This window comes from Falco cherrug, chromosome 5 (assembly GCF_023634085.1).
Source record: "Falco cherrug isolate bFalChe1 chromosome 5, bFalChe1.pri, whole genome shotgun sequence".
NCBI classification, from domain to species: Eukaryota; Metazoa; Chordata; class Aves; order Falconiformes; family Falconidae; genus Falco; species Falco cherrug.
The window spans coordinates 22,026,205-22,314,562 of NC_073701.1; the positions used below are offsets into that span (position 1 = coordinate 22,026,205).

The 288,358-nt window shown below is 40.9% G+C and overlaps 2 protein-coding genes and 1 long non-coding RNA gene across 5 annotated transcripts in view; 1 reads left to right on the forward strand and 2 right to left on the reverse strand.

Annotated features, from left to right (window-relative positions):
- Positions 1-2,499: 2,499 nt before the first annotated feature.
- Positions 2,500-157,897, reverse strand: PTPRO (protein tyrosine phosphatase receptor type O). The gene is given in 28 exon segments (XM_055711435.1): positions 2,500-5,378; positions 6,504-6,624; positions 8,990-9,125; positions 11,637-11,791; positions 13,319-13,441; positions 14,446-14,580; positions 16,942-17,018; positions 17,527-17,617; positions 18,623-18,704; positions 20,212-20,247; positions 23,577-23,660; positions 27,107-27,175; positions 29,118-29,238; positions 30,571-30,703; positions 33,353-33,492; positions 37,046-37,166; positions 39,830-39,981; positions 45,445-45,556; positions 47,913-48,106; positions 50,482-50,602; positions 53,008-53,207; positions 55,896-56,057; positions 57,067-57,513; positions 59,095-59,247; positions 61,261-61,419; positions 69,863-70,136; positions 157,424-157,485; positions 157,488-157,897. Coding segments are annotated over 27 exon segments (3,798 nt in total). The 5' UTR covers positions 157,642-157,897; the 3' UTR covers positions 2,500-5,378; positions 6,504-6,519.
- A 47,351-nt stretch (positions 157,898-205,248) lies between these two features.
- Positions 205,249-288,358, forward strand: part of RERG (RAS like estrogen regulated growth inhibitor) — a 108,810-nt gene continuing 25,700 nt past the window's right edge. For 2 of the 3 annotated variants that reach the window (XM_055712480.1, XM_055712482.1), the window contains exons 1-2: positions 205,249-205,374; positions 206,987-207,161. In XM_055712480.1, the coding sequence (XP_055568455.1) occupies positions 207,101-207,161 (61 nt within the window). In that variant the 5' untranslated portion in view covers positions 205,249-205,374; positions 206,987-207,100. Of the gene's footprint in view, positions 205,375-206,170; positions 206,272-206,986; positions 207,162-288,358 lie in introns of all 3 variants that reach the window. The other variant, XM_055712481.1, reaches the window with a different exon arrangement.
- LOC129736242 (uncharacterized) lies at positions 238,372-253,172 on the reverse strand. Its single transcript, XR_008732549.1, has 3 exons — positions 252,958-253,172; positions 252,432-252,656; positions 238,372-242,046 (listed from the first exon to the last, which is right to left on the reverse strand). It is a non-coding gene; the product is annotated as an uncharacterized LOC129736242 (long non-coding RNA).

A 288,358-nucleotide genomic window follows, 5' to 3' on the forward strand; every position in this document is an offset into this window, starting at 1 on the left:
TTTAACTTTGCTGAACTAGACTTTATGATTTCTGTATTACAGTCTGTGAAATCTGAATGGCATTAAGGCAGATATTTCCCTTTTTGCTGAAATTTCCTTGATTGTTTAAAGCACTGCAGGGAGCTTCACCCCTCTGCTGCACAGTTTTTGCGTTTTCAGCTTGTTGGCAGTTATGAAAAATCAAATACAGATCTTATTTGGGGTTCTCCAAACAAAAATAAAATGTGTTCTTCAAAATTTTTAGTATCTTAAATGAAAACAGTGGTTAAATGCAGTGTTCCATTCAAAATGTTTTCTTTAGGAATTGAGAAGGATTTTATTTTTTTACACTAATATTTTAGAAAGGTGTGATACATGAATAGTGTCTTTGAAAAGGAAACAAACCAGTTTTTTAAATGTCGAAAAAGCACCGTATTTGATGTGGAAAAAGGAGTCATGTTTGGTAACATAGGAACTACTTTACTATTTCGCTGTCATTGAGTTTAACTTTTCAACTGGGTAGAGGCAGAGAGTTTTATCAGTGTATATGTTCACTCAGCAGTTTTATGCTTTGTGAGTACATACCTTTTAACATCATCAAGGCACTTCTTCCCACTCATTTAGCTGGCTTGTTCCCTTGGGATGTGAAGGGGAGAGAAACCCACTGTGAAATCTCACATTTAATTCAGAAAGAACACTTCTAACCAATATTGATGCATGGAACAGTTTACTTACTTTTTAGCAATTCAAATGTAAACCAGTGCTTTGCTCAGACAAATTGTGATCTGGAATTGTGAGACTTTTATACATACTTCTATTGGTCCACACTGAGCTATATAAAAATTGGGTGGGAGGTGAGCTGAAAATAACTGCAGACTTCCACATTACTGACGTGTGCAGAAATCAATGGTTTATGGCGAAGTAGATGCCCAAAATGGTAGGATGTTCTGAAATGTGCAGAGCTCCCAGTGACTGTGAGTGTATTCATCAGTGTTATGGAAACTTGAGTTTCCCTGGAAGTGCTTTGTTGGACAGTAACATCAGTACTTTGCTAATTTACCTAAGGGAACAGACAGAAACACATGTGATGTGGATTAAGTATTTCTAATTCAGAAACCTGTAACTACCAGAATTTTTATTTTATTTTTATTGTGGGAAGTGAAGGCATTTTGTTTTCAGGTTTTTTAGGACATACACAGAAGCAGGCTATAGCTTGAATACCAGACCCTTGTTCAAGCAGGTATCTCCACTCATGTTTTTAGGCTTCATCTCATGCATAATATAAATGGGAACCCATGTTTCTGGCCAAGCTACCATTTCATAGGAGTCTGTTTTCTATGATGTTTTTCCTCAATTGTAAAGTCTGTGTAGTGTCTGAAATGTGAAACATGCAGCCCTGTCTAAGGATTGAGCCTGATTCATCAGGAGTATTTGAGGGAATAAGTCTGTGCTCAGCCTCCCACCTTCACATACAAGCAACAGCATTTATGTATAGGAAGTGCAAATGAGGGAATTTGTAAGCGTGCATTGGGTTCTGTGTTTCAATATTTTACAAACATGTTTAATTTTTACCGTGGCTGCGTTAATTTTTTGCTGATAAGTGCCTGTTTAACTGTCTTTGACTCTCCACTATCTTTCCCCGCGCCCCCCCCCCCAGTTTCTCTGTAGTTGCATGCTTAGGTTGCAACTTTGGCCTTTTACTACTTCCTCAGCATCCAGACCAAAAACAGTATCAGCACATTAGTCTGAGCTTCTACTTCTTAATAGTATTCATAGATTAGAGGAGGAGATGAAAGAAAATAGGGAGACTTCCTAGATGCTTCCTAGCCACCACTGTTGCCTGTCACAGCAGCAGCAGCAGAGTGCAAACCCCCCAAGTCCCATCCATGTCGACAGCACTAACCATGTTATCCTCTCATAAGAAATAGCTAAAAGCAACAGCTTTTGCCTGCCTGAATGAAACTATTTTTTCATACAAGTCCTCTAAAAAGTTAAAAGTGGAAAGGTGGTAGTTTGTGGTTAATGACCTGAGGGAGGGAAGGGCCATTTTGGTGTTTAAGACTATAATGTTGAATATTTATTGTCTTTAGGTGCAGGAGAAAAAAACCACACCTGAAAATGAAGTAAAGCACAAGTAAGGCTTCTCAACCTCTTCTTAATCCTTGTGTGAGGGTGGAAGGAAACAGTTCTGAAGACTCAAGTGTGTCAGGGCTCACTGCACGGGGCACGCTAGGAGCACAGCACTTTCACACATGCCTTTCTAAACTTCTTAGCTCTTCTAAAGCATGTCCTTAGGTTTACTTGTTTGATCCTTCCATGGCAGCATGCATGGCATGAGGCAACAAGGTGGAAACCTGTCCTGGTTTTGATTAATGGTCAGTCACTGTTCAGAGCTGCTTTTTCATACGTCTGGGTCAGTAGATGCTGTAAGAGCAGCAGATCAATATATAGAGCATCTATGGTGTCAGCAGAGCTATAGGCATGAAACCCACAATTCAAAAAAACTTACTACAAAACCTGAAGCTTCAGTCACCTTTACAGCTGTGATGACTTGCAAGTTTTATTTTGACAGATGCTGGAAATCATATCAACATGCAGCACAAGTCCAAAACATTGTTCTTCTGGACTTGCTTTCAAGGAGCATGACAAAGTAAACCCAAAAGTATGACACGTTGATTCAGGCTAAAAGACTCCGCATACAAATTTTCTGAACCACAGTGTCTCCCAGACTTTTTCATTGCTTTACTTATATCTTGAACTCTGGGAGAGGTGGTTTCCACCGCCCTCCCAACACAACCGTTTACTCAGGTTTTCATACTCTGTGGGGTAGGAAAAAGTATTTTTCTGAAGGAGCTTTCATTGTAATTGATTTTGTGATTAAGTAGCTATTAAAAGAAAAATACACACCTGTTACTGTGCAAATGGCATAATTTTTTGACATGCATTCAAAAACTGTCTAGTAAATTCAGGCTATTCAGGCAGCATCATTTGCAACAATGTGATTTTGGCATCTCTGCAGCAATCTTGTACCCTGTCATGTTCAGCCAAGCTTCTGTTACAGCCAGCTCACACCGTGATATTTTGTGTGCCCATGAATGTTTTAAAAGTAACCTGCTTACTTTGGTGTATGGTACAGAGTAAATGTAGACTTAATGGGCAGTGGCCAACAGGAGGGAGGAGGCAGTAGATGAGAAACCAAGAACATCTGTGGGTTGTTTTTTGTTTTCCCCTGCTAGGTCTTTAGAGGGATGTGAACATATTTCCTGAGTAAACATATAATGAAACTCTGAAATATATTTTTAAAAAAAGTATGGAGGCAAGGTCTGAACAGGCAAGTGCTCATTTATAATTCTGTCTTCTGTTCAAATTAGGCCAGACAAATCTTTGCTTTTCCTACTGAAATGGTGAGCCCTCCAGCTGGGGTGCACTGGTGAAAGAAAAGGGAAATGTGTAGCGTTGAAGCCGTTCTTGTTAGCCATCTGTTCCCTGATGACAGGGCGCTCTGCCCCTTTTGCATCCATCTCTATGCATCTTTTGTAGAAAAATTGGATCTCTGCTTTAGGACTGGGCTTAATGGAAACTGGAAGTAGTATTAGATGTATGGGAAGGGGTGGGGGCAAGTCATAATCATACTCTTTAATAATCAGAGGTAGAGTCCTGTTTCTTCAGTACCCTGCACAAGCACCTGTTTTATCTGGGGGGTTATGTTAATTCTGTGCAGTTTTACATAATATATATGGGATAGTTTGAAGGAAGTTTTCCACTGTAACCCATACAACGATGCAGCTATTAGAGTATACACCTATTTACCAGGTAGTGGAATAACTCCTTGGAAGAAAAAAAATAATGTCTGAAGAAGGTTATCAGGCTCCTGGAAGTAGCTGAGCTACCAAACTACACCCTGGTACCATGACAGGGGATAGCAGGCCCCAGGGTGAATGAATAAAAAGCATATGCGGGTGCATTTGCTGTTTTGTCGATAGTGACTTCTTCACAGGTAAGCAAAGCAATCCAGTGTGTTTACTTTCAGTTCAAGTTTGTTTTGTTTACATTGAGTACCATTGCTGCTAACTTTCAATGAAGTGACACAAAGCAACAGGTTACAAAAATGCCATCAACATCCATTCTGACAGCATCCATGTCACAATACACGATGTATCGGAATTATACAAAGACAAAAAATATATATATATAGCTAATTATTCTGACTAGAACTGAAACTGACAGAGAAAAAGAAAAGAGCCCCCCGCCCTGACCCCCAAACCCCTGCAGGAATCCATACCGACCCTTTGGCAGCCTCAACAGCAATAAAGTGATAACCAGCCCTTCACATGCCAAAACCTTGTTCTTGGAACCTCATGAATTCCTGGCTCAGATAAATAGTTACATCCACTAAAGCATTCTTTTTTTTTTTTTTCTCTCTTTTCTTTTCTTTTCTATCCACCCCCTCAACCTGAATCAGCTTCATGTTTTTACAGAGGGTTAATACCAAAAATAATAAACAAATGAGGGGTATAGGCACCATAGACTGCTCAGACAGTTAAATGCTATAAGTAATGGAGTCTAAGATATCTCAGCTTGAAATTCAGCTGCCCTTTGATTAGATTCATATAAAACAAGAGCCTCATCAGTGGTGTTACTGAAAAGGTTGGCAAAAAGAGCAATCCCTCTGCTTAATTAGTAGTAGCACAGTCAAGAACTGAAACCGTCCCATCTCTCAGTGTTGGCTGCCTGCTTCATCTTCAGCCTCCATGGTTTGGATTTCTGCTCATCAGTCTGTTCCTCAGGTCTTGTGCTCCCCCCAGACCCCATGTACATCAGTGCTGTAGGAAACAGTCAAATCTATGAACCCAGCAACCCCCCACCCCCACCCCCCCTTTTCTCTTCACAATCTCCAGATTTCTTCATGTATGTTCATGCCTCGCTATTCACTAATGAGGTATTATTAGATACTAACAATGCCTGCTCTCCTATGGACGTTAGCACAGACCAGTGACACATGAAGAAGGCTCTTCAGTCAACCATTAAAAAAATATTGCACTTACTTTAACCTTAAGCCCAACCTGCACAGAAAAAATAAGAAACTTAACCAAAAGTACCAACCAAAAACCCAACACTCTGGAGCAATCTATTTTATGCACATGTAGTGTCTTTTCCTTCATGTTGCTTAGTTGAATTTGGTCCGGTATTTTAAAAAAATGTCCAGAAATTAAACAGTTCAAAGGACACCGCAGGCTTGTTAAGGCTTTGTCTCCCCAGTGCTTCAGAAAGTTAAAAGTCTCTTTCATTGTCTGTGTACTGCAAAGCAGCGGTCTCTTGTGGCAGAACAACTGGCTATTCAAACCATCAAAAGAAAAAAATCAGAAGCAAGGGAAGATGGGTGTGCTTCATGGTCTCACCTGGAACCAAACAAACAGACTGCTTTAGAAATAAAAAAGGAAATAAAGACAGTTTTTGGCATTTATTTTGACCAGCCCTCCATGCAGGCTGGGACTGCAGCCTACCAGTACAAGCAGCTGGGCTCTGGGACTCAGCTTAGATGGTAAATTACCTGAACATTAGGAAAAGTGAGGCTACTTGGGGTTCACTTTACAGGCAGGGGAATGACGTGCACAGAGGCTAATAAAGGTGCATGTGCAACACCAGAGCTACACAGCAGAGATGGCTGGTGGTGGTGCCCACAGCCCAGCTCTCCATTTGAGAAGGCAGTTTGCGTTGAAAGCCTGTAGCTTCCTGCTTCACCCAAAAGCAAATGTTGAGGTTATGGCTGCGTTCTTACTGCCACCTAATGAACTAACATTCATTAGCTTAAATAGTGGTGACATACATCCTCACAGCTCACCCTCACCAGCAAACCTCTTGGTAGGTCAGAACCATGTGTTTTACTCTGCAGCTGGGGACCAGGCTGGGTTAGCTGCATGCAAGAGGTCAGGCACTGGGGCTCGATGGAAAGGCAAGATGGTCGCTTCGCTTATGCTGGTAGTACCAGTTTGAGACCCCTCCCGTTCCCTGGTTCTAGATTTACGAAAAAAATACCCCGCTGTTTCATGTCAAAGCTTTTTGGTTACCATCTCACCCTCCAGCAGGCTCTGTTGCCACCACAGCAGTGCATCCCCAGACCTCTGCTGGCCTTGGTAACCTGGCAGTTTAAGTAACCTGAAAATGACTTAAGAAATTAAAATTCTCCCTTCCTTTAAGCTTTTTAAGGAGCATTAGGACAAGGCGCAGGGAATGGTTAGGTGGCTCACACAGTATTTCCAGATTCTCTTTCTCTTCAAATGATGAGTGAGCCAATATACTCTTACAGTGCCATGGGAAGTATAGCGGATTATTTACTGTGAGAGGCTAGAGGGATTTTCCTCACTTTCCGTATGAACATCACCTCAGAGGGGATGAGGAAAAGCCTGGAAAGCTCCAAACTGCCAGCAAAGCTCCTGGTGCAAATACCCATGATGATGGTTGCTGCAAAGCAGCCGGGATGCGCGGCTGTGGGCATGCTGCAGGGCTGGGCTTGCCTGACTTACCACCTGTGACTCTGAACTAGGACTTGCTGACGTTCTCATATATGACATCACTGATGCAGAACTGCTGCTTCTTCTTCTGCCACATCAGTTGCACACACTGGTGAATAAAAATGTATTGTTCCTGGAAGAAAAGATGAAAGGAGTGGGCATTTTTACACCTCAGAAAGCATGACAAAAACCCACACAGCGAAGCAGTTTGATAGGTCACAGTAACAGCCTGCGCAGCTTCTCCATCTCTCCCTCCTCAGCCCATCACAATGTACAGTGAGTTGTCAGTGCCCAAAGTAAGAGCCTGCAATTGTTACAGAGAGCAGCTGGGGAAGCATGAAATCCACCTGAGCTGCCCTGACATCATAATCACTTATTAATAACCTGAATGACACAGGGAGATAAAAATAGGATAGGACAGCATGGGATAGCATAGGATAGTTCTGTTGGATCTGAGCTTAAGCGGGTCTATTATATATTGCCTGAAAAAGAATTAATTCCCAGAAAGGTACCTGAATGCTTTATGTGCAACAACTTGCATCCGTGCCACATATGCATCTGAACTATTTAATGAACCTCCTGTTCCTTAGCGCTTGACTTCTTTACCAATAAAAAGCTGAAACCTGATTTTGTTCACAGAGCAGCTAATTATTTGGGGAGTTATTACCCTCTGTGCAAAGGACACTGTTAGTCAGTCGGGTCAATCACATGCACCATTCTCTTTGTGGACAGGTTTTTGTGCAACAAGACTGAGGTTACCTTTGGGGTAGCTTTTGGTTATAGACTGGCTTTTCCAAGCATTCTCAATATACAGATTAAACACTGTAATTTAATAATAACCTTAACTGATGACTTTTAGATTTCAAAGACAGAAGGCAAACAGGCAAACCCTGGTGACTCCTTACACTAAGCTTTATGTGCAGTAAGCACAGGAAGCAACTGGATCTCGGGCAAAAACAACTGTCCCAAAACAACTGTCCCAACCTGAGTGTGGATTTCAGCCCAGTGGTCCCCCAGTGGTCTGCTGATGCCAGGAGATATCAATATGAGTTTGAAGCATGCTTCAGACCACAGAAATGCCTGGATTTCCTCACACCCACTAATCTAGAGCAACTGGTTTCAAATCAGGGTATTCTCCAATCTAGCCCCCTTTTTGGGCTTGTGCCATTTGTTTTTTTAAATGGCTCAACAAGACTGCCAAGTTTCCAATGTACGAGGCAACATGAACACAGGTTTGCTGTGTGTGGTTTCAGGTTTTGTAAGCAAAGCCTTTTCGGTGGCCTCTGTGCCCGAGTGTCAGTGCAACCTGGTGACCTCTGCAGCCAGGCTCGGCCATTGCCTGGAGCAGCAGCTCAGCCACCACCAAAGTCCAGCCCTTGGCATCAGCCCCTGGCAGGCAATGAGTTTGTATGTGAAAAAAACCCAAACATTAAAAAATAAAAATCACATCACGTCTGGAGTAGTAATGCAGTTGCAGCTGAAAATGACCATCAATATTTGTTTATCTGGTGTTTACATAATGATCTGCCTTTGGATAAATATAGCAAATTGTGATGGAAAGTGACAAGTTTGATAGGAATGAACCAAAGTGGTCTGAGAATAATGACTTTTTTTCCTTTCCAGATGCTAGCTGTTCTCACTGCAGGTTTTCTTTCTCCTCTCTTCTCCCTGCTAAATCTTCTCTGCTTTGCTCTAGATTCAGCAATCCTTGGCAACAAATTATCTGCCAGACCTAGCCTGCAAAGTGATGGTAGCACTTCCAACTGTATGGAGGTTACCAGCTTATACTGTGTCTAACCAGGGAAGAGTACAATAGGTGTGAAATCTTTACCTCAATTAATAAAGGAAACTGGGAAGGTTTCAGATGCATAAAAGCTTCTGCTTTGGAAAAAGAGTTTGCCATTTTTTCCCATTATATATACACTGACATCATGACTATTGTTCTGATATTTGCCTTAAAAACAGAAGAAGAACTAACCAGTAGACATCTGGGCAGGGAGAAGGGCAAGGAGGGTATCTGGCAGACTCACAATCCTTTTGTTTGTTTTGCTTGTTATTTGTATTACCATTGTGTAACTGAGTTTGTGCGCTTGGCCAGATGATACTCTCTTGAACAAGCCTGAATGGCTGTCCAATACTGATATCATTTCATGAGCCATTAATCCCCTCGCAAGCTCAATTCTTTTCAAAATGGTTTGAGAATTTCATATGTTAATCTCTTCTAATGCATTTTTTGCATATTAATTTCACAGAAGGGGAGGATAACTCATCCCCTCTGGAAGACATCAGTCAGATTGTAGATACATTATCAGACCCACCTAAGCAGCAGATGAATAACGTGACAATATTACAGTGAAGATGAAAATGTAATTGTGTCTATTCATAGCTATTTTGTTAAATGTTTGGGGGAGCAACAGTCATTGGACATGAACACGCTACAGAGGGGTATGAAATAGATCCAGTGATACATTGGCAAAGTTGGAGTGAGCAGATCTTACCTCTGTCTGCACCATGGACATTCTGTAGGACCGCATGTCAGACACCAGGCCCAATATATCTACGAACTCATGATCACGAATGTGCTGTAAGAGCCGATCCAGGGCTATGAAGGTTCCTGTTCGTCCTACTCCAGCACTGCAAGACACAGAGACGTGCACCTCATTTCGAGCTTTTCTGATGGGGACACACAGGAGTATCAGTGGTACTGCAAAAAGCAGTCCTGCAGCTGTGATAATCAGATGCAGCTAATCTGAGGTCAGGCAGGTTGGTTCATCTGTAGTATTTAATGCTGCACAACCATTCATCCATTGCTTCAGCAGAATGTGTGGAGTGGATGGCTCTGCAATTATTTCACTTTCCTATACTCTCTTCATTCACTCGCATGCAGAGTGTGCATGCACACCCCTATCCGCCCCTAGCTGTCAGCTCTTCCAATTTCACTGCACTCCCCAAAGGCTTCTGAGACATCTCTAACCGCCGGGTCTGTAACTGCAGAGACCTGCTTGGCAATGATTCCTGCACACAGGCAGCTGGGGTTGAACTTGAACAACTCAGCTCCACAGCTCTCCACTCTGCAAAGCTCTTGGCTTTGCAAAGGCACTGTGCTACTGCAGCTCATCCTCAAAGAACAAACCACCCAGGAAAGTCCACGCACCAGGACTTCTACCTTGGGAGCATGAGACAGAAATAGTCAGCAACCACTCAGTTTACAAATCTTCATCCCCCCACAAAGGGAAGCTTAGTGACTAGAGAAAAAGACACACTGTTTTGATTTAGAGATTCTTACACGTGTATGATCCTTTGCATTGTGATTTCACATGTAAAGTTTAAGTCTGCTTTCATTATGATTGTGATTTTAGAGGTTTTTTATAGAGTTTCATATAGCGTCCCAACACCATACCTACCACTAAGGATAGAAGTACGTGTCAGCAAAAGTTCATTCTGCTGTATTGTCATATTTTTCAGAAAAGCCTTAAAACTACTTGCAATAGAGTTCAACAGTTCATCTCAACACAGTTCAACATAACTGTCATGAAACAGTTTCTGCTTGTTTAACAGAACTGTCAATATCTCAAATGAGATTAAGACAATCTGATCTATTTATTTGACAGATTGATTAACTGATAAATTCATTCTGTGCCTTCTTTAATATTTGAGAACAATTGCTGTAGGAATTATCAATACATTCTTTCTCTCCCCTTTCCGCTAATTTTACAGTGTTGCTACTTTTAATCTATGTGGTCTAAGACATACAGTATACTCTAAAAATACCATCTGAAAATATCTCTCTGCTGCTAGAAGCATCCTAATTAAAAAGAAAATACTACAGTTGTTACTCAACTCTCTGCTACCTGGTCCCATTCCTTCCCAGAACAATTAAATGCTATATAAGGTTTTGATTTCACAACACTGCATATCTCTTCCCTGGCTTAATAGCACCTTTCATGATATTAGGACTCCCACAACAATATGCCCTATGAATTTCTCCATGAAGTTACGGGGGAGGGCTACAGGATTTGCTGCATTTACAAATACTGTTGTTGTTTTGCATTCTGATAGAACATTAAGTGCCATATCTGGAAACTAGAAATGATATTGCTGTAAAGGACTGTCTTCTGGGAAGGAGCTCTCAGAAGTGTGCAAAGTGGTGGCAAGAGACAGTCCGTGCTGACCATCACATCAGCACCAAGAAAGACAGAGCTGGAGGGTGCTGACACATTGTGCAGCAGCGTAACTGCTGCCTCTAGGGTGGGTGATGCAGGGTTGGCTGAGATTAATTTTATGAAGCCTTGACTTCTATAAGGAGTAAGTCACCATAACGTACATGTATTCATCCATTGCAAAGCAGCTACTTATGTATTTCTGAGAAATCTGTTGTGAGTAGTTCTTGCACATGGAGTCATAAGGAGGTTTGAAGTCAGTTGGGAGAATTGCATCAGAAACCAAACTGCTATGATGTCATCACTAACATGGCAGCTGTCCCCAGAGAGGCCAAGTAAGTGATCGTCTTAATAAAAGGCCAGATGATGCACAAGAGATAAATCTGACAGTATATAAAACAACCTTTCTCAAGGAAAAAAAAAAAGAAAAAGAAAAAAAAAAAGAGAAAAAGAGAAAAAGAGAAAGAGAAAGCCATATAACTGTTAGCAGGGGATACAGGTACTACTCTTAGCACAGGATAGTGCTCTTCACATCACCTTCTGAATGTACAGAAAGTCAAAAAGCCAAATAACCAGAGGGGGAGGATCTGCACAGCCACACAGATCTGCAGGAAGCAGCACGCTGTGGCAGGCTGCTGGCCCGGCTGCACCATCCGTATCACAAAGGGGTGGAAATGAAAGAGCAGGGGCAGGCTCTCAGCCGGTGTAAATCAGGGTTGCCTGCTTCACCTTCTGAAGCCTTTTCTTGATAACATCCAAAGAGATGACCCTCCTCTGGAAAGAAATGTCTTGGTGTCTGTGGATGCAGGCTGAAATCCCAGCCCCATGGTACTCAAAGTGGGGGACCAATCCTTTACCCTTAACACCAGAAAGAACCATCTCCAGCTAACAGGTAAGCAGAACCTCAACATCTCACCTTCGAACAGTTTTCCAACATATTTAGTAAGTTACATCCTTTCATTCCCCATTTCCTCGAACCATTTACCTGCAGTGTATGATCATGGGGCCTTTACTCTTTGCTGATTTCTGCCTGGCCATCTGTACAAACTGAAGGATGCTTTCGGCAGCGTTGGTTGTGGGGACACCATGATCTGGCCAGGCAGTGTAGTTAAAATGCATCACGTCTTGCACCTCATCAGCCTAACAGGAGAAGCAGAACAGCAGCATGTTCACAGGGGTTTAACAGTGCAGTTAACGCTCAGAATTTTTTCTGTCATTTTGTAGTGTGTTTTTTCTCCCCACATACAGCCTAAGAAAGTAAAGTCAGCCAAAAACGTAGCAAAGAATTTACATGCCAGTTGATTAAAAAGAGGAGGTGGTACCAAGCCGTCATTATCAAAAGAGCATGAATTCTTGTTTCTGGGTTCAGGATTTGGTTTTTTGCCTTTTTTCCTCATGGTGGTTCAATTTTACTTTCCTTTTAAATCAAGAACTGTTGCCTTTTTCACGTTTAGGCTTTCTTCCTCTTTCTATTCCATTCCCCTTTTCCTCATTTTGCTACAGATAAATAACAACACTGCTGACAAACAAACAACCAAGACAGGACTCTTGAGAGTTTTTCTTTTCAAGTTTCAAAGGAAAAAAAATACCAAAAGGGAAGAAAAAAATCATTACAGGGGCAAATATTTAGAAAAATACCCACTTTTATGAAAAGCATTTATAATGCTAAAAACTCTAGCGGCTTCAGGTGAAATAAGATCCTCAACACAACACATTTTGCTTTTGAGACTGAAAGAAATTCAAAACATAGGGAGGGGTGGGGGCTGTCATCACCAAACCCCATGGCAAGCAATGCCTTCAGTTTTGCCATTCTTGGTCAGGCCAAACACCCCTGCTGCAGTAACCTTTCACGAGTCACAGACAACAGCATATCCTTAGGCAAAGGATATAAAAAAATGAGATCAGTACAAAAGACCCTGAAGCAGCTGCCCTGGCTTTGGTAAAGGACAGCGTACCTGAACTGCAGTCTTGTCATTATTTTCAATAGACACCAAGAGCCCAACACTTTGTTTTTTATGTGTTTATCCCCCTGCCTGCACCTTGTGCACACTTTGCAACACAGTGAGGCACGGCGGGGCAGGGCTAAGGTCCTGGGCCAATGTCCGTGGGCTTAGCACACAGCATTTTACCTGTCCCCTCAATATCGCTAACCTTTCCTTCCTGAGCTGGTACTGACAACAATTTGGTGCAGGAAATAAAGCTGGAAAGAAATGCCTAAAAATCTGAACAGCTTTAATTTGGAAATCGCATGCTCTCACGTGTGTTTCAATATACTATAAGAATATCTGATTACTGCAAAATGGCCCATTTGAAAAATGTTTTCCATTTCTACATTGGTACTTTCAAGGTTTTAATAACTTATAGGAAGAAGATAAGCCTGAGATGAAGAAAAGAAGTTTACACATTTATTGTCACCATTGGAACCACAGATATGTCCAGAGTTCTGGTAGTACTTTTGTTTCAGTCTTGCACTTTGCTGAGAAATTCCCAGATACAGCAAGCAATTTTAGGGGAAAGTTGTGATTTATTCATTTGCCTGTGTGGAGTTAGGTTAAGGTAATCAATCTCTCTCTTCGGTGTTTTCCACTGAATGCCAGAAATGCACAAAAGTTTGGACCAAAATTACTTCCACCCTTTTAGTAGGGCCATGCAAAATGTTTCACTTACATAGCTAATTCGGAAATTCCTATAAACCCAGTCTGTGTGCTCCTCCTCGGACAGCATCTCCACTGTGATGTCCCCATATGCAATAGGATCTTCCGTAAATGGCCAGTAATGATCACATTTCACCTGAAAGGGAAATAAATACATACATATTGGTATTTATATAAATACATATACGTGTGCATATACAAAAAAAGCACAATCAAAAGTATACTGACCGTCAGTTTTGGAAATGTCTACAACACTATTTACTTGATACTGCAATAAGAGGTAATATATCCTGCAGTGACTTTCAGCCCTTTTTTCATCCCTACTTGTGTAACTGTGTACATAAACTATACATTGGTTTTCTGAAGGGTAACATTAGTATAGTGAAGAATGGAAACACATAATGTCTTTGGAGATTGTTGCTTTTCCTAATAGAATAGGCCTAAAAGGAACAAAACATGGGGAACAAGAATATATGCATGAAAAAAAAATATTCCAAAGATTTCTATTATAACGTCAAGGAAAATGTAAAGTGTAACACTTGTGTTTTATTATTATTTAAACCTAAAAGCACAGAATCACAGAATGGTTGAGGTTGGAAAGGACTTCTGGATGTCATCTTCTCCAACTCCCCCTGCTCAAGCAAGGCTACCTAGAGCAGGCTGCCCAGAACCATGTCCAGACGGCTTTTGAGTTATCTCCAAGGCTGGAGACTCCACAACCTCTGGGCAACTTGTGCCAGTGCTGTCACCCTCACAGTAAAACAAGGGTTTTCTGACTTCAGATGGAATTTATTGTGGTTCAGTTTGTACCTATTACCTCCTGTCCAGTCACTGGGCACCACTGAGGAGGCCCTTGTCTCCATTCCCTCCCATCAGGTATTTATACACAGTGACAAGATCCTGTGAGCCTTCTCTTTTTCAGGCTGAAGAGTCCCAACTCTCAGCCTCTTCCCATGTGAAAGATGCTCCAGTCCCCTAATCATCCCAAAATGCCTGCCATTAAGTAAAGGAAGTGCCATTCCAGGTCTGGTTATGATGCTGCCTTGTGATCAGCAAACAATATAAAGAAATTCACTCATAAGAAAATAGATGTTCTCAGAGTAGTTTCTTTTATACTATGTGCAAGACTTTGCTACATACCCTTCTTTTCTCATTACACTGAGTAAGCATAACAATAATCTGCGATTTTTGCTGGAGAACCATCTTCCAAAAATCATTCCTAGTTTCTGGCAGTGGTCCTTGAGTTGCAATGTACTCCTGGGGTGAATTATATCCCTAGGAAATAAACAGACAGGTGCTGTTTACCAACACAATTACTGCTTCAGAACACATGGTTTTCTCTGACATACATATTGTCTAGCTTGCTCAAGTTCAATTTGTACTTCTAAAAGAGATTCCTAATACAAAGAAATGACTTCATGATTTTTTGTATTTATTTTGAGATTACAACCTTTGCCAGTTTTTGATGCTCCCAAAGTGTAAGCAATCTAGAAGGACAGAAAATGAAGCTGTTACTATACAAATCTTCTGCCCAGAGAGCAGGAAAGGCAACATTAGAAAAACAAGTAATGAGAATCCTAAATCAAAGTTCCAGCTTCTTCCAGATTTCATAATTTAAGGGTTTGTTTAGTTATAGACATAAAACCAATTGCAGATGCTTAGACTGCTCATCCCAAGCAGTGCCTGTGGTGATTTTCAGTCACTGATGTAAATGAAAGGTAGCAATGAACAGTATTATTTGCATGTGTTTTTCATAAGAACATGTATTAGTAAAATATTAATTAGAAGTCTGCTTAAAATAATAGAGAATATGCTGAGCCAATGCCCTTAGCAGATTATCATTGCTATGTTTTGTTGAAGATCAGCTGCTTTATATCCATGTATTCCTTCTCCTATCCATGTCCAAAGACTCCTTCCCCTCTCCAAAACCAAAAGACCATTATATAAAGACTATAATAACAGATCCACAGATTGCCCAGAATGTCCATTTTGGCATCTGCTACAACCATATTTGCTGAGAATGTACAATCAAAACCACATTTGGAAAGTTATTTGATATTCCTAATAAGAGCAAAAGACGCATCCAACACACAGCATGATCCCATGTAAACTGGGCGATTCCTGTGCCACTACAGTATGTGGATTGTAAAACTATTTGTGATTTGGGAGCACTTTCCATAAATGACCTCCTCAGACATCTCTAAAAGTCAGCTCAAGCTGAGTTTTCGCACTAGACAGAATTTGCTGGTTTTTTTTCTGCATGGGCTATGCCTGACCTAAGTGTCAAATCTTGATGATCACAGAGACACAGATCACCACGAGTATCTGTGTTAGGAGGCAGGTACTCAGCGGAGAAGCAACTGTCAAGAAAAGCCAAGCATTAAGATGACACGTCTGTCCCAGTTTCTATGGCCAGCATTACGCTGTAAGTACAACTAAAGAGATGTAAACTATAAAAAGCAGAACTGAGCAATCCAAAAAGGACTGCTACATAAAATCCTATTATCCATAATCCCATGTCATAGAAGTTTGTCATAAAAGTTTCTTGGGTTGTGAATGGTGCTTTTGAATGCTGGAGCATTTGTCTTTCGTGATTTGCTGCAAGCTCAGGCACTTGCAGCTTGAGCATTTAGGTTCATGCTCTTGACACGTAGAAACTAAGAAGAGGCAACATGCTCAGCAGTACGTGCACGGGCAGTGCCACAGTGACAAAGAAGTGGTTTCACTGACTCATCTGAGGGCTCCTCCCTTTTCCATAACGCCGATTCAGCTCTCTCCAGCACAGCTGGGACTGGCTCTGTCTTCTGTTCACGGCAAGGGTGCAGAAATGCTCATCTGACTGTGGTGCCCAAGTGAAAGGTGTTTTTCTAAATGAGCGGTCCAGCCGTCCATCCAGAGTGACCCCGTAGACCTTGCTCTCCCTAACACAGCTTTACACCAAGCCACAGCAAGGGGGGATAACAGAGGGGCAAGCCTTTGTGGCAGTGGCAGGGATAAGCCTAAGTGATTGCACAAGCTAAGGCGAGACTGGAAAGAGCTGACAAGGTTTTAGCCCACCCCCAGCTTCAGACTGACTGCAGCTCTGTGTATACATTAATTATCCTAAAACTCTGAGTGCTACTCCCTGGTGAACGGCTGCTCCATGCCAGGCAGAGGGAGGCACACCGGGAGCACGGGAGACGAGGCAGAAAGCAGAAGCTCTCTCCACGCACCATCTGGGCTGTGTGCATTTTGTCAGTTGTGGAGCGTCTGTCCTTTTTCCATGTGCTGTAGAAACCTAGAAAAGTTTCTTATTTAAAAGTTTATGTTTTTCCTAGTGGTCTTAAAAAGCCACTGAACCACTTAACATTTCCTCACCACTTCCCTACGAGTCCAACCTAAGTTTCACGAAGTTTCACAGCTCACCCAGTGTTACTGCGGCAAAATTTGCCAATAATCGTCCCTCTCTGCTCCCTTTTCTTTTTTTCTTTTGGGTGGCTGCTGAAAAGCATGGTTCACTGTAGGCAAAATACTGGAAGTTGAAGGAGATGCTGAGAATCTGACTGAGCTTCCTGAAGATGTGCTATTTGGAGGTGACACTCTCTAACTCCTGTGCAGGACCCTGTTCTTTAACACTGACCGAGTCCCTGTACTCACAGGGATGTAGTTGGCATTAATGTAGTCAGATCCCTCTTCTTCATTCATTGAAACTAACCGGACACGACTAAAATCATCTGTAAAAGAAAAAAAAAGAATTGTCTCTCAAACAATGCATTCTTCTCCAACTAGGCAAAATTAAAATTAATCTTATAAAACCTGGGAAAAAAATCTATTAAAAAAAAACCAGAAAATGCTCACATTTACTAACAGAGAGCGATGTCTGCTTCAGTAAATACTACAGGGATGCACTATCATTACTGTTCTGCAAAATACAGTCTCCAACTGCCATCTCTTTGGGCTCCCCGAGGTTTCATTAAAATCATAAGAGAAATATAGTAACACTACTCAGTAGTAGAAATGACCTTGTGTTTCACATCTCCAAACTCCTGTCTTGATAAACATCCCCAGAAAGCTACGTCTCTTCAAAGCTAACAAAGCCCATCTATTGCCTGGTTCTCTCTAAGGGCAAGTTTTAGAACAGGCTTTTGTCACTCAAAAAATGTCCTGATTCTCCAGTTCTCTTATTAAAACTCTTCATCCCCTCTCGAGGGACTAGCAGGAGCCTGGATGTATTGTACTTACATGGCAGGATATTTGTGTAGCGATTTTTACAGCGATTCATGGGAAGATCAGCAGCAAAGTGGGGTATGTCAAGCCCAATCAGTTTTAACTCCTAGGGTAACGGAAAGAAAGACACCAAGGTCAAACTCACAAACACTCAAAAAATAATTCTTTGTGAAGTGATTATTTGTGGCAGGTACCAGACTGAAAATGTTCATAAATCATGTTGTAAACTGACAGCAGGATTACACTGACTTTCCTTATCTGATGCCTCTGAGTCTGGCTCCAAACAGCTAGAGATGCTGCCAACGCACTGCTGCCATCCCAGGCTGTGACTGCAGACTGCTCCTCTCTACCTGCACTTAATTAGCCATTAATGGTGTCAGACTAGGGGGTTGAGAAGTTATTTCTGCAGTGGTCATCCACCCCACTTAAAGTGTTTTCTTCAAGTCCTCAAGTGGCTTTTTAACTTGATACCAGGGAATGCTTGGAAGATCTTCAGTAGCTTCATCAACTTCAGTAGCTACATCTAATATAGGACGCATCGAGGACTTGTCACTGGCAGGAAGGGAACTTGTCAGCCACCCAAAATGGTGGTAACACCCTGACAGTCCTCCCCACTCCCTTTTCACGTTTAAATCTTTGGGAGTTAGCCCTAGGACAGGAGCTTTTTATTTTTATGCTACTAAACTGACTTTAAATTCTGGGTAATTAAGAGAATGTACCTGAACTGGTCTTAGAGAGACCTCCTTGCTCTTAAAGAGATTTCTGACATTACTTTCTCATTCCAGTGCTTCCCTTCAAATTAAGGGCACTAAATAAATAAAGACATTAAAATCCTGAATTCTATTCAGGCTGCCAACTTGTCCTAAAGGAAATGTGTTGGCCTCACAATTATCTTGGACCAAATGTGATGAGCCACTCCAATCAGCTTACTAAATGCACTCTTCAATACCACCAAGGTCCACTTTCAAATGCTGCAGAACTGGAAGTGAAGCTGACCCGCCTAGCAACAGCACACATTAAACAACAGAGAGCACAGGAACACACCACACAAATCTAACATCTGGAAAAAGCTGATGGCAGCTAGGAGAGGACAGAATCCCCACAGATATACCTCAAATTGCAGAGAAAATTTATAATCTGAATCTTTGGCCATATCCTTGATGTATCCATCAAAATCATCCAACTGGACGGGGCTTTAAAAGAAAAACACACAGAAATTAATAACAACGTTTTCAGTACATTTTATTTCTAATTTCCCCCAGAATACTATCAAGTCATGAATATGTATTTGCAACTGTTAATGCTAGAAAGCAACAATAAAGAGGAAAAAAAATTCTTGTGGTTCAGTGCCACCAAATGGTGGGCACACTGCTCATTACCTGCATCATACCAAAAAAAAGCACCAGAACAGCTGAGAGCGCCGACCCCTCTGGGTGAGCTCAGTGCTGCAGCTGCTGGTGCTGATGATCATAAGCGCCCTGGTTTGGGGGGGCTGGAGTTGTCCTGCCTGAGGGAAACCACTGGCCTGAGGCAAGGGGAGTGGCCCATGCACCCTTCCTATGATTCCCTGGCCCCTGAACTGCTTTTGCAGGTGGGTACACCCCCAAGGCACAGGTGGCACTGCGGTAAGTGGTGATCCAGCATGCTGTCACAGACCCACTCCCAGTACCGTTCCACCAGCCTGTTTCTGGTGCCAGCGCAGCTGGCTGCTTCATTTGAGTTGCCTCTTGTGCCATGTGAAGTGTTGCTTACAGGCATTTTCACATCTGGCAGAGACTTTTAAAACTCATCTGAGCTTTGCTCATGCAGGAAAAACGATTTCTTATTTAGGTTTTGATTTTTGCTAGAAGGCCCACTGAAAAAAGTCCCCTAAACCAGCATTTTGGATGCCACTGCTGTGACTGCTTCTCTGCTGGCTTTGAGAACTACACACATTTGTCATTAGAGGTCAAATTCTCCTCCCAGATGGTGTCTAAAAAAAATGGCATATAACTATACAAAACCACGCAGAGAGCTTCAGCAGGTATACAGCAGCCTTGATTTAGCGACTCCCATCATTCTACACACCATGTCACCAGACAAGAGTCTGTCTATTAGTACAGGCACCGTCTCGCAACACAACAGAGAAATAATTAGACTAACACTCTGAATAACGAAACACAGGTAAACAACTTCCCTCACCTAATTATCATGCTCTAATTTACAAGCTACTGAAGCATGTACACAGTAATCTTTTAATTTACTTTGAGGCAATATGCCCAAAGGAATCTGTCTTATCACTGCTTAATTACTCCTGTTTACACGTTAGCATTAATGATCTAATGTTCTAGCAACAACCATAATGAGAGCCTCATATCAAGAGGGAAATATCACTAGAAACAAATGCATCCCAGTTTTTCACCATTTGTCATTTTTAACTAAGGATAAGCGTTGTTGGAATCACTAAGTTGGATAATTGATCATTTCCCCAATGACTAATTCTCCATCAGTAAGGAGCTGTTTTACCACAACCTATCTGCTGAGAAGAATTGCTTTTGTCCAATTATTGTTTGTTTTCTGCCTTCAGATATCTCTCTCAGGATGTGTTTATCAACAAGTTTTCTACATCTGTAACTGCGATATCACTATATCATGTATTCCATAGTGCATGTTTAGGCTAAGGTGATATATATATTTTTAGGCATCAAAGAAGTTACATACTTGGTCAGCTTTCTCTTCTTTAACCCATTTTTACTCCTGTTAAAAAAAAAAAAAAAAAGAAAGATGTGTTTTTCATTCATTAAACTATTGCATAGTCTTTACTCAAAGTTAGCACTGATTTAAGAACATATTGTTTTCTGGTCACCATCATACCCAGGATGAGATTGGTGACAGCATCTTGGACATTTTTAAATTGACACCCATGGGATGCATTTTACATTCTGCAGCTCTGAGAACAACCTGCCTGTGAAAGGAAAAACCTGTGCCCAGCACAAGCAATGGGGCCTTTACAAATCCTGACCCAACCATGCCGTTGGCTTCAGGTGCGCTGGGGCTGAGTCCCCAGGGCCTGAGCCCGGCAGGGGGCTGTGCTGCTGCAAGGGATGGGATGGGGCACCACACTGTCCCCAGGGCTGCTCCGCTCCAGCTCTAGTGGGCTGGGAAACCAGGTGCCAACACTAGAGAGCAACTGGGAATGAGAAGCATCTGCTGGATAAAAGGAGAAGACCACAATTTGAAAATTCAAGCAAGGGTGAAGAAAAAAAGAAAGGGCCTGAACACTATTTCTCACCCGTTTCATAACCTGCTTATGAAGATCAATGAAGACAGTGGCAAATACCCTACTGACTTCAGCAGGAGTCAAGCTTAAACCTTAGATAATTTTAATTGACTTTTAACAGCCAGAGATAATTATGCCAGTCATGCAATACACTGTCTTCACATGATTTATAAGCGATATAATTCACTAGTGACAGTTGTGAGCGAGCTTATGAGCGTGTTAAGCAGTATAACCCATTAAGATATGGGCTTCAGAACTGGACTATGCTACCTACCACTATGTGTTTTTTTGGATCGGGGGTGTATTCATTTTGTTGCCGCCACAAAAAAGTTAGGCAATCGATCAAGTTAAATGCACAAAGTTGTCACCCTGGAATAATTTAGCTAGAGGTCTGAAAACACTCATCCTCTCTGTTAAACCAGCCACAGACTACACATAGATTCTTTCCTACTCAGAAAGGATTTTAGTAGTGTCATTTTTTTCTTCCCAGGCATTCAACAATATCTGTTAATTCGTCACATTATAATGATGTTATTTTTAATTTCACTATATTAAAATGATTTCTAAATAACTTGGGTCACAGCTTCAATTAGTAAATTAAAGGTGAAGCTTTAATTTCAAAACAATGAAAATATACAGAAAGAAATATTTAAAAGTGGAATATTTTTACTTCTCTACCCTGATAAGTTTAGAAGTGAAATAATAATAAAAAAACTTCATTTCAAAATGAAGTTTTAAAAATTATTCAGTTTTTGGAGCAGCCACAACCTGTATAATTTTCCTATTTTGTCAAGGTACATTTCCATTTAGATATAGAGCTTTGCCTGCAGACCTAACAGCTATAGCAAACACCAGCTTTACACTAACGTGGAGCTTTACTTTGCAAATACAATAAACCTCTTTAGCCCACCATATTATCTATACAGATACTATTTGTATACTATATGTACATTATGTGTACTGTACACATAGCCTAGTAGTATTTATTCTACAACTTCAAAGATTTTTTCCAATGAAAACTTAAAATTAATTTCTGTAAATTATTCAACACATTTCTGTCCCCTGTGATTGTGGTAAACCTTTTAATGTTGGGCACATTGGAATTAATTTCAAAAGAAAAGAAATTTCTAAATGCTGTTTATGATGGGAATGCTTCTAAGAATGCTTCTCCAAGGAATACTTCAAGAGGCAATAAACCAAATGATTGACATCCATTTCTCAGCAACATTTTCTTGTGCTTTGATAGTCTCAAGAGGCCCTCATTTCTTAGCATTGCAACTGTTTCCTGAATGCTCATAAATGTTTTAAACCAACTTGTGTGCAAAGCAAAGACATTTGAAAAAATGGCTGGTTCTTCCACCTGTTCCTTCCATTTACCCTACAGATTAAAATACAAAGAGACGGATAATCTCATTTCATTCAGCCTCAGCTCCCTTAAATTTGGTCTTCTAGACTAAACTAGGTAGCTTGACTGAAGAGGAAACCTCTGAAGAAGGACACAAGTCTGGAAAGGTGAGTTAATGCGTCTTAATGCATATTAAACAAAAAAGGCAAAGGGACAAGAGAAGATTACAAGTCTTTTTGCAGCAGTGCCATTGGCAGCGGCCACCTTGGGCTTCTTGACCATTAAAGAGTTAAGAGAGATCATCCTGACCTCCACAATAATAACCTGCTTGCCTGACCCTCCGTCACTGCAGCTCTGATAGTTGAGTTTTCGTCAGACAATTTACAAGTCAATAGAACATTAGACTTGGAGAGATGCAGAAGGCTCTTCAGCTCTGTGCGTGTGGGGAGAACACGCTTTTATTTTCATGGGAGAAGAAATGGACCTTTCTTCAGTTACATAAACCTGGTCGTTTCTGGGCCCACTGAAAATTTAGATGAGTTTTTCTACAGACTGATGTGACCCAAGGAAAACCAGTCTCAGAAATCCCTGTACTGAAGATGCTGACGACTGCCTGCCAGGGCTTTGGTGCCATATTTTAACACCAGGGAAAATGTTTAGTCAACAGTAAATATTAATTTTGGTACCATGTTTTGTAAATCACTATACCTTGGACTCAAGACCATCAGTTTCTTTTATATAGATTAAGCATTTTTAGATCTTTGGATTTTTTTGTTATATGTATTGTAAAACCGTTCTGGTTCTAAATGGACCCTGTGACTTTGTTGGTTAGGTATTTTCAGAAAAAAACAGTTAGTTGTTTACTACACCTTTTTACAGACTAAACTATTAAATACACACGCATACAAAGATGCGTACATGGTGACCCAATTTAACACCTTGGGACTGTGAGTACGTATCGACTCTCAGTGAACTGTTGTTTCCAAAAGCAAAACTTTTACTGATGTCAGGAGAGCATAACCACACCTTTGAAACCTAAGGGATTTGACACCACACACCAAACAGGTAGGGCACAATCAAGCAATTTTAGTAACAGAAAAGCAGCAGCAGCAGCAGGTGGCAATGCCAGACAACAAACAGATGAATAACTGGTATAGAAGAAGCCAGGACTTATAACAAAGTGGCAAAAATCGCAGAGAGCGCAATGAGATGAATATGATGACCACCATAAGATTAGCTTTTTAATATCAAACTGGTTTGGAGCATAAACAGACAAACTAGATGAAGCAGGGTAGCAAATACTTTGATACCCACATCCTCTCCAATCCATGTTCTAGTACAAGAAAATTATATCTTTAAAAGCTTTGACCCATTTAAAAACAAAGGTATCAGACATTTTTCATGTAATAGAAATTAACATTGTTTACACATTGCATATGGAAAAACAAGTAAATCACTTACCAAGGATTAATATAAAATGCCAAAAGATAATCAGTCCAAAGGCATGAGGGTAGCAGAGTTAGGAAAGCAAATACACTTCTACGCCTGTGAGCATTAATAAATAACATACATAAAGATGAAAAAGTGAGGAGAGTTAGTAAGACAAACAGAAATCAGGAGATCAGCAAATTCTATTATAAAACCAGCTAAACTTAAAAAGGCTTCCTCTTATTTACTTCATAAGAGTATTATTAGCATCCATAGAATTTTCAGTCCTCAACCTGACACCCTATACAGGATTTTCAGCTATCCAACATAAATTTCCATATGATCAAAAGAAATGTGTTTTACGGTATTGATTCAGGCCTGTTATTCTAAATCAACGTTAATCAATAAACTGGCAGATTTTCAGAGAGTAAAATCTGTTTGAAAATTTCAGCCACATTTATTGCCATTACGTAGGTGGTGCTAAGTCTTATTTCCTGATGCTTTGAAATATTTCAGGACAGATATCGCTGGGGTTTTTTAGCATGTACAACTACAATAATCTCAGACGTTTGCTCCTGCAAGTGATTTTGTGGCTATCAGAACATCTGTGTGACAGATAAATTTAAATCAAACCTATATCTTAATACTCTCTATTGAGTCAGACATCTGAAAACTTCCACGTAACATTTTGTAGAGACCCATTTTTAAATGCTTTAAATTCTCTCCTAGGTTTTCAGAAAAACATTATTTTAAATTCTTCTAACTGTGGTTTCTATGAATAATTATTCACAGCAGGTTTCATTGTGACTAAAGGAAATTTCAGTACAAAATCACTATAAATTTCTGTATTTGCAGCCTGTTTACCAGATTCTGTTATGCGTTAATTCAGGAAACCCACTCAGTCCTGTTCCACCTATTGGTGGACTCGGCTATGGGTACTTCTCAAATATGAAAACCCCATGAAACGTAAACAAAAATTGCCCCAGTAGGAGGGGTTTTTTGCCAAATACACCCTCAGCACTTTTTTTCCCCATCAGAAAATGTGCTGTCCTAAAAGCAATACCATCCTGCTACAGCTGTTCTAAAGAGGAACCACAAAGTGAAATTTCATTTTTCAGTACTCTTGGCTCTTATGATACTGTGTTTTGCCTGATAAGCAAGTCATGTCAAATGTAATCATCTCTAATGTTAATTTTCCAACCAGTGGTGGAAAACTTCTTCCCATGCAGTGAAACTCCAAGTTATGCTTTAACGAGTTTTGCTGCTGAAGAGAAGACGGGCAGCGCAGTTTCTGCAGGGCACCGTCCCCAGGCGTTGGTAGGGATTGTGTGGGTCAGCCAGAAGCGAGAGCTCTTTCTAGTTAATCATATGCCACAGTTGCTGTGGCATCAGGGCCTCAGGGTTATCTGTTGTTGGAGTTTCTATGGGAGTGGACTGAAGATGCAATCTGGTTTTCCATAAGCAGATCGCTGGTGCCACAGAGAGGTTTTCATTAGGCTTAGAAGAGAGAAGTGATGATGTGGCTGGAATACTCCTTTTTCCTTTGGAAAATTCCAAGTGAAGCTTTTACTTCCTCTTGCCTACAGAGGCAGAAGGAATTATTCAAGCCTGGGTTGTCCTTCATCATCAAATCATCATGAGGCATTTCCACAGGCTAACGTGCTTACAGACCCTACCTATATTGTTCACAGATTAGGAAATCCAACATCTAAAACAACTGATTTCATTTAACTTTAAAAAAATATGTAATTTCTCAGTAAATACAATATTGTTTTCCTGGAATTATATAGTCTTTCACCTACTGAACAATTTTATTTAATTAAGAGAAAGAGACGCAGAGAGTGCTCAAATCCTGAGAACTGCTGAACTGAGCTTTCCTTTGGAATCAGTGGATATGCCCATAGCTCCCTTACTATATCCCTGGAATGACCCCAAGCAAAATGGGTTTCTTAATCCTTCTACCTGTTTTTAGGGCCAGATTTTCCATTTGGCTGACTGGTTGGACAGTGAATCTGGTCTTGACATTAAACAGAGGCACACAAAACAAGATATCTTCACAAACTCTCAGAGAAGTCAGGAATGTAAGACATCGGCATACTGCCTTCAGTTACCAAAAATTTATGGAGATACTAAGCAGGAATATTTTCCCCAATTTATATTTTTATAACATAATTTATGTATGTATACATATATGCATATATACACACATACATACACATATACTAAATTAAGCAACAAGAATCTTCACTTTCACATCCAAACTTACTAATTAATTCTCCTTCCCATAAAAAAAGCCTTTTATGGTTTTAATAACATCTGTTGCTAGTTTAATCATTTGTTTCAAGCTTGGATATTTAATTAACGTGACTGTTTGATCTTCTGCCTTCTTTGCCATTAATATAGTCCAAGCAAGAGAAACTGAGAGATTAGTTTGTACTGCATACAGCTGGCTGCTATTAAAGCTAAACCAAGCAAGTGAAGCTTGTTTAATATCCAGTTAATTAGCAACACAGTGAGGTATTGACAAGATCTGCTGGGCCTGTTAGTTCGGTTTGCACGCTTATTAGCAAAGGGCTTGTTGTGATGCAGTGTCAATCCATTTAATCCTGTCCTTGCTGGCAGTTCCCTGCGCACCGACTCCTCTTCCCAACTTCTTGGCTCACAACAAAGCTGACCACGGGTGTAAACCCAAGGTGTGTATTTGCTTCTTCCTACATACTGGAATGAATCTGACAGTATGCTTTTAAATATCTGTGTTCAGAATTGCCTTGAAACATAGGACATTTTTGCAGACGTTACTAATAACAAAATGGTAAACCTTGGGTCGGTCATTAGTGCCTATTTGATTATTAAAATAGGAATGGAAATGACCGCACTGGTGCCAGTCAAGTAGCTCTCAGAGCCCTTTTGCTTCTATAAAAGCTACAGATCTTTTTTGTTCAAATACTTCTCTTCAGCTGATGGTGTCAGTGATGGTCTGGAGTCCATAGTCAGTGCTTGCAACTCTTGTAGGTAGTTTTCTAGACTAGCAAGAATATGGGAGTAGGGGGTGTTGGGTGTTGAGTCTTTTCAACAGCACTGAACATCAAGTTATAGTAAATATTTGAGTTGTCTTGTCCTTGTCTTGCAACATAAGAAAAAATTAATTGATGGTACTGCATGAAGACAGTTGCTAATTGGTCATCTATGGGCAAGCTTACTCCTCAATATAAATATATATCTATGGAAGTGCTAATGGATTTATAGATCAAGTTTCTACACTTATGTTATTTCAGGAAATATGTCTGCAAGAGAAAGGAAAAAAGCCCCATATCCTTCCAAAACATATCTATGCAACTTAGTTGACATGTATATACATCACTCCCTACTAAAAATATCAGGTGACAATACTTAGTCTTGAGTCAACATTAAAGAAATAAAATACTAAAATAACAGCTATAGTAGTTTTATCTTAAAAAGGGACAGGATGGCATAAAAAATAAGTACTTAAGATTAAAGATAGTATTTGCCAAAAAGCAGAGATGTGGAAAAACATAATTAAAAGCTTTGCTTCAAACACTTACCAATTGTAGGGAAGCTTTCCATCTCTCTCTAAAGATGCAAAATTGACAAAGGTTCCAGCCCCACACTCCCTGTTTCAGGAAGACCATTGGGTGCAAAGTTACCATTTTTGGATTCACAATGCTTGCAATGACATTGATTTAACGGAGAACTCAGAGTTGCGGAGAAGTGCTGAACACTCACATCTGTGATTAAGTCTGAGACAATCTATGTAACCTATGTAATCTCAGGTGTAACTGAAACCCTTTAACAGAGTTATCCAAACCCAATAAATGTTCAACACCACCTGAGATCAGGTTTCCTAATAATGCCTTAAAAGAGTGAAACAAAGGAGAAGTTGCTAATAAAGATCACAGATCTTCTGTCCAGATTTGGGCTTTCTGTAGTCTGGCACTAGCACTAGTTGCTGGCCTCTGTACACATGGTAAATGTTTACCTTCCTATACTAAATATTTACTGTCCCAGCTCTAAGGAGAAGATGTATAATTGTCTGCATTTGATAGGATCATGGTAATTTTGAGTTCACAAAATAATTGTGGAAAAAACCTGAATTTCCTGAATAACATTCTGGTGAGTTTATCACAGGTCCATTATTTTCAGCTAGAAATTATAAACTGACTTGACTATTTTTGATTCCTTGTTTTAAGTAAACGATTACTTGCAGCTTCTTACTGGATTTACTTTTTAAATTTCCTTCTGCAGTTTTTATCTTCTTTGGCTAGAGACAGTGATGAAGAGAAAAAGAAAAATATTTGTGCTGCCGACACAGTAATTAAATAGAAAAGGTAATTAATTTAGCTGGGATTTTCACAGAGCCAGTTACAGGCAAAAGGAACAAACCACATGACGTTCACTGAAAGAGACAGCTGGCAAAATATGCATGATGCGGTCATCTCTTACATGGAATACATGGCCAAGATATGACACACAAAATGCAGTGTCCGCTAGGTGCAAGATTCTTCACATATGCTTTTTCACATGAAATCATTTCCTTTCTTGACACAAGACAGTAAATTAATATAAAATACATTACATAGATTATGAAAGGATGAAGACTCCAGGATACATCCAAACCAGGAAATGAACCACACATCAAAGGTTTGGAGAAACTTTCACAGTTCACTCAGACCATAACATAACCTGCATTAAAGTGAACTGTTACAGGTAAGACCACCAGGAAAAGAAAACTGAATTTCAATATTCAGGTACAAATGATTGCTGCAGATAGCTGAAGGAACCCCAGGTTCTGTAAAAAAAAGGTTTACTCTTATAAGATAATTTTCCCCTTCATCTGTATGACATAACAAATTGGGATCATTAATGTTATAGGTGAACAGCAGGACCTGAGGTCACTTCTGGATTTGTGGGTCTCTGTATATTTGGCTGCATCCTGATTGCACAAAAAGACAAGATCTAGGTGAGCCCGTATGCTCTTTCTTATGCTGCAGTTCCCACAGGAAGGATGCCCATATGAGTGCAGAACGTGGACAACTGGAAGACCAGGATTTTAAGTCAGACTGGCAAATGCTCTAGCGAGACACTCCTGGGGCCCTGGGCACATCCTCCCTCATCCCAGGGATGCCAGGGCTCAGGCCTTACATGGCCTCTGAAACGCTGTATCCTGGACCTGATGCAAAAACCATCTTATTTGTTGATATGGAAAATCTGTTCCAAACCATATGAAAGACTTTGCAAAGCATCTTGATGTCCTGTTCATGCCCAGTTGCCTTGGTCTCTTATTATCTTTCAGGATCCTGACACAACCCTTTTGTAATAAGTGATCGCACTTCTTACAGATCTAACCTTGCAAAGTTCAAAATGAGACAAAGGTTGAGGCTTATTACTCAGGTCAAGAATGAAAGTAGATAGAGGGAGAAGACATGCTGCTCCTAAACAGCAGCAAGACAACTATTTTGAAGGTATCCTGCACACAAGCGTCCTTAGTTGCAACTATTGCCATGTTGTGTTTGTTGTTGTCTGATATTTTTTGAATTAGCATAAATCTGGACTTACCTGGCCATCTGCAGATGTTTTCTCCTCAGTACAACAAGAGTCACGAGCAACAGTCCAATCAGAAGGATACTTAGGATGGCTAACACAGAGATTACCACGACGTTGGGATTCATCTCGGTGACTGCACATACAAACAAGTATTCGGTTATTCAATTCCGAAGCACTAACAGTTTTGGATTTTTTTTTCTCCTGAATGTAGATGGTGTTATTTTTCTGAACTGATCTCATTCAGCCTGGTGTTACAAAGAGAAAAATCTACCCCCAGAAATAAAGGGAGGTTTTGACTAGTTGTTGCTCTTATAAAATTTCTGTGGGGAAATTACTTCACTCTGGCATTTTTGTTAAACTTTGGCATGTTCTGATTTTTTTTGCTTTTGACTGACATTGATAACACAAGAGAAAAGGGTGAAGTAAATAAAAAAATACAGATATTCAGCATCTACCTCTCCAAAGCACATTTCAACTCTGAAGTTGTTCTTCAACAATAATCAATACCTTTTCTGATCCAAAAGCAAAATTACGAGCTGAGGGTCTGTAATATAGTGGATTGAAATCAATCAAATTACCTTGGAAAATAAATTTTAACAAAATATTCTGTTATAAATAAGAGCTGGAATCAACTGGAATAACAAAACCTTGATTTACTTTTGTTCCATGTTACATGCTTATCGACTGTACTAATATGAGACCAGATACCCTGTTCTGCTCATTATAAAAGAAACCCTCTTTATTTTACTTGCTCAGAATAATTTAACATCCACAGTTTCTAGGGAAGCATCTTTTTAGATTAAAATCCATGGATATTTTTAAGCTAAGTATCAGACACTGAACTCCAGCACAGAGTTCACAACTCCCTACTAAGCAGAGATTACACTGATCATTCTGAAGGGGAGATTTTAAAGAAAAGTCCAGTGCTCTGGGCAGTTCAACACCGATATTCTTTCTTCAGAGTCAGTATAGAGCCAAGCTTCATGGCATGCCCAGGGAGCCTCCACCAGGAGCTATCCCTTCGAGCTGTGACTGCTCCAGATCCTGCAGTGGCCCTTCTCCTTCTCTCTCGCTCTATCTCCACTTCTTCACTGAAAGCAGAGAGCAGTGTTTTGCTTTAGCAACTTATAAATGGGAATTTCCTCTTGTTTGGACTTGACTGAGAAGACATTTTTCACCACAAATGTCATCAGGCAGTACCCTGATGTTCAGCCTTGACACCACAAACTAGGTCCCTGATTTCTAAAACCCAATAGAGAACTGAGCCTCTAGTTTGTATTTTTCCAAGTCAACCACCCAGCGGGGATTTTTCTAAGGGCTTTTTAAAGCTGCTTCCCCATCCCATTCACATCTGGCAACCCTTCCAACCCCTGGGGCCAGCATTACCAAGAGCAGCTTTAGAAAGCAAGGAGAAACAGATGTTGCAGCTGGAGGAGGAAGAAGAAAGCAGGGAAGCGCTGCTTACCCATGGTGGAAACCGCAATGAAAGTGGGGACGCTGGGGCTATCGTGGCTGAAGGTGGTCACGCTGCAGTTGTAGGAGGTGGCAGGGGTTAGGCTGGAAATGGTCACGACATGTGAAGAGACAGTGACAGGTTCCTACAGATACAGGGAAAAACACACAGAAGTTTGTTGCTCTGGTAAATACAATTTTGACCATATACGTGAGCAGGCAAAAGTCAGATCTGGTCAAAGAAACCAGCACTTCAAAACCCAGGGAAGGTAACCAGGGCCTGCCCTTGAAAACAGGCAGGTAGCCCAGTAGTCTGGCAGACGAGGGGAGAGGAACAGGGGTGAAAACAGCTGCAGGAACATCCCAGAGCACCCAAGGGCTCCTTGGGGAGGGCAGGAGGGTGCCTCACAGGAGGCTGGTCAGGCACACGCTGGGTGGGGGAAAGCGCTGTGACCTCTGTGCCATCCCCAGAGGTGGGCAGAGTTCATGAGCTCTGGTTACTAAGCCATACAGGCAGGAGGAAAACAAAATTATTTTTATGCAAAGCGCAGCCAAGGCAGTCACAATCTCCACACCCTTGTATGAATATGTGTCACCTCTGCCTCTGAAGCAACTCCCCTGGATGTGAAGAGCTGTGAGCCTTTCGAGTGGCCAAGGTGAAAAATAAAGGTAGAGCAAAGCCTTTGGGTAATAACTACATTCAGATGTCCCACACTTCACTTTTTCTAGCTAGTAGAAACTCTATACAGAACATATTTATACAATGTTTTAATTACTACGTCCCTGGTAAACACTTTTGTGTTTTTAAAATGCTGATATAACAAAAGACAACATATATAACATATGCACTGACTTAAAGATATAGTTCCTTAAGGTCATTAGAGGCTTTTCTGTGCTCTCCAGCAGAACCAAGGGTGGGTTGCACATGAGAAAATAGGGACATTGAGCCAGTGATTTAGAAAGGGAACAAGGAGAAGTTTTATGAATGAACTCACGCTGGATGGGGGGCATGAGATGCTGTAACAAGTCCCAAGCATTGGATTTTTGCAGTGACCTGTTGTCAGTCATGGGCCCCTTCCAGGCTAGCAAGGGTTCCTGTTGCAGTGCAATTCTGAGGTACATTACGCAGATGAAATCACATGTACATGAGTGTAAGGGAGGAGGCTTTTATTCCCTGAGATGAAAGGAGGGGCCGCAGTTTGGCAGTTGGACTTGGTTGGATGTTTTCCATTTTTCCCTCTGGGAAATTTAAATTAGTCAACCAAAATCTAAGATGTTCAAACTTGGAAAGCTGTTGCTTTTCATTCTACTGATTAGAAATGCAGGAAAGGGACACAAATGTTCATGTAATTAGCATGGAAAATCACAAACAATTTTCACCAGTCTAATGAGAAAGGATCCCTTTTTGCAGTTGAAAAAGGAGCCTTTCCCATTTCTTCAGAGAGGCAGAAAAGAGGGTGACAAACCTAATGAGAAGTGAGCTGGCAATCTCTGTGCATTTCCCACTGCCAGGTGTTCATGTCAACAAACAAGACACCCACTGAAGCTCCTGCTAAATGGAGCAGTCTTTTCCTGACATTCTTAAACCAGACCTGCTCTGCACTACAGCTGCAAATCCTGTGCTACTTTCTATACCTGACCATGTCATTATTTTGAATCTCTGTTAAGTGGATAGACTTCACAGTCTATTAATTGTGAAAAAGCAGGAATCTAGACGTGGAATCCAAACTACCCAAAACATTAAAGTGCATTTAAACTTTTTTTTCCCTCTTTAGTCAGTGCCTTTCTCAATTTAAAAAGAATATTAAATAATTCAGACTAGTCTTCCATAGGATTAAAGGATATGTATGTCTCTCTTGTCATAAACAGTGGACTGAGTGGGTTATTTTTGCCTTTTTTTCTGAATGATTCCCCATTATGTGCAAAAGTCCACATGAAAAAATGATATTTCATGACATGTAATCATAGTGATTCACTACACCATCAACTAAATCAAAAAGTAAGCCTCATATGTTGCACAGCACTGAACATCAAGCAATTAAAACTACTACTGCTCTGTTCTTCACTGAACAATATTACCAGCCTAAACACTCCAATATTCAGGTGGCCTCTGAGAGCAGTACCTAACTGGATAGACAGAAAAGGATGTTCATTTGTGAGGCTGAGAAGGTAGGTCTCGAAGGAAATACCCTAAGAGACAAAACACACGAGAAGCAGCCTTATTTGTAACATAAAGGTACTCTGAATAGGAGTGAAGGTCCTACTGAACTTCAGGCAACAGTTCTCAAAGTCAGGAATAAAGCCAGTCAGAAATAATAAAATGCTGCATAAAAGATCTCACAGCATCTAAATATGTCTATTTTCCCCATTCCTTATCAAGTCATCTGACCCTTTTTCCCTTCCTGCCCATTGACATTCCCTTAGTTTTGTGGCCTTCTAGGTATCGCACAGTATATCTGAGCCATTTTCATAAGTAGCCAAAGACTGACAGCCTGTTGGATGCACATAGCTTCTGTCCAAGTAGTCATAATCTAGTCAGTAAGACAGAAGCCGATTTTAATATTGCAGAATAATGAAATAATTTAGCATTTGAAATGCTTTAATAGTTTTGCTTTTGAAGATTTAATTCTGAACCACCTTACCACCTTTGGCTTAATGATCTAACCTGTGTACTGAGCACAAAATGCCATTGGGCTTTACACACAAATGCTAAGGAGCAGACACCGAACCAAAAGATGCAAGGACCGGTCTCATTTTCAGAGATGAAGAGCAGAAACCAAAGAAGAAACACATACCTGGACTTTTGTTTCCTGAACAGCTCCAGCCTGCTGGCAGTAGACTTCAAAGAAATCAGCTACTCCTTCTTCTACCCACAGCAGAGTCACAGAGGTCTGAGTCTTGTTGACAGCGAACAGTGATTTTGGAGGGGCTGGTTCTGATTAAGAGAAAAATCTCCTTTAATTAAGCTTATCTTTAAGTTTCCAGACAACTGAGAAAAGGAAGCCTCAAACAAAAATGAAAGCAATGCCTGATGCCCTTCTGTCTTTCATTTCCTTCAGATAAAGCCTGCCAGTGTAAAGCCCTGCCTCTCATGATGATAAACTACCACTGTAAAATGGGAAGATGATGAAGTGTCTTGGTTTTTCTTCTCCATTTAAACTGTTCTTTATTTGGGCAGTTGGATAATTACTTCCCTTTTCAGCAGAGCCCTTGTTTGAGGATGATCAGCATATTCTATTAATGGAATGATGTTAGCAGAAACTCTTTTGGGAGAAGAGGGCCGTCTACCTGTTAGTAACACAATTGGCCTGAGAAAGATTTTCTTCACAAGGCCTGCCCAGGAGATCGTAAAGAAGCAGCTTCCCACACGCAAAGGCTGTCTAGGTTCATTTAATTGTAGCAGAGAAAATACTTAGTCAATTAGCAGGTTTTAAAAAAAAAATATCTTGTAATCTTTTTTTTTTTTTTTTTTCTGGGCTAACATTTGAGGGCCATTAGATCTGTGCTCCTTTCAGTTAGCTACAGGAATTTTCTCTCCTCACTGAATACAGGGGTCCAGATCTCAGGGGTCTTCAATTTATTGCTTTGATTTTCATTGCTGTTGTGTCGGATGAACTGGCAGCAGGCAAACATACACAGGGGTCTGGTGAGGAGGAGACAACCCTGTGACAGGAGGGATATGGAGGGTCTCCTGGGAGTGGTGGCATCAGAGATTCTGTGGCACATGGATGGGGGTCTACACCCAGTGCCCCCAGCCCCGCAGAGGGTGGCCTTGGCTGCTGCCTCCAGTGCCACCTTCCTGCCCACTGACCCCTGTGGCTAGGCGGGCAGTAGCCCCTGGGAGGTCATGCTGACCTCAGTGGAGGCCACCCATCACTGCAACCCCACCTTTGTTTTTTGAACCAACTTGAACCAATGTGGAGTATGGAAAGCACGGGAGAACAGGAGGGGAAAACTTAAGGGAGGAGCAGGGGGAGAAGCAAACAGCCTAGGCACGGTGTTAAAATGAGAGACACTTTTTTTTCCCAGGATTATTTAAAGACCAAGGCTTGATCCCAATTTTCATCCTGATGATTTCACAGAGCGGGTACTGGAACTTCTTAGCTTTCAATGCCTCCAACACCCTGGGCTCTTTGGTTTGCCTTCAGAGAGTGCAAAGTTTGGGTTGTACATTTCCGAGCTGTTCTCCAGAGTTTTCAGATTTCCTAATCTACAGATGTTTAATGAAAATTATCATCGTCAAACAATGACCTGATTCCAGGATCCTGACACACTACATACAGCGTGCTATGTACAACAACATTATTTTTCTTATTTTTCCCCTTCACAAATGATTTGTTATTCTGTGAGATGCTGTCACAGGAGCCTGGATGTGATGTGTAAGATCTGCCACAAAAAACTTGGCACAAATGCCTTGCTCAAGTGGTTATAGACATTTTGGAGACGTATCTGATCCTCAGACAATAAGATCAGTGTTCTAGGGTTGGATGCTGCCAAGATTATATTGGCATAAAGGAGAGAGTTGGGTAGGGACTGAGGCATGTTCACGTGGCTGCTTCTGTGTCATGGGGATGGCAGTGTACATGTTGTCCCAGCGCCACATAGGAAAGCGTTCCTCTCACTTAATTACACCCATATATCAGCTCTTGGATTCAGAAACACATTCCATCCCTCACTCCAGGTAAAAAATTTCCTCAATTCAAATATGAGTTTTGCATTTGGGCATCACCCCAATCAAAACCTCCTTTTGCCTCCAGCAAATGGCTTGATTTTTCTGTAAGTGGAAAGTTGCCAGGATGAAGCAAACATCATGAAGGGAAGAACATTTGGCAGGAATGCTTAAGTGACTGCCAAGTGCTGAGTCGTCTATCACTTAAGAGTCAGTTCTCACTACTGCTAATTACAACTCCCATTGCTCCTTCAGAAACAGAGAGAAGGAAAACCTCTGGTAAAACATCTTTACCGTGGTCTATTCAAAGTGCAAACAGCATAAAGAATAAACAAACCACTACAAAAAAACCGCACCCAAGAATCTAAAAGTGACCTATTAAAATGGAATTCATTCCACTTTCTCTTTGTTGTCAATGAAAGAGAAAGAGCAGAATACCTATGTCAGTTCAGTAAGAGTCTGCCTGTCCACAAGCAAAGAACAGGAAGGTACAATTAGTCTGTACGGTGTACAACCTGAATGGTATGCGGCACTTGTGGACCTGTCTGAAAGATAAAGCTACCTGATACTTTGAAATACCCCCTAAAATATTTGGTTAATGGGAGTGAAGAGATACACCCGCACTCACACATCCACTCACTCAGTCCTGGGAACAGACAGACTGTGCACAGGCACAAGGCGCGGGGAAAACAATGGACAGGACTTGCATAGGGAAGGGAATACCCATGGAACTTGTCTACATCTTTCAAATACTCCCTTTGGTAAAAAAACCTGGAAGAACTTCAGATTCTTATGGCTGTACTGCTTGCCCCAGCACTGTTTAAAAGATGTAAGAGCTATTGAGAAAGACAAATAGACAGTGATTGCTTCAAGGCCTCTAATTCAATTAGAAATCGTGGAATCCTTTAAATTCACTTCTTTCACTGTCATTCACAAAAGGTTTATTATGCGTGTAGAGAAGATAATCCAGTTTGAAATTACTAACTCTTCCATAGCCACCTTCAGAGCAGAGTTAATGTCTGCAAAAGCAGTAAGGCACACTTCAGAACTTCATAGCTTTAGGTACCTGTGGCTCCACAATACTATATGTGTGCAAAAGCAGAGTAAAATCTCTTCAGGTACAATGGTGTAGCATCCAGTCTTTCTCACAGGTAAAGGAAGAAATCACACAGAAACTTCTATGTTATACCTTAAGGACTAGGTTCTCAAGTCTTCCTTTAAGTACATTACACACGTTTATTTCAGAATGATGCTGGGTTTCACAGCCATGAATCTGACTGTTTTCATAAAGAGCACTGTCATTGGTATGTATTTAAGGATACATTTTTGGTGTTGGAAGATTATAGAGATATCCAGGGAGAGAGGACGGACGACAGGAGACCAGACCAGGTGGCAGAGCGCAGACCCAGAAATAGGCTTGTCAGAAGCAAGGAAGGCTCTGCTTTGTACTGAAAAGTTTATCTGTGGAGCTTGAGTCTCTGTTCCCAAAACCCATCTGTGTTCAAGACCTTAGGGAAGTAACTATGGAAGCAGAGTTGTTCTCCCAGTGAGGCACTAAGCAATTTCCACTCTTCTGCTTCCACTCACAGTCAAATTCTGCCACTCTTGCTCTTCTTGAATAATACTATTCTAGGAGATCAGCTTCACATACAGGAATGAGACAATCTTCACAGCGAGGTGAGTTGAAAATTACAGCTTTGCAAAAGAAATGTGTTCACGGGTACATAGCTCTGAAATAAGATGCTGAATCTGCTGAGAGAGTTACTCTTACAGTCAAATGAGAGAAGGAATGACTTTATAATTTACAAGCACTTCTTACCCAATTTCACAAGCTGAGGCAGGGAAGTATTGCTGCCTCTTTCAGTACAAGCAGTCACTGAAAGGTTGTAAATGTCCCCCGGAGGCAAGCTCAACACTGCAGTCATCACATTGCGTGTTACCTACAGTAATTAGACACCAACTGTTAAAAATATGATGCAAACCATACATCTTTCTTGTAAAATCAATCAGGTCACATAATATACTACAAAGAAAGTTCTGTGCATCACAGCAGATGTCTTCTGCATACTGTAGACTTGTTACATGAACCAGTTCACACTGACACCAACTGTAGAAAGCCATAACACTCGGCAGAATACCACAATGTAAAAAGAAGACAGTCTTAGGCTGTATTTTCTATGCCAGCAGTGAAAAATTAAGGAGAAACTAAAATCTCCCTCACATGAATGAGAATACTCTTGCATCTAGATTTTTCAAGTTGTGCAAAATGCTGAACAAGCCATGGATTTGAGTCCATTGCAATTTTATAGGAATTTAAATCAGGTCAGATATCTCTAAGAAGAGTACACAAGACACATATAGGCAAGCCTTCACATGTCCTAAGAACCTGCATATTGAATCCAGCTGGGCAAATCTAACACCTACCTGGGTACCTGTCGACTTGACAATAGATCTCAGGGCCTGACTTCTGTCATCTGCGAGTTTGAAACCAGATATGATCCAAAACTGAGCTGAGCTTCAAATGACTGAATAAATCCTTCCTGTTATTTTGGAAGTAAGCTCCCCATTTCTCCAGGGTCATGGAGAAGGACGCAGAACTCAGATACTGCAACAGACTGCTTTCAGAGCACTTGTAGACTATCTACAAAGGGCACATTCAGGAATTGCATGCTGGTTTTCATAGTCACTTAATTTTCAGGCTGAAGTTTTTGGTTCCAAGAGAAACAGACAGTTCTGAATAAAGACTAACAGGACTATGCACGTTATTTTCATCGCTTCTCTACAAACTGACCAACTTCTACAGAGTCTTGGGAAGTACACACATAGCAGGAAGAAAAAGTCATCATTGCCTGATAGTGTTACCTATTTATTGTAATAATTGCTCAAGAAAAACAACCATAATAGCAATCTTAATAAATCAGATAAAGACATTACAATATAGTAAGATTTTTAAAGGAAACAATTTCTGGAAGTGACTAACAGAGCTTAGAAGAACAGATATACCCTGATGCCTGCAAGTGTGTACCCATATTTACAAATGTGAGAAGGACCATAAAAGCCAGAAGTAGGTTGTTGCAGGAATTTCCTAAAGAATACTTTCTGGGTTCCCTTGTCCTGAAAATAATATAAAGACAAACATTTCTAAGAACATTCCTAAAGCTTTGAAGTTTTATTTGCTCTACTGTGAATACTCTCTATAATAATATAATATAGTAATATACTCTACTGTGAATAGTCTCTATTTTAATTTTTTGAGTAATCTAAAATTACATATGCAATATTCTTTTTAACTTAGTTTCCTATTCAATGTCTATTTTATATTTATTTAATTTGAGATTTTCACATTCAGTGAAGTTGAATGGCACACAAATCAGATTTTCCCTGGAAGAATAATAACCTTACACAGAACATGACTTTTGGAAGAAAGAGAGGAGAGGGATATCACAGCGCAATTTTTTAAGAATTCAATTGTTAGAATATTTTATTTGTAATAATTAAAAAAATTAAAATGTGGAGTTTTCTTCCTCATTTGAAACAAAGATCCAAATATTGGAAGTTCCTGCTGTTCAGAAAGGTCATGTTTTTGAACAGTTTTACTAATCATGTAATTAGATTCATGCTGCTACAAGCTCCAGATGGGTGCACTCCTGCAGCCGCTAGGAATCCAATGAAAGCCAGGGTGCTCCATATAAATCCAAATGGAAACTGCTGAAGAATTTGCACTTATGCTGAAAAAACAATTCCCGTTCAGCACCTGCTGAGCCTTCAGTTGTAGAAGGGAAACCTTTCCCTTGAAAAAGATCAGACACTTTCTCCCTGTCAAGGATCGAAAGATCAGTAGTGGTGTAGAAGACAGTCACAGGCCACAAGTTGTATGAAGCTACACCGCTGGCCATATATGTTCCTGCCCTGCAATGCTCCACTGCTAGTTCAACCACTATTCACTGGATGTCCAGGGGCTGCTCTTTTGCTTCAGATTAAACATGCATCTCAGTATCCTGCAGCAGCATGACTTTAATCCATAACTGGAAACCCCAGATTTCTTTTTCTAAGTGATTTTTAAATATGCTGGAAAAGTTCAAGAGAATGTGCTAGGAATGCATCTTAACATCTGGCAAGTTTTCTAAGTGCACACATTCTGGGTGAAGTACTCAACCCATCAGTTACAGTGGAACTTGTACTCTAACAGAAAATGAAAACAATGTAATTTGTAGGGAAGTCTGTTAGATAAAGTCAGGAAATAGAATGGCCTGAATGAACTAAAATAATGCAGCCATTAGTCTGCCTATTAATAGATAGAAATTGAAAAGACCAATTGGAAATTGTTCACTAAAAAATACTCATGTTTTACTGTCTGCAGCTCAGAACTTTGTAAGCTACTTCTAACTTCTTACACTTGTGCTGGATCACCACAGAATCATTTTGTCCATGGGCTGTTTTGAGAGCCTGAGCATTAGAAATGCCCGCTAACACTGTGAAGCAACTTTACCTCATCAGGCTTCTGTCAGTCTTAATGAACTTGCTTAAACTTTGTAGTACAAATTTATCAACTCAGCAAAAAAATCCAACCTAACAGAGTAACACCTTCCTCACTCATACTTACACTCTTCTTGATTTTTTTCTTTCCTTCTGCAATGACCATCCAATGTAACATCCTGGAATGAGAAAGGTCAGTACCATCTCCTCCATAGGTCCAGGTGACATACAAAAGGTGGTTATAATATTCTACAGAGGTAATCTCGGGTGCCACTGGTGCTGAAGGAAGAAGGAAAGTGTATTACAGACTTGCCTAACACAGTTGATTACCAAATCCAGTAATACATGTCTTTCAAAGGATACTATTTGGAAGAAAGCATCACAAAGATAGCAGAAAAATATTAGTACAAGTGTCTGCACCTGAGTGCTAGCTGAAAGAAATGAAAACCAGCATTTAACCTGGGAGATACGCAGAAGAAAAATACATTTTTGTTTTCAATATTTTAGTTGTATGGGTTTCTTTTAAATTATCACAAAGCTACTGGCTGATACAAATAATTTTTGAGTCAACATTTACAAATGGAATTAACAAGTCAAGTTAAAAGCCTCAGATATTGCTTCACCGTGTTATAGCGCTGAAAAGAAATGACAATCAGTGAGAAATCAAGAATTTCCACACTGAATAATTTGGATGGCTTTTCCACAGGAAAAAAGTATCTTCTCTTCACTGAGCTTGCATCTTCCTAGGAGGAAAAGCCCCCAAGCCTGCAGTTTTCCAAAGAACATCTTTTTGCATGAAAAGTTATGGCCACCTTTGTTCCCAGGGTGAAAGTCCCACCCCTGCAGAAGGCAGCCATCAGCTGACTGCACCCTAAACAACAAATGTCTCATCTACAGGCATATGATAGCTACACTATTAGGTATTAGGTGAAGCAGCTGTTGTCCCTCCTCTTCCTCCACATACCCAGCTCCTGCCTAGCACTGTGCCCTGCGCTGCACAGCTCACTGTCCCACCGCAGCCCCATCAGCCTGTTTGACGGCTTGTCTCATGCTGGAGCTGCCACCAAGTCCTTGGCTCTCTGTGCAGCCAAGAAGAAAGAGAGCAACCTCCAAAGCAACTCATCTCCTCCTAAAATAGCAATTTAAGATGAGAATTACCTCTTGGAGGTGCCTGTCTGTTAACTGCAGAGGCAGTAGAGCTGCTCAGCTCACCTCGATTGCCTAATTCGGACGTGCAGGTCCCCCGTTAGGATCTAAGTTAAAACTGATGGAGACCCAAAAGTGAAAGTCAGTGATAGGCAGAGATCATAATCCCTTCAAACCGGTATCAGTGGGATAACCCAGATAAAACGGGGAAGTGTACAAATCTGCGTGCTTGGCAGATTCTTTAGGAGTACTGCAGGAAAAAAAAATAACGTGGACTGACTGCTCTACCCTTGCACAAGCCCCGCTGGGTCCAGCGAGTCCGTGCAAATGCTGCCTGGCAGGAAGCCCCTTCCCAGCACAGCCCGGGCGCCCTGCGCACCCAGGGGCGCCAGCAGCCCCGACAAACGCAGGCGGCAGCAGGAGCTCGGGTCTGTTGGAAAGGGCCACAAGATGTCACTGCTGCTTTCACGAAAGATTCTAAGACACATTCTGGATTAAGGAAGAGATTTGCTGAAGCAATCACTGAGGAAGGCGGTGGATACAATGCACAGACAGTTTAGAGCCATCTAGAAAAGTTTAGTGCGACTATTCTCTCAAATTTATCTTGAAAATGTCCTTTTATGTTGTTGAGAGGAAGCAACCTTATTTAATATAAAATCTTTCAAATAATGCTTCTTTTAATTTCTATAGTTCCCAGTCCATCCCTGCACAAGGACTGTGTATTCCTTCCAATTTAATGTCACAACTGGCATGAATCTTATGCAATAATAATAATAATTTCCTCCTATACTTAATTATTGATGACATGCTTTTCCCTCTTAACTTTCATACACCCGTTTGCTTTAGGTATCTGGCAATGAATGTCCAGGATGTATGAAACAAGACTACGAGGCCAGGGCTCGTGTGACCCACTCCCCCAGCACCACATGTTCCACGGGGAACTGAGCGTCACAGAGAGACTGTAAGAAATGACATCCCGTTGCTGACCTGGCCCAAAGTAACAGCTGAAGGCATCCACGGGACCAACAGACAGATGTGGCAGCGCTCTCCAACACCAAGAGTCTGTCTTTCTTACTCTTTTTGCTTCTCTAAAGCTAAAAGAATTCTCATTGAAAAATAAAATGTTGGTGGTCTAAAGTGCCCTTGCTTATGATTGCTTTAAATCCAGCTGTTTACAGCAGATGGCATTAAAAACCCATTAGTCACCACAGCAACACTGGCAGGGCCACAATCTCTCTGCGTTATAACAACAGCATGCAACTGTTGATGCAAGAGTCTGAGAGAAGAAATGCTGTTTCTGATAAGTCTCTGGGATCTCCCAAATCTCCCCCACTCTCCTGGGAACATCCGACCAGCTGTTAAGGGAGAGAGCTGTACATCATCTGGTCTCTTGTAATACCTTTTTAATTCCAGGTACTGCAGGTCAGTAAAGCCCCAGCCTTGCTATAGACTCCCCATGAGCATGGAATCCTGCATTAGGGAAATGGCTTGTCTGCTCTGAGCTTTCTGCAAGGTGTGGTCCCGAACTCCCAGATGATCCTTCTGCTTTGTTTTTAAAAAATCGGGCTTATGTTCCAGGTGCAGAGGTTAGCTTTCCACTTATACACAGAAGAACTGACAGATGGTGCACTGTCAAGAAGACTACAATACCTTCGTTCTAGTACTTCAAAATTTAGGGCTTTTTGGTGTGGGTTTTTTGTTTGTTTGTTTGTTTTATTTCCTGGCAACCTATGCAAGGGAGGTAGCATTGTTCAGAGTGATGCAAAATGGGACCGAGTGCTTCATAAAACCATCTGTTTCCTCTCTGGAAAGAAAGAGGCTGAGGGTGATAAAGAACTCTGCAGTCCCCTGGTAACTTGAAAGAGTGAAAAGGCATCATCTACTGGGGACAAACATTTCAAACCTGCAGACATGAAAAATTGGCATGCCACTTTCTAGCAAGTTAGCCCAAGAGCTGTCCCTGGACAGAGCTGAAGAGATTGCAACTAATAAGGCAATCAGAAGACCAGAGTGTATTTAATGCTCACATGCAGTGGTGACCATCTATTGATAAGTGCTTGTAATTCGATCAAATCAGATTTCTTTGTTAGGTCTCTTCCCTCAAAATGCTGTGATCTGGCTCACTGCTATTCAGCATTTTCATCAATACTCTGGAAGTAAAAGCACTGCTGACAAACCATGCAAGTAACATGGCAAACGGCAGAGAGGTGGAAGATTTGGACAGGGTTGTGATTTGAATTATTGGTCCCTACGCTGGGCTTGCTCAAGCAAAATATATTTCAAAGTACCAGGTGCAAGTTGAGTCTTTAGGAAAAAAAACGTAGACAACACTTCTCAAATGATAAATTATGTCTATTCCATGGCTTCTAACACAAATGAACACAGATCTCCATTGTGATGCCATAGCAAATGCAATCATCTAGATGCACAAACAGAAGAGCACTGAATAGGGAGCTGATTTTGCCTCTGTAGGAGTATTCAGCAGGCTGGTATTACACTTTCAGTTACCACGTACTTTGGTAAAGACAGTAAAAATAAGAGAGGCAGAGTTGGGGGAAAAATAACATGAGAAAATGGCTTACAGTGAGAGCACCTGAAGCATTCAATGGAAGCAACTTATTAACAGAAAAGAGTGAAATTAAAAAAGCTTGGTGTCTCTTCAATCAATAAGAGAAAATTAACAAGTTAACAAGAATTACGGACTGGATATTAAAACTAGAAAAATTCAGATCAAAAGCAAAAGATAAACCATTGACAATATGAGGAATGAGGAATTAAGCACTGACACAATTTTCCCATTGGATATTTTCTGGATATTTTCACCTAAGATCATTTTGAAGGGAGGTTTTTCCAGTCATCAATGGATGATGTTGTCTAAGGGATCCATCCATTTCTGATTTTGTTTGCATCTGCTAGTTAAGGAGCTGATCCACTTTTCATCTAATAGCAGTAACAGTGTTTACTTTCACCACACAGAGATCCAGACTTATCCCTATTACAGCTAATACTTTAGAACAGCCTTAATCTCCTGCATTTCTGCTGAAGGTTTCTGGAGAGACAATATTGAAGTGTGATGGTCCCACTGGAACATTCCACTCTAAAACGCTGAATCAGGTACCCAAATCAGCTGAAAAAGACATTTTTCCCCTGATATAGCAACCAACCAGCTGGAAAATTGCTTCCTTATAGTGCTACAGAAATGTTGATGCCAAAGGACAATGAATATCCCTGAAGACCCTTCATGGGACTCCGGTGGGTGCTATGGGTTTCTGATACACTACAGAAGTGCCAGGGTTTGTCAGCAGTTAAACTTGGTATCAGATTATCTCAGGATAGGAGGGTTTCTGGAGACTTCAGTGGAGCTAGGACTTAACTGACTGATAACTACTCTGTTGTGGCCCTGTCAGGCACAGGCACTATTCGTCATCATTACAAATGGGTCTTATTCAGTTTCTTCCTCAGTTACATCCTCTTAGCCTCTCACCAAACAGAAAATCTGGAACTAAGCTAGTATCTCCTTTGGAGGGAGTGGCTGGGACCTTGTAGGCTGATTTTCCTCATAATTTGTTTTCTACAGATGGAAAAGAAGAGCAACTCATACTTTAATTCCTCTCATGGCGCATCTGAATTATATCACCTATACTTCTGCAAGATGAACTAAACAGTGGTGCACAAAAGCAAAATGATGCAATAGGGAACTTTGACTCAACCCTCATGGATGCTAGGAAAACATGGCAAGGCCCTAACAGGACCTCTTATATGCTAATCCCTCTATGGCTGATCTGTTTGACATACTGAAGATTCAAAACCAAAGAATCTGACATGAGACAATGGAGTGTGTTAAATGCACGGCTCGTGCCAACTGCAAGAGGGCAATCCACATGGTTATATCAATTTGCTGCACTTTTAGAATCCAGATTACAAATGACTTGCCAACGCCACAGTTTCCCAAGGCTAATTTAGCCAGCATGGGTGCAATGCCTTGATCACAGGAGCACCCTTCTCTCCTTGCAAGTGAAAAACACCCAGCGGAAAAAGAAAAGCTGGAGGGCAAGAATAACGTGCTCCCAGGCATAGTACCTGCCTCAGTCTGCCTAGCAGTGCATAACTCCCTGTTAGGGTGCCACACAAGCCATGCTCTGATCTGTGGATTACTGGGAGGGGGACGGAGGAGGAAAAAGCATTTGGAAATATTGCAAATATAAGGAAAAATGTTTCTTAATACTAGCAAACCTAAGAATTTAGATTTACTTAGCTACACATTCATTTCTCCATGTGTAAATCATATGGTGTTGTAGAAGATGAGCAGGATCACCGGCCCACACTGGAGCCATGCACTCAGCTGATGGAGGACTGGAACAAGGAAATCAAGAATTGTGCTTTGCATCGGAAAATTATATATATTTATTAAAAGCTGTCCTCAGAGCTTTCCTTAAAAAAAAAAAAAATTAAAAATTAATCCCCCCACCCCCCCAGTTAGCTGTTACATATCCTAACTTGCAAGTATCTGCTGGTGAAACACAACACCCAAGTCAGACTTTCTCAGCGCATCTGCTCCTGGGAGCATTTCCACAGTCTTTTCAGATGGCTGCTTACCTGTTATGAAGCTGATGGTGGAACTGTCACAGCAGCTCAGCTCTGGGTCCCCCCAAGTCACCATGGTGACCCGGAAATTGTAATACCAAGCAGGCAGCAGGTTAGCGACTCTCTGTAAAGCGACAAAAAACAAACAGCAGCTCAGGAGAAAATTCACCGTCCCAACAATATTTGCAAAATCTAGTGTCCACACTCATCTTACTGAGCTCCCATTTCTCACTCCAGTGGAAATCTCTGAAATTTGGTGTTTGAATTGATTCAAAACTCCATGCCGTGGGAGCGAACACGGTTGTGATGGCTCTGCTGCTCACAGCCACATCTAGGTGGTCCCAGGTCTCACCCGCCACAGGAACCACCCAGTGACTTCCACAGCAGTGAGAACGATTCCCCCAGAGCAATCTTTCATCACAAAATTCTGATTTGATGAAGGCAGAATATTTAACTGGAAAATGTAGGCTTTCCTATCTCAATTAAACAGGGTTTGAGGATAAATTAGAAATGCTTTTGACTCAGATATTGTCACTTCAAAAGACTTATTTTTTTCCAATTTTCAAAGTGTATTTCATTTGGTATTATCATTTATTATAAATGAAATATGAATGAAACATAAATGACTTATGAGACATAAATTATATATATAAATAAAAATGAGATACAAATGAAGTATAAAATGGAATACATTTTATATTATAATATCATACGTAATACTTAAGTTAAATTCAAACTGCCAGCACCAAAAGCTTCAAATGTTTCATTTCGTGATTAAATGAAAAGCTTCATGATATTTTTAAAATTCAAAATAAAAACAAATTAGAAATAATGAAAATTTTCAACAAATTAGAAACTGCTGGGTTTATGTATCTCTGCTGTTTGCAGTGGCCTTTTTCCCCCACAGATACTTCAAGGCAATCCAAATATAGGGTTTGTGAACTATACTTTTTATGCTTTTTAGAAAAAATTGTATCCAATTAACACCAAAACCTTGAAGATGCTTGGGCTTCTTCTGACATGCACTTGGTATAACATTATACCAACATTGCTTTGACAATTTTAAAATAAGATACAGAGCACAAAAAGCATGAAGTAACTAAACAGTGTTAAAGGGCAAATTCAGTGCCAAAGTTTCTTACCAAGTGATAACTCTTCAGGAAGTAATTTTTTATCTAAGCTGTCAGATAGCTTGATTTTTTTATTCCCTTGTGTTCTCACTGGGTTTGACACTGTTGCCCCAGAATACACCACTCACAGGTGTCAGTAGATCATAGGGAAATCTGCGGCACTCGGTGGGATTCTGGAGCACCGCTAGGGAACCCACACAAAAGTCCACCCTTACCTACCTGTATGTTAAATGCTGTAACAGAAGAACAGGTAGAGACTCATTCTAATTTAGGCTTACTTTTTGAAATTATTCTTTAAGAAATGTCCATTTTAGCTGTGATATAGCAGTGTCACATTTCAGACTGAAATTCAGACACAGAAATTCCAACTTGGCTTCCTTGAGCAGGATTTGCAACCTTAAGGGACGATATCATCTCATTTTCTACTGAACCACATTAACTCGGGTATTAATCTAATTGTGCTGAGTCATGATTACAAGTTATTAATTACTCATTTGCTAAGTTATTTTTTTGGTTTTAATTTCCCTGGAGATTTATATGCTAGATTTACAGTCACGTACCCAATTACAGTTAAGCTGCTGTAGCCAAAATGACTCCACAAATGGTATTATGCAAATCAATTACGGTAAATCACTGTGGCTATCATAAGCAGCAAAAGTTATTGCTATCCTTTTTGCATACTCACAACTTTCTGAACAACTAATTTCCTCTAAAATTGCTTGCTGTCTTGTGCTACAGTGAAGCCTGAATAAAATCTGCTCACCTCCTCTAGGAACTAAGGGAAAAGAGGAGGAGAATTTCACTTTATTTCTGCAACATGCACGAGCGTACACATGTAAGTGTGTTCTTCTAAAGACCAGTCTCCACCCAGTTGAAATCTTGGCATAAGTCACAAAAGCATCTCTGCAGCTAAGCCTTCCAGATGGCACACTGCAAGACTAGCCTGCAAGCCCCAAATGCATATTATCAGTATTAATTATGTAGATAAGGCTTTAGACTACTCCCCCTGAGGAGATGATGGCATTTTTAAAGCCTTGACTGACAAACTGACCCACAAACTGAAGCTGCCTCTGGACTTGCTGAACATGCCCATTTGTCATCAAAAAAAGAGGCTCATCTCCTATCTCATTGCTCTGCTTAAAATTTAGCATGGTTCAGCTGGCATTCCCTTACTTTAGAACAGAAAATGCCTCTAGCATCCTGGCCATCTTCTCTACTTTGCCTGAAAAAATGTGCCAGGCTTAAAGGCATATATACACATTCATGGGGGAAAAGCTGGGCAAAGAAATGTCACAAGGTGCCAGGGCCACACAGGCTTGGGAAAGCAATAGTCAGCAATGGTCACTTTACCACAGAGGCAGTTAAGGAGACAGTTGCTGCTATTTCATAGTAGGTTGTCCACTCGGAGGTCATCGTTGATGGGTTGAAGTAAAACATTTCTACAACGTATTTCCTGAACACCCCAAGGAAAGGTCTGTTCCAGCTCAAAACAACAGCAGTAGGTCCCAAAGGGTAAAGCGTCAGATCCTTTATTCCAGTGGGCACTATAAACCAGAAATTGTGGTTAGCAATGTGTGGGTTATCAGTTACACTTCATTTTAAAACACCACCTTTCCTGAAACAAGTTCTACCTGTTTCTGGTTTGTTCCCGACTTTAATTCCCAAGAGTTTTCTTGTCACAAGCAGTTGAATACCATTTTTTCACCATTTGTTCTCCAGTTTGTTAAGTCTACTTTTTCAGAAATGACTACAGGCTACTGGTGTTGGCTGCTTAGCTTGAGATAAAGTACAGGGCTTGCTTTTTCATAAATGGAGGGCTCCATTCTACTCTGAAAATCAGGATGTTTAGGAGTTATTACAAGTGGCTCAAAAACAAAAGCATCAAAAGCCATAACACTTTGGAAGATGAAGACTATGAGAAAGAACAGTTCTTATATCTAGCCCTCCTTCCCTGGGGAACCTAAAGGTGCTGTCGTGTATTGCTATTCTTGTCTCGCAGATGATGAAGTCGTCAAGTGATTTGAAAAATGTCACATAAGGGTCAACTTCTGCATCCCTTACTAGTCTGGAAAGCAATTATTCCTCATGACTTAACTAAGGCTACTTAAATAAGTACTTTGCTAACATTTGCAAGAGTTGCAGAGCCCCAGCTATTGCACACTGGGTCAGAGCCAAGACTGGCACCCAGATTACTTCAGCCCATGTTAGCACATGATTGTCTTTGCCTTCATAAATCATTTACCACATCTTTTCTTTGCTTTCTCTAAAGTGTTAATACCCAGTGAAAGTGAGGCTTAGGATAAATATGGGGAGAATTGAATACTTTTTAAAAGTATATTTTATCTTATTTCCGTTTCATTCATTAAGCACCACTGATAGTTCTACAGAACAGTTTGCTTTGCAGTTCTACTACTTTAATATAAAGTTCAGTATCTTGTTCTGAAATGAAAACTCATACAACTGTTGTTTTACTGCATAAAAACATCCTCTTTATAACAACAAACCTATGATATGTTTTGCTTAGAAACTGGTTGCCATTTTGGGTTTGGTAAAAAACTTTTATGGTTGTGAGGCCACACAAAGTGGAGAAAACAAAGGAACTTATTTGCTTTGGAAATACATGATTTTACTTTCTCAAGTGAAAACAGAATTTTGCAGATTTCTGAACTAACTACACTGAGAATGAAAATCAAAAGCATTTGTAAAAATTGTCCATTAATAGAGTTTAATAAACTATATATATTTCTACTTACTACTTTTCCTTTACAAAACATACCATACTCTTTTATTCAGAACTGATTTATGAAAATATATAAGGACATTGCCTAGAATGAAAAGGCTATCACCATATTCACTAGTCTACATATTCGCTTTCTTTTAAGGATTCAGCTCTTTACAGATTAACTTTGGGGTTTTCCTGTTTCACTTTTTCCCCTACATCAGAGAGGAAGCAGAATGAAAAATACTGAAGATCTCTAATTTTCAGCTACCTGCTTTCCCACAAGGCAGACTATTTGTCAAAAGGAGAAGCTGGGTGACTCACGTTAAATATTTCTCTGCAAATGTAACTCTACACACTGAATCTTCCTCTTTGCCCTTTCTCTTTTTAATACTTTTTTTTTTAAAGTGGTAACCTTAACAAAATAAATGATAGTGAAACTAAAAGATACCGAATTTTATCTTAAGTGACTATTTAGCTGCTTGGTGGAATCCTGAATTATGGTCATGGGGGCAGCAGCTCTGCCTCTTGGCCGTAAAACCACGTTCTTGAAAAGGTCACTCTCTGTCTCCGAGGGTTCTTCTTATCTTCAAATCTTAAAGCAGACAACTCCAGAAAAACAAGGCATAAACTGAAGCTGATGATGGTCATGTAGTACTGCAGGAGATAAGCCAGCTCTTCTGACTCTTAGCACTGTGGCCCTCGGACTGTGCCACACTACATCCATCATAAAGCACATTTGCAACACATGTCCTAACAGCAGTTCTACGCACTTCATGAGCCAGTGGGAATGAATCACCTCTAGGAAATGCCCACACCTCTCCACGCACCACAGACCCCCTGCAGCTCAGGCTGGCTACACCTAAGTGAGGTGACTCCCACCCTAAATGACTATGAGCACTGCTAGAGATAAACATATACTCAGGTGTCCAAGACGGTTCCTTTCACAGGGCACTCTGTGTCCGAATCCTGGCCACAACTGCTCTCTATTTAGGTTTGGTAATAACTTAACATTTAAATGTGAAATATCTATCTCCCACAGAAGGAGTATTTTCCCCACCTCAGTAATGGGCTAGACAATTACAAGAAAAATATTCTCAATAAGTGTTCATTACATTATAGGCTTTAGGACTTAATAAATATACTAGATATATTTAAGAACAAAACAAACACTTTTCAAACAGTAGATGCAGGGGTTACCAATGGAAAATGTAACAGGATCAGAAGGCGGTCCGACCAACGGTCCTTTCCGCAAGTAAACCACAACTTGGTACTGGGCACCAGGAACAAGATTTTCAATGAGGCTGCTGCTTGAATTCACCTAACAGGAGGAGAACACATTGGTTATGAAGTATTTACTTGGCTAATTAAAAGAATAATAAGGCTGTACTTGAACTACTCCAGTTATAGAAGGTATGATTCTGAACACACTGGCATCAGCAGCTAAAACTCCATTCGTTAAGCCCAAAATGGCAAAACTGTGAAAGTGGTCGGGACTGACTTGACAAATGATCTGACTCACAGAATCACACTTGCCTTGCTGCATAAGGTCAGCTGTCACCCTGCAGACCCATTCCCTCCTACTGTCAAAGTTTATTGAAATAGTCAGGCTACATTATTCATATTCAGGTGATATTATTCAGGCTGGAATATTTAGACCGTGTGTTTTCAATAAAACCCTGAAGGCTTTTCATCGGCCATCTGATTCATCTGCAGCTATGTGAGCTGAAGGCAGCGTTATGGGAAAGCTGTTTTGTGAATGCATTTGTTAAGTGACTTCATGGTGAAACCAGAAAGGAATTACTCTCTTTCACCTCCCCTGCACAGCACTACATAACCTGACTAAGGGACATTGTGATTTTTCTTTTCGGTTTGAAGCATCATCATTAAAATTCCTGCTGTGCCACTCCAGCTTTCAGTCAGAGCCAGGGGCAAAATGCCTGACCAAGTGATTCCTGGTCTGATACATTATGAAATGTCTTATCTCCTGAAAAGCCAGCTAACAGCAAATGCACAGAGCAGCTTTGAGGAAAGGACTTTATGCACCTGTTCTAGAATTGCAGGCTGATGTTTCCTACTAATTTTTTTTGCAATCTTTCCAAAGTCTGTATCACAGCCACCTTTGCATTGATGGTTTACTGCAATGCACATGAATATATCAGTGCCAGCATAGACTTAGGAGGAACAGAATTTCTCTTTAACAGATGCTTTGGAAAGATAAATCACTTTTAAATCATGCACAACGATAGAAATTGATAGAACGCTGCACTGAATTTTGCCCTTTTCAGCTCATCAAGGAGAATTCAAACCAACAGCCATTAATAATTCTAGGCATAATAAGCTGATAATATTTGATGATTAGAGGTGGTATGAATATTTGTAGTGACAGAAAGAAACAAATAACTATATTTAGACCTTTATACCTACTTGTAATAAACATGTTGTACAGATGTCTTGCTTATTCACGGATTAGCTTTAGGTACTTGTTTTTGAGTTTGTAGATGAATTCTATACTTTAATCACATCTGTGTATACTTGTGATCTGTGGTTTATAACCACCTACTGTATTATTTTGCTCCCTGATTAAATGACTACACTTTTAATAAATGGAAGGAAAATAACTCAGTGAGATTACAAACTGATTCTGAAAAACATTTCTCAAACTGTCATGGAAAGACACTTCGAAGCGTTTAAGTTCATAGCCACTCTTGGAATAAAACTCAAAACATTTTGACAAAGATTCATTTTAAAATACATTTTTAAAGGATGTAGACCCCCTGTATTAATTAACTTGCAGGGCTAATCACAAAGCTGAAGGAGATGAACATTTACTGGGACTGCTGGAGGTCTCCTTCCATTCCCATGGGCAAGGTGAGCGTGCAGCAGGGCAGAGCTGCAGACCTTTGCAGGCTCCTCCATCACACACATTTAGAGGGTCAGACAGAAGCTGTAGCACTGCTCAGAAAACGGCCTTATCAGCATCTTGGTAACTGAGGTGTGGGCTAAACCCTCTAACTGAAGCCACATGCCGCTGATCCATTATAGCACAGGATGTGATGTGGGATCACACTCACTAAGGGTTTCAAGTAACAGAAAACTGCCATATTTTGGGGTTCAGGATTCTTGATCATTATAAACATGTCCCACGCAGCAGCCCTAAAGAACTGTTGTCCATCCAAATCACAGATGGTCTAAATTACTGTTTACTTCCCCGTGCTATCTTTTTTTATGGATGAAAAGCTAACTTCTGATTGTCTCTAAGCTTCCAGAAAGTTTAGAGTCAGTTTCTGCATTCATATGCAGGAATCTAAGGAAGAATTTATGCTAGTTTGATGATAATCATGTGTGTGAGCACTTTGCTTAACACAAATGGATTACAGCATGTGCCTAAATGTTATCGTGATATGGCACCATTTTGCCTCCTGGCACAAAAAAGGTCTCAAAAGGGTACAGCATAACTTAGAAGCTGGAACAAAGAATGGGACAGTCAGTCCAAGAAAAATACAATTTCCACACTATTGTGGTTTACTGCATACTTTCATTCCTGAACTCTGTGCTGTCACCCCACTCTGCATCAGCCACGTCCCTTTAGATTGCAGAAGGGCGCACCTACCGCTGTGCCCTGCAGCCCTGACCTGGCAGGGCCCTCGGGCACGGCGACCCCAAACAGCAGGATGATCAGCATTTTTGCCCTGGATTTGAAAAACTCCTGCTTCTGCCCCTTACCTCATTGCAGTAGTGTTTTTCAAGCCTTTGACTTTCCTTTTGCTTCTGACAGGTCAGGGAGACCACAGACACGATGGTGCTGTTGCTGCCGCTCTCTTGTGATGCTGTCCAGGATGTCAGGGCAGTAGTGGAGCTTAACACCGTCACGGTCACATGCTGGGGCTTTTCAGTGAGCTCTTCTATCCATTCACCTGTGGGGCCTGGGACATGCCCCAGAAGCACATGTAAACAAACCACTGCATTTGAGGGACATATGTCAAATCGTCCTTCTTTTACTGGACTATTTACTACGACAAGTGAAAGAGGCTGGACTGACAGTGTCCATCTCCGCAGCCCTGGGGCTGTGAAGATGGCAGCCCCTGGGAAACCGACTGTGGCTGGTGCTGTTTCACCTGTAGCAGAGCAGATGATGAGAGAAACATCACTGTTCGGCAATCCAGATGGCAGTATTCTCTGTGGCTTACCAGAAACCACCCAGCAGTATCTGCTTTGCTCCAAGGCAATGTTTAGAAGAAGTGACATCCAATAAAGCACAGATCATGGACAAATATTAAAGGATAAACACCCAATTTTTTTCACCTTTTCACAAACTAACATACCCTCGAAGTGTACTACAGCCTTGAAGCGTGAAAAACAAGTTCACAGAGGGTACCACAGTGAAGAATCTCATTCTCCATCAGACATTTTGAAGCAATTGGTAGAGAATACAGGTTTAAGTGTAGATAAAATAACAATTTTGAAAATAACTTCAGTTAGACTTGATCAAAATTTCAGATGTCATGAAAAAATCAGCTTTTCTTGTCACTTTTAAGTGACGTTTGTGACAGCTCTTTCCTTCCTCCATGCAATTCTAATGGTACTTTATGTTTATTGAAAAAATAAAAAAATGCCAGAGCAAGAATTTGGTGTAAGATGAGCCTGTAAGATTTGACAATCCATACTTCTATCTGGGTGCAAGAAAAATGTTGTCTAATACAAAGTGAATTTGACAGGATGAATCACTGACTGAGTGCTACAAGGATAAGATAAGGCTGAAGCTACGAGCAAAATTTATTCACACCAGCAGACCCACACCTACTCGGGTAAAAAGAGGAAGTCAATCATTACATTAATGTCTGGAGCCAGTGGATGTCTGCGTAGCTCTCACTATTCAGAAATCGTTTCAGCATCAGCGTTAAGGGAACTGAGCTACCTCATGTCACAGTCCAAAGTTGTAGTCCCCACACAAAAAGCCTATTTGATGAGACTCATAAAGAGAAATGGAAAAGCAATTTCACCTTAATATTACTTGTGCACATCTCAGATTTGGCATACATATACATATAAAATCTATGTAAAATACTAAGGATCTGTGTTTGACAGAATAAATAAAGAGAACTGCCAAGAATCCTCATCTCGTTCTAAATGCCGGCAAAACTAACAGACAAAACCCCCAAATAATTTCATGTATTAAATGTAAAATGAAAATACTTGTTACATTCCTGCAACACTAATACTTTATACCCAATGAGATTCAAGTTCATCATTAATCTAGCAATCCATACACCTATACTTGGGATTAACATTTTTTCTTTTCTCTCAGGTCTCTGTCTCCAGGTAGCAGACTTCACGGAGGACACTGTATTGCATATTTTTTAATGGCTATAAGTCGTATCTTGTAAATAGAATAAAATTTGGTACTAATAGCAATGCTACATAATTTATTTAACATACTTGTTTATTTGTATATACTCTAATGCTTTCCATATAACGAAGCTTCCTAATAACTATTCCTAAAGAAAACCAGAAGACAGTGAAAGTACAACAGCAAAGACACTTTCTCACATGTGCTCTTTCCTCTTTTCTCTTTGTTTTCCAAGTATTGTTTCTTTCAACTCCAAAGTTTTCAAAAACACAGGAGGATAGTGGAATTCAGTTACATGCAGTCAAGTATTATGATGAATTTAAGCCTAAGTAGTTAGTATTTGTAAGTATTATGAGCTACTAAAGACACAATTTTTATTAAGAATTTACTTAAGTACTTGACTACATTTCCTTTTAATAGGAATCTTTCTACCAGCCTTAGCTACCCTTCTTGTGGCGGCATTCACTATCCTCCCACATGTAGAATTGTGTACTGCTGCAAGTATTCGCCTGTTCTCACTGTATGGGCATCTTGTAGGCTATACCTATTTCCTTTTGTAGAAAAAGGTGCAAAAGTGACCATAGCCATCAGAGGGATAGTAATCTGAATTCAGCAACACGTCTCACTTGCTAATCATGAGTTGTGATGTTATTTTACACAATAGTTATTACTTTTTTTACTAAATCTTCAGTTAAGAAACCCTTGGGTTCTACAGGGAAATAATAAATTACTTTTTCCCCTCTGAATTTAGCAGGCTGAACTATTTCATCTACTGTAATTTGCCCCGTGTACTCTCAGAGACCATGTAATTTCAGAGTTCAGTGTTTAATTGTGCAATTCCCACACTCTCAGCCTGAGATGCCCTTCATCCCTAACGTGGTACATACAGCCTCCAGGAGTAAGGAAGTTCAGGAATCTCTATAATCACCAATTCAATTCTCTGAATGAAATCCTCTCTTTGAATGATGCAAGAGGGGAACCTGTTCCAGTGAGACACTCCTGAACACTGGGCGACAACTCTATCAGATAGTCACCTGCTTTCGGTTCTTAGCTCTGCCAAAATGGCAGGATGAAGGTTCATCCAGGCAGGATATAATATGTAACATATTTGCGCTGTATTTCCTTCTCTAGCACACGGAATTCCGGAAGACAACACTCTTCTGATCCTGCAGCAGATGTCACAGCTGCCACAGTGGTCAAACTCTGCAGCACATTAGAGTTGTATCAGTTTGGGAGAAAAAGGCAGATTTGTTGAGATACTTACTGATGTAAAAGCTAAGTGTTTTTGCTGATTGACTTCCCCGAACTTCACAAGAGCCAGAGGAGCTAAATGTCGTTACAGACAACTTATATTTTCCTGGTTCTTTCAGTTCAGCAACAAATTTGTGAGTGTCCTCACTTACTGTCAAAAATTCCGTAGAGTTCTCTAAATCGGGGGAAGAAAAAGTATGGATTAATTGAAATTTGCAAGGCTCCAGACACTGAGAAAATGATTTATACCAGAAATGCTAATACTGTTTCTGCTGTTGGATTAAAAGGTATCCAAAAGGATTGGATTTATGTGGGTAGTTTTATTTCTTGCCATCAGCACAAGAATAATTAATGACCAAGGCTGCAGTATAGGTGTAGAGGAACAATAAACCCAGGACAAATTTTCATTCTGTAGAAGGGATGATAAAATAGGGTTGCCATGAATGTGCAAGTGAAAAACAGCATGGAGTGGAAGAAACAGAGCTTCCAATTTTCTATCTGTTGCATTCTTATTCTGAAAGAAAAAGAAAAAAAATACTATTTGCTCTCAGTGTGAGAAGGCTTATAAAAACTGCCTGTCAGGAACTAAAATTCATCTGGACAAAACAAATTTTAAAACAGAGAATCTTTAAGCAACATGGCAACTTTCTTGTAGCTCCATCACTTGAAAAGTGTCCTCATTCTCCACCACAGCCTCCTTGTGGCTTAAGGAATATGTTTGGTAGTTGTCCTCCGAGACAACTGTCAGTCTGAATCTAGACTATGCTTTTTGTATGCCCTTTCCAGTCGAGGTGCCCCTGAAAACCTTTCTCAGTGGCAGGCAAAATTACATGGCATAACGTACATTCTTTGTCTCAAATTTCTATCAGCTTATTTCTCCTTTCTCCAATATCAGAATGGATTTACGATAACTGCAGCATAAAGAGTGTGGCAATAGGTACAACAGTATAAATCTTGTTTAACAAAAGAGAATTGCAAACTGCGACTTACCCCTCCTCCCCTAATTTTATGACACCCAGCCAGAATTAGATACTGTTCAATGCAAGAAACTTCTCAAGAACTACAGCAGAACTAACAAAGCCCTCTGAAGCACAGTTCTAGGTTATTAATAATTTGTAGAGGAGGCGACCCACCAATGTAATTACAGAAAAGAGTTATGAAAAGGGTATAAGGCTCTGTTTTACCTTCCCTTTCAATATTGATATGGAAACCATCAAATGCAGTAGGTGGCTTTGGTGGTAACCAGGTCAGCACCATTTGTACAGGAAGGAAGGAAGGGGGCTCAGGCATGAGTTTTCCCGATGTGTTGAGCTCATTGGCTTCGTAATCACTGGAAACTGCATTGACAAACTCCTCTTCACCCTCTGATGACTCAGCTTCGTTAGACCACCAGTATGGCTGCGATGTGGTTTCATACTCAGTGCTGTTATAGCGGTAGTCTGGCCAGGCTGTAGATGTGTTCGCTGCTGGAATTTCAGCTGGGTTGTCAGAAAAATGACTAAGTTTTTCTTTCCTTATGATTTCTTGTGGTCCCATGAATGATTCTTCTGCAAAATTCCCACTGTGCTCTTCCCAGTTGTTTCTGTTGATTGGTACAATCTGAACAGAAATGTTTCGAGGTGGGTAAGGAACTAAAAGAGAAGCAAGCATTAGTCTTTTAATAGGTATGTTCTGTGCGCCTTTATGATGTGTTAATTCCTCAGAGAAATATTGTTTGTAGAAAAAAATGCATATAGGGACATTTTGAACTAACTTGTTAAGATTCTCCCATCCCTTATGTATACTTATAGGAGAAGTGAGTCTAGTGGGATTAAGGTGAGTGTAAATTCAGAGAAGAATCACGATTCAGGAACACCAGGAAGAAAAGCAGATGTGAAGTCACAGTAAATCAGACTTCAGTGCTATTACAGCAGCAAGGCAATGTGAGTGTAAATTTGTAACAGAGTATTTTCATTTATTTTATTGTGTCTTCCAGAAAGTACTTCTGTAGAAATGAATTGAAAAATATATGCAAAACTAATATATGGCATAGCTCATATTTAAGAATTATGACCTTCACGTTGCTGTAGGGGTTTTCATATGCTTTCAGCAGTCAACTTTTCACAAGCATCAAACATCAGTTTAGATTTTAATATTTGTGAAAGCCTGATCTTAAAATCTGGGTCTCCAGAAGACAAGCTTCTGGCATGCAAAGAAGTTACTTCAACTTATGCCAGGAGGTGAACACACAGCATTTTGTCAGTCTCACTGTAACTGTCTGTCTGCCCTTACACACAGTAAGTGCAAACACTTTTGACTGGCACATTCCAACACACTGGTTCGTTCACCTCCCCTGTCCAAGCCATGGCCACTGATACAAAACCAGACACTACAGTCTCATTGAAGTTTGCGTGAAGAACGAGGCATGGGAGTGCAGCAGGAAAGAAAAATGCAATCTTGTTAGTTGCTTTCTTATGGGTCAAATCCCCAATAACTATATTTAGGATCATACAGAGCTCAGCTGGCATCAGTTGGCTTGGCTCTGTCCAAGGCAATGGGCCAACATCAGTGTATTCATCTGAAGATTTGGCCTTTTGATTTTACCACTGGCTCATTTCACTTCGGACCCCAGAAATGTCTGTGGTCCAACAGATTAACAGAAAAGTTCTGGGCACCATCCCAGGACCAAATTAAATTAGTTCTGGATCCTGAATAAATGCAGTTTTCAGTCTTTGCACCATTTCTCTCTTGGAAATTAACAGTTCATGCTTCGGGGCATAAACTGGCTGTCAAGTGGGGTAACTATGACATTCTTCTCTGTGATAGAAAACTGCACAAGACGAAGGCCTTCTCCAACAGTTCAGCTATGATTCACTGGGCAAGGAGACAAACCAATATAGATAGATCAATAGTATGCTCAGTGCAGCTATTCCTGTGGCTTAAAAATGAACTCCTAGCACAAGGCCTAGGATATCTCATGTGAAGCAGAATTTATTTACTAAGAAGCAAGCTTTGTAACAGAAACTCTCATACAAATTTCCCTTTACACTCTGTTGTACACATACCCCTATGCACTAGCCGCAGCATCCTGCTCCCATTCTCCTGGCCAGGAGCAGCTCCCAGGAGTGCTTCCACACAGACCCTCCTCTCTGTGGGATCAATCCCCTCCCCACAGCAGAAAGCAAGGGACCCATACAGACTTGGAGCAAATGGTACTTAACGGTTTTCTTCACCTGTTCTGTGCTGTTTGGGCTCATGTTGGACCCCGCTGTATTCCACTAGCGTGCTTTTGTTGAAGGTTGCTTCCGATACCAACTGAAATGTGATGTTACTGTAGCATATACCTGGTAGCCAGTGATTGAAAACTGTTTTCCCTTTAAAGAAATCTGAAGAAGGTTTAAAAAGAAAAGAAGAAAGAAAAAAAAAAAAAAAGAGAAAAATCCATCAAATGTTCACTTCCTGATAATAAAACTGCAAATGCTGAACTGGCAGTATTTCAGATGTTTAAACATTGCTCAGCCTGGTCTGAGACACAACATTCTAATAATTCAGTTTGCCAACATCTCTCCTGGCTGTCAAAGCCACTTTGCTACAAAAAAAAAAAAAAAAAAAAGGAAAAAAGAGGAAAAAAAAAGCGCCCACTACAAGAAACATGAACTACTTTTCACAGGAAAGGGAACTGAATCTGGCAACCTGTTCCGTGTGACACACAGTATCTCAAAGAGCATCTGACAGTTTCTGCAGACTTTTAACTGCTGCATGAAGCCTCCTTGGCCTTCTGCTGACTGAGGCATAACGTTTGGGGTAGATGCTCAAAGGGCCATCCACCACACAAATGAGCACAAGCTGCAGTACTGAGACTGAGCTCACATCCACCATAAGTACACGTGTGGGCTGCAAGAAGTTGCTTAGGGCATTTTGGCTACAGGAAGGAGTGTGCAAGAGTATTAGTGAATCTCTTAATTCAGGATGACTTCTTTATTTATTAGCAGTTGCAACATTACAGGCCCTGGAACCATGCATTAGCTGTAGAAGACAAAAATCGCTGCTGGTATCCCTTTTGTTCTCTGGAAGGAGGTGACCTATATTTTGTGCTATGATCCAGAATCACCCCTCCTAACTTCTGGCATTTCACAGCATTGCAAATGTGATACCTAGCCCCACTCTGTATTGAAGCAGAGAGACTCCAAAATTTTCTCACCTCCTACTGGAGGTGTGTATGTCCCTTTGTTGCCTTTAGAGAGCTTACAGCAACCAAACTTCTACTTCAGGAGCCTTAATCCAGTGCCTAAAATTCATTCCAGCACCTACTGGATTGCTCAAAGGCATTTTCCTACCACTTTGCAATGTTAAACCATTGGGGTTTCAGGGCTCGGAGAGTATACAGGTGCCTTTCTCACCTCTTAGGATGCTTTCCATAGGACAGTCCCATTTAAATCTCTGAGACAGATGCTATGCTTAAGCTATACTGCAGGGCAAAAGGGAGTTCAGTTATAAAGTAAATAAAAAAGAAAACAGAATTTGTTCGTTACATTATTTAGATGGGTAGATTGGTTTTTTAAATTGTTTAGACTGTCTAGATTGTTAAATTGATTGCCCTTGATTAGATTATTCTAAGAAAATAGAAATTTATAATATGCAGCAGGGTTTATTAGCTCAGGGACAATACTGAATGCTACAGTAATGCACATAAAGTACTGTACAGCACGGTACTATTAGTATTGTGTCACTGTATGGTGACAGAAGTACCAGGTTAAAACCCTGCACCAGGAATCAAGCACACTGAATGGCTTTCCCAGCTCTGGGGCACCCCAGAGCTCTCCTATCAGCTATTCACCAAAGGGGAAAACCTTGGCTAGAGGGTAGAGACTGGAAACTTTTTAATGTTTTTAACTGACACGGACTGTCATCCAGGGATTTCAGCAAGCATCTAAAAAGCAAAAACATATCTCCATCCTTCCCACTGAGTTCTGGGTCTCTTTCTTTCTTCCTTTGTTTTGGATTGTATAGCAGCAGGGAAGATGAAAAAATGGTGGAAAGTCTTTTGGATTTTAGTATACATGCTTATTTGGAATCACCAGAAATTGGGGATCCCTTCCCAGGTTGATTTCAGAACTGATTAAAAAAATCCAGACCACCTAGTCTTTCTCTAAAATCCAAAAGAAAGGAGGCATCACTAGAACTAGGATGGGAAGCAGGTTTAAATCCAAAGTGAACCAACAGCTCAATTTGAAGACCCACCTCTTACTTCACGATATAAAAGTCATTATATAAAGAGACACATTACCAGAAATATAAATCATGATAACGAATGCATGTCAAACCCACACCTAAGAACACTGTTTAAAATGTTTCCAGCAGAGTTAACAATAAGTTTTAGTGGAAGAGTTTCCTCCTACCTTTGTACAGCATTGTTCGGTAGTCTTTTCCTTCCCAATAGCTTATATTTACCCTGGTAAAAACATTGTACTTCTCTGGGTACTGAATTTCAAACAACACTCCTGTTTCTGGAGATGGTTTGTAATCATAGATAGAAACACTGCTCACAGGAAGGGGTTCTAAAGGATATACAAATAAAAGGAAAAAGGAAAGGAAGGAGCAGATTAATAGGCAAACTGAGTTCTTCACACATATACACCACCAATGAAACGAACTGTTTTGCTAGGTATAGCACAGGCACTCTCAAATCTACCAGATGATATTTGGGGCTTCACAGAGATCTGGGGAAAAGACACCTGAGATGTTGTCAAAGCCAGGATTCCTGTGTTTCCCCCCAGAGTAATTTATGTTCTTGACACTTAAACTTTAAATGAAAAAATTCCTTACTTGCCATAAAAATTAAGGTTGATATAGCAGTTATTATTTAAGCATTCACAGTCATCACCCCAGAAAGATTTTCATTTTTAATACTTGCCAATCATGTAGAAGTGCCCCGACAAAACCAACAAAACACTTGAAATTGCTCGTAACCTTGGCATAAACATGAACTTTTAAGATTAGCTGAGAAGCTTATCCATGTAATGGCCAAAGAAAGTTACCCGAATGAAGATTTTCTATTTTGATATGCATTCATTTCTTTATTTCATGGGTAATTACACACTCCCCATTCCTACATCTGAGGGCCACCCTCCTCAACACATTTATTTACATCAAACTTCTACAAAATACAGCAGTACCATTACCCTTATTTTACAGATGTGGAACTGAGGTACAGAGAAGTAAAGTGGTTTACTGGAGAGCACAGGGGAAGCCTGTGCACAGAAAGGAGGTAAGTGAGGCACTGCCAATCTAGTGCTCTGAACTCTGAGCTGAGTGGGCTACAAAAATTAAGAAAAATACACTGTGTCCTGTGATGTGGCATCTAGATCAGTGCAGCTCCATCAGCTAAGGAAAGCTGTGTTAATTCACTGCAGCCAGGAGTCTAGATAGTTGCTAACAATAAGAGAGTCAGTTTTATTCAGCCTCCTTTATCCACACACACACAAAGGAAAATTAAAAAAATTGTCTTTTGCTTGATGCTCTCCTGAGCAAGAAAAAAATTATAGCAACCCAAATATACATCGGGGTTAAGAGGGCCAAGCGGATACTGAAAGCACGGTTATAGCGTTAGATGAAATTTGTTATACTAAACATATTTTAATAGCTATAGTTAAGCCTACATCCTTATAAGTATTATCATGTTGATTTAGTTCTGCACACTGTAGGGAACAGACTGAAAAATGCAGGCTGTTGATTAGCACGGCTTTAGAGGACACATTTGAGTTCAAAGTTCTGCTGCAGTAGGCCCTGGAGAAAAACTAATAAAGTATTTTTCCCCAAAGAGCATATAATCACAATGGGCAAGAGAAATTGTAGATGAAAGGGAAGAGCAGTATCAGTTTCAAAAGTGGAATTATCCCACAGAAGGTGGAATAAGTTATTCAAAGATAGAAAAGCAAGACCGTAGTGGAAGTGAAAATTAAGTCCCAATTAGTATTTTCAGTAAGCATGGTATTTTCACCACAGTATTAAGTTTCCAGATGTGATGAGAAGGGGAGAATTAAAAACAACTAAGAACAAAAGCCACAGATGCAAACAGAATCTTTCCCAAAGTCTTAAGAAAAATTCATATTGTCATTCTTAACTTTGCCAGAGCATGGGAATGCAAAGGTGCAGGGTTATTAAACTACTTCTCATGTCAAAGATGCTTTATTAGATAAATATCAGTTTACTTGTATGCTAACCATTTACAAATAGAAACTTGCAATCTCACAGACACTAACAGTAATAACTTCAGTGATGGGATCTGTGAAAATTTTGTTGACAATTCATGATAGCCTAGAAATAAATCAGAGTAACGCAGAACATGGGGAACAAAGCCTACCCTCTTCTTTCTGCTGAGGCTTTTCCTATCACTTATTCTGAAATAAATACTTGATCTGACTATCCACATGACCAGACGGATCATATCATAGCTGACACAGCACACAATAGTAGTTTAAATGTCAATAACAATCTCCAAATAGCACAACGCTTACATGCAGTCATCTTTCATGTTAGCGGGTGTGCCCTGGGCTTTCTTCTGCTATCTCATTCACATCTGAGGTCTCCTTATTTCTGAAAGAATTACTGAAACTTCCTTATGCCAATGATTAAATTACCCCATTTATTCCTTCCTACACCAAATCAAATAAAGGATGGAAGTTATATTCATTTTTAATCCAAATGATTTTTCCTCCTGATGCTTTGATTTAATTAACTAATAATTGAATTAAGCAGCAGCCACCACAGACTCTCCTTCTTGTTGTTATCTTCCGCTTACTATCCTCTCCTTGCTCACGGCTGATGTTAGCAGAGTAGCATGAGTGATATAATGCATTTTAAAGATTCGTCCATTATCTTACTTCCTTCGGCACCAAAGCTTCACATCAAAAGCTATTTGCACACTGTGAAATTAAAAGGACACTCAGCAGATAAAAATCATGTTCCGTTTTTCACTTACTAACTGCTCCTAGGGTTATTAAACTTACAGAATACAGAGTAAAATGTCACTCTTCACTATCTGTATCTATAATTCAGAGCATAAACAGTCTGGCCTTTTTATATTACAGTGTTCAGTACTTAGGATCCAGCTTTTCACAGATTTCACTGTTTCTAAAGAAATAGCCTAAATAAAGTGTAATATAATACTTCAGAAAACTTAAAGCGTTATAAACACTGCACTACATTGATGTCTGAAGTCATATTACAGAAAAGACTTAGAGCATTTCAGTGTCTCTCTAATAGCATGTTTAAGGTGCTTATTCATATACAATCTTTTCTTTTTAGACTTGCAGATTATATTAAATGCACAAGCTTGCAGGATCAAGACCTAAATTTGCCTTTTTTCTTAAGAGTCTCAGAATTTGCTGCTCCTATAGCAACGGCTTTCCCATTATAGCTGTTTATGGGAAACTTCTGTGTGACTCCTGGATGTAGAGCATTTTGCATTTAGCACATAGCTTGCATTATAAAATATCAAGATATAGCATAATGAATGCAGCTAACCTCTTCCTCAAATGGATGCTAAATCCTCCATTAATGCATCCAATTTGTGACAGACACATTAACATTTGCAATTCGGGGAGGGGAGGGGGGGAAGTACATTGAAAATAAGTATCATATTCCAGTCCAAATCAATTTGTTTTTAATATTTGCAGATCAAGTCACTCTACAGATTGAATTAATGATTGATTAATGTGGTAGGTTAGATGTAGTATTACACGTGGGTGGCTGAAATGGGACTGAGATCAACTCTCACTTCCCACGCTCAAACCCAAATTAATCATGATTTAACTTCATATCGTGACTTTTATAAAAAAGAAGGCCCATAAACGGAGTGACTTAACTCCCATGGGTAATTCCCTTGATTCATATGAAGATGTTGTGAATTATGTCATTTTCTTCCCAGGATGACTCTATTTACATATCTACGTATTTACTGAGAGTAAGTCACAGCCAGGATAAAGCTGCCACTATGCTATGAACTTTAGGGATTGTTTTATCGCTTGCTAAAAAGCAACCATTTCTGTGATTAAAAAGCTGCTATTTAATACTTCAGGTACATAATGATAACGTTTATGTCAGGTAATAGAGACACCATGTGCTATTGCCTAAGAAAGGGGAATGTAAGTGAAAGTAGTATCTGAGCAATGATGGTATATAATGCAATTTCTAGATGTCCACACAAGATGACAAATAAAAAGACGATACACTACACTAAAAGACAACAAACTGAAAAATCATGTCACAAGAACAAAGGCCTATCTATTGTTCTTGAACAGATTTAGGCCAATATTTTAGACCAGTCTTCTAATGGAAATTATAGCAGGAAATCATATGATTGCAGTTCTTTTTGTTTCTTTGATTCTGACGGGGGTGGGGAGGAGGGGGTGGTGTTCCCTTAAAAAGGGGATAACATGATTTGTTTGCTGGGGAAAGCTGAGCACTAATGGATCTCCAACTTCTTCTGAGTTACGTTTCAAAATTAGGGCTGCCATGGATAACCCGCCTTTTTAAAGATGTGCCATGTCATCCTTTAAGGAAGAACACCACAAAGGGCTTAAGTTTTACATTTCATCGGAGAAAAAACTCTGAAGCGCCTACTTCAACAGCTCTGATCTGTTAATGAGCCAGAGGAAAGGACCTGACCTGCTGAATCACTTCCCGCAGCATCTGGCACAATGACAGCCAAGCACTAACCAGGTCTCTAACGCCAATCACGTTCTGGGAGCTGAAGAGATCAGAGTCCCAGGCAGCAGGCCCAGTGGTCTCTTGAGAAGAGTATTTTTTTGTGGAAGACACAGAGGCAGAACTCTCCCCAAAGGGAATACATCTTACAGTGATTTATGTAAGGAATCATGAGCTTTCGAAACAATGAGGCATTTACCAGTCAAAACTCTTAGTAATCATAAGCTAAAATAAAAGTCAGGCAGAGCTGCTCTTAATTACCCTCAGAGATCCTGATTTCTCCAATTCCCAGCAGAGATACATTCTTCCTACAGCACACAATAGCTTTTCAATGTACTGCTTTCCTCATTCCTTCAAATGTACAAACAATTTTTCCTTCACAACAAAAAGAAAAATTGACGGTGACTTTGAAAAAAAAAGAAGGCTATATGGGTATGAGTCACCCTGGGAAGAATAAAACTAGGCTTCAAGCTGGGAAAATGGAGGATGAGTGAAAACTTCAGTCACTGATTTTACATCTGTGCTCTTTATTTCTCTCATTAAGTACTTTAAAACCAATTAGTAATGAGGTGGAACTTTCTTGCAAATATTGCAAAACACTAAATTATATAAATTCTGGAGTCTTCACTCCTCTTGAAAAGCATATTGCAACAAACAGCTCATACTTTGCATTATTACAACAGTCTGGACTACAGAACCTAAACAAGGAAACTCTATAGTTTGTGGTGTTTTGATTAACATGAGAAAGCTCTGAAAATGTTCCAGTCAGAGACAAGGAGAAAATAAACTGTTCAGTCTGGCAGAGAAGCCCAAATTGACAATGGAAACCTCAAACGGTAGTGTACATACATGCACACATATAATGTTAAGATATTTTATATTTTATGTACATATTTATGCACACATATATCAATATGTATTTCTATTTACACATATATAATTATATATGCATAAATATGTGATGTATAAGATGTAATTTGGTTAGCTTTTAAATCATCTTAATTCCTGTTGAGGAATCTTTTTTTTCTGGACAGAAACCTTTGAGGAGCAAACCAAAAATCTTCTCTGACTTAAATGGGATGAAGTCCAAACCCATGATTAGACATACCTTTTTCTTGCCAATATGCTGAGAAGCAGCACATCACTGAGGGATGTGAAGAGAGGAAAGGAAATGTCATCAAGATATACCATCAGAAAGCAGAGGTCTTTCATGACTCTCACTGAATTTCTAAGTAGGCAATCTCTTTGAAGGACCTTGCTCTCGCTTTGACATGCACAATTTGGATACACATTGCTCTGTGTGAAACTCAGATCTCTAGCATATGGCCAAGCAGAAAGACTGCATCTTCCTGCCCAGGCTCCTTTGCAGACATCAGGAGATCCCAGAAAACTATTGTGAAATATCAAAGTACAGCCTTGGGAATAACCACATTGGCATCACTGGCTATATCCCCCTTAATTTATCTTGTGGCAGCCTAATGAATGGGGCCAATCTGCCACTGGTAAAGCTCTCCTGATACCAATGAAATTAGAACAGGAATTAATTTGGTCCTGGAAGCTAGTTGTAATGTGCCATTTTTTCATGTCTAAGATTTAGATGGAATAAATTAGATAGTTATATGTCTTTGCATGGTTAAAATAAACTAAGAATGTTAAACAGGCAGAGAGACCATATGGCATGAAGAAAAACACGGATCTATCCTAATTATTGTCTGCCAAAAACATCATGTTAATTAATAGCCAGAAAATAATGTAAAACAGGCAGTGGGCAATACCAATGAAAGGAGAAACAAAGAAAAAAAAAAAAGAAAGAAAAAAAAAGGAAGAGGAAAACCAATTATCACCTCATGCAGTTTTGTGGGGAAGCCAGTGGTCACTACACGAGTTTTAAGATCTCTTCTCAAAAGCACTGTACTGAAATATACCTCAAAAAGCCCAGCCTGCCACGCTGTCTTTTCATTCAAAATTTACTTTCAGTCCTGTAGCCTTGTGCTCCAAAGGACGAGCTATGTTAGCAGCAGCTGAGGCTGCTACAGGAGAGCCAGCACTCCTCGGGCTGCCTGACAGAAAGTGCTGGGAAGGGGGCTGGGACTCTCCCTTGTGAAGCTCCCAGTTTAGAGCATCCTTCTAGTCCTCAGTACAGCATCCCTCAGCACTGCATGCGAGAATGCCCTTCCTTTCCCATGAACCCGGATCTCTTTCTGTTGAGGCAAAACCAGTGATGTTCTCTGTTCCCTTTTTGTTCCACGAGCTCCCCAGGCAGTGCTGGCCGACTGCCAGAATCATGGGTCCTTCCAAGGTCCAAATGAGCAACAGGGGCCACAGCAGGAAACCCTGGAGTACTGCTGGTGCACCCAGATAAGATGGGTGGTGAAAAGGGGTGGGTTCCTTTCCATCAGAAAGAACACCATCAAGCCCTGGAGGAGGTGGAGTGACATGGGATGTGCCCCTTGGAGCCGTCAGCCTCACGCTTTTCTGGCAACACCTTGTGGAAACCCCCTGAGCCAAAAACGGGAAGCCTGGGCCTGGCTTTGATGGACTGAGCAACACTGGCTCCCTTCTTCCTTCAGAGACCCCTCCTGCAGGAGCGTGTGCTCCATCTGCCATCCTGGATCACACCTTGCCCTGCTACCAATGACCCTTCTGGGCTCTAAAACTCAAACCAGCAATGAGCCCTGCTGCACAGCCACAAGTGCAGCATTCAAAACCCATTGGAAATGCACAGTGAGGCATTTTTTTCTGTTGTATATAACACGCAGTGCTTCCATTATTTTCTTTTAAGAAAACAAACAAACCATAAAATAGGAAATTGGATTAGCATTACTACTTTGCCTGCAAGGTTAAAGCAGTCAAAGAAAAGAAAATTCAGGCTGCTCATGAACCCTTAAACTGTTCACTACACATAGATGTTGCACATATGCCTCATAAAAACTTGCATTACCCAACAACATGATACCTTTCCCATGGGACCTGTCATGGTTGTCCTTATCAGGGCACAACTTGAGCACGCAAGGGAAGGCTGAAGAATGTATAGATCAGGGGTCCTCAAACTATGGCCTGCGGGCTGGATACAGCCCCCCAGGGTCCTCAATCCGGCCCCCGGTATTTACAGACACACCCCCCGCCGGGGGTTGGGGGGGGAAACCAAGCAGCCGCAGATGACTGCCTGCCACTGCATCCGCGCGCCGGCCCCCTGGTTAAAAAGTTTGAGGACGCCCGGTATAGATCATGCAAAATCTGGTCACTCTTAACGTACAGGCACCTCACTCAGTAACATATGAGGCTGCTGTAACATGCTTTGAATGTCATTACAATGGATGGTATTTCCTCATTGATAAAATAAAGTACACAAAATCATAATCATTCCTCATCTGCAAGTCAACTAAAACCGTCCATAGATTCCAAACGGCCATTTAGACCGAAACAAACAAACAAACAAACAAACAAAGCCACAAAAAGCCCACCAAACCCTGGCAATCAGTTTTACTGCATCCAAATAATTTTTTTGTCTGTCTTTTCTTGAATCTGTCTTCCAGATGAAGAAATCATTTTATATACTACAAATTGTTTTCGAGTTGGCACATGGAAACAGCTCTGGAGTGACGGCAGAGCCAAAAATACGGCAGGAATCACATAGAAATCTGTGGTGTTTTGCGTGATGACAGAGCAAACAAAATCAGACCTCTCCCCCAGGTCAAGGCGCCTGGAGGTAGTAAGAGACAGAATACTACAAATACAGCCTCCATCACAAAAACCTTGAGCTGTACTGGCTGAAACACACGGGTTTGGTGACTACTATCTGCTTTCCAAGTTTTGTACTGCTTCAATACATTAGCAATCAAAGAACTTTGGTATAGCATTTAAAACAGAATACACCTCACCAGGTAACAGGAATGCTTACACTGAAATGTCGCTCAACATTCTCTATAGCTTTTACTACATTTTTGGAACTCCTGGTTCAAAGGGTTTACAATGAACATCTGGAAAGGAGATTCATCCATCACACTTATTTCTGTATGTTAAACTTCTCCAGTCAGTGTTCAGGAAGGGACAGCTCGGGGAATCCCACAGCTGTCCCCTTCTTCTTGCCCAGATGTGAATTTCATTCACAAGACTTCTCAACACATCTTCCCCACTGTTCTCACACAGGGATTCATCATACACATAAGGAGGACATTGAAAACAAAAAAAACCCACCCAACCTCCTCCACAAGAACTTCTAGGGGAAAAAAAAAAAAAAGACCACACACAAAGAGAAGGAAAAGAATTAAAAAAGAGTAAGTTGCTACTTACTGGTTAGCACAGTGATTGATCTTGCTGACTTGGAAACCATATTTGAGTTCACTACCAACAGAGTTACTATGTAATATAGGCCATGGTATTTGGCATTAAAAACCACTGGGGCAGGTAAAGTGCTATTGAATTCTTCGAACTGGAAAAAGTAGTTCTTGGATTCTCCAGCTATCTTCACAACATATACAGAGGATGAGCTCACCACATCAGATGCTTCCAGGGAGACAATTATACAATTGTCTTCTCGGACAGTAACTTGGAAAGGTTCTGCATTCTACAAGACAAAAATAAAGACTTTGCTGAAGTAAAATCTGTTATTTCATTTCTACCTATTACCCTTGGTATTCATAGGATACTCACGTTGCATTTGCAATAAAGTTACGTTTCATATTCTGCAAGAGAGTTGACATCAAATCACAGCAATTATTCCAGAATACAATTCACAGTCAGCCAAAATCCACAGGCATCTGATTATCAGGCCAGTCTCTTTGCAGCAGAGGCTGGTTCCTGCCATGTGCTTTCTGATGCTCTGGCTGTTCCATCCCTTATATCCTTAGGAACAAAGCCTCCACCATTCTTTCCTGATGGAAGGTGAAGTGGAGCAGAAGAAGGATGAGATTAAAAAGGGTATCGGGGGCAAGAGGATTTCCAATAAAGCCACAAAGCATAAGTAATTTAAATCCCCAAAAAGAGATGATTCAATCAAAACTCCTTTATCTTGCAGAAACAGGATCATATGTTCTTCAATGCAATATATTTTGAAAGACTACAACTGAAGAATAATTTTTGGCGTTGACTAAGCTTTTCCAAATATGCCTATTCCAGCAAGTACCAGGTGATAAGCAGTTCTCAACACTACATCCATGGCTTCGCTTGGCACTTTTATTTCCTAAGCTACACCATTTCATTTTCAATATTTCTTTTATTAGTGGTAGAGAGAAAGGAGCAATTTAACCTTGTTTTCATATATCATGAGCATGTTAAGTCACTGCCAGCTGAAAACACTTTCCTTTTTATTAATTGCAAACGAGCTGTCAGCAAGAAGCACTTGTTCTCTACAGGAATTTCAAAACAGATTCATGGTAATTAATGAGAAGGAAAAGTTCAAGCTTACTTAAGAGTTGCCTTTTTGTTTATTAGGCCACATAGCTGCTTAGAATTTTTTTACCCCAGTGAAAACTGTAATATCTGATATTTTCAGTTTCCACCTCTACAGTACTTTTTTCTCCTTCATATTTTACAGGCTGAGAGCTCTATTTGGAGTGCAGGGTGGACAACCGCAGATAGTCTGCAATTTACTCAGTCAAGTTGTTTATGTACCAAAGAGCTAAGCACCTCCTTCAGAGATTAATTCTAGCAGCTTGGCTACCTCCTGTCTGTTTACTTGTAGTTTTGCTTAGTGGGGATTCATCTATGAGAATAATCTTTTTTGGATTTATGCTGCAGGAGCCAGGCTCCTATTTTGGAATTCATACATATGGTGTTGCCAACTCCTGGCATTCAAAAAAACCCAAAACCAAACCAACCAACCAAACAAACAAAAAAAAACAAAACAAAAAACCAACCCAAGGACAAAGAACTGGTTCTAGGAGTGTCAGATATTAAGTAACAGTTTGCCTTTGCATATACTTATTCTTTTATCTTTGGGCTTTGAGATTTCATAGTGTACTTAAGGTCATATCAGCCAACTGGCAAAACTATAGGCTTGAGAAGAAAGGACCTAAGCAAACCCACTCATCTAACCCAACCTGAGAACAAGATAGCAAATGTCTAATAAGTCCAGCCCAAATAGGATAACCAGTCTAGACAGCTTCAAGTCTGAGATTACTAATAGAGGCAGTGCAACTTCAACTGCTGGTTTGAGGTTTGCTTTGATTAGTCTTTTTAAAAGTGACTTCTACATTGCTAAAACGATACAAGCCAATGTTATCAATGGATGAATACTTTGGTGTGGAAGTCTGGGTAATTTTTCACAGATGGCAGAGTGATTTCTCCAAAAGGTTTACAATGTAAGACTACAATTATGCAAAAGCTTCCGTGTGTTTTCCTTAGCCTCAGCTAAATTCAACAGGCTTACCCCTGAGTAGATCAAAATACCGCATTTCAAGTGTTTGTATTTTGCCTTAAATCCTGATCCAGAATTTGGATCCACATAGATTCAAATCTTTAACTGGGGATTAACGTTTAGATCTGGTCAAACCCAAGAAGAACTTCTCATATCCTTCTTCCTCTCCATTCTCCCTGCACTAAGAACATGTGGAATGATTCCTACTTCAGGTCCCCTGGCATGGGAAGGCGGGAGAAGGAATGTACCCACAGACTGGCTTTCCAGAAGGCATGTGCATTACTTTATCACAGAAAGCGTGGCTGTCTTCCAGGACCAAGCAAGGAAAGACAGACCTGCTTCAGCAAGGTTGTTTCTACATATTAAGCTTGAAGAGCACATACAATCCTGTAAAGTCAGTGGGTTTTGACCTTCCATAGACTTGCATCTGAATGATTCACTAGAGGAAAAAGAATGGTGTTAACTCTAAAATTACTCTAGCCTTCCCTCAGCTTTGCCACTAAATTGTGTAGTACTAAGCCAACGTGCCTACCTTGCTATGAAGAGATAGATGAAAAAGCCCAACAAATTTATATGTGCCAACAAACAGTTCAAAGCAAATTCCTTGTGTCTGGTGGTATGATAAATCATTTGTGATGTTAATCAAGTACAGCTGGAAATTAAGCATATAATTGCAGAGTTATAGACATTCCTAGCATATAATTAGATGCTTTCAGAGACTGCTCATATGGGGTGTGATTTCTTGCATGGGTATTGTATTAACCATGTTGAAGACCATAATTTCATTTTTCCCCTCGCAATGTTTTGTTGAATTCACAGCAAGTACCATTCAGCACATGATCCACTAACCTTCTTCAATAGTTCCCACACAATTAGCATAACATGTCTCTGCTAGAAAAACACATGGAAACCTCTCAGACATATGCTGTTGTTACCTATGCCAAAACCTAACTGGGGAAAATAACTTTTTCAGGGTCCCTTATCTCCTAAGCATGTGGGGATTGTGAAATGGTAGCCTCCCTCCTTCACATGCCTGTGTCCAGATGCTTTTGAAACACTGCTGCCATGATGCACAGTAATTTTTTGAGTGACATCTCTTTAGCAGTTGTGTGGCTTATCCCATGCCTGCACCCACCTGCATAATGCATCCCTCTCTTGAGTGGTACCTATTCTTTCCAGTGATTAAGCAGCCCTCTTCCACACACCTGTACACACCCAGGCTTTTAAACTGCTGCAAGCACGGGACACATGCTTTGTGAGAGGCATCTGTTTATTATCTACTGACTCCTGAAATAATTTTTATCCTTTCATTTTAGCTTTAAGGTATGGTTTATACAATGAAGTGGCAGATAAAGGATGAATAAAAAGGCTTGGCAATTAACATGTCATAAGATGCGATCACTTACCTCCTTTGGGATATGGATTTCACTTTGGCAGTGTTTTAAAAGAACAGACCATTCTGGGCATCCTGTTCTCTGTGTTGTATGAGGTGAGGGTTACCAGCCAGCATTGGGCTTGTGATTTTGAGAAGGAAGCTAGGGAAAAACCTGAGTATTTTCCTGAGCACCGCTGGAAGTGACAAACATGCCCCACTTAACTAGATTGTAAAGCCAGTGTGTCTTAGGACTGACAGCATCAGTATGGTAAATACACATTTCATTACTTCTGGTCAGCTACCTCCAGGATTTAATTTGCTGGTGTCACAGCTTGAGCGGCTGTTTCATGCCTGTGGGGAAATTTGGCAGGGCTTGCGCATTCAGAACCAAATGATTAGCTCCAACTTCCTTCCTAGTTTATTATTACAAGCTCGTGCCACGATAAAGCACTTAGGAAGAAAAAAAAAAAAAAAAAAGGGTGGGGGGCGCGGAGTAAATCGCACAATGTGATGCCTGTTCACAGTAATTTCCAGCTCAGAGATGAGTCATGCTGGTGCAATTTCCAGCCAATAACCAGATCCCAATTAAAATAAAAAGGAGGAGGAGGCAAGGAGATATACAACATGTCAAATAAAAAATATTCAGAGTATATAAATGAATATAAAAGAGTAAAATAAATGGTGTGCAGCAGAGCTCAAACTTCTCTGTTCAGAAGACTGTATCCTCAGTTTATTTCCTTATAACAGTATGAGTTTTATACGTGAGGAAGAATTCAAAGTTTCAAAACAGCTACTAATTTTATGTACTTTAGCTTTTGAATGTCTCACTGAAACACATTGGGCCAGAACTCAATTCTCAGAAGTGCTAATAGTTACATGTTCTGCTGACTTTAAGAGGAGCTGTGGATGCTCATTGGCTCTGCAAAATTAAAGTACTGGTAACTGCATCGCGTTATCTAATGCTAGACAAGTGGAACTAAGACCCTGAACAGATCTGACTTCTGTCAGCTCTTATAGAGTAAATCCTGAAGTATCACAGAGTTTTCAAAGTGGGCATATGAAATCCCAACGCACCAGTAAAGTTTGAAGCCATGAGGATCTATTTTTATGATCTATAGTTATGATCACCTACTGTATAATGGTGGTCAAAAATAACATCAATGCAAGTATTACAAGACAATATTGAACGGAGCTCTTGCATGAAATACTGGCTATTTTTGTGAATGATTCTGCTATACTCAGATATATTTTGTTCCAGTGGCCAATAATGCTAACTTCTTATTAAATCACAGGATGACTCATTCTCACCAAGACTTATTTTACTTAATTTTAGGTGCTTAAATGGAATGACCAAGAGCCAGGGTGACCTTTTCAGACAGAGTACCTGTGGATTCATCTGAGATCTGAATCACTTCTGCAAGTGCACTGAACAGCCAAGGGGCCCACGCTCCTGGCTCAGGAAAATTCCTGCAGCTCTCTGTCACTGGCTGCAGTGAGTCCAAGCCTTATAACAAAGACAGGACCGGGATCCACATTTCAGGATCTTGTCCTCTGCTTTATTCTTGCAGTGGTACCTCCACAGAAAGCACGTAAGAAATTTCATAAAATAAATGATATTGCAAAACATGCAAAAAAATCATGTCATGGTATTTTTGCACCAGATTCCTAATGTATGTTTTTCCTCCAACAGTAACAAACTATACTGAAGAACAATTACAATAAAAATGGTAAACATTAATTTTATTCAGAAATTGGAACCTTACCTCAAATAAATCTACTATGCACTTGTTGAAAATTTATTGTTTCATGTAAGTCAATGCTCAGGGAACAGAGTCAAATTCTGGCCTTTTTAAAGTGGTTTACTAATGTATTTTATAAAATACCTTCTCTCTCTCTCTGCAGGCTAGAGACTTCACAGTTTTGGGATGAACCCAGCCACCTTCAAATCCTTTATAGCTAGAAAAAAAGAGGGGTCCATGAAACTTCCTTCTGTTGCAATGTGAAGTCACCAGCCAGTGCAGGCAACAGATTCTGGTTTCACACAGCTTAGCTGTGTTTTGAAGTATGAAGATGACCCTTCAGGTTCCCACCCTTCAGTTTCCCACCTTGCTTCCAACATTACTGCATCACCTGGCTCAGCCCAATACCTGATCTTTCTCATTTTCACAGTTCCCTGCTTACTCTTCTCAGAGTATTTTCTGCTAAATGTTGCAACATCAAACCTTACACTGTTTATGTTCCATCATACCCAGTCTCTACGCTTGTTTCAAAGGTTGTCTGTAAAAAAATTTCATATGACTGAAACGGATATGGTTTCACAAAAGACACAAGCAATCTCAGAGGAAGCAGTTCTCACAGCTGTGGCCTGAGAAAGATCCTGTCTGAGCATAGGTAAGGTCTGAGTGGAAATTGCCCCACACCAAGGCTTCTTTGGAATTGCTAGCTGTTGTTATTAGATCCTATAGTGTGTTTTTTTTAAAAAAAGGCAAACTCATCCTTACAGAATTTAGGGAAGGAAGTGCATCCCAAACGTTCCATGTGTTACAGTGAATTCTGGAACAGGCGCAGAATGAGTGTTGACTGCAACAGGAAAGGTTAGTTTGAAATGGCTTTCAAGACTGAACAAAAATGTTACAGACTTCTAACAAAAATGTAAAGACTCCTTGAAATAAGGATATTTTTTTTCCTAGGGCTTTTGTTTTTATCTACACTTCACAGGTTGTGCAGAGAACTTCCCTTAATAAATATCCTTTGGAAGAAATACTCTATGGGAGAAATGGAAACCCTTATCTTCAAGATTTTCCATGCAAAAAAGAATATTTTAAGAAGTGAAAAGATAGCAAAAGCAACAGTTCTCAATAATTTATAATGTTTGATTCAGGTTAACACACCATTTCTGGCATTCTGCTCTATGAATAGCATCCTCAGCACTGTTGCTATTCTGTCTCAAAAAGCCAGTAATAACATTCTGCTGGTCATATTTTATAAATGAGCTTCAAAATTTCTTTGCTCTAGGAGAAAGTTTTAAAGGGACAGGTATTTTTTCCCCTGCCTGCACATGAATGCAGAATATAAGTGTGTTTTTTAAGCAAACGTCAATATGGTATATACAGTTCACAACATTTTGCTACCTTTCTGAAGTTAATAATCTGGAAGGAAACCTTTCTTGACACTGTCAACTGCTATTACAATAGCATTAAGTAAATGCCAGAATATGCAAAAAGGAAATGTTTGCATTCAGTAAGACCAATATCTTTTATGTATCGCCTTGTTAGCATGTCCAATATTTAATAAATTATTGCTAAATAGGTACTTCTATCCCAAATCTCTAGTGCAAACTGGAGAGAATAAAACCCAAGCACAGTGATTCAGAGACCTTGATGTTGACAAAGTTTAAAGCTAGGTTAGAACTTCCCTGATGGTATCTCTCCCTGTTCTTGATCCTGACTGACATATACACCCCAAAAAAGACAGGAATTCACACTCAGGCAGATATAGTGTGGATTCTCTCTGCTTTAAATTTGTAGCTTCTCTCTAATACTAAAATTACATCAAAACAGATAATTCTTCTGAAGGAAAATACGAATTTGGTCTCATTCTCCAACTCAGGCCTTTTTAAGCCTCTATAATTAGCCATCCCTTGTGGAGGTACCCAAACACATACACATGGCAGATGAACCATGTGCTTTAATTAAAATGCATCTTCCCTCTTGGGCCTTTATATGAATAACAGAAAACAAAAAAGGGCACAACATATTACACTGCCTCATCAATTCCCTTAACTCCACCAAACTGGCCCTTGTACTGGTCTTCTCCATCCAACACTTTTTCTCTGCCTTTGGGAAAACAGTGAAAGCAAATTTCTACCTGAACAAATGTAAAATGATCAGTTGTACATAGGCCAGGTGGGAAGGTGAGGTCATAGTAGGTGGTTCCTTTATTAAAATTCCAAAAAGGAGAAGTTAGGGAGAAAGGAAAAGAAAGATTACTTCCTAGGAACAGGAGTTAATTGAACAGCATGTTCCACATATACATTATCCTACAAATGTATGTATTCTCCATCAACTAAGAGTAGGTGTTTTCACAGCACAGTGTCTACAGGTGAAAACACATCCAACTATACCTCAGTTCCCTCCTCATCATAGAGGAAAGGAGGAACAGATGACGCCAGGAAAATGCTGAAGGAGAAGGCAGAGTGAGAGAGACATTAATGTGGATTTTTAAGAACTTGGCTTATTATAATGAAATCTCTCTTTCCATGGTGTCAAATGATCTTTGAGGTGTCTCTTACATTATGGGACATGAGAAGGCATACTTGAGGAGATGTGTTTTCTGGATGATGAAGGACAAATTCATTCATGCTGTTTAGGGCTTCAGCTCCAAAGTTGTGGATTCACCTGTGCAAGTGACAGAAGCGTGTAATAAAAGCTTCTGATGCTGAAACAGCTTCTGAACAGCTACTGATGCTGAAAGGTGACATTAGAAAGCCACACAGAATATTCCTGATGTTTAACAGAACGTGAAGACTGGTGTTGCACCATGATAAAACTGTGACCATGACATGCTCCATTACTGCTGTGCAGCTAAGAGGAACTGGGCTGGATTGGTGTCAGCTGAACTTCGTCTTACATGCCCTGCTAGAGAGTAGACTGAGCCTTATGGGCACTACAGAAGTGAAAATGCCTTTGTTTTGATTGATAGAGTGTATATATACCCTACATACGTGCACAAGTGAACCAGTTCTTAAAGACGGAATGTGATGCTTTGCTATTATCTACATTATCTACAAAGAGCACAGCTGGGAGAAAGTTAGAGTTTTCATATATCTGAGAAGCTGGAGACTAAGGTGGTTATCTAATTCATTAGAAATCACAAAGCAATTTAGTGGAAAACGGTGGAAGAGAACAAGACTTTCTGTTCCCCCCGCCCATCCCACCCCATGTTAATCTATAATAACAGAACAGCCTAGGAGCAATGAATAAACTTACAGATAGGGGCTCTGCCGGAAGCCTGGCTCCTTGTTCCATCACTGCAAGTAATTTTAAAGGGAATTAGGCATCTAAGTGTTCTTAAGTATTTTCAATAACTCTGTTTTTCCAAATATGTTCTGAGACTACTAGAGAGGTTTAGAGATTTGAAATAAGGAGCCGTTAATAGAAAAAAATAATTCTGTTTCAAATACGTTTTTCTGACATGAAAAATTCAGAAGCAGGTGTGGGGTACATTTTGTCCCCATATAACCTGCTGACTTCAGTTTGGTCCTGAGTTCACCTTACACACGTGGCCTGCCTTATTGCCACTCATTCTTATATCACTCCTGCCCCTCAACCTCCACCCAAAAAAAGCCCTCAACATTCACCACCCTTTCTTCGAAGACCACAGGAGCCATGGCATCGTCAGGAAACAGAAAGTCTAAATCCAGATTACCTGTCTTCCTATTCTGTGCTCTAAAATACTGCCTTTCAGCTCCAAGCTATAACCACGATGTGGCTATGGCTAGCCCCTGAAAGACTGCTTGCTTACTCAGGTTCAAGCATGGGTTTATTTTGTTTTCAGATCCAAGTGGAACCTGATATTCTGCCCTTTCATTACCCTATTGTGTTCATGTGTCCTCTAAGTTGGCAAGAGCTGACCAGACAATCTGCTGTTACTTATAAGTAGTTCCTGTGGCTGAATGGTTTTTTTCTTGCTAAAGTATTTGCTGTGCAGGTTTTTGCGGGGCTGGTTGTTTTGCTTGGTGGTTGGGGGAGTTTATTTTTTCCCAACCTGTGCTCAAAGAGAGGCAAGCTGCCAGTGCCATTTCGCTGATTACTAGTAAGAGATGAGCTCTGTAATTCTCTGTACAGCGCAGGGTCAATTGCAGATCCACACAGAACATTTCAGTAGTTGCTACAGCCTGATTTTCAATTCATTTCTAGTGTGGCTTCAGGCTCAGCTCAGCCATTTGTACTGATTTGATAAATTCCTACCCACGGAAGAGCTCTCCATCACACTACTGCTGGCAGCATGCTGCTCAGTAGTCATGAACGCTACCAAACTCTCTAATGCTGAAAAAACTCATAGCTTGTCACTGCCACCTTCCCCTGCAGGGATAACTCCAGCAGGATTTATTTGGCCATAGAGTATCAAGCGTTTAGTTTTATTTGTAAGGGGGAGTAGAGAGAAGAACATGAAGCAAAATGAGTTTTTTCAGTTCAGCTGCCACAGGTTGACTTGAAGGAAGTGAATGGGAGAAGCGAACACAAAGAGCTTCAGAAACGGAGTCACAATGCTCAGCTGTAGGGTAAAGTGCTTTCAGATGTAAGACATGTCACCCCACTTGGCCAGAGGAAAAGACTAGCCAAGGGAGACTGGCTACCTGTCAGAAGGGTGACAGTCCAAGTTACTGAGCATTACATGGCTTTCACAAGATACAATTCTGCCACAATGTCCTCTCCTAGCAGCTTAATGGCTTCAAGTCACAAAGCAGAACCTTCTGCATCTGTGTTTACTAGGTCAGGAAAATAATTCCTTCTACTTCTACTCTAATACACAGTCATCACCATTTTATCCTTCACTGGCATCAGACTTCTGTGTGCACAACTAAAATACTGAATAATCTGTTACCTTCAAAGTGAGGAGACCTTAATGACATGTTGGTCAGAACTTTTATGCTGAGACTTCTGTACTTGCTGTGGGATTCATCTGGCTTAATTTTATCAAAAGAAAAACCGGGCATATGGTCAAATCTCATCATCTAGGCTCCCTCTGTACTCTGTAGGGAAAGACTATTCTGAAGAATTTGATTTATCCACTTAACAGTAAACAAACTGCCTTCTGCAGATGCTTTTCTCTCTCTGTGCACCTTCCTTTTAAACATCAAGAGTCAGATAAGACCAGAAATATCAGCTCTGAATGGTATGATGGCAGATGCAACTCAGATTTGTATTGCCACCTCTACCTACTATGGCTTCTAATATTTTTTTGTCTAAATTGATACTATATGGTTTAAATTTTGTTTAGCTATTCTTTTTTTCAGTAGTATAAAAGTACATGATGGCCATGGCTGAGCAAGGTATATAGCCTTAAGGATACAAAAGGTCCTACTCAGCAAAAGACGTAAGCATGTTCATAAATCCTTTGCCTGTGTGACAAAGGCTAGCTCTGCATACAAGAATCAATCAGGAGATCAAGGTCTCTCTTCCCGAGTTGTCAAAGAGTAATAAACCCCTGAAACTTCCTTCTAATTTGTTTTGGGCCTTTTATGAAGTGAGGTTGCTAAAAAGTCATTCAAAGGACAATAACAGTCTTGGTTCATTAGGTGATGCTGAGAACCCTGTTCTGCATGTCTGGTGTCCTTTTCACAGAAATTATTATTCCTTGCTGCTGTCATGTGGTTTTTACACTTGGCAGTTATTCTGTGGCCAACAGGGATGCAGACAAACCTTTATAAATACATTCATCAGCCTAGTATCTTAGGTTGAGGTAGCTCAGCGTTAATAGTATGAAGAGCATACAGATTAAATTTCTAGCTGGTTTGGCAGTTATAAACCCTTTGAATGCCGAATTTATAGAATTAAACCTTAGCTATTAGCTTTCTTTTATATATTTCTCTTTTAACACCTGACAGAGCTTTTCCCCAGGCATGACAATGGCTAGCCAGGCAAGAGAAGGTTTAATACACTGAGAGATGAAAGTCACTTGAGAAAAGGGTGTGTGGAAATCATCAATAAGAAGTCTGTTCCCTAAAGTAGAATTGACTGTAAAACAAAAATATATAATTTTAGGACACTGTTTCCTCACTTTAGCTCAAGATGCTAATCCTTTGTTGTCTGTTCTGAAAAAGATGATTTTATAAACAGCATGACCTTAAATGAGTCAACATGACCTTTCCTAGACGTACCCCACAGTAAATATTTACTGAGCTTTATTTCATAGGCATTAACTCACTGGCAATATAAAAAGCTTTCAGGTCACTAGACAGTGCAATATATATTATCATCATGACATATAAAAATACGCAGAGTTTAAAAGTGATCATTATTCTCTTTTCTAGTTAACTTCTGGATATGAGTTTACTGTGTATTGGTTTACATCATTGTTTTCTTATTCCATTGTATGAAGTATTTTTGTTGCCAGTGAAAGAGAAGGATGGAGATAACAACATGGATATTTTTGCCCTTTCTTTAACTGACAGCAAGTGGTGCTTCCATACATAAGCACTGGTCATTTTGCATTACACTAATCCACACAAAAAATGTATTAGTCTAGTTGGCTGACTGCCATTTGCCAGTCTCAGTATGGTCGTTTCTCAGTAACTGCAATGGAAACATAAAATCTCTGTTATCTCATCAATTCCAGCAATCAAACTTTAAATATTGCCTAAGCTCTTGCCCAACCTTTTGACTAAACCAAAACATTTTTCATGATCCTCCTGTGAGCACACCTGCCTGTACTTCAGAATACCAAAATTCAGGTTCTCCTTTTTCCAAAGACAAAGGAATGTGACTATGATCAGTTTTGTTTATGTAGATAGGTATCTTAAAATGCAGATAATTATCTACAAGATCTTTAAAAAAATATGAGCTGGGCAACGAGTTTTTTTAAAAAAAAAAGTCAAGTGTGCGCCTTTAAATCTCTCCATTTGCAGAGCATGGTCCTTTATGTACGTGTACATACACAACCTATCCATCAAAGATGCAACAACATGCACATTGACAGCACTGAGGCCCCATGGCAATGGCAGCTATTTGGTAACCAAGCCAAACGAATGGTTTCTCTTAGTTATTTATAGCTTTTTAAAATTTTAAATACATTGTTGATTTATTCTCCACCAGGTCCTTACTGACATCATTCAGCTTTTCCTCCACTTCCACTCCAGTGTGCACATAGAGCAGTGAAACCCTTTTACTATCAGCATCAGACTACAGTTGTTTCTGAGCTCAGGTTTATTCCTGATATAATTTTTTCCACCTAACTCAGGTGCTAGCAGAGCTAATGAACAGAAGGATGCTTCTGACCAAGCTGTTTCCCATCAGCCTTAAGAAATTTAAAGCAACAGAGAAGGGAGAAGGTTTGCTGTTTGGTTGTTTGGGGTTTTTTTTGTGGCTAACTGACAAGAGGTTATATTAAGTATTGCAACTCCAGACATGTTCTTGTAATGATTTCTCAAGTGATACCAAGAGTGCTGAGAGCACACAGAAGAAAGTTATGGCTCAGTGCTGTCATTGTGCTTTCTGCCCACCCCCGAGACTTCAGAGGAGAAACTCGCCACACAGCAGCACCGTGAGCTCCCTACATCTCACAGCCCCCAAAGTCATTTGCAAGCAACAGCTTCTCCACAGCTTAATGAAACACCAGCAGTAACAGACTGGGTGCATACTCTGAGTTTGCTTCATGTGCCAGGTAAAAATGATCGGTTTAAATTAACCCAAAGATTTATTTGCATCATAAACACAATCAGTTACCACAGCTCAGCCTATAAGCAAAAATGTATCATCTATGGTAGCAAAATTAGCCATGCTCTGCTTATGTCTGCTGTTGCATGTACATCTCCTAGTATGCGTGTGAAAGTGAACATTCATACTTGCATTAAGTGTTCGCATGTTTATGAATTAACTATAATCCATTTGACAGCATTCTTGTTTCTTGTCTTATTAGCCTTGTAAGCTCTTCATTCAGTTCTCACGCTTTGCATACCAAAAAGGCAGAAAAAGAAAAACATCAATGTCCTTATAAAGTGGCACACAAGTGCAGATAGCCTGCATAAATAAGAAAAACTAGACTCAAACACTAGAGACCATGCTCCAGAGAGCAGGAATGCCTTAGTATCAACCACAGTAAAAACAGAAGCTGGAGAAATCTTGGATTTCCCCCCCTCCACCCCAGTTTGTCTCTACTTGAAAAGGGAGCGGGGGAAGACATGCATGACTGATGGTAATGGAAGACCTATTTGTGTCCAATTCACTTGAGAAACAGTACAAGGACATATCATCCTTGTGAAATAATTTGTCCTGTATTCCTTGAGCCAGATGAAAGTCCCATTATGTACAAAGTAACATGTGCAGATGAATACAGATTTGGGAGATCTATTATTCTCTCAATACACTGTCTCAGTGTAACTTGTCTTCACCTCTATCATAAAAATAGGCTTCTTTCCGAGTGCTTCATACTGTCATAATGTGTGACTTTTTCAACTAACCTAGAATAGATTTGAAAGCACACAGCAGCAACGAGGAGTCATTCATGATTAGGGCTCTTGCTGTGAAACAAAACTGACACGTGCTCCTGAAACATACAGCAATTAGCAAGTGTGAAATCAAAAAATCACACCACACCAATTGTTAACAAGGTACACGGAAGCAAAAATAAAATGAAAGAGCTACATCTTTATAGTCCTGGACAGCTTTGCAATTCAGAGAGATCTTTATGAGCACATAACGATTTAATTCCCTAAGATGAGGCTCTGACACATCTGAGATCCTCAAAATTTTCCTCTTCACACCACTAGGAGATACAAGGTGCTGCTATCCCAGACTCTCCCCATTGCTCGTTCCCTGACCTGACAAGATGCTTGTGGAGGAACAGAAGATTTTGAGATCTAAAGAAAGATTCAAGATCATAACTATTTCGCTTAATAATCAGTGTTTTCTACTTCTGCAGCTCAAAGGAAAAAAACAAAACACAACTAGGTCCAGTATCGCACCTGGTGCAGCACAGCACATTGGTGCTGTTCAGCCCATGAGCCACTGTGTTACTTTGCAAGTTTTAAGGGCTAACAGAGCTACTCCCATCTCCCATATAAAATTAAATAATAAAAAAAGACAAAATTGTATTAATTTACAAAATTATAAATTGTACTACAATGAGGCCCCATTTTTGGTTGAAATCTCCAGCTACACTCAGATTGCAAATAATTCTAAACGACACAAAAACACGTCTCTGCCAGCAAAAAGCAGTCTGTGCCTACACATGGTAGGACAGAAGTTGGAAAGGAAGTTGCTGTTTTATTAAGCTGTCCTAGAAAAGCCAGTAGCCATCATTCAGATACCAGTCAGAAAGAAACAGTCATACAATCTGGCACGAATGTAGCTCGAAATCAAATGCCTACAATTCTCATCATCACCTGCTACGGCACAGTTTGATAACTGTAGATATGAGGACGGAAACAAAGCCACCTTCTCCATTCAAATGTGAATCCATCCTGTTCCCCTTGCATCCCAGTCTGCCAGGTTAATGGCAAGATCATCCTTCCTTATTTCACCCTAGGGAAACAGATCTCGACACGTGGTCTCAGAAGCGTGCCACCTCTTGCTGTGGCTAACCCCAACGTTACTCTCATATGGCTTTGTGACTAGGCAAAGTACTGTCAGAGGTTTTCGCACCTTGAGATTTTAAAAAGTTATTTACAGATCCAGTATACATTTATTTTTTTTAAATCCCACTGGCACCAATTTGTACCTTCACTGACCCAAAAATCTGGCCTTTATGACCCATACCATGGGCCAAAGGATGATTCCTGCAGGACTAGCCTACTCAGTGACTTCGGTGTTGATTTATGTTTGTTAAAAGAACTCAAGTATTTTACCTGAAGCTGAAAAACTTGCACATTATTTTATTCAAACTTATGTTTTGAAAAACTGTTAAGAACATATTTGATATGCACATCTTACATTGTGGGTTTGGTTTTGTTTCATTTTAAGTATTTCATGTTAGCTATTGCAAAAAATTCCAGCATGTTTTTGCAAAAGCAGGTCAGAACGAGAATCTAGGGAGAAAGACCAAGAACACAGATAGAATAATGATTATAATTCAAACCAAACTCTTCAACGGGCAGATAAAGTTACACCTGTGATAACTAATTGATTCTACATACACAAAAGATGATAAGAAGGATTTTGCCATGGTAAGACAGAAATATATATTTTTTTAAGAGTGATTTAGTTAAATACCCCCTCAGATCTCTCTCTCTCTTTTTATTTTTTTTTCCTTGGGGACTTTAACTGTCAGGCAGCATATCCAAAAGAGAAATTATACCATTCAGGAAGTAGTTATCTGCATTAAGTGTGTTGTTTGACTTCTTCCCTGCTACAGTGATCACTGGCACAAGGAGAAAGCAAGGAAGTTGGGGGAGGAGGAAAAAAATTGATTCAGAAATGTGAGAAGTTAAATACATTTCTCTGTGTCTCAATTAACAGAGGAGGGCTTGTTCTGATGTGGGAGCAGCACAAGGTTCAAAAAAGCAAGGACTATTTTAGTGACTGTGTGTCATGTTAGAAACCGGAGAAACATAAGGGACTTGACACAGCATTATTTGCTCTGAATAATAACCCCCTAGAGCCACTGCTAGTCAGAACTGTTAATACATGTTGGGTGATGAAATTCAGGGGCTCCATCCACACAGTGCAGTCAGCTCTGGGTATGGGCAGATGTTGAAGCTCTCGTTAACCTCAGCTTTGCTTTTCCCTGGTTCAGCTGGCTGCCCTGGGCTGTCATGTAAGGACAGATGCACAGCACAAGTTATTCAGGCTCTTCCCTTCGCTGCTGGCTCTACACCCATACGGTACAGAAATCTGTTTATAGGTTTTCAAGGTGGATGTATTGCTCATATTCTTAGAGCCCTGTTTATAAATGTTTAATACCTCTGACTTTGGTTTATCCCAGCTCCTGTTATCCTAGATAATTGAGGGTTGAATTGAAAATTTAATATTTAAAATATGTTTCCTTTGTGTTTTGATGATGTGAGCTTGCTTATTGAATCCCTTCACTGGTTATCCCACACAGGCCTATCTTTTGCCCTGTTCTCTGAAGACTTTTGCAACCGTTACTTGATGCTAGTCTTTCAATATTGTTTTACCTGCCTTCTGTTCTGCCAGTAACAAGAGACACAAGTACCTGTTTCTTTTTCTTTCCTTGCTGCTTCCTGTATACAACACTGTCTTGCCATAAATAAGCAAGAACACCTTCTTTTTTTAGAGGTTTGTAATAAAACTCAACAGCTTCTGTCAATTTGTTTCATGTATATATTTAGAAAATATATAAATAAGAAACAAATTTCATATAAAACTTGCACACTGTTTGCTCACCTTTAAAATAAATTTTAAAACCCAGCAGATTAGAAACATAAGCGTTTCGTATCTCTGATTTATCTGTGTGTTACATTCTGCAGTCTTTCTCTTTCTTCTATATCCTGGGTTTTTTCTTGCTCCTGACTGATATGGATTGATGCTACACCTTTGGTTATCAAGCTGGTTACCTCATCCAGTGGTGACAGCAATCAGTGCGATAGTTTTCCAGTCTACCAGGAGCTCTCACTGCTCCTTCAGTCTGCATTGCAGCTATTGAACACAGTTATGGAATAATGAATCTATTTTAATTTTCTTTTCTTTGCTCCTCAGGAGGATAAGGGTTCTGCATCTCCTCTGTTCTGTGCAGAAGGACATCACCCTTAACACACAAGACCCTGACCTGAAGTAACACAACCACCCCACAAATAATTTTGTTTGAAAATTTTTCAGTTGTGTACTATTTTCTAATGTCAGCCATGGTGGCCCAGAAAACCCTTCTGCTAACGTACTCTGTGCACAGAAACTGTGGTTTTTGACAAGGGACCATGAAAGGTCAGCCTGAAATAATCATATATTCCTCTATGCATGATCGCTGCAGTGACTAATCCTAATTAGCTCCTTTAACTCCCTGCTTCTGTCTCCTTCCCCTTCAGAAGGCAGGAAGCCAGCCCAGTACTGAAAACAAATGAGAGTAGAGAAGAAAAGGCAATTTGTACTCTCCTGTACTCATGTTCTCACCACGCTTCCTCCCACTCCAAATTCAGTAGCAAAGGAGTATGTTTTGGTTGACTATCTGAGCCTAAATTCCCAGCTACTATCTTATCAAATAGGAATGAAAGAATATTTCTGGTTAATTATGTGGCTCTGCTGTTGATACTGCAGCTGATGGGGAAGACCAGAGAAAATCTGCATGGTTTATGGTACAAATATAATGTGGGAAGTGCCCAAGCCACAGATGCCTTGGATTGTCACTTCGGTTTTCCAAGAAGTTTGAGAGTACATCAGTCTTGTAACCTTCTTGCCATCCTGAGGGACAGGGTCTCAAACTGGAGTTCAAATGTAGACAATTTAAACTGAAGAGCTGATTAAGGCTGATGTCAAGATTGGAAAATGCTCTGTATTTTTGTGATAAATGGTATCTTTTACTGATATGAAATGATTTGAAATGATTTCAAAGCATTTTTCTAATACATGTTAATGAGACCTCCCAAGTATGCTATAAATACAATATCATGTGTATGTGACTCATGCAGCTTATTAATTTTACATCACCTACACCACTGTTTGAAAAAGAGTGACAGAGCAGCGTTCAGGCAAATTCCTCTGTGAGAACTTAGCCAAAATAGCAATACCCGTGTCTTCAGGGGTCAATCTGCCTCAAGGCTGATTCTAGTTAAAGAAATTCAGGCTGAGGGATATGTTCCTTGCTTACAACAACCCTCCCATTGCATGATTGCCTTGCAAAGCAACAACAATACAGTTCTCACGCCAAAAATGTAGAGAATCCTTCTAACAAGAAAGCAAACTCTAAAGTAATGTATCGCAACTCCTATGCTACACGTACCACACAACGCCAATGGTCTATAGCAGGGTGTAAGGAAGAGAAGAAACTTTGCTGGGGGATGGGTATGGATCCAAAAGTATAGATCCTCTGTGGGACTTGATTTTAATTATAAAGCAGGAGAAAAAACATACAATCTCTTAAACTTACCTATGCCCTTAACTAAAAGACATTTTAACTTAGCTTAATTAACTATTAATATTGAGTTCCTGAAAAGCCCTTAGTAATTTCGAAGCGTTCACTCTACTCCTGTGGTAATTATCCATTTAAGAGTTTCTACAGACAGAGTAATAATGAAGACACAGAAAGCATTTGTTTTCATGGTACTTTACAGGAACTGTGAGCCAGACAGACGCTATTTAATTGAGATAAATAAAACACTGTGGTCATACACGTTGATGAGAGGTCAGGAATGTTAGCATAGGGCTAGCACTGGCTAGTGTAGCTTCCGGCTAGGTTAGAGGATGGGTAGGTGAGCTAATGCCTGCCTGTGAACTATCCTAAGTCAAATGATTATTTAAAGGCCCCACAGAGGGTAAATAGCGGAGCTGAAACCACAGTAACTAGATTTCTTTAGCCCAGTCTTAGTGGAATCAAGAAAGTTGGATCAAGCCACCCACTCCATAGCGATTTCTTTCTTCCCTGCATACAGGATGATTGATATGGTGGAATTGAGCCGAAAACAAGGAAGGGAAATTTTGCTGCAACATTCACAGAAGTGAGAGCACTGAGACAGGGTGGAAGGAAAGGAGAAACCTCCAGTAACTGCAGTGCTCCTCCCAAAGCAAAGAAAGGAGGAGGAGGAGGAGGAGGAGGAGGGGAAGATGCTTCCTATCCTCCAAATGAGGGGAAGGACAGAGACAGCATCTTACTAGGCTTCAGTGGAACCCCAGGAGTTTCAGCTCCTAACTGGCTACCAGTAACATAAGAATATAAAATTGTAAATAAATTGTTCCTCTTTTATGTTTTGGTGGCTTGATGATGTTAATACTAATTAAAGCTTTCTAATATATTAAATTAGTGGATAATAAAGATCAGTGAGAATACCACTCTTCCCACGCTGAAAACCATGCACTTGTCTTTGTGAATGGCTCCTTCCTAAATCTGAATCTAAACGACTCCAAACTTCTCAATATTTAAATCTGAGAGTGGCTTCTACAGCTAGAATCTACCTCTGAACTCTAAGCCATCTATAATCCCTACAGGTCTTGTTCTGTAAGTTGCTATGATTGCTAAGAATTGAAGTCTGAAAAGTTTGATTTAAATGGAAAAATGTTTGTTCTCTGCCTTTGATAATTCACAAAACACAATGAAGCTTAGACAAAGTTAAGCAATACATTTAACCCTTTCCTGCATTAAGTAAATACTGAATTAAGAACTCTACCATTTAAAATGTGTCTGTCTTAGTCTGGTCTGATGTACTGTAAATGCTCTGCATGGATGCGTTCTGTTTCTTTGTCACTACAAAAATGTTACAACATCTCCAAAAATTTCAGTTGAAACAGTGGGGAAAACACCAGAAAATTCAAGCGCATCTGCTTGTGCATTGCAGCAACACAGCACAGCCCCTGCCCTGTCAGCCACTGACTTGCTAGGGACAATTAATTCATGAAAAGCTAAGGAAAAAAACCTGATGACAAAGCATGTGCAATCACCAGGAGACAACCTGAGAGCAGCTGCTGTGCACTGGGCATGTCCGGGAGATGGCCGCTTCTGCAGGCTGAAAGGGATCCTCAAAGGATTTACCGCTGTTTGTAGTACGATTTGGGAAAACACCTGATGGGAGTTAAAATTGAAATGGCCCCTATTTTCAAGAGTTAATAACTTTCTGGGGGGAAGAAATTACCTTAGGACCCTACTGTATTTCAGAGGAGGAAAGAAAAAGACAGTTTTGGGTTAAGGAGATATGGAAAGGAGGTGGGAAATGTCATGTGGTGGGAACAGTAACCTGTTCCTTTGGCCCGCAGAAGGGTGGGTGAAGCTGTGCAGCAGTCTGCCAAATGAGTCTAGCAGTTTCTGAACTTCAGGCTCCCGCTGTCAAAACCAGAGGCTCCAAATGTGGTACTTTCCACTAATGATATCTGCAAGGGAGTTGTATTATTTATATGTATTTTAAATTAGCTGATGACCTGAGCTATATCTATTACAGTCCAAATGCAGTTTGCATATTATTCATTATATAAAAAAGGACTGAAATGAACATAACTGTTTACTCAGAAGACATCCATTTAGTAAGTTGGCATTTCTTCATTACCCAAAATATACAATAATTGTCCATGTAATTCCTTCAGCAAGTTAATTGCACACAGTCCTGCTCCTTGATGGAAATTATCTGTCAACCTCACATAATTGTTATGCATCTGTCTCAGTTAATATTCATTCATTCATGCTATTGCATACATAAGACTGTATTGAAACTGGGCTCGATCCATAGTAAGGTGAGCACCTTTTTACAAAAAACTACAGCAATGAGGTTTTTACAACAAAACTTAAAACGCGACTCCTGATTCAATTACTAAAGTGCTACCATGGCATGGGATGGGGTGCTCGGTACACAAGAGGACAAAAAACCCGTGACATGGGGAGCCCTGCGACCACAGCTCCCTACAAAGAAGCACGCACCTTTCTCCAGGTGCTTGGCACCACCAAGCCTTATCTCCCACCTCTGGACCCCTCAAAGTTGAAATAGTCCCTTTCTATCACGGCAGTGAGGGTTGCGGCAGGGTGCAGTGCCAACCACAGGCAAGCTGGGAGCAGATGACAGCTTGGGGGGCCCTGCAGTGCCTGGGCAATGCCTGCTGCCATGCTCTCCCCTTGGTCTGCTCCCCTCTCTCTGCACAGGCAGGTTCACCCCAGCTGGCATATAAGTACCTGTCTTAGGAGAGCACTAACTCCCACAGCGACTCCACAGCTTCACAGAGGGCTTTAGCACGCTTGAGGCTGCTAGCAGCACCAGAACCAGTTGCTTATAGGCGACTGCTAGTGTAGAGCGGTCTAATATCTCAGAAAGCATGAGAACCTTACCTGCCTGTAGGTGAATTCACAGCAATGTATTTCACCTATATTCATTTCAGTGAGAATGGTGCCCTGAGACACCAAGGTAATAAAAATATGACATGTGAGCCCTGTGGTTCATTAATGTCCTGCACACTAAGGATTCAATGGTCCCTCTACAGTTCTGCAATGACCCACACACCGTCAGTAATTAAGACATACCATGAGGACTGATGAGATCACAAAAAGTCTGAATCTTTTGCTGTTTCTTATACCTATTTCTCCATTTTCCATCTCACTTAGGCATTTGTACGACCAAAAAAGAGTGAGAAAAAGGTGTCTACTGATGCATCAGAATAGATACATCTACATCCCCGTTGCACATGTGATAATTACAGGGTGAAAGGTAATAGTAAATCAGGGTAGTAACATTCACTTCTGAAAGGAGAGAGTCCCTTTTGAAGAGGGATGAGAGGATGCATTTCTGCAACTAGAAGTGTGGTTTGCATTTTGCACTGAATTGATCAAATTTATTCTACTTAAGACTTTCATTTCTAATGGAGTTTGCTGCAAATGTATGAGTTTTACTGTGCAAAAGGATTCAGTTCTGACAGGAAGCATTTTCTAACCCTGCCACATCCGAGGCTGAGGTACAGATCTTGAGGGAAATCCTTGAAGGGTGGAATCAACATTGCCCTCAGATCATGTACAAGATACTACATCAGGCACATTGTTTACTGTCATTTCCAATTTATCCTACGTGACACAGTGCAAAAAAACACGTACCACAAAAGAAAAACATGAAACAGAGTACTTTATATAACCTAGCAATTCTATCAAAACCGTCATATATACGTATGTGTGCATATACATCCCCCAAAAACCCACAGAACATTCAGATGACGAGTTCAAAATAAATGCAAACTTCTAAGACCCCCAAAACCTGACAGAAGAAGGTCTTACCAGCTAAAAGGGTAACTTCTGTGACTAAAAAGAGTAAACTGACAATCTAGGTCAGTTTTGCCACCGTTGGTGACTGCTCTCAGCCCTTCTGAACCTTTTTGTTCCTGATCCTTACACATCCTCATGCTACAACTTTAAAAACAATGCAGTATGACTCTAGATCCCCTACCTTGTGGTTAACTAAATAAGCATCTTTGCTAACCAAGACTTTATAATACTATATTTTTTATTAGACATTTATAGACAAAAATACTCTGCAGTGGAATCTGTATTCAGAAGGGAACGTAAATCCCCAGAACACAGACCCAACTCAGTCAAACCCTTTAGGATCATGAGGGCATCCAAAAAAACCCAACAGAATATGAAGTAACTTGAACAAGAATGTATTATACAGATTAAAGGCACTAACTGCCAACCCGATTGCAGAGCCTATAGCATTTTATACTCTGATACTCTGTGCAGGGAGTAAATAGGAAGATCTAAATGAAGTGCCTGTATTGAGGTTAGCATAAATCACTGCTGCTAGGGACTGCTGCATTCTTCTTGTACTCCTCAGAGGACTAACAGGAGTACCTCCCTACCAATTCCACCTGCTCTTGCAGACACCGTATTTCTGTAACCAACATGGAGATCAGATACCACCAGGATGCAGCAAATGTAGCCCAGTATTTCGCTTTTTGCTGGGTAAGAAAAGGAGGCAATCAAAACTGGCTCGATAAGAAAGCTCAGCACCCAGCACCAAATGAATCAAAGGTCGGTAGTGCCCCCACGGGTCAGTTAGAGACTGGCAATAACTGCGACCTCAGATCCCAGTACCTCTCTCACAGAGAGTCAAAAAATTACAAAAGGTGGTTTCAAAGATGAAAAGTTAATACAGAAGAACTGTTACATTTCCAGAAATGGAACAAGAAACTGCCTGCTCCCTCAGTACCTTACCAACCCTCCAGCAGGAGGAAGGAGCAATGTGGATTTCCATTTTATATGCTTTACATTTCATATATGTGGGGAACATTTCTTCTAATCCATACCACCTCCCTATCCAGATGTAGAGTCAACAGACAGCAAAAAGATGTTTGCAGCATCAGTGCAGTCCTGAAGTGTTTTATGCCCCCAAAGTAGGAAACTTTAGAATAAACTTTCTCTAGATGATCATAAAACTCCTTACTTCAACCTCAGGTCCCTGTGTCAGCCTTATATACACAGCCACAATAGATCAAGTTTATTTTGGTGGGAAAGCCTGACAATGTACAAAAATCAGACAGAATTTTCTATTGAGTTTTGGTACACATAGCTCTGTGTGTCTCAGAGCGGACCTCAATGCACCTGTAAGGGTCAAGGGTGATACTTAAAGTTGTCAGCGACAGACATCCTAGTAGCTGTCCTGCTGTTCTCCTACTACACATACCAAAGGCAGGCCTTCAGTGTTTAAGCTGACTTCCCAAGGGCTTACTTTCCTTAGACTGTGGTGAAGGAAAAAATGTGTGAGCCTGTTAACATGTTTAATATCCATAAAACAGGGACTTCTTAGATGCACAGCTCAATATGATTCAGGAATAAAAATTTAAATATTAATTTTTTTATTATTTTTTTTTATCTCAAGATCACAAAAAAAAGGCCTAGAGCTCCCAGTTCAGGAAAGGAAATGCATCAGTCTTATTTAAATGTGACATATATATGTATGCCAACCACTTAAAGATTCTGACTATTCAAACACATTTCTGCATATCTAAGTAGGCTGAGGACCAAAAGCCAGGTTCAAATTTATGCCATTTTGAACTTAAGGTGGTGAATAATGAACGTTCATCTGGTGCTCTGAGATATTCTTTCTGCTATTACAGATCTTCATCCAAATTTCCTGTTGCATTTCTGGTACCTCCCTCTCCTGTCCTGAATGGACATCAGGCATGAAAAATAACATACTGAAAAAATTCAATGGCTGGAAAATGTTCAGGTTCAGTATGGAGACAATGTTTATTAGCAGAAATAAAGAACAAATCTTTAAATTTTTTAAACTGCTTAGCTCAGCCCCAGTTATGGGACTCTGAAAGAAGACAATGACAGGACAGCACTATATCAGCTGCCACATAATAATAATTCCCCATGCTCTCCAAACAAGTTCAAGGAAACACCTGATGTAGTTTTGTACACTAATGGAACATTCTATTTCATTATGGAATTTCTTTAAAGTGGTCTAATTGTACTTTACAGGAAATAGATAATTTTCAGGTTTTTTCTTCATTGCCCAGGAGACAGTTCCCTGAAGAGAAAGATCTGAAACCTGCAGCTTTTTATATAATCTCTAATTATATGAAATAGAAATATGTCACCTGAGTAAGAGATGTCCAAAAGAACACGTGCATGGAAAAATTGTGGTATTTTTGCAGTTTGAATTAAAGAAATATAATACTGTGAAGGAGATTAGTTAGATGAGGTGGTAGATTGATGAAGTGGGCTTTGATGCCCACTGAAAAGGGAACATCACTTTCTTGTCAGCAAAACCTTACACATTTCAGCCACCATAACCAAACAATAATTACCTTTTCATGGTCACTGAACAAAAATAGAAAACAAAGAAACACAGCTTCAGAAGATAGTTGCTGAAAGCTGTCCTTCAACATTTTTTGTATTTTAACAGAAATGAAAACCACTTTTTCACACCTCGGGGAAAAAACATTTTGCTTTTAAGGGTAAACCACTTCATATATGATTTAAAAAAAAAAAAAATCTTTAAAAATACAAAAGTTGTAGGTTTCTAAGGCTATTTAACTAAAGATGATTGATGAAAACTGAAAAGCTATTGATTGTTGAACTTACTTTCTCATAAAAATTTTTTTGGTAAATGTAAAAATAAACACAAAAATAGTTTGAAAATTTCAGTTAAAAGTAGGTGGTACATCTCAGCTTCAAGGAACACCAAGAATACAAAAACATTGTTTCATCAGTATTTTCTTTTTGCAACTACGTGTGTATTATTCCTTTAAAACTATCTATAGCAAGTGCCAAACCACAGATTTTATGCAAAACCTCTACAGCAGAGCAAATAATGAAAACAGCATTGGCCAAATTATTTAATGCCATCTGCTCTTTTTGCATTGCTCCAAGCAGGCAAAGAGCATGGAAAATCGCAGGATTTTCCTAGGTAGTGCAAAGCCAACACAGGCAGCTTCCTCTGCCCTTCCTGCAGCTGCCCGCACATCCCAATGGAGCCAGGGCAAGGGGCACAGCAACATCACACCCTGGGACGGTTGTCTTTGAACACCATGGGTGGAAAACGTAGGCTGGAGCTATCCTAATCCCCCAGTTAAGGACAGACTCAGGGAACTCATTTTAGTGCACTATGTCACATGTTGTCTTCCCGTCAACCAGCACCTGAAATGCTGGCTTGAAAATTTGGCCAGGTAGTTTTGGCAAACTGTCGGAGGGCCAAGACAACAGGTATTGGACAGGGGCTGGAGTGAGTGCTCCTTGGAGAACAGATGGACTAAAGTCATGCCTTGCTTTTCTGACCAAGCTCTTTTTCCTGTGTGAGAAGAAAATGAGCCTTTCCGTAATTCCTTATCTTTCCTATTATCTCATTCTGCTGCTGAGCCCACAATAGCAGGTGACAGATTGTGGAGAGGGCTTTTAGAGATATTGTAGATGTTTATCTGCTATAAATCACAGCTTCATTACCTTCAGTGGAAAATGCTGAGCTATATCAGCCAAGGGTCTGACTCTGCATGCTGCACTTCAGAGCTGCGGTGTTGTCACCATCTCTGCAGAGAAGCAACCAATGTTCAATTTGTAATTTAAATTAATGAAGAATGAATGTTGTTATTTCTGCCACAGAAAAGGAGCTCCCCATGCAGCAAGAAAAAATAATGATACCAAGCTCTCTTTTCAGCTGTAACTCCTCGATGTTTTTACAAAGGAAGAAAGTAGCATTATCCTGTTCCACACATTAAGGCACAAAAAGGGACACGTACCCAGCAGAGCTAGTAGCAGATCCAGGGGTAGGCTCTCATAAAAGGAAAGAAAAGATATTCACAAGGATTTAGCACAGATTAGAAACCTACAGGAAAAACAATTCAGAAAATTCAGGAATTGGAGGCCTAACATCCAAATAAAGCAAAGGGATTAGAATGATCTGATGGCAAAAAGAGCGAAGAGTTCACACATTTCTAAACATTTTCCAGTGGATCAGGGGTGTCTTTTAATGTGAGCTAACATCTTCCCTGCATTTGCCAACCTGGATTCAACTGAAACTGAATAAATTAATCTTGCTTTTGACAAGGCAGTCCATGACACACAAAAAAACCCGCAAAAAAACCCAAATCCAAATAAAAAAAGGATATTAAATTAGCTCTATTACCCTATTTCAGAAAATGAGTAAAGTGTAGCAGTCAGGAGCCAGCAGCACAGTGCCAGCAGGTACATTTGTTCCAAGGCTAGATAAAGACCCATAAAAATACCCTTAATGTAATTGCTGCAAAGTGGTACAACAGATGGGGTCGCTTCCAGCTTGGCACAACTTCAGGGGAGACTCACCTCAGCTCTGAACTTGACCCACCATTTCAATTCTGACATGCATTGCCAAACTCTCTGCTCCAGTCTGCAGGGCGAGATGCAGAATGACAGCAAAGCCCCAGGCTGCAGGGGTCCCACGTGGCTGAACCTTCCCTGGGTCTCCTGTGCTCAGGGCCCTTAGCTCCTCTGAACATCCCATTCTGGGACAGGTCACAGCCCATTCAGAGTTTCCCAGCTATCTCTAAGAACACCCTCAGTAAACACTCTTTCAATGGCCATGCAAGGTCTCAGCATACTATGTATAGATAAAAGTTAAATTTCGGAATTTTAGGACTCTGTATACTTTTTTCTGACCTGAAAAGAAGCCATCTGGATTCAAATCTCCTGGCTGTACCTGCCAATTAAGCGTAAGTAACATTATTAAAGTGTGACAGTCAGACCTTGCTGATTTAGCCCTTCCCAGTCATGAATGACAACAGGAATATTTATGGCCACAAGAGAATTCTGGATAGAACTTCCATTATTTAACTGCCCAGTTACTAAGACAACTTTTATGACCAAGATGAGGAAGTTTATGACACTTTAAAAAAAAAAAAAACAAACCAACCAACCAAAACCCAAAAAGTATGTTGGTGTAATGCTTAAAATGGCAATATGAGAGTCTATATTTTGTTTGTTAATAAAAATTTTTGCGACACTGCTTATCAGTTTATCTGATAATCGCTAGAGCGCAATGATGTACTAAAGCCTTTAAAATAATACCATAATCCTTATTTTGGGGGTTACATTACTGCACAAGATCCTACAGGGTGTTCATTTAGGAAATTCCTAGCAGAATTGGGAAGAGACTCTAGATATACTTATTTCTTATGTTACGCTTAAACCTAGCAGCTTTTCTAAATTTTTATAAACAAACCTTAGTCCAATCAATTCTCCAGCTCAGTCTTCTAAAAGCTTAAATAGTTACGTTAAACACATCCAGAAATCAAGTGTTTTCAAACAGCTGTTCTCATATATTCACAGCAATGAGGTTGGTGCCAAAACACCCAAAAGCACACCAGCCACCACTGGCTGGATGACAGCTGCACCACGTGCCTGCTGGAAGCTGGCCCTTTGCACTTCACCTGACACAGTTTCAAGTAAAAACCTCATTTCTCTCCCCCTCTCCAGTTTTAGTTTGTTACTTCTGGTTTATGTTTCAGCCAAGCCTCCAAAATACAGCACTGAAGCCATGCATGTCCCCGTTATCTGAGTATATACCCACCAGTGCATTTGAACTGGGAATCTGAGCACTGCTTTGGCCCAATAAAACATGCAACTATTGAAGTCTCAAACAGGAATTGTTTTTAAAAACGTGAGGACTCCAAACACCAGCGTATTTACCCATCTCCAATTGTAGCTCACCCTCCAGCGCACTGCACCAGCAGAGATTTGCTAATTATCTTTTGGAGGTGAGCTTGGCTACTCCAGCTTTGATGCTCTGCTTTGCAATTAAATGTATTCCAGCAGCCACATGGGGAAGAAGGAAAAAATACAGCTTCCAGTTCTGCAATGACCTACTTACGGCATTAAAGCACTAAGGGGGAGGGGGAGGGCTGGCGGGGAGAGGAGAGGTCTAACTCCAGCTTAATGCAAGCTGACACTTATCTGTGCTTCAGACTACACAGCAATCAATATCAGATATGACTTCACATCCTACAGAAAATATTGCTAAGACGAGGAAAGTTAATGACAGGAAGAAATTAATATAAGACCTTGGTTCTCAAAACCTGCAGTAGTTTTAATATCCCAATCCTTTTCTGCCTACTTTGCTATGCCCCATACCACAGTATTCCTAAAGCCTGTCTTAAATTCATGGTATTATTCAAGCTACAGGAACTGCTGTACTGAGCGCTGTACAGTCACGGGCTCCCTGGCCCAGACAGTATACCTTCTCACTAGACAAGCACAGAGGTTCTCGTTCCTCCTTCTCAATGAATAAAGCAAGGCAGAGGAAGGCAATCAGATTTATTTAGCATCACTAAGGTAAGTTGATGCCTGAGCCACAGATTGACTCTACATCTTGTTCATTTTTTAGCCCCCCCCCCCCCCCCCCCCCCCAATATATGTGTTGGGTTTTTTCCATCTCAGATTGTCTTTAAGCTTTAAGGCAATTAACCAGAATCATTAGAGAAAGACGCTGATCATAGGAACATTTTTGCATTGTCAGGGATCCCAGACTACACTGGATTTTTAAGCACTGGTTGTATTTTGGGGTATTGTTTCTGTTTTCAATATTCCACTATCCTGGTTTACGGTACAGACAATTTAATTCCTGGACTTCACACTAACCATAGTGCTTATTGCTTGCATAGCCAAATGGAAGCCATGCTACCAGTGCTATAGCTGGACTTTTCCTAAATACCATATACTTGCATATGTGAAATGCTTGTAATATAAATATAGCAAATGTTTTGAAAGCTCAGCTGCAAGAGTTGAGCCAAACACATCAGTAAGCACTTAAAAATCTGTTCATTCATTTGTAGCTTTTTGTATCATACAATAAGAAACGAAGAAAACCCCTTTAACTTATGCTGGAGTAAATTCAGAGTAATAGTTTGAGGACAACCATCTCTTCCATCCCTTCTTTTTTTTTTTTTTTTTTGTGTATCAGAAGAAATATTAACCTCCAGTCCTGTTTCCAAACTTTACAAATATATTAGAAATATTGAACATAAATGTACAATAGCTACCCAGCTGGGGTGGGGTGGGGGTGGGTGGTAGGGTGGAGAGAGAGAGAGAAAGAGAGCAAAAAGAAAAGTGAAGGAGAATATGGTTTTTCATCCTTTCAGTTTCCACTCAAATGAGAAGCAGCATCCAGCAGCACTGTTTGCCCCAGGCAGAGGAGTTTCAGCCTGAATTATTAGCTTCCCTCAGTATTCTCTAGCTCAGTATCCACACTGCTTGAAGGAATCATTCACATCTGTGGAATTTACTAATCCTCTTCTACAGCCATCACAGAAATTGGCTGTTCTCCCTTTCCCCAACTATTTCAGAGTCACACTACCTAAGGCTGTGAGCATGTCATATCCGATAACTGAAGCAGGGTCAGACACGGTCAGTACTTTAACAAGAGACATGCAGAAAGAGGTGAGATGCTATGGAGATGATGCCACCTAATCAATGGACAGCAAATTACACTTTGCATGATTCTGCATGGAGCATCATTCCTTCAGCGTCGTCATTGTGATATAAATGTTGTGGAGCTGGAAATGAAGACAAATACTGTTTCTACTTGAAATGACAGTCAGAATATAATAATTTAATGAACAGCTCTAAATTAGTCAAAATCACTGTGATCTATTATTGCAATGGATAAATTCCTGAATTAAAGTCTTCCAAGACAGTTGGCAAAAAACATCTCCATTCAAATCACTGCTAAAATCCCACTGCTCAGTCACAGGTTTCATTTAGCATCATGTCCACGCATCACTGCATTGTCACAGAGATGGAGGAGTTCTAATCTCAAATTTACTCAGCCTGCAGCATGGCATTGAATAAACAGGGACTTGCTAGAGTCAGCCTATGTAGAAATGGTCAGCATATATTACATGTAGATAAAAATATAATAAACATAAAATAGTTATCTTCTAATTATAAATCTTTGTGCCAGCAAAATCCAGGCATTAAAACAAGTAAGCAATTGAGAACAAGGGCAAAAGGTGTTGGTCTGATAGCTTTTCCTGAAGTGTCTTTCCCTTCTAGTAGCCCTCTGCAAATACTAATACACTGCTTTTCTGTAGTTAAAGAGTTTGGAGAGCAGGAAGTACGCCCTGAAGAGGAGGAACAGAACTTCCTTGTTGTTTCCTTGCTGTGCGTCCAAGACCCTGTCACAGACTGTCTTATAACACATTCAGTGTCTCACTTTATCCGTCAGTACTGTAAATGACGTACTTTGCCTTGCAGTGTCATTAAGCCTCAACAGTTTTAAAAACTTTGCAATGCTTGGATGAAAACCATCATCTAAAATGAACTGTATAATTAATGTGACTGCACAGACTTTTCCTTCTTTTTAAGTAGCTTCTTCAAAAGCGTTCCGAACATCTAAATCCTTTTTTCTTTTCATATCAAGTTGATTGATTACATATTTAAGAGTATTAATTGGTTCTATGATAAGGTTTTTTAAAAAAACTCTTAAAGGGTCAAGATATCAGGAAGAAACGTTGCAATTGCTCAAATAACTTAAAATGCTGATAGATTTTCACCGGTCCTTAATACATTCACACGATAAAGAGACCATTGCAGGCAAGCTGTATGGTATTTATTTAGAAAAGGCTGCTTGTAAGTAATGGACTAATAATAAATAATTTGTAGAACATTGTGCATGAGCTATAAAGAGCATTCAGAACAACTGATCTCATTCCTTGGTTTAATTATTCAGTTCTTTTTAGGCTGGAGCTACGTGTCTGGTATATTTGCTTCAGATCTCGAGAGGGTATTGACCAGGTTTTCTGAAGTCTTCTGCATTATTTATCTCTTCCTACCATAAGGGGTCTGATAGGCATACTGTTTCAATAATTAAATGTCAACAATTCATGCTGTTGGCCAAAACCCAGAGGACCTTCATAAATAAATAACATCTTGCATTTTTATAGCTTCTTTCATTCAAGGGTCTCAAAGTGCTCTGCGAATGTTCATTAAGACCCCCTCAACAGCCTTGTAAGGTAATTCAGAATTATTCTGCTCTCAATTTTTCACAACCAGGAAAACCAGCACAGGGAGGCGGATCAGCTAGTCCAAGGTCACGGCTCCAGCCAGCAGCCAAGGAGGGGGCAGAGCCTGTATCCGCAGCTCCTCCTGCCAGCATCCCTGGCCAGGCTCTGTGCTGGCGGCAACGGGGAGCAGATGATGCTCTGGGGACCTCACTGAAGCCACAGCCATATAAAAGCAATCAAAATAGGGCAGGGTGGTGATTTTTGTTTTAAACGTGTTTTATTACCACGTGGCCAAACAAGATGAGGGAAAATAATGCTTCAAGGTCCACCCGTCTGACCCAGCACTGCTGTTTCTCTGTTACTAATCGTGATGCTGCAGCCAACAGTGATTTCAGCCAAAGCAAGGAAATATTTGGTATCTTGTTTCCAATCTAATCTGTCAAAATGTTCATTAGAAGTCATACCTCTATATTTTATTTGCCTTTCTCCAGTCATTTTTGTTAGAATCATTCTCCATGACCCCTTTTTCACTCCATACTGATGAAAACAAGAATGATAATAATGATCTGACATCTCTATAGTGACTTTCATCCCACTGACATGTTGAGAGCAATGATGAGCACAGAAATAACATTAGAAGCTTTTCAGGCATGCTTTTCTGGAATTATAACTGAGTTTCAGAGCAGAGAAAGGCTGAGTTTGAAAGCTGAGTGCACACCGTGCACTCCGCTCGCTCAGGTAGTTTTCAGCCATTGATTCTATTTCTAGTCCTCAAAAAAGATGAGAAAACCCACACAGATATGATCCCAACAACCAAAACAAACCTTCCATTAAGATTCTCACAACAAATACAAAGTTCAAAACAGCTCCAGTACTGTGCTCCAGTTAAGTTCATTCCTGGTTTGCATGCAATGTCTAGATAAATGCAACATCAGAACACTTTGTATTTTTAGAGAAAGAAAGAAATACTCAAAAGTGCTTTCACTCAGAAACAGCACTTTAGGATCTCTCACTCTACATTGACTTCAGAGGAATGTCCATGTTTTCCACCTCTTACACAAACTGTCACTGTATACATATATGCACATATATATACCTGTATATAGTATATGTACATACTGTGTATACACACACACAGACGAAGTACAGCCTCAGACTGGGACGGTGGTTTAGACTGATTCAATTTGAGCACAGGTTACCCCTTAACTTTCCACTAATTAGTACCATTTATCAGGTTCTTGAATGTACGTACCTGTTCCTGACATATCAGCTGAACTTATGGCTGTTATTATAGCCAGGAGTATTTACTAGTTTTCAAGAACTATTATCAATTGGTTAACATTGCTGCGGACTTCCCATCCATTTATTAAGACACAAACCACCAATGCCTTTTGTATGTGCGTGTATGTGATTTCCAAAAAAATGGACCAATTTGCTCTGTTGATGATGAAGGTTAGGGGCTCTGATGAGAAAGCGATGACATGAAGCAGCATTTACAGATATTATCATGGGTCAAAGTACACACATTGCCCTATCTGAACTTGACCAATGTTCACCGCCACTAAGAAAAAGATAAAATACTACTGAAATGTAAGGATATAAGGATATATTTAAGACTATATTTAAGTCTTTAAGGATATATAATTGAATCAATAAAAATCAAATAAATTTTATGCATTGTGAAAATCAGTAAAAAAAATCAATGAAAGATAGGATATATGATGCCTTAATAATAGTAATTCACCCCTTTCCCCTGCAGGTTCTTTTCTCCATGTTGTGCTATTCCTCTGCTTCTTGAATCTCCCTTTCACCAAGCTTCATGTCTACTTACAGTTCCCTTTACCCTGCAGAGCTATAAATTTGGAGCAATTTAGGGAAAATGCATGTTCTTTTCATTACCATAGTTTTGTATCCACTGAATAGTTTCTAAGTCATCCTTCCCCACATTTTTCCTATTAAGTCATCCAACCCAGAAATTAACATTATTGGTAGTTTTGGCTTCACCTATGTGAGATACTGATATGTGGAATACAACTATAAAAAGACAGGCTACCATAAGAAGTCTCTTCTTTGGTAGCAGTGTGTTGGATGGTGGATGTCTAAAGACCATTTTACTGTTTGTGCAACAATCAGTTGATCGATAAACCCATCAGACCTATATGCAGACATATGATTTGCCCTCTAAATGTATTTAGATTCACCATGTGATACTATGCCAGAATAATGCCTGTTCTGTTTAGCCAGCTACAATTGTTTCTCAGTTTTCTATACAGTTCAAATAAATGGTCCCATCACAACTCTTACAACCTAGTGTAAGACTAGCTCAAAGGGCAAAATGTTGTTAATGTAGGTTGAAGTGACCATGAAAACAAGAGGGGACATATTTTGAAATTAATATTACTATCTAAATTCGGATTCATTAAAAGATTTTTGAACTTTACCTCTAATAAGCCTGAGCACTTTTGGTCAAGGTCCCACATCTTACTATTTAAGACACTACTTCACTGAACATCTCCTTAGAAGACTACTTCACAGCATCCTTAAAAATACAGAGTCCAATCAAGTTCCACCATGATCAAGGCTAATAGGTACAAACACTTTGCTACACGTGATAAGTTTCACATCACCTTATATCTTCATGGAAATCTGTATGTGAGTGTGTGTGTGAACATGTATATGCATGTACATGCATGTGTATGTGTGTCTAGCAAACATGTAAATGATTCATTTAGACAGACTTAAGCATGTCTCAGAAGATTAAAATATTCTCTCAGGACAGCAAACTCCTTAATGCTGGATGCTTCAGTACTACTACAGAAACACATTTTTATTCACTTTTTACATTACTCTGAATACTTTCTGGTTTCTTTGTCATTTTCTCAAGATCCAGCAAGCAGTTCAAAAGAAATATAGTTAATTTTCAAAGCAGGTACTATTGATCCTATGTCACTGCTCTATTAACATGACATCTTGCATTACGCAGAATGACTGATACAGAAGTTATTTAATCTGACGGATGCTACAGCAAGGCAATCGTCGCTCACTGCATCATTATTCGATAACATTTTAGATGGCTTTGGAAAAGCCACTCTCATAAAGGGGTGCTACTGAACTAACACTTTATCACACTTTCAGAACACAAAATCCGCCTTTAACATTCCTTCCCTCCCTCCCTCACTCCTAAAACTATCCTAAATCCAGTCAAAGCAATAGTGACTGAAATACTGCTAAATTCTTTTTTTTTTTTAAATCAGATTAAGTTACTAAACTGGCACCACTAATAATATATTCTACAATCTGTTTTCTCAGTTATCATTTCAGTTTCTTTACTATGCACCTTATTTTTTCTTTTTTCTTTTTTTTTTTTTTGGAGGGGGAGTACAACACACCCACAAACCCTGTATATGAATTAAGTAAGATTCTCAAATTTGACTCTTTTAAGACTTTTGCCTCTTGTGTGCAAAAACATGTGTCTACACAAGCCAAAAGTTTGTAGTCCGAGTCTAAAGGTATTGCCTGATGCACCCAAGGAGATTCCACGCAGACTGAGTATGCAGAGGTAAGCAGCTATTAAGCTGAGAAAACTCTCATTCCTGATTTTAGAAAATTCAGATCTCTGTCTGTTGTCCTGTCCATTCCTCCCAATGCGTAATCTGGAAACTCTCCTAGAAGTTCGACACCAAAACCCCTGAGTTTATAGAAAAGACTGATCAAACTTTGAGCCTTATGCCACGCGAAGAATTTCAGTGACGACCACAGCTTTATTTGCATGAATGAGGACTGCTTACATAGGGCTTTCACCTCCTGCACGTATCCCAAGACAGAACAAAGCGGGGCACTTGACAAACGCAGCAGTGCAGCCACGTCAGAGTGGCACTTTGCAGAGCATCATCCGTGCTGCTGAGAAGTGGTTCGTTTGTGTCTGTTTCAAGTATCTCCCAGGTACTACATACAGACATGCCTCCAACCACAGCCAAAGCCCACTGAAATAAAGAGCTAATTGCTATTCCCAATTATTATTTTTTTTAATTGAAAGAGCTTGAGTCACTTGAGGTATGTCCACAGAGGTTTTTTTGCAGAGAGAGAGGAAACTCGTTTGCCCAGCTTTGGGCTGCCTGCGTGTAGCGTAGCTTCATCCAAGAGCCACAGAGATAAAATCAACATGATCCTGTGCTTAAGCTAATCAAGCTCTGCCAAGAACCTTCCTCATGCATCATGTTATCAGCTTACGTGAAGACTGATGGTTTCACTTTTGCTATTTTCTTCTGCTCTAGAAAGGTGTAAAAATGAGCAGAGAAACTGGCTAGCAGCACGTGAACTTTTCAGTAACTAAGTTCATCTTCATCTTCCCTCAGACAATAGCATAGGCCAGACCAGGTAAACAAGCACTGGCAGAGAGCAAAGGGTAAAGAAAGCACGAGTGGCAACGCTGCTGCATGAACGACCCATCTGCGTGCGGGTATAAGCAGGCAGCCTTCTTTGTCCTGCTCTGGCAAGCAGAGGCCATAGGGGTAGCACGCTGCTGGAAAGGAAAGCCTCTGCCTCCTGCCATCCGTAGAGAAGGCCGTTTCCTTTTTCTCTCCACCGTGCAAGAAATGGACTGAGTTTATAAAAAAGATTTGCCCCATGAAGTCATGGAAAACTCTTGTCTCTGGCAGAGCATGGAAAACAAGCTGTCACTGACAGGGTATATCAGTTTAGTTCGGTCATTTATAGGAGAGTTTCTCACCTGCTGACTACTTTATAGGGAGAGATGGGTCATCAGTGCTAGACCACCTATCTCTGACAGCCCTACTGCTGGAGCCAGATTTTTTTACTTGACAGTATAAATTTGATGAGATAGGTAACATCGGGATTTCTATTTGTACCTGGGTGCAGACAAGGAGCAATATTAAGCATAAGAAGCAGACGTTTAAAGTCAGCAGTGTGGCTTTGCTGGCTTTTTTGATAGCAAGTCAAACCGACCAGATGAATCTTCCAAGGGACCAGATCAGTAGCAACAAAATATTTCTAACGCAAACAACTGTGTATTAATAGCCACTCTATGGTGAGGATCCCATGTGATAAATGCACCCACGGGAATCCAAGGCTCACGCTGATAATCTTAAAAGTTCCCAGAGGTCTGATTATTTTGCAGCAATGTTGCAAGCCTTGTCAAGACTCATTGCTTAATCAATCTCTGCAGAATCATCGGGCTAACCGGCCTTTCACCGACAGGATAACCAGCACCAGCCTGTAAGCTTTACTTCTGCAAAACCATCATATGTTAACGAAGCCAATAAAGCATAACTGGCCATTATCGGTTCAATACCAGTAGTCGTTCAAATTGCCAAGGTTTGCTAAGATGGAAGGAAACAAAGAGGGAGATATATCACCTGAGGAAAATCCTTGACTTGGTCACTTCTCTCCTAATGTACACATTTGTTTGCTTAGTAGCACCCTGTGATCCATAACAGCCTATTTTACTAACTGATCGTATTCTCAGATTTATTTTTTCAGGACAAGAAGGCAGCATTCTGGTTGTCTGTTCAAGCCTTTCACATAACCCAGGCCAGGGAACATCAACCAACTTCTCTTAAGCCTAAAACATCTGCTTGAGCTTTAACACACTTTTACAGAGATTTCCAGTCTTGGCATCCCCTGTATCAATCTTTCTTTGCCTTATAATATACTAAAGAAAAACTTGTATAAAAGAGGTAGATATTACTGAATTAAAGACTTACAAATGAGGAAGAATCCACTACTTGCCTACACTACTTGCTACAGAGATTAAGTATCCATAATGCAAACTATTTTTTTTCATGTTAAACTCAGCATCAAATCCTCTGATCTAACAGAATAAAAAATACAGAGATCAAAACACTACGTAATAGCAGAAGTCTCTCTTCTGCGTTGGTTCTTCTAGACCATAATCAAATTGACTCCTTCCCTTCCCATGGATGAACTAACCAGACCGAGCTATCTTTCATCTCCCACTATAAGGCATGTTTCCCAAGCCTCGCATCACTCTCACACCTTTTCCTCTAAGGCTTTTCCAAATTTGTGGTAACTTTTTTGAACATATATAAAAAAACACAGCTTAGAAACAGCCTGCAGAGTCATTAAGACCAGGCAGTTGGATGTCATTATAGGATCCAGCAGAAGATGTTTTTTGTTAGCCCAGAGCTAAAATTATTGGTGAAATTGCATTTGTTTGTAACAAAGGAACCCTATAACCTTTAATGGATATCTCTGCTAGAAATGAACCTAAACTACCCAGAGACAGCAGGAAGAGAGATCTAGGAAGAACTGGAGATATTAAGAAAAGGAAGTTTCTTTTGTGTAATATTCTCCTTTTTCCACATTTGCTGAAGGGTGAAAATCCATCTCTAGAGATATTCAGAATTAGCAAGGACCAGTTCGCTTAAACCACATACCTCTTACTGAGTGGAAAATGCCTCTTTCTATACTGCCTTTGGTGAGGAAACCTCATTCTTTTGTACAATAAATCCTCATTTCTTTTTGTACAACTGTGTGCAACGTAAATGTGTCTTGCTCACAGGGAAGATTCAAGGCTGCTTGGCTGGAAGCATATCTATAATAAAGAGCAGAAAAACCTCATTTTTGATCTCCTGCTCTCCCTCAGACAGTCCACATAAAACAAGCCATGGGAAAGCTCCTGGGATTAAACTCATTGGGGGGAAAATCAGGGACAAATTAAGAGAAAGGGAAAGTTTTGTACTCAGGCACAAGTACCATCATAAAACGTGGCCAGTCTGCGACATGAGTCTAATGTGTCTTGCCACCCTGCCCCCAAAGTCCAGGTCTGCACTGTCCCACCTTTGCTACTTCAGTGCTCACAACGCAAGGAAGGAGCTAGCACTTTGAACTACATGCAAACAAACGAATGTCTCATTCTTAGCTTTTCCCCAGGCTCCATGCATTTAACGTGATATCAGACCCTGGTGACCCTCATGTCCTGGACTGCAAACAGGATTTAAAGTGCCATGGCTCAGAGTGCTAGGAACCAAGGCTCTAGTTACATTGTGATAGCAACAAGGTGGCAAAGGAGAAAACAAAGGGACCCAGTAATTTTTCATTATTACAATGTTTACAATTCTGTGCCTTCCCCCCAACCCCCTAAACCAGGGGTCCTCAAACTTTTTAACCAGGGGGCTGGCGCGCGGATGCAGTGGCAGGCAGTCATCTGCGGCTGCTTGGTTTCCCCCCAACCCCCGGCGGGGGGGTCTGTAAATACCGGGGGCCGGATTGAGGACCCTGGGGGGCCGTATCCAGCCCGCAGGCCGTAGTTTGAGAACCCCTGCCCTAAACCTTCTGAGCTAAATCCGCTGATGGACTACGGAAAGCTGTTACGGCACAGGACACATCATGATGTCAGCTATGGTTGTATACTTGCACTAAAAATTAAGCTTTTGCTAAAAAGAGGGGGCGGGGGGGGGGGGGAGGATTTTATAAACTCTCATGGATCAGGAAATAGTTAAGAACATGTCTAGAGAAAAAAAAAAATATTGATCCAGCGCAAGCTACCTCAGTCTGCAGAGACCCTGCAATGACAAATCTCCTGGCAATATTTAACCCAGGACCTATTGATCCGGAGGAATTTCATCAGCACCACCTTGTTCTCTCCTGTCTAGTCAAAGTGTTCCCTACCCCCGCAACACTGCTATCCTCACTGTATGACAACAGCACTGCCAGGATGCCACAGGAAGCATCGTGTTATACTGCAATAAACATTTGATAGTTTTCAGATAACTATGGCCAATACAGTAAACAGCATCTCCACGAGCCTTACATCATGTAATATAGAACTGCATTCTTGTTTTATCAGCAAAGATTCCTCCATTATCAAGATGTAAAGTCTACAGCGATAACTGCAGATACAATCTTAAGTTATTCTGTTGCAAGCTCTATTATGAACCAATTTCTAGCAGTCTTTCTTTTGGACAAGGTTGTATCTGAGCACGTGCGAACTGGATTCAACAATGGAGAAAATGCAGACTAGTTTAAAAAGGATTTCCTATGACAAAAAAAATCCATGGAATTATTATGTAACTGCTTTGTAACCAAGAAAATACAACTTGGAGTGGCTTACTAGTGTTGGTCATAAAAACATTCAGGGTTTTGAGGCATTTTATTTGTAAGGGGGAGTAGAGAGAAGAACATGGAGCAAAATGAGTTTTTTCAGGTGGCAGTGCGAACCTGTCTGCCCTAAGACCTCAGAAATAATGTTACCATTTTAAAATAGCAGGAGGAGTTAAATTAATAATTTAGGATGTGAAGCATGAGCAGACTTCCCTTATTCTCAGTGCCACCTTCTCAGAATGCAGTTCAGGGCTTCTCACTCAGGCAGGATGCTTACTGCCATGACTACAGCAACGGACTCACAATTTGGACCGCTGGTAAAAAGATGACCTCATTTACATTCACTGATACTCTTGTTTTGCTAACGATAGAGCAGTGCTTTTCCTTACGTGGAAATTACTCTCCCTGGGAGAGGTTCGTGTATCAACAACAAACTATTATATTTACTTCTTTGTGATGTATTTGGCTACACAGAAAACAATTTTTTTTTTACACTTGTAGCTATCAAAACATTTTGCATACTTTTATGTTGCAGCATGTCACTCAGCATTATTTTGTTTGAAGCTATAAAATTTCAGTGTTGGCTTTTAGGTTTTTGGTGAAGTTTGATGGACACTGCCAAGTAAGCATTTCACTAGCCCATTATTTTCTCTGCATTCAAGTGTGTATTGCATAGGGACAGAAATTCCCTTCTGAGCCATCACACCAGTATGTTCTCCCTGTTCTCCCTGAGTACATGAGGAAAAAACCGTTTAGCAGCTTTTCAGATAAAGTCGTCAAACATTGGCACCTCCATTCTTTGCTCATATTTGAAGTGATAACCACCCCAAACACATGGTTGAGAAGTATAATACCTCTAGGAATTTCTCCCCAGTCAGATATTGGCATCTTTGAAGACTAATCCTCTCTTTCACCTTTACATACCTGTACAGTAAAAAAGGATAAACAATACTAATTGTGATCTCCAAAGTCGAATGCCCTCAACTTATCTACAGAAGGCAACTACAAATCCACGTTCTATGTACTTTACCTAGAATTTTTTTTGCTGCATGGTGTCTTGCAAGGCTAATTTGATCTACCCAGGTATGGATGAAGTACATGTCATGATACCGGCCCATTATCATCACTTCCCCTTTTAATTTAGATGCAGTCGCACCTGATCATCTCTGTATGCACACTGAAAGCCTGGGGAAACACAGGGGATGTTTCTCCATCCTCCCTTCCTGCTTCAGAGATGCAGCATGTGCTTTCTGGGGTGGAGAGAGAAATCAGTGCATGGCGTCCTGCTGAGCCCTCCTTTGCCAGGAGTTGGGCTCCCTTAACAGTGTTTAACTTGCTGAATTTATACAATTCTAATGCAAAACATCAAGTAGGTAGCTTCAGGTCAGTGACCACAGTTGGTGAGGAGACCCAGCCCACAGCTCCTCGCCTTTCCACATGGTCTGAGAGTCTACACTGCTCTGCTTTGCAAGAAAATTAATCTACATCGAACACGCTCACAAATACCCTGAATTTCTCCATCAAACCAATCTCTGCCTTGATAGCTCCAGCAATTTAAACGCCAGAGTGTTAGGCTATGCATAAGCTGCCAAGCTGGAGGGAAGCAGGGTGACAGCGTGGCATGCCAGCCCAGTGCCCTGGCCCAGGACTCGCTGCATAGGAGGTAAGCTGTCAGACTGCCATCGATCCGCCTTGCTGCCGGCAGCCATGCAGGACACACCAAAGGAGTCCTGTCAATGGGAACTTCCAAATTAATCTTCATAGAAAATGACTGTCGCTGCTGACACAGATGGCCTTTCCTCTTGGCTGCACCAGCAGCTCCGCATGGGCAAGGATGCCCTGCGTATAAATGATCTTGGAGGTGAAAAGAGCTGCTGTCATACTCTCGAGCCTTTCAAGAGATAGGGATGGAAAGGAGGAGAGAAGAAAAAGAGAATCACCCCTCCTGGCTGTGGGAGCAGAGCTGCCCATGTAAAAACAACGGGACAAGGGCTGGGGAAGGGGCTGCTCAGACAGCACACACAAAATGATAAAGGAAGATCCAGACTAAATGCCAAAACCAAAAGACCACAAGAGAGACAAGAGTGTATCTGATAACTACCAACACCCATCACTAAAATGCTGGTGTTCCCCAGCCTGCCCTGTGGGACGAGGCCCGCAGCAGAGGGGCATCGTGAAGAGGTGGCACAGCCACCAGGCAGGGGACACCCACCTCTGCACAGTTTTGCTGCTGCCGTTTGAAGCACTAACACAGTGGCTACTGGTGCTCCATAGAGATGGCCACCGCAGGGCAGAAAACACCACATGGAAATAAATACTGAAGACTTTCCAGGACTCCTTCATATACTGCAGTTTTGCTGTGTTATTAGTAGTGGTAAAGCAGGGGCAGAACAGAAGTGTGCAGACAAACTACTTCAATTTCTTTTAGGAATTTAACACTGGTTCTCTTTCCATTCCTGACTCTCCCATCTCAGGAACGAGTGAGCATTTGTTAAATTTGGCTTTGAACGCAGGAAAACATTGGTTTGTAATAACCCTCCTAATTTGCTTTTCTTGGCAAGCACCCTGCACCAGCCGTCCCCAGTTCTGTTGTTAGGGGATGACTATGAATTTAAGAAAAACAACACACGCACACACAAAGTCTCCGGTAATTATACAGCAGTACCTGCTTTTTAATGCACTGCAATGTAATTACCTTTTTGTCAGCTCAACTTCATTCCACACAGAACAGCTGAAATCCTAATTACCAACTGCAGCAGTGAAAGTGTCCAATTTGCTCCCGAGGAGGCAGTATCATTAACCCAACTCATTATGTGCCGCTTGTCAGGTGAGGACTATGGAAATTTCACCTGCATTTATAGGTTGCCTTCTATGGAAAAAGTAAACACCACAGTCTGGATAAAACACTGAAAAAACCCAACAACACTCCCCAAGGACAAAATCAATGAAGCTGACCCAGGCCAAGAATCTCACCAAAACCAAACTGGGCATGAAAAACTTGCTGATGGATTTCAGGGTTTAGCCCTTAATACTGAGAAGTACTATTTTCTCTATCAGCACGGGTCAGAGTTTGTCATATTGCATGTATGAGATGGGACACCCGAAGGGACAGGCCCATCTCGGGCGTGATATGGGCTTTGGCCCAAACTGTAGCATAGCACCAAGCAGTTCAAGAGCAGCTCCTACATGCTGCCGGAGTACCCTGAGCAGCAAACATGCTGGTGGTCGAAAAGGCTGCAACTTTCCACAGCCGGCTGGGTGCCTGGAGCAAAATGTCAGCCAGTTTTCAATTCATATTCCATCCAACAAACATCCTCTGCCAAGAAGCTGAGGAAAAAAATACATGCAAGATAAACTAAGTGCTATAAACAACTTGACTGAAAGCTAAAATTTAAAACTAGCTCATCGCTATCTGCTCAGAGCTATGGTTCTTTGCGTTTCTCTGCGCCTACCTTCTCTATTTATCTTCCTTTATGAAAGGGCGGTTCAGTGCACATTTGCACAGGGTCCTGTGTGCTGGGTAATTCCATAAAACAAAGCATGTCTCATTAACAATTTCTTTGTTGTAGCTAATATCAAACTTTTAGTAGAAAGAAATTGAGATGACTGCTCAGCAAAGTAATGGGTGAATTTCAGAGGGACAAACACCCTATTTTTCCCCAGGGAGTATTTAGTTTATGGGGGGGAAGTGCTTTATATGTCACTGTAGCTATTTTGTATTTCAGGAAATATCTAAAGTTTCTCAGAAAGTGGCTTGCAGAGTAATGATTTTTAGTCAATGCAAGAAAATATTTTGCAGAACGCAAATTTTGAAAGTATCTGAACCATAAAGCTGATTAAAAGCTGTGCAGAACTTTTCAGATAAAACATGGGCAGGAACTCATAACAGAGGTAACTAATATGACTTCACTGATTAAAAATTAGGCATTAACACACACGTGGACTGTAGGCAGCAACCCTGTAGTGCAGCTAGCTATATTTGGGTACCATGACAAATTTGTCTCTCTAGAAGTCCATGTGTACTTTCTGAATTGGCGAGTTGGACATCTATGGATTTCCCTTGCAAACAGTAGGGAATATATCACTATAATAGCCAGGGTTTAGATTCCTGTTCTTTCGTTTTTACAGTTTTGCTTCATGCTGTTAAATGGCAAGTGCACTTTGGAAGTCAGCACACGGATTCAGATACGGTGCACGCAGATGATGCAGAGCATTCAGAGAATTCCTGAATTTACTATGCAGAAGTTCTAAGCAAACTTAAAGCCTTTTTGAGCCAACCATTTCTCCGCCAAGAACTCTACCATAACATCAGCCTGTTAGACATCTACGGAAAATGATACTAATAAATTATTTTTTACGTGAACATACCCTTTTTCCCCTCTTTTCAGAAACTACATGGTGAGATAAAGCAAATGACAAAATTTTAGTAACTTCTGAACAGATTTAATTGAGGAAAATCCGTTTTGTTGCAGACAGACTGTCCTATTTAATCTTCCACTCAGTTTTCCTTCCCACCGCATTTTTGTGAAATTAAAAAAAAAGACAAACTGGAATGCCAATTAAATGCCTTTTGAAACAACAGCCACCCTTTCTGACATCTGTTAAAAAAAATGCATGAACTGACACATTTGCAAACTAATTTCAGTGCTTCTGCAGTTGGCCCCAATCACCTTGCATTCTAGGCTGCTGTACTTCATGCTGCAGGGAAGCAGAGAACATCGGCTGCTCCCACAACCTCTGTGTCACAGTGCGGTGAGGCAGGAGAAAGTGACTGTGAGCAGGTGCTGAAGCAAGAAGGAGATGTGGACTTCAGCTTTTCAATGGCTCGGAGAAAGAAGAGAGAGACTTTGTCTCCTGATGTTTCAGGGGCCCTATTTGCTATTCATTTGGGTTGATCTACCCCAGAGGGAAACTCCTCCGGAACTCTGACCAAGCTGCCCTCTGTCAACCCTCCCACTGCTCTCGCCATCCTCAGACCCAAAGAAGCCCTCTTTAACCTTCTTCCTCCCCACGTGGCGTCCCTTCTGCACTGAGACATCTCCTTGGAGAGCAGAAACTTTAAGCCACATAGTAGTGGGAGTTTCCTCTCTGAACAGTTGGTTACTGGATATGTATCTGAAGTTTCATGGCAAGATAAGCCCAAGATAAAGCCAGATACTCCTGGAAACAATCCTAATATTTTTCTCTGAGGAAATGTTCAGTTAATGGGTCCCACAAGCTTATAACAAGACTTGTGAAGTCTCAGCTGGGTGGTAGCTCTAGGGACGTGTTATTCAGCCAGTTGGAGAAGGACAGAGGTTGGATGTAAAGGAGGCCCTTTCTCTTGTGGCACAAATTACAATTATACAGCAATGATGATAAACAAGGAGAGACCGTGCCATAGCCTGGAGGCACAGTACTCACACATCACATTGCATCACTCAAAGTGGTTATTTCCAACTTTAAACTCGCCGCCACTCTCCCTCTCTGTATAACCACGCAAATGAAGGCACAGGCACAGGATGGCCTGGGGAGGGTGGGCAGCAGTAAGCAGGTGGAGGGTACGGCAGCGGGGGGGCAAAAAGGGGCTGCTTTCCTGGCACAGCACGAAAGGAAAAGCTGTGAAACCACCATATTTTATAAAGCAGCCAGTGGAGGAGCTCCAAGGCAACGATGCTGTGACCAAGGTGCTCCTGCGGGACCTTTGGTCCTTGCTGACCTCCTCCCAGCATCACTCCCCCTCCACCCTAAAGTCCTGCTGAGGCAGACAGCTGCGGGGTCCTGCTCCAAACCCAACCATTAAACTGATCTGGGTCAGTGGGGTCAGGTCTCGCTGTGACACTGGGATGGGAATGAAAGAGATGTGAAGGAAAGACAAAGCCTGCGTGGCTGCCAAAGCCCCTGCTTTGCAGACAGTCTGCTAGATTAATCATCCCCTGAACTATCTAAATCTTGCCAGCCAATTTAAAATGAGGCGTTGAAAGTTTGCTGACTTAATAAGCCGCTCTTTCTGCAATTCTGTTCACTGTTCCTCATCATCCATTTCATGCTTTTTGCCTGCCTCTGCTGGTGGAGGCTCTGTGCAGCCGCTTCCACCTCTGCAAGAGTGGAAGCATTAAGTCATCAGTGAGGAATCAGACTTGGTACAAAGAAAACATTGCTTCTGTAGTAACTGCTCACAAACCAGGCTCTACACCAGCTTAATTATGCCAGCACTGACACTGCTAAAAGGCATAATCATATCTTCCTTTCTAACAGGCTATTTTTTCTCTGCACTCTTTTTCTTCCCTTATGCTCGTTTTCTCTCCACTCATACTAAAATTGCTGGATATTTTCATAAGAATCACAGCAATAATTGTTTTATGTCCTTGCAATTCTCATCCGCAAGTGTTAGGAAAGAATTTCTCACCTTTCTAAGCACTGCTTGGCAACATTCAAAGATTATTCCATCTAGTGGGAGTACCAATTACAATCTGTTTTGCTTTCTAAATATGTAGGTTCTTTAGTTTTTGCCTGACTTGAACATCAGTAAAAGTCATGAGACATTGTTCTTTCATCTTGCAGGAAGGAATTGAGATTAATTTTTTTCACCTCTTCTTCACCAAGATGAAACAGAGCCTGCAACATTTTCTATGGAAGACAAGAAACACAAGGTAGGAGGAAGGAAAGAGGGTGGCAGGGAAAGGAGAAAAAGCCAGATTAAAAGAAAGGGAAGGAGGTAGGAAGGTAAGACATTTCCATTTGACAAGTTCTTGTTGATTTTAACTGCAGAGGAACTTGTTATTTTGATGTAGGTTTCATATGTTTTCTCTACTGGAGTCATCACTTTCTGTGTATACACATGCTAAACAGGGCCTAAAAGAAACTCAGTTTATAGTCAAATGAATACGGATGAGTGGCAGAAAATTAGAGTTCATGTCCCTCTGCTCACAGCATCCCACACAGGGGGCTTGATTCCTAGTCTACAAATTCAGTCGCTCTTATGTTGGAGCGATGCATATTATAAACACAGATTGTGGCAGCTCCAACCTGAAAGGCTGACAGCACCATCATGAAGCCATCAATAATTTAGGGCATTTGCTTGTAAAAGTTGCAACCTGCTGAAATAGGTGGAGGACCTGAGGGTTGCACGTCTCAGATGAACGCTCAGGTCCTTAAAATACCACCTCTTCCAGAATCAGTCTCTCTTCAGAACTAGGGATTTCATTTTACACCCAGTATTTTTTTTTCAGTGAAAGTCTCCTTGAAATTGATACACGCCTGTATAGAGTTCTGATGAAGGAGCGAAAAAATAGCCCAAGAAATTATTCTTAAAATAAAGATAAATCTGAGGCACATATACACACAGCTGTTTGCATAGGAAAATGAAGCATTGTGCCATGTCTTTGAATCTGAACAAAACAACAACAAAAAAAAGAAACAAAAAAAACCCCCATACCCACACTTGCATAGCAGTTCTCTGTATTCCTTGCTTCTGCATTTGTTAATTTTTGCTAGCTTTTCTTGCTGCCAATCAGATTTTCTGAAAATAGACGTTTATGTTGGTGGCATATACTGTTCTCACCCTGCATCCAATAGTTAAGCTACACTGCACATCTGCTTAGTCCTGTCAGCTCATATCACGACATCACTCCATCTTCAACCACCTGCAGCTGCAATACCGCTGATCAAGCAGCCTGGCTTTGTCTTTCCTACTTAGATTTGAGGCAGAACTTGCCTCTGTATTTGTGTTTGAACAGCACCCAGTGCAAGTTCACCCATTTAATTTCCCAAACTGCATACATGTAAATAACTCACAAAATCTGAAAATATACATAAATTCCATGTGATTTTTCTTTAAATTAGGAAGTAAAAATCTATTTTTCCTGCTGTACGCAGAGCCTGAAAAGATCTATCCCTAGCTAGTTCATATTCTGATCTGTGTGCTACACACTAGTCCAAAGCAGAAGGAATCTCAGACAACAGAACTGAAACTATACCAACAGCTCATATACAGCTGTTGACATACTACATTAATGATCCATGCTAGTCAAAACCAACCGAAATTGTCCATACACCTTGACTGTAAGCCTTCAGCCTGTACTGAAGGCTAAGATTGCTTAAAAGGTCATTCAAAAGCCCTTTGGCATTGTCTATTTATCCAGTAAACCTTGGATGAATAGGACATATCAGCCTAGAAAGCAGACCAGTTGAACTTCAAGATATGAGGGTCAACCCACAGGTCCTGCAGAGTTTGGAATGTATTTGCTGAAGCATGGGCAGACTTGCAGCACCAATGCTATGACTCCTTCTTGCACTTAGGGGCCTTGACATGCTTTTCCCTTTCCAGTGGGGAAGACAAGCCTAGAACAAGGGATCTGTGGTCCACAGAGCAATTTGTAGGGGAGCCCCTGCTTTGTAAAGGAAGCTGGTCAGTAGCTGACAAAAATCACAATTACAAGAGCTTGCTTAACAAAAAACGCTTGTTTGAACCTGTACGTGTTCAAAGGGAGTTTTACCTCAGCCTGACAAACTGCCTATAATTTGCCTTGGTGCACGTTTTTCCATTTAAGTGTTCAACACTGGTAGGGATCCAATATGCTGTACACATGCTTTTGTACATAATACCACCATCACACAGTAATGAACCACTGATAGGTAGCAGACAAGCTACTAAGAGCAGTCCTATTTTCTAGAATTTTGTATTTTGTTATTGAGGCAAATATGACCATTATTGAAGCAAACAAAATAACATACACTTGTTTCCATGAGATGCATTGTAGGTCATTATTTGTTCCCATGATTAACATTAATTTTCTTTCATGTACAAAAGAGTGGTGACTAATTTATTACCAAAGTTCATTGCTTAAATAAAGAACATCTCATGATTGATGCCGGACATGCTGTACTACAGTCCTGTCATAGAAAATTAGTATCTAGCATCCTTACAAAAGACCTGTCTGCAGGTGGTGGTGTCATCTTTTTTGAAGAGTATTGTTACTATAACATAACCATGATCAAGACTGAAATGCACTACATGCTGTACAGAGTAACAACTAGCCCTTTCCCTAAAGGAGTTTGATTATTACAAAAAAATAGACAGGCAAAACGTGGGAAAAGAAAGTGTTAGCTGAGCAAAGTAGCAAACACAATACAGGAGGACATAGACAATAAAATATCTTTATGTCTTTTACTCTAAGCAATATGAGTGAGATTATTGAAAAAAACATAAGGCAGAGAAGAAAAGTTAATGCACATCTTCCAAGTTTCATTTCTGCTTTTTAACCAGAAGTTCATTATTTCTATAAAATTCCCAGCTTTAAATGGAGGGTTGGCCTGATGGCCACCAGAGAGCCCTTCCAGTTTAGAATATTCTATGGTGCTGTAACTCCACTGATGACTAATGAGGAATCTCCCAATCAATCTAGAATAAAAGTAACTGTACAGAAAAAAAAACAGAAAATAAAATTATTTCACACCATCTCTGGTCTCAGGGATCGTTTCTGAACAGCATGCCTAACCTATCAAACCTATCCTAACAAAAGGATATGGCCATATGCATAACATCTTTCCTATAGCAGTCAGAATTTAAAGAAAGCATGACAAAGGACGGAAAAGTGGCACTTAACAAATCCTCATTAAAATTATGTAGACGGCTTAAGAGAGTCAGCAAAATAAATACATCCAGTAACACCTGCAACTTGATGATGCTCCTCACTCAAAGTATCATTTTGCAGGAATAATATTTGCTCAAATGGTCTCCAGTTTCAGTCTGGGCAATCCTGAACACCTCAGTGCTAGGGCTCCACAGACTGATCAACTTAGAGGTGCCCTGACCTCCTCAGCCAACCTCCTGCACCACCCAGGACACAAGTTTCAGCCAAGCCGTTTTTGGACCTGGCCCCAAGCCCCGCGTGAGCTGGGAGGTGTCACCCAGAGTGCCAGCCAGCACGTCTCTGCACGGCAGGCAGGCTGCACCTTGCAGGACCAGCCCTTTCTGAGGTGAAAGCCATGAGACATATTTAATTCCAGCAGCAGCAAGTGCAACACAGCTGTGCCATGTAAAATACCAGCATGATTAAACGATGTGGAGGAGAGGTAATTACTCATTGCTGGGTCACTGGAGGAGGATGGCTTATATACTCACAAGGAACGCAGGGAGAGCAGGATGCATACGTAAGCAGCCTGACAAAAATGTACTGACATTTCATAGACACAAACCTGGATCCACTTGGGTCTCCACCTTCCCTCCACCAACAAAATGCAATGCAGATGCAGAGGAAAAATTACTCTCCCTCCCACATCGCCAGTAGCTTTATTATACCTACAGCAGCACTTATCCTGCATGTTCAGTCTCATTAGCTTCAGTAGGGCTCTTCTGACTGAAAGATCAAAGGAGTTTTTTCCTGGAGGGTTTGTGCCATTGATAATTTGGATATCTGCAGTAAACTTAATCTATCTGTGCTACACCATAGAGATTTGAGGCAGGGGAAGATTAAAGTGATTTGCCTAAGACAACAGACGCAGTTTGAAGAAATTGAATGCAGGTTTGCACAAAACCCAGGCTTAAAAAGAAGTCTCTTCACACATTAAAAGCCCCCAAATACACATTCAGAGAATTAGGATTTTGCTATCACTATTTTGGATATCTAAAGGGGAAGGATTTTGAAATGGGCTTATGTTTGTCTTTTCACTGCTTTTTTACCCTTTTCTTTTTCCCTAGCATCTCTTAATTTTGACTATGAAAGGGCCAATCAAATAGGTCACGCAAGTCTTTTGCATACGTATCTTATCAGCAGACAGCAGCTTTGGGAGAACACTTTTCCACCACCCTAAAAATACGGAACAAACACCCCTTTTTGAAGTTCTTTCAGAACATGTCACTCCAAGAGGAGGTTCAGACGGCCATCACCTCCCATTGCGGTCCAGCTCTGGCTGTGACCACAGCACACCAGCTCCTCTGCAAAACGAGAGGGGTGGCAGAGCAGGCAGATGTGGCCGTGACAGCTGGCGCTGGGAAAGGCATGCGATACACACCTTGGGCCGGGGGATAAATAAAGAAGTTCCCCTGGAAAGCACTTGTAGGTGTTCCATTTCTTCAAAAGGTTTAAGGGAGAGATATAGGTGTGACAGCAAACATCACTTTGGCTTTGATAATGACATTATGCACAGCTAGCCTGTTCTTTGGCTTGTTAAATTCAAAGTTTCCTGTGGGTAAGAAATGAACATTACTTTGTCACTGTTTCCAGGGCTTTCTGCCATGTTAATCTGATTATCTATGACAGTTTCTGTCAGTTTGTTAGCAAAGATCCAATTATTCTGCTTGGCTTTTAAGTTCTCACATATTTCTGGCTATGGGCCTGATTCTGAGGTCTTTGTCCTCATGTCTTCAGTGAAAATTTTAACGTAAAAAGTCCCCACAGGATCAGAACTGATACACAACTGGTTTACACAGAGTTCTTAAAAAATGGATGCATTCTTCACCACTAGTAAGCATAAACAAAAAACTGCAAAAACTGACAGTTGAAGGAAATAAATGGCCCCACACTTGATCTGACTACACTTCCGTAACTGAAATTTACAGTGTTTGCTAAAGAAGGGAGATGAGGTTTTTTCTCCCTTCCTTAAATTCTTGCTTAGAGCTTGGCTTTTCTTCTGTGCCAAAAAAGAAGGAAAATACAGTATTGTTCTATAAGAAAATATGACATATTTTAATCACAGAAATAAATATAGAATCAGGTAGATCCATTTCCAAGGCATTTGACACTGGGCAGAGTGTATTCAGCCTGCCATTTTCTCTGCCACACACAGCTTTTCTCAGATACAATTTTGCGTGGGATAGACCAACATGACTGGAAAGTGGCAAGCCGATAGTAAGCTATAAACAGACAGAAAAACTGATATGCACATCATTATAAGGTGTTCAGTGCCTAATCCTTGCATGTAACTAGCTTTTAATTCATCTCTGAGGATCTAAAATTAATTTGCCCAAAGTCAGTTGCCAGTTCTTAATGTCTTTGACAATAAAATCAGTAACACATGTGCTTCATGAATCCCTGCTAGCAAACTCTGTACCTTTTTCATTCTAGTCTGTTCTAAGTGTAAATATTTTTGAATAATGTCTGTAAATAGTGTATGTCTACACAAGAGATTTTTGCTGAGAAGGACTGCCCACCATTTCCTACAATGGCATAGCTCCACTGACAACAGCATCAGCAGGAGCTTGGCATTACAGTCTCCAGTAGGTACTTAATATAATCATTTAAAGATTTATGAAGCAACCATAAAAGCGAAAGTACTGGAAGATGGTCTTTTTTGTTTGGCCTCCATGTCTCTATTCCTGCTGCTAATCAACATTAGTGAGACTGGTAGTAGTCGGCAGTTCCCCTCAAAAATCCTAAAAAAAAAAAAAAGTTTATATTTGGCAGAGTTGCATGCATACATCAACAGAAAAGTTAGTCGAAGAAGTCAGGACACCCTAGCACCCACACATTTTAGCACCAAAGTCCTCACAAGCAGCATTTCATCAAGCAGCAAAAGCTCTCCTTCAGCCCTGGCAATTCTCTCCTCCATCGCTGCCTGTCATTTTCACTCACTGCAAGATACTGGCAGTGAAAGACATCCTGCAGGAAGGGTATGCTTCTTCATAGAAGAAATTCCTATTAATGTACCGTTGTATTCCATGACAAATGCTTGCAAATAAGGGTTTTACAGTCAGTATTTTGGAAGCAGACAGTGCTTAATTATTATTTTTTTTGTGTGCTCCTCCCCACTCCTCCTTTTGGAACTGATATGGATTAACTGTCCCTTGAGGCCACGTATAGCTCAAGTAACTACTGTAAGCACAATACCAATGCCTTCCATTTACAATCCCAGTAAAAATTCTGCGTCCCACCAACTAAATCCGGAACTTAAGGTAGCAGCCATGAGAATTAATACCGTAATATTTTTCTTAAACTTTATAAAGTAGGTACAAGTTTCCATCATACCAGATGTCATACTCAGCAAGAACACCAAAACCTGAGCCAAACTCCATTGCTAAATATTAAGTGCAACATTCTGTATCATCACGAACTCCGACATCTCACTCCGTGATAATTTGTTTGCACAGTTCCTTCCAAAATGAGCCTGATCATATTGGGTGTAACTTGGCAGAGACTCTTCAAAGTCAGAGCAGTACTGCCAGCTGCTATCAGACAAGGATCTCACCAACAATCCAATTTCTGCACGTCTTAAGAATGATAAATGAAAGAGAAGGCAATAAAAAAAAACAGCGTTTCCTTCTCTAGGGATTTTTTAAAGCTTGAAAAATTCTTCCCTTTCAAGTGCAAGCATAAAATGTATGCTTGAATAACAGCAAGATTGGGACTCAGATGTTAAGAAGGAAAGATATTCAGTGCTACTGCTGCCCCTTCATGCTTACCACCTCTCTCCCAGCCAACTACGCCTAGGAGAATTAGGGAAAAACATGTGTGTGCTAAGTGCATAAAGCGGGGTATGGGGAGGGGGGAAACAAGGTAACAAAATCTCACAGCTTCAAAGCCTAATTCTATCACTAACAAAAGTTAGAAAGAAATCCTGCAAACTCTGTCGCTCTACCTGCTACGGTATCCAACTAACCTGTGCTTTAGGGGGGTTTACATTGTCTCAGGCTGCATGGCTGGTGCTCGAGCCAGCCTGCTGATCTATGTGGGCCAGCTACCTGTAACGGCAGCCAGGCAGGTGTGCTAGGAAACTGTTGTACTAATTCAACCCACTGATGATCAATGATATGCAGGTTTCATAACAGAACCACCTTGTGAGGTCTGTCAAGCTGTGTGGATGAAATTTGTCTCTATTACATCTGTCTGACCCCACTGGAAGTGATTATATTCTAAGAAAAAGGTGGAAACAGAATATAGACCACACTCCTGAGTCTGGGAGATAGGATTATAGAAATTATTAGCTGGCTGCTAGCAAGTCTCCAGAGCACTGTACCAAACAGAAGTTTATAAGCTTACAGCACAATCAAATGAGCAGGGAATGACGGGGGGCTGCTCACTGCACATCTCAAACCAGGCAGATTAAAAACATAAGTCTTGCTCACTACATCGGGGCTTTCTGAAAGGCATTCTAAAAGGAAGAAGAAAAAAAAGGCTTCAAAGTTTCAGTGGCGAGAGGGAACAGCATGGGAACAGAACGGCAGACAGTACGCAAGTGATGGACACTTACCACACATTTCCCCATCTCCCACAGAGGAGGTACTTCTGCTAAAGCCCTCGCTTCCTTCCTATGTACAAGAGTTGGCTGATTTTCTCTCGTAAAAATCTCTAAAACTTGCACCACTGGGTTCATCAGAAGAATGCTACCTCATAGAATCAGAAGAATGCTACCTCATAGAATCAGAAGAATGCTACCTTAAGGAAGGGGGGGGGGGGGGGGGGGGGGGGGGAGAACCCCAACCCTCTCTGTTTTATTTCACCTTTATTTAGGCTTTCCCAACCCTGAAGTTTGTGAAGGAAAGGAGAGCATTTCAGTCTTCAAGAAATCCAGGCCAGCCCTCACAGCTGCCTTTAATCCGAATGTATCAGCAAATAGTTCTCAGGGGGACACCGACATCTTGGGATTATCGGCTGCCCCGGTCTGCCACCTTTCCTGGCTGTCACAGGGGCACAGCACTGCTCAGATAGCCCGTGCACACAAAACACTCCGCTGTCCTTTAAGCTAAGGTTTACTGCTGTAAGCCATAGAGACAGCAGCTACAGCCTGCAGCTGGAGCAGAGAGATGCTGTGATAATTCTTCCATATTCCCTCAGAGAGGTAAGAGCAGCTTAATTCAGCCTTAACTTGTGTAAAGCTCTTAAAGATCCTTAAATGAAAGTGGAAAACAGCCTGGAACAGTAACTATGTTTAAGCCATTCGATAATTACGGGTGTAGCATGAAAAGAATAAGTCAAACCAGTAAATTCAGGGAGAACGTGACACTATCTGCAGCTTGATCTATTATTAAATACAGTAGTATATTAGATACAGTGCTTGCATAGCTATGTCACTGGGTGCCAAGCACAGAAATACATAGAAATCGGAAGGGCAAACATGAGGAAAAGCCTTTTTACGATTCTTTTTTAATATATAGGACATTTATTTTCTCCAGAAATCACTTTCACACAAATGAAAGGGACAAAACTCAGGCAGGTAAGAAGGAAATACATAAGATCTGCAAAAAATCACCACCAAGTATGGGTGGATTTACAGGCAGGTAAAGAATTTGAAGTACCTGTAAAAATTTAAATTTGTGTCAGTATGGTTTAAAACTAAAGTTTGCTCCCTTGCACACAGCCTTCTTGCCAAGATGCACAGGCAGTACACAACCAAGGCACTGAGGATGCTTGGAGCTATTTCCATAGCAACAGACTGTGGTGAGGTAATACACCTGAGATATTAATGACCTCAGCGTGGAGCCTGGATGCTCACAGATAAATGAAATGAGATGGCTGAAAATTTTCACATTTCAGTGGTTTTTTTAATGAGCAGGAGAATGAACCCCTAAAAAAATTCCAGATAAAATACTTTTTTCTTTCTATCACCCCCAGTACCTATATCCTTGTTGAAGAGAAAAGAAGGGGGGGGGGGGGGGGGGGGAGGAGGAAAGAAAAAGCCAATAAACAAAAGCCATGCCTGTATCTTCAGGAAGAGCAAAGCTGACACAAGCAGATTACTCGCCTCTTTTTGTGCTCCTCCATGTGCAAATGCACTTAGCACTTCCTGACTGGACACACTGAAGTCCGTAGGAAGCTCCTGTTTGCTTCATCAGGTTTTAGTTTAGGATTAGCACGAAATCCAGTTTCATGAAATCCTGGTCCACCTTCCCAGTCATTCCCCCTAAGAAATTCCCCACTTATTTTTTGCCAAAGGGGACAAGAACTACAAGAATATCTTTAAATTTGTAACGCCTATCTGCAAGGGCACGGAAGACAGCAGGCAACACCTAAATTTAACATATTCAAAATCCAACTATTTGAAACTAGAGAACTGCCTGCCAGATCTGGCTGTGCCTCTGCAGACGGTCTCCCAGCTCACCGCGCGACTGATTTCCCTGTCTGGCAGAGGAAGATCAGGGCCAGCGGAGGAGGAGAAGGGGAAAAGCAAGGTCCCCGTTCACACAGCCCTTGCCTCTCTGCTTTCCGGGAGCACAGGAGCTCAGCCCTGGCCCATCCCAACTTTATGCTTGTGCATAAGCAAATAAACAGGGTGAATTAAGCTGGACTTTGTAACAGACTTGGACCTGCACTTGGCAAGTAAGGTAGACATGGCCAGAGCCATAAAATGCAAAAAAGGAATGAAACCAATGAATAATGCCAAAACTGGCCTACTTTCTGGTGTATCCAAGAATAATTTTCTCTCAGCCCTTCCCTCTTGTACGTCAAACCTCTTGCTTTATTTCATCAAAGTGTAATGATTGCCAAGAAATAAAAAAAGGTTGTAGATCATCTTGTTATGATTGTCACCTACATCACCAGTTCCTAAACCTGTCCCTGCCTCCAGGGCTCTACACAAGTTACTGCTGAAGGCCAGGACCTAACAAAGAGCAAGTCATTTTAACAAACCACCCTACAAACACTGAGAATATAAACTTAAAATTCTGACTGCACCAAGCCAGTGGTTACATCACTCATGATTTATAGGAGAGAAATTCACCCTGGGTTCCCACCGAATTCCATACTGCAATTACAAAACTAGTGTTCCCCCATCACCAGTTCAGTGCTAATGCCAGGCCAGCAGGGATGTGGCCTGGCTCACGAGATTTGCATGGCTGCAGAATAACTAGGCAGCTGGGAAGTGGGCTGAGGACACCTGAGGAGATCCAACATCTGGGGAAAAAGCTCCAAGAAAGATTGTGCTTGCAGACAGGTTTGGCAGCAGGGGGTTGTCAGAAGAGGATCACTTGTAAGCAGCAGTGCCCATGCTTCGCAGAGGCAGGCATGATCAGACAAAAGCTTCTCTTCCTAATCACTTGGCTTTTCCTTTTTTCCTGATAATTTAAAATTAATACCAAGCAACCAATACTTTTTCTTCCCCTATAGCTGTCCTTGAAAATGCTTTTCATCAAGATATAGAAAAAGCTCTGATAAGTTGCAAGCAGATCTTTTCTAAAACACTTCTAAGCAAATTAATTTTGCAAATTATTAAGTGTTAAGTCCCTTTTCATCACCTCTTTCAGAGGGAAAGGTACCCTCTCCCTACAACAAAATTACATTCAACATGGTCAAAACTACCAACGCTGCTTCAATTTCTCAGTGAGTATTCGTCAGTAAAACTATGACACTTTCCATTTTGAAAAGGTCATCAACATGTAATATGGTACTGATCAAAGGAAGCCAAGGCAGGGACCAGCATTTGCACTTCGGTACTTCTGGTGGTGCCGCTGTGATGGGAATCTCACTCCTCGTGCACCATGGAAGTAGGTGACCCAGACCTTTGTGTCCAGGTTCCTATATCTGCATCCGAGGTTGTCTGTCTTCAAATGAGAAAATACAACCATGTAGCAAAATCACTGCAATGGGGTGTAAATACCCCATACAGACATATGGCTGCTGCTGCATATAGGGGGCATTGGTTGGCTAATTGCTGTGTTCAGTGAGTGCTGACCCCCGGGGAGATATTAAGTGAATAGGGCTGAAGGGAGCAGAGCAGTCAACAGACTTTTGGACCAGTCCTTCATAGCAATGATTTAGAAATAAATTTTCCTTGCCTGTCTCAGAGTCCCGGGTGGGCATATAGCTGCTAATTTTTAGCTGCCTGCTTACACTTCTTATGAAACTCCACCAAGCTTTGTTTTGGTTTTGTGCATGAGAAATCAGTCTGTGAAGTGGCAGATAAGTACTGGCAATGCTGAGAAATAAGTCAGTCTAAAGATAAATGCACGTGGCAAAGAAGCAGGGGGAAAAAAAATCACTTTGTAAGTGGCTCCAAAATTAAAATACACAAAAGATACTAGCTAATTCTGATCACGTAAGGAGCAGCGCACAGGCTTGCCCTGCCACAGACGTATCACTTGCTCTGCGGAGGAAAGAGATTTTCCGATGAGAGAACTGGGTCAGTAGAACTGGAGTCCAGGCTTGTCACTTCAGCAGTTTAAACACAAGTCAAGTTAGTGTTTAAATCCCAGGCTCTGACCCAAGAAATATGAACAGATGCCTGAGGCAAGCCAGACAAAGCCATTCTTGCTGGGTTTTTTGTTTGGGTTTGTTTTTTTTTTTAACCTTACTCTACCTGAATTTCCCAGAGTTTGGTGCAAAAATCAACAAAACAATCAGTTTTAGTACGTGTCACAGAATCTAAGCTTTTCCTCATTAATATTTATAAACTTGAAATTATAGTCATTTGCATTGTTCACTTCACGGCAAAAAGAGCAAGTGTCACATTCCTTTCACCTAACTTATTTGATATTTTTACTAACGTTGATAGGTCTACCTGAGTTTGAAAGCAAACGGGATTTGGCTTCCATAGGTACATAGTCCAGACAACACTATATTGATAAGGCTCAATATTATAGTTTAACTCCAGAAAGACTCATGCTGAATATAGAGAAGGACAAGATAATACAACCTGGAACTGTCATTTAACTGTAATTAAAAGTACCCAATAATGTTTATGATCCTTTCCTTTTAGCAGCTGCTCCAAGATTAAATGCTAATAAAAAAGCATATTTCAGAACAATGCTAGTTTATTGCAATCCTCTTCATAATCCTGACCTTCACAAGAAGCTGAAGGCCATTTAGTGGACTGGAAAAGGACAAATCTGTGTAACTCAACAGAAGAGCCAACTGCAGCGCAAAGAGGAGCACTCGGTCCCTGAAGTATGAGAATGAAGGTCAAACAGTCCATGAGCTAATCCACAGAAAAAGGCACATCAGAAAATTTGCTTCTGAATATTGTGAAACTCTCATCTACATCACAGGACTATAGTCTGAAGATACCTCATTCACCCGTTTTTAATTACTCCATGAATAGTTTCATCTGAAGCCATTTTACACCTATGCTGTGCCAGCTTCTAAGGGAAATCAGCGGAGTCCCTGGAGACCACTCTCATCTCCTTGAGATTTCCAATGCTGCTTTGTCACAGTGAAATCAGAAATAGACTGAGAGTATTTTGTGGCTTGAGGCATCTGGTATTTTCATTTCTGGGATGAGAGATTTATGCAAATTTGTACATAACAAAGAACTTTGAAGCTTCTAAGACGTCCTTTCACTGCTGAAGGGTTGACGGGAATTTAGCCTTTTCATTCAGTGGCTTTCCCTTTCCTGTGTAAAACATTATTTTCTCTCTCGCAAAATTTTGTTTCGTAGGAATTACTATTAAAATCACATCCTTAAATAATAATAAAGCCTGTTGTCACACCCGTTTTGGTACTGTCAGTTTGAACCACAATGGCTCTTGGGGTGAACTGAGCACAGAGCACAGCATGCTGAACACTGTGCCGCTACCTGAGGGATGTTGCTTTTGGCCCTTGGTAGCTGCGTGCTTCATATAAAGTAAGATTTGCAGAGGAGGAAATTAGACAGCCAGCTCCAATTGAATTGCAGTGAGGTTCGAGGACCTATTTCCCCATAAACAGCGAAAGCCGTAGTTAGGATCATGCCCTGGCATGCAGGTAAACGAGAAATGCTGCGCTGGCTGCTTCCTGCTATCCAGTGGTGTGCAAATACACTGGTTTGCTGCAGTCTCTCAGCTCTCTCCTCACCCTGGAAGGCTAAGCCATTTCACTTCTGGGTTTCTTTTCACCCAATTTTATTCTAAGCTGAACTGACAAACCTCTTCACAGTTAAAACTGGCTTTGGGCAATTGGTTACTGAATTAAGCTGTTTTCCTTCAGCCCGTTTCTGTTCTGTAAAGCATTTCTTTTACTTCAGTTACCTCTTCCCTTTCAAGCAGCATTCAGATTTGCAGATTTGTCTTTTTTTTCCTCTCTTTTTTTTTTTCCTGTATGTGTAATATTTGCAATAGTACTGAGATAATCAGCCAGGGAAAATTTCTCCAGACAGAAAGCCACAGAAAAATGTTCCTCTACACTTATGTGAATATCCAGTTTATGTGAAGAGGAAAAGTTAGTAAATTGGTAACAGTGGAGCGGAAAAGCTGGCTTTACTACACCAGCTGGTCCTGGCAGAGCCTGCTCCACAGGCCTGTACTTCTGCTACAAACAGTGGATAATCAGGCAGACCAGAAGGGGACCAAACTCGTTGGAGGGATGCACAACATCCGTCTTTCAGTCTTGGAGACCATCTCCAGCAGAGTTTAATCCTCCGCAGTACAGCTGAGGTATCGGGGAAATCTCACAGCCAAGCTATCAGGGAAATAGGAAAGCTATTGACAAAGATAACATGTAGCATGCAGTTCCCATATGGATAGCCGTATCCTACTGTATATTATCTACCATGTATTCATTCAAGAATACTCCTCAAACTCCACTCTCTCCCTCCACCCTCCCTCCCTGCACTGTTTTTCAGTATCTGGTGGGATCTTCCAGGAATTTTTTTGCTCCAAACCATCCTCATATTGAATTGAAAAGAGCCCTTTTGTCCGGTAGAGACCACCAGACTACTTACTAAGCTAAAGATCAGAGCAGAGCTAGTCATCTCCCCTGCAATAGGTTAGTGACCTGCAAAGGAGGTCACATTGACCTGGAAGGAGGAATAAAAATCCCACAATTAAATCATCTGAGTGATTCAGGTAGATAAAATGCCGAACCCATTATTCTCTGAAACGAGGTCTTGAAGAAGATACAAAAAGTGAGAAATGAGAAGTCAGTTCTTCTCTGTCTTCCAAAAGTTGGAGATGGTTGTGTTTGGATGGCAAGAAATGTACATTTGGTGTAAGCTGGTCAGTGAAATTCCTTCCTTCACAAATAAAACCAAAAATGACAGTTCCAGTAAAGAGCCAATCTTACTCTCTCTGCAAGATTTTTTTATATGAAGCCCAACTCATCAAAATGGAACACTTTAACAGATTTTACTGTGAACTCCATTTCGAAAAAGAGTGTTTTCAGATCACGGTCTACTATTAACATGTTAAGTTTCTTTCTATATTCTATTAAGAAAAGCCCCAAATCTCTCAATACCTATTAGAAGTACAATCGTGTTTCCAGTGCCTGGAGAAGCAGTAGGTAATTACAAAACAGACAGAATAGTTGGAGAAAGATAAGAAAAATCATTATGTCACAACCTTGAATTAGGTTGATTGCATACTAAAACACTACAGTGTAAAGTCTTACCTCTAGTGAAGTCAATGGTAATGCTCCCACCAACTTCATTGGGGAAATTTTTTATACAAGGGTTTACTTATTGAATACTTGGGTCATCCTAAAGCATTTATAAAGGTTACAGTAGTTATTAATGAGGTGTCTAATTAAGGTTTCTATGGTGTCTATATAATTACTTCTAATTTCCAGTACTATAGGAGAAACAGAGTAAAAATTAGGATTTCTTCCCCCCCTGCCAAACATTAAAGTCCGGGGGGGGAGGGGCGCGGGGCACAGAAGGAGGGGTGAAAAAAAATAATAAAAATATACTTTTGTATCTACTCATGCATTAGATCTTTGTTTTGAAATTTGGAAGATGCACAAAATTTCAAGGCAAAGCCATGAAAATAACAAACCAAAAGGTTAATTAGTCCCTTCTTTCCTCTTTTGCAAATGTCTTAATGCCTCTCTTGTCTCAGTTTTTGGAGGAATTTTCTCACTAGCTACACTTCTGTCACTTACAATATTTTATGCTTAAAATACTTATTTTAGGACTTCAGGAAGCAGAGAGGGGCCAAAGTCAGGGAACAGAAAAGAAAAGCTGTAGTTCTACTACTGTTAGAGAAAAAAATCACATCTTCTCATGTATCATATATATACCATGTACGACCCACGCAGCAACACAGTGCAGTCCCTGACCCTGAAGGCACTCATTTGCCAATAGTAACAGCAGGAGTAAGCAGCGGATCTTCTGATGGACTCAAAGTACTTGATTCACCCCAAGAAAGTGCCCTCTGGGAAAGAACTGCAGCATGCGCAGCTGGCAGTACTTTCAGTGGTATCTTCACTGTGGACAGGCACTGAGATTTTGTTTCCAGAACTATGAATTCGGCAGCTTTCTTAGGCAGAATTTAGTTAGGAATAAAGAATTTGCCATATGTTGATTCTTTCAGGCAAGGGAAATTAAGCCAGCTGCAATTATGAGCGGCTGTCTCCTAAATTATTCCTTCTTTGTGTGGCGTCTTCAGCAAAATCTAGCTATCAGGTAGGAAAGGATGTACAAACTGACTGTAAAACTCACGTCCACCTCCCAGGTAGTCTCTGGGTAACCCTTCAATAATTTCCCTTCACGATCAGGTAAATAATAGACTCCTGGGGGGATGGAACTTATATGCAACTTGTCATGTAAGCAGGGAATAATTAATTACACTCTTATTTACAGTTTGTCTGATAAGAGCATTAAACGGCAAGTAACTAGAGGAATTCCAAGGTGCTGAAATGTTTGCTCTCACCCACTCAACATGTAAACACAAGGGGAATGAAATTAATTTGGCACTGACTTACGCTATGGTCCCTCACAGTCATGGGGCTTGGTTTTTGCAAAACAGGAATCACAGATGCCTCTGTCCTAAAGCCAAAATCAAATTTTGTTGATGATCCACAAGGCAATAAAGTGTACTAAATACATGAGCAGTCTTAGAAATCATGCAATTCCAATTACCTATTCTGAAGTCCTATAGAACCCCCATATATTACTCAGATTATGATCTGAAGTATGTCCTTGATTTTTCTGAATTTTCTCAATTTGACCTTAGCACCTATAACTGGAATAAGTCAGGAGCTTCAGACATTAATTTGCCTGGTTAATTACAAAACCACTGATTTCTGAAGAAAGCAATAAAAGAATTTAAGGGGAAGGAAAAAAAAAAAAAAGAAAAAAGAAAAAAGAAGGGGCATAAACTAGTTACAATATCCATGCCATATTCACTTGCACCCTCTTCAAAATTGCATTCTGGTAGAACCAGGACATCTGTCACAAGCCTCTTAATACCTCTCTGACAAGGTGAAGATATAGTCACATTAAGACCTCTGCACTTGCTAGTGAAACATGTAAGCTGTTCTTACACTTAGCAAAAATGAGGGCCTAAGATTTCGAATTGCAGTCATGAAAGTGAAATAAAAAGCAGAAAGGCAGAAAAAATAAAAAAAAGAAAAGGAGGCGGCTGCTTTTATTTGAACCATGAAAAAGTAATTCCCTGGGATTAGCATACTTTATTTCCTTTGCATATTCTCTTCTGAATTAATTTCACTTCATTTTGATAATGATCTTAACTCATTGAGTGAAAATAAGTCGATGCCAAAAAAGTTACGCTAATAGGAATAAATGGCTTTAAGGGACTGGAAAGGGGATATACAGCCTCTTTTATAGGTCACTACTTAATCCAGCTCCAAGGGCATTAGAGACCAAACGTTGCTGCCTTCATGTGGCAGTAGCTAAGCCTGTCTGTGAGGCTCATCCCTAAAAACCAGGGGGGCTGCAACATGAGCAGCAGCCTCAGTGGAGGTGAAGGTGGGACGATCAGGAGAACAGTTTCACCTGGACACACTAAGGAAAAGTCCAGCTTTCACTAGTGCAGTAATGAATTAAAGCTAGGTCTGCATGGTGGTGGAAAGATGGTCCAGGACAGAGGCATAAGGCAGGAAGGAAATTCTGCTTTTCCATAGAAATTAGGCTTTGGTGTCAGTTACCCAGTTCTTGGGTGGGGTGGTTTTGTGGTTGGTTTGGTTTTTGGGGTTTTTTTGTGGGGTTTGGGTTTTTTTTTTGATGTTAACAAAGGGAAGAGCAACATAAGGAAGAATGATTCCCACGGGCTAAATTACTATCAAGCTAAATTGAGTGACTGCTCTAGAAATTAAAACCATCTGTAAGGTATATATGTGGTACAGCAAACTCCCTCCTATAAACCCAGCGAGAAAAGCTACTTATTCTTTTCTGTAAAGTAGTGTGAGATTGGCAGGTGAAATGGAAATATTCACATGGGTATTAACTATTATCATTTACTGCCTCTATTATTCAGTTTTGGAGAGAGAAAAACCTTTCCTAGACACCCAGTTTATTCAAGAAATATTTGTTTGAAATCATATCACCATAGGATTCAGGCATTACTTTATGAAATTCAACAGCTTACAGGTACTGATATATATTTAATTATCAGGTAGCGCGTAAGCTTTTTTTATTTAATATCCATACTATTTTATGTATACCTTTTACACCATGTTATGAATAGAAAAACATACCGTAAGTACAACCTATAATAAAAGCAATGTATTATTCCAATTTGAAAAGGAGTAAGACCTGAACCAGTAATCTAGAAAACTCAATTGCCTGTGACAAAAAGAGGTAGAAGAAACACAACCTGTCTCATTCCCATAACCAAAGCAACCAAATAATCCTGTCCACATATTTTATCCATTGGCACAATCTGTTGACCCACTTCCCTGAAACCCAGGCACCAGAAATGGATTGCAGGATTTCTGCAAACCGCATCTCCAGCCTCGTTTGTTTCAAAGAGCTGTCAAGTGTATATCACACTGCACTTCAAAGACTAATTTCAGCTTTTCAAAGGGTGTGTACCAATCTCGTTGAGTCTCAAAACTATGTTTTATAAAACAATAGCAACAATAACAGTCAGAGAAAAGGAAAAAAACTATGTAGCCTGATGTGAACACAAATATTTTAGGAATGTTTATTACATTTAAAGAGCACACAATAAACAGGAGTAAAACTCAAAAATAAAATAAAATAAAATATACCCAAACAACCAAAGAAACCCTGCCAAAACCCCCACCATTTTTCTTCTATATAAAAGAACCACCACAACATCATGTTAGAACATGAGAATCAAGTTTAAAATAAATAAATAAACTATGAAATGGAACCCAGCAAGGAATATGACGTGAAACAATGTAGTATCACTGTGTATTGTAAGAAGCGTCTAAGTAAGCACACGAATGAAAAAGAAAGCACTTTAAAGCTGATTTTACTTCTGGTGCTAATATTTCAACTCATACGAAGTGAGTCTGTTTTACAAATAAATCTTATATGAGTTAGTGTCATTTTAAATAAGCAGATTAAATACAGAAGGAACCAATGGTATTGTTTATTCTTCAGCTTAACACCAGATCTCTGTGCCCCTTCCTGCAGTGCCTTTCATGGACTGGATAACATCAATTAAAATATTCCAGAGAAATCTAATCCACTGCTTGCCAAAACAAATGAAATTTTCTTACGCTACTTGTGTAAGGTTTAATACAAGACATAGGAGTCTACGGACAACAATACAATAACTAGCACAAATAATTTGGGAAACCTCTACATTTTGTGGAGATACAAAAGCTGGAGGCTGATGGGTTAATTACCTTATGACTGTACTCCAAGCCTTATGCATCTGAGGATCCAACACGGGTTATGTTTTCTGTAGTCAGAGCTGACTAATCACAGGGCTTTGTATGCACTCTATAAATCAAGTCTGATTTTTTAAAAACATGTAATTAAAGATTTTAATGGTTCTGGTGAGAAGGAGGGAATCAAATGTTTGACAAGAAGCCTCCTGTTTACTTCTAGATGAATAATGCAACACAGTTTGAACAGGTACATTACACGTATCCCAGATATATGTTCTCAGCCTTGTTTTCTTCTGCATAACAAAGCCTTGCTTTTGGATGCATGAGATTGAAAGCTAACGATATAAAATGGACAAACTTTTTAACAGGTTAGATAAGCAACTCAAAGCTTGTATGCCTGTTCAGACTTTTTGGACATAGAGTTTTATATGATTTCAGACGGTTTCTTCTACTAGCCAGAGACCTGTTTCACTCATGCTTTTTCTGTATTTCTACATCTAGTTGGAGAAGTGCTCATTGAAATGGAAACACAACTTTAAAAAGTGTTGGCCAACCTCTTCTATGCCTCCAAAAAATGATGTGGAAAGTCATGAATAGGTATTTCTTTATTTCATCCAGTCTTTCTTGGCTTAACTTGTGACATGTAGAAGGGAAGGAGACTGACTAAGTTTCAGCCATCATTGCTAAGACCTCAGGGTGAAATCCTAACTCTACAAAGGCAGCAGAAGTCAATTTAAATTGGATTTAAAACATAGGGTTGATGCTTATATATTCACCTCCCACTAATGTTATTTCAAATCTCTTCCAGAGCTTTGAAACCCTTAGTCCAAATGACTTCATTCAAAACTGCTGAAATTTCCCAGCTTTCATGAACAAGAGATACTGAAATTCCTCTGCTTTTTGCAGCATAAAATCATATGCAGCCTGAAAGGTGCATTTAAGAGATATGAACTTCAGTTACAACATCCAACCAGTCTAATGGGAGTTTCAAAATTACAGTGGAACCAGAAGCCAGGCAGTTTTCACTGTGATGCCTAATAAATATTGCAGATAAAGCTTCTAATATCAGCTCTGAACTTTGTGCAAATCCTACGTCAGGTTTTGGCAATGCTATAAGCTGATGCAGAACACAATTCTCTATTTCCCCGTGTATTAAAGGGAGCAGAAACAAAAACACGACCGGAGAAAAACCTGGCAAGGCAAAAATAATAACAACCCTTCTCTCCATTAGCTGCAAGTATTTTTCTTGAATAACAAGGGGAAAATTGAAACCCCTAAAAGCATTTGTGCTATTAATAAAATTTGAAGTTCTTCTCAGTTCTCAGAATGTCATTATTTTTTGAAGCACAAAAAAACTCAGAAGTCTTGCCATGATGTAATTATTTTTTGAAGCACAAAAAACCTCAGAAGTCTTGCCATGCAATGCTAGAAAAACTCTATCCCTCACCTTTCCACGTAACTTACGGGAAGTTTTTAAATAAATTTCATTTGAATCTCAGTATTCAAGGATGCCAGGAAATTTCCAGCGCTGTGTTTTATTTGGTAGCTCTTGCCCCCAGATCCCTCTGCCTGTGCTGTGGGCAAGAAAAGCCAGCGCAGGACAAGCCAAGCCATACGACAGGATTCCCAGGCGCTAGCAGAGCCCCAGGGCAGTACAGAGCTGCGGCCAGAGAGCAGCAGGTTTCCTCACTGAACTTACCTCACCCCCAGCTGAAACTATCGAAAATTGAGGTGTCTGGTCTGAGCAAGTTGGATTCATGCTGTCTGGACAGAGATGACCAAGTCTGGAGGGTAAGTCGTCATGCCTTAGCACCTACATGAAACATCCGGGATGCATAATCCACTCCACTGAGTATACAGCAAAATCTACAACTCAGGCTATACACGTTTTTAATGGCTTAGGTGAAGCAAAACAAATCTCACCACAGACACAGGTCCAGAAAGCAGTTTCTCCTTCTGTGAGGGGAGGATGCAATGCCAGGACAGGCTGGTTATCCATTGCTCCCAGCCGCTCCTATTGCCAATGCAGCTGCATTCCATTGCCAAGCAATTTTAATACAGTTATGCTGCACAGTCAGTCCAATTCTGCTCTTCCCTCATGGAAGCGGTCCCACTGAGTTTAACAGGATTACACATGTGAAAGGGAGTTTGGCCCCATGCCCACTAGCTATGGGGCCATGGAAACACCAGTTTCAGTGCAGGCTGCACCTCGACTGCACGCTCAACAGCTGAAGCCCAGATCACCACAGCTCTGCTGCTAACGGTAGCTGACCCGATTAAATTAAAACCTGTTCAGGTGCAGGTACCTGAGGTGTAATCACGTATCCTGATTGCACTGCAGACCCATCCAGCCAAAAGGCTGGTGAGTAATTGCTACTAGCACAAGGGACCATTCCCAGATCTTGCTTCCTTGCTTGAGTGTACTCTGTTCATTATGCCAGCAGTGCACTGGGTCAGGCTGATGCTTCCTTGATTAACTCCCTACTGGCACCACTTCTACAGTGCAGAAATTCCCCAAAAGCGTGATGCAGAAGCTGCTCAACTGGAGGAAGTCTGTTCTGAGCCCACTGATGCTGATGGGAGCCTCCACTTGAAATGAACAACTGGAAATGAATCCGGAGGAAATGATATCTGAAGCTATGCCTCTTGCGCTGCATATGTAAGAGACCAGTTTCTTCTCTTTTTCTTTCAGTTTGTATAATTGGTATGGATTAAACAATGCAAAAGCATGATCCTGAGGATGTTAGGCTGGTCACTAATTTAGGGGACTACCCAAGCAAGGAAAGATTATTTTATCTAATTAAGAGAGAGCACAGTACTTAAGACAGACCATTTGCATTAAAAGAGATAATTCAGAATTATAAATACTGTTGAGTCTGAAATTATGGTTGTTAATCTCTCCCTCACATTACAATGTTCTGCTGACACACATTGTAAATCACTTCATTTTGCTTGCAGTTGGTGAAGCCATCACTCAAAATGCTCAATTATAAATCTGAATACAATTTAAAAGGTGAACTCTTTTTAAAGGGCAGAAGGGCAATGCCAATTGTGTAATACCCACATTAATGCATTACTTATGACTGAAATTTAGTCTGTATTCAGTTATTTGCTCATTCCTGTGATCAGAACAGGCAGCAGTTCACTCTCCTGGATCCTATTCCCCTCTCTGCAAGTGCATTAGATGCGCCATGGGCAGGTTACCCAGCTCACTCAGCATATATTTTTTAAGACACAAAGAACAGCTTGGTCCCAAACCCTCTACAAATATGTTCCTTTCAGGGCCCCTCTTACACATCTATACAATGTGTACATTAATCTGAGGATTATTTTTAGCAATTACCAATAAGCTGTCTGAAGAGGACATGTTCATCTGTAATAAAAAATAACCAGAAAATAAAAGTCAGTATCTTCATTTATATATTAATGACAGGAACATAAGATTTGCGGTTTACAAACTGCAATTAAACAGAGCTATGGAATCATTAAAATATAAATACTGCATCATTAATTTTCATTTTCCTGTGGAGATGAGATAGACGTTAGCAAGTACACATACACCAGTGCTAAAGTGCACACCAGTCCTAATACTCTACCCCTCTCAGCATCTCTAGTGCCAGAATTTAATTATCCTTTGTCCCATGCTAATCTGCTGAGACGCCTCCACTTCAGCAGAATCTCCTGTCTGTCTTTGTGGAAGTAAAAACCTAAAAATAACCATTTCCAGTGCAGAACTGTAGCTTACCAAAATACAGCCAAGCAAAGCTTTAGAGTAGTAATCAGTTTGCTAACCAAGTGAATGCTTCCAGCTCAGGTCACTTTATTTACTTAATAATGGCAGATATTGTGAATGGTTTTTATTCCCAGACTCTTTTTCAACTGACAGCTGATGTACATCTAGAACAGACTTACTTAGCAATAAATAATTTCTATAAATGACCAAAACATAAAAGAATGCCCATGGGTAAAATTGGTCTGGTTTTCAGCAAAATTTCAGCCATCCTTTACTGGCCATCCTTATTCCCTACTCACAAAGCCCATCTAGGAACTCTGTTAGAGGCAGCAGTCCCAGCATCATCCCTTTACAAGTTTCAGGACAGGACTATAACACCCTACATTGACGCAGAACCCATTTCTCCCAGTAGCTTTCCTCAGACTTCCCAAAAACAATTATGTAAGACACATTAAAATATTTTCAAGATAAATCTACCAGAAGCTTTTATTTGTATCTAAGCCCCCATGATTTATTTATGTTTAAAAAGACACTACTAATCATTCAAGGCAGGGGAGCCTCTCCATTTGCCTTTTTCTTTTTCTTTTTTGTCTCCCCCTCCCTCTTTTTTTTTTTTTTTTTACTAGCACTGTTAATGACACACACATGTCTCAGCAGTGTTCTGGGATAGAACAACCCTGGGCCAAAGTGCATCAACACTGTCTAGCACCCAGGTCCACTGGCAAGGGACTTTGTGCGCAGCTGAAAACACAGACAATATTTGATGAATCAGCCTTTGAATTTAATGAAGACTCCAAATAGAGTTCCTACTCTTCTCAAAGAGAAACCCAAGAAAATTTCCTTCCTAGCGAACTGCTTGTTCCAAGTGGGTTCCTGCTCAAGTACCACTTGGGTTTACTCTTCTGAAAGTGAAGAAACATGAGAGAGTCTGTCCGGACCCAACAGCCTGCTGTCGGCAGAGGAAGGAGGAACCACTCCTTGTTTCCTCCACTGCCTCCCAGCCACCTGCTCACACCCCTTCCACTGCCTGCCAGGCCGCTCGCTGTAAAGGCTGAACTTGCTAACTCCCCACAAAACTACACCAGTTAAAGTGGTGGACAGCGCTGGTTCCAAAAAAGGCTCCGATGAGTACCAGAGGTGGTGCAAGAGAGGGCCCAGCAGCTTTGCACAGGGCAGAACTGGAGCCAAAAGGAGAGAAACCTCCTGGAACCAGAAAAGTAGTGGGATGAAGCAACATGCGCCAGGTGAACCAAAAATCTAACAGCACCGTAAATAAATGCTGCCGCTACACATAAGGCAATGTCATCACAGATACTGTATTTTGGAAAACACTTTACCTCTCCTCATTTCATAGCCAGGTCTTGCAGTCTGTACTCAGGTTGGCCCTGAAGCCTGTAGAACAGTCTGAAGTCAACGTGATCATTGAAGAGAAAAAATTCTCCAGCCCCAGAGTTCAGCTGAGTAGTTATGGACATCCCCAGGCCTTGGGAAGATGTGTTCCAGGTTAGGCACAGCCTTATGGGCTTTGCTCAGGTGCAGTCTATGTTTGCAATTAGCCACTGGGACAAAAAGGCCCCTTACCGTGGTCCAGTCCCACCACCTTTACAGGTGGAAATATAGTGGAAAGACTGACATTGATTTCAGTGGAGGCAAGCTACTGCCTTGCTGGTCCACCTGTGACTATGTTAGGGTGTGGGATTAAGGAAACCAAACTGCTGGAATTGTTACAGAATGCCTTTGAAGGCATTTGCAGTGCTTCCTAACGCGTTCAGAAGCATAAAAGCAGAACTTTCCTCTTAAATCTGTAAGTTATCCTGCACACGCACAGCAATCTCAGCACTCTGGGCAGGTCGGACCTACTGCTTCTCCAAGGCTCCACAGCCTAGTAGCTCCTACAAACAGCATCAAACCTGTTCTAGCAATCAGACACCCAGAAATTCAAGATGACTTGTAAAGTGCCTGGACAAAGTTTCTGGAAAGAAGTAGAGGAACTGTCTGCAAAGCCATGTGAGTCTTGGCATGGCTAGCTGGGGCTTGCTCGTTTGTCCCTACCATTGTGTCCCTGCTTCACCTCCACAGCTTAGCCCTTCCCTGCTACTACATGAGCCACGTTCCATTCAACACTCTTCCAGAGCCACCAATGCAGCTGCACAACCTGCTCAGGAACCCCACACACCGATAAAGCCACAGCTTTTTACTGTTAGTGGGACAGCTTTGTACTGTTAGTGGGGCACCTCTCTTGAAGGGGTCCCACACTGTTCCCAGCTGAAGCTTATAGCTGTCGTTCAATTCTTTTTATATCATAGCCTGTACCTAGCCACCAGGTTTCCATCCATGGATTGTAGACCTCCAGGAAAACTATTTGAAGATAATATTCATAAAACATGCATTTGTGGTTTTGGTTCATTAATTATTCACAAATTCATGGGGTAACTGGTTTTCTAGCAAAAATTATAAGAACTTAGAACAGCAGTATTCAAAAGCAAAGTCAAAAGCTTCCAGAGAAAGCATTCCTGTTTGCTAATAATGTCACTGACTAAATCCCAATATGTTGTGTGTGAGCACCACTATTGTTTGTAATTGCAGGTTTAGAACTTAGGGAAGGCCTTAATATAAACCACATAGCCATAGCAATAGTCCTGGAAAATATATTTTATGGCCCATCAACCTGTCCTGATGTAGAGGAGGACTAATTTATCTACCAGAAAGCTTGGGATATGATTAATGGAAGAAATATATGTAATTGAGATAGACAAAAATACCTAAACAAACTTGCATTAAAGACTTTCCAAGCAAAAGCGGGGGGGGGGGGGGGGGGGGGGGCGGATAAAAATTAATTTTTCGCTCTTCCCAAAAGCTTTGGAGCCCCCATCCTTCTAAGATTACAGTACAATATTTTTAAGACAACCACATATTTCTAAGGGACAAAGAATTTTTAGTTTTGGGGGAAAGAAGTTATTTATTTATATTTTACAGTAGCGTATCTATACCAAGGATCTTCTATGTATTGATTCTGTGCTGGTGTCCCAGGGCCAGCTGGTGGTGCTATGTTGCCCAAAGAGGTTGTGGAGGTACACACATAGATATTCAAGAGATGTTTGCGCCATGACCTGGGCAACCAGCTCTTGGCAGCCCTGCTTGAGCCACGACATAGGACCAGGTGACCTCCAGAGGTTCCTTCCAAGCCCAACCATCTTGTGATTCCACAAAATGTAACCAGGACATGGGTATGAAACCTTAGCACAGTTAGAGCCAGCTGAGCTGAAAGTCACAGGGATTGATGCTGCTTTTAGCTACATTTGGTAAAAAAAAAATCAGTGTAACACCATTGCTTTAGATGAAGTTCACTTGAATTCACAGTGTAGGTGACTAAGCACAGTAATTGGACCTTTTTTTCCCTGAGAAATATGATCTCTACTTGAATAGCAGCTATTTTCACTAAAATAGTCTTTTCATGTAATCATAGTCTTTTTGTGACAATTTAGCATTCCACTGGAAGTTAACTATTGAGCTGGGCTAAATAGCTGCAAATGTGTGCAAAGAAGCCTTTTCTTTGACTGCTATGAAATGCAATCCAAGATGTTTACTAGATAAATACAACTTCACATAGAAGTGAAAAGCAAAATACTTGAGAAATAAGGTGACATAGTTTAGGTGAGGAGGGTGTGTTAGAAGCTGACTGAGATGAAGGGGCTTGAGCAGGGTTAAATGCTGGTGGAGGAGAATCAGGCCTGAGCATGGCAGAAGGAGATGACAGGTGAGACAGAAGGTGAAGAAGTGGGCTGGAGAGGAAAGAGGCCAAGGAAACAATAGCACAAACGTTAGAAAGGATAAAAGCAAGAAATGGGCTAGTATTTTATTCTTTGAAAAATACAGATCTCAGACAATTGCAATGATTTGCAAATACCAGCAAATGGTTGTTAAAGTTACTGAATTTTCCTTGACTGACTGTCACTGCCTCCATTTTCCTTTAAAGAGGGCTGAAAGCTTAGGAGTGAAGTTTTTTTTCTGGAGAATCAAAATATTTGCTGGGAAGCTTCTCAGGCTTCTCTGTCATAGCAAGAGCTACAAAATAATATTTTTGGCCAATCCAAATTAGTATTTTGCTTTTAAAACCTTTCAACTATCCAACCTCTACAATATTTTTTTGCACAGCATTAATAAATAAAACATCCACAAACTCTGCCCATTACAAACAAAAATCTGTTATTTAATTTATTTAATTCTGGGAGGAAGGAAAAAAAAAAAAAGAAAGGTTCTTTGTCTTTGCACTTTCCTAGAAATTTCTTTCAACTCTCCAGCAAGATGCTGCCTCAGAGATGCTCAGAGGCGCTCCCTCCTCTCCCCCTCAAGCACTGAGCCTAGTTTCACAGACTGAAAACCAGATTAGCCTGCCGCTTATCCATGGATAAGCTCCCCACCAGCATTTTAGGTGCCAGTCAGCGCTCTGTTATGACAATGTGATAATGTGAATGGTAATGTAAGCCCTCCAAAAACATCTGAGCTGAGGTACCACAGCAATCCCCATGGCTTGTACCAGTTGGGTGTTGGAGAGGGATGCACTAGCACAGTCCAGTTGCACTTCAGAGGAGGAAACTGTTTGCTTCCTCCCTTTCAGGATACAAATGACCTCAAAGGGAAAGGACCAGAGGAAAGCATGGTGTTGCCGCCTTCTCCCCAGCTTGCAATGCTGCCTTTCGCTGAAAATGGGAGGATACAGCACCCTTCTCCAACGCAGAGCTGCAGAGATGGAGAAGCACCATTAGCAAGGCAGTGTGAGCAAGCCTGGCCGACCACCTGCCTCTGCGAGCCCCGGCATGACTCACAGACAAGCAAGGCTGGAATGTCAAAGCAGCTGGATGCTCCCCAAGACCTGGGCAGGTCCCAGCCACCACCCTCCTATGTCCTGCCATGAAGCCACCCTTGTGCTGCAGCTGTACACACTGACAGCCAGCGTCAGCGAGCAACTGCTGACAGGTAACGGGGGAGCTACACAGCCAGGTGAGCTATTCTTCCCTCTCCTCTCCTCCTACCTGAACTGCTGCAATAGGGGCAGCACAGGACAGGGACATCAGCAGATGGATTCCTGCAGGAACTGCTCCTGGTCTTCCAGTGAGACCAGGCTGGCTGAAGGGGTGGGGAAACAACTCAGTCCCCACCATGCCACTGTCACCCTCTGTTTCCACCATCCCCATCCTACAGGGTGGATGATCAAAATCATCCCATACAAAACAGCATTCACAGACTCCCCCATCACTGTCACAAAGTTAATTTTTTTATTATTATTATCAAAAAAACTGTATTTGTTTAATCCCTTGCACTCAGAATAGCAGTATTTAAATTTATGAGTTAGTGCTTGTCAGGGGATGCTAACATTCAGGGAGTATCTTTATCTTGCCTCTCACCAGAAATGATTTACAGTTTGATCTGACTCATAACTTTGACATAGCTCCTTTAACCATAACATCTTTCCATTCCTCTAGTAGCAGAGATTTAGCATTTCAGGCTGAGTACATATGTTGGATAAGAACATAATCCTCAGCTCTGGGCATAGGAGTTCATCTAAGAGGATGGCTCTGCATACAAACTGAAAGCACAGAGATGCAAAAAAGAAAAATACACTAAAGCCTAGTATGTATATTGTTAAGGCTGCGTGGCATCAGAAGAAATCATCAGTTATTTAATTTGACATCTTTAGAAATAGAGGGACTAGAGAGAAAAAGAAGAGCAAGAGACAGAGAAAAAAAATTGATATGACCTTTAGTCTGACACTCCAAGTAAAGGCTTTGAATAAATACTTGCATAGAAGGAATATGCCAATATGCAAGAAGGAAAAGACATAAATGAGACTAGACCGTTTCAGTAGAGAAAAATCCCAGAGCTCCCATTCTACAGCTATTTCTGACAGCACAGAGATGGATTTATCAGGGGGCAGAGGGGGACACTCCCCTTGCCCTCTATTAGCCTTCTTAACACAGCACGTGCATTCCTGGGTGCAGGATGCAGACCCATCTCCGCAGGCCATCTGCCTCCCCTCATTCAGGTTGGGGCACATCTCCTAATGCTGAAAGACTTTTCATTATCGTTGCAGAAATTCACAGTGGGCATTCAGCAATTACCAGCCACCCGTCACATAGTACTATAGGAACAGGGTGTTGCACTTCTGGACAAAAACATAAAGAATCAATCCCAGGCATCATCTGACACCACCAGACTTTGTTGTTTAAACTTCTAAAAGACACAAAGAAAGAATGCACTGTGGAAAAACCAGAGTATACGTGAAACTCCTGTACCCACATGACATGCAACTGTCACACAACCCATTTTAATAACCTATAAACCTTCCAAATTAATAATATCAACTGAAATCATGCATTTAAATTGTGTGGCAGGCAAGGGCCTCTGTGGCAGAGCCATTTCAGTCTGGAGCCCTTTCCCCATGCCCTGTAGCTGGGCACAGCAGCATTTGAAGCGGACCTCAGGGTCTCCTCCTCCACACCACCCTCCCCACACAGTGGAGGCCAGTTCAGTATAGCTAAATCTAGTCTTGAACAGAGAGTTGAGATTAGAGAACTGAACTTTGTGAACCCACAGTCTGAGCACAGCTGGTCCACCCTAGGCCATCCATGATGCCTGCAAATCCCTTCTATCCATTTATTTTATACTAAATATAAAGAAGTGGAGAGGGTTTTCCTTTTTCTATAAACTCATCTGCTTCTCTACAAGCTCTGTTTTCCAGGATGTCTTCACACCCTCTGCCGACACCTTTCACTTCACAAGTGGTAAGCACATTCTACAGAATAGTCTTTCTTTCTTCCCAAAATAAACTAAATCTGGCATTGTAGGGTCTTCAGAGAAAAAGCATCATTTTGCTTCTCTAACAGATAACATTATGAGTTGGTGGTTTTTTTTAACTGTAAAATTCGCTTTTGCGTTATTCACTGGAAGATCTGACTTTTAAAAACTATAAGCAGAAGGGTTTTTTACGTTGATATTGTTTGGAAATCAACATTCATGGAACAGAACTGGAAGAACTAAGGGCCATAGAACAACAATAATCTTAGCACTTTTTAAACTTGTGGGGGAAAATTTTTTTGGTTAGGTTTTGAATTTTTGGTGTGCCTTTTTGTTTGGTTTGGCAGGGGTACTTTTTATTATTCTGTATTCCATAATTAAAAAAAAAAGAAATCTATATTCTAGCATGGACAAGTAAACTTGTGACAGTGTAAGATAACATAATTTTATGGCAAAATCTGTGGGGTGAGAAAATGAATCACCAAATTCATCATCCCTTTCAACATTATAAATCATTAGTAATAAAATGTTAGTATGATGCGGAGTCAGGCAGCAGAAGCTGTAAACACAGTCCAAAGTAACTGCTCCTTTGGAGCTCATTAAGTGTATCGAGTCCCTGTAATCTGATATCGATTTTAGCAGCAGCGGTTCAGTTATCAATACAAAAAGCGTAAGGGAAATTTCCAGAAAGGATTCCATATATTCCCTTGAGACACGTATTTTTCCACCTTGATGATTTTTATAAGTTTCTCTAACTGGATGTAGAGATGACCAATTCCTTAGTGTTCCAGCACTAAGCCAGCCAGGACAGAGGCCAGCCCTGCCTCAGCAGCCTTTAATTCACGCTGCTCACAATTACCCCCCCAGTGACGCTTTAATGGCTTCCTGCATGCCTAGGACCTAAGCTTGTAAAATACATGAAGACGTGGCTCTCCTCCCAGAAGCGTACATCAGAGGCTGGGGGGGTGGAGGGGAAAAAAAAAAATATAAAAAAATCAAAAAACCTTCTTGAGAAACGTGAACCTGTGAAGTGAATGTTCAGTGATGGCAGATACCTCACTGACTCTGCAGAAAGTTTAAGTGATAATTAAGGCACATTCTAACAATGGCAGCTCTAAAAATTTTATCCTTCATGTTATATTTAAAGCTCAGGCTTCAAGGCGCTGATGAATGCAAGAAAACCAGCAGACTTCAGCATAAAGCTTGTGACTGTAACCCAGAGTTTTAAATTTTACAGAGAAAGACAGTGTAAGAAATCATTTATATAAATTTAAAGGAAAAAAAAACCACACCATGAAACAGTCAGGTTTCATGTTTTTTTGAGTTCCAATTAATGATTTTTAAAAAGGTATAATTGACTGTCATTCCTTTCCTGCAGGGCCCTAAGAGGTTGTCCAGAGCAGTGGTGGAATCTCCAACCTTGCAGATATTCAAAACTCATCCGGACATGGCCCTTAGCCCCTGACCTACTTGGCCCTACTTGAGCCGAGGCTCAGACCAGATGGTCTCCAGATGTCCCTTCCAGCCTAAATTACTGTATGCCTCTAAATAGTCCCACATTTTCCTGTATCCTCAGGGATGCACAAAGTCCCTGCTCTATACTTACCACATTTGCCATTTTGTTGACAACCAGGGGACAATTCTGAATCGCCTGCTTTCTCAGCTGGCCCATTACAGTCTTTTACTCCCCCTTTCTCCATGTGCCACAGTTGGGCAGTGTGCCCAGCCCACCCTCCCAGCTACACAGTGGAGCAAGGAACATGAGCATTACCATCAGCCTAAGGCCAGCTAGAAGGATAAATGAGGGGATACCTCTACCAGTCCAAGAAGTGAGCAGCAGAACATAGAGCTGTCCAGTGACGTGCAACCAGACCACATCCAGCTTATAACACCATTGTGACTTTTCCCCTCACCATTTTTTAAGACAGTCATTCCTTGCTTTTTACTTGCAGCTTTACTGCTGTGTCTGCAGGCAGTCCAATGCAGCAGCCCTTGGATTTCCTCGCTCTAAACAAGATAGTTTGCTGCGAGCCCAGTTCTGCTGCATTGTTGAACCGCAGAGTAAGTTTTTACACTGGGAAATATGCATGAGAAAATTTGACCCTTTCTTTCTAAGCACGACATGAGACCCATACATCTTACAGGCCAGCAGACAAATGCAGAGATGGTAAACTATCAGTTTACAAACCAAATCATACGATTATAAATATTTCAATGACAAGATTGATTCTTCCAGTTAAAATTAATGCTAACTCAGTTATCCACTAGCTTTCATACGTGTTAATCATATAACCAGCATTCATAAGGGCAACAAATGCCTAGCTCTGGAAAAATAAAAGAAAAAAAAATATTTCAGATAAAAACACCCTAAATCAGTAGCTGAGTTTCCCTCACTGTACATATTGAAATGAACAGTTGATCGTACACAACCATTACAAGATACCATTAGTAAAAGCCAATCTCCAAACCAGTCACATCTTTATTAAAGGTTAGCTGTAGAAAGAAAAGGGATGCAGAAATAACTATGTACATAACCAGAACAGATGAAGCCTGTGAGATATGCTCTGGCACGTTCCAAAACATTTCTGTTTCTTTTCCATTTTATCTCCTAACCTCGTAATGCTCACAAACATTTGTATATGAAATAACATCACCTGCAGCTATTCTACTCACACCACTCCTTCTGGTGAGGCCATTGGAAAGCCATTATGGCTCTGCTCCAAGCCAAATTCTCATGCACCATATAACAGACATTCCAGATATTTTTTTCCTCCACCTGGCCAGTTACCGATACCCTTACTTGCTACTGCCCATCACCTGATGTCATGCCTACCAGGAAAAAACTGATACCTGATAGCTAGGTTGTTATGCCACTGCATAAAACCCCTTCGTCCCAGCATCAAGCATGATGTCTGCCACAGCCAAAAGGTCTTTGGCATATTGCTTTGCAAAAAGGCTCCTGCAAAGTTCAGGTCATTGATGACAAAATATTAAAAGGAAAAACTAAATGTCTTATTTTTAAAGAATATTTACAATATGCAGCAGATATGGATACAGATCCCATTTAAAGCTGTTAAGAAGCACTGTAGTCAAAGGGTCAGGGTTTTTTGTTTTTACTTAAAAAAAAATTCTTTTGACTATTCAACTCTCTTAATTCTCATGTTTCAACAGAAACACGTCCATGCAGAAACAGACAGAGCTCAATCATCACAATTGTTCTGTGTGTACATCTAAGAACACCTCTGTTTTTCTCTTCATGGAAGGAATTCAGAGGATTTGACTCCACCATGAGCTCCTCCAAGCAAGAGCAGCTCTGCTACTCAATATACTCAATACATAACTTGGACTTGTTGCCGGCTCTTAATCTGGCTGTGCATTTGCCCTTTAGAGAAAAATCAATTTTCCAGACACCTATCTTAAATTACTTTTCAAATTCTGGTTCCCTTCTGCATTTCAGATAAGCATGGGAATATATTTTGCACTGGTATTTCCATTTGTGTGATCACAGATAAGGAAGTCTGCTGTTCTGTAGTTAACTGGAACAGTGCAAGTGAAGGAGTCTAGGGAATAACGGCTGTGTTCAGATTGCACCTGGGCAAAGCAGAAACAGAGCTTATGTTCTGAAATTCAAAGGCCCCACACAGTCATTGGGTTTTGGTATTGCTTTTCACTCAGCTAGCCTATTGAAGAAGCAGGGACCAGCTGCATTGTTCAGATCCACATACAAGTAACTGGTATTGACGTGGAATTTGGTTTCCACCCATCCATGTATCTGTGTTAATGCTGTAACGCCAGTAAAAGCTGTAGGTTAAAATGTACTTAAATCTGAACTTTTATTTGAATGGTCCCTGAAATGCGAGGGGGAAGAGAAAGAGGAGACCGATGGCTCTGCCTGAAGAAAACCACCCTATTTTTTGCATAGTGCTAGTTACAAAACTTAAGTTTCCTTACAAGAGGACCTTTGCAGAGCAGAAGCATACAAGCGTGCTCCCAAGACACCAGCTCCAGCAGTGGATTACCACACACCAATTCTTGCCAGTACAGCTACCCCCTAAGCAAGAAGGTTGCTCAAAATTTATCTGATGGGGAGTTCCTTTAAACTACCAGACTCCCAGATTCCAAAAATCAAAACCATCCCATGGCCTCCAGTTTGTGCTGCCGACACTCCAGTGAGTCCAAGGTCACCAGTACATCACAGTTAGCTTTGAGCTGCATGTCAAACTTCACAGCATCACCCAGCTGAGATAGCAGGTCTTCCCGCTACAGCTTGATCCAAAGTCTATTTAAAGCAACATAAAGGCATCCATTGACTTCCTTTGGACTTCGGACCCCTTCCCAGAAGCACAGTAGACTCTCTGATAGCTCCCAGCATCTTATGAATTAGAGGCAACCCATCAGTTCTGGTTCCAGCTAGCAGAGGTCAATGTTGCACATAAACAACAGGTGAGATGAGAGAATCATTATCTATTTTAATTATTATCCATATTATGCTGGTGACATCATATGGTGTCACCATTCTGTAGTTTTCATGATTTCCCACAATGCTGCTGAGGAAACCTGATGGGGCTTCAGAGCCTATGTAGTCTTGAGTTAGTTTACAAGAAATATCTTAAAACAAAAAAGCATTTTTGGTTTAATGCATTACTTTGTAACCCAACTGAGAAGTAATTTTATACCAGCAATCATTCTGAAATACACTTAAGTATTCACTGTGTATTCATTTATCTTTCAGAAAATGTCATAATTTTTCTTGTTGTATTTAATAACTTCTAGTTAATTATGTAAAATCCCATCCCATCTGCTTATTCCTTCACACAGCAAAATTAGAGGGCTTGATTCTACAGTCATTACTCACAGAAGGAGAGGCATTGATTTAATGGACTTCCCTGAAAAGGGATTACAGTATAGGATCCTCTGATATTGATTTTGTGACATCATCATCTTTTTCCTCAGAAGCAGACACTGACGACTCAAGATAGTATCAGTACAAGATTAGGCAAGGGCAGGCAAGTTTGAGATAGAAAACTATTAAAAAAGCAAACCTCCTAATTTGCAGTAAGATGACTGCAATAAAATATTAGCGATGTCTCTGTTTGGAATAGGAGCTTGCTTTAAGAGAAAACCTCTAAAAGGAAGTATCTGAATGTTGTTTTTCTCTTTCATCTCTTGCCCTGCTTACAGTTACTCATGAAACTATTGTGAGCTAGAGCATTTTTGTAGGTTAATGGGTTTTCTTTGAAGGGATTAAAGTCACATTGATTATTAATTATTTTTTGATGTTTTAAACTGATGTAAATGTCCAGAAGCTCTGATGAGCAACATCCTGTAGAAATCAATATCGAACAAAACCAAAAGCAGCAAACAACTACAAAAAAAAAAAAAATCCCCTCTGCTTAGCTCCTGGGGGAAGCAATTGTGACTTATTTCTGTTTGGAAGGTATACTGCCCCTTGGAGAATACCAGCAACTGGCATATATGATAATCATTTCTCAGTTATCTAGAGCGTCCTTATTTTGATGTGTCTATCTTTCAGACTTCAGGCAGAGTCTGCAGATATTTTGCATACAGAACAAAGCTAGGCACAGCAGTGCTAAGCAAATAATAAATAAATTAATTTCATAGCTGTTGGAAACCGTTCATTTTTTTTCTTAAATCTGCCTTGCAGTACTTTTAGAAAACACTAATTAGTATTCTTTCTGTGGAATTTTTTCCACCAAGTCTCTCCACTGTTCTTCACCACATTTTAATAGGGGTTTGGGGATTCTTTTTTTTGGTTTGTTTTTTTCTTACTCAAGTCTAAAATTTCTTTGCTGTTTGTAAGTAGAATAAGAACGTAACCCTTCCTTTGCATTTGATAGGTCAGCAAGGAATAAAGATTTCCCATGTTAAATTGACTTCTATATGAACAAAGAGGAAATGATCCTGAGTAGCTGTGGCTCACATAACAGACACGTGCCAAACAGCAGGTTACACGAAGGTAACAAGGCAAGTGGGACAGTCTGCGGTCGGCTCTGGGGACTCCTCTCAGCCTTGAAGAACAGTCCCCTTGACTAATTCTCAGAATGCATCAAGGAAACTATTCGAAGCTCTTAAAATTGAAGGCATTGTTGATCAGATCAACAACTTAGTGACTAAGACCTACCTCTTATCCCAAAGCCTTGTCTTTTGCGTTATATAGTCAGAAGTCAACATAACTAAATTGGGGACCTACAAGTGTACAGCACACAAAGAAGCTACAGTTCTTCAAACCCTTCTCACATGACTGTAAGACCCATGTCTCAACCACCTAGAGTACTGAGGCCAAATCACTTCAAAATCACAACTGTTAAACTGACAGGCAACATTATCTGTTTTTTCCCCCGAAGTACTTAAAAAGGAATTTAGGGGTTTTATCTTGCAAGAGGTTCGTATCTACCAAACAGTTATCTAATGTTAAATCTCTGGCTGACATAGAAAAGCAAAGAGGAGTTGTTGGCTTCTGTTATCTCCATTCAGCTCCTCTGGAGAGCTCAATCCTCGTGCTTAAATGTCCCACTCACGTTCTTCCAACAGTATGTTTTCTACTCAGTCACAGTGCCTATCCCACATCCTCTCTTCTAATGTCCATGCTGCCACCTCAAGACCAGCATACTAAAAGCTGAGTGCATTAATTACCTAAAAAATTTATCTCCTGCCAGCTCTCTTCCCTGTTACTATCAGCTGTGTCACCAACCTTCTCATCACTGAGGCTTACTGTAAAGCATTTCTTCTCTAACTACAGGCATGTGACCGAAGGGAAAATGCAAAGATAACCATAGTAATTTGAGCACAGCACATACTACTTTTGCGCTGGTACAATGTGCTATCTTTATGGTGAGCCAGACATGATGCATATCATTTTATTTCTGGAGCTCTTTCACTTAAAAGCCACTGTAATTTCCTAGCATAAGAATGAAGGAGTTCCAGAAATGAAATGCATCACATTTGGCTTACGGTAAAGACAGCAGCCTTCTTCCTCAAGAGTTGCTCCCTTCACCGGCTGAATTCATTCAAGATTACACAGTGCTATGAAAACAAAGGTAACCTCTCCATTTCAAGTATCTCCCGTTCTCTATTCATCTGTTACACATTGCACACGTGGCAGCTAGTTTGTGTTGCCACATTTCTTTCACAAAGATTTTCTTCTTTTCAACTGTACATTGATTGAAACGTAATTAAAAAAAAAAGTTGTAATAGCTGTTGTGTGCAGAACATATTTAATAAGCCGTTCTCTTCATTTGCTTAGTAGACTCCTAGGTACTAAACTCTGTCTAAAAATTTTCATTTTAAAACATTTTAAATGTTTATCAAAGTTTGACAACTTCTTTACATTGCAACCAACTATACTTTGCTACAATAATAGAATCTTCAAAATCTTGAGTAATGAAAATGCAATCACTAATTTACTAGAAGATATGAGTGTTCAGGATTATAATGATACATATTTCTCCAAAGGAAAAGGTAAATAACTTTAAAAACCCTTAAAACCAAAGTTAACTACGAGTCTTTTAAGTTCAGCAAAAAGACCTGTTTCCAAAGTTTTCTTTTTTGACATTTATTGTCCTGTCACATATGCCTAATAAAAAAGCTCTCTTCTCCAGAGCTAAGACTGTCTAGTAAAATAAGTCTCAAGATGGATTTACACAAGACTTTGTTCAATTTAACATTCATTTGGAAGCTCTGTAAGGTCACTTCACGAACTGCCTGGATTGCTCTGTGTGGTGATATCAGAAGTGCAGAGATTAGTGGGCTTCTCAAGTTCAGTCAGCACACCATCTGTGAGCCCTTTAATGAATTGCCACGGGATCGCCACAGGTACGCCTTTATTCAGCATGGTCTTTGTCTTAACCTAAATGAGGGCTCACCCTTGAGTGCAGCTTCTGACTGAGGTGGTAAAACCTAGAAATAGCTTTATTGACCTTGTACAATTTGAGCCTGGGACTCATAACTCCTGCAGGGATGAAACATCTTTTCTCAATGTCCACTATCATTTCACCACAACGAAATTAGAAATTTCTCAAAGAGTATTCCGCTAGCAGAGAGGGTTTTACAAGTTCCTACTAAGGTTCCATTAACATGAGTCAGCATCCAAGCTCTTCATTAGCTTTGCCCTCTAGAATCACCCTGGTCCAGATAAAATTCATGAAAATAATGAAATTAAAATAATGAAATGAAAATGAACATGACTTGTGGAAATTTTGAGTGAGGGATGATCACTCATATTCAACTTTTTAAAAAATAAAAGTGTATGCTTTTGCTGAGAGGATGTTTTTCTCTTCCATACAGCCTGGATAGTCTCAGACTAGTAGTAGGCAGGAAAGTTCACACAGTTTTACCTCAGTAACTCCTCTGAGTTTGTCCCATCATAAGGAAACATTTCACTAGTTTTGCAAACAAAAAAGAACTAGTAAAATAGAGGGGGTTTATTTTGATACCAGTAGCACGTGGTCTTGAGGAAAACAAACAAACATATATGTTTTCTCAATAAGAGCTTCAATCAGCATCTCAGAGAGAGAAGAAATACTAAAAGGACTCCATATCAAAATTCACATTGTGTGCTCTCTCTCTTTTTTTTTTTTTTTTTTTGTCTCCCAGCCAGGAGTAACAATTGTGAAGCACTGGGGCTTCCAGCTGTGAAATCAACATTGCTCTTAAAAAGGTTTCTCCCACAGAAAGAGGCAGTGTCCTGATGGTATGGCTTTTGCTTCAGATTATTAATATTAGATGCAGATATTCTTGAAAATTACACCAATAGAAACACATTTCCTTTGTTGGGTAAGGCTGTGCTGAGAAGACTCTTACAGAACCTAAATCTCTTTGAAAACTTAATCCATGTACACCTGAATTTAGACTTCACTATGACACCAAACTCCATAAACTGATGTAGTAGTGGACAAAATCCTACCCTGCTAGACGTAAAAAGTTGTCCTTGTTTAGAGAAAGAAAAAGGATGTTGCTGCTTTATATGCAGTACCTGAAGAGCATATAAAACTACTATACAAAGACCTCAGTCTCCTGGAAATAAGAGATACATATTTTATTGGTGTTTGGAGACAATTTTTTTCTTAAGAATGTCATCCCTCCTACTTAGTCCACACTATCGTGACAACCAGTTTTCTCACTGTTTTTTTCTACTCAGAGCATTGCTCAGACCCTCTTGGAGGTGTAACAGATTGTAAATTACGTTCCAGCACCAGGTTTGGCATGCTTTTGTCCTCTTATTAAGCTCTGCCTTGTCCCACACAAATAATACTGCAAGGAAACATAAAATCACCCAGGTACAAGCTACTAACAGCATGGGACACCTGACACATCAGTCACATAATCCAGGGCAGAACATCAACTGGTCAAAGCTCAGCATAGGCATGCCTGAGGGAAGGCTGCTGAATTAGAAAAGTTAGTAAAGTTAGTTAAGTTAGTTAAAGTAGAAAAGTTAGAAAAGTTGGGAAAGATAACATGAGTCACTGGGATCAGGGAACATGTCTAGTTTTTATTGTCCTTCATGTCACTGAAAGTACAGCTTTTCCTTTCAGCTGTGATCAGCCATGCCTTTGCCACACCAAAATGAGACAATTACAAAGCAAGCTGCTAAAGACTATGCCTTCCAGCCACTCAGACTGCAACACCGGAGTAGGCAGACCCATTGCAACGTGGCCATATATTAAGAGATTCCTACAGCAGAATGGTTAGAGGCTTTTCTCTGAAGCAAGACACAGCCCTGTTCATCTCCAAAGCACTGTAAATCCATATTAATCTATAAGCTGGCACACAATGCCTTTCTTCTGCTAGTTTCTCAACTACCCATCACATAAGAAAACCACTGAAGAAACAGAATGATAAAGGTACAAGATCACACTGCTGTATTTCAAAAAAAGATTATGGTATTACCCTGGAGCACAGAAAGCATTCGCATCGCACTGTGAAAGAAGGAACTAAGTATTATTAGCCCATGGGCCACAATATCAGGCACACGACGCGCAGTGGGCAGTATCCCTGTTTGATCTCCTTTTGTCACTGACTACCAGCAACCTCAGACAACGTCAGGAGTTGAAACAAGTTGGTGCTGTTACTTGATGGGATGGGAAGGGGTGCTTTGAGCAGTTTTATCACTGCAAAATCTGATGATGATTTTACAAATTGCCAGATGGGCATCAAGGCCACATCAAGCAGATATAGCTTAGCAAGTGACATCTGGGCTGCTAAGGCTGAAACAGCAAGCATGCAGACATCAGGTTTGCCCACCTTCAGATTCATCAGTTCAATGCCACTGCTTTCTCAATGAGATTAACTTCCAGGTGAAACATCAATTTAACAACGTGAGGCTCAGTAATTTTACTATTGCTTCAACAAGCTGGCAGAACTAAACGGCACGGAACTAGGGAAGTGCCCTGTTTTGAAATTAGTTGTTTTCAATTATTTGTCACTGCAAAAGACATGCAGTCCTTAAAGAAAACTCAGTGAATTTCAAACTCAGGAAAATGGATTCATTCCAGTGATCTGAAACAAGCACTACTCTTGCCTCCCCAGCTTCTCTCCTGTCACCACATTTGAGCATCTTCTGAAAACCTAGTTCTCCTTTTATTGTAGTGTCTAATAATAATGCACAACATAACTAATTACAGCAGACTTGCTATCCAACCACAGCCATAATCCAGTCACACATGGTTGCCACTGATGCACCTCAATCTCGAGCTACAGCTTTGCCTTCTCTTACGGTACAATATTCTGCTAATGCTTATCAGCTTTCTTTGTCATTTGAGTCTGGGTTTGTCTGAGTTTTATCTAGCTCAGAAGTTACGGTCATTTCCCCACAGAATGAAAAGCTGAGGCCTGGACTACCCTCCAACCTTACCAAATTTCTTGTGATTTTTAATTTACAAAATTTAACTACCTTTTTCCTGTCTTGCTTTACCACAGTAATTTTTATCACAGTAGTGCTAGTAAAAAAAAAAAAAACCAAAACAAATTCCCCCATAAAACTCACCACAAAAACAGCTTGATTTTTTAAAAATGCCAGGATTTAGAGCAATATGAACTCCGTGACTGTGGGATAAAACAACTACTTAAAACAGTGTGCACGCTATATGAGGGAACAAATCAGAACCTTGACCTTTCTGTGGGGCCATAATGTCCACAGCCTTGCTTTCTTAAAAATAATAGAAAAAAAATCTCAACATTCCAAGGAGCAAAATTTTGTCGGTGTATTAATATTGTGTCTTGCATAAATACAAGTTTCAGCAGTTATGAAAATGAGACAGCTGACAGTTGACTACTATATGTGAACAGATGCTGTGAAAGCTTCCCTTTAAATAGTTCTGTCAATGCAATGTCAATTTTAGAAATGACACCACTGCTGTTCTAGGACATGATCCTGAAAACTCTCATTCACACAGGGAGCCCTGCTGATTTTCATAGAACTTTCACATTTATGAGACTCTGACAGGTCAGGTCCTCAGCTGCAGAGCTCTCCTTAACGGTGACTGACAAATACACGATGAAGTTTTCAGTAGCGCCGAGCACCGTGCTGTAGGGCCATGACATTTACAGCCAGTGGTATTCACCTCGACAACACATACGCTTTCTTTTAGAAGTTACACGGAACATACTAAATATTCTCGAGAAACCATTAAAGGAGCGAAAGCGTGAAGATAAAAAGCATCATGTGAAACCGAGCCTGCAGTATTAATCAGAACTTTGAAAAATTAATCTGCCAAGATTAGCTGAGCCCGAGCACAGCGCGGTGCTGATCAGACAGCGATGTCGGACCCTGCCACGGTCAGACCGCGCTGCGCTGCCCGCCCTTTGTTAGCGGCGTTTGCACAGCGGCTCTCGGGGGTGCACGGAAGCCAAGAGACATCTGAGGGGCCACGCGTCGCGGCGGGTGTGTGTCCCCAGGCGGGCGGCGGCCGGGGCGGTGCTGAAGGACAGCGCGGCGTCCCCGCCACTGCCCGGCCGGCCAGTACACCCCCCCCCCCCGCCCCCTCCCGGCACCCCGGGCAACTTTGGAGGAGGCAGAGGACGGGCGCCCCCGCCGCATCTGCCCCGGCCGCTGGCACTTTCGGCGGAGAGGCGGCCGAGGGAGCGCCCCCCGCCGCGGGCTGCCCGCCCGTCGGATCCCGCGCCTCCCTTCCCCCCCCCCCCCCCCCCCCCCCCAGCCCCGCATCGGCCCCGGCAGCACACAGCGGGGACCGCCGCGGCCGAGCCCCTGCCCCCGCCGAGAGGCGGCGCGGGCACAGCCACCTGGCCGTGCCCGGGCGCCGCGCACCCGCCGAGCCGCCGGGAAGGCACACAAAGGCGGCGCGGAGGGGGGGCTCGGTGCCCACGGGAGGGGGGAGCCCGCACCCCTCCCCTTCCCCGGCACTTACCTTCAGCAACACAAAGAGCCAGAGGAGACAGGAGCGGGCCCCCGGGGCCCCCCCGCCGGCGGGCGGCCGGGCATCGGGGGGGACGGCGTCCGCGGCCCGCGGGGGCGGCCTGGCACGGGGGGCTGCTGCTCCTCTGCCCCCTGCCCCCCGGCCTCTGCCCCTCGCCTCCCGCCGCTCGGCTCCAAGCCGTGCCCGGCAATGGCGAATTGCGGCAGCATCAGGCGGCCGGCGGCGTCGCCGACCTCCCCGCCGAGCGGCGCATCCTGCCGCCCCCCGCCCCTTTTATTTGGGGTCTGCGGCGGGGAGGAGGAGGAGGAGGAGGAGAAGGAGGAGGAGGAAGGGGAGGCGGCGGCGGGGGCTGTCTCCCCTCCCACGAGTTTGGGCGATCGCGGAGCTCGCTGCACGGAAGGGGTGGGCAGAGCCGCCCGGCGGCTCCGGGAGCGCCGGCTCCTCTGCGGGAGCGGCCCCAGCGCCCGGCGGCAGGCCAGGGGGGTTGGCAGCCGCCGCCCTCGCCCCCCCGCGCCGCCCTCCGCCCCCTTCCCCCCCGCCGCCTTTCGCTCTCCCGACAGCATCCCCTCTCCGCCGGCAGGCAAAAATGCATCCCCGCCACCGCTCCCCAAGGGGCACAACAGTGTCGTCCCCCCCCCGGGCCATTTTTCCTGCCTCCTGGCCCGATTAGGGGACAGCAGTGCCGCGAGCACGCGGGGAACAGAGAAGGGACGGGTCCTGAGCCGGCCCCGCACGGGGCTTTGAGCTTCTGCGGGAGGCGGCTGCGTTGCGGCTGTAGCTCCAACACAGCCGCAGGAGCCAGTACCCAGGCAGCAGCAGCAGCAGCAGACAGCGTTTGGAAACAACGCAGACTGCCTTACGGCTGTTTCTCAGGAGGTAGAATAAGCATGTGGACAGCTCTTCAGGGGTTCGAAGTACAGGTCTGAGCCTGCAAAGGGTGGAGAATTCATCCTGTCCCACGAGATACTCGGGGCCAGGGATTAGAGGGGCACGTGGAGACCCAAGATCACATGCCCTGTTGTGTCTTTCCCCCACATCCCCCGCTGCAACCCCAGGGCCATCTCCAAACTCACGGACAGGCAAGCTATTCGTCTTTACAAGAGTCTGGCATAAGGTGATTTCCCCAGGAAAAAAAGAGGGGAAGGGAAAGCAAAACAAAACCTAAACCCACCTATATGTCCCTCCCATTTGACCATTATGATGAAAATAGTCTTTCCAAAATGAGAAGACTACATCAGAATCATGTTTGTCACTGACCACACTCTCTCTCACACCAGTATAAATTAGGATGCATCCTCAGGGGAGGTATCTGAGCTATAACCAATGTCAATCTGAACAAAATAAGGTTGTAAGAATAATAAGGCTATGCCTGGGGCATTAAACTTCAGAGCAACTTTGGATCTAGGTGTGGTTCCATTGCTTATAGTAATGGGCCACCACCTCACTTTCCCTTAAAAAAAAATAAAATAGTGTCTGAAAGTAGATCCAGGGTTTACTTTCAAATTTTCTAAGTCATTTAGGCAAGATGAACTCTACTACATTCTTGTGAGAACATCCTTTAAACTGATCAATTACAAAGTTGTTTTCTAACACCATCACTAAATTAGACAATAATTAATACACATTTCAGACCTCTGCCTGGCTTATACACGGCATATTTTTGATTTTCGTATAATTTGGGCCTTCAGTCAACAAAAGCTTGATTTCAAAGTGGCCAAAGCCGGAGAGGGATGTGCTTATTTTGCACAGAAATGAGCCCTTGAGCAGTGATTTGCCACACTTGATGGGGATTAATCGAGAAAATGAAGGAGAAATTCAGGTCCTGTGTAGATACTGGCAGAAAGCCCAAATTTAGGGCTCCAGAAGGCAAATGCTATTCAAATCTTCATTTATAAGAAGCTGGGGACAGAAAAGACCTACTCAATGCTACCAGTGAAGGACACAGGCCTCTCTTGGGTACCCACCACTCTGTTGGTGTGTGGAATGTTTTCAGAAATTGGTATGCAAGGGGTTAATGGTGGTTCAATTTCCTTCAGCACACAGGTTTAGGATGAAGAAAGTTATCTGAAAGAGCAGGTAATTTCTTTAGGAAATTAAGACTGTCATCAGTACTTGTGAGCTATGAATTGAATTTTAGGCTAGGAACTTCTTGTTTACTGAGTAAATTAAATTGTAATAGTAAATTATTTTTTACATTAAGATTGCACTTTATGCTGTCTTCTCCAAATTTCCACTTATTTACAATATTTAGATGTTAAAATGATGATGGCATAAACAAGACTAAAGATACCTAAAAAGTAAAAAAAAAAAAATACAGTATAAAGTTCTAGTGGCATTTTAGCCTCAGAACAACACTATCTGAATCAAAGAGTTAAAGTGAACAACAGCTGAAAGAAGTGAGAAGTGTTTCTGGAATGAAACCTTCAGTGAAGGACTAAGATTTTAAAACATTCTGGTCTGGCCATTGCAACAAAGAAAAATGCAGCCAAGAAATAGCAAGAATTGCATTTTAAATTTAAGTCCATTTAAATTATGAGGATCTAGGGATACTCAACCTTTTAAAAAAGTGACAGTGCTTTAGAAGATTCCAATCTGCCACTAGAACTGAATCCTTCAGAAAACTATAATTAAGTATATTTTTATTTAAGTAAAAAAAAAAAAAAGGTGTGTTCTAGCAACTGTTCAGGATTGTGTTAGGCACAAGCAGTAGAACAGTTCCTGCCAAAGAAAGCCTACTCCCTAGTAGAGGAAGAAGGTATAGTGTGAGCAAAGCTAAGCAAAGACTGTCATACTGGAGAGGCTGCCTTCAGGCTTTTTCAATGGGTGAAACCTGGAAAGTCATACAAAACATTTCTTAAGAATGCAAGAAGGTAGGACATGAAGGAAGAGCAAAAGAAATTTCCTCTTTTCTGAACAGGAGATGTGAAAAGTAAATACAGACCAGAGGAGAAAGAAAAAAATAATAAAAGAACTATGAAAACGAGGGCAAACTTACTTGTTTCTAGCATCTCAATAATAGAAACAGCAAGTCTACTAACAAACCAGAAAAGCTTTAACAATAACAAGACAGTATCTTCCATTTCCTCATCGAAAAAGAAACAGGGTAATTTGTGAGTGTTTGCAAGTGGTCAGTTAGTGAAAGACACTGACAGCAGGGTATTTCAGAAGCTCCACAAGTCCTTCAAACCCTTATCCACTGGTCAAAAGTACTCACAGATGAAAGGCTGCCTAAGGGCTCTATAACCCACTGCATCTCTCCAGGAGGAAATGAAGAAAGTATTCAGCAGCATACCTCACAAATTGATGTGGAATTTGGTTTATTTGACTGAAAAACATGCAAACATTTGAGGAAATTTTCAAAAAATAAAAATTGGCAAAGGAGTGCTTATATATGGAACCCATTCCGGAGTCAAACGTGGCAATCAGATAGTGTGGTTTTGGTGATTTAACCTAAACCTCCCCACTACCACCAAAACCACCCCACTTTGCATTCCAGAAATCTGAAAAAACCCTTCTTGGAGCGGTAGAAGCTGAAACATATTCCCAGTTACTTAGAAGGCCCTATAGCAAGGACTAGGTCTATTTGCATGTTTGTAGCTCCCGCAAAACAAAGCGGCTAACTGAACAGGGTGTCCTTACTCCACTGCACCAGCAAGTTCCCTCCACTCACATAAAACCGATGCTTGTGAATCCCTGCTGGTTTTTTCCTAGAATTTATCGAAGGTCATATGTGACAATGTAGCATCAATATACGGTCAGAGCATGTTGCATTATGAGTATTTCTCATTTTTCCCTAAGAACCTGTTCTAAGCATATACTTAGAAGGCATCCTAATATTTCTTGGGCTATGACGTATGCTGGGCTGCAGTGGTATCAGAGCAGGTTTAAGGGACTCCGGTTCTCTCTAAATCCACCCAGCAGAATTATGGTGAAATGAAGAATTTGGAGCAGAGGGACCTGATGGTGAGGTGCATAAAAGGGTATTATGATACAGATGAAATTCCCAGAGTCCTGTCTGTGCTCACTAGATTTACTGTAAAATCGGGGCGTGAATTATTTTGTGATGTGCAGTATGCAGCAACATGATAAAGTTATTTCAAGGTATTATAGGACACAGATTACTAGAAGACAAAAATCGTTAGAAGAAAATCCTCCTGCATTTGAAGGGCACCACCTACAAGCAGGGCTCCACATCAAACACACTTTGTCAATAGCTTCTCAGGTACTACTTGAAGGTTGCACTAGTGACAACACTAGAGCTTTACCTTTAATTTAATGACCTGATGAATTGAAACAGTCATGCTTGCTTGTAATGAGTCATTTAATAAATGCAACATCCTAACTGAAGCAGCATTAATTACCATATATCACACTACATTATTAGAGAAAAATAATAATCAAGATGTTTTATGGTTTCAAATGTTTATAAAAACATTCCTGCTTGTAGCTTACATGGACTTAATTTCAGGTTTACAGTAAATTCTTCCCTTGCCCCTGAAAACCCCAAAGCAACAGTCAGATTACCAAGTTTGCCTGGCCTAGAGGGAAAAGCTGTAAATCACCATTTATTCTTAGCTGCAGTATAAGCCCAGATTTATACGACGCTTTACAGGCCTCAGCAAATCTGGATAAATATGGCATGAAATAAGGTTTATGGAAAAAAAAACCAAACCCTCCACAACCAAACAAACCAAACACAAGACTAAGTAGAAGAAGCCCTAGTCCATGAAGTTCTTGAAGAAGTTATTTTTCAGTAACAGATGTTTTTACGGAAAAAAAAGAAAAGGTGTAGATCCTTCTTAAGTATGTTCTTACCTAAAGCGCTTTCATTTAAATGACAGCAGTGGATAAAACAATAACAAAAACAAGTACCATGGGGGGCTAGAACTATTTACATGGATTGCCGCTTATGTGATCAAGTGCACATTTAACCTACTTTTCTTTTTGATAAGCACAGGCCCTGTGACTTTTAAAAGTATGTCCCACAGCCCCCCCCCCCAAAAAAAAAAAATAAATGACAACTTGTTTGTTAAGATCTGTCTTTTCACAACAAAAATGATTGACATGTTTTAGATGTACAACCTGACCAGCTTCCAGATGCTTATTAGTCTTTCAATGCAAGGGAAGCAGTGAACTATACCACAAAAGGTCATTTCCCTTCAAAAAAGTCAGAAATCTGTCTTTGGCATCAAATCTTTCCCTCATAAATAAGTCCATGGAAGATTTTGTCTGATATTTCTTTCCCTAACACTGCACAGCATTCACTGAAATAATGTATGGAGAGGAACTGGGTTGTTTTGGAGGGTTTTTTTGCAGAATGCAAGCAGTAAATGTACCCATAAAGGCCAATGAGTTTATTTAACATTTCAACAGCGCCTGCAACTTTTATTTATCTGTGCTAGGGTATCTGGATGTTACAGGATGCCTGAGGAACAGAGCAAGTTCTGTGAATAGAGTTTTATATCAAGAAAAATAATTCATATATGCTTACCTTTCTTGTAAGCTATTAAATATTTTACCAGCCCTGCCTGTTATCAGGAACCATCTCTTTTAGTCTTCTAGCTCTCCCTCAAGTCTCAGCAGATATAGTTGATTAAAAAATTTGCTGCAGTTTCTAACTGTGCTTGTTTTTTATTGTAGCTTCTATGTTTCCTTCCAGACTCAGCTCGCTTCTCCATTTTAGTCTAGGATCTGAACAGGTCAAAGGCACACTCACACTGGGGAAAGAGGGAGGCTGGGAGTTTCTGACTGTCTTTAGCACCGTTTGATTAATCATGCCAACTACCAAATACTCAGAGTAAACAAAGCAAAACCCTTGGTCTTATATAGCTGGGGGGTGGGGTGGGAAAGATCAAGTGATCTTTTCTGCTTAAGATGCATCATCTTTCTGGGGGTAAGCCTCAGTAATTCAGCTGATGTTTTATATTGCAGAACCATCCAGGCTCTTTAACCCACAAAAAAACTGAAAGGAAAAACACCCAGGAGACAGGCTGGGCTCTGGCTCACTGCAGTCACCCACAGATTTCAGTACCTTTCAGTTCTGAAACATACCGACTTCCTCTGACCCTCAGAGGCTCTATTGATTCACAGAAATCTGAGTCATACAGGAAACATTTCTGTCCCTAGAATTTACAATAGGAGCTGCAGTGTTCCACTGATAACATCCTTTCTTTCTTCTTTGGCATCTATGCTAAATTTTTTCACCATCTCCATGGTATGGGGTTATCATATCCCAATATAAAAGCGCACACCTTAAATCAGTGCCTTTTCACTCCCATTTCCTGAACAACCTCAATAAGCAGCCTTTTTGCATTAGCAGTGTTTCCTTCCTATGTAAAGACAGTAATATTAGCTTCTGTGTACTGCTTCCCAGCCACAGGTATCAAAGCATTTTTTCAAAGGAATAAGAATAGCTGTCCTCCTGTCTCTGCAGCAGAGGGAAGTATACAGCTCATGTGCTACAGTATCAGAAGGCCATAAACAGAAGCACCACTGAATAAAAGTTTTGTCTCAAAACTGAAGAAAAAGAAAGCCCTTGTGAAGTCTGCAGTCAGATTTGTCATCTCTTCAGCAGAAGTTACCCACAGATGGACAGCAGCATGAAATCCAAATTAAGACAAAAGAACCATTTCACACACTGGGCTGGCAGTGTCCTGTTACTTTACCTGCTGCCTGCCTGTATTCCCACAGCAGCATCCATGCCTCTGCCTTTCTGCAGGTGGGATAAGCAGCCCTGACCCAGCCTCACAGGATACTGGCCACCTTCTCACCATGCTCTTCCCCACCCCTTTGCAGTGAAATGCTCTGCTTAAAGAACGGACTCTCAGCATCTTCCCTCTGCTTCATGAAAACCTCAGACGACCAGGCAACTAAAGCAATTGGTCACACTGTTTGATTAAACATGCCAATTATCAAATACTCAGAGTAAACAATTTCAAAAACAACCCAGTGTGAAGAAGGGGTCTGCACCTGTATAAGAATGGGTCAAATCACTTGAAATCATAAATATATTCATAAAGATCCCATTTCATTCACAAAGAATTTACTTCCTAGAGGGTGAATTTCATTCAAAGAGAGAAAAGACAAGATTCAACAAATACATTATTGGCACAGTCAGGTATTCTAAACACTAAAGAAAGCGGGTTGGCAGGATTTAAGAGAATTTCCCATATAATATGCAAATAGGAAGAAAATCTGTAGATTTACCAGGTAAGGCAACAATGCTTGCTATTTAATTTCAGTCTTTAATGTTTCAATAACTCTGGGGTCAGAAAAAGTGTTAAACACAAAGACAGTATGATGTAGGATTTTTCTTTTTTTATTTTTGCCTTCCTGTACATTATATATGTAGGCTCATTCCAGAGCATTTGGAAAAAAATGTCTGACAGTAAAGGGAAAAAAAAAAAAAAAAAGCTTTTTCAAATATGTAAGTGTTAGAACATCTCTACAGAATTTCCTCTCCATTTTTCAGACCTGCTACACACCTACTTGCAAGGTCTTAATTAAAAATAATCTGCTTTCCCTTTTCTTGATCATCTTTCAAAAAACACATACGGTCTATCCTGCTCACGTAAATTAGCCCGTTAATATGCCAAATACATCAGTTATGAAACTAACACTCTCAGAGTAATGGGAGTTACATGATTGACTTCAGCAGATATAGGATGCCTTACTTATATTTTTGAAAAGTAATTTAATAGAGATTGATATGATGAGTCAGTAAACTTTTTTTCTAACATGACTTTCACCTCTAGTTCATATAGAAAGAGTTGGGTACAAAAATATGCTATGGTTTGCTGTCCCTACTCTGACATCTTCAACAACCCCTAAAATCAGGGGAAAGCTAGCAGACCTGAACAAGTCAGTCAGGTAGTCACGCCATCAGAGTGAATTAGGAGAAGCAGAGCCCTTAGTGGTGCCTTCAGCCGAAATCAGCACCAATGCTTCTTTCTCCTACAGAGCAGCTGAAGTCTCAGACAGCATGAGTCCCCTGAGCACACCTGAAAGCTTCTTGCCCCTTGGGCCAGCAGGGCCTGCCTGTACAAGCGTGTACACTCTCCACCCAGCCCCACCAGGAGGATGCCAGGTAGCTTCGTGTACACCACCAGCCACTGAGCAGCACCCAGGGGATGACTCCACAGCTAACAGCTCTGCTTGGGCTGTTAGCTGCTTCACTGTGGCCAAAACCAATGTGTGCTTTTAATCAACCTATTTGATGAGTGCTGGAGGAGGGCAGAGCATGAAAGCTCATTGCAGTGACATTGGCCTAGGTTAGATTGGGACAGCTGAGGGAAGCCAGGTGCCTGTCCTGTTTCCCTGAAGCACATTCCTGTCAGTATCGTTACCCATTCTCAGTGGTAGCACACTGAAAGCTATGCCCACCCAATGCTCAAGGTGGGATAATACATGAGGACACGTGTTGCCTAAATCAAGCCCAGATATCAACCTAGTAAACATGGTTTTTTAAAATTTTACTTTATTTCAGTTACGGAGTTCCTGTGTCCTAAAGGAAATCATCTGATGTTCTGAGTCTACTACCAGGCAGAAAGGATTTTATAAGGAAAAACTCCTGCAGTTTCTGAAGAGAAAGCAAAGTTCGAGCTGACAAAGGCTAGCACATTGTCTCCTACCCTGACCCACATGGTCCTTACAGGGTAGCACTGAAGTCTACTGAAGTAGTGTGGGGAAAGCTTCAGAGGCATTTTGGAGCCTAGGGACTGTCAGTCTCCAATGGGGCTGGCAGAAAAAAAAAAATATCCATCACTACTAACACTCTGCAGAAGAGTCCCTGCATTAGCTTAGCCAAGGTTATCAAACCCATGACAAATATGGGGTTCACTTTCTTATGTGCTTCCAGACAACCCACAAACCTCAAAGTGCCAAATGAACTAAATTACTATGAAATTAGAGTTGTACAGAGCTACATGCAACAATAAACCCCAGAACAATCTTCATTTCCATGGCATTTTTGTCATAATTAAAAATATTCATAGGGCTTTACAAAGCATGAAATTACCTTGGCATTTCCATATCATAGAGTAGAACCTTGGCATCAGCTTGGGGTAAAACTCTGGAGCCCCAGGAGACTGCACATTACACATCAAACAGGCATCTACAGAGCTGTTCAAGTACACTCCGAACGCCTTGTAAAACCAGAGGCAGCTGTGAAATGGCTGGAGTGGTCTGATGCTTTTGGACAAGACAGCTCTGACATTTTCTCTCAGCTTAGGAAATCCACACAAAGCAGGAGGTAGATCAATAGTGTAGAAGACATCAAAATGACATTATGGGGACTTTGACAGAGGTAACGTGTTTACAAGCATAATACCTACAGCTACAATAATTAAATGCAGAGCTTTACTCAGGCTGGGCAGGAAACAGCCCCTCTGAAGCAGGCTGCTAGCTGACATGACCCAAATACATGCATGGGGCTACAAAACCACCAAAACCAAAGGCACCTTGGTACAGTAATTCTCAGAACCTGAGTGTAACCAGGAGCAACTAATAAAGGGTGATGTTTATGAGATCTGATATACCTAACATCATCTATTCAGCAAAGGAAGTGAAAGAGGAATTCCCCATTTGAAATGTTAGAAGCGCCTCAATTGTTTTCTAGCATGACAACAGCTTACTCTGTCTGAGCATTGCATTCCTGCAACAAGCATCTACTCAAGTCAATAGAACAGTTTATAGGAGAAAATACTATTTATTCAGTGTAAAAGGCTTAAGAATTCAGTCTGTGGAATTCATGAGGTCAGACTGAAAATAATTCACATACATCCCAAGAATACTTCAGCTTTGAGGTTCACACTCTTCAATGGATCCAAGTCTTGGGCAGCCCAACACCCTCTCTCCAAGTCTTATTAGATATTTGCTCCCAAGAGTTCCCAGCCTGCTTCCAACTTTGTGAGCTTGTTGACCTTGGACAGCTTGAAATTAAGAGGACTCCATTATTTCAGTAGCACACATAAATGATTAGCAGAAAGGTACAGATACATGCTGGGTTCAGAATAGCAACAAACAAATTTAAGTAAGCCTTGTTACAAGTGTTTGACCATGAAAGACCTTGTGAAAGGACATATATTAAAAAAAACAACAACCAACTCTTCAGTTTCTGTCTCATCATTAAGAGAAACAAGTAATGTTCTAATATCAAGGTGGATTTGAATGCATTGACATCAAAGTAATTACATTTGACAGAGATGAGAAATGGGATCCTGTTATACATGGCAACACTACTACAAAAATATGACTGTGCCAGAAAAAAAACACCATAGAGGTCAACTGAAATTCCTATTGAAAAGGGAATGAAACTGGAAAGACAGACAACACCCACATGAAAACACAGAAAATGCACATTTTCAGGATAATTTTCAGTGCATTCTAAGACTCAGATACTTATCTGCAATATTCCTATCATCCTCATGGCACTGATCCGTCCAACCTGAATCAAGGTATTTTATCATTTTAAGGTGCAATATTGATTCAAGTAGTGAGCACGACAGGAATCAGAAAGGAGAAGCTGGTTACTGTACTGGCAACAAGTTCATTGTTGCAATGATAGGAGGAAAAAAAAAGCTGGGCTATATAGCCACAAAGGCTCAACTGAATCTGACAATGCCCATTTTCTTCCAAGTTGCACAAGCAGAGTAGATGTCAAAGAAACCCAAGATAGCTGTGTTCTTTTCACTGGAATGGATTTAATAACATAGGAAAATATTTTTAGGAAAGGACATCAAACAGTAATGGAAGTGGAAGTGAATCAAAAAATTACTGCGAAGTTCATTATTTGTGCAGAACACACAAAGGTGGACATTTAGGTTGACACTCGCTATTAGAATGTCCTCATCCAAAAAACGTGATCAAGCAAGATTCTGCCACATAGCCTGAGGAGTAAGCAAAACCCTTGACTGGTAATAACACTATCAAGTCTTCCAGATTTCAAATGAGACACAGGTGTTGGAATAGCCTGACCTGGCACCAGGCACAGAACAGAGACATAGTAGTTTGAAGTCCTGAGATCCCCATTAGCTGATGAAGTACTTGCTTTTGCCCCTCCTCCCCATATATAGTGCTGTAGGAATTCAACACATATCTTAAATACCCTCTTTTGCCAGACTGGCTGTTTTTCATTAACAGTACTTCTCTTTTGAGGTAACCATTGCATTATCTGGGCACTGCTGCACAAATATTGCTGTCTTTCATGAATTTTGTGCTTCCTACTCATTTACACCCCTGTTTTAGTCTTATTTTCATTCCTTATTCTTTAAGTAAGCTGACCTACTTAATCACTTTATTTTGCAGCTCCACTGAGTACCACTTATTAGTGTCTGTTAATGTCAAAACTCCTGCAATTATTTTTTTTCTGGCACTTCCTCTGCACTTGTAAAGCAAAATAAAATCATCAAATGAGAACAGCATTGGTAACCCGTTATTCTTAGTGTTTAACATTCAAGACTGTAAACTATTATGGTACTAATCTTTAGTATGAGCTTTCCACTAATCCTGAAGTATTTGAATGTTAACATCACTGTAATCAAATTATTTTAATTTTCAGTAAAAATGCATAGAATTAAAGCACTATCAGATTACACTGTATTTTCATACACTTTAAACAATGCCAAGCAATATTTTGACTTTCATTTAAGTATGGCAAAGAGTTCCACAATATTAATTAATTAAGCCTTAAAATCTCTCTCCATAACAGGAAAATATTGCTATCTCCATTAAACAGATAGGTAAGCCGGAGTCAAACTGTGTTTAATGACTTGCCTGACTCAATGACAAATTCAGGAATAGAGCCAAGAAGTTCATTTTCCCAATTCTTTCTGTTTTATCACTGGAAAACATTCTCTGACTCTGGGTAAGTGTTGCTCTGTGGAAGCGTGCACAAACCGCTTCAGTGTGTGTTATTGGCTAGGCACATAAGCAAAATTCACTACATTTCTCTTTTGGTCATATATAAGGAAAGACTCCATCAAGACATGTTCTAATTAATGTAGGAAGATGGTCAATATAACATGTTGACATCAAAACTCACATTTGCTGATAGTGTATACCATCTCATTAAATGGAAAGAATTAATTATAACAGTTTATCAATGCCAAGTTCTGAACTAGAGGCTCACAAAGCAACAAATGCATCATTGCACCTTGTTTGATCTAATTTTCCTTTGCTGACAGTGTCAAATATGAATGTGCCAATGGTTATGAACTATAAAGCTTTTCCAAATCCATGCGTTATTGTCCAACTATATTTTGCTAACGTAAAAATCAATGCAAGCGCAGCACACTAGATTAGCTATATGTGATACAATGCACATGTAATATTGGTGGTAGCCTTCTGAATACATAAGTGTCTTGCAGCAGAATTAATTAAATTGGTATCAAAGATAACTCTATTGCTTAATATTCTAGAGTGACTAAGGAAAAACCCTTCAATGAAGTTAAGGCCCCCTCAGGAACATGAGTGTCATTGGAAAGTAATAGCTGCTGAAGTGTGTCTGTGCAAACTTGGTAAGATTTTAAAAGTATCATTGAATTGGTGGGACATGTCTATTAACTCCTGTTGCTCAGGTTAGTTCATGCATTGGGAGGGATATTCAGAAACATACATCTGAAATTAGAGGGATGAGGCAAGGACGTACACTAGACTACTCGATACAGATGGAACTAAAACCCACCAGTGTATGGACATGCAACCCATTTACCACATGCTACAAAAATTGACACTGACAGTATAAACCTTCTCACAGCTGCAGCCATAATGTCCCGCTGGACCTTGTTTGTGGGTGAAAATAAAGCTAAGCATTGAGCATAATCTTCTGCACCACTGAAAACAAGTTTGAATTCCTCTAATACTTTATTCCCTTACTTATTAGGGTAAAGAAGTGGAGAAATAATGCTGGAAAAAAAGTTTCATCTGTTCCCCTGAACTTTGTTTTTGCTTTTCTTAATAGGCAGAAGTACTGCAGCAGCTTCACAGCAGCACTTGTTAATGCCACACCCAACCCTATCCGGTTTTTTGCCTGTTCATGGAAGTTCTGCAGGGACCAAAATGCGTAACTGACTGCTCCTGTACGCATAGACATGCTCCGTCCCTTCACGCTTTATTAATCTCTCTTTAGGGCTCAATTTCATACCTGACAAATTGCTTTGTTATCTCAGGGTCCTGACTAGTATCTATTGAATACCTTTACTTGGTGGAGAGAGTCAGGCCAGGGCAGGCATGATTGCAGAGCCTGAGGGCTCCATCTCAAGATGAGGTAAAAAAGAAAGGAAAAGGGACCAGATCCAAGGAAAAATAAAGGTTACCTTTGATTTTATACATCCACAACTGTATGTCATTAGACTGGGCAGCAGTGTGTACTGATCGGTAATAACTCTTGCTAAATATGTTTCTATAAACCTGGAATTCCAGTTCCTTTATACTCACCATCAAGGAGCTTGTAAACAATGGACATTCAACAATTACAAGGCATAACGGCAAAACATAATCCCAGGGATTAGCCAAAACCTAACTCAGTTTTATTTTTCACCTTAATATTTAAATATAGAATAACACTAAGGCAATCTCAATGCTGAGGAAATATAGGGATAGCTGCCTGAGCTACAAGACTCTAAGCTAGCTGGATCCAGGGTTTTGACTGTCTCCTATCTCAAATCTTTGTCAAATACAGCAAATTTGAGAAATTATGTTTGCATTTATTCCTTCACATGCATTTATCTGAGTAAAGTTTCAAACAGGCACAAGTGCCCAGTGCATTGAGAGGTTAGGACAGTATCTGTGTGAACATGGATTACTTCACTTGGTTAAACTTAAACAATAATGTTGGAAGTTGCTAAACAGCCTTATTGCAATTCAGAATCTTAATGTATTATTTTTGCATGACATACTATTTGGATGTAAAGGTGAGGGAAGCAGGTAAGTATGCCATTCTGCCTATTATTCAGCTTCAAAAAAAACCCCCAAACAATAAACCCCCCCAGTTCTGATTTTCCCTACATAAAATGATACATCGAGTAGGACACGGAGTAGTGGGGAAGGATCCCCTAAATTCTAAATATCAGGAAGAGAACATGAAGAGCTCAAAGAGCAAAAATGATGGTTTCTCCCATCCCAATTAAAAAGACTGTGAGAATTTTAAAAATATAATTAATTCCTTCTACCCTATCCTCATCCCCAGCCACTGCAGTTCTCTGCTTCAGCATCGCAGTGGGTTCCTCCTGCCTGTTGACACTGGTGCTTGCCCCCGCCACACTGAATTATGCAGAGTACAGAGGGGGTTACAGGGAAACCCTCCACTCAGCTCACTGCTGGGGTTCAACAATATTGTCAGCAGACTTGAACAAAATTTTCTGAAACATTGCCACTCTGTGGCAATGGAAAGTATAACATGTCTAATTTTCTACAGCTGTAAAATCTGCTTTTAACTTTTATGACGCATGATGTTAAAAAGGAAAAGCTTTCTGGCAAAGAAAAAGCTCCAATTAAGATATAGGAAATAACCAACCAACCAAACCAACAAAACCCCTACACTGAAACCACACTGATCTTCATACACTGCAGTAACGTCACCGAGACTAATTACTCTGGAATGTTAAAGTGAAGCATTAGACAAGTGTGTGTTACATTACATAAGTATTACATTATGAGATCTTAATAATTGCAATTTTTAAGCAACTCAGTAAGTATGAGTCCAAAAGATGAAATGGCCATTTTGCACTGTTGAGGGCAAACAAGACAGATTTTTAAATATTATTATTCATGTGACTCTTACGATAGCATATTCAAAGGTAACGCAGGCAGACGGAGTTTACCAACACTTCATTGAGGACAGCAGAGCGTTACCACGCACCTCACTGCAGGACATCAGACTTTACTTTTTTGGTGGTTTATCATAGGCTCCACAGTTTTTAGTAAGCTGCCATGGAGGCGTTCAGCTGGAACAGGTCCTCACATGGGGCAGGCACCCTACAAACAGCACAGAGCCCTTCCAGCCCCTTCACTCCTGAGGCCAACTCTGCCAGGGTTGACCATTGAGGGCAAGTCTCACTGTCAACAAAAGTTTATCCACGTGTCTATTCTCACCAGAGACATACTAAGGAGAGAGAATACTTTTTAAATTTTGCTGAAATAGTGATGAAGATTTTAGCAAACATTTTAGTGAACATTTTTAGTTTCATAGAAAGATTTTAGCAGCCTCTCCTACCAATGCCATTATTACAGGGAAAAAAATTAAACCAGCCAAACAACACACAAGTAGTTGGTTAGTAGGCTGTGAAGTCCCCATTTTCCAACGCACTCTTGAGTTTCGGAACTGAAGTCACACTAAAATCAATAATTTCTTTTAAAAATCAGGAAAAGAGGGTTTGGTGGGGTTTGTGGGTTTTTGGGTTTGGGTTTTTTTTTTTTTTTTTTGTGGTGGGTTGATAAATTTCTTTTAAGTTCAAACAGTAGTGCTGACTCAAACAGAGTTACTCCTGATTTAAATCTAAGGTCACGGTCAAGTTCAGTTAGAGAGGCACACTTATTAAGCATTTCTCATCACAATGGTGTGCCTCACAAGCACACACAGAAAAAAGTAAATAAATCACTATTTAGCTTTTTTTTCCCCAGAAGTAAAATACACTCCACCACCCACACCCACCCCTTTGGTAATATGCAAAATGGATGAATTTTCTTCTTAGGACACTTGTATAACAAAAAAGAGCCTCTTATCTCCATGAATGCCACCAAGGGTAAAAACCGTCATTTTCCACAGCAAACACAGTAAAACTTTGCATGTGTTAAGAATATAAATGTATACCCTCTTGAGGAAACTCCCAGAATATTCATACATTTATCTAAGATTGCAAATGCATCACTTATTCAGAGAAACATTTTGCTGATTTACCTGGAGTAAGAAGAAGTATTTTAATCTCTGAGGTACTAGAGAAACCATGTTCCTCCTCTCCATAGAGATGTAAGTCCAACCCCACGTATGGCATGCAAGCAATGGATTTCACACTGGTTGATGTGACAGGTACTAAAGTAAACAGGAAAAGGTGTAGCAGTGTGACAGTAATTTAGTTAACATTCAGAAGTTAACAACAGGAGAACTAAAGCCACTATAGAGCTTTGAAAATACCTTTGCTATTATAAAGACAAGAGAGGGATACTTGCAGATTAATTAGTTGCTTTCTTGTTATGTATTAACTGGTTTCACTTTTTTACACAAAAAAAGAAGGAGGGGCATTAGTCTAAACAAGTTACCCACTAAGATGTTTTGATTTTTTTTTACACTGGAAGTGAAAAAGGTATTCTTCCTGTGTAAGCAGAGACATTTTCCCTGGAAAACAGCCAAAATTTTCAACTTAAACTAGTATTTGACCTGCTGAAACCTAAGCTTAAAGAAAAGCGTCAAGTTTCCCATTCAGAAACAAATGTGCATTGGAGCACATAGTGAGACTGGGTCATTAAGTCTGTTAATTAACAAATTCTCATTATTTTTAAAAAGTATGATGTGTGAAAGGAACCATTCTTAGCTAATTCTGATATTTCAAAAGTGATTTCTGGTCCTCATCCTGTAAGATCTATCAGCCAGTATAAGTACCACAAAACCCACAAACAATATCCATAATACTTCCTGGGTTGAGGCACTCAACAACATGGAACTTAAAAAACATTTATAAACCTAGATAACCCCTAAGCCATGAATTTCCTTCTTAATAGCAGAGTTAACCCAGCAGTTAATATGCATTTCTCCAGAATAAACAAGGCGGCGCGTCACTATCTGCAGTCAGACTCCCTGGGAGGAGCCCATGCGATAGTGATGCGATCTTACCTCGCAGCATGGACAAACTCTGCAGGAGCCGAGACAGGCAGCGGCACTCACAGTTTGGCGCTTGCCCCTTTGTTCTCCCCCATCTCAGAGTAGGGGGAGGTCGCAGGAGGGACGTCGTCTCTGTTCCCCCCCAGTAAACCCATCAGCATAACTGGGACAATCAAAGCAACATTATTTCCTGCTGTTGGCCCAATCTCAGGAAAGCAAAGGAGAAGGAAAAAAAAAAAAAAAGCCTTCAAACAGAATTTTACCTAAAATGCCACTGAGCTACACACAGGATAGAGCAGGTGAAGCATCAACTTCTACTGACCCACCCCCTGCTCAGCTGGACCCTCTCTTACAGCAGAGGAGAAATCTGCCTTCCCCCCTCCCACAGGTATGAAAAATTAGCTGCAATTATTCAAGGTGGTAGGGAGCTGATTGATTATCTAGGGGGCAGGGACAAAATAGAAATGCTTTCCAACGGGCTGTGTAGCCAAAGACTACCCACAGCAGCATTAAGTCAGTGTAAACAGCTGTAACTTCAATGATTCCTGATTTCAGCCTGCATCAGCACTCAGTCTTAATATTATCATAACATAATGCTTTCTGTGGCATAGGAGAAAGAAACCATGGCTATGGAAAGGGACCTCGTGAGATTTCAAGTGGTGAAGATGATGAGATCCTCTCTCAGCCCTTCCCAGCAAACAGCAACACTTTTCCATGCTTAAAAAAAATAAGTGCTGTTGAACATTAAGCAGCTTAGGGGAAACCCACAGAAGGTAAAACAATCTGGTGCCTGTAATCAGCAGTAAATGCAGGAAGCCTGAGGCAGGTTGCTTTTGCAAATCCAACAGTGGAAACTTACGGTGGGTCATGGTTAACACGGGGGAGGCGGGGTAGGGGGAGGCTGCCCCCCAACACTGGAAGTGCTTATTGTTTCTTTCTGCTTCCCCTGCCACCTTTTTTGGACTATCTGTAGCCCCTTACATTTCACTGCAACTCTAGATGCCTTGGATAGGGGCCCTCTTTCTGCAGTGTGTTTTAGGGATGGAGCTTTCTTGGGGCACATGGGAGCCTTCAGCGCAGTGAGGACCACATGGCTCAGCCCAGCCAGCTGTCTACAGGAGGCTGCTCCTGGGATTGACTTTCAAGAACAGAATCGCACACAGGTCCAACAGCAGTTTCTCTCTCCCAAACACCACAAAGCACAATGTGCCATAACACCCACTCAGACCCTCATTCTTGGAAGACCAGCACCCAGAAACTCCCACCACATACACCAAAATATTCTTGTTTTGAACTGGTGTCTCAATGCAGTTGCAATAAAGATAATAAATGTGTGCACACACAAAAGAAGTGATGTGCAGAAGGGCTGTGTTATCCAGGTGTACATTTAAATCTCTGCTTGGGATTTATCAACCACCTTCAAGCAAGCCATCTACAAGCATGCTGATGATCACTTTGCAATTTGGTCAGCAGCAAATTTGTGACCGTGAAAAGGATCCTAAGCAGGTGCTCCTCAGAAAGTGAGAAAACATGCAGTGAACGCAACAGATTTAGTCACACACTGGCAGGTATCCACATCTTGCTTCCTTTTTCTTTTTTTTTTTAAACTTCTTTTGGACAAGACATAAAACCAAATTTCTAACCACTCACATGGTTACTAAGGATCCCACAGCTCTTCCTATAAGATTAGGGGTGTTACATGAGCCATCATAACCAAATTCTAGTCTGGACAATTATGATATAACTCTCCAAAAGCTCTTTCCTGTATCAGTTAGGTGGGATACTTCTTTAATTCCCCTCCTGTAATGGATTAGCTGCCATTAGCAACTGCTGAGTGACCCTCTCCATTACTTTTAATTGTAACTAGCTGGTAGTGTAAGGGAGACTTTAAAGAGATATGATGCAAAATGTGCCTTGAAAGGAGAGATTTAGATCTTTTCACTGAACCCATTCTTAAGCACAGTCAAGATGAAGGGGATCCATTTGTTTTGAGTGAAGTGATCATTATTTCTGTTCAACAGCCAGTACTGCAGACTGGGTACCCACACATGGTGGCTGCAAAGGGCTGTCCCAGCAGCTCCTGGGTATGGTCTGTCCCTGCCCCAGAGGAGGTCCCCGGCCGTGAGGCAGGCACTCCTTCTCTGATGGCGACAGGATGCTTCTCTGGAAAAACCATGTGGCACAAAAGCACAAGGTGAGTATAAGGTCAGAAGAGCAGGCAAAGCATGAAATGCTTTTACCACACACAAACTCTGTATGTGTCCCTCTTTTTAGCTGGAACATATGGTTGTGCTTCTTCTATGTGCGCATAAAAGGAGACAGCAAAAAGTGAAGTGTTTTAGAAAGGCCACGGTAGATTCAGTTAAAGTATTTTGCCAAAAGTACATTTTTATCACTTGATGTGATTCACAAATTTGTACTAAATCCATGCAATTACTTTCCTGGAAAAAAAATATCTCAGATGATGGGAAAAATGTTGAGTATTTCAATTTTCATTTGTCATTTATGTTTTGTTTGGATGCAAGTCTGAACCTAAAGCAGCAAGCAATTCAACAAAGATTACTACCAAGTAGAAATACTTTGATCCCTCTCCTTCTGCCTTTTAGGGATTTTGTCTTACAGAACTGACAATTTTATTTTCTTATGGCTCTAGATCTCACAAGCAGTTAGTTACAGAAATGAAGAAAGAAAGAAAGAAAGAAAGAAAGAAAGAAAGAAAAAAGGAACTTTGTTGTCCTGAATCTCCTTCATACAAAGACTTCTAGAAAATACAGCTCCTGCTACCAGACAGGACTCCCCCTGGCCCTCCTGACCACGTGACTACTTTCCTGACAACCTTGGCATTTAATCTAACATTCTCAAAAAATTTCTAAAGGGGATGGGGGAAAAAACCCCCTACTTTCTTTTAAAACATATACTACAGCCATCCTATCTGATGCTCTACAAAAGCATAGTCTCAGCACAAAAAGCCAAAATTTTCTAACATTTTGGGGTGTAATGTGACTTATTTATTCGTATCCAATATTTATTTCATACAAAGTCTGTAACAGCTGACCTCCATTATTCTGAAATCAACACTTTCCTGTTCTTAGTATTCCTTTTTCTAAACCAGTGAGTGCTGCTGTTGTCACAAAATCCAATTGTGCGGTGTCACCCTTCAGAAAATGTATCACAGGTGTTGTTCACTTTATGGATCTGTACCCATGTGTATCTGCAGGACCACAGCAAAGGATTCTTCTGGAGCAGGTTTATTAGTCTGACACCATACTTCACAAAAAATGACTGGGCTGCATTCAGAGCCACAATGGAAATCCACGCTGGCTGGAATCTCTGCTAGCTTGGATATCTCTATACCAGCCTCCAGCTCACCAGATAGACAAGCCTGGGATGAGTGAGTCCTCCCTCAGGTAGTGAGGCTGTGGGGCTGCAGATGTTCCTCCACCAGAATAAAGTTGTGGGTCCATATTGATGTCTATCTGCAGCAAATAATCTCAAACATGGAACTTTAATTGGCACAAACACTCTTGTTTAACGTATAACACTATTTGCTCACAAAACTGCATTTGTGCAAAGCACTTCTGTATGTAAGGCAAACACAAATTAGCCTCACTTCCTTTGCTGTAACTTTGGATTTCAAAGAAGTTCCTTATTAAAATGGAAGACATTGCGGACAAAACTCTATTACATGAAGAATTCCTGCTGGGGAAATTCTCCAAATATAATGGATTTCTCTGAAGCATTTTGAAACATCAGGGAGATCCTGGAAAGGTTTTATAATTCTGTTTTGATTCCACTGGCTCCTATAAACAATACATTTCCTGTATACTTGACACTTGTCATTAAAGAATCCCCATTCTTCCTGAGTCTGCATTACAATTAATCCTCTTTTAAGCAAATCACCACAGGCCAGATGTCCTCAGCAAAGCTTAAAAACATTAAAATGCATCCTACCCTTCCTTTCCCTTTTATGATCTGCATTCATTCTGACAAGACTGGGGATTTATGGCCAATGGAGGTTTACATATCACAATTCACAGGGTGCAGCAGAAGTAAAACTGTAAAGCAAAGGCTGCAGCAACAGTGTGGCCCCATTTGCTTCTCCTTGGCATGCAGTGGTGTCTAGGCTTTGCATCTTTTTAGTGAGTGTGAGCACAACCATGGCCTTCCAAGGAAGAAGAGAGACAGAAATTAACAGAGTTAAGAAATTTCAGGAGGACAATTCTAAAAAAGACCCTACAGTCCAATAAGAACGTACCAATATACACCTGCAAATGATACAGCCAAAGTCAGTCTGATGTCTTTGCTCTGAAATTAGGCAAGGAATATTTTAAGTCCCACAGGGAATCTCAAGTCGCAAGTCATGACTGAAAAACAAACCAGAAAACATAGAAAGAGGAAGATTAAATAATTCTAAGGCCCTCAAATATTTTAGGACATTTTTCAGTTCATTCTTATTTTGCCCCGTATGCTTCCAGAACAAATACATGACGTACATGTTTTTCACAACACATTTCAATGGATAGTTTAAGCAGCAGTAATTTCCATTAGCATAACTTACAGCCTCTATGTTCTATGAGCAACGATGTGTTCAAACAAACCTTCAAGCTTCCAAAGGTGGAGAAATCCAGTATTAAATTTGGATTAAAATATAGTGTTGGAAGTCTAATCTCTCCCTGACAGCAGACCCTCCTTTCCAATTCCTGTCTGCATCTGAAAGAAAAAATAATAATAATAAGTCCTAATTAGTATTTCTTAAATCCATAATGTATATCCCCCAAAATCATCCATTTCCTTCAAAAATATTTTTTTATTGCTGGAAAAGGCATGGAAAATAATTTTTTAAAAGGCTTGCAGGAGAATAATTCCTTCTGTTCAATCTTTAAAGTGTAAAAATAAGTTTTTGTAGGTTAGTTCTTGAGCACATTGTGAGCTGCATGTATCCTTTACGTGTCAGAAACCATTTGCAGTACCTGGCAGGAACAGCTTACCTGTACTATGGTCATACTTAGATAACTCTCAGTACCTCCCCATACATGTTATTTTATTAAGAAGATAAATATTTTACATAGTAGCTTTGTAATGTTTTATAATTTACAATACAGCACTATGAGAGATAATATAGTCTAACAATAGCAATAATAATAATCGGTACATAAATGTTACTGTTTCATCCATAAATTATAAAAGGCTTTTTGGTCATCTGCTAAGCAGTGAGTATCTGGGCATGGATCAAATTATATTGTCTTCTAATCTTTGTTATTGAACCATCAGCTCAAAAAGAAATGGAAGTCACTTTAAATGGAGATGAGAGGGCAGATAAAGGAAAGGAAGAATTATGTGGTATCCCGCCCTGTAAAGCATGTTTTTCTCTGTGAGAAGCAAACCTGCTGCTCTCCAAAGTGGGAGCCAATGCTGATGTAACCAGTGCAGCTTCCACCCATTGCATTCTGGTTGCCCCTAATCCAGCAGGTCATGGGCACAACTGGCCCAGAAAGGGAGCCAGCAGCTGAACAAGTCAGCTGGGGATGAATACAAGGAGTAGCTGGAAGCATGACAACCCCTCTTCCATCCCTCCTTGGACTACACAGCAGGCACTTATCACCTGTAGGGCCAGAACATAACAAATTTCTACTTTAATTTTTTCCTAGAAGAGCTCTATGTATGGAATACTTGTAATAAATTACGACTTTTTTAGGAATGTTTTCATAGTGCTCACTGGCAGAGATGGCATCGGCCACCGCCTCCCTTGTTCTCACACCAGCAACTCCCCCACTGCAGCGGACCACTCATCATTCTGCATCCAGGAAACACGCTCTGCAAACTTTCCATCTGCTTCCTTTGCTCTTTCCAGTTGAAAAACCTGGTCAATAAAGCACTTGCCAAGCAATACAGATTTCTATGCCAGATTCCAGACCTCCAGCTGAAAGAAGTCAGCACAGATACAGTGAAATCAACACATTACATGTATTTATTATCTCTGCGTGCCCCATGGAGGGAAGGTAGCCTCCTGAAAAGCAGCAGGACACTATACATTGTATCTTCTGCAGTGACCCTCACAAGTGACCCCAGCCAGCTGCAGTGCACCTGCATAAATGGAACACAAACCAAATCAAGGCTACCTGTTTCTTGCATTTGGAGGGTTTGAACACATGCTCCTCCTCTTACTTCGGCTTCTTTGTAGGCATGAACACATACATAACAAGTCTAACACATATATGCATGCGTGTGTGTGTGTATATATATATATATAGTGTTTGCATACCAGTGGAGCATTTTCTTTCATTTTATAATTATTTTATTTCACTGTTCATTCTTGTATTTCATTCTTAAGACTGAAGATGTAGGAATAATGTACAATCAGAATGTAGGATTAGTGAATGAAACTATGAAGAAACAGAAATGTCTAATAAAAACCCTCATTTAAATACAATACTGTTGAATAAACAGATAATATCAGCTAAATTCACCCTTTGCTGAAACGTGGGTTCCTCTCGACTATAATTTTTAACGACGGGCAGTGACTGCACTCAGCCAGAGACCCGTCAGTAACTGGAAAATTCTCTGCTGGTATAACTCACCCGAAGCCAAAACTCCCTGCAGGAAAATTCGCTGCAGGTGCAACAACCCAGGGAAGCCAAGGGAGCTACTGAGAATCAGGCATCGGGAAAGGGAGGGGCGTGTGGCTCCAGACACCCAGGGAAAGCCGCCCAGAGGAATGCAGCCGGACCTGACCATCCATAATCCCCCTCTCTTAAACGGGGGGAGCTGGGATTTTACAACAGAAAGAGTATTTTAATGACCGGTGTCTCAAAACAGCATTACATGTGGTGTTTGGTGAAGGGAACGACACCCCAGTGGTGGGCCGCCCCCCCTCAGGCCGCCCCCCCTCAGGCCGCCCCCTCTCAGGCCGCCCCCCCTCAGGCCGCCCCCCCTCAGGCCGCCCCCTCTCAGGCCGCCTCCAGCATCCCCCGGCCCGCCGCCCCGCTCCCCCCGAAGCGGCCCGCAGGTGGCGGTGTTGGATCGGTTTGTCAGGGTTTCGTTACACACCGCCGCCTGGAGATGCCACACAGCTGTCGCCTCATCGCTTTTTTCCGCCTCTTAGATTACTTCTTGTTTATTTTTACCCTGCGCTGGGCACGCACCGTAAGGCGCACCCCAGTGTTGAATTCACTTCCGAATCGCTAGTACTGGTGCCTTTTCTATCTCATTTTCCCTCATTTATGGGCTTCCGGAATGTGCTTTCTGGAGTGCTAAAAGTTTATGGAGTACGGAAGAATTAGATTCCGTGATACTCTGCTTGATGCTGTCTGTGGCCCACACTTGGCTGGCCTTGGCAGGCTCAAAGGAGATGTAAATTACCGCTCCAGGTTCAATGTTTAAGACTCCTTCAAGCCAAGGATTTATTCCCAAAGCCTTGATACTTCAAGTACTGCTACAAGGAAGAAATAGCATCCATAATTTTGCCACTTTTTTTTTTTTTTCCTCCACAAACGTGCAGCTGGTGAATATTAAGTCTCCCTAGACCCATAACGCAGCATTGGTCCCTGTTGAACTGCATATGAGTTTAGCCTTCTATATCATCATGCCAATCAAAGGTATAGAAATGATATGAGGCACACAGCCCGGTGGCTGTGGCGTCTGTATGCACACCTTATCACACCATACCCACTGCTCCCCACCCAGGGACTTCAAAGTCTTCCTACCTTGCAGGCTGGGGCAGAGGAAGCACCGAGGTCAGCTTGGCTGGTGTACTGCTCATGCTTCTCCCTCCGAACCACACAAAAAATATGGTTGAGAGTAGTTGGGAAGTACAAGGCAGCTGCCCTGCTATGGCTTGATGCTCAGGGATGGGTGGTGTGGTGGCAGCTGCATGGGACAGCACGCTGATGTGGCTCAAAGGGCTGGGAAGGCGGGCAGAGGCACCTCAGCCGTGCCCGTGGCTGGACCTGACTGCTAAAGGGGTGTGTGGTAGGGTAGAAAGGCAGAGCTTCTTCCTCTAAAAGTCCCTAGGTGGGACTCAGAGGACATCAGCAGAGGAAGATTGTCGATTCCTGCAGAAATTTTGGCAGTGTATTGTAACAAGGAGTATACAGCTGGGAGGCAGAAACTCGGCCGTAAGACTCCACTGGAAGCTGTAAAGATCTCAGGACCCCAGCTTTCTTACTCATCTAGATGAGAGGAGAAAATTTCCACCTTCTTCAGTGGAAGCACTGGAGAGAAACCAGCGTTCACAGCTTGTGATTAACTACCATGGGGAGCAAAAGATTATTTTAAAATCTCGTAAACCATTCTGAATTCTCTTAAACCTAATAGTACATGCGCAGTGAAGAGCATTGGCTTACAAATATTGCTCAGTTAACATGTATATGTTGTGGGACTGGTAAAAGGATACAGTGCATCTCTTGCAGTTTGATTACTTTGAATCTATTTCAAACTGTCTGAAAGATATTATTTCTTGCAGTGCCTTACCCATATACCCCTATAAAGTCCATAACAAGTTCCAAACTAGGGGTGGGGGTGGGTTGGGGGGGAAGGGGGGATATATCAGTTATATTTCCATCAAAGTTTTCAAAGCTTTTGAGGAACAGAAGTAAGACCCAGAAGTGCTAACAGTTGGGAGGTGAATAACTAATCACTTCCAAATTTAAGTATCCAATTTAAGAACGTAGTTACAGTAAGAGTCTTCTGTTGTCCATGGAGAGAACTAACATTTTTGGAGGAAATTCAGATGTTAAACTTTCTACAGGGACTGTATCAGAGATAAACAATGGCTATGCGTCTAAATTAGGCATCTGAGGTACCAGGAATTCCCACTTCCTCAATTCTTGATACCCTGTATTTATAGAAAAGCAATCACATAGCTTCTATAATTTATTTTTTTTAGTTAATTTGTGGCATCTTGGGAAAAGCAGTGCAGAAGCACTAATAACTAGACTAGTAACAGACTATACCTCTTCTGGATACACCACAGATCATACACCAGAAAAAAAATAATAATATCATCAGGTAGCTTGTTTCAGATATGGGAATTATACACTGTGAATATTGCTATCCCATAGTAGAATGTGCCAACATTTTAATTTTTGTTTCACACACTCTATTAGCAGCAGAACTGCGATCACAAAAAAAAAACTTTACAGTAATCCCACCCTCTGAAATCCTCTGGAGAACTTGCTGCTGAGAAACTCCATCCTGAAGGCTGCCAGAAGCTCTAATCAGCTAATATATCAAAGCTCTAGTGTAGCCTGTCTACTCCCCCAATCTCAGCAAGAGATAAAAATAATTCTCATGGGTCAAACTACAAATCTAAGAATAAGCAAGAAAATATGCATTACTACACTCTGCAAGACTGTGAATGGATGGTGGTGATCAAGACAGTGCTTTGATGCTGCGTCCAATACATTCTTACATATATTTCAAATTCTATGTTTCTTGAATTTAGCATCGGCACAGTAAGCCAGAGGTGAATGGAGGCATGTTGCTTACTTTCACGCTTTATGCCAGGCAGACGTGCTCACATTTATTGCCTTTGTTGGGATTCAAACAGTATAAATGGTCACTGTAACAAAGCAGTTAATTTGTCATAGACTGAAATGGTAAGCTAAATTTTGATGGTTGTGAGACGTTTCTTCCTCTTCCCATTACAAGCCTTTAAAAGGTCATACACGGTACCAGCCAAGGAGTCACTATCAGCATCAGGCTTAAGGAGTGCATGTGACTGTTGCTGTACAGCTCCTTCTCACTCATTTTACCCAGTTTCTCAGATGTCGAGATGGATTATACACCTAATTACACTTTCTTCTTTGTAAGTCGATATGAGTTAACTTTCTGAAAATATCAAGTCATTCAGCTAACAGGAGAAAGAAACAAAGCAGGTTTGCTCCCTGAGATCACACCTTTCTTTTTTGTGCCTTGTGCAGAGTGAATAGTATTTCCAAACCTAAACACCCAAGAGGCAGTTTTCCACTTACTGCAGAGTATATAATTAACCCCAGTTTGCCTGAAGCCATCAGAGTACTGAGAGGCAGCCAGTTCTGGAGCATTTGTACCCAAGTGCTTACTTGAGGATCCTCTCCCATCCTGAGCAAGTAACAGGTAAAAAATGTAGGAAAATTTATAATGAATCCTTCAGTCCTCTTTGGCACTACAAAAAGCCACGGATTTTCAGGTAAGTGTGGATTCCCTTCTTTAGGAATGCTGCTAATGATATGGGTTCTAATGTGTTTGGGGTTTTGTTTTTGTTTTGGAGGGTGGGGGGGGTTGTTGGGTTTTGTTTGTTTTTTGGGGGGAGGGGTGTTATTTGTTTTTCGTTGTTGTTTTGTTGGGGTTTTTTTACTAGCTGCAGAATTTCCCTGGCAGGTGTTTTCATCAAGAAAGCAGAATTATCCCAAATTGGACTCTGGTACTTCTACACAGTAAACATGACTTTCCTAAACAAGTAGCTAGCCCTAAAAGTTTCACTGGGACTACATTTAGAAAATATTATTGCTCAGCTGAGCTAACACAACCCTGGAATAACCTGTGTGAGCAAGTGGGACTGTGGGATACTGTAGGTCAATAACCCTGGATGCTTTTTATATAATAGATAAACTGCTGTAAATTATCCCTGAGGTGGGCGAGATTAAGTCAGATAAGAGCAACGGCTGTGGTCATGCAGAGCATCAAGACTCTGTTCCAAGTTCAGGCTTTTTGGAGGCCAGTGATTAAACACTGGAAAAAATGTGAAATGTTTCAGATAATTAGAAACATTTATTCAGTGAGAAAGGGCATGAACTGCATTTTCTTAAGGAAAAGCAAATGTAGAAGGACTACTACCAGCTTGATTGGACTCCAAAAGCACATCTTCCCTATTAAGGTTAGATGATTCCCACGTGGGGTAATATACAAAAAGGCTCTTGTTGGTTGTTTGCTATCTATGCTTGTTTACCACATATAATGAAGTGGGGCATAAATGAAAATGAAGTGGTACACTGCAGAAATTTTCTAAGGTATTTGGGTGGTCAAAGTCTCATGGGGGGCTTGCAGTAAAAGTTAATTCTGGCGCAACCTTTGCTTTGCACAACGAGAGCCTAAACAGCTGGAGGTCTATCTGAAATCTGGATGTAGCACTCCAACAGCTTGAGGACCATCTGCAGTTACTTTCATTCATGTCTTCCTCTTAATCATCTTAATGGTTAGCCAGTATATCATCCAGAGGAAATGCTAAAATACCATAAGCCATAGATTCTGAATTAGCGATTCCCGCATCACACCAGTAATTTATATTTAGTTTATAGCAGTGCTTTTAAAAACATCTTTTTAGAAACATGTCCAGTTTAGACATTAAGACATAATGAGGTGGTCTGTTAAAATAATTTGAAAATTATTTCAAATCTCTGTCCAAATACAAGTGAAACTGAAGGTGAACACTTTTGGGGCACTGAGGAATTTAGTCATCTTCTTTGTGCCATTTCTCTTCCTCTACATGTGCTCATAACTAGAGACAGTTCAGATTAAGTCTAGATTTAAACTCTATGTTTGGAACCAAATATTCTGTCTCAAATGGTACAAACCACAGTCCCAGATCCAAACATCCAAGAAAGAAAAATAAAATTGGATCCTAATGTAAATTCTGAGAAGCCTGAGGAGTTCTAAACCAGCTCATTGTGAGCCAGCAAGTGTGAGCTCAAGTTTGAAGCTGAACTCTGACCCACATATGAGCTCTGGATTCCTGGGTTATTTGCACAATTCGCTTCTCCTAAAGCAAATTTTTATCGCACTTGGTTTTGAAAGGAGCATGCAGAACCCAAAACGCAGCAGTCCCAGAGTGAGAACCAGGCATAAATGGCCCTGCAGGACACAAAACTACTCAAAGCCCAGCTAGGGGAGGAGGCAGCACCACCACTCCCCCACCCCAGCAGCCAGCCCCAGCCAGCCTGCCTACCCCGGGGTTGGGAGGGCCAGCAGGTCTCATCACTTTGTTGAAACACAGCCCGGCCTTAGATGGGGGAGACTGCAGGCAGACCCAGCCACTCACCTGCAGATCCAGGCTCCCCGAAATCAGTGTCCTTGGTGTCACTCCCTGAGGCAGGCTGGCAGGCTTCAGGCTGGCTCTGAGTGCTCTGGCCCATTCTCCCACCTTGCTTAGCACTGAATGGTCTTACCTAACCTACATTCAGTGCCAAAGAGTTATCAACAACCTATTTCCCTCTCCACTGACATTGCCACAGGCATACTTGCCTTATTAAAAGAAATCCACCATTCAGATGCTGCCTTTTTCCCCCACAGCCAAAATACCTCTCTCGTTTACCTGAAAAGGTCACTAACTGTGAAAATCATCATTTTAAATGGTTCAACAAAGTTTCAGCTCAAGGAACAGCAATCTGCAAGGAATCAGGTACAATAGAGGTTGTACCAGTACGCTGATGGAAAATCAGATTCTATTACATATACCATTAATATACACGTACTACTAAACTGACTGCATCTTCAAAACCATGTAGACAGAAGAGTGGTATCTACACCATCAAATAACTAGGCGAACAGCAGAGGCACTTATTTGAGAAGAAAGCCAAGCAATAACCTCCATATCCAGAAAGCAAATGCAGAGGCATTGTCATATGCTTCAGTCCAGATTCTAACTTCCGACCTGACAGATTTGGATGGAAAGTTTGAGGGGCAAAAAATGAATTTTGCCCCAACAAAAAAATTCTCAAAAGCATTGTGTTGTTTCAAAACCTATTCAGAGATTATTTTAATTGGGGGAAAAAAAATGGTGAATATGTTTAAATAATAGTAAGACTATTTTCTATCAGAAGGTTTTGCTACAGCTTCCCTGCTAATTCTCACTCAACTTCAGCAATCCATTGATATGCCCACAGCCAGCACCCTCTACCCCTCTTGCGAGTTCAGCTCATTACCATCCCTTATCATTTGACCCAGATAGTTTCTTTGAGGGTTCAGTCCTGCAAATTACTGATATTCTGGCCCCAGTCTACAAAGCATATGGGCAGACCTTTGGCTTTAGTGAAACTACTGTGGCTTCAGTGAAACTGCTGATGGAGTTAGAGTTAAGACTTGAGTACTGTTTTGGATCAGGGCCAGAGCAGGTTTTTCTTTTCAGGATTAAGTCCCAAATCTCCCTCCAGAAGTGATTCAGTTCCACTTCTTTACGCATTGTTTTGTTCTCTGAATTTCTTCATTTGCTTTTATCTTTTGGATGAAAATCAAAGCCTAAGGACTTATTCACTCATATATTGTTTCACTTTTACATGAGAATAATAACTTCAATGAAGTGTCTTAAATCTAATCTGGGAAAATTATTATCTGGGTGAATGGATGTGTTTATGCACTGCTGGTTTCAGACAGCTGGTCACTAGGAAAAAAAAGGTCTTTCCCATTGTAGATCCTGCTGTACAGTTGCATAAAACTATAATAAAGTATAATTTTTCTCCTCTTTGTGATGAAAGAGAAAAAAAGCACAGGTTCTTTGGCAACAAGATAAGTACAGGCTCTTCCTGACAAAAACCATAAACCAAGAAGGCTTAAAGAAAAAAACAGGGCAAAGGAATTAAAATCTATTAATATATTCCAATAACCTTTAGAGACCTGTATGATGACAGAAGATGTTAAAGTTTTAGATGTAACAAGTCTCTCAAAAACATAAATTCACAATATTTCTGGCAAAAATCACTGGGGTAGAAAACTGTGGTATGCTAGGGAATAAATTCTCATTCAAGTGTGAGGTGTTGGGAAATTCTGTTTTCCTTTACTGTAGCTGAATTCAAAATACATCAGTCATCCCTTCACATTGCTCTGGAATTCAACTCCAAGTCAATTTTATCATATTTTCTCAGTTTAAAATTATTTCACAAAGTTTTCTGAGTAATATCTTACAATTTCCATAGGCTACTATACTTGATGCCATTTTATTCCACATTGATGGGCAAAATCTGGTCTTTCCCTGCCTTCTTAAAAGGTTGTAGAACAAGAAAGGAGCAACCTCTCAACTTTCATGGAATTTCTTTTCACAGCTCAGTCTGAACATCATAATCTGAGTGGATTTGCAGCTCACAGCAATATTTGCAGTTAAATAGAGCAGTAGAAAGTAATTGCATGTCATTGCAACTTGTCTCAGGCTGTGTAATAGATAAACTACATAAGAAGCAAAGCAAAACCTTTCAGAGTCAATCATGATTTAGGGAAGTGCATCACCTGGCAAAATCTCCATTTTATCATCTTAAATATATCTTGCCTTAATTTTTAAGCAACAAAACCAACTCCAGTTAGCGTTAAGACAGATGACCCTAAGCAGATTGTTCTCACTCCCATCTCAATAGCAGTGCTATAATTTTAAATATTTGGTATTTTTACTATAAATACAAATTTCTTCTAATGTAGTAAATAATTCATTATTCTTGCTTTGCTTTAGTATGTTGGGCACTTAGTTGCTCTTTTTCAAAGGATTATTACTTGACTATCCTACAAAAAACCAGATGGTTATTTGCAAGTGTATCTAGGCATATTTCTGGGAGGAAGGAATGCTTCTGGCTAAAGTCAATATAATTAATGGCTTTCACACATGATCCCTCAAACAAAATCTGCATCGGTGGAAGTTAGTTATAGGATGAATGTTAATTCTTTATTGTCGGTATTAATATAATCTTGTGTATATTGTTCCTTCAGGGTGTGTTTTAACAAAAAGACATGCAGTAACACAACCTTTACCAAGAAAAGCAAGCTGAGCTGGCCACAGAATAGGTGTATCTTTAGAGTCTGTGAAATATATTGAGAGCATCTCATTGCAGATCAGTTCTGAATAATTCAGTTGGTCCCACTGTCAGCACAAGTCCCCAACAAGGCTTGGACAAGGAGGCTACATATCTACTGAATGCAGAAAAGCTGCCTATTAGCTTAATTAGCAACATACTTATTTTCCGAAATATTAGAAGATACACTTGGTGTTGCTGCCAGATGATTCCCAGCTGCCTTTTGGTGGAAGCAAGGCAGACTGCGACTGCTGGTGCATGCTGGGGTCTCACCTTGACTTTCATCAAAATGCATCTGGACACATACTCAGCCTGGAAGCCTAAAAACTATTCACAGGTTCTGGAGTCTGGATGTAGCCCAAATTAAGCAGAAAGTAAAGAATGGATCCAAAAAGATGTTTAGACATCTAGATTTCTAGTTGTGTTTTTTTAAAGAATAGTAATTAAATATCTAATTGTCTTAATGTCCCTACTTATAGGTAAATGTTACAGAATATTGTCGTGGCACCTTTACCAGGTGCTGCTCCTGCAAAGAAAGCTGCTGCTTTTCACAGCAGCTGCAGTTCCCAAATTGATTTAAACTGTCTAGAAGGTATTTTATGATTAGCCTTTTATGTACAGATTCAGATCAAACATGTTTTTTGTGGGCTGTTTGAATATATTACAAAAATGCAAAAGTACTCGCACAATACAAAATGTCAGAATTAATCTAGCCAAAAGCCTTCCTAATTCACCTTCACTGGGTGTATACTCAGTGATACATTTCTTAATTACGTGATGCAAACCATTATTTTCCCCTTGGAACCCAGCCTTTTCCACAAAGCCTCACCCTGAAGGACTTTGCCATTGTTGCAGATAATCCACCTAACCAGCACACTCCTCCCAACATGTTCCTGAAGCCATTAAGACTAATTAATGCTATAAGTAACCAGCAAAACATGCGTACCAGCAAAGATCACTACCTCAGGACTAGATTTCATAGTCCCTGCAAAAGTGAGCTCTAACCGACAGGCACCACTAAGGAACTGTGCAGTTGCAAAATACCTAAATCAAGGTCAAAATTCAGCCCCTCTCTCTTCAAAGCCAGCCTGCCTGCATGCTCACACCCTCTCGCATAGTTCTGCCCTTTTCACGAGCTGCAGAAGAGATAGTGGAGGCTGGTGACAACCACTTTCCCCAGCACTTTTGTTTGCGTGAGACTTGTAGCTTGTACAGGGAAAAATCTCTATGTGGCAAGAACTCCTAGACCCATGCGAGAATCCCATAGTGAGAAAAAAACCATGTACTTACATTTGCACTCACCAACATGAAGTAAAGTTAGAAATGATACTTGCCTTCACAGAAATGCTTTCCAGCACATTTCTGCAGTCTGTCCAAACCAGGTTATATAAGGAAAATGGTTTTATGCTGTTTCACTTAAGGTAGAAATGAGCGTAAGATACAATGACGAAGGGTCATTGCCCATGTCCTACTGCAAGATTGCTGGAGCACACGCCCACCCACTGTTGGCCCTTTGGAACACAGAACTTGTCAGATAATAACCCATAGACAGCCCTTGGACAAGCCTTAACTTTTCAAAAACTTCAAAAACATCCTTAGAAAATTGAGATTTTTCATACAAGAAAACCCGGTGTTGATTAATTTTTGTGACTAAAGTTGATTTTATTTAGTAAAACTTAAAACAATAAATATTGGAGAGGTAATTTATATCACTGAATAAAATTGCTTTCCATTTTTTTTCCACTTTGACATAAGGTACTTTTAAAGAAAGATTATAGTCATGAATTTATCAGCTATTTTCCTTTACTCTCAATAAATATATTATTTCAAGCTTCAACATGCATAAAAAATTTGTTTTTGCAATAATATTAAAAAGACTTAAAAAATACGCACTTATATTCAGTCACTGAAGAAGGTTCCCCATTACCGCTTTGTTCTTGAAGAATTTCAAAACTGCAACAGGCAATTCTTTATGTAAAGCACAAAAGTATATTCTAATATTTGGAAAACATTGGACTTTTCACATTTTCAATGCCTTCAACACTGCCATCCAGGTGTTCAGAATAACCAAGGGGACAATGAATTAGTCCTTTATTTATCAATGGAGAAATAGACAACTTTGTTCACATTTGAGAATTTACCTATTTTGAAGGATCAGTGACTAAAAAGAAAAACATGTCCTTTCAAAATACCTAATAATTATTTTTCCAACTGAAAGAAGAACTAGTATACTGTTAGAGAAAAAAAAGGAGCTTTAAGCCCAACATGACTAGACCAAACTTTTTAGCTGTGGGTGAATCTTGGAAAGGAAAGCTTTTATTTGATACCTGGATCATGTAATTTCTGTTATTTGAGAACACTCCAGCCCACTATGCTTCTATTACAATTATATTCTTGGTTTTAGTTGTTCACATTTGTTGAAAAAAGGAAAAAGAAAATAAAGAAAATATTTTTATCCTAAGAAGCTATTCTGCAATTTACTTCATGTATAGGCTATTGAGCATCTTACAGTCTAGCATTAGTAATTGGTGGAAATGTTTTCTATGCATAAACAAAGTAAGCCTTATAGCAACTAGTGCTATCTTTAGAAATCCATGAAAAATATTTTTCTACTCATGTCAGAAAGTATGACCTCTTTTTTATGACACAATTATCATTATTATTAAATATTACCATTACAGTCAACTCATATAAGCATGCAACTTTATCAATAAAACATACAGAAATGCATTGAAATACATAAAACTCAACCTCAGACCACAGAATCCTAGAATAATTCAGGTTATATGCCACCTGAGCAGGTCATCTAGCTCAGCCTTCTGCTAAAAGCAGGCTCAGCACTGAATGCGCAGACCTGGCTGCCCACAGCTTTCTTCAGCTGGGTTTTAAAAGTTTGCAAGGCCAGAGTTCCCGACCTCTCCGGGCAGCCCTTTCCAAGGTCTGATTGTCTTCAGGGTGATTTTTTTCTCCTTTATGTCAAGCTAGAAACCAGAGGTCTCCCATCCAAGTACTGACTTCTGGGGTCTAACCCTGCTGAACTTCAAGGTCAGAGAAGCTCCACTGTGTTCAGGGGTGTGCGACCACCTAAGATGATGTGGAATAACTTAAATCTTGTTGCCATCCTTGCACAGGTCTGTGCTAAACTCTATACTTTTCCAAGTTTAGCATATGCATGCTAAAATGAGCTACAACCAGAGCAGCCACCGTATCTGCTCCGCACCCCCCAGCCATGGGCTAACAGACCCCAGATATTGTGCCTTATTTAGTCCATGACAAATACAGGGTGTGAAAATTACAATTACATTCTATAACAATGATTATATAAGTTAATCCTACCATACAATTAACTAGGTAGTCTAGAAATAAAGTAATTCTTTCTGCATTTCAGTGATTGTTACAGTCATTGCAGAAAAAAAACCTTAGAGGCAGGTGTAGAACCTTGGTTTTAAAGGTAGTGCTTAAATGTAAACGTTGTCTGAGACCAAGCATGCCAAGCAGAAAGGCTTTTAGTAAATATAATTCAAACTCAGTCACTGAAACCTTGTTGTAAACAAGTGTTTCCAATACTTTTTTCAGATATTCCTAATTCATTGCATTGGATTGACAAAGCTTTTCGGAACTCAACTATTAAACCAGGCAGACATAGGATCTGAAGGTTCTCCATCCCACTTCTTTTTGGAAATGCTCACTCAGTCACTGCTATTGTCCTAAATTACAGAGGGAAAGCATTTCTTGTTATAACTGTTGGACATAGAGCTCCAATACTGTTCTGCTACAGTCTCAACAACATTAATGGTCTGGTCTTCTTTAAAAAAAAAATAAAATATTGTGGGGTGTTTTGTTTTGTTTTTTCCTCTATATTGAAAATATTCAAAGATCTTTGGTAAAGCCCCTACATAGAAATTTCTTTCCCGTGCCAGGAGCTGGCTGGCTATCACATTTCAAAGTCTTACACTGCACACATTACATGATGATCCTTTTCCAATCAATTTGGAGCTCGTATGTAACAACTGTTTGTAGTTGATATAACCATGAATAAATATTTCTAGAAATCTGTATCCATACATGCCATCTCCTTACCTGGCACACAAGTGGAAAGATACTGAGGGAAGTTACAAGTCCTAACAGGCAAAGGGACTAACTCCAAGAAACTAATTTTACATAGGAAGGCTAAACATCTTTGCTCCCTTTTTAAGCACTGATCAGTAGATGCTGCTCTTAAGAGTTATATGAACCAGAAGTCAAGCTCTGCAGGTGTCCTGAATTGCTGGGAGCACTCCTTCATTTTCTCCACTGACAACAGAGCATCACTCAAAACAATGAGTCTCTCTTTGTAAAATAAAAGCCCTCCAAAATCATGAACCTACATCCCTAGTTTTGGTTTAGGTGTACAGGGTAGAACCATTGCAAAGCTTCTTGTTTCTTCTTCTTGTTTTGAAGTATAAATTTTGTTAAAATATTAAGTTTTTTCAAACTGAATTATACATGGGAAGCAAGATTTAATGAACAGCCACACTGTTAGTGCTAGTTTTGCTCTGCAAATTTTTCCTTACTCAATACAACCTTCCAATTAGTCATGTGAAAAATGAACAAAACCAGGAACACTCTTAAAAATATAGTATGAGTGTTTAACACTTGGCACAAGTCAAAGAAGGGATAAATTTGCACTCCATTAGGGAAATTTCCATGCATAACCACTGTTATCTGTAGAGCTTAGTACATTTCTTCCATAGTGTTAGTCTAACAGCATTTTGATGGTTCAAAGCTGCAACTACACCAGGCTTCTTTAATTATCATTCAGAAGCAGCTTGCAAGTAATTAGTTTCTTTACATGTCTTGGTACTGTCAGTAACAAGAAATTGTATCAGTGTTTTAACACAGTACAAGGGTTGTAGAGCGTAGATTGCTTTCTCTCTTAGAATGCAAACATTTTTACATTGGATTATTTTCAGAAGTTATTTTTAGTTTGGTTGGATAGTTAGCAGAGTTTTGGTGCTTAGAAGTTTAACATAAATCAGGGAAGAAGGTGGCTTAATGATGCAGGTGGCGCAGGGCCATGGAATGCACACACTGCCTGCTTTAGAAAAGATATAAAGATGCATTCCTCTTACCATGGCATTCCTAGAAAAACCTAAAAGGGAAAATATCTTTGTTTCATTTGAAATTCAGCCTAGAAATTCAAATTTCTAAATAGAGACTGCTAGTTTGTGCCTTTTAAGAGGTGCCACCCTGAAACCCACATTAAATTGTTTAGTGCATCTAGAGGTGGTTGTTTCACGGAAAGGCTTGCAGTTGCCAGTAGTTATAGCGGGTTGTAGCACTGAGGACAATAGTGGACCTTGTGAAAACCAGGCTGTCTCCCCCGTTCATGCTTAAGAAAGGGAGCAATCAAGCCTTTTATGTAGCTGCAGGTGATGATGGTGACTACCTCAGATTGTATAATAAAGCCAGGCAGACTGTAGTTCACAATTACAGTGGTTAGGTTATATGGGGTTTTTTTTCTTGTTTTTTTCTTTTTTTTTTTTTTTTTTTAAATTGTAAAAGCTGAAGGCAGACAAAACCAGGAGTTAAGAGAGACAAAGTGTCTTGGGTGAAAAGCTCTCAGGAATGACATGTATGAAGCTTCCCAGAACACTTCTCTTGTGGTCCAGAAAACAAACCATTATCCATAGACCACAACTCTGAACAAGATTGTACCATAAATATGTCATTTTTACAGGTTTCTCATATTCTGTAAAAACAAGAATGAAAGCCACAAACCTGCCCGGTAAAGCACAGACATCAAATATGAATGCAAAATTTTAAACTCCTGGATAAAAGTCCTGCACCTCCAGCTGCGGGGCAGTCACTTCTTGGGAAATACATGTTATAAGGATGGACCCTGAGAGCTAAATGTTCAAGACTTCAGCTGGAAATGACAAATTTGGCTGTTAGACAATGGCTCTGTCTGAGCTACTCAACTAAAATCACTTTACAGTTAATGGAAACAAGCAAAAGAGCATGCTAGACTCAATGCATCTCACCACAATAGGTCACTTTGACTATAAGAGGAGGTAGGATGCCTGTGACCAGTCTCCAGCTTAGTGAGAAGGGTTGCTGTAAGTAGATTATATCAGCTGTAAATTCTTAGGTTGTATTGAAACACTGGAGCCTCCAAGATGCCTTCAAAGAGAGATGAGATGAACTGCCCGTTAGAGGTAACTGCATGGATCAGAGAAAGTCAGATAGTAGCTTAGACCAAATGTGTATTAAATGCTGAAGACAGATGAAATAACCTGCCCACCCGTGCTGTTTTTAAGAGGATACTGTTAGTAATAATGCCCAGAATGGAGACACTAGCTACAGATACTGTCAACAGCTACCAATACTTTTTCCCAGGGCCCACTTACAAGAAAGAAGGGCTCCTGACTATGATGAGTTCAGGTTAGGTCAGACAGATTTTTTTCTCAGTTAAAAAGAGCTATTTTTTATGGGTGCTACATTCCAGAATTTTTAGTTTACAAATAGTTTTATTAGATGAATGTGAATAAGTTCTTAGTATGTGATATTTTAAAGTAATTTACAAAGGAGAAGAGGGTTTTTATTAAATTTTGGTTTATAATTACTAAGAGGTATGTTTCACTTACTTTTACAAATAAGCCGTATGAAGGGATGTAGATCCAAGTACAATCCAAGCTTAGTCCAGAACTGAAATCCTTACAGCATGGTCTGAGTGAAGGATCAGGACCAGAAAAAGTGTTCCACTAATTGATTTGCTGCATGATCATGTTGTATTCAGGCTGGACTCTCAGCCTGTTGTCTGACTGAGACATGAGAGGTAACCCGTAATTCTAAATACAATGGAAAACTTGTTCCAATATACTTATATCACTAACAGGAAATGCAAAGCATCACAGACACACATCATATCATATGCAAGTTGGATGCTATGGGCTACCTCAGTTTGGCTGCTTAGTTGGAAACATCTGATATGGAATTAGTGTTTACAAAATACTGGACCACTGTGCTCTGAACATCAAACTGGTATGAGATATGTCAGATTAAGCATCCACTAATTAAATCACTCAAAATATGAATACTGATTCAATTAACAGTAATCTTAGACAAGAGTTGGATGTTTTCAAAAGCAATGGACAACTCTGTGTGCCTGATTTTCAGAAAATATACTTATGAATGTTTCATGAATATCATGACCTCTTATAGATTTCCCAAATGGACAACAAAAAATTCAAAACATACCTATCTTCTAAGATTTTTTACCAAAACCTTTAGGTAAGCAAATGATGACCTCATTTTTGTTCTACTAGTTACAACCATTTATGTTATATTCATCGGAGTTACTTTACTCAAAAGAGATACATTGCCATTCTCTGCTTTGTGCATGACACTCAAATATCTCCTTGTTTTGCTGCAAGGATAGCAATGAGCAGTTGTTTCAGTGTTTCAGTCTGAATATGGGACATGACAGAAAAGTCTTCATCTTTCTTTGCTACAAGGACTTCAGATTACCTCTGTCCTTAAACAGATGTAATCAAAAATCATCTCAAATGTGGAAAAAGTACTGTTTTTTGTGTTTAAAGATCCACAGTTTAGAATAAATTTAACCAACACTAGCCAAAATACTGTCAAATTCTTATAACTAACCTTTCACATGACGTGTTCTTTCTCAGTGCCCATTTGCTGTGCGTGTGTATGCATGAAATGGCTGAACTACAATTTTGTGTGACATTAGAGAAAATGTGCTGCTTCATTCCTGAGGCAGAAAACTCAAGAAAAAACCAATATACCGTTGTACAGGATGTTCTTTAATCTTGCAAGAATATTGCAGCGATGTTCATTGCTCTCAATCAAGAGTTTCCTGTAGTTGGTTTTTTTTTTTCTGAATAGAGCCAAAACAAAAAAGAAATTAAACTAACTTTAAGCATTAGCTGTAAGTATTTAAAAATGAAACATTTATTTTTTTAATCTTTTGTCTGACTGAAGCCCAAAACATTTAATGGATTTTTAAAAGGCATTATTATTATGGATGATACCATACTAATTAAGGGTATAGTTCAGGCATTAGTGGATAGTGTTCCTTAAGGAGTACTCTTAATTATATTCCTGCTATCCCACTATCAGCAGATACCAAAATAATGAGAACCTTAAATAAACTACCTACTGCTTGGTTAGTTAATCGCCATAATAATGTTACACTGTTTTCCATGGGATTTCTGTTTACATGAAGATGGGAAGCCTGGGTAAAAAACTAGAGAATTAATCTTAGGTATTTCTTTCTGCTGTTCCAATTGTAGCTGTCTTATTGAATCCTTGAAGTTTTGCCTTCATTTGAACACGGAGTCCATGGGAATTTAACATGTGCTTAAAAACCTCTGAAATTATGGCATTACTAGTTGCTTTCTAAAATAAGTCCTTTCAGAGTTTCTCTACCTGACAGGATAATACCTTGAGAAACTTGTCTCTTTAATATCTGTTTGTTAATATTGCCTTCTGTTTCGTTGGAGGGTATCTCCAACCACTTCTTGCATTTTGTCCTAACAAACTTTTAAGTTTGTTTATTAATAATTTACAAATGGTGCCTAAAGGTCTTTGTTGCCACCTGAAACTCACAGTGCAGACACACAGCCTCAGAAACTAGTTCACAGAAAATTTGACAAGTAATATGATAACAGTAATTACCATACAAAAGCTAGACTGATTAGAAATAATGGTTTCCAGATGAGGACGGATTATCCACTAGCGCCATCACCTCGTGTCTTACAGTCACAGAGCGGCACAGAAATGCTCAGCGTGTGTTACCAGCTCCAACTAGCTCCTGTATTTCCTCATTTCCTTCACCAGCTGTGCCCTGGACAGAGGAGAGTCTGAGGCTGCTTGACTTCCCTCATCACCTTATACATAAAGAATTCAGAGATAGTTCCAAAAAATATTTAGATGACACTAACACATCAAGTATATAAAAAGTTGGCGGTTTGGGTTTTTTTCCCCTCAGATATTGTCCCTAAATATTGTGCAGAAAAGTGGCAATATAAATCCCAGAGTATTGTTCTCCAAAACAGCACCAAAGAGAAGGGATACACAAGCACACTTCAAGGCAAAGTTACATACTTCAAGCACGCACTGGAGGACAGAAGAAATCATTCAGTCCCCAGCAACCCTGGATACATGAGTCAGATTTGAGTCTGCAAGGCTCATGGATAGCAGATCATCCAGTCCTTGATTGGATTTTCCTTCAAAATGTTTACAAGATGTGTCACCATCCTATTGATGTGAATTGTGCAGAGGCCATTCCAGTTGTGGAGGGTTTGGATGCATAAAAGTTGGTTCCCTACCACAGCACACTCATAGTCCTGGAAGACAACTGATGGATGTAGATAGATGGAGAAGGACAAAGGTTGGAAACATAACAGCACGATAGGCAGTGGTCATTCCATATTCGTAGACAAACATTTGTTAAGTTGATTTTAGGGATTATGGCAAGGAGGAATTTTAAGGGCTAGATTTGAAGGAGGATGATTAATTATCTTTATTCAAGCTCCTCCCAAGCAGACAGGACAGAGGACAGCACAAAAGCATATTTCTGGAGAATTTATAAACATTAATGGATTTTATAAACAAAATTTCTGTCTCTTACACACAGGAATCGAAATCAGTGAGAAACAAATGAAAGGATAAAAGTCTGTTTCTCTTAAAAAAATTTCTTAATTTTCTGTTAATGCAGTGGTCTGGCTAACCTAAAATGAAGCATTTCAGTTCTGATTAGCTTAGCCAGAAAAGTAAGAAAATTACTCTTGTGGTGACAATTTCTTCACTTTTCCTCCTTCTGGCTTTACACCATCTTTAGCTAGCGCTATGTATAGGATGCCAATTTTTCCTTTTGTTGAAGAGTTCTGAATCAAGCCGTCTCCAAACTCACAATACTGTACCTTGTCCATCAATATGCTACTGTTTTGAGGCAGGATGCTCTAATTTTATCACATCGATGTTTTCCTAAATGTAATTAAATATTCTTTGTGGCAGGGACTGCCACATTTGTCTTCACCCTAGCCACAGGGCTGCAGGGTTAGCCCTTTCATCTATGTCTATGGGTGCTCTCTGACAGCATTGTGTATCCCCAGCCTGCTATCTGGCTGTGCCCAGTATTCACACAGTACTTTGCTGCACATCGGGCCATTTTAGGAAGGACACGGGCTGATGTGTCTATTTGATGCTAGCCATGGTCATATTCCCACAAAGCAGCATACTCTCATACACTGCAAGGACAGGCAGACATGTTCTATGCTAAGGAATAGCCTGTGTTCAAGATTTCCCTTGCATTGTATCCCTGAGCTCATTTAAACTCTGCCCCTGAGAAAGGACTAGCATCTGAAGGGCTTGGGTGGGAAGCAAGTCTGGATTTCATCAGGCGTGGATAAATTCCTACTTAAAATCCATGACAACCTATCTGTCTCCTTGATACAAGTACAGAACTGTTTTATACAACATGGAACAGCCCCAGCCCCAGTGACAGAAATGGGGTATGTATTCACACACATACGTATATACTGTGGTCACCAAGACACTCTCCTGTGAAAGGACATCCCTTGTCAAATCCACTGCTTGGCTTCAGAATGGGAGATGGAAGTGTGGCCTCCCGCCTCTCTCGGCATGCCATGACAACTGGCATTACAGTGTGCTGAATGCAGATGTTCCTCAGTCTGACCTCTGTGAACAGACCTGTATCTCCTACACCCTAGGTCCAAATATCCTCCAAAGTCCTAGCAGTCATTCAGTTTCTGGAAGATATTAGCAATGACAGCAATTTCCCCTTCCCATTCTCTTGATTAAACAGAGGGAAGGAGGTAGAAAAAAGATGACAGACGTAAAACTCCAGATGTTGTCGACACTAATATCTGGTTCCACCAGAGAATTTGAACACTGAAGCGATGATGAATTACAGTCGGGTCCCTATGGCAATCCAGATTGCAATCATAATACCACTGAGGAAGTATAAGGGCTAGCATTCATTAACATGAACAGCAAATGAATTTATGACAATTTCCACTGGTCCTTTCAAAGAACATGAATACATCTGTAAGAAATTAAGATGACACACCAGAGTAACTCATTCATTAATAAAGTCTGGTATTGCACATTTGTTGCAAAATTGGTCGCGACCATTACCAGTGGTTTTTAATTCTATAACTGTACTTTATTAAAACCATAACACAAATCTCTCTAGCAGAAAAGTACTAGCTAGGTTGCAGACTATTATGTAGGTGATTTAATTTTTAGTCCAAACTTTGGTGTAGAAACTGTACTTCTTCAGTTTTAAAGCAAGTAGGTATTTAATAGTTATAAATATGCATGAGAGAGCTATAGCCACCCTGATTTCCTTGGGGTTATACAGCAATTAATTTTACCTTAACAAAAACCCATTAAAGGACCTCTGTGTGATATGAGTTAGTGTGGAGGGAGAAATAACAATACCAGAAAAGCAAACCCTAAACAAAGAACAAAACCAATAATGTACCAAAATGTGATGGAGTCAGCACAGTCACTGCTGTATTTCCATGAGTGTGGAGTCACAGCTTGCCCATTTTTAAGGGAAGACTGTCAGGATTCAACCTAGTCAACAGCACAGGTGAGAAGAAACATGGATTAGCAGAATTTATGCATTTTGATGGGCAATATGAAGAGTATCCGTTATCTATGTGTTATAAAACATGAGTTTACACTTCGCTACTCTATTTAGCAATAGTCCCTACTGAGCTGTGCCTCTCAGCTTTGCACACGTACCACTATTAAATTTCCCTGATAAAAATCTTGCTACTGCAAGAAGTCCAAGCTATGTATTTACATGTCCCCTTGTAAATGCACCAAATGCCTACTGAGACAGGTGGCCTGCACTAGGGCATAGCTCAGAGGCATTTGCATGTGTGAGATCCACAAGATGCTGTGAAGAACATCCTGTGTCCGTCTCCAGTGCCCTGTTTTGGCACCTCATGAAGCCAAATGGAACAAGAAGTTGAAGCCTGGATTCTACAGGCAACTCTGCAGCCCACCTTCAGGTGATACTAATGGGGAATTAAGTCTGTCCATGTGAGGTTTAACAGAAAAAATCTTTGCAAGATTGTGGTCTTATTTATTACATTAGAAATAAACACTTATTAAGTAATAAAGCCTGCACCTTAAAAACATGTATCTGATTTCTCTTCTATATACTGAAGAAAAAGTTGAGAGAAAGAGAAGTTATAAATCCTCAGTGTATACTCAAGAAAACCCATCCTTACAAACTCAGTGTTTCATGAGCCACAAGGGAAAATAGGAGAAAATGCAATATTAATTTAAACCAGCAATACTTCACATTGACTACAAACTGAACTAACAGCAAAGTTCATCCATAATGTAATGACAAACTTGCATTTTTTTTCCCCATGGTGCTAGATTAGCGTAACTGAACAGATTTATGTACATTGCTGAGAGCCAACACAAAAACATTTGGAAGATATTCTGTGGAAATGAAGAAAACAATTTGAATGTTTCCCCATGAATCTTTAGTAATAGCTACAAATATTTGTGTTAACAAGCTATTTACTTGGTAGTTTTTTTACTAGTTACCAAGTACCATCTCAGCTCTTGGGAGAGTTCTGGAAGGGAGGGAAAAACAGTAAATGAAGTCACTGATGGGTTGCTGATTGAGACAAGGATCCAGCTCTGACCAGGCATGCTCTGCGCTAGAGCAATCCTCACTGCAGTTCTGGGCTAGTCTTCTACAGCAGCAGCAAAGACAGTAGTCATGGAGCTCAGTAACCCCTTCCTTACTGCAGGAACCATACCAAAAGAGTCTGTTTCCTCAACCATGTCACCAATGGCATGACATGGTCCACAGTTTACAGACACTTGGACTCCATTGCACAAAGGTGCTCAGAAGATGAAAAGCCACACTTTCCATGGGATCCAGAGACTCCTAAATGGCTTTCTGAAATTGGATCTCTGTCATCCTTTCTTCTCTTATGAATCTCATCAAGCCCCATGACAAAATCTTGTTTTGGAAGTTGTTGAAACCTGCAAAATTGTCATCTATGATGGGATTTCTAGTTTCCAGAAAAAAAATACTACACTTTCAGCATTCCTTTGCTATTCATACATCCTCTTCATGTGTTAGCTGTCAGGCCTGCAGTGTCACACCAGTCCTCTCTCCTGCCTTTCAGGAAGCAAATCCCATTGGCTTTCACAACAGAAACACCTCCAGAAAATACACCATAAGCACTGAGAATGAAAATGATGAACAGCAGAAGTGTTTGACAATAAACAGGTAGCACCTGCATACCAGACAGAAAGAACACTCTGGACTTTGGCAACACTTAGATATCTTATTAAGCCAGTAAAGTATTATTTAGTGGTACTTAACTTTGTGAGCCTTTCTAAAATACTTCTATCAACTGTAACTGCTTGGATGCACCTCTGTTAATCCATCCTGAAACAGCATTTGTCTTTCACTTAAGTCTGTGGCTTCATGTGCATTTCAAGTTCACATTCCTATTTCATTATCTGCTCCTCAGCCATCAGGGTTTCTAGTGACCAAGGGTAGTCTGAAGCTCTGACTGCAGACACTGGCTGACTGCAGGCATTTACCAGACCATAAATGAACCAAAATTCTTGCTCTGGACCGCTGGTGGGCATCTTAGCAAAAAGGGATGCAACCAGGTGTGGATAACAGGGGAGCTAAGCCAGCTGTATTCCTTGCATCGTGAAGTGCAGGCCCATGTTACAGACCCTGGTGTAGCTACATAGCCATGGACCTGCAGCTGCAGCATCTGTGTTCACAGCGTGGCTGGGCCCAGCTCCTCAGCAGCAATGTCTCCGCAGTGCCTGGGCTCACCAGCCGAGAGGAGGCTGCCTGCTCTGCCCTGCTACAAGGCTCAGTGTTGCCCTTGGGAGTCACAAAGCCACAGACAAACTCACTGACAACTGTAGGTAGACACGCTTCACTGCTTTGACATCTTAGAAAAGGAGCCTACAAAAAGGAGTGAGTGTCCATCAGGTCCACTCCAGCTGATAATTCCCATAAGACAGCTATCCTCTTGTGCCGGGAGTGCTCCTTTTCCTAGTAAAACAGGAAAATTTTTAAATATACGGAAGTGCTCTTTTCAAAATGAATTAAGGCTGTGAAATGCTACAACTCACCAAAGATGCAAGGGACAAGAGAGAGAAATCTAAGACACGTGGCTCTGGTGAGGTGGGAAAGGGGGTGCTCCTGACTTCTGCTGGATTGAGCTGAATTCAGACTGGCAGCACACAGACCACCTGGAATCAGACTCTGTATCTCCAGCTTTGTTTCCCTTATCCCAGATTTTCATAAGATGGAAGGGCAGAAAAGGAAGCTGCCCCATCATTCAGGCAGTCAGTTGCGTGATGGTCTTCCCAGCGAAAACCTTGATCTCATTACCCATGCCAGGATACTACCCATGAGCACATTTTAGGATCAGCATGAGTGGCAAAGCCACTGAGAAAATACACCATGTCAGTCAGCCACAGCTACCAGCAAACAATTGCTTACAACAAAGCAAGGGGTCCTTGCTCTATAGGACTAAAATCTAAGGCTTTCAAAACCTATTTTGGGTAGGAAAAAAATCCTCAAACCATCAACTTTATATATGAGAAGCACAGTGAGTACAGAGAAAACAAACAGCAATTGAAGTGGTCCTGGACCAGCCCTGTGGGTCTCAACCATCTGAAACCTTTGCCTATGTCCATGATTAGTGCTTACTAAATTCTCATGCCCTGGCACCAATAAGAGACTTCAGTGCAAGCTGACTGCACAGCCACTAGGACTTTAATGACCAATAAATTATCTTCTGCTTTGGAAAAGCCAGTTACCATATTTAATTTGACAGCCCCATGCAGGGTGAATTCCATACACACAAAACAAATGTCAGGCTTCGAGACCAACACACATTTCCCCAGATGCAAAATAGACACTTGCCAGCTGCTCTCTTAGGAGGATGGAAAAAGCTAATCTCTCTAAATTATGTAAACCAAACAGAGAGTGAAGACTTAAAGCCTCAGCATTTACTTTTAACAAGTAAAGCATAAACCACACTACTGCTTTCACATCTGCCTTCTAATTCTTTTTTTTTCTTTTTCCTTCAAATAATGTGCAGTACAACTATTTTAAGATCTGCTACTGAGTGCCTGCGGCTGGCACAGCTTGGAGGGAATAGTAGGTGCTCATTTCTCCTCAGGACTGCCACCCTGCTCCCTGAACGGTTATCATGCTTTTGTACAGACACTTGGATCATGGAAGATCCTTTCTAACCCAACTTTTATTTAATTTTCCATCAAGAAAGACAGCGAGGGGAGAGCTTTGTCTTTTACTCACCTTGTATCTCATACAGATCTAGGCTGGAACAGAAACAGAAGAGGAACACCCACTGAGCTCTAAGTGCTTTCCAGCTCTGGTTCACATCTGTTACTAATGCATCTTTACATTACTGGATAGTTTAATAAACAAGGAAGTAAGAGCTGTCTGGTGAATTTGGTCCTATCATTTCAGAACTTGGACCTTGGCACTGACGCTGCTGCTTGGAGGGACTGATGTAATTACACGGCTCTTTTTTCCCCATTTGCAAATTGAAGTAACAATGCTTTCCTTTGCCGTAAGCCACGCTGGGATGCAGGGAGAAGAGCACCGTGTGAAAAGTTGGTGCTGCTGTGAAGCGACCTGACGGAGCAGTGACCTTGCTGTTAGCCTGCCAGGGCAGGGAGGCTGCGTGGCTCTGCAAAGCGTTACACCGGGCGGTACCGGTGAGCAGCACTAACCAAGCAAAAGTGAGGGAAAGACAGTGCTCGAAGGTGTTGAATTAGCTACGGAGCAGACTTGGCCGGGCCCGCTAGCAAGCACTTCGTCAGAATTTATGCATGTGAGCAACCCCGCTGTCCCGCACAATTAAAGGCTGCGTTACCGCCAAACACGCCGAACCTCAGGGCTGAGCTCGCCGGGCTGGGGTGACGCTCGTCGGCACCTACAGCGAGGGGACGGCGCCACCACGGTGGCCCTCCCCGTCCCGCCTGGCGCCCCCCGCCGCCCCCCGCCCCGCCGGGGCGCCGCGGACCCGCGCCCGGCACCCTCCGCACGGCACCCGGCGTGCTGCTCCCGGCGGCCCGCAGGGGGCGCCGCAGTGCCGCGCGGCGGCGGGGGGCGCTGCGGGAGCCGCCGCCGGGCGGGCGGAGGGGCGGGCGGCCTCTCCGCATTGTGCGGCCGCGCCGCTGCCGCCGGCGGGAGCGCGGGTGCGGCCGGGGCCGGGGCCGGGGCCGGGGCCGGGCCGCGCCTCCCTCGCTGAGCGCCGCGGCGCAGCGCGGGCACCGCCAGCGCGGCCCCCCGCGCTGCTCGCAAGGAGGTGAGCGGCGGGCGGCCGGCGCGGGGCTGTGCGCGCCCGCGGGTCTCCTCCGCGGGTGCGGGGGGGGCGGTGCGGGGAGGAGCGCGAGCGGGAAGGTGCGGGGCGGGGGGCACGGCGCACGCTGCGCGCGGGGCCGCGGAGCCGGCCCGGCCGGTGCCCGCAGCCGCGGGAGCTGCTGCGCTCCGCACCGTGCGGCAGGCACCTGCCGGGACCCGGCCGGGGAGCGGAGCCCGGCGCGGCGCCGGGGCGGGCGGGTGCCGGTGCCTGCGGGGAAACGCGGCGGTACCTGCCGGCGGGGCGGGCGCGGCGGGGCCGGCCCGTGGTGCCGCAGGCGGCGGCGGGGTCGCGGCGCTGCTCGGGCGCGCAGCCCCCGGAGCTGCGTGAGCTACCGGCAGGCGGCCGGGAGCCTTCGCGGGAGGGGGATGGCGCTGTCCCCCTGCCACCCACCCCCCACCCCGCCAGGCGGTGCAGCTCCCGAAAAACTTTGCGCTTCGTGCAAGGCGATCGAGGTCTAAATTCACTCATAGGCAAAATGATTCAGGAGCATGAGGATGTCAGAGATGAGCTGGATCCCTTCTCTGTGTAAGGCGTTTTTACTTCTTTTTGTCTGTATGCAAAAGCCTCGGGTTTTATTTCAAGAAATCCGTCTGAAATGCATTTTGCTGTAGACCGGGTAGTAACATAGCGAGCTTCCTACGTCACTGTTAGGATTTATGGCTAAAGCGAACACTTCAGCGCAACAGCAAATCTTCATAACAGGTTGCATTCACGAGTAAAGTTCTGCCCTGTTTTACAGGGAGACTGAGTTTGTGATGTTTTAAGTCAGGCTTGAGGATCATCAGCATCGTCAGAGTTGCCATTTTTCGCCCAAGATCTTAAAGCACTCTACAATGACAGGTATTGTCATATTTTTTACTGTCCAGGCTAGAGAGATCAAGGAGATGAAGTGCCAGGTGACTTGCTCAAGGTCATGCAGCAAATCTGCTGTGAATATAGATAATTCCCATGTGGCCTGTTAAGAGTGTATTACCAGAAACTCTGGCATCCTTTTCTAACCCCATGCTTTGCCGAATGTTTATGTACAAGCTGAGGCAGTTTAAACAAGGAGCCATGGAGAACTACTGGGTACAGATTTGTTTAGCAGAACTGGCAGGTTACAAGTGCTTAGAGGTTTTTAGGCAACTGCAGCTGGGTAACTGAAACCTTTCTGGTACTGGAGGGCTTGAGGAAAGATCATCTATCTGCAGGCACGGTTAGTGAGTGCTTGTGGCTTTTACATACATTCTACAAAAACTAATTCATTGGAGCTGAGGCAAATACAGTAAATATAGCAATCACAGCTGAAAGAAAGAACAAGAAACCTTGTGAGGCAGGTACTTTGGGTTGTTTAGTACCTCGTGCAGTATTACAGTGCCACTGTGGAGCAAACAGCGAGAGCTAGGAAGCTGAAGGCAGGTTTTGCCCTAACAGTGCCAAACGTGTCAGTGGTGTTGCTGCGATGTTTAAAGCAGGAACATAGCATCAATTATCATGACTATTTAAAAAAGAAAAAAGGGGGGCTGAGGAAGAGCCTGCCTCCTTGCAGCTCCATCCTCGTGTTGTTCTTCCCCAGGCTCTGCATTGACGTCACAATGACACGGTGAAGCCAAAGACAGGAGCTGGGAATGGTTCTTCTGCTTCACTTTAGATAATCGAGTGAATTTGTCACCACTCCGTCCCTTCCAGCATGGCTAAGAGTGCAGAAGTGAAGCTGGCGATCTTCGGTCGAGCTGGTGTGGGCAAATCAGGTATGTTTGTTGTCTGATTTTTTCTTCTGCTTGTCATCAGATAACTTTTTCCTCCCTCTCTTTGTACAAACTCATTGTACAAAAGGACAGCTGTGGTCTTATTCTTGTCACAGAGGTCAGGATCAGGCCAGGAGTTCTCTCTTCCTTGCCTTTCATGCTATTTTCTCCAGGATCTCCAGGATAAAAGTACTTTTATTGCTTGGAAAAAACCACAAAACCTAACAAAAACCAACAAGAAAACAAAATAACAAACTTCCCACCCCAACTCAGTCCCACTTCTCATGAAGTGAGTGGCAAGATTTCTCTTTTCCATAGAACAGAATTAGTAGTATTTGTCTCTTCATAGCTTGTGCTAGATGAAGGTATTTTTATTATTCTCCCTATCTTCTAAGATCAAATCCTCTGTTAAATATTGGATGACTTCTGTAATAGCTGTAATACTGGTTGATTTCAGTGGGAAATTTTAGCCTTGGCAACTGAAAGAACGTTTATTCTTAGTGTACTCTTTTGTATTTACATATTTACCAGGAAACCAAGAAAATACAACGTGTAAATTTCACGTTTAGAGAGGTCTTTTGAGAAATAAACATAGTCTGGTGAGTTCACATAGTAGAAACACAAGGGGGAGGTGTGAATGTTAAAAATCCATTTCTACAGACAGCCTTTCCTTTGGTGAGACAAGGAGCATAACACGAGGGTTGCAAGCTTGCTCGGGCAGTTTGGTGGTGTTGTGTTAACTTGACGGCTCCAGGACCTATCTTGCATGTCCTTGCACCATAAGGATGAGGAAATAAGTAGCCTGCGTGTAATCATGCTCCTGTGCCAATCTGGGAATTGTAAGATACTGTTTATTTTAGAGAAATCTGCAGAAGAGAAGCCAGGAGGTAGGACATACTGGTAAGAGCATTAGGCTAGACTCTCAGCTGCTGTCAACCAGCTCTGGTTCCCTGAAGTAACATTTTAATTAGAAGTGCCAAGGTTCTGGCCCATAAACTATTATAGTTTCATTAACTTTAGAATGGGTTGTTTATAAAAGCACATTTTTTAATATATATATTATGTATACCCAGAAGGTATTTTACCAGAACACTATCAGTGAAGTAGCTCTGTCAGCCTTCAGGAAAAAAGGCGTATGTGAGGCAGAGGTTCTTAGAGATTATGCTGTTTATACAAAGACAATGCAGATTAAATTGTACCTTTTTGAATAAAATACCTGAGGGAATGCTGGTAATATTCTGGGATACGTTTAAACTGTTCCTTCTTCCCTGCTGCACTCACCCCACCCCTCTTTTGTGTTTCGCTGTCCTGTCCAAGTTTGTGAGTAACTTCAGCGGTTCTCCTTTTAGTTTGTCTTTTATTCAGTTGGCTGTTTCTGTGGTTGTCTGGTCTTTTGGCTGGATTCAAAATAATGCAATAGGATGTTGAAGTATTCGCAGGAAAGTTGAAACACTAAAAGACTCCCCTCACCCTGATATTCCTAATCATTTGAGAGCTTATATTTAAAAAATACAAACCTACCAGTTAAGTGCTCTGTTAAAATCCCTCATCAGCATATGATAAATAAGAGCCTTTTTTACCTGTTGTATCCTTTTTATAGACTTCGCTATACTAGGTTTTTATGGTAAAAAAGTTTTCGTGTATTCCTGGGTGGGAAATAATTTTTAATGAAAAGTCAATAAAAACATTCTAGTCCTTCACAGTCTTCCTCCTCTGTGTCCTCTTTTTTCCCCTTTGAGATGGAAGGAAATGTTATGTAAAATATGACTAAGGTCCTCTTTTTGATTGTGACCACGCATGTGAATCTGTGTGGAAATGAAGGTGCAAATAAGTGGGCAGCACAACGAGGTGATTTGAGGGGGTGGAAAGACTAGAGAGCTATCAGCTACCTCAACAGAGCAGCAACTGTGCCTCCCAAAATCTCAAACTGGTTTATGAAAACCCCTCTTGTACATTCCCATAAAAGGATCCAGCTTCAACAGCTTGGCCAAGTCCACAGAAACGGGTATGCGTGTGTGGCAGGGTGGTGTCTGAAAACCCCTATTTGCCTGCAGCCAACAGTAGCAGGAGTGGGAGCTGTGGAAGTGCTGTTACACCTTTGCTAAAACAGAGCAAAGTAATCTCCAAATAGCTGGGTTTGGTGGTTAAGTACCCTGCTAGATTAGCGTTGATAGTGTCTTTTTTTTTTCTTTTTTTTTTTTTTTTTTAGCATAGCTGTGTAATTCCCTATCCCTGTGACCAGTTTGTAATATGTTGTTGAGGCAGAATCCTGTGGCCATAGGTTACTAAAGTAGGTTTGGCCAGACAGCTGAAAGATAAACCAGACTCTAGAAGCAAGAATGCAAGGCAGAATGCTGGAGCAGGCTAGATATGTGCAAGGAAAAGGAGAGGTTGGGTGATAAATACGGTCACTGTAATGCCAGGAAGTCATGCCAAAATACGGTCACTGGCTTGCTTTCTTGGCTTTTCTTCATTTGCTGAGGAATAGCCAGGCATTAGATTCTTAATCTGTAAGTGGCTTCACCACCTGACAGCATCTGTGAAGTTACAGACACATACTGTAATATCCTGGAGAGGCTCCTCCTCCAGTTCCTGACTGGGACTTTGGATCATGGCTTCAGCAGCAATGAAGAAAGGAGTGTGGTGATTCAGGAGAATTAAAGCTGTCCCTCATGCACCATGAAAATCAATAGAACTGTTGCCACAATCAACAACTGCTGAAGAACATCCTGGTCTCATCATTGATGTTAGACATCTGTGCAATGGGGTGCAAGATTCCTTGTTCTACTTAGTCCCTTCTGACTAATCCAAGACTCTCCCAAACATGAGATGGGAAATCAGAACACCATTCACAAGTCGATAACATCTCAAAAAAGAGTCAAAGCCAGGGAAAACAAAACTTTTTTCCACTTTCTTACTGCTTATCAAGTTCCCATGGTCAAAAGGATTAAAAAACAGGTGGAGGGGAATAGCAAGTCTGGGTGTCAGCTTTTTACTGTCCTTCCTTGCCTTGTCTCCTCCTGCCTGCTGGAGAAGGCTAGCAGAATTATTAATCAACTCACCTGTCCTGTTTTGATTTTTACTTAATGTAGACCTAAAACCTTTCAAACAGGAAAAAAGGAGCAAATAAACTCAGAAAGGTGCATGTAAAAGTGCTCTAGTAAGGCACTTAGTTCAGAATTACACTGGGTAGTAAATCACTGGTCAGCTCATCTGGGCGAGCTCATTGGGTATGAGCATCCCAGCGTGCTCTTGTACAGTGGACTGGCTGCTCCTCTGTTCACCTAGTTCTTATGGCATAAAAGTTGCATAAGCATTGCTTTAAACTAGCTGGGGAAAAAACAGATGAGGAGCTCTGCCTGAGCTAAGGAGCACTTCACTGATGCTGCTTCACTCGGGAAGAAGAGGAGGTGCTCTGTGGGTGGGAAGGGACATCGCTAAGCCCTGCTATAGATTACAGGGCTGCACCTCCTAATTTGGGCTAGACTCAAGCGGCGCTGAGAGGACGAGAGCACTTTTACAGTCTTTTTCTTTATGTCCAAGAGGAGCTTAAAGGGAACAGAAAATTAAAGTTGAAGTGAATTACTTAAACACTGCTGTTTAAGTTGCTCTCTTGCTGAATCCTACAGCTTCATTCCTATGGTAACAAAAGTTAGAATTTCCTAAATAGCTCCTTTTAAAAATACAGTAGTAACAATTAATAAAGACTTAAAGGCCTTGTTCTTCCATGTCATCACAAGGTACAGTACGTGCCCAGAAAGCTAAAAAGGAGTGAAAATTTATGAACCAGGAGGAGAAAAAAGGGCATGTACTGGACAGCACTGCATGGCTGATGCTTGTCCAACCCATAATTCAGTTGACTATGAATGCTCAAAATACCTCTTCTTAGGAGCCTTAATGTTTTGGCCAAAAAAAAGACAATGTCCAGCTGTGGCATGTACTATCCATCTTGCCTTTTTTCTGTGTTTGTGCCAGGCTGAATACTCCAAGTTTCTGCGTTAGCACGTGTCATGTGCCCAGCCATGGGCAGATGCAGTTCTCATCTGTCTGGCTGGGCCATGCAGCTGCGACCATGGCATGTGACATGGAAGTGTGTGTGTTTTCTACTGATGCTTAAGCAACAGGGAAGATACCAAAGCTCCCACAGGCTCTACCCAGAAAATACGTGTCTGCTTCTAGGCAGCTACAAAAATAATTTTCTTGGCAATCAAGTACATGGGACACAGGGCTGTTGTCATCTTTTGATCCAGCGATAGCTCAGGTACTTGCATTGTGCAAGAGGGTGATCAATAAAGTGGCATCAGTAAATACCATCCTGCAAAGAGCCTGTCCCATTCCAGAAATTAAGATCACACCAACTTTATTTTAGTGTCACAGCTGGGAAAGTCCTGAGTAGACGTAGATGTGAATCTGTTGGTTTACACTATTTTCCCTGTCTAATCCAGGGTGGGAGAACATACTCAGGAGAAAGATATCTGGATTTGAAAATTCCTACAGGAAAAATTCAAGCAACAGTCAAGTCAGAGAGGTCTACATTAATCTGTGTTTTGTTTTCATTATTTGAGGATATATCTGGAATACACTACCAGGGATCACTTTGCAATTGCAAGGTCTGGGCATGTGGGGAATAGAACTGAATTCAGCACTGGCCCTACCCTCCCCTTCCAGAAAAACCATACGAGTTACTGGGAAATAAGCCCATTTCAAAGCGATTTTCTACTTCACAAATCCCTGCTCATATGTTTTCCTCTAGTTTCATTTCAGGGACTTTTGGGGAGGAAACATGAGTTATTAAGAAGTGATTAGTCATCAAGCTCACAGCTCTGCTAGTAAGGCAGGGAAAGCTACCACAAAATCTTCAAAGTCCATGCTATACCAACTGATGCATCTAGGGAGAATTGCTGTAATAAGGTGCCTCTGAAATCCAGAAATGTGGATGGAAGGAGACAGTGGATTTTCTGTTGTTTTGGTGGTTTTTTTGGTGTTGTTTTTTTTTTTTGTTTGGTTGGTTTTTTTAGTTTTGTGGCATGTGTTTTGTTTTGTTTTGAGGTTGTTTTGGGTTTTTTTGTCTTTTTTACACTGGTGAAGTAGGTCAGTTGCTTTTTTTTGACTTTTTGTTCTTAAGAATGGCAATGATAACCAGATGCTTAAGTGATTATTCAGTGATCAAGTTTAACACCCACTGTATTAATTGTCCCCTAATATTTTGAAGGTAAAGTTCTCATTAAACAATCTCACTTTATGCGTCCTCTGGTTTTACACTTTTCAGCCAGGTACAGCTTCACTAAAGGTACTGTGCATGTATGTGTATACATACTAGTAGAAATCTTAACAGTAATTAGGTCACTCTGGTTGAGGTTTTGTGATGATTTCTCCCCCAACAAGCATGCAAATACACCCTCCTGGAGCAGGTAATTTTGCAAGCAACCAGTTGCATTAATGTGACCTTTCCACACTCCTGTCCAGGTGATGACGGTGATGCCTATACAGGGGGTGAGCCCTGGGTTCGTGGATCAGTGAAATAAGTCACTGTGACCCATGAATGTGTGGCCATGCCAGCAGGGAGAAGGGCTGCTGTTGTAGTGGCCCCAAGATGTGCAGCTTTGGGGCCAGGCAGGCTGTACATTAACCAAGCACAGGGCCCTACTAGGATCAGCAGTACCTCTGGGCACCCTCAGCACGCTGCTTGGAAAAAGCGTCACTGGCCTTCCTACACAGATACAAACTTTTAGTCAGCAGCAGCGTGACAACCAGCCCTCCTTGGACTTTCTCAAAACTGCTTTTGTTGATTTTTGTTATGCTAGAATGGAAGTGAGGGAATGCCAGGAACTTGGGCTAGACACACGAGCATTTGCTCTGAGTGGCAAGGTGGTCTGCTTGTATCTGTTACCTCCTCCCTTTCCTCTGCTTATTTGCCTGTCCATGGTTCACTATAGACTTGCCCTTGGTGTAAAAAGCATTCATGCTCAGCTTGACATTTGATCTTCCTTCTGGCTAGCCATGAAACAATAAAATGCAGAATTTCTCTAACCAAACACCAGCATTGTTCATTCAAGCATAGCTGCCTTCCCTGTTCCATCTCATTTAACTACATCTGACGTCGTCGGCTCTACCTGCGTCCCCTCTGAGCAGCTGGTGGCAGCTGTTAGAGCTAAGACTAGTCCTGCTGTTCTTTGTTTCTGTTTAGGTTGGGCTAAATATAGCCTGCTGTTTGGTTATTGGGGAAGGAATGCCAGGATTTGAGATTTATGTGTGTAGCACAGAATTTTCTCTAGGCCTGTGCTCAGCCACCGCACCCACTCCTGTCTCTTGTAGTCTTTGTGAAAGACAATGGAAAAGCTTCCCGGTGGAATCCCAGGAATCCTTTGCCAGTTTACCAGGAAGCCTTCCAGTGTTTTGGTCGGTCTGCTTCTCCCCACCAGGTCACTGGACGCAGTGGTGTCTCCCAGGCTGCTGACCCTAATGAGTCCTTTCAGAAATGCTGGTTTTTTTATTCTTCCACTTGTTCTAGACCTCCCTGGTATCTGGGATCCCTGCCTACCTCTTGCCTTGCATATACTTATTTGCTTGGTTTTGTTTCTTCTCAGCTGTCACCTTCCCTTTCTCCTTGCCAGGTTAGTACATGTTCCCTAAACTCTGCATACGGTGGAATCACTTCTGCTTTGTACTTTATATGAAAACTTTGTATTTACAGTTGCCTTCTCAGCCTCCTCACCTAGTGCTTCCTCCCATCTCTGCTTCTCATCTCCAGCTCCTTTGTTACCCTTCACCCACACTGCCAGTTAAAGGCTCAGTGCACAAGATCCAGATAAGCTGACCCAGCAGCAGTGATGTGGCAAAGAACAGCCACTCTGAAGTGTTTCCTACTGTCCTGGGAACCATTCTGTGGCCTGGACTTTGAGGATGCTCCAAGCTTTGACTGCTTCAGACAGTCATTGTGTGAAGCCAGCTTCACGCTGGTTAAAAAGGGAAGCGGTGTATATCTTTACATAGCTAGTCTTGGTCATGGAAGTGGGTAAATTTACCTATTTTGGCTTCAGAGCTGAGCAGGAAAAACAAGTTATGTCTCTATTTTCCACGCAAACTTTCTGCATTTACCTCTGCCACTCGTATGCCTTTTACATTTACAGCACCCAAAAACAAATACGTAAGTCTATAAAAAACGTAACACCACTAAGACGATCAACAAAATACTTCAGCCGAGTTGTGGTTACAGGGCTGTCATTAGCTGCTGTTGACTGAAGGTGTTTGTATCCTCTCACCCCATGCCCGGTGGGTGCTCCCAACGCTGTGGTGAGCAGGAAAGTGGACAAATTGCTACAAGATAGCAGTGGGCAAGGAAACTACCGCATCCTCATCCATTTGCTGCTTTCATTCCAAGGCTATGTTTACTCAGCGTTACTGTCAGCCCTTTATTATACCTGCTGCAGCAGAGGCAGTTACAATTTTGGAAGGCGGCACCCCTTGGCTTTCCTTGCCTTCCCACATGCCCTTTACAGTGCCACCATGAATGCTCCCCATTGCCACTCTACTGGTTATGGGACACCCACCTCCCCAGCTCTCAAGCCTGGCCTGCTGTTTGAACTAGTATTTCTTTCTGTTTGCTTCAGATTAAACCAGCTCCCCCAATTTCATTGACTCCTACCTCTTCCCAGAGTCAGAAAAATCAGTGTTGTGGTTTCGGTGTTTTTTTTTTGTTTTTTGTTTTTTTTTTTTTTTTTCTCTCTCTCCCCTGGGAGAAAGGAAGGGAGGTGCATCTATTTCTATCACCTTTTCATAATTCTGAAAGGGAAAAGTACTTTTTTATGATTGTTTCCCACCAGGTAGAGCATTCACGCTGCTAGAGTTAATCTGCAGCTGTTACAGTTTCTAATGGATTTGCCATGTAGGTGTTGGGAAATGCCATATATTATGGTAGCAATGCTGTAGATAACTCGTATTCTATGCGTACAGTATAAAAAGATGAATGGTAAGAGAAGCATGAAGTCCCGGGGAAGGAAGTAGTAGATATATTAAACATATGTGCAGCTTTAAAACACCATAGAAATTGGCTGGAGTCTCCAGATGCCTTTCCAGAAATGTTAGACAGTAGTCTGTGCACAGGAAGATGAGAGAATATGTTGAAAACATCAAGCCTGGTTCTGAAAGCACATGAAGATCCCGATGTTAACAGGTTGTTTTACTGCCGCTGCTGGGGGGTCAGCAGAAAGGAAGCTGCGGAGCAGCAAGAGCAGAGGCCTGGGGCAGCAGCACATTACCGTGTGGGAAGTGTTTAGATAAGCGGCTTGGAAAGTTTTCAGGCTGGAAGGATGCAACTGGAGAGTGCACAAGATATACTCTCCCAGGAAGGGAATTTCTTTAGCACTTGAAGAGCAATCTAGCTTTCCAAAGGGCTGTGGGAACAAGGGCCACCACCATGACCCTCCTGCAAGGCACACCACCGTCACTATCCTCAAGTGGCCAATATGGAAACTGAGGCAAAGGAAGGAGGAGCCCGATAGTCTCAAGTCACCAAGAGAATTGTGACTCAGGCATTGCCAAAGCTTCTTTCCTTGATTTCTCCTCAGGCCCAGGGCTGCCAAAGCCAGTCTGCAAATGGCTGGCAGCAGTTACCCAGCACCTGAGCCCCAGCCGCCATAGGTCCTGTGGGATCCTTATGACCCTTTATGGCTCACCCACTGCCATTAATTACTGACAGCAAAGTAAAGCATTGAAATAACATTTATTTTCATTAAAAATGTATTTGGCAATCCTGTCTTTCACTATTTACCCAGTAGGACTTAATTTCATTTTGACCCACAGGAGCACAATCATAAAGGGAGCTTGCCTTTCCCTTCTTTCTCCCCTTCACGCGGCTATATTTGCCAACCAACTCTCAGTATAACTATAACATAATCTATCATAGATTTGCACAACCCTGCTCTAGAGGGCTGCTTTTGTCGGTGGCTTATCTCTGATGCCTGCCACGGGAAACAAAAATCCCACTCCCCACAATGACAGAAACTAGTTATACAGAGCTGTCAACTATGAGCTTTTCCTGACCTACCCAGCAATTAACCTGTGCCCTTGAGGAGCTTTACAAGTGAGAACTTAAAGTCTGACATTTGGAGCAGAAAAATGCAAGAAAGAATATAGAACCCAAAAATTCAGAGTGGGCTATTCATTTCTTCACAGAAATAGGGCTGCAGAATAAATAGAAATATATTGGAGAGTCACCACAAAAGAATGCAGTATTAGACCCATAGGGAGCAGGGAAAAAACACAAACAAAAAAACCACCCCAAGCCCCACACTGCAAAATGCGGGGCATGGGAGCATGAATGCCAAAACAAACATCTTGCATTTGTCAGCCTCAGTGGCAGAACGCGTGATGCCAGGCACTACTGCTTAACCCAACTGGATTCTTGTGGTTACATATGCTGGAGCTGGGTCTGCTCTAGGCTGAATTCCAACTTGAAATAATTTAATAGTGATCCACAGCATGAGTTTGTCCCACAGGTCCATGTCTGTTAAATCTATTGCCAGGCAAAGTTTCAGGAAGTTTCTCTCTGATCAAGAAAACTTGAGCTTTATCTACAGGGAGCATGGTAGGTCACAAGATTATCAAAGAGGAGTGGAGAAGAATACCAGTATCCTTACTTATTTATTTAGAAAAGTGTTCTTCCATGGTGTGTGGCCTTGTACCCATTCTGGCAGTGGGTGCCTGCTTACACCAGCTGAGCATCTGGCCAAATGAGCTTATTTACAAAGCCAGGAGTGTGGAGCTGGCTACCCACCTCCCACTGCCGTGTACATACAATCACCCTTCCCCTTGCTGCAAAGGAAAGCAGAGAAATTTGCCTTGTTTCCTGACCACAGTCAAATTCAATAAAGCCAGGAGGAATGGGAACTCTTGTAATTCATATCTTAGCAAGTGGAACTGCAGATGTGGCCTTTATATCCACTCCTTCTGTTTATTTATGTTTACCTTGCTGATCAAATGACAAGAACAGGGAGTACAGCAATTTTCCCACAAAGATGCACAATCCTGAAAGAACAGCACCTACCTCTGAAGAGCAGCAGGAAGGCTGAAGGCGAGAGACAACTGTATCCAGGACATGTGTATGAATATTTGATAATTTAAGTATAGTAAACTGTGGCCTATTCGTGACCTTGTGACTGAAGATATAGGTTTAGGCATAGGGCTGTGAATAATCTAGCTAAAGGCTAGTGAACATAGGTTGGCCATAGATGGAAAACAATCCAAACTGAGCTGAAACCTGTGCTTTTGAGATTTGATAAGTGAAAAAATGTAAATCAAAGTTGGCCCCATTAAGTGTCAGTGTAGTAAGAATTCATTAATGAGCTGTACTGGTAAGACATGAAAAAAAAGTAAAGGGTGCAAAAAACAATCTGGGCTCATTTTTACTTGAAAAGAAGTGACTGCCCAGACCAGATACTTCAGACCTGTTCAGGGGGAGAGGCAGACCTGTCCTGGAATCACAGCTGATCACCCTTCTTATATAACTGATACTGTCTCACTGAAATAAAAGCAAGTACTGGCTGAGGCAAGAAATCAAGGTCTTGGCTTTAATTAATCTTCAGTGTCCCATGGTAATCTAATAAGTACATCTCATGCAAGAATACTCTTTCATTAACATTCAGTGTAATTAAACCAGCCTATTTCTCACCACTCCCTACCATGCATCCTGTCTCACTTTTTTAATTTCTTGGGGATTTTTGTTTGCCGTTTCTGACCTGGCATCTGAAACGATTGAGTCTCTCTCATGAAAACAAACCACCTGGTTTAAACACACTCAGTATGACTTTTCTTCATTAATTTTCTATTTAGGATCTAGCGTGAAAAAGGCACCTGAGCTTTGACTCAACACTACTATGGCGGAAACCATTAGAAGTTCACAGTGCTCAGTGTATGTTGGGAGGAGTTTGGGAGCCTGTACTATAAGAAATATTTGTATAGTTTGGACAGGTCTTATATATAGCTCTGCAGACTTCTAGGACTCCAAAGAAAAGACCATGCACTATGTCCACTCTTTCCTGCTTGAAAAGGCAGACACGTTGGATTCTGAGCCAAGAAAGGAGCTTTGCCTGTTCTGGTTTCCTAGTCTCCCCTCCACAGAATAAACCACCAAACTAATAGATATTTCATTCTCCTATTTTATTTTCATGCCAAAACCTCAATAAACTTGCCTATTGCCTAAGTGATTATAGCATCTGTGAAGTATATTGAACTGTAAAATTATGGGCATGATCTGCATGGTACAATAAGCATCACCTCTGGAGCAGGCTAGCCTGGCATCCCTTTGAAGATGAGGCAAGAGACAGACCATGGAAAACGCAGAATGACCCTAGAGCAATTTAAGTTTTAGCACCTTACAGTTATGAAGAGTATCATAATTTGCCTGCAGGAGGTCTCAATGCAGCTGAATGAAGCTTCAGTATCATTAAAACTAACGTCATGTTCAGTAACATGCATCTCACCTTACATTAGGTCTATATATAAAAGACTTTTGAATCACCTAAAATAATTTTGCCTGGCTCATTTTATAGCATTTCTTCAATTGCCAAATGTTTACTGAATGGTACTTTCTAGTAACCTGTGAAAGTTTTAATGCCAGTAAGTGTGAAGAACTTTGTTTTACGTCAGAGTGCTGCAAGTAATACTTTTTGTTCCCAGTGCTGCAGCATGGACAGAGACCGGCTGCAAATAGAAGCAGGTGACTTGACAGAAAAGAATGACAGCCAAGATAAAACAGTACCTTGCCATCCTAGATCCTACTTCTAGTTTCTGCACAGGAGGTAGCTGACGTTCATGTTGTTCACAAAGGCAGGGAAAATACAATGACCAACAGCAGGAGCTGGAATAGAGCTTAGGGAAACATGTTCATGATTAAAACACATTGAAGTGCGATTGTGCACTGTCATTTTCTGTTCATTCCCATTAATACTGTTGCTCCAGGTGAAGGTTAAAAATGCTTTTGTGTTTTGTGGATAACAAGACATAGCAGATGGAAAAAAAAAAAAAAAAAAAAAAAAAAAAAAAGAGTCTTTAGTTTCAAGCGTGGGCAGACTGACATAATGCATTAAGTACTAAATCATTGTGCAATTCCAGGACTGCTCTGTTCACTTTCGTAGGTGACTCTTAAGAATTTGGGGCTCTACACTCCTGTGACATTCTAAAGGCATATTTCATATGACATTTCAGAACACTTTGAACCTGCTGATTGCAAAGTGCTCTCAAATCCCAAACTGTTCTGCTCAGAAAAAAAGTTTCCAGGGTGAACACACGATACTCAGTGTATGCTCGGTGTGCCTCCCAGAGTATTAAACCTATGAGAGCAGTTCTGCATGTGGGCCTCTTCTGTAAGGCATAATCCAGCTGCACCTCTACAATTTCTGAAGAGTCATAGGGATGGTCTTAATGATGTTGCTTTTGTATTTGGAGAACAGAATTAATGGTTGGGTGGGGTTTTTTTCTTTGTCTGAATATTAACCTCTAGAAAAATACGTATCTGCCTGAGGCTTAGAGCATAGTGACATCCTCTAGTTCCCTGCTGGATTGCAAGCTTTCTGAGGAGCAAGGCCAGTATCCCAGTAAAAGTGGTGGTACGTGATCCAAGTTTGATAACTGTAAGCAAAGTGTCTGTGCTGCTAGCTTTTACCTATTCTAAAAACCAAAACAAAACAAACCCACCACACAACTGGAAAAAAACCCAAGCCAAACAAACCCCAAACCTCATACTCAAAAAAACCCCCATAAAAACAGGCTAGAAAAGTGCATGAATGCATGGAGCCACTAGGTCACTATGGGAATGAGGACTGTCTCTTGTATAATGCCTACAGACTCTTCTGCTTTCAGTTTGTCCCTGTACCCCTCACACGAGGGACAGCCAGTACTCAAAAAGCCTTATGGGTTGGGACACCTTTTACCACTGGACAGGAGTGGCAGCAAAGGCAATGACACTAACGTGTCAGCTCCTCATACCACTCAAGAACTTTGGTGAAGTACTGGGATGTGATCGAGGAATTGTTACCTCCGCGCAACATCATAGCCACTACTTCTAAAAAAACCCACCATACCATCCTGAAGGTTTCTGGTGCACAGATGAAGTAAAACAAGTGTTATTTACTGCCTTACAGCTTACTGGAGGAGGAGTTATGCCATCTGTATCTCTAGAAGCCAAGTCACAGCAGCTCCCTCAACTCATGCATTTGCAAGAACACTGTCAACTAAGTATCGTCACACAGATAGCACGCTTGCTACCATAAATCATCCTGGAAAAACTGAATGGCAGGAACATGAGACAGATGTATGGATGATATCTACTCTTAAGGAGTCAGTACAGGGTTCTCTAGCAGTAGTCTCAGCAGTGCAGAACTTGTCCAATTTTAGGTAACTCATGAACCCTCTGGGATGTATTCCTCAGTAAATAGTTTCGCCAGTAACAAGTATTTTATGTCCTTCATTGCAAGGGGTCAGAGTAGATGTCTGGTGACCCTTCCTGACTTGAAAAATTGACCATGAGTATATTTAAAAAAAAATTTTCTCTGGTGCTCGGTTGCCTTGGTTTTGTTTTGGGGTTTTTTTTTCCTCCCTTGAGCTACATCGCTTCTGTAGCCATGATCCTCTCCTCTGGACTGCTTGAACTTTCCTTTTTCTTAGTATAGTTTACATTCTATACATATGATCATGCCTACACATTGTCTAACCACATGGAGCCCCTTCTTCATTTCATAAGACAAATGATTTCCACAATAGTTATGAAATCTCTTTAGTATGAAGAAAAAAATCACTTTCTGTTAAATAAGACAAATACATATAACTTTACAGCACTAAGGTGAAAGTGTTAGCTGAGTCAGTGTTTGGACTGTGCTACAGGGTTGCTAATGAGAACTTGCAAATTTTATGCATTTGAACCCATTAAAATGAACAGCACAATTTGTGCGGCAGTGGCTTATTTGCAAGAAGAAGGATGAACAGGAGCATGTGGAATAGCAGAATACAAATGAAATTTCTTCTGTAAACTCACATGAAGATTAGAACAAAAAATAAAGAACTTTCTCCTGACTCTTATTAACATGAATATTTTTACCTCTGACCAGGGTGTAAGATTTGAAAACACACTGTCAAAGAAACTAAGAGCCTACACAGGGGAGATCCTGTCCATATTGGGGTGGAAATCTGGCAGTTTTAGAAAGAAAAATCACTCTTGGAAGATGAAAAAGCAAAGTCACAGAAAGGTGAGCTTTAGCTGCAACTCTTCAAAACTAGATGGAAGTTTCACTGGATTATTTGCAATAATAACTGAAGAACATCAGTTATGGGAAATTAAAGATTATTAAATTTAGTCAAGACTCCACAAAATGCAAGACTAAACCTTGTACAGTGCCCTGAACAAAAGCTTTGGCCCTCACAGACAGAAAGAGGCTGATATATAGGTAATACCTGATTTCAAACAATCTGAATTGCAGCTTGTTGGTGCCACTACTTCTGCACTGTTTTCGTATCTTTAGAGGCGATAATCTGCTAGGGAAGTCCCAGTTTAAAAGATGTTCTCCTTATTCAAGAACAGTTCTGGGAGATTTGAAAAGCAGAGGTTTCAAAACACTGAGGGAAGGGTGAGGAGGCAGATGTTTTTTGGGGTATTTTTTTTTTAAAAAAACCTCTCAATTCAAGAGCAAGTTTCTTCAGCCTTAGCCACTCCAGAGACTTGAACAGAACAGATCCAGGAGAATCTTCAGTGATTTAAAATGAAACATTTCTTCCCCCCCCCCATTCAGAAAAATACTGGTTTGGGTCTCTTCTGAATTGCCATAATCACTTAGTTTCCATAGCAATATTTCCACAATTAAGAAGTATTGACAGACATCTGGAGATCAATCCAAAGCCTGTGGAAATCAGTGGAAAAGCATGTGTTTATTTCCGTGGGCTTCGGAGCAGGGCCATGGAGAGTGGGGTCAGTCAGGCCACAGACCAGACTGCACCCACTGTCCCTCCATGGTGCTTCCCTGGTAGGAAAGCAGGAGCCTGGGGTATCCCCACACCCCATGCTAGCAGACTCTCTCAGAAAGTAGTATAATGAATTGAAAGACAAAATACTATTTAAAAGCAAGCATTGTAAGGGCAAAACCATAGACCCCAGGAGAAGCGTGGTGTGCTATTTCCTCAATCATAGATGCTGCATTTTTTTTTTATTTTTTTTTACATTCAGAATTTGAAGCACTTCCTACAAAGTTTCTAAAAGCTTATCATCTAAAAAAGTTATAGTTCAGATTTTTCCACCCCTGCCTTGCAACAGCAATAGACTGCAAATAGCACGGCACTAATATACACTTGCAGTAGCGCACATTTCACACACTGAGGACAGGCACTGGGCAAAGACATGAAGTAACTGATACCAAGGTGGTAGCTGTGTCAGCACTCCATCCCAGACCTCTCCAGTTCAATCTAGACCCTGACTTCTGGGACCAAGGACTCTCTTCCTGCCGTTTGTGCGGTTTAACTTGCCACTATCAGCATGTTAGATATTTCAGTTACATAAATACTGATTTACCACAACCTATTGGCTCTGTCTCCTAGATACAAGCCCCTAGCAGAGCGCTTCTTATCACAGGACAGCAAGGACATGCCCACAGTTGTGGTGTTTTTCTGTTCAGCAGTGATGTGATGCGATGCTTCTAGAGGAGCCTGGCTCAGGCTGCTCAGTGGTGGACAACAAGTGGTTTGTTGACAGCTTTGGCAATTAAAATAATGAGGAGACAATGCTAGTTACTAGTGCACAAAGCATCAGCATCACAGGTTCGATAAGACAAACTATTTACCTGTGCTGCCTCAAAATGCTGAGTTGCGTAGGCCAAGCCAACATGGCTCTTGCATTTCTTTCTCTTGACAAGGATGAGCATCATCTGTCAGGCTAAGCTTTCAGTTTTCAGTCTGACAAGTGGAGCTGGAAGCGACACTAAGGTAGCCTTAAATAATAGTAGGATGGTACCAGGGCCCTTCTAAGTGTCTTAGTACATTGCTATAGATTTAACTATTCAGGCTGGATATCTGCTTCAGGCTGCTTTTTTTTCCTGGAAGGTGTCTGCAGAAGTAATACAGTAATTTCTAAGAACAAAATCAGGAAAAAAATTGGGTTGTGTCTGTGTTAAAAAAGAATATTCTTAAAGCCACTTCACATAAGTATTCTAGTATCATCATTCCCCAAAGCAGGAACTCAAAACATGAGAGGGGTGTTAGCATGTCAGCAAGGGTATGCTTTTGCTATGCTTCTGAAAGTATACTTATGTTTGGTAGCGAGCCAATGCCTCTGAAAGTCCCGAGTTGTGTTTCATGTGTTGGAGCTGGGAGTTAAACTTTCCTCATGAGTTTATCCTTATGGAAAACATTCCAGCTCTGGATACAGAACTATCTTTCTTTTCAAGGAGCTGTTTAAAGAAAAAAGTGGGCACGTTGACATTATTGCCTTTTCCTTTTTGCTGGCACAGAGGCACTCTGAAGAGGTAATAAAGTACATGGGAGAAAAAAGTCCCTCAAAATGAAAAACAAACAGCAATTTAGGATTAAGATTGCCTTTCCATTAGTTTATCTGAAATGGATTTGTCTTGGGAAGCAGCTCTGGAAGCTAAAAATGTAGCTCTCAGCCTCAGAGATCAGTGGCAAAATTTCAGTTTCTTTACCTCATCCAACATTCAAGTGGCTGCACATCAGTGTGATCAGTCTCTCTTCCAGGCTTTCTTTTTCAATTGCTTTTTTACATCCAGTGCAACTGGAAATAAAGAATGAATCAGTCTCACCCACTTAAAGATGCTTCCGTACTGAGCAGGGTCACAAGATGCGGGTGAAGGGAGATCTCCCTCCCACTGTGCCTGTGTGGTAGTTATGCTATGGATAAGCGAAGGTCTCCCATCCCAAGGGCTGTCAGCCCAGCCAGCACCTCTCAGCAGCACAGAAAATAGACCAAAGCACAGGACTGAGGATTACCTCACTGGTACAGGAGAAGTTTAATACAAGTATAAACACATAGGGAGGTGGATATACATGCACACATGCCAATACTTATCTCTGCAAGTATCTTTTGGCAGCTGGAGTTTGTAGCCTCATATTCACTGTCTTTTGAATAGCGTGGGCAGAGTCTTCAACCCTGCAAAACAAGTTGCAGTTTTCAAACAGCACCAGTGATATACAGGCTATTCATGAATTTAAGAAACTGAAGTGCTGCTAAAAGAGAAAAGCCTGCCTTCCTAAGACCTCTTCTTAAACATAGGCCACTAAGGGGACATCAGAGTAGACAAAATAGAAAAATAAATGATAGTGTCCTAGACAGAAACCATTCCAGAACAGTTATTTTTTTCATCTATTTAAACTGGGAGATCAGTTCCTTGTGGCCTCTGGGGTGGTTGGTTATTTTTTTGTTATCTTTTTTTTGAAAGAGGCTTTTTGGCTCAGGGCTGGAATGCCATGTTCAAGTGAGGCCAGCAAGTAGCCTGGGAGGCAGTTTTAACACCCTGAGTACATACCATGCAGCAGCAGGCCCAGACACCATTGTCAGTCCCGTAAATTAATTCTAAGTGTTCATCTTACTTCCAGGTGTTTGTCTTAACTAAATGCCCATAAGACTCTGAAAAAATAGCAGTAATCCAACTGCCTTCTAAGATTCAGCATTTGCACAGCAGTGAGGAAGCTTTTGTTTAGCCTGATATTCCAGTTTAGGCTGCCTCAAGTGATGAGTGGAGGGCACTTCATGCATTGCCACCGACATCAGCTCAGCAGCACGCTGTTATTTAGCTTTGGTAGAATTTTATAGCCTGCATTACGGCAGCAAGAGCCACAGTATGTGATGAATCTTTAAAATAATTCTCATCTGATGGATTTCCTGGTGCCTTATTTAGACTAGGGGTGGAAAGTATCCCTCCCTCAAAGCTCAGATTTACCACCAACATAGGCACCATTTAAAACCATTAGTACGGTTTTGGCTAGGAAATTTATGTAAAAAACTACCTGTACTGTGTGGGGACACACCACAGATGAGCATTAGGTACATGCAGTGAACAGCACAACACTGGAACAAGCTTATTTTCAGTATTAACTAGCTTAAGTCAGAGCCTGACTACACAACTAGCTAGGTCATCTTTTCTGCTGAGTGTTTTCACAAATGCAACAAGTGAATGGAATGAACGTTCACCTGCTGCTGAAACAAGCTGTGGGCAGAGTAATTCAAGGGCAGCTTCAATTTCATGTTCATTCAGAAAGTGAGCTTAACTCAATCTCTTTTTAAAGCGACTTCCTTTCCCCTTCCCCCAGTTCCCCCCATTCTGTTTAGTGCTGTTTGAATTGTATTTTTCACTTTGTCTGAAACTGCCATGAAGCAAATCTGCTGTCTCAGTGAGAACGAGGCCAGTTGTGCAGAATTTTGAAAATTCAAATAACTTCCAGGCAAAACCCTAAAATTTTGGGAGTTTATCCAGATTTAGACTTTTGTTTGTGCATTACTCAGGGAAAATGAGAAAAAAGCTATGCAGTTCTTGATACCATATACCATGATATCTTAATTAAACTCTGCCTTTGTTTGCTTAAGCCCCTAAGTATGTAGAGCTGAAAACTTAACTAAGATCTATTTATAGGGTAGCGTCTAGTCTATGCAAGTGTTAAATCATTCTGTTGCCTAGTGTGTCTGCTAGGTGAAGCAAAATTCCTCTGCAGCATTTGTCCCTCCACAGAGGAGTTTAATGGTCTGAAATTCCCTGTCTCTTGCCTAGGCTTTCTATACATTGTTATAAAGGAGCTTTTTGATGGATTTGCACTGCTTCCCGTACCACCTCTTTTCTTCCCATTCCCTCCAAGATGTGCCTTGCTGAAGGACAGTGGAAAAAGGGGGTCTTACAGCTCTGCAGCCTTTCTTGGGAACACGTCCTTCCACACCAGATACCTTCGTGTCAGCCTTTTCCTCCTCAAAGTTTTGCTTAAAGTATTCTGAAAGCTCTGTTGATTCAGTTTCCACTCTGGCTTGCAGGGCCTTGAAACCAGTATTTATATTGACCTGAGGCACATTAATTTTGCCTCTATAATGAGTGACAAAAGTCTAACGTTCAGCAAGTATATAGGAGCTGTCTGCAGATAAGAATGTCACATTATTTTTTATGGAAGTTTTCCCTCAACATACTTCTGTATTTTTGTATAAGAGAAGATACAGGTGATTTTGAGATGAGCTTGAACCTTTTTGAGCAGTGGGCTTAAAATCCATTTGGAAGTAAAAAAAAATGTTTTACTAGTTGGATTCAGAGTATTAATTTTCTTCTAATGCTATAGGAAGAGACCATCTCCTTGCCTTTTTGCACCTCCCAGAGAATCATAATCTGATTTGCAGTGTCATTCATACAAGTTTGCATGAAAGTTCAAAGGTATTCTCAGTGAATTTTAACTGCTAAAGAGAACAGTTTTAATAACAATACAAGTACAAAGGTTGTGTTTATGTGCACATAGCAAAGGGATGACAGTTCTAAAATTCATGTCTACACTAATAATTAGCAGCCAGAGAAAATACGTACATTTCAATGTTCAACCCTGAAGTCAGATTGGTGTAAAGCTCTGAAGTGATGTCACATTAAAGTGTTATCCAGAAATTGTGTCTTGAAATGAACCACAGTGAGCTGTGATTGACAGCAAGAGACCTTGGTACTAGTTTTCTAGCATATGTTCTTAATTCTGCTATTTATTCTATAACCTTGAGAAAACTTCCACTGTTTTGGTGTTCCTTGCTCACCATCCTATGTTGAGATACACACAGAGAAGGCTTTAATAGTCTCAGAGGAACGCTTAAAGTCCTTGAAAAGAAGCAGCTATACAAGTGCAAAGTGTGGATGGTAGAAAATTCCCTGAGGACAGAGTAAAAGAAAGGGAAGGTGGAGGGAAGCTCCTGCACTCCTGTAATGCTAAATTCTGCAAATGCTTCTGCGGGACAGGTAGCTCTCTGATGTCTGGCTAGAGTCAGAGACACTCATTTGTGACTGAATTTGCTTTGCGTCAAGGTGGTTAGGAGAGAATGAGAAATTAAGGGGATGTAACAGCAGCTTTGCAATGAGACTGGAAAAAATGGGACTCCCCTGTTAGAAAGCCAAAGGTAGAGGGAAGATTTAATCAAGGTTTAGATATAATCAGGGTTTACACATCATTAAAATGGCAGGCAAAATCAACACAACGTTCACTGAATAATACTACAGTATGAGGCACTTACTGAAACTAGTATAAGACTGGCTTAAAACAAAAACAAGTATTTCTTTACAAAATGGGTAATGAAATCCTGAAAGCATGCGCTAGAGTTTTAAAACACAGGCAGCATCAGAAAGTTCAAAAAGGATTTGCACAGATTTATGGATAACAGATCTACAAATGGATTTTGAAAACAGAGGGCACAGATGTGCCCTGTCACATCCTTAATACACAGTTCTCAAGGAGGGAGCAAACCATAGAAAGCAGCCAGGCTTGCACGCTCTCCCCAAACTGGTTTTCTGTGGCCACTGTTGGAGTGTAAGCCCCCGGGTAAGATGGACTGCTGGTCTGACCCAGGAGGGCATTTTATACACCCCGATGCTACAGGAAGCAAATCACACAGACAGTGCGGTAACTTTACCTGCTGATGTTGTTCTATAAGATACCCTTAGTACCTCCAGACTTCTAAATGGCATCATGCCAGGACTAACCACTTCCCTGAACATATGCTACTACTGTGCACCCCAGTAAAGGAGGTTTCACTTCTTTTAAATTCACATTTTCAATTAGCTGCTATTAAGATTATTTTATTTGCTTTCTGGTGTGAGGTTTCAGAACACACATGCTTATAATTTTCAAACTTTTCTGCATAATCAGTGTTACCGTGCACACATTTCCATGGGGTTTCAAACAAAGCTGACATTCTCAGAGTACCTACTGCCATCAGTCAAAGCTGCACTAAAGGTAGCAAATGTCAAAAAAATTGCAGTTAAAGTCATGAGAGATAGCAATACTTTTGTGACTAAACATGACTGCAGCTATAGTCATATATATATGACTATATAATCAGTCATATAGATTATTTTAAATGCATTCAGCTTCCACAAATCAAAAAGACTTCTGAAATTAATCTATTTCAAAGGTCTGCATCAAAGAAAAAAAACATTATAAATGGCACTTGAAGTCCCAGCACAGGTAATAAAAAACCCCTAATAATGGCACTAAAAATCTGTTTTCCAGGCAGAGGACCACTTTCACCATAGTCACAGCAGTACAGAGTGTTTTTTCTTGAGGCTGAATAGATGAATTGTGTCTTAAAGTCTATCATCTAGAAACTTCTGCAACAGGGGTTGACCACACAAACTGATGTTGACAAAACAGAGACCCAAGTTGCATTTCAGTTTAGTATGATTCTTAAGTTGTTGGCTTGTGTTTCATTCTGCTTCTGCCTTGACCCCCTTTCTTTTGCAAGAGCACTCTATCTGGAAGGCACAGTTCTGTGCTTGCTGGGCTTATGGTAGTTAGCCATCCATAGGGCATTCTTTTCACTTGGTAAACTTGGAAGCAGGGATAGACAACCCTTATAAGAGAGATGATAACACACACACACATTATTCAGAAGTCTAATAAAATTTCAAGCTAGAGCTATTAAAAGTGTTGGAGTATTTTTGTTCATTGGATTTTTGGAGGGGGTTGGGGTTTTTGTTTGTTTTGTTTTTTAAACAGTCACAGATCCCTAGATACAATTTCTAAAGCTTAAAAAAAGCCTAATCTGACTAGCCAAGCAGAGGAAAAGTTAGACCTGTCTCACTGTGAATGAATACTTTAGCTATACCTCTGCACTTCAAAACATCCTTATCAAACTCCCTGTAGGACCAGAGTGCTCTTCAGAAGAGCTCTACCAACCTGAACATGCAGCCTTGATATTGTAAGTCACGCAGTTAAGAGGGCTACTTAAGCACTAAAGTTAAAGTTAAGTCACTAAAGCAAGAAAGTGTGCAGCCTACTTGTGCCCAAGCAGAGAGTGGTTTATTTTGAGGAGTTGAGCTGTAAGACAGGTTATTCACCTATGTTCCTGGGTGCGATAGGGAGCACAGGTAGTCAGGAGGTTATCTGGACATGCAGTGGGTATATTGATGCAGTTTCCAAGTTTTATGATGCTTTATGTAGAGCAATCCTAGTTTTAATGTAAGAGTTCCCACATCTACTGAGTGCTGCAGACAAGGAAACAGGAGCCTGAGGGCTATCAATAATAGTTCACTCCTTGTGTGGTCTTAGTAAGTGACTTGATCCTTTGCTACCTCAACTTCTTCCAGCCCCTGAAGAATTTAATACCTTTTTATTTCCTGCTTCCTCTTTCATTATGGTAAGAGCCAATAAGCCCCACCAGAGATTACACTACTCTTTTTCTTTTCTATAAGGCAAACAAAAAAGATGTGCAAAAATCAGCTGATGTTTGTATACTGACGAGTGCCTTGTTTGCAGTGCACCATATGGATTCAAAGTTTTGTCAGGCATATTCCTACAAGCAGATGCCTGAAGGAGCAACTGCTCATCTGAAGTTTTTACTAGAAGAACCTCCCATTTCATTTACGCCACAGCCTCCTCCTCTTTCTCCCTCCTTCCATAACATGAAAAATAAACGTAGTTATGACTCAGGGGAATGTTTGTCCTTAAAATTAAAGAGCTTTCCCTGAATGCACTTTCTGTGAGGAGTTTCCTTTGTCACCTTTCTTACAAACCATTTGTATAGTTTGTATGCTTCTACAGATTATATTTAACATGTCAGGAGAAAGCCAGTTGCTTGTACTAATGTTATGAGCCAACGATTTTGGAGACAGGTTTGCCATCTCAGTTGGCTTCAAGACCAAATGAAGGCTTAGATATCAGCCCAACAGAATGGTTTTGCTTTCCCACTTTGTATCTGCAAGAAACTTTGTTTTGCAAGTGTAGCACAATGCTCAGTGAGGATTACACAAATAACTAGTTGTGGGGCAGGCATTAATTTCACACTGTAGTTTATTAGCTGCTGTGTGGCAACATCCATATGGTTGCATGTTCTTGTCCCATGGAAGAAGCAAGGTAGCCTTAATGGGAGTTGAACTTCCTTCTTTATTTAGAAAGACCATACACACAGCAGCTGGTGCAAGGAAAATGGGATGATGTAGCGCTTATCTGAATTTGCCTGGCCCCAATTTGTTTGGGTTCCCCATGTCTTACCGTGTAGCTGTCGTTACGGAGGAGATGTCTTGCTCTGAAAGCTAGCGACTTGAATTCAAGTTTCCCATCTGTCACAGTTTTCTTGTACAACCTTTGGTCAGTCACTTCACCTCTAACATGATTATTAGAATATATCTTTATTTCAACAAAGCCTGGGGAGGATAAATGCTTTCAGACCTTTAAGTAGCTGAATATCACAGCAATGGGAGGCTCCACATGTGACTATGTCAGCTTGGGTTAGTTGTGCAAAAATGATTTTGAGGAATTAAGATGTATCAGCACGTACCATATAGAAGAAAGGATATTTAGGGTTGCTGAGGAAATGCATTTACTGGGAGAAAAAGGAGGTCAGATTTCTTTTACTGCTATCTACCTCCTTAGCCTCCAGATTAGTTTTTCCTAATATATGTAGTTTCAATAATTTCCTTGTATTAAAAGAAGAATCTTCCTGCAGTGCTCCCCAAAGAGTTAGGCTTCACTTTAAATGCCTCCCCCCACCTCATTCTATTCACCATGCACACAGGGCTCCTTTTTTTCCCTTTATTTTTTTCCCCAAGTGTTTTGTTGACCACTTCCAGATATCACACAAACCACTAGCAATTCAGAAACCACAGGCTGAGAAACATAATTATAAATGCTGCTGCAGTATCAGAATTGTCACGTTCTTCATGATGAATCTTAAAGGCACTAAGGTACAAAGAGCCTTCAACTCTGGGTGCTGCTGCTTGGGGCAGCTGGAGTCCACTACTCAGATGCCCTCACCATGTCCTATAGAATGCACCCCAGTGCTCCTGCACCCACCCCTCTGCCAACTCACTAGGCACAGAAGCCCTAGCTGTGGGTAGGACATGCTGGTTTGAAGTAGCTTCACTGCAGCACATTCTAAGAACAATCTAGTAAAACACCACAAGCACAACCTGAAAAAATTCCTGGGACTTAATGTTGCTAGAAAGTCTGTGCAGTTCAGATGATGGGATCTCGGTGCTTTCAGAGACCACCTCTTTGTAGAAGAAAAAGTGCTGTCAGTGGGGCCCTGGATGAGTAATTCCCACACAGAGTATTTTTGTAGCCTCATCTGGATCTGGCATATCTGTGTTCCAAATTTAAGCATGTTAGTGTTAAAAAGCAGATGAGCATCCATGAATCCCTGTGCAAACAGTCTGGCTACTATACATTCTACTATAGTACAAGTTTTTGTCACTGCTAAATTAGTAATTTACACTGGGGTTTAGCAAGACAAAAATTCCAGTAACACTAATTGGTACCACCTTGGAGCAGGGGGTTGACACATGTGGTACCTGACCCAGGTACCCTTCTGAAAAGTGCGATGCACTTTTGCCTTCCAATAGAAGTAGAAGAACATTCTGCTCTGTGTGGCAAGGGGCTGGCACACATGCTTGCTTTAAAAAGACTGGATGTTAGAAAACATTTCATAATGGAATGTAGGAGTCTCAGTAAGCTGGTTTAAAGAAAATGTTTTTCCTCCCAATCCATTTTAAACTCTCCCTATGTTTTTCCCATTGGCACTGAAACACTCCTCTGAAATAGATCTCCCCTGTAGAAGCTTCTGACCCAGAAAATGATGTGGTTGAGAGGACATCTTCGTGCCATATCCCAGTGGTGCTTAGTAGCCCTTAGATGTATACTTGATGCCCTTTTCCTATGGCAAACAAGTGGGTTGAGACATTAAGCCTGCCTGTGAACATCAGGGTGCACTGACAGTTAAGAATGCTTCCTTTCAAGAACCAATAGACCAAAGTCTAGTAAGAAGTCACTACAAAGCAAGGAGTTCAGCAAAAAAGTATCCCTACTTTTACTATAAGTCTGAAGATTTACTAGTACCAAACAATATATATATATACATGCTGCTCCACATAGTTATTTAGTCAGGAGAGCTTAAGCCTGATGACATAGTTAAGTTCCCTGTGCAAACCAAAGGGCCTTCCCCCAGTATTACTGCCTGTTTGCATCGTGGCTTTGAAGCTATAGGTATGCCAGGGAAGATGTGCAGAATTTGATCTCCTAATGGACGAAGATGAGAAAGCACAACCTTAGAAGTACTTTAAACTTAATTAGTCTTCAGCACATTGCAATAATAGGCAGCTCCAACTCGAACACATCCTGCAAAGAACTGTGCTGGCATTCCCAGAAAATGAGGAAATTGCTCTGGAATAAGAAGGGACAGTGTTAACTTGGAGCATAAGGACTATTCTAGAATAATCCTCTGTACAACTGATTTCAAACCTAGCCTTTTATGATTTACTTGAAACCCTTTCCAGGTATTTGTCCTTGCTGAAAGTACAGCTCCAAAAGCTCAGGCTGTATATCTTCCATTACCCACATCAGGAATCTAGAAATAAAACACAGGCTTACAATATTGCCTGTATGGTATCAAATGACTTGTCTACATGTGGAACTGTCAAAGCGAAGTTTTGCATCCTGGTTTATAAGCCACCATGATCATATTCCCTGTTTGGAGGGGCTTCAATGCTTTATGCAATTTTTCTCACAGGTTCTGCATCAAGATTTGCAAGGGTGGTTCAAGATAACGAGACAAAGTTTTCTTTAGCTAGAGCTCAGGACTATGAAATTACACTTCATTATTGCTTCAGGTAATGTCACCAAGACTGTCAAGCTCAGCACTGAAGCCTGTAGAGACTAAACTCTGTAAAGAGACAGATTCTTAGCTGAAGCTGTTGGAGGAGAGCACTGTATCAGAAGCAAGGCAAAGTGACATTAATCTTTCAGACCTTCTGACACCAACTAGCATCTTGTACCATTCTTTGGGTCTTCCCTTCTCTAGCGTATATCTGAACCTATACACAGCATACCAAGTGTTTTAGCGAGACTGGCTTTGTCTCCTTAGGGAATTCACGTGCTGCTAAACTCAAAAGATTATCTGTATTTTCTAGACACCATGTGTTGTTTAGGAGTGTGTTTTTTAGTGGCTGCTGCATCAAAATACAGCACCAGCAGCTAACATATAGTTACTAGATAACATAGTAGTTTATGCTGGCATGCTAGGAAAGTAGGATTATCAGATCCTGAAAAAACTTTGATTTGTTGCGTATCCCATAGAAACAGTGTAACATTTTTCTTGGAGAAGGGCCACTCACAAATGAGTCAAGCCAAAAGTCTAGAAAAACAACAAAAAATCCAGACTGCTTCAGGCCCAGATACTAAACCTTCAGTACAGAATGTTTTCTACCTAGGAAGGATTCTCAGTGCTTTCCATTGACTATAGCCAGGCACCACCTCCGTTTTCATGGCATCAAATCATTCATGTCCCTTTAAAAAGCGTTTTTTCCTACAATCTGCCTGTTGTTTGGGTCAGAGAAGCAAAGGCACCCTATCTGTAGTAAGCAAACGCTGCATCTCTTCACCTGGGAGTCCCTGTGCATACTTTCCCTCACTGTCATTGCTCCTCAGCTTCCTCATTAGTTCCTATCTTCAGCCCTTTCCCCAGCTCCCCATAGTGCCGGAGTTAGCACCGACCGACACTGTAATGAAAGTCACATCAAGCTAGGCAGAGGCAACACAAAGACAGGCAGGACACAACTGTTTACCCACTCCCTTATTTCACTTTCTGCTTATAATTTTCTGGTCTCCCCTTTCTCTACCCTGGTTGTAAACTCCTCTTCCGTGCTCACCTCTCGCTTTTAAGACCACATGGCTCTGCTTGACACTTCCCCACCCTGTGTCTAGCACACAGGGTAACAGATGACACAGCCTAGTTAGCCCCAGAGAGGGGGAAGAGAAAAGCATTGCCTTGGTATGTTAGTGCTCCATCTCTGATGCCTGGTGAAGAGTAGGCCAAAAATCTAGTTCTTTGCATTGTGGATCCTAGGATGGAGCTGCTTATTTAAGTGTGTTTTGCTGTACAGCTTTGGCCACGTGATGATTTCTGGACAAGTCCTTTCTCAAAGCAAGGAACCCTACAGGGGAAACACTATCACAAAACACTTGGAGTCTACAGTGGACCCATAGCACGCAGAGGCACACGCAATCTCCAGGCTAGGAAACAGAGTGAACTCTTTTCTATCCGCTGTGCTCTGGAGATGTCCAGAGCTTACACACAAGAGCAGACTAGCATTTAACAGCACAAGCAGGCAGCAAGCCTGCCAGGCCAATGCTCCGTCAGTAGTGCAGACACAGCATGGGATGGAGCAGCAAAGCACCCGAAATCACAGGCAACAGTCCTGACTCATGGGGCAGGAGCTTAGCTGAAACAGTCTTTTCAGGACTGGGGACTGGATGAAAGTTATGAGAACTTTTTCAGGCTGGGATGTCGAGCAAGGAAGCATTCAAACTTTCCTGCACCTGGAGGCGCCCGTTTGACATGCTTGGTGGCATTCAGTGGTCATTTTTCGTTCCTACATTCATCACTCAGTGCTGCCCATGGCAGCAGCTTGAGATGCACCTGGCTTACACGCTGTCAAGGGCAAGGCTGAGAAGGGGAAGGAGGATGCTGCAGGGCAAAAGACAACTTCTCCCTGATCTTTCTACCACTGCAGCTCCTGTCATGGTAGCATGCTATGCTCTCCCTGCAAACAGGGGGTAGTTCTGCGCTCAGCCCTTGACGGGTCTTAAATGACCCACTGCAGGCAAAGTTAGGCCTCTTTCCCATCAGCTAGGCCAAACTAAGTTGTTTGTTTTTTTTTTTTTAAAAGCAATACGAAATAGGGAAGCTGCTGAGGGCACGTGTGCTCATTAACACACACCACAATGAATTAGAATCATGTGGGAAAGTTTTCTACACCATCCAAGGGTTATTTGGCTACAGCACGCAGAGATCAGCTCTTATTTGCATTAACATAAGTTGATTGCTGAAGCTGTAGGTTAGATCACATCACAGTTCTCCCATTAAGTGGTGAGGGCGCAACTTGACTAGGTTCAATTCTCAGCTTGGGCTCCAAAGCATGTAGGAAAGGCATTAGGGAACAACTGATAAAGGGCGATATTTGGATCCTTGGGTGCGGATAAAATAAATTAGGAGCAAAGCTAGATAGCCAAGAGCAAATGACTGGCTCACGTGGTGGGAGGAGCCTTTGAAGTGAGATTGCAAAGAGTCTCTGAAGGTTTGACCCCGTGCGGTTCACATCTGGTTTGTCTACATTAATATGAGATTGCTACAAGTGTTTCCCATCAAGGATCAGATGGTGGGGTCTGGCTGCCAGCCTCAATGCACAATCTCACAGGGCACTTGTACCTCTAGGTTGCTATTCTTCCATCACTAGACAAGAGGCATCTACTGGATCTAAAATTTCTGGCCTGAATATAGGTACAGTTTGTAACAGGACAATACATGCACTACTTCCCTGTATGCAAAAATGATATTTTCTTTGTAAGAGCCAATTATCAATAGCAGGTTCTCATTAGAGTTAAATGGATTCCTTTGCTTCAGTTAGACTAACTCCAGAAGAAGAAATGCTTTTAGCCCAGAAGTTGATTGTGTGCGTTTAAATTAACAAAGGAGTACTTTATTCTCTAGAAGTGTTTTATGTTCACATGTATTTTGTTCTCAAGGACAAGCAAGTCTTTTAACATTTAATGCAAGTTTAAAAAGCAAAACATTCAACCTCTGCAACACCACCCACTCCAGCTCCACACCAAATAAACCCCGCTCCAAGAAATCCTTGTACTAATAAAAGGAAAGCCACAGCAGCTAAAGCACCTGAACTTACCTAGTCATGTTCTTGAGCAGAGACCACTAATTAAAAACAAAATTGATGGTACGGTACTTTTATCACATCAGAAGGATAGATGCATACACAACTGTTCACCAGTTGAGCCTCACCAGCCACAGTTTAGGACTTATTAAAGTCACACATTTACAAGATAACATGGGGGATGCAAGTAATCTGATGTTAGTCTTTGAAAGGGATAGGAGTGAATTAAAGCTTCAGATTTTCCATACATAAAGCATCTTTTCCCAAGGCTTGTATACCACAGCTTTATGAAAGGTAATACCAAAAAACTACAGTTCCAGACTTCAAAATACACAAATGATCCAAACTCCTCTTTTAAACCCATCAATAACAGCAGTACCTCGATTCCTCAAGTGGGCAACCAGCAGGCATTCACAGCCCTGCCCACTCCCATTTCAAGCTCCTGCAACCAGGAAATTATTCCCTAGCAGAAAACAGCAGCAGCAGATTTTGGAGCTCCAAAAAAGATCTGGTATTTTCAGCACACTCATTTTCCAGCTCCATGCAATTACAAAAGCTGACCATAAAGTGATTTTCTTATTTAAGAAAGTCATGGTTCGTTTTTGCCTCTGTTTAAAATCTTATGCAAGATGAAATGTTAAAACTGACAAGCCTGAAATGAAATATCAGAACATTCCTTGACCTTGTCATCACCATCTGCTTTTTACTTTCTTGTGTAATGAAAATATTTTTTTTAAAAATCAGCATATTCCCATGAAACTTGTTGATTTGCATGATTTGGCATTTTTCAGGAGAAAAAAATAGTTAGCTGGAAATTTTTCAAGCAGCTCTCTACACAAGAAATGCAAAGCAGAAAAATTGGCCCAGCTAGTCCAGTTTGAAATCCCTAAAGGCTTCTTCTTTGCTCCTTTAACTCTGGCCAGAAGATAGAGCCTTCACTGAATTCTCTCCTGCGGGATTATAGAATGGAAAATAGTTCTCACTGCTTCTTTGGTTGTTTTACACTATCATAACTGTATATATGTATTACATTACTGGAATTGATGTAAATGTGTAAATGAGGGGAAGACATGAAAATGCCTATTGCATATCCAGGCATGAAATCATTATTCACTTCAGGAAAGACACTATGAAATAATTTTTGTTGCTACAGCAACAGACACTGCACATAGCAAGATTATTTTTTTTAATGCATATACCCAGATAAATATATATAAAAGTCATACTAACACATTTATAAAGGAAACTGCAAATAAATCAGGTGGCTGCAGCAAATGTAGTATTTGAGAGTATGATAGATGAATACCCAGTCAGAAAGCAGTTTGATTTACATTGTTGTATTTACTAGCCACATCCTTCTAGCGTAAATACTCAGACTCTTGGATCTGGCATTTTCCATGGTACCGCATCACCACACAGTTACTGATTTCTGTGCAGGGCTCTTACCTTTGTAGCATGACTCCTCCCCATCTTTCTGACCCTGCATCCCCGTGGTGGTAATTGCGATGTACATCCATGTCCAGCCAAAGCAAAAGCCCACCCTTTTATGGGTGAATCAGGCTCCAGACAAGTGCTACAATGCAGGTCTCCTACCACTTCTTAGCAGAGCGGCACACTCCTTACTCTGCCGTGGGCAGGTAGCTGCTTCTGCTTCAGGCACACAACCCGATACTTCATTCCTTGTCCTTAATAAATAAAAGTTTTGTCTCTTGTTGAGGAAGCAAAGTGGCAGTGGGATTTATTTAGCTTTCCCAGGAGAAACTAGAAAAGTGGAATCGCTAGACAGAGGCCACAGCTCCTCAGCAACCTTGTAGTCCTCTAGGTTCTTTCATCATGCTTCCTACTTCATCCCAAGATACTGAATGACTTCCTAGGACCTGCACCAGACAAATTTCTGAGCAGTTTTACCACTTGCCAGAAAACATCCTCCAAGCTCAGACTAAGCTAAACAGCCCAAGGCTTGCAATTTAAAGGGAGTGCTGCAATCAGCTGACCTCCATCACCTGGTCCCTTATTTCCCTCAGCCACAGACTATTTTCCATCAGGGCTTTGTCCCAGGCTGCTCCCAAATATCCCTGGTGGGGATGGTGACGGAGAAACAGTTGCCCTGGAGCCAGCTAGTGCAAGTGACAGGGCAGATTCAGTGGCAGAGCTTTTAGCACAGGTTCTACAAGCTCCTTAGCAATTCTTTTTACTTGGCAGGTTACTCTGGAGTGAAGCTGATGGAGAGAGAAGATGCCATGCTATAAGCATGCATCACACTTTGCAGTCCCAGCCCATTGAAACAGATAGGTAGTAAATACCAGCAAAATTGAGTATAGAACAGTTTGGGACAGACTGTTAGCATAACAGATAGTTTCTTTCTGAAAGTGAGCATAATATACCTGAGTGGTCAACCAGAGCCCAGAGTGCATTCCTATGTCCTGTGAAAAACAGCATGCCAAGCAGTTTGAAATGCTGAAATATGGTGCTGAAATACAATCTTAAAGCTGAGATTTAATTTCTCACTCTTGAGGAGAAAAATTATTTATCTAAACGTGTCTTTTCAAAATTACAAACAATGTTCTATGGGTAAAAGTTGAATTTTCATTATTTACAGTTACATTTGATACTGGCCTTGCTAATGACATGTTTTTGCCTGCATAACCTATAAGTTACCCCCAAACCCACAGTCTTTCAGCTGCTAATAGCTGAAGGAGACTTTTAAGAGAAAGTTTATCAAATGTTGCTCTTCAACAGAGTAAAGAGGAATCCTTTCTGCTTGTGCAGAAACTCTGTGCAAGTTATCTCAGGACGTGGGCACTATCAGCCTATTAGGCAGTATTTCCAATGGGCTGCAGATCTGAGAAGCACATTATATACTGAAAACTTGCCAGTATTCTGCTTCAGTTTTTCATAGATCTTCATGGTTTCATCTGTTCTATTTTTCATTTTTGTAGATAGACTTCATTGGCTTGCAGTGTATAGGTAGATACTACTGCAGCACACATGAAAACAAATCTGCTTGAGAGTCTATGTAGAGATGTCGCGTATCATATGGGCCATGGTTTTAAAGAAAAAAAAATAAAAAAAAGAGAGAAAGGAAAAAGAAAGAAAAAGAGAAATGGTGGAACATTTCCAAGATGGAGATGCAGTAGTCTTCCCATCACCAGTTTCCCTTTGTTTTATTAGATTTGATATTTGGCCATACAGCCTTGTACAAAAGTGTAACAAATAGCCTCTACAATTTTTATATCCTATATAATTACACTAGGAATTGTGGTGAACTGAGGCCTTAAAATGCTCCACTGCATATAAGCAAATTTCACCTTTTGAAATGTTGAGGAAGGAGATAACTTATAAACCTCAGAAAGTGTTTCTTCAAAACTAAAGAAATAAAAGTTTTGTATCTAATCTTACAAAACTATTTTCCTGCGTAAGAGATTTTGCTGTTAAAATATATCTCAAACTGTTTCATATAACTTGGTCAGAAAGGAACACAAAAAAATATTTCAACTGTGTTTAGCAAAGGTTTCAGAACATCCTAAAGTAGTTTGGAAGTCTTGCAAGAATACACTTTCTAATACACTCCCTAATGAGATTCATGGGGCACCCTGCTTCTGCTTAAACTGGAGCATAAAGGAGTGGGGGTTGGGGAGAAAGCACAACAAAGTTCCAGCAGGGTTTACTGAGCCTGAAATAGGTTTGGCTTGAGATGGGAATATAGTTTTGTTTCATCTGTATCATCATGTTAATTTACACATTTTATGAGCAACGTTTGTCCCTGCTATACATTCACTGCGCAGAATAACAGGTATATCATAGGTACCATTTCCCTGGGTATATTGTTACAGTATTTTATTTGAGGGTATCTTGTAAACATTAACACTTTTGACATGGCTTTACATGATTATTACTGAGGAAGAGCTAAACAATGTTTAGCAAAGCAGCTGGTACAGTCAGATGTATATTTCTTTAAAAATAAATCACAGCGTACCACAATACATTTCCTGCTACTGGTATTCAGAAGTGAGCTAGGAAAAAAAAGTAGACACTTATCATCTTTAGCCTTTTAGAATAACTTGATTTTTTTTACATAAATGTCACTCATATTCGTATGAAGGGGTCATCGCTTCTGTCATCTGTTGAATACCTGTTTAAACAAACACTGTTATTCTTTAAAGCTTGTTTCAGCAGGGCTGGGGACTGGAACCATGAAGCTAGCTTGTAAGTGTAAATCTGATTTAAAACTCCAGAAATGTCAAAGCAAAATATATTGCATTTGAGAAGATTTCAAATCTCTCTTGCTAATTGTCACCTGAAGTTGGAAAGTAAATAATGACTGATACTGGTATAGAGGCTTTGATTCATAGAAATCACTTAACATACAAAAGCCCATTTCAGCAGTTCACAGCTGTAGCTGAGAAAAAACAAATCCAGCTGAATCTGTAGGAAGAGTAAAAAATAATAGCAAAACTAAATTTGACCAGAACAATATGGCTAACAACTCTTTTCTCATGAAAAACAAGTAGTAATATGTGATCTTGTTAAAAGAGAGATCAAGAACTTCTATCATTTCCAGAAGTAAAAAAAAAAAGAAAAAAAAAGGTGTGTTTTAGAAAGCTGATTGATTTGGCTCAGAAAATGTGTGCTAAAGAGGAGAGGATTCAGGATGTTAAAAATTCCAAGTTTAATGAAGGAATGAAAGCTCCGTTACATGGTCAAATGACTTTATTAGCAGCAGAAAACTGTTGAAGAACGATTATTTGGAAGTAACCAGCAAGTCTCAGAGAATCTGCATGGAGTAGTCCTGGGCAAAAAGCATATTCCTGTGGGAACAAAGATACAGTAGAAGTCTCTGATCCTAGCCAACTTACTGTATTTCGTGAGTAGAAAGGACCAGAGAAATGTATAATTTCAGACAGTGATTTGAATTCCACAGGTTGTTGAATGGATGCTGGGGTGCATTGATACTAGAGATGGTGCTACGTGACTGGACTTGGGTTGCTTACAATGATAATTCTTGGATTTATGGGAAATTTGGAATTGCTGTTGCTCAAAAATCAAAAAATCATAGAACTTAGCTAGTAGTATCATAGCGTAGAAGATATTTTCTGGATGTGCAAGGGCATTGCAATATAGTTATTATTATTAAGACAGTATCTTAAATGTGCTTTGTGTTTACTCTTCTAAACTCAAATTAATTTACTGTAGTCCATTATTTTATACACTGTAATTCTATTTCTAAGAATCTGGGAGGTGTGACTTTAATTAAACATGATACTAATTGGTATGGGAAAAACAATAAGGGTAGGTACTTCTGGAAAAGTGTGAACTGTCAGAAGGAAAGATGTGGAATGAGAATGTATCACATAAATTCAAATGTCCCATTTTACTGTTGTCTTTGTGAACCTGGTTTCCTAAGGAATTTTTTTTCCCCCGGTCATACCATGTTGCTCTGTTTCACCATCTGTCTCTTAATTATTTGCTGACCAAACTCCATCCGAATTTGACACATAGATAGTAATCTGAAGCATATTATGTTCCAATAATGCATGTAAAGCCCTACTTGGAGAAATAGTTCGTTGTAAACTCTCTTCTTTAGCCATCTGAGCTTAATCCCGGGACCTACACTTGAAAAAAAACTTGGCCTCCATTAATGTTCCTCCTCGCAGATTTAGTCACTTCCGTAGTTGCAGCAGTTCAGTTCTCAGAACACCAGACCAGATTGTGTTAGGTGTTATCCAAACACAGACCAAGAAGAGCACAAGAACAAAGATTGTTATGAGAGGACTCATAGAGCTGAAGAATGCCTAGAAGATCATTCTAGAGTAAAATACATAGATCTAGACATACAAACATGGAAAACAAAGCACCAGCCTGGAAAAAAAATAGCTCTGCCAGCATCCTGGTCTGGACACTCACGAGACTATTATATTGGGTCCCATGACACTTCACTGGGCTCCTGTGTGGTTAATCTTCTGTCAATCCAAGTTATCTTGTTCCTTCTTCCATGCAGCTCAGTCTGTTGGCTGTAGGAGAAATGGCACATTAAGGAACTTTACCCATGGCCTCATGGACCACTTCTGACCCATCCCTGTTCTGACATACACCTTCCGAGTGCTCTAACCTGACCCTGCACTCACTCTCCATTTTCGTTTGGTGTTCATGATCACATATCCTCTAGGGTTTTGATGTCACATTACTGTGGATTCACATGGTGTATCTATTCTACTGGCTTTACACTCCGCAGCTGCAGACGAACAGGCAGAGGATTTCACTTTTCTGTAGCACAGAACCATACAGCTCAAAACCAGCCACTTTCTCCTTAACCATCATGCCATTCAGTGAGCATTAAAGACCACATGAAAGAGAACAAGAAAGCTATAAATGGGAAGGCAGAAGGAAATACTTATTATTTGTAAGAATGTTTCTGAGCTAAACAGACATCATCCACAAGAATTAGTAGGGCAAGAGGAGGTGTTGCTGGCTATTCCCACATTGATTCATTTTGGTAACACAAGAAGAAATGTTGAAGAGTCCTGCCATAAGGGAGGAGTCTAAATGAAGTTCTTTGTCACTTCTTACATTCCCAAATGAACTGAAGGGAGAATTAGAGGACTTCATTTGAAATTATTTTTGAACGCTGAATTCAATTGCAGCTTAAAAAACTGCTAAAGCAGATGCCTCTGTTGCAGATGACTGTAGTTAATTATTCATAGTCCACGAACTGCAATGAAAGCAGACCTGGAGATGCAAAAGTCATTTTATGCTTGTAAGTCAGATTCAGCAGCACCGAGTAAGCAGGTGCAGCCCCACTAATTTAAGAGAAAGAAGTTCTGCCAGGCCACCAGCAAAATTAGACCGTTGTCTAGCGTGCAGATGGAAGGAGGTTTTGGAAGAAATGGATGTGGTTGATTTGCTTTTGTAGCAGTTCTAATGTAGTGTTAAGCTATATGCCATGTATTTACTACAACTTTTACTTTACTACAGCTGTTCTTCTATCTGGAATTGAATGCTTCCAGGCCATGGTAACAGACGATATACAGACAGTGTGTTTCACTGATTCCCAAAATGCTATAAATGGTAACAGCCTAGGATGCTGAAGTTCTCTGTACCCTGCAAGATGCCATTGCACAATATCAAGCTCCTGAGAATAAATGATAGTCCTTTCTGCAGAATAAATGAAATATTTAGTCTCCAAATCCCTGAAAGGCACATCTGGAGCACAACAGGGATGGGGAGCTCTGCTGTCAGTGTAGTTCTGCATTGGTTCCTAGCGTTGCTGCTGCTCATACCCACAAAGGCCAACCTACCAGGCAGAAACTACTTTTTGTGGCTCATGCTAGCCAGACTAGCCACTGTTTTCTATCATGCCCCCTCCATTAAGGACATTGAAGCTGGGGTTTAGAGGGACAGAAGATTGTTGGCTCACTGCTAGCACAGTTAGGGAAGTTTGTATTTTTCCAGGAAAATGTTTCCCTTTTGGCACGTTTGCCACTCAGAGCAAGTAATTTCACTTACTCCAAAATGCAGCCTTCTTAGGGGAAGAGTGCAGATTCTTTTTCATAGCACAAAGTAGCTATGACTTTTCTGGACAGAAAATGAAGGGCTCCTATAGCCATCCCAGCTTCCAGAGTGGAGGCTGGCAGGATGGAGGTGCCTGAGCATGCCAGAAATAACACGGCTCTTCTCTCCTGTGAGGGTGGCCATCTGTCCTGCTCTCTCCACACCGCCTTGGAACCGCACTGTGATCTTTGGCAACCTCCCGCTTCCAGCCTTCTCATTTGCAAAACGGGGGCTTGCAATGTTTCCTCTACCTCCAAGGCCTGTTACAAAGCTTTAAGATGGAAGATGCTAGAGAGGTCTAAAAATACCATGGCTGTTAAAATTTGGGAGTATTTGAATCGGAAAAGCCAGTGAGAGGCAGATGGGATATATCCAAGATCTAACAAGGCGTGTTCGTTTCCAGTTGGACTTTGTGGTATGGGTGGCAATGAATCAATGAGAGGAGACCTTCTATTTCACATGTGCTCTAGAAAGACACTGCATTATCATTTGTAATACAAGTAAGTGTTGGATAATACTACAAATAGGACTCCTTTGTACTTTGGTGCCTCTGGCAATGCTGTTAAGCACATAAATATCGCAGTTCTGCATTGAAAGGTGATTCTGCTTAATAGAGAATTTTGATGGTTCAACATTTGGTGTTGTTCTGACAAGAGACATATTTCAAAATTCTCTATAAAAAGAAAAAGTCATGGGACTAGGACTCTGGAGCAGACATCTTGGCTGTCTTCCCCACGAGCAATGCAATGCCAAGAGCCCTAAGAAACCTAGCCTTTCTGCTGACTGATCTCAAATCTACCTGGGTTGTGAAGGAAAACTGTCAAAAGCAAACCATCTCTTCAAAATGTTTCAGTTTTGACAAATAAACAAATGCTAATGTAAAAAGAGGAAAAAAACCCCCAACCAAACAAAAAACCCCAAAAGCCAACCCTGCTGGAATTTTTCTCAGCAGTGCTAGTAAACATTGAAGTGCAATGGCTCCAGCTAAGCAAACAGGAAAGCATACCCTGGTGTCTAACTGTGCAATCTGGCAGTAGCAAAATAAAGACTAGATTAAAGGTATGTTGGACCACAGCAACCAAGAGAGCTCTGGATCTCTAAAAAACATTATGTAACGAAACACAGAAATATAGTGCCACTTTATGAGCTTAACTCTGTTTTGTCATGCAGATAATCAAGGCTGATTTTGTGACGAAGCCATCCAGAAGAGCATACTGGAACCTGCTCTTGGTCAAAATAAATAAATAATTACTTCAGGGAAAAATACACATCTGTTTCCTCTGATTGGCAAAAACATCACTGGTATTCCAGTGCCTCCCTAATTTACAAAATTAGCCCTTAGGATAATTATGGTTGTCGTCTTTGTAAAGGGCTTTGAGTTTTGCACAGGTACCGCTCTATACATAAAGTACAAAATAGTATTATTTCAGCACGGTTGCTGGGATACCATTATATTGCGCATTATGGGAGTACTCGTGTTAGTGATATTCCTAGGAGGGGGTGTGAAATATCTTTCCCACCCACCCTTCTTATTCAGTGCAATGGTAATTACTGTTCCTGCTTTCCAAACTTTGTAAACATCCCAGCTGGCTGTGAAGGGGACAGCTTTCCTTGGTAGCCACACACTCTTTGCAGGACTGTGAACACAAGCCACAGCTCCTTGACCGTTCTGGAGCCCAGCAGTATAGCTCCTCACACACTCAAAGTTCAGCACATCCCAAGTCACTTGCTGAATTAGGCCCTGTTAATGAATTTAAGCAATGATTTACCTCTCTCTGTGGCTAAAACACTGGTGTGTTGCATCCCATCCCATTCCCTGGGCATTTTGCAAACAATCACCATCGAGGTCTGCAGTGATTATAAGCATTAAGTTTGCTTTAGCTGCCTAATCTATATTTCTCCACTTTCCATTTCATTATTTGCTTTGGATTAATGTTTGAAGAGCTATGACTCAGTCTACTCGGGCTCCTGCTGCTTGAAATTAAAATAAGAGAGTTCCTCCCTCTACCCCCCCACCCTCCATTTCCTAATATGTTGCTTTCTGAAGCCATACAACACCTTATAAATGTTTCACCAGAAGGGAGCTGCCAGAGTATTCCCATCTGTCACATTAACACAGCCAGATTGGAAGTATTTTTAAAATTTAAGATAGCGTATGGAGAGAGGGAATAAATAAGGGACTGCTTACCTGACTGGCAGAAGTAGAGTTAATGGGAGACCGTGAAGTACTGCCACTTTGGGTTTGAGAATTTGGGCCCACCTGGAAACAAGCTTCAACAGCCTTTATGGACGATGAGCAACTTGGCCCTTGCCATCTTTCTCTGGTTCCTTAGAAAGTGAGCTGTCTTTACTAGAAGTGAAAAGTACACGACCTTTCAATTGCCAGAGTTTCAATAGGAATGCTTGAAAATTGTCTCTGCCTATGTTTTCAGAGAGGGGAAGGATTCTGTGATATCTTAACAGTTAAGTTTTTTCTCCTGTGTCTTACCAAGTATTCGTAACAGTTAACCAATTGTACAGCCTTTCCTTTGAGCCGAACTGCTGCCCCACCAAAATCGCTGAGTTTTAACATTGCTTTGGGCATGGCTTTGGTGGGATTTCAGCGTTAGGCGTTGCTAGTCCGTGTGAACCAGTAAGTTCAGATCTCACAAAGAGAGCGCTGAATGTGACCACTCGGGAAAGAGAAGTGAAACAACTAGCTGAGGTGTATGCATGCCTGGAGTAATGAAACTTTTCTGTTGGCAAGGCTGGTTGTTTTGGGCTTTGTGGCTATGCCTGTTTTGCTACACAAAATAGACTGAAAGACCAGTTCTTAGCCCTGAGAGCTGGTGGCACCAAAGAGCTCAGGGCTAACTCCTCTGGATGCAGATTTGTCTTGGAGGGAGCTAGTTAGCACAGCCCAAACCAAAGTCAGGGCAGCGTGATGAATGAACAGCATGAATGACGGGGTCTGCTGCCTGGTCTTGCTTTTTCCTCTGTGTCATTCAGTGTTGTATACTTGTGCTGTGTAGTCTTACCAGTTCACTCAGCCTTGTGGGCTTCTCACACTCTGGGGCTGCCCTGAGCAGGAGCCCTTGGTGGCTGGCACGCACCTTACGGACTCACAGAGTTGCAATGGATGAATCTACATCATGGTGCATGGTATTCGAGCTATAAACCAGTCAGTAAAAGGTTGTAATTAGCGCAGAAAAAAACATATATTTTTTTCTTAGGATTGCTTTGATTCTGAAATGCAAGCACAGTCAGTACATCTTTGCGTTTTTTTAGCTCCTCTGTGTAGGAGGAGGGCAGAAAAAATGTTGTATTGCAGCTTTCAAGGAACTTGCTTATTCTGTCTCTTTTCCTATTCACAGCACAGAGGATGCTTTTCAGCTTGCGTTTTAGCCTGTGCGTATCTTGCACACCGCTGGCATACAATTCTCACTGGGGCTGAACACATATGCTATTATAAGCCAACCATACTGCAGGCTAATTCGCAAGAACATACATGGACAGAAATGGATGGCTTGAAAGCCTGAATCCTGATTTTATTTCCACCTGTCCTGCAAATGCTTTGTTGCACTGGGATCTTGCTCCATCTGTCAGTTTATCTTCTGCAAAGTATTGATAACCTTACAATAGCAATCTAGATTTTCAAAAGAGCTCAGCCTCCCACTCTGACAGCCAGACTACAAGGAAATCACCTCTGATTTAGACATCAAAATGTAATACTCATATGTAGAAAAGAAGTTTAGCACACTGGATCCTCAGTTTCTTATGCAATCTGGGCAGCAGGCGCTGCTGTGAGGGTTGTTGGGAACTTTGGAAAATTCTCTCCTTCTTTAAGAACCTGAATGAGAACCCAGCTTTTCTGAAAATCTGGCTCCAATTTAGGTGTTGAGCACTCAAAAATTTGAGTCTGAGCTCTCTGGAAAATCTGGCATCAAACAAAGTAGTGCTGTGAGAATAAATTAATTAATATGAGATCCTGGGGTAACAGTGATGACAGGACTAGTAAACTTTGTAAAAAAGTGAGGAATAGCTTCATGTGTTGAAATTTCAGGGAAAATACCTAGTAGCCAAGAAATGACGACCTACTGTGGGTCTGCCACAACACAAGGAGAACCACAGTAGGTTCTTTTGTAGCTAAATTCTGCCATCGGTAGAGTGGGTACTGTTGCCAGTGACAGATGTGATACTATTGGCATCCAACTTTAGAAGTTTTAAAATATTAAAATACAGGCTTTTAGTGAAGTGGAGAAACACATAGTAAATCTTTAATCCTGACTTCTTAAGCAAGAAACACAAAAAGCATTTGAAAGCTGTTGGTCTGTTGCTATTAGTTTCACCAGAGTATTTGTTGTCAGGTGGACTTAGATTTTCCAGACGACACTAATATCCCTGCAGGAAATGGGAGGGAGATGAGGCAATGTCTTTGAAACTGCTGAAAGACTAGTTTTGTAAAAGAATTACACATATACGATAATAGTGTGCTTTTCTTTTTAACAGTTACTGTATATAAAAGGAAAAAAAAAAAAGCAGAAAAATGCATCTGGGAGTTGCCTGTTGCTTGTTCTGCGTGTTCACTGGTGTAATGCCTGTCAAGGGTCTTCACTCACCCTCACAGAAACAGGCATATGACTCTGCTTTGGGGGAGGTTTTTCTAATGAGAAATAGGAAGGGTCTTACTTCTAACATAGTTCTTTTATTCCCTAATAGTCCCTTAAACACAGCTGAAGAATAAGGCTAGATCTATGACATCCTCACTGTGGGGGGTAGTCACATCTTCAGCAGAAGCTGAGAGCTCTGTAGCTGAAGGCTAGCAATATTTATGTCAAGCTTCATGTTCCAAGGACCATCTATCTCTTTGGTTTTTAGTGAGCTAAGCAGCCACAGTCTAACAAATACACAATTCTAATGAGTTCAGCAGAGTTACTCTATTTCATATCAGCAGAGAGACTGGTCAAGTAAATAACCCTTTTGCAGATACACTAGTTATATACATGGAGCATAGCACTCCAAGGGCAGAGGAAACCAGCAGGTTTGGCATTTTTGCCTTTTCTTAGCTATCTTGCATCTTTTCTCAATATTTCTTTTATAAGCTTAAGCTTTCTGTTTTGCCCTTGTGGTATGTAACTCTCACGCCTGCTTCTGCTGATTTTTTTTTTTTTTTTTTTAAAGAAAAGGAAAAAAGAAGTATTGGGAAAATAGAATGATTTCTGGAATGTGTCAGCAACAAGTAGAATCTCTTGGGATCACCTTTGACATACAGGAACAATAAGTTTGAGAGAGGAAATTGGTTTTCCCATGGCTGATGGTTTTCCTGGATTGGCTTACCCCACTCCCACAGTGTTGAAGCTATTGAATGCTCAATTAGTATTCCCTAAAGTGTCAAAAAGACTTGAACCAGCTCCACAAATTCTTGCTGCAGTTCATGTATCATTTTTCAGGCTTTGAGAAAAGGGTCTACTGTTTCACTGTGTGCAGCAAACAAATTGCCCCCTTCTCAACCCTGTGCCATTTTGCTTTTTTTACTTGGTTCAAGGGCACCTGCAAAAATAAACAAATGGCAAGTTATTGCCTCCAGAATGTGTGGAGTACCTTAGCTAACTAGTTTAATAAATAGCTAGGCAGATGGATATATTGACTATAGTATCTTGAAGTATTTTGGGTTGGTTTTGTTTTGCTTTGGGCAGTTGCTATATTACGCTGTATGATTCTGACAATGGTAATGGATTCCCAAAGCGCAGATGGCAGGGCCCCTTTTGAGCTATGGGCCAAAAATCATGCTGCCAAGCCCAAGGACTCAAAAATCATGACCTAGATTTCACCCCAAATAATGGGATTTCTTCACAAGCTGGTGGAACTGGGTTTGTAAATTAAAAATAAAAAGAAAAGGGGGGGTGGATTGCTTATATTTCATATTTATATTTTTGAGTCTTTGTAATGTGTTTGGCTACATTTTAATCTCACCTTTATAACCAAGAGTCATAAATTTCTTGCTTAGTAATAAAAATGGAGATCATAGTGTGACTCCAAGAGCCAAAGCTCCAAGAAAAACACTGATTTTCACTAGAAATTATAAAATGGAAGAAGTTAGAGATTAACTTTTCAGTTGCAAGAGGTTTCCAAAGACAACCCATTCTGGTTCATCTCAGTGCAAATTCCAAGGAAGTCCATGTCAGCTTGAATCACTAAGGTACTCGTGTAATAGTCTCTCCAAGTCTTATTTGCATTAACTTCATTAGATTTGCTTACCATAACCATTCTTGACCCAGTCTTTGCTAGTTCTGATGGCTTCCTTTGTGTTGGCCAGGCTTATGTTTGTGGTCAGAAGCAGCAGACAGAAAAAAACAAAGAAAAAAAAAACAAAACCCCCAAACAAACAAACCATAGCTAAACTGGGTTCTGGACAGGACTGAGTGCATCACTCATCGAGGTGCTCAGAAGAATGAAAAAGCAGAAGTTATTTGAACTTTAAACCTTAAATCACAATTGGATTTTAATCTGAAATAGCAAAGAAATTTCTAACAGCTTGCTATTTTATTGTGAAACAAGTGAGCTTTAGTACTTTGGTGCTTTGCAGTGAGATCAAGGACTGTTTTTCAATGATTGAGAAGCTTAGCCTTCAGTAAGTCATAACGAACAGCTCTTCCCAGTTCAGCCAGAAACCAGTTACAAGAAAACTGCATTCAAAGGGAAGTGTCAAATAGGATCTGCCTGGAAAATTATTCAGGAAAAGAACTGAACAGAGAAGAGTGGCAGTGGCAGAAAGACAATGGGTCAATTTGCAGATATTCTTTGTTAGCCCTGACCTCTGACAAGCACACTGCAGTTTATTAATTGATAATCTTGATGATGGGATGGATAACATGCTTGTGATACTAAGCTGGGATGCACAAGAAGTGTGTCAGAGAACAGAATAAGAATTCAAAATGGTCCTGGCAAATTGGAGAAGTAGTGTAAGATGACCATTCTTTCTAAAGACCACTTCTCTATGTTGTACTACAACCTTTTTCTAAATAGAAGTGGTAAGTGTGCCACAGAGATTGAAGAAATTAGTGATGTGAACACAGTCTGGGGGATGTCTGGCTGGATATCACTTTATCCAGCAGGGATTTGAGGGTTATAATGAATCTGAAGCTATGATCATGAGCCAATCAACCTGAGGCACATAGGGAAAATACTGTACTGGTATGTTTAAACCAGAGTATCATCTGTAATAATCACTCCACTCTACTTTGAGCTGCTTAAGACCAAGAGAGTAGTGAGTAGCATTCTTCAATATGTAAAGTGTAGTTGTGGGTACCACAAAAGCAATGGCCTTAAATTTGCAGTAAGGAGGGTTCAGTCTGACTTTAAGGAGAAACATCTAACAGCAAGGATGGTGGACCCCTGAAACAGATTGCTGTGGGAAAGTTGAAGAATCACAGAAGGCTTTTACCCACAAGATAAACATCCATCAGGAATAGATATAGTTGAACTTTCATAGGGTGGATTTGGTGACTTCAGGGTCCTTAATTTCAATGATTTGTTAGTAAAGCCTAGACAAAAGAGGAAGAGCTCAATACAATATCATCACCATTTCTTTAACACTGGGAAAAAATGAGCACAAGAGACAGCGCCTCAATTTTGGTACTGATTCTGATGCTGGCAACAGCAGTCATTCAGTGCGTAAGGCAGCTTGGAGCAGAAGCAGTACAAAGGCTGGTGGGGAAGTGAGATGAAGATGTTGACCCAAGCTGCAGGGTGTGTTGCAGCTTCAGAGTCACTTGCTGCCACAGGATGCTCAATAAAGAGCTAATGGTAGCACCTGCTGATGGTGCAGCTTGGGCCGTATAAGGCCATATAAATAAAAGCATTCATAGCTCAAATCCTTCAGGCTTTACAGCACATGCAAGAATGCAGCTGTCTGGCCCAGATAATTTATGAAAGCCCCTTCATGCCTCACCTTCCCTTTACTTATCCCTGAATGACATAAAGGACTGCTGGAGAGAAGTACCTTGTCCATGTTTGAGCTTCTGGCAGGATTCTTATTTGACATCTGTGAGAGAAATCTAATGCCCCACCTGCCTTGCTTCCTCCTGGAGCCTGCTGTAAAAGCTAAAATGGCTACCTAGAGCTTCAGCCCTTACATACTGCAGACCTTATCCTAGCTTGGCTCCTTATAAAATGTTATGCATGGAAGAAAATATTTTAAATATACACTTGAGCAAGCCAAGAGAAAGAGATAATGAAAGCCAAAAATAAATCATTTTGAGGCACAGAGCGTGTACAACCCCTGAAACTCTATTTTTGTTTTAGCTTTGAGCATTCTGTTTAAGAGTGCAAGAAAGTTCTGGGAGAGTGGGAGAGTGAGTGCTTTGACATACACATAAAGACTTTTTCGTTAGCAGAAAAAGTATTACTGGGTTTGCTACTACTTTACTACATTGACCTTGGCACATACACTGTTTCCCAAAGTAATATCTTTCCTCTGAAATGTTCCCATGTCTTATTTCCATTTTGAAACTATGTAATCAATAAATAAAATATTACATAGGCTCCTAAACAGAAATAGGCATCAAGTCAAATAATAGGAATGGGTGAATAAAGTGGTGGCAAAAAAGGGAAGATTGAGATTAAGGTTGCATAGAAACTTCTATTTGAAATCATGTTCGTAGCATTTTCTTAACTTCAAGCTATGAAACCCAGGACAGACAGATTGTTGGTCACCTGTGCTGCCTTTTGTGTTTTCATTGCCTTCCTATGGGCTTATTTTCCTGGGATAAACTCTGTTTATTCAGCTAGCAGAGACAGAGAGTCTAGCAAGGAGAAAAGAAACGCCAACTATTTGCACAAGGCATGGAGGGAGAGAGTCTCTATATACCTGTATTTAGGGTGCTGTTTAGAAGGAGCCCTCTGTAGAGCTGTGCCATGGAGAAAGGTTGGTCCTTCCTGGCATTGCGGTCTCAATCCAGCTGTGGGGTGAGCTTCCAAGTCCAGATACTGGGGGAACTCAAGTTTGTCACCGTGTACAATAACCACATTTCCAGTGTGTATCCCCTCCATCACATCTCCACCCAGATAGCCCCTGTTCAGTTTGGCTAAGCAACTAGAAAAAAAGAGCATCTGAAATTATCAAGTATGCAACAGATTATTTCTAGTCTTACATCAATGAAATTATGTTTCCATAAATAAGTCCCTAATAAGCCTGTATTATTATATTAAGACATAACAATAATCTAACTAAATATAAATTAAGTGCAAATTTGGGGACTATAATTGAAGGGATTACCCAAAATATTTAGCTGAATCATCATCAATTACTACCTCTGTTTCCTCCTAACAGCTGCAGTATCATCTGTGCAGACTTTAAACAACATGCCATTAAGGGTCCTTGAACACATGCTTACCTTCAAACCTCCCAGCAGATCCACCACTTCAGCCTTAGTGTTAGACACGTGTGCAAAGATGCTGCTGACTTGCAGACACAACCCTAAGTAGGCATCCAACACATTCACTTGCCATCAACAGTCTGAAGACAAAACAGCACCAGATTTTTTCTCTTCAAGATGCATTTAGTGCTAGTGGCAGCAATGTGCTACCCAGAGCGTACACCCGGTGCGAGAGCTTTTGCAGCCAGCTGCCATGCACAGCTACAGCTAACACGTGTCTGTGGAGGAAGGTCCCTCTTCACAGCTTGTTCCCTGCCCTGGAAACCCTGGCCTGCCTCCCATGCTCAGTGTTTTGTGCTCACCACAGGGTGTTTGGTCAGTGGCGGTGTGGAAGCATGCTGGAGAGGCGGCGGGGCTGCCTGGCTGAGTCAGAGCCTGAGGCTGCAGGAGATCGCTACAGAGAACGGCAGCTAAGCTCATCTCGAGCAGGAGGGCTGCAGTGGGATTTCAGTTTGTGTGTTGATTGCTGTTGGTTTTGTGGCCAGCTCATGCTGGCCAAGTGTACAAGTTGCCAGGGGTCCCCATGGGCTGTTCTGGCAGCTTCGAACCCACGGTACGTGGAGGTGCGTTGCCCATGCCCTCTTCCTTCTACATCATAGACCATTTGCTGGGGAACTTTCCAGAGCTGTTTAGGCTGAGTTCAGCCCTGGGTAGCCTAGACTATAGCTAGCCTAAAAGGGAAAAAACCCTTGAAATATAGATACAAGGAATTTCCAGCCTGTTTCTAATGTCTCCCTGGAACTTACTCCACAGAAGCCACCAAGAAGCAGCCAGACAGCAGAGACTCATGTTTTCCACACACTGCGGAGGTACAGGGATTTAACTTTCTGGTGAAAAGTTTTGTGTCCCATTACCAGTGCCCCAGCTTTTGTACACTGATGACAGAAGGACTACCTGGTGTTGAGGGCTTGTGTTCCCACACAAAATTTTAAACCTGAAATGTTAACTTAATTTTATTTTTCCTTTAGGACTTTATTGTTTCAGGACTCTTGGTATAATTTATGCCCTGTTATTTGACTCTGTTACACAAGATGCCAAGATTTATGTTAATAGAGGAAAATGCATTTTAAATGTCTCCTAATATATTTCCCTTGAAATACATGAAGATTACAGCTGCTGCAATAAACTCATAATCTCTGACTGCTAGAATGGAAATGTTTGACATTAACAGGCTGCTTTTAGAAATGAAGTATCTGCAGTGAGGACATGGAGAACTTTTAACTGACATCCAATTGTGACTGCATTTGAACTTTGCATGCTATTTGAGATTCGGAGAGGAGGGGGAGAAGTTAACTTTTTACACATACCTCAACACTTCTCGATGTCAAACAGAAACAGAGGCAGTAGAATTCCACAGGAGAGACTGCTTCCATGGCAATTTGGAGTTGACAGGAACCAAGGAGCATGTGAAAACTTGTGAGAAAGTCTGATCCCTCCTTTTTTTCCAGTCTCAATGATTTCCATGGAAATTGAATGCTAGGGAATAAGTACAGAGACTTATATCTCAACTGCAGCCAAACTTCAAAAATTTGGAATGGTGTGGGACAGCTTTGAGAATAGTTGAGTTTGAATTAGCACAGGGTTCCTGATGTGCCCTGATTAAATATGTAACTGTGAGACCTCGAAAGTGGACAACCATCCTGCAGCCTTTCCTGCATATAATTCCATTACTTCCAGAACATAGAGGCAGGCTTTTCATGTTACTTTGAAGTAGCAACTGATGTAGAGATGAAAAGAGGTGGTCTCTGATCAGATTGCCTATTCTTCCACAGCAGTTTTGTGCCACTAAGATTTTGCTAGCTTATCTCACTGTAAACCTGGTGTAGTAGAGCAGAGATTACGTCTGGGTTTAGAAAAGCTGGGCAAGTTTGAAATTAAAGCATTACAGTAGAGCTGTAGTTTATACTACCGTCAGCAATCTTTAGTGCTTAAATAAGATGAAGACCATTTTTGTACACATGACACTCCCACTAAACTCTGCTGGCATTGAAAGGGCAATGACTAATTGCTCAAAATAAAATATGATTGCCTGTTCTGAATTCCTTTTTCTAAGAATCTAGATCCCTTTGATATTCATAGGGTTATTTAAATCCTCCTTTGAAAAATGAATGTAGGAGTGTGGGTCTAAGCATGACAAAGACCTTAGACCTCTAAGTTTGAGTTAGGGAAGCCTTGTCATAACAGGCATTTGTCTGCCAGGAAGGTTTTTGTTTACATTCTAGGCATTAATTGCACAATGTATTGCAGAACAAAATGGTACATTTCCCTTCTCCTGGAATACCTCACCAGAAGGAAATCAAGCTCAAAATGGTTATACAACCTGAAGGAGGACAACTATTTTCGTACTTTTCAAAAGATCATGCACAAATACAGTGCTCCCTGTGTCAAGAGAAACAAAGAACAACAAAAAAGCCCCAAACCCTAGCCTGCTTTAACAACATCAATGATGGTTTTTTTTATAAAGAGGTCATTTTAGTGTTTAGTTTATGAATATATTCCAGGCCTGCTACACCAATACCAAAATACACATCATAGACCAATCCAGTTAAAAGAAAATCATATGTTCTTATCGCCTCCTCACTTTTTCCATACACTTAGAATAACAACAATAGGCAGCTTCTATTTGAGGTAAGGTCAAAGTAGTTTCAAAAAAATCAATAAAATTAATCTGCTGTTATCTGTGTAACAGAAAGCAGATCAAATAAGTGTTTGATCAAATAAGTGTTAAATGAGCACTCTTAAAATAGGAAGTAACAGATTCTAGGCACGTGTATCATCAGTTCAAGTTAGATTTTGCCTCTTGAAGCATCCCAGCACAATGAGGAAACAGGTTTGGAAAGGAATTGCTCCGTCAGTGAGGAGTACAGGATCTACTGTACTGTTTATATTATCTTTCTTATATGTTTTCTTTTGTTCATAAGTAACAATTTTTTTTGTTTTTTTAACGCAAATTCCTTTTCCTGTTTGCTTTGGGTATTTTGTGTGCTTTATTGTATAAAATCTAGAATTATTCTTTCTATTAAAACTCCCTTTCTAGTCATTATGCATTATTACCATTATTTTATTTATGTTATAAAAGGCTCAGAACTGGTTCTTTGCTGTATAAAAATATGAAAGGAACCACAGCCCCATCCCTAAAAAGCTCAGGAGAAAAATACTAATATGTTTGGGTTCATCCGATTTCAGCAAACTAAATTTAGCTTTTAATATCTTTTAGAGAGAAATCACAACATTATGGGGAAAAATTACTTATTTGAGACAAAACTAGTACTCAATAGAATCTTAGTTGAAGGATTTATCTGACTTGGTAGGACTTCTGAAATGTCATGTTTTGCACTTTGAAGGGATAAACTGAAAGACATTTTGCTATTCCAGTAATGCCGGGAATTATAATTCTGTGCTCACGAGCCTAAAAAAAGCCCACAGAGTAAAGCATCTATTAGCACCATTTAGCCAGTACAGCTTGAAAGCACAGATCACAATGTTAATCAGCTCAACAAATCTGCTACATTATTAACCATCACCAAAGACCTTTTAATAATAGTAATGCTAAACAAAGAAGATGCAGATAACAGGATACTTGTATGAGATTTAAAATTATACTGTCTTCTTGGGGCTGTATTTTACTGTGTTTTTCTTAAAGAAACATGGGAACTGTATATTGAAGTGTCATTTGGAAGGTTATTAGATTAAGTGGAATAAAGTCAAAATTAAAAAAACATACGATCATACTTGTTCATGTCCTAGTCTTGACTGCAGTGGGCGTTGAGAGCTAATTCTCTTAGATGAAGCACAGCATGCTGAAAAACTGAAGTTTTACTATATAATTTTCTTTCATTATATGAGCATGGTTATATACAGGAATATTTCTTAAAAATTATAGTTAATCATAAGTCAATTTATAGGTGAAGAATGGTTTTGACGACAAATTTACGACCAGCTGCAGTTCATAACCATAAGAAATTCTTAGGTGGGAAGTAAAGACTTTTGCTTTTACTAACATATTCACTACTGTAGCAATAAATGTGTTAAGGCCATTTTTCTCAGGTGGAGCTTTACAGAATCAGATCCAAAACTTAACTGCACAGTGTCCACCTTCACCAGTCAATGAGGCAGATCTCCTATATACAGCAACGTCATTCATGACCAAGGCTCTGCTTTCCATCCTCCATTCAGTACATCAAATGTACAAAAGAGGTCTTGAAAAAATAATACATGATCATGTTGCATAATAGACACAAAATAATTAAAGTAAGATATTATAGACAACTCAAATGCTAAATACTTTGAAGCCTGATTTTTTTACAAGCTTAGCAAGTATATTAATAAATAAAAAACCCCAGGTGACTACGACATCTCATATTAAAAATGGATGTCCCATTAATTTCTTGCAGATAACATACTTAAAAAGTAGGTTATATTTCATGTAAATAAAGCTGTTATATGTAAATGGTGGAGTGGAGGTAAAGGCACATAGAATTGGAAGATAGTTTGGTTGGTGACTGAGTCTAATCCTTCATGTCATGAGTCCTGTCCTCTATCAGGTATTTGCTTTCTCTATCAATAGTGTATTAAAAAACCTACCTTACTGAAGTTGTTTTCTGTTTATAGATTAACAAATATGTATGGTATTTGAAGAAGACATTACAGATCAATAGCAGATTGCTTTGATAGAGTGGCAATAAAAAAGATTAGGAACGTGGAAAACATCAGGAAGTGCAAAGATGCTTTAGTCAAAGATTATTCCCTGGTTTAAGTTAAAAAAGAGGAAGATAGCCTCAACTCTTCCCATGTGTTTTTCATAGCACTTTTAAAGTGTAATAGTGTTAAAAAACCTTAGGTTTGATTTAATTACGAGTATTGTCCTACCTTGGATACCTGTGAGTTGTCTGATGGACACTGAATCAAGCTGCCTTTGCAGGTATGTATTCTGTCTTTGACTCAGTCATATTCAATATGCAGCCTCATGCTTGTGGATTTTAAGGGGTGCTTTGCTTGAAAAAGAACTGAGGAAAGAATGTGAGGATATGGCCATCATGCATATGTCAGGTATTCACAAAGTGAAGTTAACGTAACACATTTATCTTCACAAGTTTGACAAGTAGATAAGCTAAAGGTGGTGTGACATTCACCCATAACTGAATGACTAAAATGCCCACTCTAACCTTAATTTACTCTAATTTATTAGCTCTTCTACCTGTAATTCAAGAAAATGGCTCTGCTTTCAAAAATGACAACAGAAAACCAGGAGAATGATACCCACGCACCTGATTTTTAGACTGTCTAAGCTGCTCTTCTGATAACCTGCAAGGCAAAGTCATGAACCTGCTATTTCACAGTAGCGCCGGATGATGTGAACTGCAATTAATGCTGTCAGAAGAAGCAGACAGTTTTGCTCATAGGCTGCCACTTAGTCATGTAGCTTTTGCAGCTGCACAGTAAATAGCTCTAAAGCACCCTTTTGGAGGTTAATTGTCCACCATAATAATTATTCAGACATCACATTATGTACACAGTCCTTGATGCACCTAAGTATATGCCTCATGCATACTGCACATACATATTCACACACAGCATCCACAGCCCAGATTCAGATAGGTCGATTTAATTATAGATGCAAAACATTCTCCATCCAAAATGCAGTTGTTTGAGGGGGGACTCACAATTGCACCATTTTTTTCACCCAGATAAAATTGCTGTCCCTGACCTTGATACATTAAACTCCTAGATTGCAGTTTCCAGTTCAGTATGCTAAATCCTAGTAGAAAGCATAGGTTTAAAAGGAAAGCATAGGTAAAAATGAGGTATTGCTGGCAGTTAATGACAAACTGCACTGACCAGGGTGTTTTAGGTAATTCAGTAACAATGTTCCCACTCCTTTACCAAGCTAGTACTACATAACGGGATATATCTGTATCATTTCATGCAGGTAATGATATAAACATATGTATGTGGTTTAGTAAGATGGCTATGAAAATGCAGCACTTTGCCTAGTGATTGCTGTTGTCTGGCATTTCATTTCTGTTTACTTTTATTTTTATTATTTATTTTTTATTTTATTAACGTAAGTGCTTGAGGAGATGAGCATGGTACTTTGCAGATCCCTTCAGTTAGGAGTGACAGGAGGGCATGCTGATGCAGTGGGAACGGGATGTAGCAGGGAAGAGAGTCTGAATGCCTTTAGGGGCTCAAGAGCTCAGATGTGGGTCACCAGAAATGAAGATAGGGTGGCCAAGCTGAAAGAAAGAGTGCAGCTGGGATGTTTTGTTCAATTCAGAATGACACATTGCATTTCTTTTCTTCAGGTTAGTAAAGCCTTATATTCACACTTTTTACAGAATGACATCAAATCAGCAACAGAGCAGCTGTTTCCAAAGCAAATAGCTTTGGTTTTTCTGAAACAATTTTCTCCTTTCTTTCAGACCAGACTGCTTGCTGATTTGACAAATTATTTCCTTCTCCCTAAAGCTGCATTTTGCTTTTATTCTTATTTTGTTTACAAACCTCCTTCCTTTTCTACTTCCTCTTCTGTCCCTGGACTGAGACTGTAGCATACTGCTTCCATCCCCATCCAGCTGTGGGAAGCTGCTCAGCTCCACTTCCTCCCCATATTCTGCTGAAAACAAAAACTAGCAGAGTTGATACCAGAGGTGAGAAGAGGATTCCTATTGTTCCCCCTCCAACCTCTATGCATGTAAATCCTAAGTAGGAATATTTATTTCCCTTTCAGTTAAGGGAGTTTTTTTCAATACCTGCTGGGTTTCCAGGATGACCAGTGGTCAGGTACAGCACAGCAATAGAGCCCGCAGCAACTGCTCCTCAGCTAGAAGTTGCTTCCCTTCAACAGAGCTGCAAAAGGCTCAGCACATGATATTCCCAGCACATTGCAAACGTGGCTGGCTTACAGCATCAAAGGCAGCAGCTAATCAGCTTGCTGGTCTGGATACGGACATAAAGTTGATTACTGTGTCCCGACGGACAGGAAAAATACACTAAAGCAATGTTTTTCAACTGTAGGCCTGCACAGGGCAGGAAGACACATGCTGTCTTCTCACGTTCCTGTGAGCTGGGTAGCCAGATGATTTGAAAGGAATGTTGGGTGGATCTCCAGAGAACTCTGGCTGTGCTGAGGTTACATCTATCACAGTCTCACCCTGGCTGCTTACCTCTTGGAAAGAGAAGAGGTGGGTGGAGGGAGCACTGAAGGCTAACAGCCCTGCTGCTAACTGCTGTGGCCACATCCCAGGACATTCCTTGCCCCAGGCCCCTCTGGAAGGCAAAATATAACAGCAACATATTAAAACCCTCTGTTTTCTGAATCTATGGGTTCCAACTAAATGGATGAGAGGAGAAAAGAGAAAGAGTAAAATGAAGTATTTGCAGCTGTTTGAATGGACAATTTATGTATCATTTAGACCTCAAAATCAGATTTTGCTCAGGCATTGGCGTATGTTGCTGCAGTTGTTTTTGCAAGACACCAGATGCTGCTGATCTGAATTGCTTCACAGAACCCATTGGCAATCCAGGAGATCTCGGAGGATGCTGATAAGAGAAGATACAGCAGCTCTGTAAATTATCTCATTATGCATCGATAAAGGTTCAAGTGGGAGCTTTCATCTATGTTTGATCTCTTCCCAAATATGTAGAGTGGTTGAACATGCCCATTCTTCTGAATAATACAACTATTGCATTAAACTTTGCAGAAATTAGTGAATTAATTCACCATCCTTCACTGAAGAGGCAGTTGTAGAGATTATTTTTTTTAAACTCATAATTTTTTTTTTACATCAAAGCTTTGGAGGCTACTGCTGACATTTCCTTATTGTGGTTTTAATTAGGTGTTATTTACAATGCACCTGAAGCTATTGTCAAAGTTTTTTTTCTGCATGGTGTATCAGCAAACCTAAGTAAGAATTCCATCTGAAGTTGATAAGGTATAAATATTAAAGGTATAAATGTAAGTTTAAAGAGTAGTTATAGTTACGTGTAAATATTTTCCATTTGATTTTCCAATTGCTCTGTCCTGTTTAACAGATCCTTTCTAAGTCATGCTGGAGCCTCTCTTGGGAAGCAATCCATCTGATGGAACTGCTCTTGGCTCCCTTTGAATGGAAGCAGCATCATGACAAACTACTTACAATAAGTTAGAACAGAAAGTGATGATCACATTTATATGCCGGGATCTCCACATTTACAGTTTCGTTGAACCTGTCTGAAACCATTTGAGGGCCCTCACTTGTGTAAGGAGCAGAGCTGGAGAATATCTCCAGAATCCTGGTAATGTAATGGGGTGAGCTGCATGGAGCAGCTATAGCTGTAGCACTGAGCCAACCCCAGCGTAGAGCAGTGGCTGGAGGGGAAGAGGCAAAAGAAGGGAAGAAGAAAGGGGAGGGATCGCACAGTGCCTGCTTCAGGATTCCCACTGTGTGCACAGGGTTTCTAGGCAGAGTTGAGTCCTCTGCCGTGAGCTTGCCATCACTTCACGAGAACAACAGAATTCGGATCAGAACTGTTTTCAAAAGGAGGTTAAAGTATTAACATTAAGAATAGCCTTTTTCAAGGAAATTATAATTAGTCTATTTACATTTCCTGTCCTTGTGATTGAAATTTGTAGTCTGCTAACATTTTGGGAGTGGGGAGGTAGTGATGTTTGGTGTTTGGTTTTTTTTCAGTTGTAGTGAGTTTAGGTATTTGTCAACAGGATTTTCTAAGTAACTGTTAGCTTGGTGACAGAGGCTAACATTTGGAGCTTGTAATGGCTGAAATATTCCAGTATGCTCAAGTGATTTAAGTGCTAATTCCTTGAGCAAAACATTAAACATCACTTATAACAGAAGAAATTACAGCAAATATGCATATAAATAACATAACTTACAGCTAAAGGATAACTAGACATTGCTAGAGATGGATGTAAACCAGAATAATTGGATCCAAACATAAGCAGCCTTTCAGATGGACGGATCTGGTTACAATCTTTATAGCTGAAGCATCTCTCTAAATATCCCTGAAAGGAATGTATGGCAACTTGCACTGTAATATCTGAGTCACCTTTTAGCTGAAGGGGTAGAAGTGGTAAAGGCAGCACTGAAAATGTGAATATTAAGGTGCCTTAGGAGCTGTAAAATAAAAAGACATTGTTGAGATAAGTAAGGGAGAAAGTCAATAAAAAGCTCTTTTAAACTTATGTGTTTGGTTCTGAAGCTTCAGAGTTGTTGAATTGTAGACAAATAGAATGAAGTGTTTACCTAATGTAAATGGAGAAAGGCAGCCAACCAGATGAGAATACACACTCATATTTGTTTACAGAAGGTCATACTCAAGCTGCAAACAAATCTGTTCAGAGTGCATCCATACTGTCAAATAACTTACCTGCATGCTTTGCTCCCAGCTCTGGTCCTTCAGTCATCTGCACAGGGTGCAGTAAAGCAAACATTTTCCTCCACACTCCTGTAAGTGTAATTCTGGGAGTAGTTTGCTCTGTGGACTGTTCCTATAGCAGGGATGAAGAGTGAAGCATGTTCTCCAGCACCTCCCCATCAGCTCTGCACCTTCAAAGACCCCTAAGCACTCTCCTGTTACTTCCCCATGGCATGCAATAACCACCCATGCTCCTGGGCTGTAGAAACACCATCCTCTTTCAAGCTGCCCTATAGGTTACATGAGATCTCAGGCACCTCCAACTGAAAAACTGCAAGAAAGAAAACAACTGTCTCTTAGAGCCATGGGGTCTGTAGGGGATCAGGGCCAAGTGCTGGGCAGTGTGAAGGCAGCTGGTTGATTCTAAGTGGGGTTAAGCCTCTATGGCAGGAGTGTGACCCACTTAAAAACATTGGTCTGGGCAGTTCCCCAGGCAGATGCCGTTAGCAGGTTACACAGTGCCCTCTCTCAGAGATACACTCCAACTGGGCTACATAAAACTACTGTTAAAAATAAGCAACGCTTTACATAGGACTAATTGATATTGGGGACTGAGAAGTCTAGAAAATATCAGAGTGCTCAAACAAAGAGGTTACAACAGAATTTTATTGAATCAATTATTTCTACTGATAAACTGCAAGAAGTGTGTGGACTTAGTCTCTACATGCTAAAAGGCTTGTTGGGCAGATTGGAAAAAGATTATGATTACAGATAGCAAAGAAGAGGTGACATGCTGGCTTTTGGACATGGACAGTCAGACCTGTCTAGATTAGAGATTAGATAATTATGTTCAGCTATTTTAATAAGCTATTTCTCATCATGCATAAATGTATGCTGATCAGTAATTAAAATGGCTGTAGTATGAATCTCTGCAGTTTTTCCTTAAATAGGCTTAACTCTATTTTGCTGCCATTCATTTCAGTCTCTTTTCACAACAATGCACCAAATGTAATAAAATTAACTTTTTGGGAAACCAAGGGTGAATATATTCACATCCAGCAGCAAACCATTGTTTTGGTGGTTACAGCTTACTAGGTGCCATTTCAGGTGCCTTCTGTCTCCATCACTAGTACAGGCGTTGGAGAGACAAGCTGCACCTTGTGGCTGTGCACAGAACAAAGACCACACAGGGATCTCAAACGTAAGACAATTAATCTGTAATGACAATGTTTATTAACAACAGTAAAATGTGCAATGATCTCACATCAGGAGAAGAAAAGACTCCTAACTGCAATTTTATCCTAATTTGGCTGCGTGTAAGAGAATAAATCAAGGGGATTTTAGAAAAGGCTGATACGCTTTATGTGTGTGCTAATATGAAAAGAATTGAGAATAATATTGTCAAAAGCAGTAATTTTTCCTGTTGAAATTAGGAAGATTCCAAGATATCTAGAGGGTATTATTAACAGAGCATGTTTAAGAAAATAATAAATGGGGCTTGGGAGAAATCTCAGAAAATACATGTATGTTCATATTTTTGATTCTTTTGCTGATTGGTTTTTATTTTTTGGTGGTTAGTATTGGAAAATGAAAATATTTTACTTCATAATGGAAAATGAATATACTTCTAGTAAGTAAAATTTTGGACTGTTCTCCAAAGTAATTAAAACTGTCAGTGAAAGAAAAGCAACTGAAACCCAACAGGCCTGCAATTTTCATTTGTGTTAGTGCAGAAACAAACCAAAAATCATAGCATCATAGAACTGTTTAGGTTGGAAAAGACCTTTAAGATCAAGTCCAACCGCTAACCCAGCACTGCCAAGTCCACCACTAAGCTATGTCCCTGAGTGTCACATCTACAAGTCTTTCAAATACCTCCAGGGATCGTGACTCAACCACTTCCCTGGGCAGCCTGTTCCAGTGCCTGGCAACCCTTTTGGTGAAGGCATTTTTCCTAATATCCAATCTAAACCTCCCCTGATGCAACTTGAGGCCATTTCATCTTGTCTTATTGCTTGTTATTTGGGAGAAGAGACCTACCCCTACGTGTCTACAGCCTTCTTTCAGGTATCTGTAGAGAGCGGTAAGGTTTGCCCTGAGCCTCCTTTTCTTCAGGCTAAATGACCCCAGTTCCCTCAGCTGCTCCTCACAACACTTGTGCTCCAGACCCTTCATCAGCTTCATCTCCCTTCCCTGGACATGCTCCATCACCTCTATGTCCCTCTTGTAGTGGGGCCCAAACCTGAACACAGTATTTGAGATGCGGCCTCACCAGTGCTGAGTACAGGGGGACAATCACTGCCCTAGTCCTGCTGGGCACGCTATTTCTGACACAGGCCAGGAATCCACCTTGGCCACCTGGGAACACGTCTGGCTCATGTTCAGCTGCCATCAACCACCCCCACCCCAGGTCCTTTTCCAGCAGGCAGCTTTCCAGCTGCTCTTCCCGGGCCTGTAGCGCTGCCTGGGGTTGTTGTGAACCAAGTACAGGACCCAGCACTGAGCCTTGTTGAACCTCCTACAACTGGCCTCGGCCCATCTGTCCAGCCTGTCCAGATCCCTCTGCAGAGCCTTCCTGCCCTCCAGCAGATCAGCATCCATCCCCCCCCCAGCTTTACGTCATCTGCAAACTGACTGAGGGTGCACTTGATATCCTCATCCAGATTGTTGATAAAGATATTAAACAGAACAGGCTCCAAATCGTTCCCCAACATTTTGCAAATAAAGCAAAACAATTCTGTGGAAATGAAGTTCTAGTTTAAAAACATATTTTTGATAGTCCACACAGGACACCATAAGAAAGCAGGGCCAAATCCAGACCAAGCATAAACCAGCTGCTAGCTTAAACAGTGTTGGACTAGCTGAGAAACTCATCCTTATGCTACTATGTTGGCATATGCAGAACATCTCATTTCTTTCTGCATTAGCTCTCACTCTTATAAAGGTTCTACACAACTTCCAAGTCCATTTCATTCTTAGATGGAAGGTTTGTAATAATATATAGCATTAAAAGGGGAGAAACAAATTCTGTAGGTCAGAGTGTGTCATGGCTTAAAAAAAACCCACCAAGTCCATCTTCCCTGCATTTGGATGACTTTCCTTAAGAATCAAAGCCAGGGAAGATAGATGAGCCACTGGCTGAAAGGGAGAGTTACCATATAATAATAAATATAGTAGGAGACAATCACCTTTTCGTTGAGTGTTTTAGAAGTTTCAAGATATATATCCCTTGCCATGACATTTAGCTGGGGCAAAAGAACCCACTCCCACTCAGTTATCTGGGAAACCTTATTAGGCCAAATTCCACTCTGACACATTTTCAGCAGATGTTTAAAGACCATATGGATCCCTGTATGCATCTCAGAAGGCCTAAAGTTCTGCAAGTGCTTTACCACTAAGTAACAAATATCTCACAATATCTTGCACTTTGCAAATGAGGAAATGGAGACACAGAGAGAGACAGGTCCCCTCCCACAGTGTGGCAGAGGCAAAGATAAAACATGTTTCAGGTCAGAAGCCACTCTTTTTCATCTTTAGACTGTGCTACTACTATTCATAAGTGTTTATTCATCTCATGTTCCAACTATGAGTGATAGTGAAGGCAGTAGTAACATTACTATAAATATGTTTTTCATTTGCATTTTACTACACACTAGTGATGGCAAAACAGGGAAACTAGGGAAATGCTCTGTCTTCAATCTGATATGGAATCCAAGGAATTTAACAGAAACATTTGGTACTACACATACTTTTGCACTGTGGAAGCATCTTAAAGAGTAACGATCACCCTAATGCAGAGCAATCATCTAAGACCTGAATATCACTGTGAGAACAGAGTACGTTTTAACTTGTACATGCTCTTTGATTGCTCACTTCTACACTGGGATGAATTCCTCTTACAGAAAAATTCCTTAAATAAAATCTATAGCCTAATCTGACACAAAATAGAGCTTAAAAAATGAATTGATTTGGCTGAAATGAATTTAAAATTGTGATGGATGTTTTCTGAACACTAGGCCAGATTCTATCCTAATTCTGTATAATAAATGCTTGGTAAATGGAGCAAAATAAAAGTGAAATGTATCTTCATGCTTGCAGGATTGTAAGAAGGAGGTCCACTGGGGTGGGAACAGGGAAGTATTTTAACAGGGAATCAGGAGGAGGAAAAACACATTATCAAAGTGGGGATACACTAGTTTAATATTGGAGGAAAGTAATCATAAAAAAAGGTCCATGAAATCTGAAAGCACAGAAAGTACTTCTTCATGGAAATGCATCTCCACCGTATATTTCACTATGCCCTTGGAAGTTGCTTGTGGGTATATCATCTGCATAGAACAGAGCAAAATTCATCCTTGGAGTATTTTGCTGCTAGCTGGGAAATCAAGAAAATGTTTGTAATGAGAAGCTAAGTGCATTTCTGATTCCTGGGGGGAAGCATTTCTAGTGGTGGCAGGCATGACTAGCTCTATTTTCTACCTTGTCAGACTTTCAGCTAAAAGTGAACTGAAAAGTTTATGCTAGGAGCTAACGACTGGTATGTGGGAAAGCAGCAAAAAGATTATGTTCCTTTTCATCCTTGGTTCAAATCTATTCCACATGGCTGCTGGTCAAAAGTCTTTTCCCATCCAAGGCATCTGGAGATAAGCCAGAATACTGGAGACTCATTACAGCTTGTAGAGATGAGTTGCCACCTACATCACATCTTAACTTGATCTAACTGGAATTTGTGCAGTTGATTTGAGGGCAGAGTGTGATATATTCCCGCTGGTTTGCTTGATGCAATCAGGACATTTAAGCAAATGTACCTCAAATAAGAGCAGCCATACAGAGCAATGGGACTAGCAGTGAGACTGTGTCCCATAGAGCTGTCTCTGTGTCCTGACTGCATCCCTAGGTCCATCATTTGCAGGATAAAGCTTCAACCCAGCACCATGTCATTTTCTTTCAGCTTGAAGCCTCACCTGAGTTCTTAAAAATTGTATGTGGATGGTGCTGAGTCCACCACTCTGTGCTTAAGCTTGTTGTGAACATAAGACCATGGCCACGGTTCCGTGGTGTAGCAGCAGCATGCTGCAAGTTGGGTTATATGGCGCACTGCTGTCCCTGGCATGTCAGGCCCATGGGAAAACAGATCAACCAGCACCTTCAAGCAGGGAAAAGTCCCTTGCTGGTTTGTGAGAGTCAGAGGAGGATGCAGCACACAGTGGTTTTAAATTGTTAGTGTTCACTGTATTATAACAAACTCTGGAGGCAATAATTGCTTCCCTGAGGTCATATCAACTGCACTAACAGCATGAGAAATTTGATCTGCCCGTTTCCTGGTTGTGGTCACAGCTCATGAAATCACAACTATCAAACACAGAGCCTGGATAAAAGGGCCATTCTCTTCTATCTACACGGCTATTTTTGGTTCTTCATGGTTTATAAATTAAATAATCTTTGAGACTGGAATTGCTCAGGAGTGTTTTTTCAACCAAATGGCAAGTGCCTTTAGAGCACTTGGGGAGATGGAGGAAGTCAAAATAATTTTTGAGTCACAAAATAATTTTTGAGTGCTTTTGGAGTGTTCAAAACTGAAAATATGTTCCTAAAAAAAAGAAAAGATACATGTATACTCTGAGTTTGATCCTCTCCCTGGAGAAGCATTCATAGCTTCAGCGATTTCCATGGAGTTATGTCAAATTACACGAGCTGGATATTTGCTTCATGCCATTTTGCAATCACAAGTGGCAGCAATGTGATAAAGATCTCAACATATTTTTGAAAGGAAGGCAAGTGTCACTGATAGACTGGTTGCAAAACTGTCATTCATTAATAAATAGGTCATGAGTGAGTGAAACGTATACAAATGAAATACTTCACCTGTTTGGAGCTTCATTTTGCAGTCCCTTTAGTTGTATTTATCAACCACACTGGCCTAATCTTTTCAAAGGCCTGTCTTCCTGCAATTTAAGGTCTGTGTTTGGGAATCTCAGGGTAAAGAGAGCACTCCCTTTCGGTCTCTAAGCTTGGGTACATACTGGAAAGGTGAGGACTACTGTTGCAAGGTAAGAAAGAAGGAACCTGAAATTTGAAAGATGGCTCAAACCAAAGACACTGACTGAAAGAGCAGGCTATGAAAATGCAGCTGTAAGTACAGGTAGCAGCCCTGGCATCATATGAAGTAGCAAGCACTGGTTAGGTAATTACAGATGGCGTTCTGAAGCTGCACACACTTACTGTGTGAGCATGTAGGGACTGAAAACACGAAGTGTGCCCAAATCCAGAATACAAAATCCAGAATCATCCTTGGACAGCTCCAAATAAAATTATGGCAAAAGAGATGTAATCTCATAGCATCAAGCATTCAATGACTGAAGACTTCCTCAGTCACTCCTACTTTAGCAAAGAAAACAAGCTTAAACTCCAGAGTGAGAAGGAAAATTTATGAAAATTATGGAAACTGATCACAATATGTTTATTTGTCCCTGTTGCGTTGGAATTTCTGAGAATCCAGAATAGTGGGGTTTGTGGTGTGTTTGGGTTTGGTTTTTTTTAGTTTTTTTTTTTGGGGGGGGGGGGGGGGGGGGGCGGGAGGGGCTGTGGGGTAGGGAGTGTTCCCTGAACACAAACAAGGAATGTGTACTGAGTTAGAGTGGAAATTTTTAAGTTTGGTTTTCCAAGATAAAGAGCTGCAGCGTAAGCAAGAACACAGTGCTACTTAGGGGTCACAAAAACTGTCTAATCCCCTGATTTGTGCAGCAACAGAGGTGAAGATCTCCAATTCTTATGCAACGCATGATCCAAAATGGAATCAATTCCAGATCAGTTCCAAAACACCAAAGCTTTTATGCTATGTAGTTTTTTCCCCTCTTCCACCAATATTTACGTTAGTGAGCAAGTGTGAATGGATAGTGCTAGAATCAATTAATGGTAGGATAACTCCGAAGTATTTGTACAGTTGTTCCTGTTCCCTGTCTAACCTGCTCTGCTTTATGTCAGTGTCTTCTTTAAGGGGTAGGAATTGTCTTTCTGTACTGTGGTTTATGTAGTGTCACAAACATTGATATTGATCTCTTGCAACAGTTTTCTGTTTGATCTCACCAGTGTAAGAGCATGTATGTTATTTTCATCAGGGCATTTCCAGTCACTTAAATCATTAGTTTTGCACAAAGCAGGATTGTAACTGAGCAGTGGGGAGGGGGAAGCTGTATGTGCAGAAGTAAGATTTAGCAGTTCCTATATTTCCTGTTAGACAGAGGCAATTTTGTTATATTTGGCCTTTCTTTTTCTTTTTTCTTTTTTTTTTTTTGTAAAAAAAAAACAACAACAAACAAAACCAAGAAACAATTTCCCCAAAGCAGAGGGCAATAACATCTAATTTTCTCATCTACTGTTTGTAAATTCTTTATTAAATAAACTTAACTTTTACCTTCTCCCTCTTCTGCACTAATTCTGTGACTTGGTAAGCTTTTTCCAAGTGTAAATGCCCTTTCTCTCCCAGTCAGAGATAACAAATGTTCTTGACAAAACAACACAACAGAGTTGCTATCCACTGATTGCTTAAAAAGCAAAATTAGTATTTTTTTCTGTGGAAGCAATTTAATCTTGGATAAAATGTGGGTTTTAGCCTCTCAGAGACTGCCCCAAGCTGACGTTATAACCTTGTTCAGTTGACACATCTGGTGGTATATGAGCTTTCCCATAGCAGTACCCACAGAAATGGTTTGGGATCATACAGTAGGATTATGAATTTATAACACTAAAGTAGGTATTCTCCTAAGTGGGCTCTGACTCACTTGCCATTTGCATTTTTGTAAGGAGGAAAATCCTTGGAGATGTAAATCAAAGGTATTAGTAGGAGGCAGCTCATATTCATCTGCAGGAAGCAGGAAAAAAGGAAAATTGCCAATGGTCTGGCATTACATGCTCTCCCTCATAGGATCAGTTGAGCATTATTATTGAGCCATAGTTACTCCCAAGCCGTTTGACGCCCTGTGGATGTGAATTTAGGTGTCAAGTCCCATAGAAATTCTCCTGTGGAGGAGCTGTTGAGCCCTACGTGTCTCTACTGCTCCTTAGGCAGGCAGGCAAGCAGGAAGCGCAGCCCAGAAAGTAAATGGCACTGGTCACCAAAGAACTGAGTGAAGAGCATTGGTTCTCTTCATCAAAGCATTTTCCAAGGCAGAAATTTCTCTGCCAGAAATTACTTGCATCTTTGCAATTGCCCCAGAGTAGAGTGGAAACAGTGCATCTCTATGGCCTTCTCTTTTCTTGTCTTCTTACATGTTTAGATTTTCTCTGACACAAACGAGTAACATTTGAAGTTCTCTGTGGGAAAAATGAGTCCAGCTCAAGGATGACTAACATCCTGGGATGCTGAACCGTGACAATTAGTCAATTTACTTGCCTCTCAATCCCTGCCCTTGGTTCTTTTTGCCTTTCTCAGATATTCCTGTAGATATCATTGGAGGCTGTATTTAAGTAGCAAAGACATTCTCAGGAGGAACAGCATCATTATTCTAGGGCTTTATAACCCACAAGTGCTTCAGAACCTACAGGCATAGTTTTTTGCTGTGCAACAGATCCCTGGTGTCTAATCTTACAAGTAAATATGTGACTCATTCATTCTACAATGGTGTGGGACCATAAATATCAGATATTTAAGTGCTCAACATAAGGCCATGTTCATGTGTGGTTCATGAATGCAAGCCTTTAGATAGTAAATACCCAAGCCCAAAACAACCCAAGCCTGCAACCAAGAATAAAAAGCTTTGCTGTTTTGTAGAATTTCATAATACAAGGTAGACCTTGTAGTCAGTAGATCAAGAGTAGTCCCTGCTGAGAATTACGTTATCTAACTTTAATAACAAAAACATGTAACATGTATTAACTAAGTTTTGTTGTTTTTCCTGTCTTAGTAGCCTTTTAAGGCCCAAAAATATGTTCATTGTGTCATGAACTGTTTCCAGTCAAAATATGCTTGACAGATTCTAATTAATACATTCAAAGGGACAGTTTTAGTACAGTTTCCCACAGACACTTCTATAGCAATTGTGTTTCAAAGGGGCAATAAAACCACAGGGAGGTTTTGCACTATAATAACACTTGGCTGTTTATCTGGGCTCAGGGTTACTTGGGTGTTACATATTCTTTCCTGGCAGAGGAGAATGAACTTAGAAGGAAAATACCAAACATCTTTCAGGTGGAGTGCTACATCATCATAGAGATTTTTAGCAAAACAAATACAGGGTTCTTAGCCCTAGCAGAGCTAGAAAGAGCTCAAGGACACATAGAAGGTCCTTTGCATTCATATAATTTCCACTTGAACAGTTTGTTGCTGTGGTGCAAGTCAAATACAGCATAGAGATACCATTACAGAAGCACCACTAGGGACTCCAGCCTTACAGGTACGTTGACAACTGCACTTAAAGCAACATCAAAATCCTTCTAGTTCATGAATTAATTGTAACTTTGGAAACCAAATTCTAACACAATAGCTCTTCAGGGGACAATCTAGAGGAGGAAAAACATTTTCATTTGGCTTTGACGATCTCGCTTGTTTTCTTGGCCCCTTTTTTGCTAACAGCCACTTCAAACCTATTGCTTGCAGGGTACGCTCACTCTAAGTACAAGTCTCAGGATACATGGCACATTTAAAACTTTTAATTACAGCCACTGATCATTGTTCTTCATAACCTAATTTACTTCTGCAAACACCACAATTAAAATGTCAAACTTCATCAGTTGCATTGATTTTCCTGAGCAGCCTCACACTTGACTACAGCCTTCACTGGGTTGTCTTCCCACAGGATCTGCTCTTTCCTTGCCCTATTCAGATCCCAGAACCAATCTTCAGAAACAGAGACTCCCAGACAAAGAATTAGTTGCATGTGATCCCTAGTCACATCCAGAGGGTGCAATAGAAACAGGAGCAACTTTCCAGCAAACACGCAAGCTCTGCTGCTCAAGAAAATACAGTTCTCTACTGTAGGAGCTGCAAGTCCTCCACTCCCACTAGAAGCAACAAGGCAGCTTCTCTTTGTGCTGAATTTCCTGCAGTGCTACAAATTTTCAAGCTTCAGTTTCTAACAAGAGTATGTAGCTTAATGAGAGCTAGAGCCCATAGCAGGAGAAGCAACAAGCAGCAAGATGGGCAGGGAGTTTACCCTCTTCCAACCTTCTGACATTTGAAGAGAATATGTTGCCTGTGCCTTAGTACTTCAGTTCCAGAGTGTTGTTCAATGGGTACATTAGACAGGTCTAAGGTCTAACATAAAAATGTCCATAACAGAATTATATTGCACAATAACCCATTCTCATCATAATTCCTAATTACTGAACTCTAGACTGCTTCAGCTGTACCTTAATCAAAAATTGAGCTTTAAAAAATTCAGAGGGCGGCACTACAAATAATTAAAGTTCATACCAGAATCTACACAGCGTGGGATAAAAGTTAAGTACAGATAAGAAGTAAGAGAGAATATCTAATTATGAAGGGAAAGGTGACATCTAGTTGCTTCTTCCTGTTTCTTTAATGTTACAATGTGTGAGCATCACCCTGGAAAGATTAATAGCTGGTACATATCGTTTAGAGCAAAATAAGAAGAAATAATACTCCAAACAGCAGCTGTTTAACCTGTGCATTGCCCATCCAGAGAAGATAATCACATCATTTTTATTGTCAAAATATTGAAACAGTTTATGGTCTTGAGTAAATATCTCTAATTAAAGGTGGTATGGTGTCAGAGGGCTTTGTGAAAGAGTTATGATTTAGACCTTTGGAAGAGCACTGCCAGGCCTGAGGTCTGTTTTATTGTGGATATAAATGCTGGGTGCACACTATCAGGAATGTCTAATCCATGACTAACCAGAAGGATCCGAGTCCACAGCATAACAAAATAACCCTAAGATCTATGCTGGTGGGTAGTCGGGAACGTTTAGCACTGGAAAGCAGTAATCAAGCATGCCAGAATTCACAAGATCATGTAAGATTTACAGATTAAAATAAGATTTACTCCTAACCTGACTCCTAAAAAGATTGGATAGTATATGCATCCTAATCTGGAAAGGTCTTTGAATATATTTCATCTAGAAACAAAAGTGGGCATCTTATGGCAGCACACTTGCATAGAGCAGTAACTGACTACTTCCGAGCTGAGACAACAGCCACCTTGAACCTCACCAGTTCTTATACCTACACCTCCCACACCACCCCAAATTCTTGTTTGGTTAAAAAATATTAACAGTAAGAGATGTTAATTTTTGATGACGCTTTCTTTTTACATTCAAGTCAAGCCAGTGCTACTGGACCAATCTTCAGCTGCTAAAAATCAGTATGGTTCCATTGGTTTCACTGAACCTCAATGTAGCTCAAACTTATCTCTTCTCTTCCATCACACTGTTGTCAGCTGCACAGAGGGTTTGCCCTGCTGCTCATTGTAGTTCATGCAGGTCACTATTCACTGACTGCTTTGCCTCTACTTAGAGCCAGTGAGACCTCTGACCTTAGGGCTTTCACAACCCAGGAAGGAAGCAGCCAGAACAGTCACTCCCTCCTTGTCACCTGTTTGCAGACAGCTGAAGCATGCAGCAGCACCCAGAGTGCTCTCACATTGTGTCACTACACCTTTAGGACTCATAACTGAGAGAGAGTTTGGAAGAAAACCACTCCAGTTACCTCTGAATATCTGGTATTTTTCTACACGAAATTTTCAGATCCTACACGTTTATTTAGATGCTCATGAGATTAGGACTGTTGGCCATGAGGAATGAACCAGGGAACCCAGCTTCTCGGCATAGGAACTCTCTTGTTGTCTGAGCTCTTTCAGCTCTGTTGTGTAAAGCTGTACCAAGATCTTCAGCTTTCCCATGTAGTCCAGCCACCTGGACTGCAATTATGTTAAATGTGTATTTTCTCTGGCATCTTTAAGCTATGAGTAGCAAAAGGACACTGCTCTAAGAGCCAAAAGTCAGTTTGGGACTTAGTGACCAATTAATTGTATGTGCTCCCTATTCTATGCTATCCATATGCACAAATATGAACAGTGCTTGTGACTCCAATTTTGCTAAAAATAAAACTAAATGCGTATCAGAAAGATGTAAGTAAATTTTAAGTTAAGGTAAAAATACAGAAGAAGATACTTGCAACTTCTAGACAGATCATTGCAGGCACAGAATTATGAACCTACTGTTTTATCCCCACCTGCCCTCTGAATTTTTGTTATACCCTTGCTTTCATATACCTTGCATTGTTTGTTGCTTTAAGTGAATGCTTAATGCTAAAAGAGGGTAATCTGATGGCAAGTTGAAGGAATATTTAATCTAATCGGTGCTTGCTTTGGAATTCTGCCATGCTACGAAAGCTTGTCACATTACTGTGTCTACATGGTGCAGCTGCTGCTCATGAGCCTACTCACTGTATGTTATTTAGCGCTGCACATAGGTGCCAGCAGAACTCAGGACTGAGGCTGCACGTGCAGAAACAACTTATCTCTGGTTGCACAAGTAATATCAGGATCATAAGAGAACCTTCTGTGAGGGAAGTTCAATATTTTTCTCCTGGTTTCATTCAAAAACAACAAGAAAGAAGCACATGAAAAAATAATGGAAAAGGTAATTTAACTGAACTATTGCAAATGTTAAAAGAAGTGCTGAGCCATTTCAGAATACAGAGAAAGCTTCAAGTAACAGAAACAATAAACAGGTTAATTTGGATGAAATCAAGACGGTATTAAAAGTAAATCTGAGAGCTGTTTTTCCTCAGAATTATACTTAGTGAATGTAATATACTTTATATTTCATGAAAAAAAATATGGGCAATAAAATCTTTACAGAAAAATTTCAGCCTACACAGGAAAATGTCACATAGTCTCGTTACCTGATGGAATCCAGAACCAGAGATTTCTTTTTACGTCAGCACTGTGGGGTAGCTGTCAGCAAGTTATGCCGTATCCGTGTGCCTTGTGTTTATCATAAAGCGGTAAAATATGTTCTTCTAGCAAGTAAGTCATCTTGCAGAACTGTGGGTGAAAACAGAATTGTGTAAGAGCTGATACCAAATATTTATATTAAATTGCTTAGATAGCTGAAAATGTCACATGGATATAAACTACATGCAAGTGCATAATTATGAAGCATTAACTGGAAAACAGGAAACATCAATTGTTTATCAGAGATAAATTGGCAGGACCAGCAAAATATTTTTAAGGTTGTTAGATACATGCACAGGATTTAGGAATCCAAAATGCAGCTCATACAGAGTCAAGGTAATAGGTGAAGGAAGATAATACAGGCACTAGGTGAAAACTTGGGAGAAGAGTAATGACAAAAGGGATATGGAAGCTGCACTGAATTACAAACAAATCAAAAGTTGTAACATGCATGATTGTAAAGAACAGCAGCAGGCACTTGGGTTTTGTGAATGAGAGCTTGTATCGATGTAGAAAGAATGTACCAAGTATCTTAGGTAAAAAAGCTGTCTCAGTACCTGAAACATCAATACACCTATGCTAGGCTTTCTTTTATTAATTTTATGGCATGCTCTAGGCTAAATGGGTGTAGTAGAGGAAATGGGAGAATAAGCAACAGAAAAAAGACAGGGGCTCAGTGGGTGAATATGTAACCAAAAAAAAATAAAGTATATGAATAATCAGGAAGACAGCAATACTGTGAAAACCTAGAGCTACTCCTTAAGTCTTATTCTTGCAAAAACATATTTTCATAAAGAGGACACACCAAGAATTTTTGTTATTTTTTTTAGAATATTCTAAAGTCTGTTATACAACAAACACCTCTACGTTGTTTGTGGAAACCAAGTAAAAGAATGCAAAGCAAATATGCAAGTAAACTAATAACTAGTGTTTATTCAATTATTGTTTTGTACAAACAAGCAGAGTGTTTTAATATCAGTCTGTAAACAACTCCTTACCCAAACTGCATATTCATAGTTGAACATCATCTACATGGAAGTCAGTTGAAAATAAGCACATGCAAAAAACCCAGCCTAAAATTCAAAGGCAAAAGCCCTTAAAAGCACAATAAGAAGGGGTGGAAAATGATAAGGAAAAGCCCTTAAAAGTATAATAAGAAGGGGTGAAAAACGATGAGGAAAAGCACAAAAAATTAAAAGCAACTATTCCAACTTTTTACTTTATAAACAACATTAGAAAACTATCAGCCACAGAAAGACAAAAAAAATAATCTACTCATCTTGTAGAAACTCAGTTGTGGATTGGCTAATGGAAGATATTAAACAAATCTGTCTGCCAAGAGGAGGAGAAGTGGAAGTCCCAGCTGTAATTAAATAGATTGACACCTCTTCCTCTGGAAGCATCAGAGCAAGCGGTCCCCTTCGGTATCTCTCAGCACTTCCCCCTTTCTGTGGCCATGGCAGTGAAGACCACCTGGCTCAAAGCAGGGGGAATTAGGAACAGTGTGGGGACTGGAGATTTTTAAGACTTACAGCCTTTACATTCAGGTGTATGCATGAGGAGGAAAAGGATCTATATAGGGAAAGGAGTGCCCCAGCTGAGGATCCCCTTCCTTCCTGCCAGGGAACTCAGGGAGGGGAAAAAGGCAGCAATCATCCTCAGCTGCCTCCCCTCCCCTGCCAAAAAAGTGGTGCTTGCAATGGAGATTGCTGGGCTCACTCCTACGAAGGAAGTTAAAACAGAGGAGAATTTGCTTTTCAAATACAAAGATTATTATCTTTGATGAATAATCCATATGAACTCTAGATCCTAGTTAGGTGTCCCCTCAGCAGACTCACTCCCTTCCTCACTGGGACAGTTAGATCACGTGCGAAGCTGAGGCCGTGCATCCTTTACTGAAACATCTTATTCTTCTGAAGCCAGTTTTCAGGTTTCTGAGATTTTCTACCTTAACTGATACTGCTTGAGCAACAATTCAACTTTCCTATTAGAATAGGCCAGGGATGAAGAATTTCTAGGACATGATGCAGTCCCTTACATAAGGGCAAAGCAGCTGAGTAGTGACTTATTTGTACAGCTTCCTCTCAGATACTTTTCCTTTTCTCTGTCCCCTCTCCTCAAGTGCACACACCAGAAGCTAGTGCAACCCTGCATCATGCCATCTGCTCAAAACTCACGGGGAACTGCCCTTCACTGTCTGGCGGTGGCATTGCTGGCTGGGCCAGCCAGCTGCTCCACTGAGGGATGCGGTGGCTTGTCCCACAGCTCAACAGGCAGCATCTTGTGGGAGGAATCCAGGCTCTTCTTTCTACCTTGTTTGGGAAATCTTCAGGATGTTATTAGATTCTGTAAGACCTGACCTTTAAAAGTCAGGGGTGCAATTAACTAATGTGGCTAGCTCCACATCAGCAGCTCACACTAGCCTGGGAGCGGCAGGAACCAGACAGTTCACTTCTGACTAATGCTATTAGGGAGGAACAGGAGGCGGACCCAGACACTCTAATTAAACTGCAGCAGGTCTGCTCAGCAGGCTGTTAAGATTGAGTGCAAAGCAGAGATACTGTGCAAAGCATGCTAGAATTCCTGGACTGCATCTAATTATACATATATATATATAAATTATATATATAATTTATATGATATTTAAAAATGCATAGCCATTTTTGTCTTGATTTGCTGGCAGTAGCCTGTCATCCAGCTGGCAAAAGTAAGGAAAGGTATCCAGAGAAATGGGGATCCTCCACTGTCAACGCTCTGGTCTGGAGGCCTCTGTACTAACCTTATAAAACCTAGTGTATAAAAGCATTGATAGAATAGAACCCAAATATCCTTAACGTTATTGAAAGCTGAATGTATATGATGGGGAAAAGCAGGGAGGATATTCTTAAATGTAGGCATTAGCTCCCTGCAACTCTTTACCCAAGGGACAGAGATGGGCTCCACCAGGTTGTAATCCAATGCAGGATCCTAATCAACTACAAAAACTGAGAAATTAGTCTCCTGAGGCTAAAGCCAGCTGTTACAAATAAATCCCTAACACATCTTAGATCTTAGCCTGAGCCTCCAACTTTTCTTGTGCTCAGCTGATTGTGCAAGTGGGCAACTATACATCTCATGTCTGTTAAGTAAGATGGGTACAAGAGCTTGGGCACGGATTTGTTTAGGCTTAAGAACCTAATCCAAAATCATTTGAAGCTTCCTAATTATTTCTCAGCTAAGTCTCTGAAAAGCCACTCTTAGTTGTCTTTCTCTATTTCAGTACTGCTGGTAGAATTAGCAGCTGAAAAATATGCTTCTTTACTTGCAGGAAAACATTGTTAACATGACTACCTCTAAGGAAACAAAAAAATCCAACACTTTTGTACTTGCTCCTGATTTTTTTTTCACCTCTGTGTTTTTTCGCTGCTACTTTGCTGTCCCATATATCAGTGTTGTTCATCCAGTTCCTTATTAATGCACAAAACTTCAAATTATTTTAAAATAGAAACTATAGGAATAATTAGATATATTGCTAATGTAATCTATAACAAAAGTCTTGGAAATATTGAAAATGACAGAAATTGTGAGTTATGAACAGGGACTGAGGTCCAAAATTTTTAATGTAAGTATGTCCTTAGAGCTGCAAGCAAGTGCCAGGAAACTTGGTGCTTCTGGAAAATCTGATTAGGTCTCTATTTGCATCTTAAAAGTTTAAATATACTTATGCTTATGGTAAATAAGAACATTCAACAGAGGCTGATGTTGGATCTGGGCCTTTGAAAAAAACTAACTTCACTGAAGTGACTGGGAAATCTTTCAAATGCCTTTGAAAAATTTCCCATTCTTTTAAATTGGGGTCATCCAAAATTTTGACAACCATAGACCAACTGATATTATACAAATTTGCTCAGATTGGGCTTTTTGAGACAAATGTGCTTTATGATCTTATAGAGATGCGGAAAAATAATTTTGCCAGGACTAGGTGGAAAAGACCCATGGGCCATCAGCTGTGCAGTCATGCACCAACCTTATGGAGTGACTAGTTACTCATTAACCCTCTTTTTATATACTTGGTATTTTCCTGATCAGAAGAGGAAAAAATGCATACTTGCTGCAATTCAAGTCCTATTGGAGAGAAGCATAAGAAAGTTTATCTACTACATAATCTTTTCAAATGAAATTAAAGTGACTTTAATTTGGCTTAAATCATAATTTGTCCTCTGTGTAAGTAGATCACAACTCACTTGCCTATAACTGAGAATCCAGACTCACACAGATACTGCAGTCTAAAGACTGGTGGGAAATGTGGCCGATGTTATCTGAAAGAGTAAGGGGAAAGACAGGATGTGGGAACGTTATTACTAAGAACTAGTTCAAACCATAGTTAGCAGAAAAGTTATCACTTTTTTTTTTTCTTAAAAAAAAAATAATATCCTTCCTAAAAGGGCGGGAGAAGAAAGACGGAGAGATCAAGCAGAAGGGTGGGGAACCTTGCCATGAAATTTTACCTAAAATTGAAGTATTTCAGGTTTTCTTTCAGAAAATGGGAAGTGGGTATTGGAGAAGCAGTAGCCTAAATTGCAACATTTTAATCAAAGAAGTTCTATTCAAATCTCTACCAACAAGGGCAATGGTAGTGGTAGTCATAATGATACTCATTTTCCTCTACTCCCCTTACATAAATTTACCTACCTTGTCCATCCCCCCAGGCCTATGACTGTACTAAACCAGCATTTTTACCATGACCCCTTTGGCACAGAACCCTGCAATACCTCTTTGGATTCATTAGCCACGTGTGTTGGTTTGCAGCGCGTCCATCTGCCATCCGTTAGGCACTCCCATCATGGCTAGCGGGAAGCTAGCTCAGGTCTGGTGGAGCATGGCTGTAATGAAGCAACAGCTGAGTCTAATCCTTGCCAGCAGTAATTGTCCATGTTTCATTAGTGGTGTGTTTATGGACATTTGTGGTATGTTTTCCTCCTTTGTTTCACTATATGTTTTCTTTAGTAATTAGTGTAGCTTGAAAAAAGATCTGCTGGAATAAATAGAATAGGTCTTTGGCTTAGTGAGGATGGCATGAAGAGGCAGGTCAGCACTTGGAGTGATGCCTTGGACCAAAATTGGACACCTGTAAAGTATATACTTCCAGGGCACTAGCCCTGCCAACACACTCTGCAGCCTAACCCCCCCCCAGGCAGTAACTGGTGAGTAGCAGCAGTGCTCCCCACTGGCACCATCTAGGCAGTTGTGGAAGGCCCAAGCAAGTAGGTGAGCAATTACAGAATAGAGAGAAAATGTAGCCAGCAGGTTTTGGAGGATTTCCCTGACCAAATCATCAGAATTTTGCTTAACAATCCTTTACCCAACGATTTTTGAAGTTGATTTAGTTTAACCAAGTTTTGTAAGAGAAAGACCCGGAGTAACCCTATCCACATAAGAGCTGTTGAGACATAGCAGTTGTGTTTTAATTTACATGCAAGATGATTTTCCAGGTGCAGGCAAGCTTTTCAGAGCCACGAATAGCAAAGGAAACACTTGAAAACCTAGTGAAAAGTTTGCAAGAACCCTTACACAGAAGACATTGGAGAGATGGGAAGCTCTCTTTAGGAGACCGCTCTACGATGCAGGAATTTAGCCTAAGCTGCCCTGTTTCCAGCTATTGCAGACACAGGGATTTCAGTCTTAACTTCTTTCTTATAGGGGTGGGGCTGCTTATCAATTTGAGTACATTGCTTATCGCACCTAAACAACTTCCCAGGGGCATGAGCTTCAACCTACAGAGAGAAAGGCAAAGCTATTGATGACTTCAGTGGGTTGTGCCTCAGGGTCTGTTTGAGGAAAGGAGAATTCAGTACAAAAGTCATCCCAGAAATATTGCTATGTTGAGCAATGGCAGGGCACTTCCCAGCTGTTGAACAATTTTAACAGCCTGATCAAAAATAGCCTGCTGATGAATGTTCCTCTAGGAATAATTTCAGTGGCATGTGAGTTTTCTGCCCTTTCATTGTCAGCTTTATTTCCAGGAATGTTTTTCTTTTTTCCAGCCAATGTTTTCTGTCACAGTGGCTTATCTGACAACACCTTGCGGTGAGCTTGCTGCTTCTTTGCTTTCCCAAACACACTGTCCTGGCCTTCTTATCTCCTATATCAATGAGTGACATACCTTTAAATGTTTTACTTTATCTAACTAAAATGAGAGTATAACATTTTCCCCTTTTCTAACCAGACCGTGCTCATGCCTTTAGAGTAGCAAATTATTCATCTCTTCTTGCAACTTCTCATGCTTTTTTGGGGGTGAAACCCTAAAGAATGGGAGGGAATTCAGAGAATGGGGAGGAATAACAAAATTCCTCCTCCAGCTCTGATCTCGATAACAGTGGGGAGAGCAGGAATCCTTGCCTGGATGGCTCATCCTCCAGGACAAGGTGTATAGCAGGTAGGGTAGCTAAGCCTGCCTGGAGCAGGAGCATGACAAAGCAAGGCTGCTGGAGGCAGGGGCAGGATCACTGTGGCTTTTATTACCCCCTGGGGCTCCATCACATCTGCCCCGGGTGGATGAGCAGGAGATGCCACAGCCTTTCCAGGTGCTCTGCTATCTAAACAGCAAGCCCACAGGGCAAGACAATACCTGTAAATGGAGCTTCAAGTCCGTATCTTCTGTATGAAAGCAAAACAATAAAGAGGGGATCAGACTACTTTAATAGTATCCCTTGTTCCTGTAAGAAAGGTGAGCAAAGCTCTCATTTTTGGCTGAACTCAGCTGGAGCTGAAGAGTTCATCCCACCCTGCAGCAGTCATCTGTGGGACCACAAGACTCACCTTTATCTCCTGGGGAGGCTGTGTCAGGGTGCAAAAGTTAAAAATGCCAGCTAATTTTGCCTCCTTTTAAAAAGGCAGTAAGGAAATGATGATTATAAACTATTCTTGCTGTCTGTAAACAGCTTGTTGAAAATGCAGCTTCTAACAAACAATAAAATAAAATGAATACTTCCCTTAAAGGTACATCTGTGAAAGCATTGTTTCAGCATCCAGGTAGCAAGTACTGTTAATATATCTGAAACACTTCTGCTTTGTCAGCATCAGCCTATCTGCAGTGATAATCCATTTATCCTGTCAGCTATACCATTACAACAGGTTCCAGATGAAACTCAGGAATGTGAAGAGAAATTGAAGACCAAATTTTTCAAAAGCTGCTCAGGGACTGAAAGAGGAAGATAAGTCACAAAAGAAATTTCTAGAAATGCCCTAGTGTAAGTGAAATCACCAGGTGTAGGGTGTGTTTTCTCCAGCAGCAAAGCCAAATTAAGCATTCCCCACTTTTCCCACAGGACCATCTTCTGCTCTCAGTTTGTCCACGTTGGCTGTCGGAAGCACCATGCTTTTCTCAGAATCAGTGGAATGCTCAGGGTTAACAAAAAAACCCTCAGTCTTAGGGAGACAGCATCTTTTGAATTAGAATAATTTCACTGATGCCATGTAGACCTCATCCCCACAAACACATGAGATAGCACGGCTGGCTGGGTGGGCCTGGAGAGCTACAGACTGAGGAGTGACAGCAAGACAGGGTGGGGAGAGACAGATGGGAGAATGCTGGGGAAGGGCATCCTTAGAGACAAACACCATTCCAGTGCTACTGGGCATCACACTGGCTACCTCTCTGCCCTGTCAGGCACGCTGACAGCTTTGAAAATGTAACTGCCTGCTATTCTGGGCAAAGCCAAAAAAAAAGGATGGTGAAGCAAGCTCGGACTGACTCCCTAGCCACTGCATCAGCCTTTGTTATGAGCAACTGGAGGTTTTCTTACTTGTCAAATTGCATATTCCCAGGGCTGTGTTTTCCTCACGGCTTATATGATGTCATTGTGAATGGCTAAGCAAACACAGATTGCTGCAGTCACTATACAACACTCTGCAGGGCAGTAACAGGAAAAATAAACGTATATTGTTTTATTCAAATGCTGGCAGAGAAAGTGGAATTGTTTATATTCTCTCTGCTCACTCTAAAAAGATCATGGGGTGAAACTAAGGAAATGTTCTTAAGAAAAAAGCATTAAAAGAAAAACTCAGCAATGAGAAGTTTATCATGCTGGCCTGAGAAAATAATAAAAGTTAGTATCATCATAATTGCAAACTTCCTTAGTCCTGAAGGATCTCTAAGTCCCTGACATTTATCCACTGTGGTGGCATGTACCTACTGCCCCTCAGGATGGAGGACAGGGTCCTAGCAGGGAAAGATGACACAATCTGCTTGCAAAACTGCCGTGGGATCTTTAAAGTCCCCCTAGAACAAACAGGAACTTGGTGTTTGTAGCCTCATGTAAAAGGAATGAAGAAAATCCCATCACTAAGGTCACTTCAAACTGGATAGACCACTGAATGAGATAATGACTGGAGGGGTCCTGAATATATGACTTGTTATCTTTCCTATCTATGATTTCTATGAACGAGAGAATCTCACACTGCTAGCACCTCTGATTTTTGGGGTATAACTCATTATTCAGCATGAATTAAATGTAGCAGAAATTCTTCTTAATACAGAGTTTAAACTAAGCCTAGCTAATTAGCTAGCTGAGACCAGAACACTTCCTGTAGCTATTGCACCCTGGGGAAACAGGGCCAGGTCTCCTGGCAGCTATGATGAACATCATAAACTAAGTTATGTTAATCCTTCAAGTTTCAAACTTCAGATAAGTCAGAGGTTTTACAACATCCATTATCTACTACTGTGTCTTTCTTTTTTTTTAAAGTCATACATGTTATTAGCTGAATGCCCTTAAGCATTGAAAATGGAAGCAGAAATTTACCATTTAAATTTAGATCATGCTTTCCTCCTGCCACACACATACATAATTTTAAAGTTTACTCTGAACTTTCCCAGGATTGTGTGTTCAGATTCCAAGCAGAAGGCTAATAATAACCCCTACATTATTATAGACACTAAATGAGTGCTCATAAAACTGTAGTTGCAGCCAGAGATAGGAGATGATAGTTGTTTATTAAAACAATGAATTACTTTGAATTCATTTAATGCTGTCCCTAGTACTGGGAACTAAGCACACCACACTGCAGTACACTGGCTGGATCACTTACCCGTCTTTATCTTTGCCCATCATAACATGTCACAGCTCTGATAGGAAGTCATTACTTCCACATTCTGGGATGAATTAATCTTCCTACTGACAACAGTTGTATGGATGAGCAGTGATGTGAGATCAGGCAGATCAGCAGTTAGGCTTTGGATTTTAACAGGCTTTGGTCACTAGTGATTTATGAAGAGGCCACACCTGCTCTTCCAGCCTCCTCCGCAAAAGAAAAGAGGTGATGCTGCAGATGGTGCTGTTAGATACCATTGGGTGGCTACCAGTTCATCTCCCTTGGGGTTGGGTTTTTACCTCTAGAAATGAGCATCTCTACAGTATGTTAGAAAACATTTATGTAGACTGAGCTTTCTTCCTTTCTTCTTCAGCTAATCATTTCTCCACTTTGCTACATACTTCTTTGTACTGAGGGAAGAAGCATCTGGTCCATCCACAGTGTTTATATTTTACTTCAATTATTGATCACACCCTTTCTATCATTCACTTTTCTTGTTCTTTAGTATCTCAAATCCCAGTGTGGAAATGGTACCGTTATTGTTAAGAGCTTCTCTGCTCATGCTGCTGTGCCTCTTAATTCTCCATGTGTTGAGGCAAAGATGTTTGCTGTAAAAAAAAAAAAAAAAATTGGTACAAACAAAAGTTCATGATCGCAGGTGTCAAGCAAGTAACAGGAGCAGATGTCTTAACAACACAGAGAAAAGGAGTGAGGGTAAAAGGAGAGAGAAAAAAACACATAGATAAAACATGAGAACAGCCATCAGGATATTTGCCACCACTTTCTGAGAGATGCTAGAGGCAGTTGGAAGATTGTACACTATGATGCTAGTAACTAGTCACACAAACCCAAAAACCATTGTGGTTTATCTTGCTGTCCGATATAACTGTTCTCACATACCTTTCTCCATTCATTCTTCTGGGAACTTCTCCAGGTGTCTGGTTCAGGTACTTGGCAATAAGCCCATCAGAAAGAAAATAGTTCCTTATCTTCCGCCTTTAAAATTCCAGGTAGTCAAGGATCTGCAATGCAAAATCAACTAACAGCGCAATTTGAAAACAACGGGTTCCCATAAATATTGAATTGTGCACTGTATTAGAAAGATGTAGCATTTATCAATGCTTTTGCCATCAGGTTTGTAAAAAAGAGGATCATGAAAAATCCATGAGTCAGTTTTCAATGCATTTTGGGGCCCTAATTCTTTATTTCTCTGTGACACAGGCACCTTACAGACATGCATGTATTGACTGATTTTTGGCTCATCAATCACAGAATCACAGAATAGTTTAAGCTGGAAAAGACCTTTAAGATCATTGAGTCCAACCGCTAACCCAGCACTGCCACGTCTACCACTAAACCATGTCCCTGAGTGTCACATCTTTTAAATACCTCCAGGGACCGTGACTCAACCACTTCCCTGGGCAGCCTGTTCCAGCGCTTGACAACGCTTTCGGTGAAGAAATTTTTCATAAATAGGGCTGATACGGAATGCCTAATGTTCACTTAAGCTCCTTTGTCACAGAAAGCTGGAAGTTGCACAGGACATAGGATCTTTCAACATTTTCACATATATCTACTCCAGCTGGATTGTAATTGCAATGTAAAGTTTTTCCAGGTTATCTGGCATTTCCAGAGAGCCAAAACCAGAGAGCTAGGCTGTGCAGTTAAAAGAAATTAAATGTATCACAGAAAAAGCCAAGGAACAGCTTGGTTTTCACTTGATGCAAGCTGTAGTCTCATCTGATAAAGTATACATGGACTTAAAATTAGACATGAAAAATTATTACAGTCAGGCTGAGGAGACGAGAGTGATAGATAGTCTGTCCAGACTGTGACCACACAGAAACAGCCAGCGCTGTCTACCAAAATGAAATAGGATGCTCTGCATCCCTTTACATAAATGTAACTACATTTTCTAAGGCAAACGAGAGAAGATGGCACACTTTATGCCCTTTCAAGTTACCATTTGTGCTGATCTGTACAGACTTAGTGAAACAGTAGCGCAGCAAGGCACTTTCACAAAGGTACTTTTTGCCATTGTGAAGATTACAAATACAGGCGGTGATCCAGCATTAGTGCCAGTGGCCTTGTTCACAGTATGCTAACTGCCCTCTCATTCAGGCTGACTCAACAGGGCCTAATAAAACCCTATTTTTAGGCATTTAGAGTGAGTCTTCAGCCTAGCAGCCAAAGTGTATGTTGTGCCTTTCCAGAAGGGGTTTGTCAGACCAGGACATACCACATGTAACAAAATGTCTTTTGCTTCTGGCAAGAAGAGCACTCGGTAGATGGCGAAACACCAGCGAGCCCCCAAAACTATCAAGCTCTAACCCCAGCACAAGCAGCCTCCCCCTTAGGCGGGGTTAAGGATTTATGGCCAGGTTGCTGCTGGCAGTCAGGATGCTCTCTCAGAGCAGCTGGGCCTTGTGGACCAGTCCCTATCCTGACCAAAGGTTCACACAGAACTGGCTTTTCACCTTGTTGGAAAAAATTCTTCATCTTCTTTGGGCATGAGACCGTGCTCCCTCCCCTACTCCCTGGGAAAGGGCTTCACAGCTCTCCCAGGACATGCAGACCTTCTTTAACAAGGCAGCTTCACGTCTCTCCCCTTTCTTCTAGTTCCTCCTACTCATCTCCTGCCTTCTGAGCATGGGAAGGGAGAGAGAACAGGGATCTGAGAAAGGGCTGAAGAAGAGCCTTAAAAAAGCAAAACCACCAACAACAAAAAAGCAACGGCCAACACAAAACAAAAAAAAAAACCCAAACAACAAAAAAACACAACAAAACAAACCCACCAAAAAGCAAAACCAGAACAGCAACAAAAATCCCCACTCCTGCACTGGCTGTGGCTTCCTTCTTTGCACCAGCAGGGGATGAGGCAGCAGCTCCACACTGTCCCAGGAGCAGCTTAAGGCATCTCCAAGATGGCTAGCCAGGTCTTCCTTTCAGGAGTGCCACTCAAATGACTCGTGTTGCCTGCGCCTTGAGCCAGACTCAGCACCAGCAGAGTGAAATCAGCACTGAACACTTTTGGCACGTTCAGATCAGCTGAAGCTGAGTAGCTGGTGGATGCTGTAACCAAGAAAGATCATCTTTGCCCTCTTCCTGTAACGGTGAACATCTGGTTAAAAAAAAACCCAATAATTTAGTCCCACACATTTCTCCAGTGCAATACAAAACAACATTGCAGTGAATAAAAAGGAGGCTAGTGGCATTAGGTTGGTTTGTTTGTTTTAAATCTGCATTTTCTGTTACAGGTTCTTTGAAAACAAATGGTGAGGTGTTCAAGTATTTCCTTTGAAAGAGCAATCTGAAAAACTAGCTTCCTTCCAAAAAATGGCCTTTCTGCTCAAAGTGCATTTTCCAACAAAAAATCATTCATACAAAAATGTTTTGACAATATCCAGATCATCCTGCCAGCTAAAGTATTACAGAATTCCCTCTTTTATTTCCTTTCTTTCTCTTTCCTTTTTAAAGATGACAAACTAATTTGACAAAAAGATGAGAGTGGAATGTTTTCTAAAGTCAATACTGGGAGAAATGTAAGGAGAAAAAAATACAAAAAAGTTAAAGGCCCCTGAAAATGTCATCTTGCCATTGTCTTAATGAAATACTAGATTTTTAAACAAAAAGGCTTTCTACCCTTCCTTTCTTCTGAAAATATTTTTTTTCTTTTTTCAATTTTTACTGAAATAAATCAATTTTTTTTTCTTTTTCACCTTGAGTCGGGCAGGTGGGTGTTATGTCAAAGGTTTATACTGAGAATCCTATTCTACTTTACTTTGCCCAGTATCTTTCAAAACAGCATGCAGATACAAAACTTATCTGTGTCAGTCACCTAGAAAAGCAACAATTATTTGTGTGATTTCATTCATAAGGCTTGCTCTACAGCCCAATCATAAATATACCCTGTCTCAGACACACAATCCTCTGGAGGTGTTACCATTAACAATATTTTGAAAAACCATATGTGTTAGCAATATCACACCAGAAAGTCTTCACAAAGGGGCAACATA